The sequence below is a fragment of the Chionomys nivalis genome, chromosome 22 (assembly GCF_950005125.1).
Source record: "Chionomys nivalis chromosome 22, mChiNiv1.1, whole genome shotgun sequence".
Classification (NCBI taxonomy): Eukaryota; Metazoa; Chordata; class Mammalia; order Rodentia; family Cricetidae; genus Chionomys; species Chionomys nivalis.
The window spans coordinates 20,246,305-20,503,626 of record NC_080107.1 but is presented as its reverse complement, the minus strand read 5'-3'; the positions used below and the strand labels follow the sequence as shown (position 1 = coordinate 20,503,626).

The 257,322-nt window shown below is 42.7% G+C and overlaps 1 protein-coding gene across 10 annotated transcripts; it reads right to left on the bottom strand.

Moving 5' to 3' along the window:
* Nucleotides 1–16,808: 16,808 nt before the first annotated feature.
* On the bottom strand, nucleotides 16,809–249,381 carry Rbms1 (RNA binding motif single stranded interacting protein 1). Of its 10 annotated transcripts, none has more exons than XM_057755077.1 (15): nucleotides 249,331–249,381; nucleotides 106,207–106,382; nucleotides 60,000–60,058; nucleotides 54,928–55,019; nucleotides 44,770–44,927; nucleotides 42,723–42,802; nucleotides 28,322–28,437; nucleotides 27,293–27,342; nucleotides 27,078–27,171; nucleotides 24,767–24,814; nucleotides 23,835–23,885; nucleotides 21,355–21,465; nucleotides 20,221–20,301; nucleotides 18,590–18,674; nucleotides 16,809–17,864 (listed from the first exon to the last, which is right to left on the bottom strand). In XM_057755077.1, exons 1-14 carry the CDS (start codon nucleotides 249,337–249,339, stop codon nucleotides 18,597–18,599), a joined length of 1,203 nt encoding a protein of 400 aa, XP_057611060.1. In that variant the 5' UTR covers nucleotides 249,340–249,381; the 3' UTR covers nucleotides 16,809–17,864; nucleotides 18,590–18,596. The 10 variants fall into 10 exon arrangements, with proteins under 10 accessions (XP_057611060.1, XP_057611050.1, XP_057611053.1 ...); XM_057755067.1 differs by lacking the exon at nucleotides 249,331–249,381 and adding an exon at nucleotides 233,063–233,312; XM_057755070.1 differs by lacking the exon at nucleotides 249,331–249,381 and adding an exon at nucleotides 233,063–233,312 and having other exon boundaries at nucleotides 28,331–28,437.
* Between the last annotated feature and the right edge of the window lie 7,941 nt (nucleotides 249,382–257,322).

Here is a 257,322-nt window from a genome sequence, read left to right as displayed (position 1 = left end):
AGCCATGCTACAGAGAAAACACAGAAAGGGCACTGTCTGAACTAAATCATCACTCACTTGTTTTCAATCTTGCTTAATGGCTTTTCAGAGGTTCCACTGAAATTTCCATCTGCCTCGGTGTCAATCAAATGCTATTATAACCTCATGAAAAGATGCTTCCCGTGGCTCAGACCCATGGAAGATGACAAGGTAGAAAAGTCAAACCAATGATGGGCCATTTGCCCCCACACTTAGAATACCTTTAAATAATTTAGAAAACCCTATTCCCCAGTTTTTCAAATATGTAAGAATTAGAATTTTATTGAAAATAGATTTTTTTTCTCACATAACATAACCTGGTTATAGTTTTACCTCCCTCTTCCCAGCTCCTTCTCACCCCCTCAAATCCAGAGCCACTCTGTTTCTGTCTCTCACTGGAAAACAAACAGGCTTCTAAGGGAGAATAATAATACAAAATAAAATAAGATAAAACAAAAGCTGGCACACTGGACACGCAGAAGGAAAAGAGCCAAGAGAAGGCACAGAAACAGCGACCCACTTGTTTGCATATTCAGGAATTCCAGGGAAACACTAAATTGGAAGCCATAATGTAAATACAGAGGACCTGCTGCTGACCTATGCAGGCCCTGTGCATGCTGTGTCAGTCTGTGCATTCATATGAGCTTTATGTTGATTTAGATGGCTTCTTTTCTTGATTTCTTCCATCCTGGCTCTTCCTCCTCCTCTTCCACAGGCCTCCCTGAGCCTAGAGGGGAGGGATTTGATAGAGACATTTTATTAATGGCTGAGTGTTTCAAAGTGCCTTATTCTCTGTATAATGCCTGGCTGTGGGTCTCTGTCAAAGACCTTTTCTGTATTTAATGAGATAATCATGTGATTTTTTTCCCCTGTTTGTTTATATGGTAGATTACAACTATTTATTTATACATGGTTAACTATCCCTGTATCTTTGAGATGAAGCCTACTTGATCATGGTAGATAATCTTTTTGATGTACTCTATGATTCTGTTTGCAAATATTTTATAGAGAAATTTTGTATATATGTTCATAAGGGAATCTAATTTGTGATTATTGTTCTTTGTTGGAGCTTTATGTGGTTTGAACACCAGGGTAACTGTGGCTTCATAAAATGAATTTAGAAATATTACTTCTGTTTCTATTTTGTGGAGTAATTTAAAGCATATTGGCAGTCACTCTTTGAAAGTCTGGTAGAATTCTGTGCTAAAACCATCCAGTCCTGTTTTTTGGTTTGTTTTTGTTTTTTGTTTTGTTTGTTTGGTTTTAGTTTATTTTTGTTTTGTTTGGAAGATTTTAAATAACTACTTCTATTTCACTAGGGGTTATAGGTCTCTTTAAGTTGCTTATTTGGTTTAATTTTGGTAAATGGTATTTATTGAAAAATTATCCATTTCTTTTACATTTTCTAATTTGATGGAGTATAGGTTTTTGAAGTATGACCTAGTGATACTCTGGATTTCCTTAGTAACTATTGTTATGTCCCCCTATTCATTTCTAAGTGTATTAGTGATGTGGGATGTCCTTCTGTATATGTGTTACTTTTATTGGTTAATGAATTTAAAGCTGTTTGGCTAGTGGTTTTGCAGAGTAAAGCCGGGGGGGGGGGGACTCCAAACAGAGATAAATAGAGCAGGTAGGTAGAATCAAGGAGATGCCATGTAACTGCCAAAGGAGAAAGTCACCAGAACTTTACTGGTAGCCACAGCCCCATAGTGATACATATAGATTAACAGAAATGGGTTAGTTTGAGATGTAAGAATTAGTTAATAAGAAGCCTAGCTAATAGGCCAAATGGTCTTGTAATTAATATAGTTGTGATTATTCTGGTCTGGTGGCCGGGAAACCAATGCACAGTCTCTGTTTACATATTAGCTTGGTTATTCTCTCTCTACTTTTAGCTAATTTGGATAAGGGTTTGTCAATTTTATTTATTTCTCAAAGAACCAACTCTTTGGTTCATTGATTATTTATAGTGTTCTATTTTTATTTGTTTCCATTCTATTTCAGGCCCAAGTTTGATTATTTCATGTTGTCTATTCCTTTTGGCTGACTTCTTTTGTTCTAGAACTGCTTTTAAGTTACTATTATGAGAGCTTTCCATTTTTTAAAATGTAGGCTCCTAGTGCTATGAACTTGGCTCTTAGAATTGCCTTTATTGTGTCCTATAAGTTTGGTATGCTGTATATATGATTTCATTTTCATTCAATTCTAGAGAGTCTTTAATTTTTTTATTTCTGTCTTGACCCACTTTTCATTCAACAAATCCCTTAAAGAAAACCAAGAAAAAGCAATCAAACAGATTTCAAGACTTAAAAACTGAAATAGAGACTATAAAGAAAACACAAACCAGGAGAACTCTAGAAATGGAAAATCTGGGTAAATGATTAGGAACTACAGTTGTAAACATAAACAACAAAATGCAAGATATGGAGGAGAGAATCTCAGGCGATACAATAGAGGAAATAGATTCACTGGTCAAAGAAAATGTTAAATCCAACAAATTATTAACACAGGATTTCCAAGAAATCTGGGACACCATGAAAAGACTGAACCAAAGAATAAGAGAAATTGAAGAAAGAGAACTCCAGATCAAAGGCACAGAAAATACACCCAACAAAATCATAGAAGAAAAATTTTCCAACCTAAAGAAGGGCATGCCTATGAAAATACAAGAAGCTTACAGAACACCAAGTAGACTGGACTGGACCAAAAAAAAGGTCCCCTCACCACCTAATAATCAAAACACTAAATATATAGAATAAAGAAAGAAAAGAGCTTACATTGGAGAGGATGTGGAGTAAGAGAAACACTCCTCCACTTGCCAGTGTGAGTACAAACTTGTACAACTGCTTTGGAAATCAGTATAATGGTTTCTCAGAAAACTGAGAATCAATCTACCTCAAGACCCAGCAATATCACTTTGGGGCATATACCCAAAGGATACACACTCACACCATAAGGACATTTGCTTAACTATGTTCATAGCACTATTATTCATAATAGCCAGAACCTGGAAACAACCTAGATGTTCCTCAACTGAAGAATGGATAAGGAAAATGTGGTACATTTACAGAATGGAATACTACTCAGTGGTAAAAAACAGTGACATCTTGAAATTTGTAGGCAATTGGATGGAACTAGAAAAAGCCATCCTGAGTGAGATAAACCAGACCCAGAAATACAACTATAATATGTACCCACTCATAAGTAGATAATAAAGTAGATATAAAGCAATGGACAACCAGTCTCTAGTTCATAACTCCAAAGAACCTAGGGAACAAAGAAGACTCTAAGAGTGATATACATGGATCCCATTCTGTAGGGTGCCATTTTGTCTTGTTGACTGTGTCCTTTGACTTACAGAAGCTTCTCAGTTTCAAGAGGTTTCTTTTATTAATTGTTGTTCTCAGTGTCTGGGCTACTGTAGAGCTGGCAGTGAGACTGAGAGATTGGCTTTGGAGCAGAGGAAGAAGAGGTAAAGATCTGTACTCAGTACCCTTGCTTCAGGCAGAAGTCAAATATTTTAAATATGGTGTTATTATTTAGACATGAAGCATTTTCTTAAAATTCTTCAATGAGTATTGAAGCCCTGGTTCATGATATAAGCAAGAGGCAGAGGACCTTACCTTCTTCACTGGATCAATCTATCAGTGAATTCCAACTTGAAGAATCTGTTAGGAAACGGTGGATCACGGAAAGTATGACCTGGTAGTAGAAAACACACTGGTGGCATCTCTGGGCTCCACCTTGCCCTGGCCCCTTCTCTGCTACTTATGTAACACAGTATTCTTTCCTCAGCTGTATCTTGGGTCAATAGCAGTAGTACTGCAGACTATGATAGTGGTACTGATAGTCAGATGCTGAAACCTGGAGCCTAAATAAATCTTTACTCCTTCAGACTATTTCCCTCAGGTATCTGGTCTCCACCGGAGTTTACTTCCCATTGCTGGGCTAAAAGCATCTCAAGCAGGGTCATTTTGACTCACAGTTCCAGGTTACGTCCATCGCGGTGAGGAGGTCACAGTAGCCAGAGCTTGAGTCCACAGTCAAGAAGCAGAAAGTTGAATGTGTGCTCACTGCCAGTTTCCGTTCTCCGTTTACACAGTCCAGCATCTTCTGGCTAGGAGAGGATCCCACCTGTAATTAGGAGGGGTTTTCCCACATCAATGACCATGATAAAGATAACCCCTCAGACATTCTTAGAGGCTCCCTTGAATCTAGATATCTCTTCCAGATGTGCCTGGTGGCTTATCTCCCAGGAGAGGATAGACTCTGATGAGTTGAAAAGGAACAGGAGCCATCACACAGTCACCAGAAAGCTACCTAATAGAGGTACCTTTTTTTTTTTTCCAGAAACCAGTGTACACAGCAGTGAAAACAATTCTCTAACCATCTCTTTAGGGGCTGAGAATATAGAGCAGTGGTAGAGTGTTAGCCTAGCATGCCCAGAGGTGTGGGTTCAACACCCGCCACGACAGAAATAAATACACAAGTAAAATGTCCTTCTTGGAAGTATTGTCTACATTTCAAGTTTTTTCACAACAGGTAAAATGTCATCATTACCAGGGTAGGGCAGGCTAGGAGCCTCTATTTTTGCAGAGCTAAATTTTTCTTGGTTGTATATTCTAAAAAATTTTTGTCATTAAAAATTCTGAAAAACGTTCTATCTAGTAACGTGGCAGGAGCGATGCTGCCCCACTGAGCTGGTCTGCTTTCTTGGTATAGGGAACTTGCATTTAGAAATCTCATAGGCAGCTTGTACAGGGAGCAGAATGAAGGTCTGTGTCCCTACAAGTGACAGCAGACTGCTGAAAATCCATGGCAAGTGAAGGCTGTTGAATGGAGGCAGCTACCAAGGCTGGAGCCCCCAGTTCAGAGAAACCATCATCAACAGGAAGTAATAGGGAGCCCCACTGCCCTCCTCAAATCTGAAGGGGAAAAGGCAAGAGCTCACAACTCCTGAGGAAACCATGACCAGGGGATGTGACCTTGGTTACAGGAACTGTCTTAGTCTGCTCTGGCTCCCAAAACAGAGCTGGACGGCTTAAGCAATGGAAATCAATTTCCCGAAGTTCTGGAGACATAGAGCCCAGAGCAAAGGTTCTGGCAAGTTGGTTTCTTCTAAGGACTCTTCCGTTATTGGCTTTCTCCTGTGCCTTTGTGTGATTGTCCACTGGGCTTTGTGTCTGTGTCCACATTTCCCACTATTACAGGACTTCTGGTTACCCTGGATGAAGGCATGCCCAGTGAGGTTATTTTAACTCATCTGCCTCTCTCCAGATGTCATAACACTTTGAAGTACCGAGGGTTAAGGACAATTTTAGACACAACTATGTTCTGGGACACTAGAATTCTATTTTCAGCGTTGGTCACATTCTGAAGTCCTGAGGACTAGGTCCAGTTTCCAGTTTCAGCCATATTCTTAGGTTCTGAGGATTGAGTTCAGCATAGGAATGGGGTGGGATACAGTTCAGTCCGACGGGGACATCACAGGGAGGGAGCCTGAGCAATCACGTCTTAACCAATTGTTCTCTTTCTTCTACCCACCTTGCAGCCTCTTGGTACCTCCTGCTGGATACACCCAGCAGGCAAGTGAGGTTGTCCAAGGACCCCTTGAAAGTCAGTCCTCTGGGAGGCAGAGGAGTAATTCGCAGGACTATATAGTGTAGGCAGCATACAAGATGGCTCTGTTAGTTCTCTTTCTTGTGGCAGAGACAGGATACCTGACCAAAACAACTGAAGGAAGGACTTACCTGGCTCCTTGGTTGAGGGTCAAGTCCATCGCAGGGGAAAGGCAGCAGAAGCCTGAGGCAGCTGGGGCAGGCGAGAAGCAGGGACACGGATGCTGCTGCTCGGCCACCTTGCTCCTTTTCCTGCATCTTATTCAATCGTCCCATGCAGCCCATGGGACAGTGCTGCCCCATGCGGAGTGCATTAACTTCCCTGGACACCTGTTCAAGCACACGCTCAGAGTGTGTCTCAGTCAAGTTGCCACTGAAGAGCAACTGTCATGGTCATGACGGCTGAACTTAGGAAGCACATTTAGGAGCATTCTACACAGCGGGCCTAGAAAGAAGGAATGGAGTGTTCTGTGTGGAGCGGCTGGCTTTGTGGGCATGGTCGACAGCACCGGCTCCCGTGCAAATTAGAGACAGGTTTCTGTTGTAAGCAGACATGGAAAACATGTGCCTCCTACTGGTCAGGCACGTTTTAAAATCTTTCTTTTGTCTATATAGCTTCCAGTGGTTCCCTGCTCATCCTATGTAACTAAACACATGCTGCTTGGCTCTGCAACACCCTGACCATGGACTTAGGTTGGCAAGCAATACCCCGGAAGTCGTAAAGCCGATCTCTATAATGAACAACCTGAGTAGATTTTTGCGAATTCTTTGTTCTTGTGTTCTTCAACGTGTAGCTTCTTAGCTCTACATGGGGCGGGGGGAGGGGGGTCGTTAAGTCATGATGTAATCCAAATTCCTCATTAGGTATTTTTTTTTCTTTTAAAAACTCAAACTCCTTTGGCTGGCAGTTCTGAATGACCTGAAGTTAAATAAGTATATACGGTACATTTTATGCTAAAAGGTAGTAATTAATGTTAATTTCAATCACTATTTCTTGTTAGTGGCTCTGACAACCTAATTTTAAGAATGTACCATCATTGGTAGAAACATTGGGTTGTTTTAAATATTTAAGCAGCCTGTAACTTTTGAGACAGCTGGAAACACACCGCTGCAGGGGCACAGCTCATAGGGCCATTGCAGCGTGTCCGCTCTGACAGCTTTCTGGTAGATGACACAGGGAATCCTGAGGGCGGGGGCTCTTGTCCACCCCTGGCTGATGTATAGTGGCAGTGTAGAGAAATGGCAGAGCATTGGCGGGACTAGAAAGTAAGTCCCACTTACACTGAGGAGTAAGGCAAGGCCCTGGTTTCCAAAACTGAAAAGGAGGAAGGCATACAGGTACCCGGGAGCTCTTTCTCCAGCCTCCCCCGTCCCTTGTTTCTGCTGGTGAACCATGAGTCAAGAGTCTACAAGAATGTTCCACCACCACACCCACACAGTGGTAACATTAGAACATGGAGGCTCTCATTTGGACTTAAACTTGAGACTGGCCGAGCCATGGAAGCCTCTAGAAGACTTAGAAGGTGAGTTTCTCCAGGTCAGGGGCTGGGGTGGACTGTGAGCAGTAAGCGAGTCCAGAAGTAGCCTGGTCAGCTCTACAGCTGTTGAGACTGTCTGTGGAAGCTGTCGGGACATGAACCGAGGCACTGGAGCCCCTTAATTGGGAAGCGCATCTGTGTTTAGAGAGCCTCTTCTTCTTAGGAAGAGGGAGCACCATTCGTGGTGCTCACCGGGGGGAGCAAATAGGCATGCATAGAAGCTCGTTCATACTACACCTTGGGCTCAGCAGCTTGCCTCACCCCGCACATGCAGGCTAGCCCTCTCCAAGATAGGGTTCCTCATTCACTGTTCATTTTTACCAATCACCGAGCGTGTCTGTTCTTTTTGTGGCAAAAAGAAACATTTCTTGCAAGAAAGAGAAGTATTGTATCTAACCTTGGAACGATTGCTATTCTAGAGATACTTTATATAATTTTGTAAAGCAAAAGCTAGGCCTGCCCCATGATCTAACACTTGTACTCTTCAAGTCATGAATGCTTTAGAAACATGTGCAGATGTACCAGATGTGTGCAAGTGTTTGTCACTGTGTTTACTGACTAGAGAGAACCACAATCTAGCAACAGTAAAGTGGTACCCAACGGGCTACTATTTAACAACAAAAATAAGCTGTGGATATGTAATATACTTAGCAAAAGTTGCTTGTGGCAAGGGTGTGGCATTTAAAGAAGCAAGGACATAAATGGCAAGGTGGTCATTGAGCTGAGGAGAATGGGAAGATGCCAGACTCCACTAGGGGGAGCTGAAGCAGGAGGTAGGAAAGTGGAGAGAAATGGGTTTTCAGTCCTGGCCCGAGTTGTACAGCGCCAAGTGGGATGGCAACCAGATCGGATGGATTCCATTGGAGGAAAATCACTATTTCCTACGGATGTGACTAACATTCCAGGGGCTGACTTCTGAACTCCATACTCACAGCTGCACAGACACACAAGCATACTGTGCACACACACACACACAATCCATACTACATATATAATATGTATATGTATACTGTACACACACAAGGCATAGTATACACACATGCATACTGCACACACATGCATGCGTACTGCACACACACATGCATGTATACCGTGCACACACAAGGCATAGTATACACACACATGCATACTGCATACACATGCATGCATACTGTGCACACACATGCATACTGATATAAATGCATACAAGATAAAAACAAAGTAATTTTCAAGATTGGTTTTATTTTTATTCTTCTCCCCCAGTTTAACAAGATACAATTAAAATATAATTATTGTAATATTAAAAAACAACAACGCATGTTGAATGAAGAGGTTCGATTAGTGAGAACGTCCTCGTGTTGTGAGGCTCTGGTTCTTGGAGGGATGTACTGGAGAGAGAAGTCCAGGGAGGTCTGGGTCTTTCTGGAGATCAGTGCAGGACTTGGCTTTACAGTCTCAGAAAGGGCAACTCCCTGCTGGTATCTTAGAAACATGGCACTTCCTTCAACAGAATGTACACTGAGGTTGGTGGCTAAGACTTTATTGCAAGGTCACAGCTCTGGGAGCAGTGGGAATCTTCTTTCCCTCCTGTACTTATTCTTACATTTCCCAGCCTGGCAAGCACTTTGGAACCTTCCATTAGTTGGTATCTCTTTTGTTTCTGTTCTCTCTCTCCTTCTTACTCCTATTCTTTCTGTTTCCTGTCTGGGTTTCCTGCTGTCCCCTTTCCTGTTCACTGACTGCTCCAACCTTACCCTGTTTCACAGGACAGAGATAAGCAGACGTCGACTAGCTTACGCCAGAGGGCACTCATGTGACATCGTAGGGTAGAGCCCCGCCCAGCTGCCTGCTCTGGCTACACAGAGGGAGTCTGGCTCCACAGGGGGAGGAGGTGGAGCCTGAGGGTCCAGGCTGAAACTTGGCGGTTTAGGAAGTAAGAGATGGGAGACTGGTGAGACGGGGATTGATCAAATGGACAAGCGTATCAAGGATACCAGGTTTCCCGGAGTTCAGAAAAAAAAAGAAATGTAACAATGAAGAGGAAAGCGAATACTGTGGTGTTTGTTGGTCTGAAAGCAGCAGTATGGAGGTAGAAATTCACACTTTCTAACGTGTTCAGTAAGGTGTGCATGGACTCCCTCTGCTCTGTTCAGTGTCAAGGATTAGTGATATGTTGGGAACAAAGAGTACAGGCCCAGATCTTAGCATCTAAATGCCAGCTTCTGCTGAAAAGAAGTTGAGAGAAATGTATCATCTACCTGGGGCAGGGAACAACCGAGACAGACCAGAAAGAAAGACAGTGCTTACACTGGGCATATCTGAAAGACACAGTAACTGGCTGCGCTGGCCAAATGGGACGATCTGGCTATTAAGAACACAACTGCTTAAACCATTGAATAAAATAAGGGAACCTCAATCCCTATTCATACAGACGAGGGAATGAGTAACAAGATAGGAACATTTCCAAAGTACTTCCCACAAGACACTTTTAAATGCCAAGTAGCCCAGGGTACCTTCAGAACATAATGCCTGGCAGATGTCACTGTGGATAAGTGAGGAGCAGGACATCACTGGAAACAAAGCGAGTTGACATCATGCTTTCTTGATGGGACCCAGCTTTCCTTGGTAGTAATCCTGCCAGTGTGGATGACCCAGAAATGTCATACACCAGTTGGAGGCTATGTTCCCAAGGGGCTGGTCTATAATCCTCAATTGTGTTGGTCATGAGAGTCAAGGACAGATGGATGAGCTACTTTAGACTGAGAGAAATTAAAAATGGGACAAGTGACTGCACTGTGTGATTTCCAGCCGGACCTTTGTGCAACAAAGAATGAAACCAGAATCACTGGTGAAACTCTGACTGTGGGCTGAGGGTTTATCACTGGTAAAACATTACTTCCCGTATTTTCATAGTTGAATGGGGATCATACAGGAAGTCCTTTGTGTGGACCCATAGGCCAGGAATTTGCTTTCAAATAAATCAGAGAAGTTCTTTGTACTGTATTTGGGACTTTGGCGTTTGAAGAAAACTTCAATATTTACTACATCAAATGTCATCCTGGTGGAAAGATACAGTATGGCAACAGAACCCTCTCTTTAATTAAGGAGAAGGGATGAGGACGGATGCTCACAGTGTTCTGTTCTCAGCTCCCAAGGGTCTGCTGGCTGGTAATAGAGTCGCACTATCATTTGTGGGAATCCCAGGAAAGGTGCAGTGGTTTCCTTGTTCTCCAGGGAACTGGTTATAGGAAGGGCCTCTTACCCAAATGTGCAATGCAGTAACAGCCTTGAGCTGCTGCTTCAGGTAAGAGGAGAGCCTCGACAGCATCCTCAGAGTAGTATGAAATGCTAAGTCACTAGAAGGATTGTGAGCTCATGCACACTTCCACTGTGTGTGTGTGTGTACACGTGTGTGTGCGCTTGCTTAAAGAGTGGAATGCAGAAGTGAATGAAGGTTCTGAACGTTTGTGAGATTTTTGTCCTTCAAAGTGAAAGCAATGGGCTCTAAGAAGGATGAAGTACTATGGCGTAAGAGCCTTTAGCTAGAACCTGTATTTCAGCACACTGATATGAATCTACAACCTCCTAGAATCACTTGTAGTGAACAGTCCTTCAACATGCCCCTTAAGAAAAAGCCTACTCAATAAATAGGTATTCAAGAACTATTGCAAGTGCTTGCTGATCGACAGTCTAGCAACTGGGAGCAAATGATTACCAGTTTATAAAAAAATCAAGACGCCTTGTGGAAAGTATCCCATATACTGCTTGATTAAATACAAAAACAGAAGGACAAAACAACGTCTTGTTATGTAGGTATCTTCAGAGCAGGACTGTCAAGGAAAGGCCAACTCTCCGGACATTTGCTCCAAGTCTCATGTTGGCAAGAGCAGAACTATTTGTTTGGCCTTCTCACAAACTGCTATTTGGTCTGGGAAGCAATGAGAGCTCTGGGGTAATTCTGATCAGTAGCAGGAAATGGGTGTGTAAGAGTCTCTCAGGGGAATGCCGACAGGGTCTTAGTCCCTCGGGACCCCCACACTTACTTGGTTGTCTTGTGACATTGCCACTTTGAGACAACAAATTTACATTCCTCCTCAATTGTTCCTTCAGGTCTAGGACCTGACCACGTCATCATCTTGATTTCCAATGTGCTGTATGCTCATTTTTATTATGTGTCTGTTTGGGTACCCGCATAGGCTAAAAGACAGTGTCAAATCTCCTGGATCTGGAGTCACAGGTGGTTAGGGGCCACCTGATTTGCATACTGGGAACTAAAGTTGGATCCCAGAGAGTTGCCATGGTCTTAATCACTTAGCTATCTCTCCAACCCTGGGTCAGTTGCAATATTAGGCTTGCATAGTTCCAAATAATCTGAAAGTAACTTCAGAACTTGTTTATAAAATAAATTATATATTTTTTAAAAAAAATTCAGAAATATATTAAGAGTTCCATAACCCTTTCTTTAACATCCTCACCCACGAAGCACTCTGAAATACTTTCTCAGATTTCATACTCAAGTATCTTATACTCAGGGTCATACAGTATCTGATTCTGTACTTAGCATGCTGGCACGGACACTTTCCTGTCACCAAAGTTCTCTTCAAAACGACTCCACAGCACTCCCTTCATACTTTCAGTAACAATTAGCTGTTGATATTAAAAAAATTACCGAAGCGACATAGATTTTTCTGAGTTACAAATTTTAAGACTCTACTATGTCCTCCAGGAAAGTCAGGAAGGAAACTCTCCTGTGTCTGAAGGTTGAGCAGGTCAGGAGAGACAGGTGAAGCCTGAGGCCACTCCCTGTGGTCCAGGGAGTGCTGTCAGCTGAGGTACATGTGGATGGTGAGCTGTTGTGTTGAGGGAGCAGCCAGAGGTGAGGGAGGCAATTAAGCTGAGAGGGAACGTTCAACCCAGAGAAGTACCGAGCTGCTAAGTGACAGCTGTATTCGTCAGAACAACTGACTTCTGGAGCAGATTTCCGGCTTATTCCAGTTGGTAGATCCAAAGCTGGGAGTTGAAACGGCCAAGTTATAGCTTGGCAAACAGGTTTGAGGGTTATTATCAAGAGATATTCCGTGAGGTGTGGGGAAACATCAGTAATGGTGTTCAAGTAGGGGGATAGCTTTTTAGAGGTATGGGGGGGGGGTTGCCTGTTCTCCTTTATGATGTCTGCACAAATGATGGAATGCCCTTGATCGCATCTTTACCTGAGTCGCGTACTTTACAAGCATGAATAGCACTGGAGTTTGTGTTTAAGCCACCACGACCTGCTTCTCATTCTGAGTAGCTTAGGGAGATTTACGAGAGCCCAGCTATATGGTTGGGCCAGGCTGGAGGCCTTTTCGTCTCTTGGTGTCTTTGAGCCTTAGAAGTTCCACCCGTCACTGCTGTGTTCTTGTCCCCATCTCTGAGACCTAGAACGTGTGTTTAGACTCTAGCAGTGTGCGCTTTGAGGCATTAAACACTGGCTGGCAGGTGGCCTTGCAATTTGCACTCACTGTGCCAGGGCTCTTTCTGGGCTCGCACCGAAGGCTGAGGAATAAAATCCTCCCTCTAGTGGTTCCAGCTCAAACATGATCTTACCCTACAGAGATCAGGCCTGAGTGCCCGAGACATTCTGGAGCCTGAGGAGGACTGGCATTCCACTGCTGAACAGCTGATCCTCCTGAAGGCTATGCACACACACCTCCCAGCTGGGCCAGTGTGACCCCAGATGACCCTGACCAATGCACCCACAGTCAGAGGGCACACCATCACCAGCTTGTACCCAGCCATGGCTGAGGACGCTTATCTTACTGGCTTGCTATTTGAGGGCAAGAAACTGTCTGGCTTTCCTCAATTCAAGTTCAGAGTGCTCTGCCTTCCTCTAGCTAGTGGACATCCTAAGCGTCTTGGGGAAAGGGAGGATATGATAGGTTGATGATCTTTGTAACAATGTTTCTGAATCTTTCCCCTTTTGGCTATGCTGGTGGGGAGAGGCTACTGTCAATTGGGTGGTAGCATTTAAACGGCTGGACAGGCTAGGGAGCATCGCCTTTCTCCCATCGATACTGCATGCAATTCAAGATGTAGAATTATAGTATTCACACTGCATTGGACATAGAGAGCCACTACTCATGAAGGGCATGGATGCTGGGGTGACTGGGACTTGAGGCAGCAATCATACAGAGGGCAACTGCTGTGCCTATCCACTTCTTTCTTCCAACCCACAGGTCCAGCTTCCCACTTCTCAGACTAAGAGCTAACGTTGAAACCAGTTAACGTTTCAGCAAAGTTTAGTTTATCCACGAAAGGGCTGGCCCTTCTGTTTACCGAGCCAACATGTCACTAGGTCAAGTTCCATTTACAAAGAGGTTTTCCTAAGAGTGTTCAGGAACCTCTGTAAGGGGCTAGCCCCTGTACCCATGCATTCTGCATGTGTAGAGTTAACCATTGATGGAAAATATTTTGGGGGGAAAAAAGCCTCTGCACTACACATGTATGGACTATCTTCCCATCATTAGAGTAACTATCAGACAACACTATATTACATTAGCCGTCATACAAGATCTAGTGACAATTCTATTAGGCAGTTATATGTAAATTTATTATTTAAGGGACTTTTAAGTTTGTGTGGGTCTGGGCCTCTGTGGAGTCCTAGAATCCATCCCCCGCAGCAGATATCAAGGGATGACTATCCAATGTAGTCAGGCGGATACCCATGGAGCTTGAGCCAAACACTAGAACAAAGAAAAGGTTAACAAAGGTTAACAAAGCCCAAGGTGCCAGGTAACCGGGTGCCTCCTGTGACCTCTGCCATATTCACGGGGAAGGACACAGAAGTGTGTGGTTAGTATGCACACACGCTAGGCTAGGCTAGGGTCTATGGCTTACATTCTGAGATGTCTGACACCATGCTTACCCTATGTTGTGATACCTCTGTCTTTGAAGTACTGGTCAGCACCAAGAAGAACATGCTGCTTCTCCTCAAGGGGCTTTCTCAGCTATGGCAGGTCTCTTATCTAACTCATTCTGCACCCCAGGGGCTGCAGGAACCATTCAGAAATAGAGGGAGGGCCCATAAGATGCTGCAGTGAGTAAGGACCTTGCGTCCAGTCTCATGACCTGATTTTGATCCAAGATTACATGGGAGGGGAGAGAAAGGAGGAGGCAGGGCAGGAGAGGAAGAGAGAGAGAACTCACACAAGCTGTCCTCTGACCACCACATGCACTGTGCTGCATGAGCAGCCTTCAACCAAACACACAGACAACAAATATATAAATGACTATAAAAATGTGGCACTTTTTCTTATTCCCTCCTTTAACCACTATGGTGAGCCAATGAACAGACAATACTATGCAAACTCCATTAAAACATTTAATCCACTTTGGGTAGGAGTCCATTTTCTGTATTACATACCTCCAATAAAGCAAGGCAGAGAGGGAAAAGAGAGCTCCCCCCCCTCCCCCACTCCATGAATGCCATCTGGGAACAGTAAAGCGAGCTCAATTTTTAAAGGCTATATTGCTTAATGGGATGAGATCATTTTGACACGTTTGTGTTGGCTGCACACAGGATTCTGTTCTAAACAATGGAAGGGGACCTGATGTTTTTAGTTTTATCAGGGGCTGAGGATCCATGCAAGAGCATGCGCCTAGGTTGTCAGAGGCCCAGGGTTGTTACTAATACCATTAACCAACCTGAAACCCCCAAGCAGACAAAGGGTCGGGTACTTTTGGCTGGACTTATGCCAAGGTGAGATGTGACGTTTAAGGTCACAGCACATATTTAAACAAGTGGTCACAGGAAAGGTTTCTCAATCCCTTTGGAGAAAATGCATTTTTGACACAGTCATATGGAATCTGACGTCATTTTCAGCTGACTTCGGATCCACTCTCCTGGGCTGAATCAGCAGAGATGTGGGCTTCATCTACTTACAAAAGATGGACAGGGAGACTAGAGTTTCAGATGTTTTTATTCAAAGGTTCTCAAAAGAAATGAAACAGAAAAAGCTAACAATCTGATCAAATGTACAGTTCAAAAATGTCTTTTGGCGTTTTAACAAGTCCCAGGAAAGAAAACTACAGAGTCATCTTGAAGCGGTAAATAAGTCACCGCTGGCAAGTATGTAGCACTAGTAGAACAAAAATAAAAAATTAACTCTCTTGATCATATAGATATCTCTATGAAAATCTTTTTTTTTCAATCTGTACAAAAGGTCTTTCTTCATAAATTAACTTTTTTTTTTTATAATTTAATGGCTGTCTACTATGTGATGTTTAACTGACTTTTTCTTTTCTTTTTTAGTATGTACAGAGGTTGTTTCCCGAATCTGACCCAGACGAGTATGGCACTTAGTTCAGACAAACCTAGCAGCAGATTTCCCTCCCCTACTGACTGAGCTATCCTCTTTCTGTCTTAAGTAATGGAAAAAATGTCAAGTAGTGAGAGTCCCGGGCTGATAAACATAGTAGGTACACAGAGACACGGAGGGCGCTGCATTCAGTCTGGACTTCCACAAAGCACAATGTTTTAGGGAGCATAGAACCAATAATACCACAACTTCTTCAAAAAAACAAAACAAAACAAAAAAACGAAAAAAAAAAAAGGAAACAAGAACAAAAACACATTTCTCTTATGACTATGTAATTTTCACTAGAATCTACACTTCTCAGAGCAGCAAGGACGTTTGAAACTATGAAATGTCACTGACATCTATCATCAAATACGAGCAATAAAATTTAAGAACTAAAAAATACTCAAAAGAAGCAACTGCTTAGCCCTAGCTCCCGAGCTAGGAGGATTTGGTCGGTGGAAACAGGGAGGGCCAGCAACCTGTCCCAGCACAAAAAGAAATAGCCTCTGAGGTAGATAACTGATCATACACAGCTGACCAGACAAGTACACAGTTTTGGAAGACAACTTAATTTACCATTGCTTTTTAAAACGTATGCAATTGCCATAATAAAAGAGCATTAATAACAATGACTTATCTCATATGTACTAAAGTAGAAATAACTGTTTATGAATCAGGAATTTCATAGTTTCAAAGTTGGTTTTCTTTACACTTAAACACCTGTAGTGACGACGGAAAGTGTGGCACGGCTTGGGTTCAAATCTTCCTTCATGCTTTTTTTTTTTTAATTTTTTTTAAATTTGTCTCTGTGAGTCCATACATCGGTTAAAATTATAAAACCTAATGCAAAGGTACAAAAAAGGCACGTTCTCCTAACCGCAAACTGGTCCGGCAAAAATAAAGAGCAGAGAAAATGGGGTGCTGAGACAAGGTGGAGTTCCTGGCTACTGGCTCTTCGGTCTTTGGTGAAGTTACCTTTAAAAGTGCCAAGTCATTTTTTAGTTTTTCAGATTTACCTAATAGAGAGAGAGCGAGCGAGAGAGAGCTAGTAGCCAATTGTTTTTCTTCTGTTCATATCTCAGCTCAGATTTGAAGAGAAATTCTTGTTTTTTTTTTTTGTTTTTTTTTTTGTGGTTTTTTTTTTTTTTTTTTTTTTTTTAGTTTTTGCCATTTAGTTTCAATAGCAAAATTATCCCTCCCCCCCCTTCTGTTTGCCAGATCACAGGCATGGTTCTCATTCTAAAGCACTATCGTTAGTATAAAGGACAAAACATTCGGTGACTCCCCTCCCCCTCCCCCACCCCCACTGCCAAAGCTACCTACACTAAATCTAGAACATCGTTAAGTTTTTTTTTTTCTTCTTCCTGAAAAAAAGGCAAAAAAGACTTTACATTGCATCATACAGCAGATATCCTAAACTGGTCAAAACTAGCAGAGGAAACTGTTGGTGTGCAGCCTTACAAACGGTTTACCCTATTAAAAGTCCCCCCCGTCAGAAAATGTCTTTCACACGAGACAGTTCTCCCTTCTTGCACTCTGCTACCCTACACATTGTTACGTGAAAAAAATCATTAAAAACACCTACTACATATTTAAAAAAGCCAAAATTTCAGCAACTTTTATTGACTACCTTTTAAAAGCCCTATGCTGCAGTTTTTTACAAGGCGTACTAGACCAGCCCATTTGGTCAAAGCATTCTACACCATTAGTTTGAACTAACTTTACTGAAACAGCTACAGCATCAAAAGAGTTAAGGCAAATTGGAATTCATAGAAAAGGATAAGACACGTCACACTACGTCGAAAGAAAAAAATGGAAAGCTAAGGAGAGACATCGAGGGCAACACCGAGTCACAGCAACACACGCACCGCAAGCACAGAACACCATGGGCGCAGTGAGACAATCGGAACTTCAGAAAGCCCATTTCATACAGCCGAAAAAAAAAAAAAAAGACAAATTAAACACAAAATGAACAAAACCACAAAAATCCGGTCATGCACTTGGATAAGTCTTCGTGGTCTTTGTGCATACCCAGAAAATTGAAGTTTTCGTTTTCTCTCTCTTTTTTTTTTTTCTTTTTTGCATCATTATATTTGATAAAAATCTTTGATTTTTTTGTTTTTTTTGTTTTGTTTTTGTTTTTTACTAAAATAAACCTGTTCAGGGGAACAGCTACTAGATGAATTTAAGGGTTTTATGCACCTTATAGAACTTATAGCAAAAATAGTTTTAGTTGATTTCATTATAAATAACGTTTTCAAGAACCTGTGCAAAACTGTCAATAATTTCCTAAAGCACAATTGATCAGAAAAATCCATGATTGTTCAGCCTTCACACCCTTCTTCATGTAAGAACTCCCTTCGGTATATCTGGAAGAGAAAGATAAAAGACCCATGTCTTTGCTGACTTAACAAACACACCACAGGGTTTCATCATCTTTCATTTGAAAGAGATTAAATGTTTGAACAAGATTGTGCTCATCAATGGTGAGACCAAGGGACATAAGCTGGGGGTCTGAGGGTCACTTTCAACTCCTTGAGTCCCCCTTTCAAGTCTGGGATACTTTCTTCTCTAAGGCAGCCAGGGCCAACTCCACACCGCTCTCAAATGAAGGGTGATTGGATGAGATCAACACCACATATTGTTACAAGACAGCCCAGAGAGTGGATCCCACATAGAATTGCTTTTCTGAAATACGTGTGGTAAAGCGAAGTTGGAAATCCGTGACACCACTGAGAGCTGGTAATAGGACCATTAGTTCTGAATTCCTAGTCAAGGTGTGGCTGACCTTGTGAGACTTGATTAAGCAACATCTTAAGCTGCATCTCCTTAGTATTTAAGCGATATAAACAGGATGCTTCTATTATAGGATGATTTTGGAAATCAATGTTCTATGATGCTTTATATATTATGACTTTGGGATAGAGGAAATACAGATTTGATTTCAATATAAATCATTGGTCCTTATCCAGACAGAGTCTATAAATTCATGAACACGTTAAATCTGTGTTTTTTTTTTCTAGGCATCATTTGATAAAAGTACCCCCGACTGCTTCCTAGGAGCCCTGCAGTTAGGGAGCCTTTTCCCTCATACCTCACAGTTACTTATTGTGTTGAAAGGTATATGGAGAATGGTCACTGGATGCCTCCACAGCCACCTGCTGCTGGCTACTTGCTTCCTACAACAAAGCAGAACGCACGAGACACGTTAGCCATGGAACTGTGACTCGGCTGCTGCGGCCCCAAGTCCAGGACACGCACCTTAATACAAACACTCTTCAAAGTGAATTTCTTCAAGTCAAACAGAGCTTCTAAGGCTAATCATTACCCTAATGCGGCTGAAATATGACAGAGCCCAAGAACCTCCCATCTAAATGTTTAACGTAAATACTGATCAAAGAAATTTCTTGGCTCCCTCTCCTGGGAGCTAGATATAGTTTATAATTCAGTATTTTCAGATTTTTAGAGTCTGAGACACAGTGTGCAAATGTTGCATGTCATAGCCTCCCCCCCCCCCAAGCCATCTACCACACCTCACAATCAAACTTTCCCATATTTATATGCTGGAAAGTGTGACTCAGCTCAGTACATGGAAGCAGAGCCTGTAACCTCAGCTACTGGAGAGGGGAAGCAGAGGGTGCAAGTTCACAGCCTGCCTGGCTTACAAAACGAGGTCACGATTTTAAAAGTGACTTGGACATAGCTCAATGGCAGAACATTTGCCTGGCATGAGAGAGGTCCTGGCTGTACCTCTCCTAAAATAAGAATAAATCAGTAATAAAACAAAAAGCCAGAGTACTCTGGATATTTTGTCTTGTCTCAGTTCACACCGTGTCTGAAAGACAGTCAGGCCTTGCTGAAGTAGTTACAGTGCACATTTTTGTTTTCCATTGTTATGGAGGTTTCACGTTATGGAGAACTGCATATAAAATGCCATGGGTTCAGGCACTTGTGACTCTTCAAAGATGTATGATCATGTAAATGCTACAACCATAGTTCTCAAGAACCTTTGGGATCTGCTGAGTGGGTTTGATAACAGGACTGATAAACTTCCTTGGATTCTTGAGAATACTCTGCAAGACAATCCTATGCTTCCTGTCCATTCATAATTCAACGCCAGTCTTCTACAAATGCAATACATTCCAAGATAATAACCAAGAGTAGTTAGCTATAAAAAAAGGGAGGGTTGCTTCTCATGCTTGTTGTCACTTAGAGACACCAGTTTTTCTTTTTTCCATCGTCTGAATTATGACGAGTGTCTTTCTGTGAGTCTTACCATTGGTTCAATCTTTAGGACTAGAATTACAAACTCCAATTTTATCTTAATGTGTCTGTAAGTATCATTTGGGGGGGTAACAAGACAAAGTCTTGAAGCCTATGACATGTGCTACAAGACTGCAAAGTTATTTGGGGGAAGTATGGGCTACAATGTATCTGGATGTTGCCATACTAATTTGCATAAAGAGTATTTTACAGTTGGAAAATAATACTATGTGTATACTCTTTCTAGACTCACATCTTTAGCTATACAACCGAAGGTGGCCTGAACTCTTGGATCCTCTTGCCTCAGCTTCTCTGGTGCTGGGAATAACAGGCATATTCTATTATGCCTTGATAAAATAGTAGACTCCCGATAGAATAACAACAACAACAAGAACCTATTTCAATGAGTCAAATGTAAAACTACCCATTGCCGCAATAGCCGCTCGGATGCTCTATACCAACCTCAACGGGAACCGCCGCTGTCTGCATGTGTGTATACTGTGGCAAATAGGCTCCTTGCATGGCTGACGTCGCAGGCATGTACTGAAAAGGAGAAGGTGATCAGGGTGCGCAGCAGCAAGCCATGCAACATTCAGATTTCTGGTTGGGGGGGGGATCGGGGTCTGAGCTGGCTGTAGAGTACTTGAAAGTCGCAGAGAATAAATTTATATGGGCTCCCCTCAAAGCTTAATTAATGCACATGACTATGTCATTGGAAGGTCAAATAAAAAAAATGCCATGTTTCTCTGAATCTACCACAAAATAAAAAAGCCTGCCCATGTGAAGGCCATTAGTGCTTCTCATCTACAGTAATTCAGTATCAACAAGGTGTCATAAAGATCTCTAAAGAGGCCACATTATTTTTCGGTCGCCCCCTGAGTTGATGCCTCATACTATCTGTGTAGGGAGAGACTTGAAGGGACTGTGAGCAGGCCCCTGCAGATGTGGCCCAGGAACCCCCCTTGGTCTAGTTAATAGCAGTCTCATTTCCTAAAGCTAGGCAGCCTATTTCTGGGCTGCCTATTGTCCCGGATTTACTTTCATGAGAAGCTGTTGCTGGTTTGCAGAACAGGAGGGAAAACACAGTGCCCTTTGCTCCTTTCTGCCGCCACAAACACAGGCTGGACTGAACGCCGCTCTCCGTCTTTTACAGGTGGCCTAGTACTGATTCAGCCTTCTAAGCCAGGAGGTTCCTTGACTGGAGGAAAGCAAGTCCTTAAAAAACCTGCAATTCAGTGCTGCAACACTGCATGGAAGAACAAATGGGGCACTGCGCGTCCTCTGCGACCTGCACATCTTTCCCTTTGTGACCTGTACCTTGGAACGTGTAAAAGCTAGACATGGGCGTGCGTGGGCGCTAGGTGGGTGAGGGAGCCATATCCACAGAAGGGCTTACAGGTCATCAACTCATCAAGAATAATGTGAGTTCTATCTGACTTTGTGGATGCATCTGCAATGACAGATGGGGCAGGGGCCTGGACACAATCTTTGTCACCCCCACCCCCCAAGCCTATACTTTTATCAGGGAAGACACAGGCTTCCTTAAATTCACTTTCTTCCATTTGCAAAAGCACAGGATATTAATTTGCCACCTACTGTTCCGGTGCTGCCTAGTGACAGATGACTCATTTGCTGGGCCAGAGGGCTGATCATAGAAGCGGGCTGTAGTGACATGGTGTGTTCCATTGAGGGAGTTAACACGGCACCCTGGGAAGGGGAGAAGAGATACAAATTGCGGGAGAATTAAGATTCTGCAGCTAAAATTTGCAAAGGAAAACCCTGTGTTGAGGCAAACATAACCTCCTTCAAACTTACAAGAGGTACCCTGAACAGCTACCCCAAATATCCCAGATTGCTTTCCTGAAACTTTCACCAAGCATTGAGAGGAAGCAGCGGTGCTATTTCATCCCACTGAAATCCTGTGTTCTGTCTGCCCTAACCGAAAAGCCAGACAGGCCAGCAGAAAGGGCTGTGGCATCAAACAGACTGAGGCCGACTGCCTTCCAGGGCTGCCAGATGTTGGGGAGGGGGAGAAACCGCTTTTGCTTTCTACAGCCACAAAAACAACAACAATAACAGCAGCAGATAGGTGATCAATATAGCAGCTTGTTTAAACATGTTTTGCATGTAGTCTTCTGGTTCGAGATTAAGTAGGTAGGACCAAGAGTACGTTCTTCTTTTCTGGGTATTTTTCAGAACTTTCTGTCCCATGCCTGGGAAGTCAATCTTGGTAATTCTACTCCAGTTCCATGCTCTTTTTTGCTTGGAAATTTTGCTTGGATTTTTTTTTTTTTTTTTTTGGCATCAACAATTCAATTAAATGTATATAAGAAAACAGGAAAGGAAAAAACATCACTCATATGATCTCTCTAACAGAACCAGCATTAGCAGCATCTTACTGGAAGCTAGATTCTGCATCAGAGAACACGAATAATTGCCTACTTTGAAGTCTTGTTTATAACTTAGTTTTTCTACTGGAAATGGTAACTGCCTTGCTGCCATTGATCTTAATGGCTAGATGATGCTATAGTGATGCTATAGCAACCACAATGGAATTGTTCGGACCTTTGCCTAAATTTCTCTACATAATCAATGGATTTCTACCATTCTCATTTTTGCAGCCATCTGTTATAGCACACTAGTATTCTGTTTTACTCTATAATTATGAACACGTATGTGGTTTGAGATCACTGTAGCTGGTTGCCCTGAAACACACTGGCATTTACTAATGATCAGACACCAGTTCAGGGCACAAGCAAGTGTTTCATACAGTTTGAATCTGGGTGGAGAACAGTAACCCAGGTCTCCTCAAAGAGTTCAATTAAAATATATGCAGTACTTGTCTCTAAATTCACGAAAAAAAAGGATACACTTCATTTTTAAGGTACAACATCAAAAAGCACAGAGCAACAAAAACGATGCAAAGTCTAGATGGTGGGGAATGGATTTCCTCATCCTTCCTCCTCATCTACAGGCACCCCTATACACTAAGGGGCCCCCAAGTGCACTGACTTCCACCTTCTCAAATGATACCATCAGGTATGAGGACACACACTGCCATGGGAATGTGTAACTGCATGTCAAGAACATGGGTGCAGGATGTGTAGACTTGTGGATGCGTGTGTATGTGTGCAGAAGAACAGGTACAAAAGACACATTTTATTTGCATCCGAATGGTTATGGCAGTATTTCTTGTTCAGCACTCGGCTACTGACTGCTGCTATTTTACCCACATGGCCTCCCAGTATAGTGTCCACTGTTGGAGACTCGTGAGAGAAATTTCTGTCTCGTTTTAAGGCCAAGAGTTGAGTTCTTTTCCTAAACAAACGATCTGGCTTTTGTATTATAAATGTTGTCATGTCTCTTGCATATGAGAATGCCAAATTTGCACTGGTTAACTAGAAACCGAAGGGCCAATCCTGTGGCCTTTTTGTGGTAAGTGTGTGGGTCACCAAGGGCATTTTTAGTGATCTTGAGTTGGTTCTACACACTTGTTTTTAACTTTTGACCCTATGGATTTTATGTATGTATGAAAGGCATACAACTGTACCATAAGATCAAATATAATGTTTAAAGAATAACATACATTAGTATAACCAATGTTGAAATTGATGAAAAAAATCGTATTTGTTATTAACAAGGAATGCACTGCTCTCTTACGGCTTATCCTTTCTATAGATGGGCTAGGAGACACCGATGAAGAACCCTGCCTGGACCTGAACTTTATGTCTAAATCACGAAGAATGTAAAAAAAAAAAAAAAAAATTCTTTCCATACATTGTAAAATATTTAGTTACTCAACTAATGGTAGCCTACCAAACTGGCTTAGTAGAAGACCTTGCCTCAAATAGGGTATATTTTTAAGTTCTTATATGAAAATTAATGTCTACCAATAATTCATTTTAAGACAAAACTGACTTAAAGTTTCATAATAAGTTGGTCCATTTTCATATTCTATGTTTGGGTTTTTCCACCCCCTGCCCCCCATCTTTTGGTAGAGGGGTTTTAACACAACAGGCAACATACCACACATAGCTTACTTAGAGGATAGAAGGTCATTAACACGAGACACTTACAGGATGCTGTAGGATGTAAGGTTGAGGTTGCATCCAAGAAGGACTTTGCACCTAGAAAAGGGAGGATTTAGAAAGAAACATTGATTTCTTCTGCAACAGTAATCGAACTCTCTACAATTCTTTTTAATCGTGTTAAAAATCTACAGAAGGAAGATGAGACAACACTATCAATGATTACAATGGTTAAGGCAGTTAGAGCTCCTGACCAACTGGTCACTCTAAATTGAGATGGAACGATCATTCAGAACCAATATCAGTTTGCCCACTCAGTATGGAGTTACTGAACATTAGGGGCCAAGGAGCAGAAGGCATGGATGGGCCTTTCACCCTTGAGAAAGACACTGTCTAAGGAAAGGAAATAAAAACGTACACAATCCAAATTAGTGACGTGTTATAATCAAGGTATGAACTACGTTTTAGGGATACTGATGAATGAGGATTAATCGTAGAACGTTTCATTAGAAACTAACCCTCCAAGCACATACTATTTATGAAGAATAACCAAATGCATTCTCTTTGATAATGAGGAAAACAAGTTGAGGAATTGTGTGTAGTCCTCAACAATTTCTAGTTAGCGAGGAGAAGAATGTCTGAAATGCAGACTTAGGATATTAAATGGGAGGTAATCAGATCTTGACATCAACGGTTAAGTTAAAAGGGCATCCACACAGCCACCTCCAAAATGAGAAAGCAGATGTGAGGGCCAGGTTTGTGGCGGGAAGGAAATGAACACCCTGCCCAGGAAGAGAAAAGGAGTCTGCTTTCTCGATGCCCGTGGCTTTTCAAGGTCTACGGAATTGTCAGGAAACATTCCGTTTTCCAGGTCGCATCAGAACCCTCCTGCGTCCTGTCCTGTCCCTGAGTGTTAACTTCAGAGATTCTACAGAGAGAACACGGGGAAGAGTCATGGGAGAGAATGGAGCGCCATTTACCTTGACAGCAGAGCCCCGATACTTGCTTTCTCTGGTTTCCTTTGCCACCTAAGGCAGACCAAAGTTAAGTGCTTCTGCCTTGTTAACATTGCAGTTATCTGGGCTGCAGCCTTTCCCCTGGGGGACCGCACCGCCTTCTCAAATCCAACTGCATAAGCACATGGCGGTTTAGTGGAGAAGGCCAACTCCAACGTGAGTGTGGGCCCTTACAGACACAGCACGAGAGGCGAGCAGCTCCCAGGAAACCCCAATCTGGGCCTGATGTCCCCCACTTTTTTATGCTTCTATGGTCATAACTGCCTATGCACTCAAGAGTATTATAGGTTAGGGAGCTGTGACATCTAATGCCATGTTTTTTTTTTATCTCAGCAGCGAAAGCAGCCATTATCAGTTACTATTCCTCAATGTTTCCTAATTATGAAATGGGAATAATAATCTTTTACCTTTTTACCATTGGTTCTTTGAAAACCTGAAATGAAAAGAACTCCATCCCAAACTAACTGTACACAAACAACATTGTTGCAAACATCTTGAAGGGACCTGGGATTACTTGGGAGCACATCCACCGACCTCTGCTGGGCTCTTAAGGATATAAAGGTAGGCACCCATCATCTGAGAGGTTATACCACAGTGAGTGTCAGGCAAAGGGAAAAAAATTCTACATGGGTCTTACAAAATCACAGAATTCCCAAAGAAGGAAATGAGGCCTTGAAATGATAGGCTATCCGCAGCTAGCCGTGTCCTGTTGGTTCCCAACACTGATCTGATATTTTATTCTATCAAACGACAGACAGGCGAACTGCTTTGAAGGGGAAATCAGTGGTAGAGAGATGGAGTAAGAGCTGAGGAGTCTATAGTAACATGATAATTGATCGTCTTTTGTGTGCTTTAGAGTGAGCTCACACGTGCCCCCCCCCTTTTTTTTTAGCGATGCAGACACGACGGATCGCCATTTTCGGATCATCAGAGACGACATCTTAATGTCAGCTGTAAATACTGCTTATGAAGGGAGATACGCTATATCCACCCGCTCTCGCTGAGAGACAAGGAACAGACTGGCATCGTAACACCTCAGCAGCCGAAGAGACTTAAATAAGTGACTACCACATCCAGATGACTGGCACATCAGAATAACTCAGGGAGGATAAAGGAAAGAAAAGGTATGGAGATGGGGGGGGGGGAACGACCCTAGAGGCTAACAGTGGCAGACAGTGCTGTGAGACTCTGCTTCCGGTATACAGCCTTCTCTTTTTATATGTTATTTTCATAGATTTTCAGCAGAGCCAACTTTGATATTACTTTATACTGAGAATTACTGAAAAAGTGCTTAATACATTAATATGTATAATGCTGCTGCTGCTGCTAGCTCATACTTACTGAATATTAATGCTATGTCAGTCCTGGGTGGAGCTCCTTCTATTTTCATTTAGTGCTCAGAATTTTCTCAAGCTTGTAAGGGAGAAACTACGATCCCCATTTTAAAGATGAGGAAACCGAGGCTTACGGCTATCAACCAGCACATCAACTAGATCAGATGCTGTAGTCCCCTAAGCCCAGACATCAGGACGACAGCATCTAACTCAGTATCATAAACAAGAAAACCTGAGGTTTAGTCACACCAGATCCCAGCAGTCAACAGAAGAGAACTCCCCCAGGTCAGTAATTGAACTCGGTAACAAAGCTGACTGGACCCAGGCAATGCACCTGCTGCGGGAAGAGGAAGGCGCATGTGCCTCGCTACCCCGGAATATCATCAGATCAGTGTGGGACAGGGAGCTTATGAGGGTTCATTCCTCAGCTGGGAACACAGTTGAAGGTAAAGCCGTCTTGCAAAAATAACGAGACGGGGGCTAATTAATGGCCTCTTGCTTCTTGGTGTGGGGGGAAGGACCTCAAATCTCAACTTCATCAGTTACTGTCACCTAATAGAGACGATCCTGTGTTAGCAGTTTTAACTGTCTTTTTAAAAATCGCTTCCTGCTAGTGAGTAAACAAAGACAGGAGCATGCATCCACTAGCCAGTCTGTGACTCTCCTAAGTTTTCATTCCTGGGACACATGATGGGGGAAGGACCCAGGTTCATCCCAATTCAAGAACCATGTGATGATCCCAAGCATTTCCCTGGCTTTCCACTCTCCTACACAGAGGAGCACATCGCTCCGCCAAATAGAAGGCAGCTTATTGCAAAGTAGGTAGTGAAGCTGCATAAAATTTGACTCAGATTTTATTTTAAAACTGTTCAGCATTCGAAGACACATGAGAATGCAGCAGAGATACAAGGTGCGCTGCTGTCGGGCTCTGGGGTACAAACCTGGTAGGCAGACACAGGAGATGCAATATAGGGTGTAAGAGAAGTTTGACTGATCATTCGGTTTGTGGCAATACTGTATGGTGAAGGGTAAAATCTAGAACAAACACAAAAGCCTTTATTAAGTAATCCTTCCAAGGAATCATTCACGGAACAATGTCTGACACTTTCACCTTCACCGTCCCTCACGCCACGACGCATTGGTCCTAGTGACATACCCGTTATGGAGAGCAGCTGTAGTCGGGTCATACGTGAGTGTCATTCCAGCCTAGAGGAAGCAGAAGGAAACGTTAAACTCCATCCAGAAAGGCATGATTTGGAAACAGTGTCAGATAGAGTCCCTGTAGCGTATGATGGCAATAGTCACGTTGGATAAAATTGCAAGTTTCTGTTAGCCAAGTATGCTTACAAACTCTGAGAATTGAGCTCCACTGTGCTGCCCCACACGGCAGCCATTACCACAAGGAGCTACTGAAAATTAAATAGAAAGCAATCCCTCCAGGAATAGAGCCAGACATCACATGCGCTGAGGGCCAATGCACCTGTCACTGGACAGCACAGGTTTAAAACATTTTCTTCATACATTCTGAGGTCTTTATGATCTTTTTAAACATAAAAAAATTATTGAGCTACAATGAAGAGGAAGCCCAAAGCTGCATTAAGAAATTGAAGATCTTTTTTTTTAAAAAGGATGCTTCAGAAGATTGTTTGCCTGTCTGTTTGCTTTTGAGAGAGAGAGAGAGAGAGAGAGAGAGAGAGAGAGAGAGAGAGAGAGAGAAACAGAAACAGTGTGTAGAGGTGGGGAGTGAAAAGCATGATCAGAATATTTTGTATGACACAATATTTTTTCAGTAAGAAAACAACCCAAAATATAAAGGTCAATTCTTGGTGACAAATATACTATTTATTTTAATGTTGAGGTCATTAAAGATTCCTGACTACGATGAATGAAAACCTACTGAGAAAGCTGAACCTCCACACTCAAACACCTTCATAGTCCTCGTTTTACAGAAGCTCAGTGTAGCTCTTCCCATCTCTACCTGTCCTCCCAGGGAAGGCATGCTCAGTACTCCTGCACCAGAGACAGCTGCAGTCCGACAGCCTTTGCTTGACAAGGCACCCACAGGGAGGTTTAGTCTGGACTGTTTTGGAAGTGTGGCAGTCCAGTCAAGATGACCCTGTAGGGCTGGCTTTCCGTGAGTGTTCAGGATGGCACAGCCACACTCAAGTTTCAAGAAAGGACTTACAAGTCTCACCTCTCCTTCTCTGTGCCAGGGCCGCCCATTAGGGATGTACTTGTTTGGGTTCTGCCTCTTCTTCTGTCCTCCATCCGCAAACTTGCACAGTAACGGTTCTGTAGGAGCTGTGGACACAGGAAGCTGATGTGAGCACACAATTCTAAGTATGTCTGACAACATGGACGGGGGTTTCTCTTTCAGTAGGAGAGCTCTGTTGGTGCCGAGAAGGAACACTTTGAAGGCAAAATCTCAGGCCCTGCGACTCCACGGAGGAACAGCAGCACTGGCTGATGTCTCTAAACTGGAGAGTGACGGAGAAGCCACCTCTAAACACTGCAGCGCTGTGATTCTCTCAACCCTGGGCCCTCTACAGTTCCACCACTGGACAGTCAGCAGACAGCCCCAGAGGGACCCGGAACACTTTCCCAGCTTCCCAGACAGCGCTCTGCTCCTGGCAGACGGTAAGCCCGTGTTATGTCAATCACACCATGTTTCTGTTTACAGTTGTGTAGCTGTTCGTGAGTGTGGTGACTGCCTGTCTTCCTCCCCGTCTGTTCCGTTATTACCATGTCCCCGGTGCCTACAGTACAGCCACACTGCAGGCATGGATAAATATGGGTGGGTCTCATTTGTACTAAAGAAAGCTTAGGGGCTGGAGAGATGATCCAGTGGTTAAGGACAGTTGCTGCTCTCTCAAAGAACCTGACTTAGGTTCCCAGCAGCACCTATGAGGCATCTTAAAACCACCTCTATGCAAATTCAGGTGCAGGAGAGCCAATGCCCTGTTCTGGCCTGTGAGGACACACATATGCACGTGAGCACACGTATGTGCACATACACATGAATGAAATATTGAAGTTACAAACACCTGTCCTTTTTACTGAAAGGTTCTGCCATGTCTCAAATCTTCCCATGGAGTTGTTTTACCATCCATTCACCATGATCCAAAGAAACATCCAAGAAATGAACGTTCAAAAACAAAACAACACAAAAATACCCTCACTGAAAATGAGATGCAGGTGGCACAACAGACCATCCATGGTTTCCCCTCCACTTTGCCTTTCTGTGACAGGCAAAGCAGCACGGTCCTGGAGTTGTGTGTTTTCCTGTATAGCCTTTACTGCAGTACAGGCTCTCACACCTTCCTGTCTGGCTCCCGCACTCAGTTCTTTGTCTCCTGGAGAACCACGGCTACTCCTTTCAAGTTCTTTTTCAAAGTTAAACAACCATGAAGAGAAAAACATCACTTGTGGGGAATTTGCTCCTTTTCCCTTTGCCTCTCATTATCCTAATTCAGCTCTTATTTTATATCACCACTACCCACCCACTAATGACAGGGTGGGAGCAAGACTGTCTCTTCCCACCTACAACACAGCACACACAATACAAGCTGCAATCCCTTCCCAGTGTCTGGCCCTCTGCATGTGTCCCTGGGCTGCCCACTTCTAAGTGGATGCGTTATGGTGCGGATGTAAGTCATCTTCCCCTGGTGCAAGCTCAGCCTGGAATGCTCCAAGGTAGGGAGGGCCTGGCAGGAGGCCCTTAGGTCACTGGGGCCACGTTGGGGCCACGTCCTCAGAAGTAATGAGGGTGGCTCTCCTGAGATCTCAAGGTTTCCCAAGAGTGAGTCCCACCCCTTTTCCCTACTGCCACGTGGTCCTCACTGGAGTTGAGCTGGTGCTGACACCAGGCCCTATAACTTTCTGAACTATGACCTAAATAAACCCCTTGTTTATAAAGGCTGCTCAGCTTCAGATATTTTGTTACAGTAATGAAACAGGATGGGAAAGCTAATAATGAAACCGTTAGGTGTCTGATGAAAATCTCGTGTACGCTCTTATTTACCTCCTGATTCTAACTCTCCCACCCCAGACTTTCATGAAGGAAGAATCCCATTTAAGGCAAACTGAGCACGAAGGAAGATGGATGGGCAGAGGTCAAATGTCCCCAATGTAAGTAAACTACACAACTTGTCCAACCGATACAAGGTTATGGTTTTTGGGAAATTCTGCCTAATATCCACAGAAGGTAAACACTTTCACACAATGGATCAGGACAACTTTGTAATAATGACCAATGGTCCTTCTAACTCCACAACTGGACTAGCATGGAACAGATGGGAATCCAGGCTGAGAATAAGGCATCCTAACAAAAGCAGCATATAAGAGACATGACCTCCTGAGAGGAGGGACTTACCACATCTGACGTTCCCTTAAGTTACCCACTTTTGTAGGCAATCAGAAAGTGGCTTCTTAAACTTCAATACTAAAGCCAGCCTCTCCCAGGTCCCTATGTGAGGGACCTTGTGTGCAGGACCAAAAGGGGCTGTGGTGGTGCAAGCTGGTGCAGCTGATGACTAAGGACAAAACAAGAGCTCAGCTGAGACAAGCAAAATCCACTGTGCAGAGCCCACTGCTGCTCCAGGTTGGACAACTGAGTTTTATATGCTCCCCTAGGGTCAGGGAGAGCAGGAGGTAACCTGAGGGGCTGGACCTCTGCCCATGCTCACAGTGAGGAGGCTTTAGAAAAACTATTTACTTGGCTTGTCAGAAATGCAAACTAGTTTCTTGCATTAGCATAAAATTCTCACACAGAGCGAAGGCAACCAGGCGGGGCTCACTCTAAGGTGCATCTCCAGGTAAGTGGCTAAGCAGCAAGACCATTAACATATGCTTGGTGGCCAATGCGCTATCTGGGGATAACATGATTCCTAGGCATGTTTATTCATCTGGATTCTGCCCTGTCAGAAAGAAACCCTAGGCACCAGCAACTGTACGGTGTGGAGGTGAAGGTCCGGAGAGGGGTGGCGTATTTGTAAATACAGCATTTACCATGAAACAAACAGAATGGGAGAAGTTCCTTTTCAAAGTGAATTCTATTTACTATTCTGTGCTGTCATTAAGATTTTTTCCCCCTAAAAGTGAACAGTCAGGAGATAAAGCAGCGTGTTCACCGGAGAGTCCATCTTAAGCAAAGAGTCTCGTACTTTAAAGAACTGTAAACAGTTAGAGATGGCATGTTTGTGGGACAGTTACCAGCTCCCCATTCAGCAAAGCCAGAATGCCTCACACTTCGTGGGAAACAGCAAAAATCCCAGCACCTTCCTTCCCCTATTAAAATTCTCTTCGGTCTACTTGTCCCAGAGTCTACAAAGTGTCAGGTCTGCAAGAGCAAGATGTTTAGTAGAGTAGTCCGTAAGGCAGAGGTGCGAGTTCAAAGTGGACGAGAAGGGGTCCTAGCGTACGTTTAGTCATTAATAGGATGGAACACTGAGTGTAGACACATGTGCTTGAATAAAAACGTTCCACCGAAACAAATACAGATGCAGGAACAGCTGCCATTCTTTCCTGACACTGCTCCACTGACTTGGGGGGCATTGGTAAGAAAGAGACCATGCTCGCAAGTTCTTAATGCCTTACTGACCATAAAGACCACCCAGCTGCTTTAGGAAAGGCAAGCCACACAATGTTAGGGAATTTCCCGGTGTCTTTAGCCACAAAGGGTTTAATTCACTGTAACTGACAGTTATCTTGACACTGTGAAACAGTTGGGTGAGGGTGGTTAGATTTTCGGGTGGGAAAATAAGAAGTGGGCCAGATTTTTGTATTTTGTTTGTGTGCAAGTCTGGTGGGCGGCCTCACTTCGTGAGCCTCTCCTGTGCAGTGCAGGTCCTTGGCTCGCCTCTGGAAGCCTGAAGCACAGGTTCCAGACTAAAGAAGCAGGAATTCCTATGTGATGTCAGCTTGCTCTACAGCAGGGACCTTCAGGCGGCCTCCTTTGTCTTTTAGAAAGGAGATACTGGGGCACAAATGACATGCCAGAAGTACCAGCAATGTGACCTGAGCAGTGGTTAAGTTTGGCTGGATGAACGTTACAGAATTAGTATGCAACAGTCAATCTTTAGCATGGTCATTTTTCTAGAATAAGTATTCTTTATGATTTTCCTTATTTCCTTGTGAATGTGTCCACGGAGGCCAAAGAGCAGAGGTCTTGGGTCTCTCCTGGAGCTGGAGTCACAAGCAGTCACAAGTGAGCTGGCCAACATGCGTTCTGGGGACTTAACTCTTCTGTAAGATCTTTTAACTATTGAGCCATCTCTCCAGCCTCTTTAGTAGTAATGCTGTACCTAGATGTGGAAAAGGCTAACTACAGAGTTCTGATGAGTGGTGTGTGTGTGTGTGTGTGTGTGTGTGTGTGTATGTGTGTTGTTCACATGTGTACACATGTCTAGCTGGTCATGTCTGTTACCTTATTCATCTTCCCCCACCTTATTTCTGGAGCCCCAGGCATCAGTATATTTACTGAGCCATCTCCCTAGTCCTTGATGCATTGTCTTCCATCTATTTCACACAAAGATAGGGTATATACATAAACCACACACACACACACACATACTACACTGAACCAAGTATACAAGCGCTCTTAGGCTGAATGTACCTTTAATAAGAGTGAGCTATGACATCTTGTGTGATTTCCCAGGTCACGATTTCTTATCACCCAACCCAGGAGAGGTATTTCCTTATGCGTCGGAACCAAGAGGAACAGGTACCTTCCAAATTCTGATGACCGTAGTACTATCTTGAACACAGTGAAGAGCCCCAGGCAGTACCACAGATGACAGTGAGCTCATTTTTCCTGGCACCTCGTGAGAGCCATCTAAGGCAATGGCACTACTGGTTTTTCCAATGTCTTATAGCTGGAGCTCTTTACACATGCCTGCTTCTGTGGGGCTGACACTCCCTCCAAAGACAGCAGGAGTGGCTATACCCACAATGCCTAGCTGCAGTTTCCATGATGTATTTATCAGGCCCCCAAAGCTCAGGCTGTGATGGTCCTCAGTGCCCGCTGGGTGCACTGTGGTGCAGAGGGGGATCTTTGCCCATCACTGTGTTCACCTAGCTACCTGGCCTCGGGGGGTCAGCTGGGGTCAGTTCTGCAGTTCCCAGAGAGCAGACCATCCCCCAGTGCATCCTAAATGAGGCTTTCTTCATGCTTTCACGCTCAGATGCTGAGAGCAGTAGCCGCTGGGGAGCCCACCCTTTCCACAGATCCCATTTTTTTTCTAGTTATCCAGTATTTGATCTTAGTCACCACACTGCAAAGTGTAGACTGTCCTCGACAAGCTTCTTCACCCGATCTGGAAGAGCAGCATCAGCCACCTCAATCAGTTCTGGTAATGACAGCTACTTGAAAAATGTCCTATCACAGGGAACTGGCCCGGTAGAAAGAAAAATGAAGTTCCCAGAATTTTTTTTTATGAGACAGGGTTTCGTCCCCATGCAACACCCAGGAATCATTTTTCCTATAGAAGCTCTTTCCACCTTTCTACTTCAGCTGGCATCAACTACCTTTAAATTAATATTTTTGTTTGTTTAAATCTCTGCTTCATTGTGAAGCAAAAATAAATAAATAAAAATTAAAAATCTGCACTTGATTTTGGGTTCTCCAGAAAATCTGACCCCTGGCTTCAGAACCAACATGAGAATTCTGCTCTGTTTTTACAGCTGCTGCCCACTGTCCCCGTGTGTGCTTAGAATCCAGAAAGCAGGGAATACCACATTAACGGCTGCTAATATTAACACACGTTGTCATCCGGTCACCTGTATTTGGAGGAAGTCACTAGCTCATCTCTACTCTGTTGTGAGTTCATGGCTGAGAATGGAGCAATTTCTAAAACCCTTGTTTTGATCTAAAGTTGTAAGCGTACTGTTCCTTGTGTGGAAGTCACTGGCTACGCTATTCGAGTACTGCTTAATGCAGTGACCTTTGAGAGAATGACTTTAGCAGCTTATGACGTGGAACCCCGTGGAGACACTGGGGGAGCTCTTGCAGACACACAGAAAAGTCTGGTATTCCCAGCCAGGTTTTTGTTAGCTTGACACGCGCTAGAAGACACGAAAGAGGGGATATCAAATGAGGAAATGCTTCCACCCCGTCGGCCTGTGGGCAAGTCAATGGAGGCATTTTCTTGATTGATGACGGGTGTGGGAGGAGCCAGCTCATGGGAGAGAGGGGGCAGTACCCGCCTTGGGCTTGTGGTCTTGGACGGGATAAGAAAGCTGGGGAGCTTCAGTTCCTTCCTTGAGTCCCCACAGTGTGAACTGAGAGTTGTAAGATAAAACCCGAGCCTGTCTTTCCAAAGTTGCTTTTGGTCACAGTGTCTCATCCCAGCAGAAACCCTAACCAGACCATCAGGGGTGCATTGTAAGAGAAGAGAAGAACTACATTCATAAAACCTTTTTTACTGGCTATGCTGCTGAAGACAACACATCAGACTTCTGATGCACAAACAGACCCAAAGTTGTTGACTGTATTTCCAGCCTCCACATGCTTATAGTTCTAAGACATAAAATGAATATGGGAAATATGTTTCCTAAGCAAAATCCCTGGGTAGGTTTTCCCTTTATTCTAGAAAGACCCGTGAAGTTCAGAACAATTTCAAGACCTTAGATACACTGGGTTTTAAGATGGGGCACTATGGAACAAATTCAAATGGAATGGATATTGTTGGCATTCCCTATTACTGTGAGACTATACAAAAAATGTTATAGTCAGCCATGCATACATGGAGTGTTTTTTATGATCAGCTTTTACTGCATGACTTTTATTAAATATTTTTAAAAGTATTTATTAACCATCCGGAGAGATGGCTCAGCGGTTAAGAACACTCATCGCCTGATTGCCCTTCCATCTCTCCTTCCAGAGGTTCCGACTTCGATTCCCTGCACCTGAACGGTGACTGGCGGCCATCCGTCCTGAGCTCTGGCGCCCTCTTGTGGGGAAAAAGTATTTATTACAAGGTAAAAATATACCTCCACTAAGAACATGCCAGAGACTGACTCCCCAGGCTTTGCCCTTAAATGCTCCCCGTGAGCAAGCACTAACGATTACTGGTCTTTGACAGGCATACTGCTTCCTGTTTTGCCGTTTCTAGCCAAACTGTTGTTATTCCTAGGGCTGATGTGGTGAGATCTAGGAGCCCCACCTGCTTTTGTCTCTTCCACAGCTGTGAGGAAAATGATACTGGCAACTTATTCACACCTGTCTCATATCGGATTGGTTTTTGATTTATTAAATTTATTCATTAATTTTACATCCTAACCAAAGTTTCCCCCCTCCTCTCCTCCCATTCCCTTCTTCCACCTTCCTCAAACCACTCCTTCTCTGTTTCTGTTCAGAAAGGGGCAGGCCTCCCATGGGTTTTGATTCTTAACTGGGATTTATTTCTCAACTCACAACTAGCTCTAGACCCCTGAGAGAGTGGAGTCCTGTAACGCAGAAAGCAGGGCCCCCACCTGGAAGGCTTTCCTCTTCCATGCCTGCTGCTTTTCTAAGCGTATGTAGATGCATTCACTTTTGCAATCTGTAATGGTAGGTCTGTCCCCTTCTTTCAAAGACCCATCTGTTTAATGGCTATCCAGTGTTAAGTTTGGAAATGGGTCAAACAGAGTTTCCGCAGGGCAGCTAACAGCTATACTGGTTACACTGTACAGTGGTTAGGACACTGGGTCCAGGTTAGTTCTCCAAGGTTTGAAACTTGCTAGTTAAGGTCTGTAAGCCATCTGATGCTTCTGGTTTCATAACCTGTGGAATGGGGGTTATAGTACCTTCTTTCAGGGGTTGTTCCAATTAACACAGTGCTTAAAACACAAACACACACACACACACACACACACCTACTCTTCCTTAGCACACATGAACTCATTCAATGTACTTCAGAGGTCCTGAGAGATGGGTAGACATGACGTGTTTTGCAGTACTAGACACGCTGTTGTCCTTGAGGTACAATGGGAGACGGCAGCAGAGTGGCAGGGGCGCTCACAGCTCCAGGAGTTTGCCAGCTAATGCCATACGCATATTCTTCCCAGAAAACCTGCCCTCTTCCAGAGGATTGTAGAAGAGCATTTGAGACAAATCCCAGTGCCGGTCATGACTGGCGTCTGTGCCTGGAGCACAGGTCCCACTTTGGACATGAGCCCTACATAACTGAAGTTTCTCACTCTGTTTCCAATGTTCCATTAAGTGGAAAACCGCTATCACATCAGTTCTCCATCATAGGATTTTTAAAATTATTTATTTTTATTTTATGTGCATTGGTGTTTTGCCTGCATGTATGTCTGTATGAAGGTGTCAGATCTTGGAGTGACAGACAGTTGTGAGCTGTCATCTTGGTGCTGGGAATTGAACCCAGGCCCACTGGAAGAACAGTCAACGGTCTTAACCACTAATCTGTCTCTCCAGCCCCCCATAATAGGATTTTTATCAATCAGTACCAAGTAGGGAAAAGCTCAACCAAATCAACCAAGATTCTTCTATCCAGGGACCGTCAAGCAAATCTGACCTATTTCAAACCTGCCAGCACTCAGACTCAAGGTAAGCATAAAGAATAACACCCTCTCATTTTCAAAGGAAATGGGAAATAATATAAAATAATAATAAATAAGTGGGGAAAAGTGGAAGAACAGAACTTATAAACAATTTAAAGAAACAGTAAGAAAGAACAGACTCCTCAAAATATGGTAACAGCAGGAAACAGTGTGTTTTAAAAAAAGCATTCACATTAAAGTTATAATGTGGTACCTCAGATTTTTTACAAAGCTATGAACATATCTATTATACGTCATGGCCCCAGCTAGGGTTTCCCAATGTCAATATAAACACACAGGTTGGCAGAATGATGGGCAACACAGAACTGAGTATTCAAACATGGACTTTTTTTTTTTTTTTTTTTTGAGACAGGGTCTCACTATGCAGCCTTAAATGGCTTGAAACTTGCTCTGTATGCTATAGTGGTCTTAAACTCATAGAGATCCACTTGCTTCTGCCTTAACCACCATGCCCAGTTTGACCTCCTCCATTTAGCCTTCTAGAAGCTAGTCTGCATGTGTTACAGCTAAGATGATGTCATTATTCACTTAGAGCTTATCTTCGGGGGCTTTCCTACCTCTTTAGTTTTCCTTTTACTGGAGAGGATGTGAGCTGGGTTCTAACTGGCTCTGCCAATGACTCAAGACCAGCAGATCCCCTCTGAGGATTCAGCGCGGCAGGATGGAAGCTGCGGCAGGATGTGATTCTAGCCACAGTGCATTTCTTTTCTGAACTTGGCTCCAGCGTCAGCAGGCAAACTGCTAACTGTGCAAGAGTCCAAGTCCTAATTCTGCTTATGCCAGCTAAACAATGCGTCATCAAACAAGCCACCTTCTGACTATTTATGAGATGTTATGTCTACCTAGCAATGAGCCTGCAGTATTTAAACATCCAAGAAGTCTCATTTAACATAACCTGCCCACCTCCGACATTTTATTTTCTACCCGGTTGGATGGATAATCTCAAGTACTCCCCAGATGAGGAGAGAGCCGCCCCTGAGATGCTGGCTAGCTTTCAAAGCTCTTCTCAGTGTGTGTACAAAAGGAACAAGTCCAGAGAAGCTGAACACTATTCAGATCCCTTATGGGTTCCAACGTGTGCTGGGGACTTGTTTTGGGGAAAGGCTGAGTTCACCGTGAGAGTGTGCTTCCAAATCCCCAACTCAGCCCGGAGGCAATTCAACCTCATTTATATGTCAGGGGCCTCCAAGTAGCTCCGGGTATTGGAATGAGTGCTGCAGACAAATGCTCCGAGAAACCACTCAATGACTCCAGCAGGTACAGGGCAGGGCACAGAAATAAGAAAAGTGCTCCTGCCCACAACCGACTTGCAACCTAGTCCTGAACCCAGATCAGCACATTCGGAGATTACCAAGCATCTGGAGATGAAGTAGCATTAAGCACGGCTGGGAATGCAGAGGATGGGTTGGTTGCAACACTATGCTCCCTGCAGCCATGCTTGCAATATGATGGGACTCATCTGTCTCTTGTACTCATTTGTCCCTCGGTACAGCTTGGAAGAAACTATTCTCTATCAGCTGCAGAGTTGTCCAGGCTCCTAGAATCATCTCTATGTGGTCTGGAAATCACCGGGTTTTCCTTAAATGGGTGTGACCTGCAGTCTGTGAACCCACTTCAAAGGAAATGGTCTAATGATAACCACCAAGCCCTCTAGAGAACAAAGGAAACTGCTCGCCCAATCCGTGACTCTCTGCGAAGTCTCTCTCGGGAGGGAATTGGAAGGTTTTTATCTGAGGCTGAATCAATTGGCCCTGGATGCATTTCCTTTTTCAGTCACCCTTGCTGCTGCATGAAGAAAGAACTAAGAAAAAAGCCACAAGTAGGTACAGATCAGTCCCAGGAGGGGATGAGAGCTTGGGTGGGTGGTGTGGGATCCTGAGCATGCAAAGGGGACGCAAGCTGGCAATGTGCTAAACTCACAGGGCAGGCGTCTACTACTCTGAGGTGAAAACATTCTCCTTTCTCTCCTTGCATCCAAGTGGTGCTGATGGAAAAAGAAACCCAACTCAGAGAACAAAAGGAAGCTTCTCTGCTAGGCTGACTTCCTCAGACAACTGTCTTTCCAGGACCTAGGTTTATGTTACGAATGGGTGCCTATGGGCAGTTCACCTCCAACGGTAGCTTCGGAAGTGATGTGCTGTCGGGATTTTAATATTACAAGATCAGGTGTGGCCTGTGGTACTACATAGACATACAAACTAGTTCCTCCATGAAACGAAATAGAACTGGATGCCAAAAATTAAAGGGACGATCTACTCATCCTCATCAGTCATCCAGTTAAAGATGGAACCCGGGAGCTCTGAAGGATAAATACCCCACACTAGTCACCCCTGCACAGCCTAAGAGCAGCGGCTCACTCCAGCGAATCCTGGATGGAATGAAACAAACTTCAAGAGACCTCGGTGCCTTCCGGCTGCATCCTATGTGACAAACCAAGGTACTACATGTAAGCTACTGCCATTCAGAGATGGGGTCTGAACAACATTAGGTTACTAAGGTTCGAGTCACATGATCTACTTCTGGATTAAAGGTTTTTTGCATATGAAATGAGTCAGATACACTCTGGGGACAAAGATGCCTTTGGCCAAATGGCACGGTTTCCTCCTCTTCTGGGTTCCTGCATGGTTGTTTACTACAGTTACCCTGGTTTGGGGTGAGTTCAAAGAGCTTCTGGGTTGATTCTTCCTGATGCAGCTGACCTAGTGAGACAAGTGGGCAGGGAACTGAAGGAACACCTTGAAGGGACCCCTCTGCAGACTTCTACACAAGCAAGAGTAGATAGGCCAGGTGTGGGTATGCAGAAGCAGACAATGATGCCATAAGGACAGACTTATTATCCAGAGCCAGGAGTGAGCCTGAGCGTACAGCGGGGTAGGCTATGACAAGGCTATGACAAAGCAGCAGGTGCTTCTCTCCTGTCCAGTGTGTCTCTTTCAAAGCAAGGCGAAGTGGTTTCTGAATTTGGAGACACTGTGTGCTGGCAGGGAGCACCCTGGGGACCGACGGCAAACTGGAAGGCACTTGGGTCTCTCCCACCTCCTATTCTGTTAGGAGTCAGTGCTGTCTTGGTTCTATGACATAATGAAATCCATTCAAAACTAACACACACTGGCTGTTGCTTGGTACAGCCCAATCACTGCAAGGCATGAACAAAAAAAGATGAGAAAACGGCTTCTAGGAGCTTCCAGCATAGTGTGGGACCTGACACGTGTAACCCCAATCAGTGTTCTCATGGCGATGTGAATCCTTTGGGGGGGCCCCAGGCAGAATGTAACAAAGCTGAGTCAGAGCAGATCCCCACAGGGAGAAGGCAGCCTTGAACAGTGTATGAAGGTAAGGGGAGGACCTCCATTTTAGTGGGAAGCAAAGAGATCAAGGTATAGGAGCCTCGGGAGAGAACACGAGGAGATAAGACAGAGCACCATGTAGAAGGGGTTCTACTTGTGAGTCACTACTGGGGACACAGGCCAGAAGGTAGGAGTGGAGGGACAGCATTGAGGAGAAAGGGCTCTAGTCACTATGGCCTTCGGTGTCATTCTGGGAATCCTTGGTCTTTTCTTCAGTGGTGATGGCCTTGGGAGCACAGAGAAACAGAAAGGATGTACTTTGTCTAAAGTTCTCTGGATACGTAGAAAGCAATGTGAGGGAAATCAGGCCAGACAGGACAAGTCATTGGCAGAGATAAGGGGCATACCAGGAAGTGACATCAGGCATAGAACAAAGGGGCAGAAATAATTAGGGAGAAAAATCAAGGACTTGAGTGATTATTTGAGTGGAAGAAAGGAAGGATAGAGGCAGCTAGGGGACTCGAGTCCTGGGTTTCTGACTCCGCTGAGGTAAAGATGGTAAGAGCAGTGAGGGCAGCAGCACTCTGAAGACAGTGGACACATGGGAAAGAAATGGCACAGATGACGTCAGTCACGAGCAACTGTTCAACTGTGTTTCTATCATACTGTGCCCTTCCCTTTCATAAGACATGCTAGAACTTTAGCTCCAAGCACCCCAGAATGTGACCCTGATTACAGACAGGAACTTAAAAATTTCCTATCAAAGTATAAAAAGATATCATGATAGTGGATCATTCATCCACCATGATAGGTGTTCTCATGACATCACTAGGGTGGGCCATTCATCCGCCATGACTGGTGTTCTCATGACATCACTAGGGTGGGCCATTCATCCGCCATGACTGGTGTTCTAATGACATCACTAGGGGGAACCAGAGGTGTTCTTATAAATGAAAGAACACACAGAGGGAAGGTGATGTGGAAACCCAGAAAGAGAATGGCCAACTGCAAGCAAAAGGGATACTTGGAATAGCCGCTTCCCTCCAGCCCTCAGCAAGAACCTACCTTGTATTCATTCCTCCAGCTTGGACTTTTGGCCCTCAGAATGGAGAGTCACTAATCTCCTATTTGTGCTATTTTTTTTTACCGCTGCCCCAGCACACAGAATGCTCACCTAAAGGAACTGAACTATATGGTAGGAGAAGATACCAACCTGGGGAGGACTGAGGCGTGATGGTAAGTGAGACTCCCATTGAAAAGTGTTTTTAGGAAAACACAGCCTTAGCTTCGAGAACACAAAAGGTCAGGATGATTGCAAATACAAATGGATTATCTTCCTCTGGAGGAATCCTAACATAAAGTAGTTTGCACTGCTAGCCACTAAATCTTGTGATTAAAATCATCCATAATGGCTACATTCACTTTTTTCTTTTTGTCTTGTTTCTAATCGTGATAGTTTTGCCAACTTGACACAGCCTATAGTCGCCTGGGAGAAAGTACCAATGGCCATGGGCATGTCTGGGGGTGGTTGTAAATGAACTGTTATGGAAGACCCAGCACACACTGTGAGTGGCACCATTCCCTAGAGCAAGGGTTCTAAACTATAGGAAAAGAGAGAAATCAAGCCATGCATAAACAAACGGACATGAATTCAACCATTCTCTCCCTGCTCTTGACTGTGGATGCGATGCGAGTCCCTGCCGCCACTTTGGCTTTCCCACAGTGATAGAAAGTAACCTGCAATATTGAGCTAAAATAAACCCGCGGCTGCTTGCTTTCTCTAAGGGCATTTTTATCACAGCAATAGAAATGAAAGTAGAATATTAACTGTCTGTGGATTATCTTCCATTTGCTCACCAATTAGTCTTGTCAGGGACATGTTATTATATAGATCCCCAAATAAAAATTTTTCGTTTTGTTAGGAAAGTGGGATATAAGCAAAAATCAGATACGATTATAGGAAAGGCAGGCATAGCAAAGCCCCAATGGGACAAGATCACAAACAGCTCCAATATCCTCTTGGAAGGGGAAAGGAAAGAGCAGGGCACAGGCGTGGTCCTTCAATAGAGGACGCAGAAATCAGGTGGCATTTCTGGTACCCCAGAGTCTGTTCCTTAAATAGAAAGTGTGGTCATCCTCTTTGAGATACCTGGATGGGTGAGGGGAGAAGGGAGAACAGCAGGAGAAACAATAGTGCTGAGAGTCCGGACGATTTTTCATGGCACCACAGAGACAGAGAAAATGGTCTCAGCATCCTTCCAGCAGGCACAACCTACGGCGAATGGATAAGGAAGCCAAGCTGCCACTCAAGGAAGGACTGTAGCATCAACAGACCCCAGATTTTGTAAAGACAGGAAACAGATTAACAAGTCAATTCTCAGCAAGAACAGGAAGAGCTCCTTGTATTTCAGAACAGCCTACCAGAAGTCTGGGTGTGAGCTCTCAGGGAATGTGCCCATGCCCAGGAAGGCTCGTGTGGATGGTGGCGAGGTGAGTTAAAATATGATCACAGGTCAAAGGAGTCAATTCTACCATGCTTGGCGAGTCAGCTCTTTACGAGGAGCTGACACTCCAGCTTCTCCTGACTGGCGCACACGTAAATCATATTTGCCAATACAAACAGGTAAGCGTCACAGAGAAGCGAGGGGTTTGGGGGATCTGAAGAGTCACTGTGTGCTGAAGTTACATACATGCTATATACAAGATGACTGATAAAACTTTAGGCAAACAACATACCAGAAACTCCTGGCGGGGTCTTAATGAATTTTCCATTGAAATGACCAATTACGGCTTCGCATTTTTCTGTTGATTCCATCCTAGTCATATAAAAATAAGACATCCATAAATACGCTGCACACGCAGAGCACTAAGAGAGCTTGTCTAACTCCTGCTATAGGTTTAGGAAACAGAGGAAACCTAAACCTAGCAGAAGATCATGGGTATGATAACGAAAAAGAGGGCTTCCTCTCTCATTAGCTGTTACTCTGGCATTTCTACAGCAAAATAACTGATCCCAGAGTTATTATAATTGCAAAAGACAGAATATTCTGAATTATGAAAGACAGTAAATTCTATGAAGAGTGCCTCAAAGCAGTCATATGAAATTATGAGTTCCTAATGGTTGGAAATTTGAAATTTAATTTATAATAATTCATAATTTAAAGTAATTCATAATTTGATTAGTCATGACTTTGTGCTAAAAACAACAGTTCAGATTTTTTGTTTTAAAGATGGTCTTTTCCTTTCATGAACTCATGCTAATGGCTCGTGTCAATCAGAGGCTTTGCCTTATGTGTTTCTAACTTTCACTCACTCCGAGTTTAAAATTAAATTAGTGAACTTAATTATGCAGTTTATCATCTTGACTTTGGAGTGGGAATTAAAGACTGGAGCCTAATTTTACAGTTTATTTTACATCTACAGGTGACTAAATATAGCTGAGAAGTACTTCTGGGGACTTAATGACTCTGACTTGGAAATATCCTTCACCTTTCTTTCTTCAGTGGGAATATCCAATCACCTTCTCAAAACGTGTTATACTCAGGTTCACTCAGTCACACCTCAGTTTTAATTAGCAGTGATGGATCTTAAAAACCAGCAGAATTCTACTGGACGCTGGAGGGATGATATCACTCTGTAAGGGTGACGTCACTCTGAAGGGGTGATGTCAATCTGAAGGGGTGGTCTCACTCTGTCAGGGTGACATCACTCTATAGGGTGATCTGCATTCAGAAGGGAACCATGGAGGAATGACATGAGGCCAGAGCACCAAATGTCTTGCCTGTAGCCTTTTCATCAATGATGTTATCAGTATATACTACTGACACCACAGAAAGGCTGTCTGGGTTTTATCCCAGACTGTGGCCCAATGGAGCAAGTGACTGAAAGCCAACAGAACCAAGTTGCATCCCTGGCCTTTGTGACTTAGTGGCGAGGTGACAACGATAAGGTCCCTTAGAAATAAATGCTTTAACAAATAAATGTTTTGTTGACATCCTGAGTTTGTGGTAAGATGTGAATGTCGTTTTTATTGTTAATTATGTCAGCATTCCCGTCCAAAATCAGTTTACAATTTAATGCTGATGTTATCTGTCATTGCTCACTGCTAATAAATTATTAAATAATTCTTTATAAAATTAGCTTTTGTGTAGGGACTTAAGATTATAAATCTGCCATGAATCAAAGCTTTCTGTTTAGTTGTCTAGAAACCATTTTAGCCACTAAAGGGTTTTTTTCTAGGAAGAGGAAGACAAAGATTTTATAGCAGGGTAGGGGTGTCTAGGTGTTCATTAGAGAAACAAACCTGAAGAATTATAAACCATTAGTAGCTTCTGAGTTGATGAGATGGCTAGGTTTTATACTCCCTTTTCTGAATGTCTGAAATAGTTAGCTTAAAAAAACCCTTTAAACCTGCTTTATTATAAATCAGATTTCTGTCTGAGAAAAAGACATGGTTTTATCTATGAGCCTCAGGAGGTTGTTCGTCTGTAGATGGTTACAAGCATCTTGAAGAGTCAAGCTGTCAGGACCACGTGTCCAGGGCCACTGTTCTTGTGACAGTTCCAGCCACGAGCCATTGAGTACTTCACAGTGCTCGGTTTGGGGAGCCCAGAACTTCCCAAGGCTTGGAAAATCTCATGTGTAAAGTCACAAGCAACTTAAGTCCTCAGTACAACTGGCTCCCACGACCCTGGCTCAAGCGTTCTATTTCTGGTCATTTTTCATTTTCTAGAATGACTTAGCAGAGCCACAACTGTTCCTAAGGAGACGGCAGTGTGCTTACCTGGCAAAGCCAACACCACGGCTGGTACCACTGGAATCACGCAGGACCCTTGTAGAAATAACTTGTCCGAAGGGCTTGAGCATATTTTCAAGTTCTTGCTCGTCCATGGACAGCGGCAGGTTAGAAATGTACAGGTTGGTAGGATCTTGTTCCTGTTGCTAAGGCAGAACAGAAAGTCAGCTGTCACTTTCCGGCAGAAGGAGACACCATGCTAGCACGTTTTCATTCAGATCTGTGAGTCCTTTAAACATTACATAGTGAGACCATGGCGTGTCCAGAACACATAAGCCACCCCGGACGCTTGAAAATCATGTCTGACTCTTGTACAGCCTGCACACGCCAAACGTGGTCCCCAGTGTCATGTGCAGCAGATGTGGAAGTAGCACCACTGGTCTGCATCGAGTTTGGGAAGATATTCTTACAAAACAAGTGTCAGCAGCATGCAGTGACTCCACAACTAACCAACCACTGCTGTTTTCAGAAGTCCATGCCAAGCTCACTGCTGCTAATAATTCAGCTTGGAGATCTGTGGAGAAAGATTCTGGACCAACTCTGTGGAATCCAGTACTTGGGGGTTCGACTTCTCCTTCACTTCCCCATGGTACAATGTATATCAATTTACTTCTTCCTTTCTTCTCTTTTTGATACATGCGTGTTCTCCCTAGCCTCAGCTTCCTGAGTGCTGGGATTAGAGATGTCTGCCCCACCATTACTTGGCTCCACTCTATTCACCAGAAGGAAAAGGATAGCTCCTAACTTAAACAAGAAACTGTAAGCCATGGCAAACGATACAGCACTATGAGGAAGGCAGGTTGGGTCAGTCTCTGTTCCACAAAGGGTCCTCTAGCATCCACAGGCCAGCAGACTGCACCTGCTGGGTACTGGATTACAAGTGCAGAACCAGGAGCTGCATTTTAACAAGATGTGCATCTAATTAACAAGCACACTGAGTTTGAGAAGAGACTCGCATCGGATCATTTGTCTTCCTTTGTTAGTTTGCAAAGAACTGGAACCAAAGATATGTGGCTGAACTGTGTGGTACCCAGGGAGTGCGATGCACACATATGAAGAGTACGCTATTCAAACCAGTACAGCAAGCCCATCTGACAAGAATATTTTCTGCCTAACTCAAAGTTTACTTATACAACTGAGGTTGGTATAACCATCACTTCAAATTTTCCTTTGACATTCCCCCTGCTTCTAGTTTTGGAGATGAACACAGGGCTTTCTAGGCAAGCGTCCTACCAAAGAACTGGATCCCCAATCCTCCAGTTTTATCTTTACACATTGATATACATGAGCTGACTTCTCTTTCTGAAGCACTACTGGTAAAGCCATTAATTGATGTCTTAGCCTTTGGCAACAGAATAATATCCTCATTATGACCTCCTCAATTTCTGAAGACACGGTGTTCTAAAAATATGTATGAAGCATTGAGTATGTTTGCACTTGTACAAAGTCTTCCTAATGTAACTTAGCATTAAATAAACCTGAAAGGAAATCTCTCCTTTTATATAATTTTCAAGTAATAACAAACACTAACCTTTTGTACCCTGTCTGTCTTTTTAAGATTTAAAATCATCTAGAGCTGGGGTTCAGCTCACTGTTAAAGCTCTTGTCTGGCATGGGACCTTGAGCTTGACTTCCCGCACCTCATATGGAAACGAAGAGGATAAACCACTGGAGCAATTTAGTTTCCTACAGAATGACAGCTGTCCTGCCATTCCCAAGAATTAAAGCTAAAAGGGACAGAAGTACGGAAATCAACACTGTCCTTAGACCTTCCCAGCCCAGGTGAGAAAGAAGGCAATACACAATCAGGCCAAAGGCAAAGAGCGCTGGCTCTGAGCCCAGGTGATCCAGGTTCTAGGGTATGTTATGGGCAGGTCCAACAAAAAATGAGAAATTTCACAGTGCACAACACCAAGCAACTGAACAATCTCCTTCATGGACCATTCATGGGCAAATCAAAGCGGCACCTATTTTTGCTTTTTAGCCAAGATTAGAAGGGTTTAGTGTGATACCACTGGTTATTTGATACTGAACAAAACATCTTATTGTCAGCCAGATAAAGTATTATCTTTGATGCTGAAAATGAGCCAAGTTATTTAACAGATGTAGGGCAATAGTGCATGCAGTGTTTCAAAACACAAGGAAAGACAATAAAGTTGTCTTCAGGTGCTGAGGTGGGGTAAGAGGGGAAGCCTTATCCCTTTATTTCCACTTCATTTGCTGCCCCCACCAATGTCACCCAGTCAATCACACAGCTCCTCCAAGTCCCAACCTCCCAAGTCACTGAAGTTTCGTTCCTGTGGAAACCTACGCAAGCAGGGTCGCTGCTCCCTGAAAACGGCTTCACAGAAGAAGGGCTTTTCCAATGTATCCCATGAGTCCCAGACTCTAACTGCAAAGCAACTATGTCCTCAGCCCCACCTTCTAGTAGCTTACTGATCAATAGAGAGGAAAGAAAACGTGATAAAGGCTTGATATGTTGGGGGGGATGGATGGGGACTCTTTTAAAGATGAAAGGATAAGTCTGTTGAGAGAACACAGGGCATCTAGAGCAAGCTAAGTCAATATGCAGACAGACTGTGAGGTGGAACCTAAGGAGGCGACCTTATTTTGTCAGTTACTGTGTTAGATTTTTTTTCCCACTCTTGGAGTGCTAACATTGAAGAAAATGACCACACAACCTTGTCCTAGCTACACAACTTCCTTGAAGCCCTGTGCTTTATCTTAGAGTTTGTGCTCATGAACCCAATGCTAGTACAGGCTGAGACAGGACAATTGCTACAAGTTGACGGCCAGCCTGGGCTGCAAAGACTAGTTTATGTGAGACTCTTATCTCAGTATCTATCCCTATCCAACGTGAGAGTTAAACTTTGCCTTCTACAACGATTTGACTTTGGAGAAAAACAGGTTCTGGAACTGGATACCGTTACAGGACTGATACTTTAGGGAGACAAACTGCCATGTTTTGGGATGTCTCTTTCCCGCAGGTGTGCTGGGAGAGGATGGACGAGGGGCTGTCTTCTGACAGCCGCACTCTGCAAAACAAGAAGGTTTCTGAGGCAGCCAAGTAGGGGAGGGGCACAATTACGATTCCTAAATCATTCTTAGGTTCAGAACGAAGCAGGAACTGGTTAATTTAAGGTCATAAAAATACGTTTTAGACAAAGATATGCTGTAACAACCTAAATCTGTTATATAAGAAATGCACACCCAAATACTTTAGAGATTTTTGAAATCGTGATTATAAAGATTTCATTGACTTCACATTCAAGCAAGCTCACAGAATATTTTACACATTCAAGTCTTTTGACAAGGTAGATGTGAGTACTTTCTAATGTGTCTTAGCTGCTTCTGGAATAAGTATTAATGAAAGCTATACATACTTTGTAGAGTTTTAATTTAACTTCAAGTGTAACAATATGGGGGGAAAAACACCCAAATATTAAAATGTTTAAAAACCTGAACGGAGGCCGGGCGGTGGTGGCGCACGCCTTTAATCCCAGAACTCGGGAGGCAGAGGCAGGTGGATCTCTGTGAGTTCGAGACCAGCCTGGTCTACAAGAGCTAGTTCCAGGACAGGCTCCAAAACCACAGAGAAACCCTGTGTTGAAAAACCGAAAAAAAAAAAAAAAAGGTAAAAAACCTGAACGGAGGTATGTGTGTCAGGGGGAAATCAAGCACTCTGATAAAAGTAATATACAATGAACTAAATATATGTGAATATTTCCTATGACTTAAAAAAAATACCCTGGGTATCTGAACTCAGGAACCTTTTGAATGACAGGCATGTACTATACTGCTGAGCCACGTCCCAGGCCTGCAAAGATTTCTGGTATTTGTTTCCCATAGCAACAACCTTGTCATTTAAGTTTCCTCATTTGGGATGGCCACTACAACTAGTATTACATATTCTTTCTTTCTGTGTGGTCGACCTGTACTGCAAACAGCACCCACAATGTTGCAGTTAATTTAAAACTCAAAACACAAAAGAACAGGATGAAACCCCAGGCTGGTTGCACCAGCCACACATACAACCCCACTCAAATCCTTCAAATGCCCATGAAGTCTCATTAGTTTATATATTCACAGGAAATGGGACATAAAGTATTTATAGTAATTGGTGGTGTTTTGAATGAAGATTAATTTAGTCTCTTTAAAATCAGTCACAACGCTAACTGTTTCATTATGTCCGAATAATAAACTGCCATGTCTGAAAAAAGTCATCCTGCCGGTTACAGGTAGCCAAGAACAGTGGGTGCAATGGGCCCCTTTATGTCCCCAGGTACAGATGGGGTTCAGGAGCTTTTTTCACACATGGACAAAGAAGTCCCACCCTGGCTGTGAGAGGGCTGAACGGCACTAACGCTCACTTGAGTAGAAAAACCAGGCTTTGGAGGTCCCATGGGGTGCGAAGCACTCAGTCATCATCTGAAAGAAATTAACAGAACCCTCCCTGTGCTTGTGGAATGGTTCCTAAAATGCAAGAAAGGGACTTGGCAGGAGGAGCAGACATCTGTTTTTGTCTGTTTTCTCTTGTACTAAAGAGGTTCACCCACCGGCAGCTCGCCGCTGACGGGTGTGTGCCTGCAAACTACTCAGAGCACGGCGGGCCTCTGGGTAAGGGGAACTGCATTTCTGCTCACTTGCCTGCTGATGTGTTGAGAAAAGTGTGCAAGCTTGCCACCTCTGATGGTCTGCTGACCCCCCAGCCAGCCTCAGGAGGTAGCAAAGGCCTGTAGGAGCCATTCTGTCTCAAGCAACAGCCTCAGAGTCAAGCCGTGCATCTCTTTAGTCAGTTACCAATTTTTCTTTTAATAGGATCTGACTTTTTTTTCTTCTGGAGGTAGGGTCTCACATCTAGCTTAGGTTAGACAGGAACTTGCTTTATAGCTCAGCCTCAAACTGCTATGGCCTCAAACTCATAGCAATCCTCCTGCCTCAACTTCCCGCATGCTGGGACTGCAGGCATTAGCCACCACACCTGGCTTAGCATCTGAATATTTACTTGAGAAGAAGATACACATTTGAAATATCTGCTATGTTTCACATACATTGGCTTTCCAAAAGGTCCAAAGCCATGTCTGTTAAGTTTCAGCAGGGTCCAGGAATTCCATGGACATCATTTCCAAGAATCCCTTTTCTCAATTCCCAGTGTCTGACCTTGGAATAAAGGCTTTTCTTTTAATTAGCTGGTACTTTTAATAAATAAAGCAAACACTTCATGCCCACCACATGGCAGGTACTGAGCGGGGCTGTGGAGCTTAGAACATGAATGAGAAACAGCTACTCTTATGTTCTCGGGTTACAGTTTTGAAATTCACCTTTAAGTATCTGTGAGTTTATCCCTAACCCCTGGCACCCTGACATTACCTCAACTGAGTGCCCCTCAGACTTTAATATGTGGGTTTTAAACACAATGCAGCATTCTGATTCACTCGCTGTAAGAAACTAAACAGCAATTGGTCCCTTATAGCACAACCACACAAGCCAGACTTACAACATCGTGCATAAAAATTCTGCCCCCGCAAGAAGTGCATCAGATAACCCTTGAGTTCATCAGCATAAGAGGATGAAGATCAGATGCTCAAACCCATGATGCAATGGTAGAGAACACAAGATCTGCTGAAAGACAATGCGCCAGCAACCCTGACCCTGTGCACTGGTCCTTCCCACAGATGGAGAATCATGTCCCCTGCAGATGAAAGCCGTGAAGGCCTTTGATGGGGCTAGTTCTTAACCCTCCCGGAAGCTGGCATTCAGACTGCATCCCTGATATGACCTATACAGTCAACCTATACCCAAGCCTGTTTTAAATCAACACACTATAGATGTCTCCAAACAGCGCCTATCTAATACACTATACTGCTTAATACTACAGGTGCTAGGATGGTATGCAGAGGTTACCCTAAAAAGGCCACTGCCTTTTTCAACAGACTTCTTTCTAATTGAGTTTTGACAATGGGTGTTGGTGTTCCAATGGCTACGATTGGATTAGGATGAGTGGCTGACCGTCTAGCTCCTATCAGTCTGGAAGAGACACAGAGGCCGAGACTGACATTTATATGGAGAGAAAGGCAGCCATGTTCTGGGCCTCCACATGTGGTCTTTTAGCCTCTCATTAGCAGCCAAGCAACAGGGCTCTGAGCAGACCTGACAGAAAGCTTGATCTGGATCCCGCCGGCTCACAGGATACAGTGGGTTGATGTATGTATGTATGACTCAAAAGCTGAACGATAGAAAGGGAGAGCACAGACTGAAAGGGCCTACCAGAGTGGCTGGGAAGTAATTACTCTCTTACTGATGGCTGGCAAAGGTAGATGAGAATTAGGACTTTACTGGAAGCTGGCTTAGTAATACAGAGAATAACCCCAGCACTCAGGAGGCAGAGGTGCAAGAATCAGGGACTCAAACTTCACCCCGGGCTATGTGGTAAATCCCCTCCAAGAAAGCCAAAAGAAGTGGACCACACAGAGAAGTCTTTGAGTTAGGTTCCCCAAGGAAGGCTGCCTAGGCGGGCAGGGAGAGAGAGTTCATCAGAGGAAGATGACAGCTTGCGGGGTGGGTGATAGGTTGGGGAGAGAGCTCAGAAAAGCATCCAGGGCACTTTATGAGGAAGAACATCTGCCTGCTGCCTGTGAGAGAAAGTCAGATTACATCACTGTGAGGTCAAGAGATCTTCCTGTCCTCTGCTAGTGCTCCAACTCAGAAGGGTTAGAAAACACATCCAGGGAGTGGAGAGAGACTGGGTAAGAACACACTGCCAGGGGCAGACCTGACTCACAGGAAGGGAAACTTCACTACTGTTACGTGATACTCAGAGTTTCTGTGAAACAGGACAGTGGATTTAAATTATAAGCACTGCACATGGTACATTAATAATCTCTTCTTCAAGTGTTTAGCTTCAAAATGTTAATTAAATGTTAAAATATTTTGCATTATTTTAGTAAGAAAAAATCATAATATACTACATGCCAGTCACAACCCCAACCAATCTTCTAAAATGTAATTAGATTTAGCTACAATGTAACGAGGCCCATTCATCACATGCCATTCTACGTGGGCATATAATAAATGATCGCTGGGATGGAAACCTTCAGAATGGCACTTCCAGATCACCTAAACGGTCAATACTGTTGCCAGCAAAGAATTGCAAAGTAGTCTGTGATGGCCCCTCGGAACCAGCAACAGCCAAGATTCACAGATTTTATAGGGCTCTGGGCAGTCTGTGGGACCTCTACACATGACCCACATTGTACACGCTGTATCTAAAACGTACTGGTGCTCTCCCTGCAACAGACTCTCTTTTAAGCATCACATTGAATGAGGCTGGACAACATGAATAGAGACAGGGATGGGTGTAGACATACTCAAAGGGACACTATGTTTTACGGCATTTAGGTGTGAAAACTCAAGAGAAGGGACTAGCTGCAGAAGCCACTAGACCTCTCCTGGATATTATCAGAAGAGAAGGGCAGAGCTTCGCAGAGTGACTTAGAATGCACAGAGTGAAAGACAGAACTGTGGTTTTCTGGGTATGTCCTGCTTATCCCATGTCCAGTCGCACACCGAGTACATGGACAGAGCAAATGTGCTACAAACTAGAACGCAAAGCAGGCTCCCTGTGTCCACAAGGTGCTGACACTCTCATAGTTGTTCAATGCCAACACTGGACACGGCTCACATGATGGGCAATCATCTGAAAACTGGGATGCTTCCAGTTTATGGTTTCTGTTTGTCTTAACTTCTACCCTGGAGGTGAAGAACGCCCAAAGGCCAACTCGGCGCCAAGCTGTGAGGATTATAGGGAGGGATTACTTTAGGGAAGGAATCCTTTTTATGAATTCCTGAGATCTTTATGTGGGCCGATTCTCATAGTCAAAGTATCTCTATGCTGGCAGCTGTAGGGCTGTGGGCAGCTAACTTATCTCTCAGGTCTTCTCAGGTGATACACATCTTCCTCATAGCCCTTGAGCTTGCGTCAGCCTTCTTTCCTGGCCATGTGAACATTCCTCAGGGAGGGATCATGTGTGGTACTATTCAGAAGTAGCCAAGGACGGTACCCAGTTATTTCCCTCTGCACTTCATAAAGCCCGCTAATAGAAAACTACTGCTCTTCTGAAAACAAGATTGGAAATAACAAACTGCCAAATTTTAGGCTTGAAAACATCTGACACAGAAACTGATGCAGGAAAAGAAAAACATGATTATCTTCATAGCTGTACTACAGGTTCTATGTTTAAGGGTATCATTCAAGCTTACATTTGCCCTATAAAAACCAGGACATATGCATTGGTTTAGTTAATGCGACTCTGAGATGTGCTTAATGTGAAATAAAATTTCTGTTTAGAATACAACACCTAAGAGATGCACGATGCTTTAAGGGTTGCTTCTGATTCTTATTTTTTAGTCAAAATATGCTTAGTGGAAAGCTACATGTGGTCGCTCCTATCCATAATCCCAGCAGTCAGGAGGTCGAGGTAAAGAGTCAGAAGTTCAAGGTCATCCTCAGCTACACAGGAAGTACCAGGTGGGATATGTGAGATCCTGACTTGAAAACAAGGTAAAGGCTCATTGACAGCAAGCTGGAGAGCTTTAGGATTGTAACAGCTCTGGGTGAGTGATTCTGTTCATGCTAAACTAATCTTCCCAAGTGCATCACATCATCTAAGGCTTTCAACATTTTATACATTTGGGTGTGTTTGTGCACGTGTGACAGTATGCTTATTGATACCGAAGAAGTTGGACGAGTTAGTTCTCCCCTTTTACTATCCTGGTTCCAGGGTCTGAACCCCAGTTATGAGGCATGGCAGCAAGCGTGTGTATGAGCTGACCATCTCCAGCAGCAGCCGGACTTTGACAGTGAATCTGATCTGAAAGTCACAGCCTAGCCAGCCATGCCATTCACATTTCTAAAGGATGGCCTTCCTGGATTCTAGCTTTTTAACTTTCCAAGAAAACTAGCAAAGAGAACACAATTCTGGGAAAAAGCATTATGTCTTACAGTAATTAAAACCCAGGCATACTGTGGTAGAATGCTTATGAAGTAGGAAACATATGGTCTCCGTTTTATAGCCCTTGAACACTTTTAGGCATACTCCTCACTTGGAGGAATATTCCAACAATATTCCTCAGCTAGAATGCTTAAAGTTCATCAGAAATAAGTCTCGGATGAAGTCCACATAAAACTACCAAAGGATAGGTTCATATTACATAAATAATCAGAATGTGAAAATCATCTGGCCATTAGAGATTAAACAGCATCTACGGCTGTTTAAACACATCTGTATAAACCCAGGTGTGAGTCAGCTATACATCCCTTCTAATTTATTATATACTATGCACGATTACCTTTCAGATCGTTAACTGTGTGCTCCTGCGTGTGGAGGCTGGGGGTTTGCATGAGATGACTTTCTCAATAGCTCTCCACCTTACTTTTTGCCAGGGATCTCTCACTGATCCTGCAGTTCCCAAATTCAGCTAGACTGGCTGGATAGCAAGTCTGCGACATCCCCCTGTTCCCTGTCCAGCACAGAGCTTCCTGAAGTAGTCCACTGAGCCTGGCTTTTACATGCCTGCCAGGGATCTGAACTCAAGTCCTTATGTTTGCATGACAATCACTTTACCAACCAGCCATCTTCCAGTTCCATCCCCCAAATACCCTATTAGATACATCTTCTGGTTACCATATAAAGAAATGGGTTTCACTGTGACATTTCTATACATACACATTATATTTTGTTCTCATTTACTTGTCTATTCCTTCTCTCTTTTTGCTAGTCTCCCACCTTTCCCCCAAATACTTCTCATTCTGCCTTTGAGACATATATATCCATTACTTTCTCTTTGAGGTATGCCTAAAATGAATTAGTTCTTTGTGCAAAGAACTGTTAAGCTCTAGTTTCAGAAAACTATAGATGTTTAAGCCTTCTGGAATTCTAATTATCTAAGAAAATTGGGTGCTATTTCTGGATTTACTTATGGGGTTACATACTTTACTATGTAAAGTATACACATTTGCCCACCCTCCTTTAGAATACGAGGAAGAAAATCTCTGGATAATTGCTCTTGCTGAGGATGCCTGGGTGCGTGGCAGTGTTCGGAGGGACGGAGGAGTGGCAACCTTTGGGAGCACAGGTCTTCACTCACCTTTGCCATCTGAGCTTGGACTCCACTAGCCTTCAGGGCAGAGACAGCTTTCTGTGCTGCTGCAGGACTGTCGAAGTCAACAAAACCATAACCTGAAATGCAAAAGATACTCTTCTTAAACCATGACCTTTTGATTATATAAAGTGTTAAAAACAAACAAACAAAGGACTTCATCCTGGTTCAGACATAGGCGGTAGAAGTAGACGTGTCTATGGTCAGTGGCTTCCTCGGTCCTATGGAGCATCCCTTAAAGTGTGTGGGGGTGGGGGGGGTGGGGATTTGAGCTTTGGTTTCTTAAAGATCTTCTAAGGTGTCCTAGAGTTGAGCTGGAAAACACCTGACATTAAAGTAGCTAATCAAGGTAAAAATAAATAAATAAAGGGAGAGAAAGGAGAAAGGGAGGAAGGAGAAAGGGGCATTGGGGTTGTTGTGAGAGACAACTTCAAAAAAAAAGCTTTTAAAGGATATATAAAAAAATGGAGTTAAATAACTGAGCTCAAAAGTGACAGGAGCAAAAATTATGTATTCTACAGACTATCCCTTAGTTTTCTAAGTTAAAGCAAGTATGACCATTTGCTACTAAAAGATGATCTAACGTTTAGTACCTAGTTAAAAGTGCTCATTTACCTAAAGTAACATTAGCTCCCTTCAAAACAAAGGAGAGGATGAAAATGCCTCCAGCTCCCTGAAACCGAGACTTCCGCCTTCGCTGTGTATAGACTGAAGACAGTGTGCAATCCAGCAGAACGCCCCTAGGAAGGCCGCTCTTCAGTGCGCATTCACCTGCGGTTGCACACTGTCGATGAGCTCATCATCTATGGTCCAGGTCACAATAAACCAGGACAGGAAACTAGGGGGTGGGGAGCTGAGGTGCACACAGACAGCACCAGCAGTGCAGACTAGCGGGAAGAACTGCCGCAGCAGCGCCCCTCACAGATCCACCAGAAATCACTGCACGGAAGCCGTCACAACTGTTGCATCCTCGTCATACAATGAGGAATGGGTCAGCATCTTTAGTGCAATTTAAAAGACTAGCCAGGAGTCCAGCCAAATACCACCTTTTCTCTGAACTCGTCACATGAAATCTGATTTTTATATAGGCATATATTTCTATTATACTTGTGTGCTATGTGTACACATTGACAAACATGTATTTATTAAAATTTTTGCTTGAGGCGAGGTCTTGCTATGTAACACAGGCTACCTGGGACCTCAGCCTCATGAGAACATGCACTGCCACACCTGGCTCTAAAATTAATCTTAATAAGTATAATTTGAAGAAGAATGGCTCTATTTAGTAGGCTGGGAAGCAGAGGAGCCAGGCCTACTATCGATATTCAGAAATGACAAAGAAACAGTAATTTTGAGAGCACTGAACTGGGTCACAGTGACGACGCCTACAACAGCGAAGTCAAACAGAAACACTCAACAGCCATGTTGCAGCCCCAGCCTCTAACCCTGATTCTTTGCAAAGGAAGTTGAGCAGAACAAGCCATCAGTTACAGAAGTGGACATTTCAGGAGATGTGGATGTGGAAGCTGCAACAAGCGGCAGCTTCTTTATAGTACTCAGAACTAGACTGAGAGAGGCTGGATTGGATTTAGCCAGCACAGGAACAGCCAGGCTGGGAAGAAAAAGGAGGCAGCTGATGCCAGCTAAAGCAGACAGTTCTCCTTAACTGCCAGGGTAGGAGACAGGTTGGACATACTTGGGGCTTATGCTAATAGGCATCATGCTTAGATTCTCAGGCAAGCTCTGCCTTGGTCTTTCTCATACAACTCCACAATCTTTAGAGAGTATAAACAAACAAACAAAAGACACTGCCTTTTACCAATTCTGCCACCTCCAACACATTACACTAAGCAGAGCATCTCTGCTAGGATGCTACCTATTGTACTTGAAGTTGTGAACTGCTCATGTAATAGGAACATTCTTTGTTTTTATTGTCTTAAAAAGAGAAATACACACTTGTTACACTCAGTCATTGTAAGCACGTGTTTCTGGCCTTGGTTGAATCCTATTCTAGGAATTCATAACCACTTACTAAAGAGAAACAAGACAGGGAACCATGCAACTATGCGCTGTCCATTTATCTGTGCTATTTTCAAGTAAATGTAAGGTCTATAAAATTTTATGTAGGGTCTATAGAATTAATTAGAGCTCGTTGTATCAACAGGGATGCAGCTGCCTTTGAAGGTGGAAAGTAACACGTAGTTTTGCTCACTGATGATGCGAGGAGACTAAGTCATCAGGTCCCGGGAACATCAGTAGTCATATTCATCTTGCTTATTGAAGTCTACCCTCACTGTCAGATGACTGAACATGGGCAGAGTTGTGCTGTGCACATCTGCTTTGGTTTCCACCAAACACAGGCTCATTTTGTGATAAAAATGGCCTTTTCTGTCCTCACTTTACCAGCCTGATTTATCCTCACCCATGTTTTTCTTATGTGTTAATGTAATCCATGCTCTCATCTAAAAGCAGTTTCCGAGCTTTTCTGTCCTAACCTACTTTTGACATTACTGATAAACACTTAGAAGCCTTCTGTTTGCTAAATTTTGACAGAAATTGAAATATAAAATAAAAACAATCTTCAACAAATAATGTACCTTATTTTAGAGTTAACATTTTCTTCAACTTAACTTTGGCCAAAATAGAGGGCCCCAAATAAGTCTGTGAAAAGGTCTCATGACCTTCTAAGATCTCTTGGTGTCATGTGTACAGTACTTAAATAAATTCAATCTCTAAAAATTGTATTTACTATAGTGTTTCTCAATTATGTAATTCTCTATGTGTCTCTTCTGTATTAATTCATCTATAGCCACTCAGACTATCCTATGTGAAAAACTATACACACACATATATCTATATCCATCTATTTATATCTCTATCTATCTATCTATCTATCTATCTATCTATCTATCTATCTATCTATCATCTATCTATCTATCATCTATCTATCTATCATCTATCTATCCATCTATCCATCTATCCATCCATCCATCCATCCATCCATCCATCCATCCATCCATCCATCCATCCATCCATCCATCTATCTCAACCACAGCAAGTTACTGTAGGTGGCACACTGTCTGGCTCTATTACAAACCAAACTGTTCTCCTGTGTCTTCCCCATCCTGCAAACTCACTCTGGCCTGCATAACTTTATAAACCCACTCTGGATCACCTCCCACACCCCATACTCCATTCCCTACACAGCTGCTGATGCACAGTCCCAGAGGCTAGCAAGACCAAGAATCTTGGGAAGGGCCATGCCTGACCCAACAGGGTAGTGTCTTCCAAGACCGGCTTGCTGGGAAGGGATCCAGGAGACTCTCTGGATTGACCATCAGCACCGAATCACCTTTCCTTTTGTTGGAAGCCCCGTGAATCTCTCCACTTTGTCTGTGGCCACTTTCCAACCACGCAATTTTGTGTTCGGTAGTGTGAGACTGCCTGCCCTTTCTTTTCACTCATGTTCTTGCCCAGACCACACTGAACACAGGGTAGAATTCTGGGTTCTAGGACGAGGCAGCCACTGGAGAAGAGCACAGAGCAGTACCTGTCTGTCAGTCTGGCATTGAAGAGCTCTGCTGGGAGGAGGGCCTCTCCCCAACTCCAGTGACAGTTTTGCCACATCAGATTCCTCTGGAGTGAGGAAAAAGGGAGGGAGGAAGGGTGGACTAAAACCATTTATCCACTGTGATTTCTCTCCCGGTTTGAAGTTCACTTTTGAGATCGGCTTCCTGCTTTGTGCTTGGCAAGAGCCTATTCTTCTCCACAAAACCAAAAGACTTGTGTGTGTGTGTGTGTGTGTGTGTGTGTCTGACTGATCTCCCAAATTATTTATTGATGCTAAATAAGACTAATCTTGGCAACTAAGTGCATGCATTTCCGCATGCATTTGCCTCTCTCCGGCTTAATTCATTTTAAATATTCATTGGGTACCACTCTACATAAAGCACACTCTATTCACTGTCCTAAGGCAAAACTGCCTTCATATGCCATGTTGATTAAACACGGGCTTAGATATTTGCCACAATAGCTCCTTTAAATCTAGGCACTTTGAAGAGGGGCGACTACAATGGGCCACTTCAAGTCTAGATTGAAGGAAAGGACTGGCTTACAAGGGGAGGCCTCACCCTAGGCTTCACTTACGTTCTCTGCCTTTCTCATGGCTAAGTCAAGGTCCTATCACCAAGCACTACTTAAGAAACTGGGGTCTAATTAATGAGGGGATTTGCCTTCGCTGCCTATTCCTGTCAACCCTCCTTCAATTCCCGGGGTCCGTAGTTAGAGTCAAAGTCAGCTGACTCCATTCTTCCATGTTCCTAGAAATCACATGCCTATTGTTAAGACGCTGGATCATTAAAAGTCAGATGCACAGAGCATCTGCGCCGCCCTGCTCCGGACGCTTCCACGTGCAGCTCAAGGAGCTGGATGAGCTCATCCTAATTGCATGGAAAACTGAAGGTCAGTGCATCAAATTAATGCAGCAGCATATTTCAAAGGGGCGCGTGACCTCCCCTCCCTGGTACAATTTGGTCAGTGAAAATGGTTCCCTCCTCCCTGCTGCCAATACTGTCAACAGGCATTCAGCGGAGAACAATCGGGAGTATTGAAACATGTAATTAAGTACCGCTTAAAACTACTCTATTCTAATTAATAGAGCCAATTTACACAATATGTAATCTTTTCAGTTCTTTGGTATAGTCCAGTGGTCTCCAGTAAGCAGCTCTAATCTCCCCGGGCTCAGGAAAGAAAAGCTATTCTCTAGCCCGACTCCCCCCTTTAGAGGCAGGGGCTAAATGCCAAATTGTATTTTACATGTTAACTCTACTGGCGCCAAAGCCAGGATTCTGGCAAACTGCTAGTTGTGGGGTTTCCAGCCAAAACTCAACTAGGGACAAAACAAACGTAAGCAATATGCTGATATTGTGCAAGACAGAAACCGGGTGACATATGAGGCCTGCTTTTCCTTTTAACACCATGAGGTTAGTTGTGAAACTGAAGATCATTCCCTCATCTTTCTAAGGCTACGGCCCAGGAAATGACTGTCCACAGAAACATACCTTTGCACTTGTTGGTTGTCTTATCCAAAATTGCCTTCGTGGAGACGATTTTTCCATATCTAAAACAAAAGGGAACAAGAAGAAGTCATAAGGAACTCCTATTCATGTCCAAGTCCAAAGAACACACACATTTTTTTTCAAACATCTGCAAACTTTAAAGTACAAAATGTTCTTTACTAAGAGGCACACAATGAGAATTCTGAACTTAACTAAAAAATGGAATGGCCAGGATCTGCCTTTGAAGCTCTGTATTAAGTCTGATGTCTAGCCTTGAAGAACAGGTACTCTCCCGACAATCTTTAGGGGAAAAAAAAATAACTGTATACTCTATACAATTTTTTCCCTCCTTCTGGTAACATTATGTCTGTAGTCAACTACAAAGCCAAATACAAGGCCACAGATCTATTAAAGTTCGACGACCCACATAGCTTTTATGAAACACAGGCATCAAAAAAAGCTGTTGTATTTTTTCTATTCATTCTGGCTCAGTGAACAGTGCTGTGTGGTCACAGGCTGGGAGACAGTTGTATATATATTATGCTTAACACACTTAAAAGATAAGGGAAGACAGGTAAGACAGTTTTTTTATTTCTTTTGCCGAATATTTGTTACTAAGGTCACTTTTGAACTCAGTAATAACTAGGGTATTACTAGCACGGTGAGAGTGAGCATGTGTGTATGTGTGTAAGGTTGAGATTATGAAACTGAACAGGGGTTAATCACTAACACAATGATTGTGCGCATAAGAAATGTGGTTAAATTCATTAAGGTGTCACAGAAATTGGGGAGAGGAAATGCAGTGACATTTCACGTGTGTTTTAATAAATAAAGCAAGGGAAAATGTAGAGTGTTCTGATTTAGTTAAATGTAATTCATACACACATGTGGATATTAACCCCATTCTTTCTTGGTGCAGACCCTGAAGAGGAGCTGCTACCTACACTTGTTTTCTAACGACTCGGGGAAAAGTTTGAAAAATAATATTTGCATTGTTTTAAAATCACAGCAAACAAGAGAAACATGCAGGACATATTTCATGAATCTGGGGCCCAAATTTCCTCACATCTACATAGCTAAGTTCCAAACTTCCACTTTCCTGATTGCTAATTTACAAGATTTTAAACATGTTCTCTTATGCCTTTCTCATGATTGACTTTTGAGAATTGAAAGATGGAATGAGTTTTAGTGCTGGGGATGTAGCCAGGTGGCTAGGCACTTGTCGAGCCTGTCACAAATGCACAGAGGCACTGGGGAGGGAGAGAAAAAAAACCTCAAGTATCTTAAGTGTGTAGGGCGATCTAAGAAATCTACATCCCTTTTTACACCACTCTGAATATAACTTACTTATACTTGTACATTGAAAGTGGCTGAAATACATTTGTCTGGAAGATACAAACGGCATGAGTCACCTCTCCTGTCCATTTAACTCTCTTCTTTCCACTCTGTCTAATCACGCAGTCAAATGAGTTCTAACTAGGCATGAAAGGAAAGATAATTTAAGGTTCCAGTGATAACTACATCTAAGAAGCATAATGAACACAAACACCTTCGATTCCCCGAAGCAGCACCAAGCATTTATAATAACATCAACTCGGATCACCACATTTACAAAAAATAGATATAAACAAGCACACATGCCAACACCAAACAAGGACACGAAGATGACCGTTTAGCAGCTCCTCCACGTCCGAGGTCACAGGCTTCGTGGCTCCTAGCATTCTCCCATCTGCAGTCTTTATTGAAAGCATGTCTTAGATTTTGTCACCCACTCATTTCTAAAAGCAGGGAGCAGTCGGTGTGACTCCAGCTTAGAGTAAAGGGACTGAAAGTCACTTAAGTTACGATACTACGCCTGAGGTCTCAGAGAGAGGGCTTTTTGTCAGCCAAACAGTAGGACATTTAGGAGAAGGTCAGGAGTTGGCACTGTCCCCTCTGCTGCTGCTCTGAACACTTCATGATGGCAAGGACACAGAGATGTAGGGCGACATGAAGAGGGTCACACTCAGGCCACACCACATCCCTGCCCCACTGAACTCTTTCTTCTCTAGTGTTCCCAACACTGGCGCTGGCTCTCACGCCTACACCATGGGCACTTCTCTTCACCGTGGGAACTGGCCCCACGGGGTGGCTCTATTCCATCTCGGTGGCCCACTGGAGCTTCCTTGTCATTCCACTTCCTTACCTCCCTCTTTACATTTCGCTTTTGATTCTCAACCCTGCCTTTATCTGGACATTTACCCAGAGACGGAGGTTTAATTAACTTTTTTAAATGCCAATTCTCTTTCCTGACTTTTTCCACACAACTTCTGTGAGGGCTTTTATGTCTTTGCCTCTTTCTTTCTACTTAAACGTCTTAGTATTTCATTAAGATAGTATTTAGTTAAAAATCGCCTTATGGGCACCACTTTCTAAATTCTATTGTTGAAGCATCCCAAAAACATACTCCATCTCTTCCCTGTATGTTTATTCAATAATACTTTTTCTCTCCCAATCTTCCACAGGCTCAGGTTACCTGGGCCCGCATCAACACAGTCATTTCTGAATGAAGACTGTAACCCTGCTGAGCTTTGTCTCTGCTGCTCCCCAAATCCCCCTCTTCCCTGTGCTGTCTAGACTTATATAAAAAGCACCGGTCCTCCTGCCTCCACCAGTCCTTTAAAGAGGACCCGTCTGTGCGTAAATTTACCTCAAACACCACTCCAGACACGTCTACCCCATCTGTCCGTTTACCCCAGCTTACCTATCTTGATCCCGAAGGACCTGCCCAAATCTTTTTTCCCAGAAGCCAGCCCTAATTGTCTGATTCACTGAAGAAATAATAGAGGGGATTACACTTACCAAATTCCTACTTATACTCTTAAGGCTGAGCCACAAACCATGATGAAGCTACGTGTGGTGTGTTATATACATGTTACATACTTTATTTATCTTCACAATCTGTTATTGCTCCCATTATTGGAAATGGTTAAAAAAAAAATCACAGTTTGAGTCTAAGATGTGCCTAAATTTCCAAAGTTCAAAAAATGCACAGTATTTAAGTTTTCATTGCAACAGATTTATGAAGTTGTTGTAAGAAGCAGTCTGTCCTTCATTAGTTCAGCTATAAAAGGAGACAACAGACAGACAGATGGACTTGATGGTCCCTTCCATTTCGATACTGACACAGATTTCTCTTTTTTCCAAGGGCAGCAGTTTTTGTTGTTTTAACCTGAAACAAATGCATGGCTCGAGCCTGACAAAGAGGAAAGGAACAGAAGAGGCGTTTCTGAAATTTATCAGTTTGCCTTCCCACAACGACTTTCATCAGGACCGAGAGACGGTGATTTCACTGAGGGGTGGAAAGGCTCTACTCCACTCTGCTGGCTTCCTGCACACAGGGAGGTGATTGTTTGGAGCCAGTGAGGGGCGCTAAGGGGTTTCCCTTTCATTAAAGTCTCCACATTTTCCACTCGGAGCATAATGCGAAATGGTCCCTGCTGTTCTGGTAGCTTTACTTGGTGTCAGATTTAATAATGGGGAGATGTTACAGGTAATTAGAACTTGTGTAAATCACCAGTGCCCACAAGATTAACAGAGGGTTGGTTACAAGTTTATAAAGTGTCCAAAACTTGCTTTCCATTTGCAGCTTAGCTTAATTTGCTTAAAAAAAATTAAGGGGCTCTTGACTTGTAGAATGTAGACTCTAAGAATATGGAGAACGCACCCAAGAATGCAAGGTGCAGGGCTGGGGAAGTTACTGTGCCTATGTGGATTCTTTAGGTTTTATCCAGCTTCAAAGTAGCGAGGTTCAGACCACAGCCCTCGCTGCCCTGATTAGGATGCTCTTGGCTAAGAGTAGCTAATCCACTCCAGAGGAAGCGCTGGCAGTAAAGGGATAAAGAGTAATTAAGAGACATGACGACTGCAGGATAATTAGAATTTCAAAGGGAGAGGATAACAAGCAAAAATTCACAGAGACCTACTCGCTCATGTGGACAAGGCTCAAGAGCTGCTTAGAATATACTAAGCCTTCTTCAGTTTGCATATACCTTTATTCCTTTCTCTCCCATTTCCACTTATGACTAAAAGCAAATATATTTTAGTTTTAATTTTTAAAAAGTGATTTTCTGTTCCCATAGCTCTTTCCCTTTTAAATATCCCTTTCTTTTTAGTTTATTCTAATCACAAAATCAATACAGACTACTGGAATTAGAACACAGATATTAGGTTGGCAAAACTAAAATCACCCAAAGTCCTAGATATGAATGACAGTGCACTTCTCTACAGGTTGTAAGCGATGGATGTGCAATCCTGTGCACACACACTCTTTCCCTCCCCACTTCCCATCCCCTTTTCCCAGTTAACATATGCCAGGGCTTGGAAGAGATGCGTCTACACCAACCACCACCAAGAGATGGCGATCTTGGCTGATATGTTATCTCAACACACTGGTCATTTCAAGTTTAAGGTACTACTTGGCCGTGTTCATGCTAGACTTGGGGTATACTATGGACGCTATTAAAGCTGTAAAAGCAATGAGCATATTAAACAACAGTTACAAGTAATGTGTGCTTATAATGTTAACAAAAAAGATGCATTACATTTGAGAAAGCCAAATACTGCTCATGAATACAGGAGAATGGCTTTTATGTTTACTTTAAACTCAAGAACACTTCTTAAGAACAATGAGAGATGAGGTGACGATATAGATAACAGACAGCAAGAAGGACAGGTAGTATGGAGTGAGGAAAAACTAAGAAAAATTCAAAACATCGAAGCTGGTGACTTAGTGAGTTAAATCTGGGCGGGGCATCAAAGACATTATATTAATACAGCTCTGACTTTGTGGCATGGGCTGTTGAGTGATGGACTCTTAATTTAACCTTCCCAACAACCGTTTCCTCTTGAGTAAGTGGTATATAACTTTTACTCTACAAATGTGAAACTTAGGAACAGACTGAGCCCACTCAGGGCTACACAGCTAATAAGTAGCGAAGATCCAGGGCAGGAAGTTTGCTTTGGAGTTTAAAGGCCATGTGTGTTGACAATTACAGAAACGTGGGTTGGTCACCAACCACAGATAGATTCAAAGCAATTCCACTTTTGAGTTGCATGCTTTCGATGAGTAAAGGGCAGACTGCCACCACTAATGTCTCTGGGACAGACGCTGATGACATTCAGAAAGAGGTCACGCTGGCCTACCTAGGGATAAAACATCCAATAAAATATATCAGCGAGAGGAAGGACAACTAATCTCAAAGTTTACAAGAAATAATTCATGGATCAATCCCATGGGAGCAAATCTGGAGACTGTCAATCAAATATATTCTTGTTATTTTGGAATTGTTAGGGGAAAAGAAAATAAAAACTCATATACAAATACAAACTTACTGTACTTGGGAGGTAAAAGTAGATGGATCTCTGAGTTCGAAGGCAGCCTCAATCTTTTACAAATTGAGTCACAGGACAGTCAGGGATACACAGATTTTTGTTTGTTTGTCTCAGAAAAACAAAACAAGGGGCTGGAGAGATGGCCCAGCGATTAAGAGCACTGACTGCTCTTCCCAAGGACCCAGGTTCAATTCCCAGCACCCACATGGCAGCTCACAACTGTCTGAAAATCCAGTTCCAGGGGATCTGAAACCTTCACACCAATACACATAAAATAAAGTTAAGTAAACAATAAAAATTTTAAAAACAAAACAAAACAGAAAAAAATTCAAACTTATCTTCACGCTCAGACCTTTCGAGTGCACACCTACAGCTAATGCCTGCCCCCCCCCACAACCATAACCTCACTCCTACCCTGACGGGCACAGGATGATGCTGAAGGGGAAGTTTTCTAGCTTACCCTTTCTCTTACTTTGTTTTGCCAAGGGCCTCTCAGGAAAAGGGGATTTCCTAAAATTTGCTTTAGCTCATTGAACTTTGTGCTTGGCCAGAGGAAGGAAAATAGGGTCCAAATGACATCCGTTTAACAGCAAACTCTGTTAGTAAGCAAGGAGGAGTGATTTGCCCACTGCCCTAAATAATTGAATGGGTTAATATTTTCTCTATTTAGCAAAGGAAATAGTAGGATTTAAAGATGAGGTACAAGATGTGAAATTTTTCAATTAGGTAATCAAGTTCAAACAGATTTTCTAAGACTTTATGTTTCATGCTATCAACATTCATGGTTTCCAGAAAAGCGGTCTAGGACATGAAAATATTAAGCATGTATAAAGACATTTCTTTTTTTCTTTTCTTTTTTTTTCTTTTTTTTTTTTTTTGTAGCCAAACTCAGATAATCACCCCATCTGTGTGTGTTGTATGGTTCCGAGGGGTGGTGGTGTATATGCAGCACAGGGACCTGGGTCTTATACAACCGGAGACAAAACCAGAGTTTCCAGAAGAAAAACGCTTGGCAAGAAAAGCAACTGCAGAACTGAAGGTCAGCCGCAACTGAAGCCCTGGTGCGGAAGGCCAGCCGATCACAGGAAAGACTAGCATAGCACCAAAGGAGAGATCAGATCAAGAACGCAACTCACCGGTATTCATAGCATGCCCCAGTGTGACCTTCACCACGCAAGGCCTATGAAAAATGCATAAGATGCCAGATCGACCATGAAGGGGACGGCCCTTTGAGGGCTGGGAGGACTTTTCAGGACAAAACCACCTCAGGACTAAAATAAAAATCCAAGATCTTGTCTGCAGAATCCTAAACAAAGAAGGCATAAATACAGAAGGAATGTCAGGCTCAACATGTCGGCCTTTGGGGTGCACAGAAATCCAGGGCCAGCCTAGGAAAAACCATGAACACAGAATATGTTTCCTGCAAGCCCGTCAGAAAACAACAGAAATCAAAGGCGGGATGGTCCTGGGGTGGCCTGCCTTCCAGAGAAAGAGAACTGATCTTGGTTGCAGACTTTTCAACTCTAGAATTATATGGCAAAAGCAAGATTTTAGCAAGATTCATGGAAAACTTTATGCCCGAGATTAGCAAGGAGAGCCATGTCTTTAATTTGCTTTGTATGCTTAAAAATTAGTATGGACGACTGATGAGAGCTGGGGGTTTCCAGAGGCCAGCAGAGACTTAAGACAAATGGCTTCTCTGGAGGAGCCTTAAAAGCTCAATTAAACTTCTGAGAAAAACAGTCCCAGGTGTCTGCTGGGAGAGCCAGGGGCCTGTCATGAATTCAGAAGACAGAGAAGGAGACCCTCTAGTTCATGTTTCTGAACTGGAGAAGTCAGAGATTTCGGCCCAGAGCCTGCTGGCTGGGATGAATTGCAGAATTCAGCTCATCATCGTGTGGTCTCAGGGGCAACTAGCCTGGCTGTCTTGCAGCTGGTGAGCTGACGGGAGATTCTGGGACCAACAGCTATGCCACCCTTATTCTTCAAGAGGTAACACAGACCACAGACCTACTCACCTGTTTCTTCTCAACACTAAAAGATCAATACATCCTATACATTCAAATGAAATCAGTCATTTTCCTCAAGATTTTGGAGCTAATAAACTAATAAACCATTGCCATCAACTTTCCTCCATGAAACCAGTACTGATCATACCATATCCAGCTGGAAATAAAAAGTGTATAGAATCACCAATCTTGTTAAAGAACAGTAAAGATGCTCATGGGCGAGGGGGATATTCTGTAAAAAATGTACAGCCTCTCTTCTAAATCAAAAGCATTATAGAGACTTGGGTTTACAGCATGGATTTATGGCTGCAGTTTAGAACAAATTCTATCACAATTGGCAACCAAGCTCAAGCAGTTCCTCAAGAGCGCACAGCACACCGATGCTCACATACATCCTGACACTATTTACACAGTCACTATACCGCAGCTCTCTACAGTTACAGATGCTTGGACCCAAATTACTGTTCCCAAATACTATATTAGGGAGAGGTATTATATGTTGGAAATAGAACCAAGGATGGTTTCTAAGTGTATGTCATGCAACTGATCTCAAAGTCTCATACACTGATTAATATGCAAGCCATAAAGCAAAGACAACTTGACTCTAAAAGGTAATCTTTTATTTCTGGATTGATATATCCATCATGATTATTTTTTAAACTGTTTTCTTCTCCCACTAAAATCTATAATGTATTTCTTCTGCTGCCTTGATAGTCTCACCTTATATAGTAATTTACTATAAGGAAAACTTGGTTATAACAGACAGAAGGCAGTTATGGAGATGTGGCCTCAAGTTCTAATACAGCCAATGACCAGCTCTGGGACATTCTTGGTATCCTCCTCTATAAAAAAGCCAGCAATAGCTACCACACAGAAGACAGAGTTTGGTCCATAATGGCTTTTCCTCCACCCTCCTCTCCAAATAAGGATACCAATGACAACAACCTAAAGTACTTTCTTACCAAAATATTAATGTGACCTTATATTGCAATATGTTGAGAAAGAACAGACCTGTCATTTTTGTTACTTTTAAAGCAGTTTTCTTTGCATATTGCACATAAGTACTCAACATATGTTGGTTGAATACATAAAACATAAACAGGCAATATAATTTTTTTCCCAATGAAAGTGTGCTTGGTACCAAAGAGAAAGAAGTGTGTGCGTGTGAAGGAATGGACAAAGATAGAAGAGAACTCCTATATGTTGTCTTGGAAAATAGATATGGGTGGAAATTTTATCCGAATTTAGCTTATAGGATCATAGGAATGAAAGCAATTTAGGAGTTTAACATGAGATAAAAAATTAGTAACAAATAGAAAATTCCAGAGTTGGGGCCTGGGAGAAGCTCTAATACGATGTACTTAAAAAAATAAAGCAAAGTCGAAAATCTCAAGAGACATAGACACACACACACAGACAGACAGACAGATGCATGCACGCAACCAGTCAGAGGCTACAGAAACTGGATGTTCACAACTCCAGCACTGAAAGCCATAAATGACCACGTCATTCAAAGCAGTGCAGAAGGACAGAGGCCTAAGGCAAGCATGTTTTCTGAAACCCTCAGAACAGAATGCAAAATTACTTCAACGTAACTGACTCTGCCACAAGCCAAAAGCATCAGAGTCAAACTGGATGCTTCTTGGACTTACACTCAAGTTGGCCGTGATACAAAATGGGGCACCAGTATATTGGTTACCAAGTACGCTTCAGCCTTTGGGAGGGCAGCAATGCTCCACTGGCCTGCAGTCCAGTGGCGCCAGGCTGAGAAGAAGACTGAAGAGGGAAACAGCACCTACCTTCCTTATTTCACTTCTTACAAATGTGGAGAGACTACGGTATAAACCCATCATGGTGAAGGGCACACTTGGTCTACATAAGGGAACGCCAGCCAGCAGTCTGACATCTTTAAATTTACTCAGCTCAAAAGGTCACTTGTGACAACAGTTGCAGCTCCAAGAGCAGAGATGAAGGAGAGGGATAAATAAGGCTCCCATATTGATTACCCACAGGTTTGTCCCTGAACCACACTGTCCTTAGATGCTGCAGATAAAGATGAGCCAGCATTTCAAAGACACAGGAGTGGAGATGCGAGGGCTCCGAAGCTTGCACCGTACGAAAGGCAGAGAGAAATTAGCTTTGTATGAAAGAATGCAGCAGAAGTGGAGCGGATGCTCTAACATGACTTCCATGCCAGTTCCACTCAATTGCCACAACCTAAATGAAGGTGCTAGGCTCACACTCTCTGTACCTCAAATTCACGGCATTTTCCAGTAGGTGTTTTGGTTGTATGTGGCAAGGGACGGGGCTGTAAGTAACAATGATTTGGTAAATGCTTATCTACTGTTTGACCCAGTCATAAGAATTTCCCCAGTCTTGGTTGTTTTGCAGAATGTTGTGCAACAGGACAGGTAAGCTTGTGCTGTAAAATGTGAGATTCTTTGAAAGAACAAAGAACTCCCGAGATGCTAGACATAAAGAGCTGGGGAAGTGAAAACTGACTGAAAGCCAAGTTCTGAAAAACTAGAGAGACTTGGGAAAACATCAAGTACCAGTATGTGGCTGTTTCCTCTAAATGGGAATACTCCCTCCTGGAGGGAGGAAGCCGCCCCTAAGACTCAAAGCTAAGGAACCTCGGCACTCACAAGGCCACCCCACAAGGCTGTACAGGCAGTACTTGGAAGTGAGGCCACGCCATAGCGGATCTGCCTGTAAATTGTTCAGGAGCAACTTGCAATGCTTTGCATTGTCAGCCATACTGGGGTGGGATTTTTGATGATGCTTCTTCTGTAAATGACCTCAGTAAACCTAATGGTTCCTCAGTGTGTCATCTGTGCCCTCTCTTGGGTAGAAAGCCGTGTGCTCATGTCTCCCTGGAAAACTCACACAACCAGTGGATTCCTTAACAGTCCAGCCATGTGCACAGGATGCTGGCTCTATTCGGGAAGTGGTGAGAAAGAGGGGGATGCTTTATTTGCACTAAATACACAGAAATTATGTGCTCGCAACTCACGTGATGAGATCAGGAAAGGTGAAATTTGGTGGAGAAGCGGCTAACTCATGGAACCAGTGTTTGGTTAACATGAAGAAAAGCCTCTAAGGGACATGCCCAAAGGTCTGGTCCTCAGCCAGCATGTTCTAAAAAAATGAAAATAGAAAAAACAAAAACTGTGCCCTACACATCAAGTGACTGGTGGTACACTCTCATATATATAAATGTCCCAGAGCTAGATGGGAGGGGACGATGTCAGAATACTGCAGAATCTCTAACAAAGTCCTCTGCATGTTATCTTTTGAAACAGCGTCCTCTTTGCAGATGTAATCAAGACAAGATATGCTCCCCCTCTTGGGGGCTGTAGTCAAGTAAGACCAGTACCCCTCTTAGAGGAAAACCAATGCATAAAAAGGCAGAGGCGGCTAAGCAACGGTGCAGGTCACGGAGGGCAGGATGCTGTTCAGGCTACCAGCACTAAGAACTGTCAATCACCTTATGTCACAGCTAGGAAAAGACAAGAGAGGCCTCTCCTGGGCACGGCCCTCCTGACACATCAAACGTGGACTTCTACCTTCCAGAACTGGAGGATAATGGACATTTGTTGTTTTAAGCTCCTCAGTTTGTGGCACCTGGTTATGGCAGCCAAACAGAAAAAACCCAGCTTTAGCCTAACTGTGTATTTCTTTATAGGTCTTTGAACCCGTTCTGCTCAATCTTCATTTTCTGCTCTGTAACACAATACCTCACATGGTAAATGCACTGTCATTCTGCAGGACTCAACAGCACTTCCCCAGAGCAAGCCTCTCCTGACCTTTGCAGAATGAGCTAGACACTGCCTCTGCATTGTGCCCACGAAAGCCCACAACACAGTGCCCTGGAGCAGCATCCTCAACCACACCACGCTCCCTGCATGGCTCTATCTTAACCAGGCTTGCAACCCTGGATGATTTGTTTACCACTCTGAGCGTGGGGCTTCAGCATGGTGTCTGATAAATAATGAACATTCGATATTAAGGAGGAGAAGAGTGGAGAAGCAGTACTTACAGCCTGTTCTGACTGAGTACTTCACGTCTGAAGACAATTATTCTGAATGCTTCCGAGAACCTGGTTGTGGCTAGAATGTGAAATGTTCCACATAGGCTCTGAACTGGAAGGTTTGGACCCCAGCTGGTAGTGATGCTATGGGAGGTTGAAGAACCTTCAGGAAGCAAAGCCCCTCTGGAGGAAGGGAGTCATTAGGGTGGGTCTTTAAGTTTTATAGTCTGGCCCTACTACATGTCTACTCTCGGCTTCCTGATCAACCCAGCTAGGAGCAAGCAGCCTCATGCTCTGGCCCCTGCAGTTTGAGAGCTGTTCTGCTCCCATGGCCCCCTCCACGGTGACCTGCATTCTCACAGGGTGAGCCACAGCAACAAGGAGGGTGATATATTAATCTTACAAGCACTTGCAAAAGGCGAAGAGCCATGTATGAAGCTCCAGAGCCTTATCTAGAGCAAGCCACAGATGCAGGCCTCCTGGGCACTGACCTGGGAGAGGAGACTATGGGGAAGAAAGGCCATTTTTTTATGGGAAACAGTGGGGAGTCTGAAGTGTTTCTAGGGTGAGTCAGGTGACTGCCTGGTGGAGGGTGGGGGGTACACAGTCCTTTACAAACTGACCTAAGAGGGGTTCCACGGTCACTGTAGGGCACCAGTGATAACCCAAAAAGTAAGTGCAAAGAAGTTTCCTGACAGCTAAATTTATTCTGTGATTCTGACCTTTCTTGAAAGTTCTCACAGGCCTCAGTTTGTTCTAACATTACATAAAACTTCAAGTCTATCTGAGGCTAACCATTTTTGTTTACCTTACTAACAGATAAATTTTTTTTTAAAAAAAATCTGGAAATATTCTGTGTTGGAGAGCAAGAGTCAAGTTTTCCTGCTTTGAGAGTGGAGCTAGATAGATCAATAGAATTAATGTCAATAACAAGAGTTGCTTATATAGATGACTGAGTGAAAAATGCAGGCTCAATAATACCCTTTAGAAATCACCCTTGATAGGATTTACTTTTTGTAAATTTCACCTTCAAATCAAAAGGTAAATAGAGCTCAATAAAATTCTATAAAATTGTCTATGAACCAAGCAGGCCACAAACAAAAGAATTCACATGTGAACATCAAGATAGCAGCAAGAAGGCTTGCTGTGTTCCTGCCGCTCCAGATGAGGCTGCTGTGGGCACTTATCAGCAATGGTGTCTCCTTGCACTTCCTGTCACCACCCTGCTGAGGCAGCAGAGCAGCCTGCTCCTGAGCTTCCTCCCTCCTTGGCTGCTTTGTTTAGACTTTATGCTTGAAAAAGGTGAAGGAAAGAGACCAGAAGGATGGCTCAGTGGGTAGAGCACTGCCCCGCAATCTAATGAATGGAGTTTGATCCCTGGAACCCACAGAAGGCAAACAGTAGAGAACTGGCCCTCACAAAGGTGTCTTCTGACACATGTCATGGAGTGTGCTAGCATAAACACATACACACACACATATGCAAGAATAAAAACTATAATTAAAGAAACTTAATTAAAGTAAAATGTGTACCAACATGAGGGAAGTGTTTCATGGACCCTGAAGAGACCCCTTAGACTCTGGGGAGAAATGACTAGTTTTCAAAAGGGAGCAAAAACACCAGTGCTGTCGGAAAATCTGAAAGCATGACATCAACGAGTGCAGCTGGGAATGTCCCCACACAACATGAACACACTGTATGCACAAGCATATATACAAACAGTTCTTTTCAACTAAAAACTACTTTGTCCTTTAAAGTTCAAGTGCACCATCTCTGGAGGGGGGTGGCTACAGTACCACTCAGATGGAGGTGAACATATGTTTGCAGACCCAGGCCAAGGTGCTGCTGGATAATGAGGTAATTAGGAGGAAAATATAGTGTGCTTTATACATATACTGGTATATAGATATACCATATATATGGTATACCATAAATATGTACACTTTATACATATATTGTATATCATATACAAATATATCGATAGACTTTCTTTTTGAAAGTATGTGTGTGTGTGTGTGTGTATGCGTGCACACATGTTTATGTGTGTGTGGATAACTATGCAGTGGAGGACAGAAGACAACCTCAGGGACGTCATATATCCTTTGAGAACTGGCCTTGAATGCACCAATTAGGCTAGATTTGATGACTAGTGAGCTTCAGGGCTCCTCCCTCCTGTCTCTACCTTCCCAGCACTGGATTACAAGTGTATACCGCCACACCCTGGCATTTCCACACGGATTCTGGGGATCAAATTCAGGGCAAGTGCTTTAGCAACTGAACAGAAAACGTTGCTGTGGGCACCTAGCACCCCCGAGCCACCTCCCTAGTCCCAGGTGGGCTTTCTTTCAGCTTGAATTAAAAAGGGATATGACAAGAATATTTCTCTTCTGCTCATTTGGAAAAAAAATACAAAATACACATAAATTCCATTCTGATCCTGATATTATAACCCCTCTCTTATGAGGAATACAGTACCTGTCTTAGAACTGGAGTAGAATACAAGATAAAGTCCCAAACAAAAATCAAGTACCTCTCTAACTCTTCAACGGTTAGGAGCTCAGCTTATCAAAATGCTGTTTTCTTTTACCTGACCAGGTCCACCAGGCCAGCCTCAGACCTTTCAACAGGCCTGTTCCAAACTGCATTTAGAAAGAAGGTTATAACTGCCCCCGTAATACCCAGACCTACACTGGGTCATTAATCACCTGCCCCAAGTCCTCTAAGTTTCCTCTTAAAAATACTTGGATTCGAAAAGGTGGCAGAAAATGCCTTAGGCTGCAGATCAGTGCAGCGCCTAGGCCTGACTCCCATCCCTCTCTAATCCTAGATTTCATCACAGAGGCAGCAGGACAGAAAGGCACGGGGAGTGGACAAGACCAGACACTAAGACCAGGTTCATTAAATGAAAGTGAAATTTCCTTCTAGCCAAGAGACCCTAAACCACAGGGGAGGCGGAAACAACCGCGAGAGGAATTCAGAAGGCAGTGAGTGAGTGACAAGTCAGTCTTTCGAAAACCAACAGGCACTTCAGAGAGATGAAGCTGCAGTACTTTCCGATCAGAACACGAGATAATGACAAGAGATGCAGGACGATTTGCTGAGAAGACATCAAATGTATGACCATGTGTCCTGTCCCAAGATGCCTATGCCCGCTCATCCACTTGACGATGACACCATGATGAGTTTGCAAACTCAATTCTAGGAATGTTTTTGTTTATAATGAGGACATACTGTGTTTCTACCCATAGAACATTCATCTACAGTACTAGAGAGTTCCAATGGCGCAACATTCCATAAGGAGATTTCGTATTATGTATTTAGGACCACAAAAAAACATCAAGTGAACGAACAGACAATGGGGGATCTGTAATTGTGCTAAGTTTATAATAAACGTGTGGGCATGTAGAGTAAGAGTCAGGAAGAGGCTCTGCCAAGTGCTTCTGGGATGAACTCTGAGACATCTGTAACAGCCGATTCTGGGAGGGATTCCACATGGAATCCTGTCTGGACCGTTGGCAGCGAGCAAAGCAGGTTCTGGTGCTAGTCCTGGCTCTGGAGCAAGCAGAGTAATGCCCAGGGAAACACACCAACACACAGAATCTTTCCAGAAAAGCAGGTACTGGTGCTAGTCCTGGTTCCGGAGGAAGCAGAATAATATCCAGGGAAATGCACCAACACACCAAATCTTTCCACTTCCCCTCAGCGCAAACGAGTCAGGTGAGAAATCACATCACTCTGTAGAGAGAATGGGTTCATGTCCAGTTCCTTTTGCAGCTTGCTTAGCAGCCAAACTTGAGTGACAGACAATGTGTGTTAAGGAAATAATTAAAACAGAACAGACCATTACTAGGATCAAGGAGGGACTCGTGCCACAAAAAGCACCCACCAGGGAAATCATATAACACAACCCTATCTTTGAGGAAGAAGAAAGACTACCATCCAATCCTTTAGTTCTACCGTTCCAGGGTACGGAAGCTGAAATTTATACAAAAACAAGTAGAGACTTGAAAAGATTATGGGGGAAACCACCTCCTTAATAGTCTTTGAGTAAAACGAGGAATCCTGTTTAATATATACCTAAGATTTATATTGAAACGGAGGGGGAAAAGCAGATTTATTTATCCCATAAAAGGAGGCTAAATTCCTTTAGCTCACCATGTAACAAGAGCAAAATGATGAGGATTAACAACCATGCCGCCCAATCTCCACGGCAGAAAGGGGAAGTAGCCTTACGTTCTGAGAAGAATGATGTGTACTTATAGGCACAGCAAAGACAGACAATTACTCCAGGCCCAATGGTTATCTGACTGAAACGATCTACTGCTTAAAAAGGCAAAAAAGAGAATGTGTAAGCTGTTTTTTTGGATGGGGGAAGTGTTTCGTTAAGTGTAGTCTAGTAGGAAAGTAACAAAGCATCTTTTGAAAATGCAGACATTTGATGATTCCCAGCTCCTGAGGAGAAGGAAAGCACCAAAACAGAGGTTGGGAGCCTTCGAGCTGTCCACTGGTCGAGCGGCTGCTGTTGTCACGGTGACACAGCCAACCCAGAGAGGACAATTATAGGAGACAACAAGCTCCAAGGTGGCATTCAGGTGGCTGTATGAGAACGCTGGGATGCTTGAGACCACAGCAACCACCAGTTTCTCGGTATAAACTCCCCCTGCTCCTGCTAGACACAAAGGAGAGCTGACGTGAGCTTAGCCTCCTTCCGTGTGCGCGTCTCCACCTCAGAAAGCACAGGGCGGAGTTTTTGGAGACTCCTGGCTAACTGGATACGCAATCCTGATGTAACTGCATCCCAAGTAGCCATGCCAATTAAAAACTTCCCAGTTGAGATGGACTCTTTCCCTTAGGATAGTCATTATGTATTTCTAAAGCTACATGAGATGTGGTTTCTAGGTCATATCTATGGATTGGTTCCCACAAGATTCACCCTGCTAGGATTCTATGCATTTTACGTTATTATTTCTTATGTTTTTTTTGTGGCTGACAAAGAGGACAGCCATTCATTAGAAGTATAACTTGGAATAATTACCAGGTCTGATGTATTTTTGCAATGACCACAGGTGAATTTAACCTCTATCCAATCAGGGTTAGGACAAGCTCCACTCTTCTATTATTTCACACTGGGCAGCTCCTGCTAGTGTAAAATTTAGTTGTATTTTCTTTTGAAACAGAGACTACGTACTACTTAGCCAACTGGCAAAGATGTATTAACTACAAAAAAGAAAAAAAAAGTTTTAAAGCAGAAGACAATGGCAAAATGGCCATATGATTCTACCAGAAGCCACTGCCAACATACAGCAGAAGCTTTACATCATTTACAACATACACCTAAGAAAACCACTGCAAATATGCACCAGCGACTGCAGCAAAGACTGTAGGGAAAACTTGTAAGGGATCTAAATACACCATGGAATAGCGTGTGAATGAGAAAACCATGTCGCTGGTGAAACGGTATATCCTTGTTTCCATGAGGAGACAGTCAACACTAAGAAACAAACAAAAAAAAAAACAATTAAGCAAGCAATAAAACCCAAAAACTCTCTTAGATTCAGTCACACATTGTGAAGAAACCATACATAGCCCTCCCACAAACCTAGATCACTGCTTTCCACAAAAATAAAACCACATATACAACCCATTTATATATATATAAAACTCATATACATATATATAATTTAAAATTTTCTAGTATTCATATTTAAAATAAAAAACATAAAAATTAATTTTAATAATTGTTTCCTTAACCCAATAGGCCCCAAATATCCTCATTCCAATCTGTAATGACTATAAAAAGGCAGTGAGTAGGGCAACATTTCCCACAAGCACTTGCGATCTGGTGTGTGTCCTACTTAGACCTGTGGGTGCTGGCTGCTGTCGTCTGGCCAGACACACGTTTTGGGGGCTGGTGTCTCTTTCCTGGTTTAACACATTCCTTGCTGTGGCAGACAGCAGCTTGGCATCATTCCTGTCACAGTGAAAGTGAGTTCACTGCTATCTTACGCTGGTGGCAGTTACTTTAAAGTGGGTACAAATCATTAACACAACCTGAGTTCTATACTTGTTATGCTTGCTGTTAATGCTGCGTGTAAGGGTGATAACCACTCACCTTTTGGGACTGATCTTTGAGACCCTCTGAAGAGCAGTATCTGCCTGAAAGTCCTAGCTGTGTTTCCTTTCAGCTTGCTGGGCAAGGTTCTGTATTTACTCTCCCTGTTCAGGCTGCATCTTGTGGACAGTCAGCACTCCCTAGTTCTTCCTTGGTCATTCCCAATGCCTGGGGCTTCAGCCGCAGACTAAACTTTACAACTTTCCATATAATCTTTGCCGCAATCACTTTGTGCATGAATAGCATATATGATATGAGATCACATGTTAGAATGGTAGATAGCCCACATTTATGGGCTATGGGATGACTCCATTGATAGAGGTGCCTGCCTGCCCCTAGACCTGATGACCTGAGTTTAATTCCTGGGACTAATTTAGAGAAAGGAGGATGCTGACTGCCATAAGCTGTCTTGTCTGTAAGTCTGCTTCTCTTTCTCTCTAATTTTTTATATAAAAGATTTAAGAGAAAAGAGACAAAAACATTGGAAAATCAGCCATATTTACTATCTAAGAGTGAGAATAATTTTTAAAAATCTGAGTAAGTCTGAAGTTAGCCAGCCTAGCAGATCTGGGATTTCTGTGTGTCACCAATTTCACATCTGAACCCCATGAAACTAGGGAAGCAAGCTGGGCAGCCACTGACCCATCAAGTATCTTTCTTGTGAATGAGAAAAGGGCATCTTGTAGGGAAGGAGCCAGAATCTCAGATTGAGGGCTTGGTGAAGGAGGCTAAGCTGGGCTGAGCCTCACGTGACTCTGGAAAACTGTCTTCTGTGGGTACCAGTTTCCTCAGTTGTACAGAGTCCCAGGAGCAATGCCTCACCTGGCACCTAGCAACAGGCAGAGCTAAGAGCCTTGGAGACAGCAGTCCATCTGTAAGTTACGAGTATTCTTTAAGCACCTCAATATCTGGAACTAGCTGGTAGTCCTTACTATACATATATCACGAATTAAAGAGAACATTTTTTATAAATATTTATGACGTACATAAAAAGGATTCCAAGAGAGACCAGGGGTTGACACAACTGGGAGCTTGTGGATGGTGCAATTTTGAATTCTTCTGTAACTATAATAGTAACAGAACATAGAATATAGGATGGGGCACTGAACTTTATATGCTTGATACTAAAAAGTTACATGATAATCAATGATCTATTTAAATATGGTCTAAATGAAAATGCCTATCAAACTCATCATGAACAAATCTGGTATTTCTGCATATCAGAATCACAAGAATCCTACACCATCCATCCTTCCACCACCCATCTATCCACTGACCTCCCTTTACTTCTCAAATATATTTTAATCTTGTTAGGGTAGGAACTATGTCACATGCATCTTTTTTAAATCTACTATCTATCACAATGTCTCTTAAATGACAGGTGCTTAAAAAATGGCAGTCGAATTGATTGTTTTTCATTTAAAAAGAATTAAACAGGAAAGAAAAGCAATGATTCTAAGAGATGGAAAAGTGTGAACACAAGCAAACCTGGTGCACACACAGTCAGAAGATGGGAGGGGAAGGAAACAGCCTTGCTTACATCCCTGTTTGTGCTGGGTGGACACTGTCCAGGAACTCTACACACGTCACCCCACTTCGTCTTCATGGCAGGCATTATGATCCCCCATCTTATCATCCAAGAGCACTGAGGCTAGCCAGCAAAATCAGCATGTCCAGCCAGCCTCAATCGACTGCACAGACAGCCGGGATTTGCCCGGGTCTTACCATCAGCTCACACCCATTTCCTCCCATCCCAGACAGAAAATGGTCCAAGGAAAAGCCAAGATTCTGGTTTGTACAGGCTGTACGCTGTCCAGGTCAGGGGTCATATGTCCCTGCTCTCTGTGACCTGTAACACAGATCTTTTCTTATAGTCTCGAGAGGAATTCTAAATTGATGACCAAGTTGTTTTAATATTATTGTTCAGTAAAAATTTTCAGAACAATATATACTTAAAGGTCTAATTTCTTTGTAGTTTTTGATAACGAGAGTTTAAATGTTAATCCTTGTGTCTCTGGTGTAGCTGGAAACAAACACATGTTGATGCTCTAAAACCACTTGGGGTGAACTACAAGATCTGGGAAGGACATTTATAAATTAGTTCTTGCTAAAATTCCAGGATCTGGGACACAACAGTGTGTTTATCACACACTGTTGGGTGTCTTTTCAGAAGGGTTCCTACTGAATGATCCAAACCGGCAAAATGAATGTACGTAGAAGCCCAGTGGCCATGCATGTTCAATACATACAAGAGTCTCTACATTCCCAAGTGGACAATAGCCACTATGATTGAAGTAAATTATAATAAGGTATAGTTATTGAAAGTAAGACTAGTTTCCAGTGTTTTATTATTATAGAAAATATATTTTAATGTATATGCATATATATACATATATACACATTAATGATGTTTGGATCATCATCATTGCTCACTGGACATACACAATATTCAGAATTCTAAGAAGCACTGCCTGTCTTTCCCTTTAGAAACCCCTTCTTATGTGTCAGTCATTCTCATTCACAGATATGACTAGATATGCAGGAGGAAAATGTAGTGCATTGTACTCCACAGCTCCAAAAGAATCAGCTTCTGGTGACTCAATGCACAGTAAAGGAATCAACCAAAAAGCGGAGGCTGGTTCACAATAGGATTATTTTTGATTTTCAGCCTCCTTCTTATCTTTTTCTAATTTCTCATGCACATATATTGCTTTTGAGACAAACTATGCGAACATACTCTCTCCTTTGCTACACTAGTCAGAGAATCCTGGTCCACATCTTTTAAAAACAGTGAGGCAATCATTTTACAACAGCCATAGCTGAGCTCATGTTCTCGTGGTAAACATGAGAGTAACATATTAGAGGGAAGAATTTCCCAAAGCACACACCCAGGAGGCCCACACTTGTGGTCTCAGTCCTATACAGAGAGCAGACACACAGCAGCTGACCTTAGAGTATGTGAGCAAAAGGGAAGAAAGGAGCCCCCCCCCCCCCGGAAGCAATGGGAGAAATCTCAGGAGGCTGAAGTCGAGAGGCTCCAGCGGTGCCCAGAACACAGCTGAGGCAGGTGCAATCCAACAGAACCACCTGAAAGGGTGAAAACCAAAATTCCAATGCAGCCTCATAAGACACGGGCACACTACAGAAAAAGAAAACAGAAACAGCCCTTGGGTCCTGATTCCAGTGAGGAGAGAACGGTTTTTAAATAATACAAAGACCTCTAGCTAGTGATGACAGCAGAAAAATTCTTTTCAAAAAAACAAAACAAAACAAAAACAAAAACAAACAAAAAAGCCCATTCTTTTAAAATGGCTGATTTTTTCATCCGAAATGCTTCAAGGACTCTGGTGTGAGCACACGGAGCGAGGCTTCAGAGTGAAGGAAGTGTGTGTGACCTGTGACCTGTGTGTGTGACATTCTGCCCTGATGCTCTTGGAGGAGACTGAGCTGAGCATTTGCAGTCAGCCAGGGCCTGGAAGATGAGAATGCGCAAACAGCTTCCTAGGTGTCTTTCTGGTTGGGCTTCCTTACTTTGCATTGCACACTTCGCTTCACCGGTTACTCTAAGAGCTACTAATGATTCTGCTACACAGACACATCTGTCAGAAGATTATTTTGCCCCTGTGTTTCATGTCTCACGCCACTTATTAGGAGCTTTATTTTTTTCTGAGAAAGATTCAGCTATTTAAGATAAATCTTGGCAACTGACAGCAACACAAAGTTACTCAGAATCCAGGCAATCTCAATGTAATCTTTGAGAAACAAGTTACTGTCTCTTGATTTCCTAGGCACTTTTCCTAGGTTTTAAAACTCAGTATGGAGAACACGAAATGAGACTTATTTGCCAATGCTGGACAGACCAATGGCTTAGGCAATTACTCGCCACGCTTACGGAACTTATCTTTGGGATAGTCTGAGCTGAACACGTTCAGTCCCTTCTATACCGCTAGAAAGCTACACAAAGTTCTTTAATTTGGTTGCAAATGTCTGAAAACACATGACTGGGTTAGACATAAAAGGTCTCACTTCTGATATTGCTTTACAATGACTTACACGTCTTGAAGTGAATGAGAAGTCAAAATGTGGGATAAGTTTCTAAGGCCATTTTGGGGTGCCTTGCTGATGACAGAAAGTTGGTGGTGGCACAGTTCAAATGCTCTACTCCCCCCCCCCATTAGGCACACCCCTTTCTAGATCTCCCTCTGAACCAGGAAAGTGTCCTCAGATAACACCTAATTTGCACATCTCCTTCTGTGGCACCCTAATGGGATTTATCCTCCTAATTCTGCTTTATTTGTAGACTCTGAACTTCCCACCTTACAGGGAAGACTGGGGTCCCTTGACCCTTTGGGTGTGCCAAGGAGGATTCCTGTCTCTGCAGTTGACCCCAGGAATCAGCTTCAGTTTGGGGACTGAGCTGGGGAGACACCTTCCCCAGCTGCAGGAGCAGTGAGCGCCCAGAAAGAGGAAGTGACTGCAGGGCAGAGACTAGAGAGAAGCATTTGTCACAGCATCATTTTGCAATGATTTAAAAAAAAAAAAACTGGAAATAACTTGAGTATGTAGAAATCATTAATAACGCCATAGTGCCCACTCAAGTAATATTAGTATAGGTTTCTGAAGGATATTTAATGCCATTAAAAAAGTCTGATTATACTATTAAGTAAAAAAGCATATATGTGTTTAACATAGTTCTTTTCAGATAAAATTATTATTCATCCATCTGCTTGTATATATACATATTAAGACAATGCCTCACTCTGTAGCCCACACTGGTCTTCAACTCTTATTAGCTCTGAAGTGCCCGGCTAACAGGTGTGTGCATATGCACACCCCCCTACTCATACACACAAACATATACACAGACTCCCCCAACCCCAATATAACAAGCGACTTTACAGTCTTCTAAAAGCAAGCTTATGATGTATAATGAAAGAGAACGCTTTACAAAAGGAAAGAACAGCAAGTGGTTACTGAGGTCCAGTTATGCTATTAGTCATTCCTCTAAGACATGGGTTTTTATTTCTAAGCTTTCAAAGAACCTAGGTATGTACTAATGTTCTTATGAACTGTCGTTTTGCAGAAACTTAACTTAGAAGTTTTCCCTTCTCATGAAGCAGTAGACGCATATTAATTTCTCTAGTTTGGAAGCCACCATGAATATTTCCTTAGGCACCAAACCACAATGCCAGGCCATACCAGGAAAAAGCCTACTGACAGTTGGATGAAAAACGCTCACTTTAAATTATCCAAAGAGGAGTAAAAGCTGAAATCAAGAATTCTTTTCTACAGCATCAGACTTCAGTGAACATTCTTAGAGTGAAATCAGTGTGCCCATCAAAAGACCTGCCCCAACAGTTGCTCTGCATTTCCCAAATTCTCTATCATTTCAGAGGGAGGAAACGTTCAATCTACACTGTCAGGGAAAACTAGCTTCGTTAGCGTGGGACCACATTTTGTGGTCTCGCCATAGCCAATGGCGGCCATAGGTCTGTCTTAAATCTGCGTCTGGAACCTGAACCAGAGCAATGGGCCCTCGCGTTCTATTATTAAGCCCACTGGATTACTGGTTCTAATTAAGAACAGTGTTGCTGGCTCACACCGAGTTATTAATGTGCATTTACTGCTATTATGAAAAGCTTTGACCTCCGCTCTGAGTCACCTGGAGTAAAACTTAGTTATCACAGGGAGAAAATGGGAGTGAAGATGACGGGAGATGGCTGCTCGCGGGGCATCTGTGATTGTAAAGTACTACTTGATACTCTTTGCTCCGCCATTACCAGAGTAATTACAGAAAACCCCTTACTGAAATCTAAAAATAATTCACCCAGAACCTGAGACCACAATGTATCTTTTCATGTGTTATTAATTCAGCAAATTATACGGTGTACTTTTCAAAGCTCTAGAACGTGAGCCACAAGAAACTGAACTTCACTGAGACTAGTGAGACAACACAGCGGGACCTGCCGATGCATGTTTAAACGGCATATTCAATTTGCTGTTCTATCACTTGCTCTCCAAATCTGTACCCCTATCTTCTAGGGAAATACTACTGGTTATTCTCGATTATTGCATGATAAACTTTGATAGAAGTAATTAATTAGAAATCCAAAGATCTTAGAACTAAGGTAATGGCTTTTAGTCTTTTCTTGTTTGAAAGTTATATTTTTCGAAAGTCGACGTGAAATCAATGAACTGATTCAGTTTGATATTTTCGTTACAAAACTACTATCTCCCAGTCCTCACAGCAGCTAGCAGGTAGAAACAGGTGAGCAGTAAGCAGGACACTGGGGACACAGCAGCAGGTGTTCCCACCAAAAGGAAACAGCTTGTCCTGTAGGAACTGTAACTTCAGACTAGGCACCTACCTTCCTGCTTCTCAGGTTGGCTGCAGTCAGAGGGAGAAGGCAAGAGGCACAAGTCTGCATGCTCTCCTCCTTCTGGGATGTTTCTGATGAGCACTTTCATCTGTTATTCTAACACATGAAAATAACTTGGGTGTTCTACAAAAACGCAAGCTATTCCAAAGGAGGGTATCAGATTTTTGTTTTTGAGAAGTATATTGGAATGGCAAAGCATTTCTGAACTAAATCACTTGCCAACTATCTACTCAGAGCCTACTACGTGTGAGTAATCAGTGACAACACCAGCCAGGACAGGAAAGAAAGCCCATACGACAAGACAATTGGGTCAATATCAGGGGCGATGGCCGAAACACAAGCTTCCGAAACACGCTTTCATGTAGTAAACCTCTTCTTGATATGCCGCCATACCGCGCTTCTCTATTGAAATGACACTTTAACTTCATTTCATTATCTACACTGCAAACATTCACGAAATTCTGAATGCGCTCCAGACACTCTCTCTGACTGCTGAGCCTACTACTAACATAAATGGCAGTATTATTTGGCACAATGCCCGATGAACAGTTAGATGCTCAAAAATCAGACCAGACAGGTGACCCAAACAATGGCCATCAATAATATCTTACAGAAACATCCAGCTTTGTGTGCAGTGAGGCTGCTGGTCTATGTGGCATCTAGGACACATGCAGTAGCTAAACATAAAACAGAACCACAGCACTGTTTCCCTATCTTACTAAAATGACCACCGAGCCTCAGGAAGATTTGTTCAGGGTCCATTTTAATTCTAGTAGGAGTGAAGAGTGAGCTGTGTTCCTCGCTGATGGGAAGCCCCATGATGGAACTCCCTATGGGACTCTGAATCCTAACTCCAAGACAGACACAAGACAGCAGCAGCTCAGAAAAAGAGGCCTCAGCAGACATTTCCACACCATGACTTCCTGGTTTATTGAGACCAACTGGAAATATGGGAGGTGAAGGAAAAATAAACTATCAGCATTTAAAGGCAGAAGGAGTCAGCCCACAGACAGTACGCTAGTGTCCCAGGACCATGACAAGTTCCTCCAAGGGGAACTGAAACCACCCACTTCCAAGAAAAGTGAGACCCGAAGTAGGGGCCATCAATTCATCTTCTGTGGAACACAATCTCACTTCCATGTAAGGAGCTTAAAAGCTTACTTAAATGTTGCTCTGGGTTCATTTCTATCAAGCCTTAGAAGTAACTGGAAGATCCTAGGCCTACAATCAGGGCCATTCTGCTTCTGAGCTAATTTTATATGTTATATATTTTACTTATTAGACATATTACGCAAGTTATATCCTTTTTATCCATCCAACCATCCAACATGGTTTCTTTGTGCAGCCTTGGATGTCCTTGAACTCACTCTATAGACCAGGCTGCCCTTGAACTCACAGATTCTGCCTCTGAGTGCTGGGATTAAAAGCATGTGCCACCATGGTCTGGCTGTAAGTTATATCCCTAAAAACTCCATTAAGGGATAAGGTGTTAAGAGGCGGCCCTAACACCCTGCCCTGGTCAGGGGCTATGTATGTTCTCAATTCTGGACCTCAGTTTGGTTCTTGACAATTCTTAACCAAGGACAGGCTACAATACTATTTGCCATCACAGTTCTCCTCTTTAGCATGGAAAAACTAGCCCTGATGTGAGCCTAAGCATATCCAATGCCTGGCATGATACAGAAATGGAGGACAGCCTCCAGTGAGCCTACCGGATGGCGTATGCAAGCCTAAACACCTGATCATTCTTTCAGAGTAGTGGTCTACATGGCGATTTTCCTAAAGTGGGCATTTCGGTTACTGAAACTATAGAGAACAAGGATCTGAGCACACAGACAATATCCCAATCACCTTCCCATGTAGTCAGGCTCAGCCTGAGCACCGATGCTGTAAGGCTGGCTCACACCATCCTCTTAAAGCACAGCTCACCAACATGGGAACGGGGTAGAAGCAGCCACCGTGCTAGAAACTGAGTGCTCATTCCTATGACTCCCATCATGACTGGAGCTTCCCGTTTGTCTTAAGCTTCTCTTCAAAATGCGGTCTTTGAAAGCAATTCAAAGCAAGCAAAGAGCTGGAGAGGAAAAGCAACTCTTATTTCACCCACTCACAAAATCTCTTGAACATTACAAGGTTCCACATAAAATTTCTTAAAGTGACCTTTAAGCACCAAAGCAACAACACATATTTGTTCATTTAGGTTACTTAATAAATTTAAGTACAATGTAACTATTATATTGAGGGATGCTTCAAAAACAAAGCGTTATAAGAGAAGATGACAAAATAAAACTGCTTCCTAGAAATACTTGAAAAGAAGTCCCACTACTATTAATAAAACAAATGAACAGCCCCACCCCCACAAAATCAGTGTAAAAGCATGGTCAGAGAGTGAGCCTTTGTTTTTTAAATAAAACGTCAGGGCTAGCATGTAGCAGAGGGTAGACTGCTTGCCTAGCATGGTGGATACCCTAAGCTGAACCCCACCACCTCATAAACTGGGCATGGTGAGACATGCCTTTGCTCTCAGTACTCAGGAGATGAAGGCCACAACATTAGGTTCAAGGCCCCCTCAGATACACAGTAACTTTGATGCCAGTCTAGTTTACATAAGATTCTGTATGAAGGAAGAAAAAAGAAACTGAGTATCAGAGACAACCTGAATGACTGAACTAAAGGGAGAAAATTATTTTTAGTATCAGTGCCCAAGTGAGGCCAGGGATGTCTTTTCTTTTCCAAGGACCAGTAATTAAGTATTTGGAGTATGAGAGTAGTATTCTACTGTCCCTGTAGATCTAAGAATCCATGAGGTTTAAAGTTCCATTGAAAACCCCAACATTGCTGCTCACAAGGTACTCTGAACCACATAACAAACCAAAGTAAATCCAACCTTGTCCAAATACACACAAGGTTTTATACAGCAAGTGTTCATGGGTCATAACACCACACTATGCTTCTTTATTGAAAAGCTACTTTGACCTTATTTTTATCCCTGCATAACATCCTTGTACTATCTAGTGATGCAAGAATATTAGCACGATAATGAACTTCACTGATAGGAAAGAACAAGTGAGATTGCAAATCTAGAAAATTATTCTAAGCAGGATAGTGGTGAACACAAGATCATAGCAGGACTAATTAATTAGTTTATCCCTAAAGGATTAGACATACAACCAAGCCAGAACAGGATGGATGAAACCAACTTTCATGTCTATGTAATGGTTTCTATTCATATTATGTGTAATTTCCAGGTATAATTCTACCGATCCATAAAGCCATAAGAAAGCATTCTCTCATGTATTCTCACATGAATTATGTTTCCAAACTAAGAAATTTCCTTGCAATCCATGGTCAGTTCATCTAACCCAACAGCATACCAGAGAGGCTGCGACACTCTTGACCCTGTTTGGATGGCATGTTTATACTTCATAAATCCCTTTCACATTCATTATCTCAATCTTAATTTAGTGCTCATGGTTGAGAAAGAAGCTAAAATAAACAGTAAAAAGAATCAGACACTTTCCATTGCAGGAAGAATAGGGGGTGGGACAGAGGACAGCTGTGTCTGAGTTTTGACCCTTTGAGACCAGAACCATGGCCAGTATAGTAATTATCTCTACTGTTGTTACTTAAAACAAGCTTTTTTTCTAATTGTTACTCAATTAAAGATCATTATTCTATCTACTGCACATAATATGCAGAAAGAAAGGAAGCTATTGTATAATGGCCTATACTGCCTAATATTTTGCTAACAACACACATTCAATACCCGAATGTTCTAAGACATTTCGAAAAGGCAACCCACTTAAAATACTGTTAATAAGAGGAACACAAATATTTCTACATGAAACTTCCCTTTTTTTTTTTTTTGCAAAAATAAAAATTGTATGCATTCCAGGACTGAAAGCAAGTTGGGAAGAAAAGGGTTTATTGGGCTTTCACTTCCACATGGCAGTCCATCCCTGAAGGAAGTCGGGACAGGTACTCAAGGAGGCAGGAGACGATGCAGGAGCCACCGAGGGGAGCTGCTTCCTGACGTTCTTACAGAGTCCAGGACCACTGGCCCATGGATGTGACCACCCACAACGGGCTATGCCCTCCCATACCAATCACTAAGAATATGCCTTACAGTAGGTTCTTATGGAGTTATTTTCTCAATCGAGTCTCCCTCCTTTTAGACAATTCTAGCTTGTGTCAAGTTAACATAAAACTAGCCTGTATCCATCTCACATTCAAGCATGTAAGCTTGTATGCACGCAAATGTGTGCATACACACGGGATACACAGGTATCTGTACATGTATAAGAGTTTGCCTATGCATGAACATAGTCTCAATTAGCTTATAAAGCAACATAGAGTAGAAGATAAAGATCTAAGGAGCCTATGACAGGGATACATGACACAAAGATAAAACCAGTGCAGGAATGAAATGGCTTCGACAGGAATCTATTGTTGGAAATGTAAGATTTCTCCGTGTGGCGGCTGAGTCTGAGGAGTTTGTTTATCCGATGACTATCAACTGGGGCTGATCAAACACAGGAAAATGACCTGGAGACAAAATGCCTGATTGACAAGAAGCCTATCTCAAGCTGTTCTACTGCACACACATAATTTGATGATGACTGGCTCTGATAATGATTTAAAAGTAAAAGTGTTGACTGTATCCCGAATCACGTAAAAAGGAAATAGATTTCAAAGTATCCTGTTGCCTTGAAAACCAACAATAAGGTAAAATTTCACAATCAGAAAACCAGATTAATTAGTACCATGTACTTTCTGGCGATCCTGGAAGATAGTCCAGTTAAGGATGCTTTGGGATTATTAGTGTTTCATGGATTATTAGTGTTAACAAGAGATTAACAGGAAAAAAACAAAGAAACTGAGACTAGTGAAGGTTTTAGTTCTGTAGGAAAACAGAGTAGCCCCGTCCTTCTCCTTGCTGCAGATCAGAGCCGGAAGGAATCTGCCCAGAGTTTTGAGCAGTTGTCATCTAGCACGCTGACTGATGAATTACTCATGGTCCTGCGGGGAGGGAAAGGCTGAATCCAAGAAGCCGGAAGAGTGGCCTCAATGCCATGTTAGCAGCTCCACTGGAGAGGGGAAGGGAGCTAGCATGTGGCCACTTGACTGCTGTTTCCTGATCTCTGGTTCAGTTTGCTGATGTCACCAGGGAAGAGAGGCAGCAGCTTAAAGTGCTGGTTCCTTGTTTATCATCTTTTAATCTGTTTAGTTACTTGTGACTTGCCTTAGAATAAAAATTAATTGATGCTACAGAAACACATATAACAAGATAACAGTAAACAGATGAGAAAAGCAGGGTGAGGGGAAGGGTGTGTGTGACGGGTGTGGGGGGGGGAAGTATTAAGTCTTCCTTTGCCAAGGTCATTCCTAACACCAAGTAATCTGTATCTGCAGCAGCAGAGTTAATTGATTCTATCTGGCCATCAAGATATATTTCAAGATATAATTTGGGCTCTAAATTTACATTCCAATCTTTCTTAGTGACATACACAGTCATTCCGTTCATTAATTAAAAACTACATACCAATCAATACACCTGCTTATAGCGCCCCCACCAAGTTGTACAGAGTGACTTTTTAATCATGTATGTGTTCAGTGTCCATGGGTATCCACGTGGACACGCCTGCACGTGTGTGTAAGAGGGAGGACAGCTTTGAGGGTCGTCCTCAGGAACAGGGCCCACCTCCTCTGAGATGGGGTCTTTCATTGGTTGATGCTCACCAGTTAGGCTAGACTGGGTGGCCAGCAAGTCCTAAGCATCCACCTGTCTCCACCTCCCCAGTATTGGGATTAGAAGGGTACAATCGTATCAGGCATTCTCATGGGAATCTGGAAACTGCACTCCTGTTACAATCAGATGTTTTATTGAGCCACCCCCAGCCTCTGCACAGTACAAAGATTTAAGGGTGGTATCCTGACAAGTGAGAAGTGCCAGGAGACGGGGAGATGTGAAGCCCAAGGTTAGACGGAGGCAGCATGGTTTCTTCACATGGTGGTAAAGGCAGGCTGCTTAGAAAGCGACCCACGCAGGGTCTTAAGAAACAGATGGAGGGAGTCAGGGCAGGGGGAGAATACAAGTCCAAGGACTGGACGGTAAAACTATATCCATTGTGTGGATGAGCACTTGAGAGCTCTCTATTGCTGGCATGAGAGAGTGGAGGGAAGGTCAGAAAAGTCATGGGGAAAGGGCAAAGAGCAGACAGGGCGAGAGCCACAGCAATCGCTGTGGAAGTTTCAGTGGAGAAAAACAGAAGGTGTGCAAAAGCCACGTGGAACAGACCAAGACTGCTTTGTCCTACCCGGTATTCGGACCCAGAGCCTACATGTACAGCTTGTGCAGTGTGGACAGCGGTGGAGTACAGAGATTTCAGGCACACGCCCAGAGATGTTTATCTTTACAGCTCATCGTGGTAAAAAAAACATGCAAAGACAGGCTCAGATTGGGACAAGTCTACAACGGTGACACTGTGGCCCCAGCATGCCTAAGACTGCACTGCAGGGATATTTGTTAAGTGATCAGCTACACCTGTGCAGAGGGGGGGGGGCCACTAATGTGCTGTAGTCCGGGAGGCCGGCGAAAGCATCACCTTGTTCTTCGACATGGCATTAAATCTCCACTCTTGACATGGTTTGCTGGTGGGGCCCAGGCAACGGCCCTGAGTCAAACGGTACCAGGGTCAGAAAATCATCAGATCTGTGAAGATGCACGACTAATCCTAGAAAACTCAGATGATGTACTAGTGATGTCTTGGTTGGTCAGGAAGGTGTACGACCAGAACAGACATCCAAACAGACAGGCAATCGTGGAGAATGACTTAGCATGTACAGGATGGGTTATTTCCAAGAGATGACCCTTTAAGAATGCAGAATTCCAACCTACAGGTAATTCACAGGCTAGAACCAGGAATTGTAAACTGTGATTTTATTTGTTTGGGTGTCTGTTTTTTAGGGTGGAGGGGTCCTGCTGTATAGCCCTGACTGGCCTGTAACTCACTACATAGATCGACTGGCCTTGAATGCAGAAAGACAACCGCCTCTGCCTTTTGAGTGCTGGGACTAAAGATGTGTGCCACCAAGTCCTGTACCATTGCTGATTTTTTTTTCTTAAATGAAACTAAAATACAAGTGCAATAAACCTCTGGGGCTAAAACACATGTCCTGGCTGGGTTCTTTCCTACCTTCAAAATGAAGAAAGGCAATGAAGTGGGTCCCTAGTACAAATAAGCAAAATCACACACCATATGCACATGAGCACGCACATGTACACACACACACTTCTTCCTTTTACACTAAAGATGTCAATCAAGCTATGAACTGCTGTGAGGGACAATTTTGAATGTTTGCTGATTTTAACGATTACTGACAATTCAGAGAAATGTTGTGCATGGACTTTTTTTCTTTGAAGGACCCTTAAGAGAAAGGATCAGATTCCCTGGCCGGAGGAATGGCTGGCCATCAGATGTTGACACAGCACCAGTCTTCCCAAGGAGCCACTCTGATAGGAGAAATGACTGCTATACAAACTGACAAAAGACGATGATGAAGCAATGTTCTTTGTCCTACAACATCAGAACAAGTAGGTGGAGAGCATGGGAAATATTGATGTATACCTCTTCCCCTGAAAAGGTCAAGGGTTCTGGAAAATATATGTGTGGTGGCGCAGGATGGAAATAGAAAGTTAAAGGTGAACAGAAAGTAAAGCCAGGACAACATTACTCCCCAGATACAAGAGTCAGACAGTGGAACACCTCTGGACTGCCAACACCGGCTTCGTCTCAACTTAGAATGTTTTATCAACAAAATAAGAAGGACATGTAATTATGAAACTGAGTCTTCATTGAAGAGAAGCCCTGAGTCAAAGGGCGTTTGGATTTTCTCAGCTCTACAGTCAGAAGGTACTTCCTCGAGGTAGGCGGGTGGTGGGTGTGTCTTTCTCATAGCCATACCCTGTGTGCAATGCCAGTCAAATGACCAGGGTGTGTGCTACAGGCAGATAGTTCTAGGGTTAATGTATACGGCTATGATGGCTTTGAAACCCCAGTGAAATCTATGCTCCCTGGACTGATTATCAAAACAGGCTCTGGGCAGGTACTATATCATCGATTTTCTGGGTTACTATTACCTCTTAACCTTTAAATAGGACAGACAGTAGGAAATGTGGACAGATGGATGACACACTTTAATGTGCTGATGACTGCATCTGTATTAAGTTACCTCATGTGCCGATACCGGATGAACATGTTTATTGTTATCTCTTTGGTACATTCGAACTCACACGTGAGTCACTAAGAAAGTTTACTCAGCCTTACTATATTTTTTTTTCACTTGGTGAGTTCAAGCCTGTGCATGCTCATTCATATAAAATCGCACCAACGACCTACATCCGCATCACTCTCAAACACGCACCAGGCCAGAAGCAGGTACAACTGGTTGGCACAAATCCTCCCAGCGTCCAAGGACCAGTTGTATAACAGGGACCAGGCTGCCAGTGGAATCATGATGAAGTGACGTCATGGGCTGGCAGGGGTTCCAAGTTTTAGGTGCTCCTGTCTCGCTTTTACGTCTACTGAGAAGCCTGTCAATGGCTGTGTGATTAGGAATTTGGAGACACCAAGAGTTCCCATTTGTGTCCACCTTCTAAATCGGACTCATGCAAAAATCTTCTCAGAAAATAAGTTAACAACTGTCAATTGTATCTTAAAACTGACTATGCATGTGATCGATAAATTCCCAAAAGCTGTACAACCCAAATCAGACAGAGATGTCAGATATTTGACACTTGACATGTCAGTCACTGCTCTGGCATGGCAGCTGTCACCAGGAGCCCTCATCTCAGATCTGGGAATTGGCCTCACTGATAGGTTTGTAAATATTACACATTTCCACTTACAAAATAGGATAAAACCACTACTTCTAAGCGTTTTATGTGAGCTTTTGCTTACTATTTCATTTTACCAGTGTTGGGGTCCTACTTAAAAATGAAAACAACAACAACAAAACAATGAACCTGGTTGAGACAGTGCTGCTGCGGGCAGAAGAGGCCCCGAGGCTGGGTGCGTCTCACCTGGACAACAAGACCTGGCAGAGGAGACACCGTTCTATTCCTGAGAGAGAAATGGACTTGCAGCTCCTTCACCCTTATGAGCAAGGGTTCGGCTGCACTTGTTACTTAGGAAATTTAAGGAGTCAAACCAAGATCAGCTGTTTCGGAAGACACTAAATTCGTTCTGACCTGGACACTTCCTAATCCAGCTTTCTCAGTTATCAACTGACCCCCCCCCCCGCACCCCCGAGTCAGAACCTGTTCCTGGGAGGCTTTTAAAAAATGAAACAAAGACTAGATCGCATGACAGCAGAACACAAACCCAAGCCCCTAAATATCCAAAGCCCCTTTAAAGCCTTTCGTCCTCGCGAGAACTGTGTGCCACAGACACTATCATCATCCTGGCTTGATGGGGGGTGGGGGTGGGTGAGGGGTGGGGAGAGACCCAAGCAAGGGGCATGGGCAGGTGGGAGTGGCAGGGCCTCTCTCTACCCTGACGCAGAAGCTACAGGAGAGTCTGGACACGCAAAGCTTCATTCTCTTAGGCACTTTTTATGTTTCTTCTTTCTTTAAAGGGCTGAAGTGGGGTGGGCCAATCACAGTAGTTATCAGGAGGCTGTTTCATAATCTAGTCAAGAGGTAGAGAGTGAGCACGCCTCAACAATCAAGATACCATGTTCTTGATTCTAACCAGAAGGGGCAAGAGTTCAATAAATTTTGAAATCAAATGCTCAAACTCTTTAACTTCAAAAATCTGAGCCAAAATTAATTACTATATCTTTTAACGGTCAACTGCGTAGTATCAAATGTCAATTATAGGTAATGAATAAAAGGATGGTATGAAGAAAGTCTTGAAACACAGTCCTCCTTTGAACTGATGACTCGCTGATCTCACTACACCCCGATAGCACAGTCTGCAGGTGCTTAAGGTTCTAATGTACAATATGCATGACTTCCACACTTCATCTCCTGATGACTGATCATACCTACTGCAATGTAAATGCTCAGTTATTAGCTGTTATAACACACTTCTCAGAGAATCATGACAAGAAGACATGGACACATTCAGCACAGATGCAACTTTTCCTTCAAACAGTTTCAATCTACTCTTGGTTGCATCCATGAGGTGGTGAAGCCACATGTATGAAGGGCTAGCCACATATCTAGTGAGCTACATCCATGGAGAAAGACCTACACATGAAGGGGCAGTGATGGCTTCATCATTTGTGGCCCGAATCTGGAGATGATCATAAAACATTTATATGCAAATGTCTTCACAGGTTTCATCTGCTACCAGGACCAGAAATGTTTGCTTCCCCTTTTCATCTTTAAAGAAACAGCCCCTGCGCCATAACAAAGTATTCTTTGTAATTCTGGCAATCTAAGTATGAGTGTGAAGATTGATGGTTTGACAAGGGACATTACACGCAGAAGGACATTACAGTTTATAATGGAGACAGGCAGATGTTCCTGCATACACAGAAAACAAGAAAGATGCTGGTTTGTTCCCTAGAAGCAGTTTAGGCCAACCTAAGCAGGTGAGAGGGAGAACAGACAATCAAGGAGAGGACTCTGGCATCTCTCGACAGAGCCACACACATGGCCGGGGCTATATGTACTGAGTCTACTTTATTGCTAATTACGGGTACCCTATTAATCTTTTAGGTAACCCACTTATGTTCATCGTACCCTATTAATGTTTTAGGTACCCCAATTATGGGGTTGCAGCTTCACTTCTTCCTTTGACCAAGTTCTCACCAAAATTTCCTCTCAGAAGTGTCCAGTTTGAAGCCAAATGACCCTACTCAAGGACACTGCCAGACTTCTGGTACATAAAAGCCATTGTTAAACAAGTTAATCCCTCGAAACAACTATAATATTTTGGTTTGGAGTTTTCACTGGTTATTTTTGAGTGAGGTTTTGCTATGTAAGGCAGACTCAGTAATATATTTGCTTTGTTACCCAGGCTGGTCTCAAAGTTGTACCAGTTCTCCTGTGTCAGCCCCTAAATCCTGGGATTACGGGTATGGACTACCAGGTCTGGTACTACTATAGAATTTTAAAAATAATTTCTGAAGAAACACAAATATTATTATTCCCGGCCTCTCTGCTAAAGTTCTAACGTACCTAGGGGTCAGTGAGCAGTTCATGAACAGGTCACTTACTCCAGATGACAATCATAACGTTTAATTACTAGTCTCTTTTCTGCAATGAAGATTCACCTGTGTGGAACTGGTGGCTTACCTCTTTCCACTCAGTTGCTACACTTCATGGACACAAGTTCAGAAAGCAAATAGGTACACAATTTCAAAAGTTTCACCCAAGAGTGGGCAAGTATTTCCAGCAACCATAAAAATAAATGCTTTCTCTTGATCCTCATGTCTGTAATGATACCAAACTCTTGGTTTTCTAGCCCAGAATCTTCCAGTCATCTTCTACTCCTCTTTGCCCCTAGACACATCCTCAATCCCACACTAGTTCAGAGGTAAGCCCTGAGGCTGAGTCATCTCGCCCACCCTCTTTACTGCAGTGTTCAAGACTGCTCACCACATCCCCAACTCCCTAACAAACACAAGACAGAGCAGGCAGATGAGGAGGTACCCTCTTCAGTTCTGGGCCTGGGCAGCCCACTGCATTAAGACTCATGTAAAGGCTAGCTTTCCTTGGTCACTCCTATTACATGAGATTCCTGTAGCAGCTACAGTTCTACGATCTCTTGTACGTTGGTTATTCAGTAAAACCCTCCTAAAAGGTGGGCAAATGCGTCTTAGTGATGGTCCAGCAACATCACCAGCATGGTGTTTATAAATGTTTGCTAACTCAGATAAAAAGGAGACGCATCCCTTACTTCCGCCGAAGAATGACTTGATCTGCTTTAATCAAATGTATTATTCATTCACAAGAAAATTATAATGCTCCTACGCAGTCCATTCTTTTCTAACACAGTGTCAGGATTTGTCAGACAAAGATCCCTAAAAGAATGTTTCTTTTTATCAAACTCTCACAGGCATCAAGCAAATAACACGACGCACCTTCTCTGTGCTGTGTAATGTTAGGATGTTGCATGTTAGCTAGCCATGAGCTCTGTCTTGGTGACCAGCTATGCACAAGGGGATGGCTCTGTTACGTATCAGGAAAGACAGATTCTACCTCTTTTCTCAGGCTTCTGCTCTGAGCTTCTGATTCTGCTGACTGGTTAAGTGGACTTATAAGGAGGCCTTTTTTTTTTCTAAAAGTCTTGCTAAATCTATGATGGCTCTTTTAGGGGCCTTCAGTTACAAGTCTCTGTAGATGGTGGCAAATGGAAACATAGGCCCTGGCGATGAGCGCAAACAGAGAAATCAGGAATGCATTCAGAAAAACAGTCCTCGGAGCATGCATTTTGGAGTCTGAAGAGTCAGAGTCCAAGTTTCAGCTCAACCATGGTTTGCTGTACGATCCTGATCAATAAGAAGGAGGTCTCCTCCAACTTCTTAAAACTTAGGCAGCAGCCGGGCGGTGGTGGCGCACCCCTTTAATCCCAGCGCTCGGGAGGCAGAGGCAGGGGGATCTCTGTGAGTTTGAGACCAGCCTGGTCTACAAGAGCTAGTTCCAGGACAGGCTCCAAAACCACAGAGAAACAAAACAAAAAAAAAAACCAACAAAACAAAAAACTTAGGCAGCATTACCGGATGCAAACTGTCTCTGAGGACTGAATAAGTCATTTCCACATACCAACCAGCAACCAGCAAGAATTAAATATAAACTCTGGCAGCAAGGATCATTTAGACATTTATATATAACACATGGATTTTCCACACGTGTTTTCTCAAGTTCAGTTTTGATTGACCCATCAAAATAATTAAGCACATTTGCCAGGTGCCACGTGATCTTTCAGGTCTTTACATAATGACCTACTGAGTGTAATTAGCATATCCAACACCTTAAGCACTCCACATGCCTTTGTGATAGGAACGGCTAAATGAATGCTTGAGAATATGTATTTTAAAACACACCATACTGGGGCTGGAGAGATGGCTCAGAGGTTAAGAGCATTGCCTGCTCTTCCAAAGGTCCTGAGTTCAATTCCCAGCAACCACATGGTGGCTCACAACCATCTGTAATGGGGTCTGGTGCCCTCTTCTGGCCTGCAGGCATACACACAGACAGAATATTGTATACATAATAAATAAATATTTAAAAAAATACACCATATTATCAACACTAGTCACCCTCATGTGCATTTTATCAGCCCTCTCTCCAGCTCTGCACCCACAGAACACACACATCCCTCTCTCACCCTTGTATGTTTATATGAATTGGAAGTGGGGAAAAGGTCAGGGGAGGGGCTGTAAATTTCTGAGATTCATGGCAACTCAATAAGGACACTCTAAGTAAAACCCACCATAACTGCCAGATAAAGATTTTCAAGGTTTTCACTCCAAATGACAATACACACATTTACCTTCATATACTGGTTAAACACCTCCAAGGTGTTGTTACACAAGGCCAAGGTTCACATAAACAGACAAGGAATAGAAGTCTAACAGACACTCTCTATGCTCACGGAAGACAGGCGGATCTGTACCTGTGGGGTACGATCATTTTGTTCAGGCTTCCCAGGTACATTCTGCTAAGGCCGATAATGAAGGTGGGGTGCCAGCTGCCTATGTAGTTTGGACATTGCAGGGCAAGATGTCTCTTTCTCTTTATTATCCTAAGAAGCAGCCCACCCCCAAAGACAACTGGCAAAATGAATAGTAGGTACCCAAGGTTACCAACTATTTGACAGAGGATAAATCAGAAAATAATACAACAGAGTTCTGCCAAAATGTCAAATACACACACATAGTAGGCACCTCGCAAACATGAGCATTGGAGGCTTCAGCGACTCATGAGGACACTGGAAACACTGTGGGTACCACTATTTCTAAACGGTGCTGCAGAATGTACTTGAATCTCAGGAGGTCTTAGCAGTGGGAGGCAAGTCGTGTAGCCTGAAGGTGGCCAGGCTCATCACCCAGGACCTGTATTTCAGTAAGGTTCGACTCTGTGTTTGTACAGGACAACTCTCAAGGATTAAATACCATGTTGACTTTAGAGAATTGCCTTCATCCTAAAAATAAACAGTTCTAATTATAAAATCAAAGACATGGTAATAGAGGTCGAAGCGAGAGAGTTTTCTATTTGGAAACATGCATTTGTATTTCCTGGGGATTCTTTTTTCTAATACTACAGCTATTTTTGTGAATTCCAACAGTCTTTAGAGTATATTAGTAAAATGTCTGTTGTATATTAAGTGTTTCTTACATTTCCAGAATTCTCCCCCAGAAGGAAGGAAAGCAGCACCTGAGATGATTAAATACATGGCTGAACCAGAGACAAATAGAGGAAGAGCCGATGAAACACAATATTGTATCCAAGTTCCTAACTATGTTTTGGCTAGAAAAAAAATTTATGAAGATTATCTATTTTTCCCAGTCTCAAATATAGCATCTGTTCAATTCTTCAACTACTGGGAATCTCAGACATACTGGCCAGGAGAACAGAATTAAGTTACAGTTCCTAACTCAACAGTTTGGTTTGGCACATTGGCGCTTCTTCATAAAATGAAGAGAGAGAGTCAAAACAACGGGCAGGATGCTTGGGTACCTTGGCATGAGCCCTTGCTGTGCTGTGTGTTCTCTATTATGCTAATGAGCAGAGTTCCAGAACTACTGTGATTAGTATTCTACTTTGTTTTTATTTTGTATTGAGAATCTTATAGATAAGTCAAGCACCCTTGGGAGGCTGTAGACAACTTTTAAAGGACACATTTAACCAGAACTATTCTCCTAATATTGTCTGTTTCTTCCCCCCCCAGCCCTTCAAAGAAATCTAAGAAATAAAAATGAAAGGTTTGGTTTTCAGTAGACTGGGAACATGTAAGCCTGAAAAAGCTCAAGTCATGAATGGTGACAATATGGTCATTTGTTTTTATTAACGATGCTACAAAGCAGCAACTGTAGCAGAAACCTATTCATTCTGGGATAAAGCAACAGTCACTTACTCCCAGGGTAGAGGAGAAATATTCCAGAGGAGAAAGCTGAAGATATTCTCCAGTTAGACGTGATGGAGATGCAGACAGTGGGATTACTCCAGGTTGCCATTTTGTCTCGTTAGCTTCCTGTATGTATTTAGACAATCAGAGCAACTTAAAACTTTCTTCATCTAAGCAGACTTTAAAATTTTTTTAATTACATCTGTGTGTGTGCATGCGTGTGTGCCCGCACACCATGTGTGGAGGTCAAAGGACAACTTTCAGTAGTGGGTGCTTTTCTACCACCATGTAGATCCCGGGGATCAAAATTTTGGTCATCAGACATGGTGACAAATGTCCGTACCCACCTAATTACCTGCCAGGTCCAACTTATACTTTTTTTTTTTTTTTAAATCAGTGCCTGACAAACCAGTTGTTTCAGAACAGTGGTTTACTGGCCTTATTTGTGAATCTCATGTGGAGAGTATGGTCACCATGGGAACGTAGTGGGATGCTAGAGCCTGGGTTCCAAGAGGGGGCCCTTAAAAGCTGGCCCTTTCCTGTGCTCGCTCAGCACATCTCAGGCTTTTCCTGTACCAAGAGCACGGCTCTTACAGTCATTTTCAGTCAGGCTCAGCCCTCAATGTCCCCACCGGAAAGACACAGCCATATTCCTTACTATCCCATGACACAGCTCATGGGCATACTCTGTCATATTCCCTACTGCCCTATGTCACAACAGGAGGACAGACCCCACCCTAGTCCCTACTGTCCTGTGTCACAACAGGTGAACAGGCCCCGTTCTATGTCCTACAGTCCTCTGTCACAACAGGCAAACAGGCCCTGCCCTATGCCCTACTGTCCTCTGTCACAACAGGTGGACAGGCCCCGCCCTACTGTCCTGTGTCACAACAGGTGGACAGACCCTGCCATACTCCTTACTGTCCTGTGTCACAACAGGCGGACAGATCCTGCCATACTCCTTACTGTCCCACGCCATAGCCACTGGGATCCCTTTCACAGCTCTCATGGAAGTCACCTCCTCTTACACCTGAGCATCCTCCCCCCTAAGCAAGCCTTCTTCCTGGACTCAGACCCACCATCTGGGAGAGAGCGAAAGATGGAGGAACGATGTGTCTCCTCTCCAACAGGAGCTAAGTCCCCTGTGAAGAATCAACTCCAGAACCTTTGGCTTCGGATCCAAGGTACAGATATACGTTCCCAGCAGTGTTTCCTCCTTTTTCTCTCTTCTGGCTCACCAGGAGCCCTGCGTAACTACCAGGTACTGCAGGATACCCAGGTGTGTATCAACAAGCTTTCACTTCCTTCTTCCTCTGTGTCTGAAGGGCCAGCATTCTCAGATTCCTAGAACTTTTGGGCACCAGCCACTGCCCTTCCTGACATACTCTGTCATTTGAGACCCAAATTCTCTGTCATGTCTGGAAGCTACTCTGTGCCCTCATATCATGTAAACCTGAGTTCTCCTTGGGTTTTCTCGCACACTGCCATAGGGGGAAAATGTTTGCTCAATTATTTCTCGAATGACAGGTGGCTGTTTCTGTCAACTTCTGCTGACAGGTCTTGCTTTTCTAATTCACTTTCAAAGAGCTGTAATGTATCCAATGAACGGGACAACTTGCAGAGAACCAAAAGCAGAGAGGAAATAAAAATGCATTGGGTATCAAGACCAGTGTAAATTGATTCTGTTTTAAGGATTTTAAGGATATCCCTTTCGATTAGTAAGAGTCTGGCATGTCAGAGAGTAGAGTCAGTTCCAGGCTCAGATAAACAAATTAGAGGGCTTCTGAGTCAAGGAAAGCGGTGGGCGGGTAGGGTTAGGAAGAGGGAAAGCAATGCGGGCAGGGGAGGAGCACTGTTGGAAATCCACACATGGCCCTTCAGCTCAAACACATTCTTGACACAGCGAGAGCCCTGGACCTTGCAACAGAGCCTGAAGCTGCAACAGTCAGCCAGCTGAGGCCTGGGCTCCTACCGGAAATCAGGACGCCCTGTGGAACAAACTGCGCACGGATACTGTTTTTTTATTATTATTATTTATTTATTTATTATTCTTTTTTTAATTAAAATTTCCACCTGCTCCCCGTTTCCCATTTCCCTCCCCCTCCTCCCACATATTGCCCCCTCCCCCCGCTCCCCTCCCCCTATCCCCACTCCTCTTCTCCTCCCCCCAGTCCATTCCCCCTCCCTCTCGATACTGAAGAGTAGTCCAAATTCCCTGCCCTGCGGAAAGACCAAGGTCCTCCCACTTCTATCTAGGTCCAGGAAGGTGAGCATCCAAACAGGCTAAGCTCCCACAAAGCCAGTTCATGTATTAGGATCGAAACCTAGTGCCATTGTCCTTGGCTTCTCATCAGCCTTCATTGTCCGCCATGTTCAGAGAGTCCAGTTTCAACCCATGCTTATTCAGTCCCAGTCCAGCTGGTCTTGGTGGTACTGTTTTTGTTTGCACAGTTAGTTTGAGACACCCTCACTGTAGCCCATACTGTCCTTGGAACCCCTGCTGCTTTATGGCTTCACCTCTCAAACACAGGGCTAGGAGGGACAGACCACCGTATGCCACTCCAAACAGTTGGTCCATCTTCTAAATAAAAGTGTGGGCAAAATGGAGAATTTCCCACGCCACAGTAAAAATAATAACCAGGAAGGAATGAGGAAGGTTGCGTGACCCTGAAACCGGCCGTCTACAAGTACCCAACAAAAGCCTGAAGGAAGAGGAGGCTTGAGTTATGTTTATTCAAACTACTTCCTTGGCTCCCCCAGTTTCAAAATCACAATCTGGTGGGGTTCTTTTCTACTCTTTATTTTTGAATGTAAGAGTATACATACTTAAAGCTTTTCCTAACAGGGTTTTGATAAAAAGAAAGATTAATATTTATTTGGTGACAGGGACTGGATCAGCTGTTTTTCTTTCACCACTCAAAAAATGCAAACTCCAAAGTGGGACAAAAATCTAATTTTTTTTTTTTTTTGCACACGGCTATTATACCACAATAGAAAATCGCACATCTAACGGTATGTGGTAAGTCATAGTCAAAATGCAGACACACTGAAAACACTGTATAAAGTTACTTTCAGGATATGGGTATGTGTTTATAGGAAATATAACTAAATTTTGTGTACAGACTTGGGTTCCTTCCCCCAGATATCTCATTGTATACATAAAGATATTCCAGAAGCCTGAAACGTAAAATATTTCTTGTCCCAAGCACACTAATAGAGGAGATATAACCTGGATTTCGATTTTTTCATAACAACTCTGTAATAAAAGCTCTGACCTACTTTCCAGGCTACGGACTGAAACACTAGCCATCTGCCTAGCCCTGTAGGTAGTAGATGGCACTAGGGTTTCAAAAGTTTGCAGCCTCACCATCCTGTCTTTATAAGGCAGGTGAGCAATCTGCAGAGGTTAAGACACTGTTAGCAAGAGCCACACTGCCAAGTAACATAACAGGAATGCGGAGAGCAGGACAGCATGGAGCTGAAATGCAGACGGTGAGTGCTACATCTATGATGAGAAGTTGCATGGTTTTAGCGTGGTCCAAGCATGAAGGAGGTAAGAAGGTGCATGGTTTTAGCGTGGTTCAAGCATGAAGGAGGCACGGAAAACCTGACCACGGCCTCATAGAATTGAGGGGAAAAACGGAGAACAATTTCAGGTGAGGTGGCAAGGAGAGCAAACGTTCTTTCCCGCCAGGCCACACCGTAAGAAGGAAGGAAGGAAACGCCCATAATGTGTGACGTGATGAGTAGGGAGAAGACAATGGGGGGTGGTCCGGAACAACTCCAAAGCTTTGCAGTGGAGAAAATCAATTAGATAAGTCACAGTTTTGAGGTAAGGAAGATACCAGTGAATTTGGGGCTCAGATAAGACACTCAAGTAGAAAATGTATAATAAGTTGAGAGTGTGGAGCACTGCTGTGAAAGAGTAACAAGCAGAGGGCACAGAGATGAAAGACGGCGAGACTTAGCCAGAGACGGACACCAGTGACAATATGACAGACATAAGGGCAAGGCAGGAGCAGCTGAGACCCTGAGCACGCGAGGAAGCGAGCCCCTAGAACTCTATTAACTCAGCTCAGGACTGTGAAATGAAAGAACTATCTTATGAATATATATCAGAACGCTCAAACTGGTATTTGATTGGCTTGGCTTCAGAAAATGGGGAGAATGAAGTGTATCTGTGGCCCAGGTCTGACAAACTGGTCTCTTCTGCTCTCTGAGGCACTTCATCTCCTAAACATGATGGGCTTCCATGCTGACAGACTCTTCTTGAGTAGATCGGCTAGTAGAAATGGAGGAACCCTGAAGCAGCCTGGAGTTACATGCTCCCTGCATTTCCACCAACATTTCACAATTTAGAGCTTGTTCGTGTCTTCCCTAAAGCACTCTTGCAGATGTATCTACTCACAGCCCACATCACTTGACCATGACCGCCATGTCCATAGTCAGAGCCTCCTTGCTGGTTTTCAGTTGCCTAAACTCACTGCCTTCCCAGCTGAAGTATTATGGTCCACCCCCTCCCCATCTTGACCATGGTGGTCTGCATCACCCAGTGTCGTGAGCACTGCACTGGGGAGGCTGACTTTACCATCAGAACTCTTCACACCACAACATTTACCTTTCCACTGTCAGCTCTCCTAACCTTCTAGCCGTCCCATGTTCTACTTCCAAAACCTACTTTGTTTTCCTCTCCAGTGTGTAAAATCTTTGCCATACTTGCTTCTGAGCTCCACGCATTATTTTATGGAACAAACATTCCTGGCCTCTTTCTCCATTTTCAGACAACTGGAGCAGAGCTAAATCTCAGAAGAAACAAATCATTGATTTCAATTGTGGCTGACCCCCACCTCCCCAGCCCCGCCTCCCCATCTCCAGTGCCCAGGTCAATTAGCGCTAAGTTGGCACTTTTAAAATGTTTCCCCCCTATTCAGAGGTATGGATTTATCTACCCTTCCTGCAAAGTTTCCCATATTCTTCTATAATCTCTATGCTTAAAGGACTTCCTAGGTCCTAAAGGAAGCCATTCTGCCATAAAGTTGGCATCACTTCGAGGCCACCAACTAGTTACGCTTTCTCAGAAGTAAGTCAAGGTCAGAGCACAAATGTTGCTTTACGTCTTTCTCTATACTGTAAGACACACATGGTCAGCAAGTAAGAGTCTGTATTTATTCAATTCTCCGGGTGAAGGAGAACAAAGCCGGTAGCGGATTTGAGGCAGCATCCCCCCCATCAGTGTTGTGTCTTGCCTCCATAGACACAGCTGCCAAAACGATCATCAGCATTTAATACCAAACCTGGGATCTTGCAAGAGCCTCCATTTATAAATGACAAGACATGGTGAGAATGGCTAAGTTACCGCTACTAATGATAACAGCAAAGAGAATAGTGGTTACAGATAATTAAGAAAACCTACACACATCAAAGAAACCAAAAACAAAAATGGAGTAAGTCGTCTAGGGAAAAAAATCATTTTTAGAAAATGATTTGGTTCAATTAAAAAAAAACTACTGGCCAAAATTTTGAAGTATATTTCTGGTTTATAAAGCATGGCATATGGATCTATCATTTTATGGCTCCTGTGCTTTCTCCTTGACATCAACTCTTACATAACTTAAAACCAGCTGAGGAAGAGCTTTCGTCTGAAATCCTCTCCTTTAAATCTCAAGACAGAATTTGCTTCATTCCCTTGTTCCTACGGTGTATTTTTAGCTTCTTAGACTCTACGGCGCTCTATCCACCTGTAATTATGCTGCAGAAGCATCAGAAGACGCCAATGAAAGGCCAGTAGCATACCAGATAGCCAAAGGCCTATTCACGGTCTTGACGGCTGCTGCAGGGCAGGGCATGCCTGGCAGAGTTCCCAACTCCCAAGAGCTAGACTTCCTCTCAGATCAGACCTCAGTGTAGGACGTGATGCATTCTCCCAGATTCCAAAAGGACTGGACCGGAAGTGCGATAAGAAAAAAGGCACAAGAAGCTCAGCTTCATGGAGATGGCCTTCTGCACAACCCTGGAGAGCCTGGAGGAGCACCACGCATCGCCCCACCCTGCTTCTCAAAACAAAGGAAATCAAGGCCAGACTGTAGCTTTAACTTCAGTCTGGAAATAATGCTCATTAGTTTTGAATATTTTTTTCTTTCCCCCCACCCCCAAATGAGTAGTGAATCTGAGCTTTACCCAGAACTACAGAAATGAAATGCCGTCAAGCAAGACATTTGGAAGGCAATGGGCAACACTCTCTAGCAGGCGGCTCAATGTAGTTATGCAGAATTTCTTTTTCTTTTTTTCTTTAGTTTTTTGGTTTGTTTGTTTGTTTTTCGAGACAGGGTTTCTCTGTGTAGCTTTGGTTTCTGTTCTGGAACTTGTTCTGTAGACCAGGCTGGCTTCAAAGTCACAGAGATCTGCCTGCCTCTGCCTCCCTCATGCTGGAATTAAAGGTGTGTGACACCACCGCCTGGCTCAGAATTTCTTTTTGGAAAAGACCATTACTGTCCTCAGATAAATACAAAGTGCTGTTATGTGTAAGCAGTGCTCAATGAGATCTGATGTTTTTAACTCTTTCCACAATAATCTTTTCTCTCAAAGGTACTTCTGGCTCCTTGGTTTATATTAGTATTTTGTTACTTAGCTGCAATAATGTAACTGCAAGGAATAAGACATTTGTATTCTATTTATCAACATTAGTAGAAGATGCAAATTTACTTTGGAACCTATAGCACATGCATCCTTCTCTGAAGATGCAGGAAGCAGAGGTGTTCTTATTTTCAAAGGAAAATCCAGTGAATGATATGCACCACAGAGCTCCAGGTGCCCATGAGAGTACAGGATACTACCCTGCATGAACCCAGAGTTGACACACACTCAAGACGAGGCCAGCGTGTTGGTCACTTTCTGACAAATACTGTCAGCAGATTTCTCTCACAGAATTCATGGGCCCCTTGCAGGCTTCCATGAAAGAGGAATACTCTTAAAAAAGACCAAGCCATCAATTTTTTTTTAAATTTTTATTTTACTTCTCACATGCCAAGTCAAATTGTATCAAGAATATGTTCTAACTTCATCTGTATGTAGGCATTCTGAATACTAAGAAAATGCCCAAGAGCTTAGCGCTTAGAGGGTCTCATGTTTTTATCCTATGCCCATCTCCTGCAACATAACTCATATCCTCTATGGCTATGATCAAGGAAGTCTTCAGCAGCTAAGGCACTCAGAGCAATTATACTCACGGTTGACAGAGCTTGACCAGGTCTTGATCAGTGGTGTTGGGGGGCAGGCCTCGGATGTAGAGGTTTGTCTTGCTCAGCTGATCCCATCCTGAGTTGCTACTGCTGCTACTGTTGTTATTACTGCTGGTGGTGCTGGGACTGGGAGGGGCCATGGGGTGCGCTGGGACCAGAGACTGCTGGAAGCAAAAAACAGAGGGTGTCAGAGTGGAGGTAAGGGGCCAAGCACCACTCAGAGGCTGTGTGAGCTACAAAAATAAAACAAACAAGTAAATAAAATAAAGACACTGAGATTAAACAAAGATTATCCTGAGCTACTGTGATGTAAAATTCAACTTGTAGGAAAAAAAAATCTATTCAAGACAAAACCAAAAACCAAAAAAAACCCTTCTTTCAACATGAAAGAACTTTATTCAGCAGTACCTGAAATGTGGATAAATGTATAGATAATCAATTTATCTGCACATTTTAAGAAACGTTATCTCCTGAGACTCAAAATTAACTTGCATGAAGTCACACAATATCGTCATCTTAATATACAGTAATTTAGAAATCACTAATTTTGAAACAGTGTCCAGATTCTGAAGACTATCTGAAAGTAGTTGACTATTTGATTTAGAATACTCTTTAAAAAGAGACCTCTCTTAATATGTAAGAACGTTAGAGTTTCAGCCAGAGCTGCAAACTTCTAAGTTAGATCCATGGCTTCTGGAGACATCTGGATGAGATTCGCCACAAGCTGCCTATCCCTCTGGCAGACCCTGTGAGAATGCTGTGGCAGTCAGAAAGCTTCCCTGGAGCACATCTTGCAGAGTCTGCTTGGCTCTCCAATCAGCAGACACCTAGGTACTGCTGCTTTGCAAGCTTCTGGAAGGAAACCCCAGCTCTCTGACCCTCTGCCCGTGCAAGACTTTTGAGGAAGTTAAAGGGCTCAGCCTGAGGACAGTGAGTAGGACCCAAACAGGCAATGTACAGCAGGGCAGGTATAGTCTCCTTTCTATTTTCTAAGTGACAAACATTAAGCCAAGAGCAACACTTACACACCAAGTTTGAACACACGAACTTACATACTTGCTAGATACTCAACAAAGATTTCAAATATTGATGCCAGACATTTATAACTACAGACAAAAATGCAAGGCATATAGAAGAAAAACTAAACTGTACAGCAGAAAAATGCTAATAGCACACATATATAATAAATGTACTCTTGTTTATCTTGCTAGCCATTTTGGATGACCGCTGCAGACTCCACTTTCTGTACCTAGCTTCTGCCAAGGCATGCTAAGGGTACAGCTTGAGCTGAGAACTCAGAGACTCTTCTGGGCCTTTCCTTCCTCCCTCCGTTCTGGGTCCCTGCTAAGTTGTCATGCAAATACTTCTTCATCTAAAGAGACTCTTTTAGGAGGGGAGTTCCTGGAAGAATAAACAAAGAGTGAGGAAATTCTACTTCCTTAAGAGCTGAACCTGAACTGGGACTTGCTTCATCCAAATCCCAGACTGCCCTGCCTGAGATCACACCCTTCCCCCCTGTGATTCACGCCTTTCACTGGCAGGCAAGTGAATTTACACATTGTCCTTGCACCACTGGCTTTCCTCTAAGGACTAAAGACATTGGTTTCTAAGTATTTAAAAATAAAAAAATTGGTACTCAGCCCTGTCCCCTGCTCTGATACAGATGTCACACAAGGATCTTGCCTTTCTTCTCTCAAGTCTCTGAGTATCTCCAGTTACCTACCCTCTTCTTCTCGGGGTTGGATTGAGGTACTAGAAAGGTACAGTCATTAGCCCCCATCTTCCAAGCTCTGACTGACAAGACAGCTTGTAACCACAGACAGAAGTAGGTAAGCCTGACTTTTCTCTTAAATGGGACGTGATCCGTGCCTAAGATACCATCCCAGAGCACAAGGTGATTGGTATTAACCACAGGACAGAGGACACCAGCTACCGAACGACACCAGGGATGTGTTAGAGGATATCCGTACACTGTGCCAAGGTGTATTGCTGACTGGTATAATAAAGAGCTAAACGGGCCAAAAGTTGGGCAGAGAGAATAGGCTAGACTTGCAGGCAAAGAGAGGATCTAGAGACGAATCTAGGTGCACAGAGGAGATGCCAGGAGACGCATTGGAAGCAGAATGGGTGGCATGTGGCAGACACAGATGGATAGAAATGGGTTGTTATAAGAGCTAGTTGAAAACAAGCCTAGGCTAAGGCTGGACTTTCATAATTAATAGTAAGTCTCCATGTCGTTATTTAGGAGCTGGCGACCCAAAGAAAAATCCATCTGCAGGGATGAAGGGCTAGGCTGTGGTTCAGAGGGAGAACACTTGCCTAACAGGCAGAGTCCTGGATAAAATAATTATGTGTCAGCCCGGGGATGACAGCTGTTGCTCGGCCTCTCCGGTCTCCTAGTTTCTCTGTGGGAACACAGCAGGGGCAAGCATGTGTACTGGCTGACATATGCATTCCAGGACTGGGTCCATGTGAGCCCTGATCCTGTCTGGTTCTGATGGGGCACGGTGGGTGTGGCCTTGTTCTGATCAGAAGAAAACACCTGGGATATTTAGGTTAATTAGGTGACTCTTTGGAACTAAAAGTAGGCTTTCCGTATGTATTTACTGTTGATAAAAGGAAGAGATCAATGATCTGTACTTCTGAATATATAACTGATTTACTGTATGATGTCTGACTGTCATCCATATTTCTTTTCACAATACTTTCCCAGTAAGGGAAGCAGGTAAGGAACCTGGGTCTTCCTGTTGGGCTGCCAATTAGGGTACAGGCGCTCCCAGAGTTCAGATTCCAGGAAGGACAAGAGGGTCCCAAATTCAAACATGGAGGACCACGAGGCTAGTGACTCCTACAGCACAAGGTTCAAGTTAAATTTTACCTAAATATCAACACTTCCCACAGTTAGCTGAAGACACGCAGATGTCTGAGAGAGAATGAAAGGGTTTGACTTGTTTAAATATGTGTGTGTGTGTGTGTGTGTAATTTTAAAGATGAACTATTTAGAAGTCACTAAATCCAGGCTGGGAACACAGCTTAGTAGCAGGCATGCACAAGGATCTGTGTTCAGTCTCCGGTGCCATCAACATGAACAAACACATAAAACAAAACAAATCACAGACAGTCTGCGAACTCATAGCATAAAGAAGTGTCCATTTGCTAAGCGATGCATATGATGTCCTGCTTTCTATTGAACTCAACAGACAGACAGGTAGAGCACTGTTCTCTCATTGCAAAGATTAGGGAACTGTGTCTTCGGAGTGTTTAAGCACTGTGCAGTGACACCCAGTCAAGTAGGCGGCAGGGCTGCATTCTGAACTGAGATCTGCCAGATAACAAAGTCAGAACCCCCAAACATGGTCCATCTCTTCAATGTGCCATATTGCTTTGAGTTTCCGTGCCCATCCTCTTGCAACCTAATTACCAAATTCTTGTGATTTTGCAGTGTGACTCTGCTATGCTAGAGTAAAAGGTGCCTGTGGGTTACTCTAATTAGCGCACAGTGAACTAGTGGAGGTAAAAACCCCATTAGCTTGAAAAAGAAGGATTAAATAAATCCTGCTTTATAAATTGTTCCCCTAAAGAATGGCTTCTGAGGTGGGGGAGTAAAAGCTTAGAGACAGCTTGGTATGCACATGACCTTAGGTTCAACTCCACACTGTGCAAGAAAAGATGAACAGGAGTTAATCTTTGTGTTTGTGAAACAGGGTCTCACTATGGAGGCCCAGGCTAGACTCCACTTCATGATCACTGTGCCTCCTGGGCACTGGGATTGGAAGTGTATACCACTACACCCAGCAATAAGAAGGGATTTTGACAGGATAACATGATGGGGTTCTTTTAAAAATTAAAAATGAGAGTCTAGGGCTGGAGAGATGGATTAGCTGTAAAAGGCTAGGCTCACAACCAAAAATATAAAAACGAGTCTAGCATGTGATTCACATGTAGAATCCCAGGACTTGGGTACCTGAGGCAGGAGGATCCAAAGCTGGAGGACAGCCTGGCCTAGATAGTGAGACTCCAAAACCACAACAAAAAAAACCCATAAACAAAAACAGGACTATCGTTTGACCTAATAATCACACTCCATCTAAAGGAAATGAACAAAACAACATCTACACTTCCTTGATTACATCACCAACTGTTCATCAAGGCCAACAACCAGTGACAAACTAAATGCCCACCAAGTGATGAATGGGTGAAAAAGATGTTTACACACACACACACACACACACACACACACACACACACACACAGTGGAATACTATTTAGCTACTAAAAATCACAGATGGAACTAGAGGTTTTATGGTAAGTGAAATAAGACACAGAAGTGATGCTAACCCTAAGTAAAATCTGAAACAGTCGATCTTGCAGTAGATCTGAGCACAGAATGATGACTACAGAGGCTGGGGAGAGGAGAGAGGATGGGGCTGGGGGGAAGGGTTATCACACAGAGCTAAGCCACAATTAAACAGGAGGAAGAGACTTTGGCGTGCTAGTCCACAGCAGCATAAGGACTGATACCGTGAATGAAATGTACATTTCAGAGGGCAGAAAGGACTTTGAAAGTCTTCAACACGAAGGAGAGATGTTTGAGGAGAGAGGTTTATCCTGATTTTAAAATGATACAATGGACGATACATTGGAACGTCACATTACTCCATTAACAAGCACCACTGTGTATTCTAAAGTATCAGCTAAAACAATTTAACTGATAATTAACTAATAAAAGCAAATAAACCATTGATCTGATAAAAAAAAAATTAAAGATGAGAGAATGACTTCCACACGTTTTCTGAAAGTTACCGAGGAGTCATGCTGGAAATGGGGAGTCTGCTTTTCAGAATGCTGGCCATGAAGTCAGGCAAAATCAAACCTTCACTCATAGACTGGAACACTGAGTCTTTCACTATCGCTTCAGAACTTGATAAATCCCAAGCAACTATACTTGCAGAGTATGTGTCTAGAAGGAACAGATGGTAATTTACTAAAATAAAATAAACTTAAAAAGGATAACTTTCACCTGCCTGCTTGGTCACTGATGTCTCCCGCATCTGCCTAGGAAAATCCCTAGCCTGCCCTGCAATGTGAAAAGCCACCCTGAGCATGAAGCTCACAGCAGGTCAACCAGTCTAATCAGGGACCTGCTGGATGGTTAGAGGACCATAGTTAGTGCTCATTCAGCCCCAAAGAGCCCGATGTCTATCCCGGCCTTCTCTAGTTTTTCACTGAACAAGGTTTCCTAACAGACCACACTTCTTGTCTCTCCGTGGGCAGGGAAAACAAGGTAAGAGAGTCTTCATGGTAACATCTGTCTGGGCTTAATTTGTATCTTAGTTAGGATTTCTGTTGCTGTGATAAGACCATGACCAAAGACAACTTGGGCAGGAAAGGGTTTATTTCATCTTATATCTTAAGCCCATCATTTAGGGAAGTTAGGGTAGGAACTCAAGGAAGAAACTGATGCAGAGGCCATAGAGCAATCGTTCTCAAGTCGTGGGTCACCAACCCTTTGGGGTTCAAATGACCCTTTCACAGAGATCACCTAAGACCATCAAAAACACAGATCTTCACATAATTCATAACAGAAGCAAAATAATGAAGTAGCAATGAAATTAATTTTAAGGTTGGGGATCACCACAACATGAGGAGCTGTATTAAAGTGTTGCATTATGAAGGCTGAGAACCACTGCCATGGAAGAATGCTGTTGTCTCGCTCAGCCTTTCTTCTACACCCCAGGAGCACTTGCCCAGGGGTCGCATGGCCCACAATGGCCTGAGACTTCCCATAGCAATCAGTAATTAAGAAAATATCCTACAGGCTTGCCTACAGGCCAATCTTAGGCATTTTCTCAACTAAGATACTCTCTTCAGAGCCATGTTTAGGTTTGTGTTTGGTTGACAAAACTAACTTGCAGGATTTGCAGGCCAAAAATTGATAGAAAACTAAACCAGTGGGGAACAAACAGGTGGTTGTAATGGCAGATGGCTTTCTACTTCTGCGTGGGTAAATGGTATCAGCAGAATTTCCTGTTAGCTCTCAGGGGGGCTTCCTATGTGAACAGCATTCTGGGAGCACTTTCTGCAAAGGCCGCAATGCCCACCTTACCAGGAAGACCCGCTAGGAATTCTTCACTCATCCAGGACCGGAAGCAGGCCAAAGGTAAGCAAGGTTCTGTCCTTGCATCCTACACCCCTAAACAACACCTGGCACGTCTTCTACATCAATGCAAGGAGAAAAGGCCTTTACAGAAGCAATACTAACTATACGTGAACTAAAACCCATTAGTCACCATGTAATTGTTAGAGATGGTAATTCAGCCAAGACCATTAAAACTAAAGACCTGACATTTGAAATGTTTCATTTCCTTTCTATCACTAATAAGCCAAAGAATTCCTGTCTTCCTCCCATGGCCTTTCCTTGGGAACCTCCCTAAGAAGTCCGGTGTATTTTAAAGGGAAAGGAAACCCAGATGGACCTTTGAAGTTGCCTCTGATCTCTTTTAAGACTACCATGTTGATACTCAGAAGTCAGAATGCCCACCCTAATTTAAGAAGGTTATAATTCACCCCTTCTATAGTCCCTACACACACACACACACACACACATACAGACACACACACACACACACACACACACACAAACTACTTCCATTTTCTCTACTATTCCTCAGAACAGAGAGTTGTTATGGAACACCAGGAAACAGCATACTCTCATGCCTTCATGAAAAATATACAAGGACACTACATAGGGTATTAATGGTCACATACTGCTGTATTTCCCTATAATCCAGAATGCAAAAGTAGCCGACCTTAAGGGAACTAGCAAACAAGAGTGGGGGAGGGCACTCCAACAGGCTGATCCCATCCCACTTGGGATGCTATCCTCCTCGGGACTAGAAAGAAGTGCCGGTGGAGGGGAGTGGAGAAGGAAAACTGAGCAGAATGTAATGGAGAGCCAAGAAGCTGCTGTTCTTACGGGTCGATCAGAGCCAGATGACCTGAATCACCAGCCAATGGGTAGTTTCCCACTGGGCTGTATCCAGAAAGCGAGGAAGTATATATTAACCCTCAACATGTGAATAGTATAGCTGTAATTCCCCACCCACTCAATTAGGTGATGAAACTGGTTCTCTTATCTTTGCTGTCCTCGTTTTATCATAAACCTGGTAGTAGTCTCTCGAGATTATGAAAACAGGCAATGAATTGTTACATATTTTTTGGTTGGATGTAAGCTTGCCAAAGGAAAGGGGCACATGTTGTATTAACCATTCAAATATAATCTAAAAATGAAATTATCTAGTTGGGATGGGAAGATGGTTCAGAGGTTAAGAGCATTTGCTGCTCTTGCAGAGGACCGAGTTATTCCCAGAACCCACAGGGTGGGTTACAACTGTCTGTAAATCCTGGGGATCTGACACCTTGTTTTGACTTTGATGAGCACTAGGCATGCATGTAATGCAAATAAATACATGTAGGTAAAATACACACGCAACATAAAAATAAATACAACTGTAAAAAATTATCTAATGGGCTTCACAATTAATTCTCCAAGACACTTATCAGAGCCAATCCCTGCAGGTAACTACATCTCCACCTGTAAATTGCTTTACTTTAAGGTCAAGGATAAAGTATCGTGTTCTTGGGATTCAGAAAATTAAACTTAAGAGTTCCACTGTTAAATACAACATGACTGAGTGAATATGCAGACCTCGTGGCAGATGTGAGAAGCAGTTTAGAGGGCAGAGGAAAGTCCTTAGGGGTGAAACAACTGGACAGTCATGAGGTGGTGGCTGGAAAGCGGAAGACAAGAATGAGGAGCACACATCAATAATCCATGGTAGGAAACATATATTAGCCATAATGTATGGTTCTGGAGGTCAAGTTGTCTTAGATCCATCCAAGAAACTACATTCTCTGTCATATAGTCTCTACACTATGTCTGTCATATCATGTCTCTACACTATGATGGTACGTCTACAGTACCACATACAACAGCCCAATAGTTCTGCTCATTCCAATGGCTCTCCCGAAGATTGCCACCACCAGCTAGGTCGTTCACCAAGAGCTTCAGGCCAGTAAATATGGCATGTCTCTTGTCCTGTGTGTTCCTCCTGGTTTCTATTAGCATATTCATAAGTGAGAAGGTGACACACAAAAGACTTAAAGACCAACATAAAGACAGCTGCAAACAGATGCTAAATTTTAGGCCCTTACAGAAAACAGAAGGGCCCAGAAGGAAAGCAAGGACTTAAGACAACAGTTTCAAAACATCTATGCTAGAGGAATTAGGCTTAGGAAGGAAAGCTTTTTGATAGTAGGCCCCTAGCCTTACCTACCCTTAATGGAATCACAAGTCATGGTGTGGGATGTGTTGCTAAAAATAGAGTTCAATCAAGGAAGAGAAAGGGAGGAGAGAGCATGACAGGGAAGGCTTCACAAAGAAGGTGGGTAAATGAGAAAGATGCATATTCAGTACCAATATCAGCATCCTGGATGGCATGGGTATAGGATGAAGGACCATCACAAAAGATTGCCAGTGACACACCTGTCTTTGCTTTCTATTGCTCTGATAAATACCATGACCAAAACGAACTTGGAGGTTGGGGGACTTGGTTTATTTGCCTTACACTTCTGAGGTACAGTCTACCACTGAGGCAAGTTTGGGCAGGAATTCGAGGCAGGAACTAAGAGCCACAGAGAAGCAGGGATGTGGCTGCTTACTGGCTTTCTCACTCAGCTTCCTTAACAATTCAGGACCACCTGTTCACAGGTGGCATTGCCCACAGTGACTGGAGTATCCCACGTCAATCATTCATCAAGAAAATACTTCCATCAGATTGACCTATGGGCTTACAGGACAATTGGATGGAGGTATTCTTTCAATTGAAGTCCTCTCCTCCTAGATGACCTTGGCCTGGGTCAAGTTGACAAAACTAAATAGGCCACCACCCAATCTGTCTGGTTTGCAGGAAGCTCTGATAGCATGATGGGAAGGGAGAACTGTCAAAGTTGAGGGAGAACCTAGAAAGCAAGTTAGACTCCATGATGTCATAGGTCCCAAAGTCTCACAGAAACACAGTGTTGGCATTTAGATTAAGAGGGTTGCTTGTGGGGAGTATCAGACTAGACACACGCATGTCCTCATCCCCAATGAAAAGAAAAGGCAGGAAAATCAGCATGCAGATTCAGTCTGCCCTGGCCAGGAAGGAGAATGGATGAATCTCTGGACAGCCCAATTGCTCTTCCAGCTCGAAAATTATACAGCTGATTCACAGTCCTTGCCAGAACCAGCTAAAGTACACTCAGACAGAAGGCAGCAAATTGCTGCCAGACAAACAGACAGGTGGAGCAACAGAGTGGAAGGACAGACCCCGACTACACAGCGTCTGTCTAACCTGGGCAACTAAGTGGAGCAGACACCATGCAAAGCCATGGTTGCCCACACCCTGGGGCCAGCCCTATGCTACTAGGTGATCACAGAGTTAGAGGAAATGTCCCCAAATAAACTAAACGAAACTAAAGTGAGAACGGGCTGAAATTCGGAGTCTGGGAACTGGTGCACAGAGAAACCAGAACTCATAACCCAAATCACCTGGCTATCTCAGCTACACTGGGACTTCATGCTCCTTGGCAGCCAGGCACCCCAGAGTTGGGGCATATATAAAAGTGACACTGGGTGTTGTTCACTTGCAATAGCTCCAGAACAAGCTTAAAAAAAAAAGACAAAGTAAATGGCACCCATAAACAAGCAATTCTTAGTACATGGCAAACAAATCCTTGCTAAACTCAGGTGCGAGAATAAGGACACAGTAGAATTCTTAACACAGGTGTGTAGGGTTTTTCTCCTTCTGAGCCCCAAATGTGGAACTTCCAAGCCAAGCAAATTCTCTGCCTCTGAGCAACAGAGGAACAAAGGCTTCCTTTCCTTCCTCTTGTCTTCACTGAAAACAAATGGAAGTTGCTGCTTCTGCTGCAAAGGTTCTGAGCACCCCAATACGTTCTGGGAAGTCAGGGATTCTAGGACTAACCATCCACCATTCCAGCTCTCCCCCAGAGCTAATTGACAGCACAGTCCTGGCCTTTGCTTAGACTTTCTTTTCCAAGAAGAAATATTGCTGAAGTTGTAAAATTCTCAAGAGTGGAAATTACGCATTCTGAAATTCTTCCGCAAAACAATACTTAGAGAGAAAACACTTCAAAGTGTTTGAGCAAGCAGTAAGTCAGAAATTAGGAACAAGCTTTAAAAACAAAGCAAAACCCCTAATGCCTTCAAAACCCACAAGTGCCTTTTAGAGGCAGAGGGCAGAGGGACACCTGTGAGTGAGCACGTCTGTCTTATCTGTGGTTTCACGAAGGAACCCCTAGGGAACAAAGCATTCTGCATACTGAGGAAACTGGGTAAGTAAGATTGGAACTCTCCTTATTTAAGAAGCCACACGAAACACTTCGCTTTGATGTTGTTATTTATGTGTTATAAATGGAAGGAACTCAAAAGCAAAAAAAATTCTTTTTCTTCCCCTGTACACCCATGTACTGAACCTTGGGCTCAGCGCTGTGGGCACTTGTACCCATGCCCTGATTACATCTCTATTTGTTTCTCACTGGAATGATCTAGAAGACCCTGACTACGATGGTACTGCCTAGCATAGACTTCCTAATGACGGAAGGAGGGGCAGCGGCTCTCAGCTCAGACTGCCTAGAATTATAACTTTCATCATCATAATAGAAAGTTTTCCCTCTGGGATCTGCCTTAGAAGTTGACTTCTTGCCTGAGCTCCACCCTGTATACACGAACAGGCACAGACATGCAAAACTGAAAACATTTAGAAGAGATAACATTTGCTCTACAATATGTATTAAACCCTAAGTATTTTCTAGTTTGTTTATCAGAAAGATGTGCTGGTAGTGACACTGAATTTGCTAACAGCCTCCAGCAGGGTCAAAAAAACAATAGTCTGCAATCCTATCTCTAACTGATAGGCCTACAACTCAGGCCTACAACTCAGGCCTACAACTCAGGAGCAGGAGGAATATAAAATCTGACTCAGTCATTTCCCCTGGGGCACTATAACCACCTTCTGCCTTTGCTCCTGGTTTGTGGGGACAAATGAGGAGGGCCCCTGCCAGCTTTAAGGCGGAGTAAGCTGCAGCAAAGAATAAAGCCTTTGACTCATGGTGGACTGGAACACCGGGTATTACAAATATACCCACTGGTAAAATGGAAATCCTGAAGGTCAGGAGTAAACAGGCTGGGATAAATTTTTTTTTTAATTTTTAATAAAATTTTTTTCAGACAATACATTTTAATCATACTTTCCCCTCCCCTGATTCTCCATTACCTCCTTGTCCACCCAACTTTATGTTCTTTCTCTCCTCCCTCTCTCAAAAGGAAAAGTAACAAAACCAAAACCAAAAATCCAAATAAACTGAAAAAAAAAAATAAGGCAAAAAAATACAAGAACAAAACAAAAAGCACACAACCAAACCATGGAGTCCACTGTGTGCCAGCCAGGGCAGGGAGCGTGTGGCTGCTGTGCTCACTGAAGAGCGATTTTCACTTTCCCAGGAGGTATCAAATGCAAATAACTTCTGGGTTAGAGGCAGGACTTTGCGTCCAGTTCCTCTTTCCAGCATGTGGATTTTATTTGGTTAGAACCTATGCAGGTCTTAGGCGTGCTGTCGCAGTCTCTGTGAATTCGTGAGTAACAACAGTCTTACTGTGTCTGGAGATGCTGTTTCATTGGGGTCATCCCCACCTCTGGCTCATATGTTTTCTCCACCTCCTATTTCCAATAGATTTCACTGTATCTTGAGGGGAAGAATTTAATAAAGACACCCCCTTCAGGAATGAGGAAGAATAGGATTCCTCCCCCCTCCCCGCCCCAAAAAGGGAGAGCTTGACTTTAAAATGTTGAGAAATACAAACGGAGCCTAATTTGTCACTGTTTGGGATTCCTGAATTCAAACCATGCATCCAATGACACCCAGAAAATCAAAGGGAAAGCCAGGTCTGTGTTCCCGCCACAGATGTCATAAAGGCTATGGACGTGACACGGATAACAATAGCAGGCAACCTTCCTCAAGGTACTTTTACACAATCAATAGACTTGACATTGTACTTCTGCCAAAATATCAGAGAAACAGTGTTTCCTTAGCATGGCTCATGGTGCACATCACAGTCATCCCATGTTTATGTCACCTTCTAGGGGACTTCACCATGATGTCCTTATCTATGCCAGAGATCTGGTTTCTTGCATACCTAAAACATTCCTGGAAGCCCCACTCATCCTGATTTTGTATATATTTTTTGTAGTAAAATTTGTTAACTAGCATAACTGATCTTTACTTGTGATCTCCAAGAAAATACAAGAATCAAACAAACTAATTGTAGCAGCCTGATGTCTTTCATTTAAGGAGTATACTCAGGGTTAACTGTCACTTTAATTGGCTTGGATTAGAAACCCTTGAAGAGCCTACCCACTCTTGTCTCCCTACATCTCATAAATCCATATACTTTTAAAAGTGGCATCAACTGTTTAGTTTCCTTAAATGAGTTATTTCTAAGACTTTTTCTTTTGTGTACTTCATGTTTCCTTTTTATCCTAAATCCATAAATGTATAAACTCGATTAATTCTCTACACAAACTGGGTTTCCTTCAAGAGGAACAGATCCTGTCTCCGGCAGTCCTGAGGACACTCTGGAGAACTGCTTTTCAGTAGACCTGACCTGAAGTTTTCCATTTTCCCATGGACACGGTTTCTTACATGTCAAATTCTGACTACCTGGGGGAACAATTGTCTAACTATCACTGCAAGACTCTCCTCTGGTCTACAAAGTCATCCCCACACACGGTGGTCCACCAGCACAGTGATGGTGAGGTCAAACTTAGATATAGAGATGACTCGGGTACTAAAAGTCAAGTGCTGGATCAGCCATTTCTTCTTCTTCTTTTTTTTTTTTTAAATATTTATTTATTTATTTATTTATTTATTTATTATGTATACAATATTCTGTCTCTGTGTATGTCTGCAGGTCAGAAGAGGGCACCAGACCTCATTACAGATGGCTGTGAGCCACCATATGGTTGCTGGGAATTGAACTCAGGACCTTTGGAAGAGCAGGCAATGCTCTTAACCGCTGAGCCATCTCTCCAGCCCTCTTCTTTTTATCTTTACTGAAGCAGACTCAAAGAGAACCTTGCTCTGTGAATCAGAATATTGGAAAAGGCTTCAAATTTTATATAATTCAACTGGGTGGTGGTTGCACATACCTTTAATCTCAGCACTGGGGAGACAGGAGCAGGCAGATCTCTGAGTTTGAGGCTAGCTTGGTCTACCTAGTGAGTTCTAGGCCAGACAGAGCTACACAGTGAGATCCCATTTCAAAAGGGGGGGGGGGGAATCAAAAGTTTATATAATTCAATCACAGCTTTTCTTCTTTAGATTATAAATTATGTTCTTTAGATTTAAAATATGAATGATTTCACAGTATTCTGTATAAAAATGTATCGCTCAACAAAAGAAAAGTAGAAGTATGAAGCCTGCTGAACACCTTTTACATTTCTCTTACTGAAGCTGCAAGTCATGGGCTCATCTTCTCCCAGTATGGACTGCCCTGCACACCAAGGTTTTCTGTGCAGTGCACAGTTTCAGCTCTCCAGCCTGTGCTCAGGGCTTTGAAATGAAACGTGGATCCTTGTTTGTATTTCCCATCCTTTCATTAAATTAGCTTTAGTATATATCTTACTTTTGCTGCACGTAACAGAATAGACAGTTTTTCACTGTCTACTGCTACCCTACATTAATCCAAATTAATAACAACGGGTCTCACAAATCCCTGCTCTCCTGAGTGAGCAAAAGGAGGAGACACCATCACGACCCCCTCTCCTCATCCACCACAGGAAACAGGAAGCACATTAGAGGTAAGGAAAAACTGGCATTTGGGGATTTCATACTACAGTAGTAAGCAAGCTCTGCTCCACCCACACTCAAGCACCTGGCCAAGGGTTCCCCAAGAGAAAAGGGAGAGCCAGGCTGGAGCATGGCGCTGCATGGTCCTTACATGGGTAGAGCAGATAGGAATAAAGGTGGTACAGCTCATACTGACGCGATGGTCTCTGAGTTAAGTGAACAGACTCCATACAACTGAAACCCAAGTACCAAGTACTGTACATCACTAAACCACTTCAAAAGGACAAGAATTCAGGGAAAGGAGAAATATTCCTTTGTAAAGACAACCTCACAGATTCATGACACTTCAAACCTCTGGATATTCCTTAAGACCAGTTTTTAACTGGATTTAATCTCAGAATAGTAGCCAGGTTTAAAAATTAGGACAGAGCAAAAGGAATAACTGCAGAGGAATGGTGGACAGGCTTATTCTTTTGGGGCCAGAGGCAAGCAAGGAAAATGTCTAGTAAGGAAAACTACTAGGAAGGAAAAGACAAGGTCCTATGTCTACACTGTGGCCAGGAGACCAGAGACGTCCATCAGCTGCACGCAGCAATAATGGTCTTCCCTGCAGGACACAACAGATCACTGCCACGTGACTTCCTATAGAAGTACCTCTACCACAAGGCCAATAAAGAAAATTCAAATCTAAGGGCTCAAAGTTCACATCATCCTTCCTGGATTGTTTTTAAACATGAATTATAAATGTAAGGGCCAGAAATTGCCCCTTCAATAGGACAGCTATCACTATGCTCTCCATAGAAGTTCAGGTAGGCCTGTTTGCATTGCACACTCTCCTTCCCTGCCCTTACTTACCGGAAATGCCAATCTTATCTCTTAACAACAGCTGATAATGCAAGTCTCAGGAGTCAGTCATCATAAAATGCCGGGAACACAAGAACAGCAGCTGCTTATGAACAGACAAGACGGGCTCACTTCTAGGTTTAGCCACATCGCTTGGTTGTCTCTATCCTCGCTTTTCCTTTTTCTTACCATCAAAGCAGTCTAGGCAGTCTTTTAGAACGGCAAAATAAACAGAGTATATTGGCTAAGCAGTGCAGTGCTGCCTAGCTCATGCAAAGCCCCAAGTTGATCCCCAGCACTGTTCAACCTGCAAAACTCAAAAGGTTCAATTATTTTCATCCACGACAATTCATGGAAAGTATTTTATTCATGAAGAACTATTACTCATGGTGGCAATGGCTAAAATTACTGAACACACTTTTACATTTTTCAGTACTTTGTATGAACTCTCTTATTTAATGACAAAAAGGTACATTTATTGCTATTTTACAGATAAGAGAGGCCTACGGATTTCCCCAAGGTTACAGAAGAGGTTGTTGATAAGATAGATCACTGTGATGACATATCTAGGAGCTAATCAGAAGAGGAATGGAAGGGAGTGACAGTTTCATAGAACTGGGGCGCCTTACTTGATATACAATACTATTTCACCACCTAAGGCTGTTGGAAGAACTCAGCTTGGTATGAACCACACTCATAAGAACAGCTATTAAAGCCTGGATAAAACACAACCAAAAGTCTCAAGATACTGGTTGTCGGCTGTGAGTCCTTCCTTCCTGCACACCCACCGCACAGCAAGGAGGGAAGGATTGCGGCTACAAAAATCATTCAAGTCCTTTTCAATTCTCCCAATTTAGGATATTTATCTCAACAAAAGATTATCATTTTTGAATGGAAGATCAAATCCACAGCACTGTCCTATAAACCACGCCCCACTCCACCCTACTCTCAGCCAATTCTAGTCAGGCTTCCCTAATGCCCAGAGGCTGTAATAAAACCCCAGGTGTCAAGAACAGAGACTAACACTTTTGAAGCTACTAAGTTACTTCCTTGACTCAAAGGCTGAATGCTCTATAGCCCCAGGCTGTAAAGAGGTTGGTGACCTCAGCCAGGGCTGGATGGTTGTGGTGCCTAAGTACTTGGGGATAGAGTCCCACATCTGGGAGAATTATATTAACAATGTCACTTTCCTTGTTGAAATGAGATCTTACTGTCATTGGAAAGTTCTTCTTTTTCTTTTCTTTTCTTTTCTCTTTCTTTGAGACAGGATTTCTCTGTAGCTTTGGAGCCTGTCCTGGAACTAGCTCTTGTAGACCAGGTTGGCCTCGAACTCACAAGAGATTTGCCTGCCTCTGCTTCCTGAGTGCTGGAATTAAAGGCATATGCCACCACCACCCAGCTAAGAAAGTTCTATATTTCCTCTCCAGACTGGAGTATCACTGAACAATTTTCTACCTCCACCTCCGTAAGAGGGGAATTTTAAAATGTCAAAACACTATGGACGCTAAACAAATGCCTGATAGTAAGAATGATAATCCAAAGACAAAACAAAACAAACTCATGAGTCCTATTAATCTTCCTGGCTTTGGATACATGAATTATGAGGGGGTCTGTCTTCTCAGTACACATCAGTCAGAACCACTACAAGCCCTCCAGAAGATGGAGTCACTCTGGGCTGCTCTGTCCTTTGGTAACGGCCACATCTGGCTAGACAGGTTAGACGTTCAACTCAAGTATGACATCTTCACTCCCATGCTTTTAATTGATTTTAACCTTAGGAACGTGTGAGATAAAGAGGTTCTGTGGAGTTAGTGGGTTTGCTTGCTTTAAGCTTTGTTTCTGTTGCTGTGATTCAATAACCTGGCACAGGTAACCTATGGGAGAATGGGTTTATTTTAGCTAACAGTTCCAAAGGGGATACAGTCCCTGAAAGAGGGTGGGTGAGACTGGCCTATCCAAATAGGAAGTTAGGATATGAAACCTTAGAGCCCATCCCCTGTGACACTCTTCCTCCAGAAAAGACATGTTTCTGATAGTGTGTATAACCTTCCCAACAACGCAGCCAACTGGGAACCAAATGTTCAACTTATGAGTCTATCGGAGACATTTCCCATTCAAACCACAACCATTCCCAACTGAAATCCAGTCCGATTTTATCTTAAGAGCCTGGCAATGTCTGTATTTCAAATAAAGTCACACTCCAAGGCTCTAGTCAATGAATTTTGTGTGGGTACTATTTAAACCACCACCATGGTTTTCTCTAAAGCAGTGGTTCTCAACCCAAGAGTCACAAGCCCCTTTGGAATCAAACGTCCCTTTCACAGGGATCTCATATCAGACATCCTGCATAATACATATTTACATTACAAATCACAACAGTACCAAAATTACAGTTACGAAGTAGCAACAAAATTATTTTATGGTTGGGGGTCACCACAACATGAGGAACTGTATTAAAGGCTCACAGCATTAGGAAGATTGAAGACCACTCCTCTAAAGGCCTAATTTTGTTCCCCCAGTCATACTTTTTTCCACTCGGGAGATGCAATACATGTTTACTCATCTCAGATAGAAGCCCATAACCAAAGTATGGATACCTGCAGACAACTCAACAGGTTGGAGAGGGTCCTATGCAGGAGCCTCAGAAGGTCTAAACTTTTTCCCAGATAGCAGGTCTGGTGTGTTTATTCTTTTTGCAGTTTGACTTCCCTTTGTCTGAGAATGACTATCAGCTTTTATGGTTCATTTTAGGCAGAATAGCCTAGTGAATCTGGTCAGTTTCAGGGACTTCCTGAAGCTATTTTGAGTTGTTTACCTTCCTGCTATCAAGCATTTCCCTGCAGGATGAAACATTTCCATCTTGAAGCAAACTGTTACACAACACTCCACCTTCCCCTCCTGCACCTTCTCTCCACACCCTCCTCCACAATGACCCCTGAGTCTTGGAGGGGGTGACTTAAATGTCCACCTTTGGCTACAAATTAGGCATAGCTAGTTACTTGTTCTCCAGAGCATTACTAGAGGCTATAAGTTGAGGCTGACAATGGTTATCTCTAGGCACAAACATGTTTAGAAGACGATTTGACATCACATCCATCTAATAAAGCAATAAAAGTTGCTTCCTCATTGGGACCTATGACCTCCCTGATCACTTAACATTGTGTGGCACAGCTTCTCATGGGGAGATGACACACATGCCTACTCAACCCAACGAGGAACATCACAGAACCAAAGACGAGTTGGAACTAGGTGAGCACACAGTCCTGGTTACAGGGAACAAGTTATGTAACCAAGACTGGGAGGCCTGGGGGGGAGGCATTCTTGGAGGAAATACCATAGAGCTGTCCTTCCCAGGATGCTGTGTGTTAGTGTGCGTTTGTGCTATGACAGCTGTTGCAATCCTTCCCGAGATGCTGTGTGTTAGTGTGCGTTTGTGCTATGTCAGCTGTTGCATGGCTCGCGCTATGGGTAGTGAGACAGGCAACTAAGGATGAGCCATCAGGATTGAGAGTGTCTGTGGGAGGAATCCCTGGACGGTAACCTTGTCTCTGTGCTTTGGTGGGGCGGGGGGGGGGGGGTGGAGTGGGGCATGCCTGCTTGATGAGCCGAGTCCACCAGGTGACTGCGCAGATGTCCTGGAAACAGTGAAAAGTTAAAGGAAACTTCTCAGCCTTTAAGATTAGTGCACAAGGGTCAAGACTGTCAGCAAGGAGCAGCAGAGGTTGCCTGGCCTGCTGTGTGTCATTAGAAAGGCACCTGAGGCTGAGAAGGCATGACAGCCAAGTGGGGACTTGTTTGTGTATAGGAGCAATGGTCACAAGAGAGAGAGAGATGGCAGCGCCCTCCGTGTTAACCTCTGATTTAGAGAGAAAATCAGATACACAAGAGGATGAGACAGCCATGGTAAAAGGGATAGAAGATACCTTCAAGCCTAACCTTTGGTAGAAAAAGAGGGAAAAACCTATAATCCAGTATGCAGATGTGGGCAGTAAGAATGGTCCAAGAAACTAAGAGATGAGGAAATACTCAGCACTTCCAACTGCTGAAATTAAGGAAGACTTAAACAGGCAATGAAAGAGCCTGTCTCAGTTTGGGTTGTGAGGCTGTGGGACATGGAGCGGATGGGACCAATCAGACTTCTATGGAGGCAGGGAAACCCAACAAGGTAACTACCCATCCCTCCCTAAGGCAAAGGCTGCAAAACCTAAGACAGTATGAGAAGTCAGTCCCTGCAGTGCTGGCTTATCAGAGTCACTAGAACACTTGGTTATCTTCATCTTAAGTCCCCATAAATGTCCAGGAATGGAAAACCATAAAAAGGGGACAGATGCTTTTGAGGGAACTGGGAATAAAAGAAGCTGTGTTTGAACCCCATCTCATTGGTCCAGATAGAACTATGTTCACATAGGAGTTGAAGAAAAAAATGGATCCAGCAGGGGCCTCAATGTTCATATGGAACCTTAGTGGCTTTACTGAGCCCTTTGTGGGCAAAAATATGATAAAATTGAAAAGGCTTTGCCAGGTCTCCGTGACTTAGACCAGCATGTAGAGTGTCCACGGAGTAAAAGAACAGACAGAGTCACTAAAGAAACGGTCAAAGAGGAAGAGGTCTGCCTGGGTCATTCAAAGACAAATGGGGCAGCAGTTGTGTCAGGGTGGAGTTCCTAGAGAAAAAAACTGATAGAAATCCAAATCGCTTGTTAAGGCATTTCTGGGGAGCAGTTCACCGAAGACATCTGTGCTAGAACAACTCGCTGAAGATGATCAAGCCTGCCCTAAGGGTGGGTGATGATCGCCCCACACTGAGGAGGGTGGAAATGGTTTGCCTGGACAGGAACTCCCCAACAACAGCCAGGCATGGTGGATGGAGAAGCAACAGCTACAGCGCAAACCCAGGGCCCTGTCTGACCCAGGGAGGCAGAAGGTGCAGCAGAGAAGAGCAAGACCGTTTTCTGCACTAACCCTGGGGCCTGAGCAGATTAAGTCAGGTCCACTGAGTGTACCAAGTGAGGAGAAAGGTTCTGGGAAGCTCCATGGAAGGGCTCAAGATATGGAAACCCAACAGCTCAGAGAGAGGATGACTGAGGATCACAGGGAGCTAATTAAGTTAGCGCCTCCTACCCATGCTTGTACCCAATCATGGTCTCTGGAGGAAGCAATTGATGTAAACGGATGGAACCTGTCCATGCTGGATTCAACCGTGCTTACGTCCAACTTCAGTATCTTCTTCACTGTGAACTTCTGGGATCACCTGACACTTGTTAGGAACATATGACAACAGACTTTCAGGGTGACTCACCAAAGTGACTTTTCTAACCCCACTATCTGTGATGAGACAGTAGTTTAGGATTTTGCCTTGTCCCACCCATCGTCTGGAGGAGGTTTAAATACAGATGACAAAATGCTGATCTCTGAGTGTTTCTGCAGACTTGGAAAGCCACTGGAGACACAACCAGGCACAAGGGGACTTCTTTACATCCCTACCAGAGCTGGGTTAACTGAAAGGGAAAGATATCCAAAGAGTACCCTACCTGGGTAGAAATGGATACTCACAGAAGCTATAAGGTTACTGAATGAAAACCCAGGGCCAGGGCGAGCTATGCGCCTGTGAGTTGTTGGCCAGAGAAGCCTAAGGTCCTACAGACCCATAAAGGCTATTGCTGCTGCTCTTGGTGGTACGCCAGAACTCGATGGTAAGACCATATTGCTGAAAACCACATTTTGACTACGGGACATGAAGACATGAAGCCGGGACTTAACCGGAAACACCCACCCTGCTGGCTCTTTTACAGTGCTGGAAGAGGCCGTCTGGCTGCGGATAGAGAACTGTTAGCAACATTCCTGTGTGCCTTAATGCTGACGTACAAGGCAGGATGTGCCTGCCTGTCCACTGGGGACAAGACCAACAGCTTTCTGACGGATTTATAGCCTGCTCCACAAGTGGGAGTTGGTACTGTAAACCAGGACAAAAAGCCTGTGGCTGGGAAGGTCATAGGTCCCAATGGAGAAGCCACTTTTATTGTTTTACTACATGGATGTGATGAGTCTATCAAGTTGCCCTCTAAACATGTGTGTTCATGCCCAGAGATAACCACTGTTGTCAGCATCAACCTCAGAATCACTAGAGATCCTTTAGAGAACACGTGTCTGGAGAACTTGGGGCACAGTGATGCCAAATACGCCAAACCAAATTCCTTGTCACAGGTGGGCAGCTATAGCTACCCAAGGTTCAGGAATCATTGTGGAAGAGGGGACAAAAGAAGGTAAGGACAGGAGGGAGGGGCGGAGTGCTGTGTAACATTTTCCTCTAAGGCTGAAACATTCCATCCTTGAGGGACGACTTCTAAGCAGGAAGGTAAATAATTCAAAATAGCATCAGCAAGTCCCTGAAACTGACTAGATTCCTAGCTATCCCCCCTACCAGAATAAACAATAAAAGCTTATTATACGTCTCAGATTGAACTAACCTACAAAGGAAGACTAACAGCTCAACCAAGCTACCAAGAAGACTCTTCAAACCAGACCAGCTTCCTGGAAGAAGCAGAAACCAGCCCAGCACTCTGGAAAAGGTATAGACCAGAATCTGCTACATGCAGGCTTTGTAGTGTGCTCCAAGTAATGCATCTTTCTTAGAGTCATTTCTGTTCCTGAAACTAACCCTCGCCCATTTTCTTCTACGTAACCCCAATTGGCGGTATCCATCCTTAGGTTTGTTGTAGGGTCATTTCTGTTCCTGAAACTAACCCTCGCCCATTTTCTTCTACGTAACCCCAATTGGCGGTATCCATCCTTAGGTTTGTTGTAGGGTCCCCATCTGGGGTGGGTGTAGGTGTGTATATCAGAAGTTTTGTTACACTTTGGGAAAACACAATGTTATTAGAAATTAGCAAATGTCCTAATTTATTTCTGCACTATTGCTACTCGCTACAGAACAAGCCTAGACTCCAGTTCTTTCAGTCAAATTTAAATCTTTAATGATAAAGGTCATTCCGAAGTGGTACTCCTCCAAACCTAGGGGGTGACCTTGAAGGAAGTGGTACAGCACTGGGGATGAGAAGGTGGACTCTGAAAAGAGACTGCCAGAGTTGAGATGTCACTGTGGCCGCGCTCTATTTTCCCCCAGTCTTGATGTGTAACACGAGGACTATGCCACCTAATCCACTCCAACTCCGAGCTGATCAAAACACTGTGCCCGTACAGACTACAGAGCCCCCAAGAAAATGTCAAGCTTGGAGGAAGTGCTCAGGCAGTGCCGTCTCTACCAGGCCCACCTTTCCCAGGCCCCTCCCTTAATATGCCACGGCCAGTTCTAATCTTAAAGCTGACCTATACACAGTGCGGCTACAGTCTCTCACCTCCTACTTGCAGACTCCTCCGCACAAGCACATTAAAGACGGAGTGGAACAAATCACACTGGGAGTTCAAATGGCAATAGAGAAAAGCAGGTGGCGGGAAGGGGAGGTGGTTCCCTAGAAAAGGGGATCCTGCTCAGAACCATCAGCGTGCCTGCACTTTTTACTGGCTAGTCTAATGACCGAAAAGTTCTAACTGCACATGTTTTAACTCCTGGAATCCCAGCATGTACCTTCTAGCCCTGAAGTGAGGTGGGAAGGGGTAAGGGTATCAGAGATGTGCATGCATTCCATCAGGGCCGCTTCCTGTGTGCTTTTCTCAAGCCTGAAGGAGTGTGGGGCAATTTACATCTTTCGCCATCACTAAGGATATTTTCCCTCTGCCCAATGTGTACGATCGACCTTTGCTCACAGAAGTTAAAAACTGAAGCTGGTGCTATCAATCCTATCGTGTTTCTGGACTAACTTGGGGGTCTGAAAAGTAACAAAATTTCAGGAGGAAAACTTGGGAGCTAAACCATCAAATCCAGAGGATGGGTGTGTGTTTTGACTATAAAAATCTCAGCTCAGGAAATATTTCCTACTATGAGGTAGGAAGATTGTTTTGTTTTGTTTTGTGAAAAGGCCCAGCTAGCCTAGGCTATCTGGGAATTCCCTATGGAGTCAAGGCTGGACTCCAACTATTGATCCTCCTACATCAGCCTCACCAAGGCTGTGATTACACATGTATACAACCACACCCAATGGTTTTGCTAATGTAAACATAATTTTATTAATGTAGATTAAACTATGATCTAAACAGCTATTAAGAAATCAGTTTATTTACAATCAAACCAATTGTTACTAATTAAATTGTGTCCCTTCCAAATTATATCTGTCCCAAATACACTGAAATTATTCTTGCCCATCCTTGCCCAGTATTAAGAGACTGGACCTTTGGAAGGGAATTAAGTCATGAGGATGGAGCCCTCAGGAATGAGATTAAAAACCAGACTCCTGGGCACCTCCATAGGCTCTATCTACTGCAGATGTGCAACCCAAAAGAAAGCCCTTTCCAGAGACAATCCTGCCAGCAGCCAATCTCAACATCTACCTCTTGGAATTGAGAGAAAGAAATTCCCGACTTCCATAAACCACCACAGCATCTCCTTCATTGGAGCTGCCCAAGACAGCAATCACACACCTCTTTTCATTCAGAGTTACATTCCGTTTCTCTCAGTATTTTTCACCGAATGTAGGATTACACAATTATTTATTCTAATTAGTCTCTTTGGTTAACTGGTGGTCCTCTCTGGTGCGCTCATAGTGAACTGTTATTCCACGTAGCCTGTCATTCCTTCCAGATGGTTGTCATCTGAAGAACTGACAAACATGCTGGCTACATGGTTGTAAAAGTTGCCATTTTCAATAAACTTGATCACAAGATATTTGGAGTGTTTATCAAATCTGACAGCTCCAACTCTGGCTGTTTCTGCCTGTTTTTCTCACTAGCTACACAAAAGCCCTATACAGTGTATGAGGTGTACAAAAATAGCGTTTTTAATTGTAAGAGGCTGGGGTGCCTATAATGATGAAAAAAGGGGACAGGGTTACATTATATAACCATTCTTTCTATCAGGATGGGTGAATTCTTTTTACAGGAGGGGTGAATCGGATCTAGGTGAACCTCTACATTTTAGTAAGAGTTCTGAATCACTAATATTGTTTTCCCTAAAATGAACAATAATGAATTTTACTGGAAAGTTATGTGACCGGAGACTGAATTTCTAGGGATGGTGGCAGGAGCTCCCATAGCCTGGAGGCCTCCTGCCTGGGCTGTCAGACTGCTGATTGATGGTGGGGGTTCTGTGTGATGGAACAAGCCCTAAAACTGCTCCTGTACCTGCTGCCGGAGGAAGTCCCGCCTTATCTGGGGTGACAGCAGGGAAGATGTGGAGGTCAAAGAAGAAGAAAAACTCCAATTCGTCACCATCCCATCCCTTTACTTGGTCGCTGAGATGCTTCGGGTTCTACGTCTTTCCCACAAGACCCTTAGTTCCTCGATCCCATCATACACACACACACACACACACACACACACACACACACACACACACACCCCAGAGAGTTGAAAAAGTACCAAGTAAAAATGTGGCAAGAAAGAAAACAAGAAAAGCAGCAAGCAGCCTCTCCTCTTCCTGGGTCTCTGGGTTTCAGCCAGGCTCTGGAATTCTGGTGGCCCTGGGGTTTCTGCTGGCTCAGCACCTATGCAGACTACGTCCTGACACCCTTTCCTGCAGACACTCCGGTGGATCCAGTGCATGAGTTCAGCTATGCCAGGACTCAGGTTAATGGAGTTTCCCAGGAGCGTGTGCTGTGACTTTTCTTACATCAGCTTTAAGTGAAGCATCCCTATTTTTCTGTAGAGTCAATTCTGACTCGATTACTCGTGAACTTGTCAATTCTTCACCAAGCTCCCTGTACACTTCCTGCCTGTATCACCCTGTACACTTCCTGCCTATATCACCTCTGGGCTTAAAGGGAACCGTTATGAGATAGTTCATTCTACCACTGAAACGACACATAACTCTCGGAGGGACTCCTCGGGTTTCTGAGAGTTTCTGAATCACACATAGAACCTCTGATGTCCCCACCCTGTTGGGAAGGCATGACACAGACAGAGACAAACATTTCCATTTTTGAGATTCTGACTGAGACCACATTCAAGAAATAGCAAAGCAGGAGACAGCAGGGCTGAGATTCCAGGGGTACCGCTTATATAAGCTCAGTCCCATGCACGGTCCTTTCAATGAATCTGCATCCCTGGGGTCCTTCGACTGTGTCTATGCCTTTTACAAAGCAGCCACCACCCAGTCCCCCATTCCCTACAGGCTGTCTTCCAGCTCTTTAGAAGACACGGGAGGGCCAACAGGAAAAGGCGTCTCCTGATTCTAAAACTGCACCCTCTCTGGTCACACCCTCCAGATCCTCTTTGAGACCAGCTGAGCCAAGCGATTTCTGTGTCCCTGCTTTGACACTGCCAAGCACCCACCCAAGTGAGAGAGAGGTTCCATGTCGTGTCACGAGTTCAATGTCCAGCTCTCCAGGTTACAACTCTCTGTGCCTCCCGAGGTTAAAACAAACATAACCGGTTGCTCTGAAAATCCCAATAACTACATTTTGGGCAGAAAGTACAGGGCACCTATGGTGTCCTTCCTAATACTCAGGGCTGCCCAGCAGGGACACAAACTTGCTGAAATAATAACCCCTAAGCATGTCTAGCGTCACTTAATGGAAGCGGTTACTGAAAACTGGGCCTGAGTAGATTGCTGTGTTCAATACAGTAAGGAAAAGGATTTTGACAGAAACTCTGAAGAGAATCAGCAAATATCATGCCCTTAACATACCTACAAATTGCATAAATATAATGCTACAAAGAAAGAGACAGGCTCTAGGGTCCATATATATTTAGCAATCTAGTTGGTAAGGAGAAACATACCTAGTCAGAAGGTTAAGGAGCAATGCATGCAATCCTTACAGACAAGGAAGGGTCTCTTGAAAAAAGAAATGACTAATTTAGCTGACTCTCTTAAAAATTAATGCCACCTGCAATTTGCAATGTAACAAAAGGGATTTTTTTTTAACACCAAGGCTAACAAAAGTGAAACACCTGTTTGTTAACGTAGCGCATATACACCTTAAGTTCTTAAGTTCCTATTTAAGTATTAAAAAGTTCGACTTTAATACCACTTTACCTTCTCACCCAACTGCTCTGAATCTCTACATCATAACCATCTTCCCTAATAATGATAGGAATCACTTCCCTTCCTCAGAGGCAACCTGATACCTCCAAACTGGTGGCCCAGGAATCCCCTTCTCAGTACTGAGAGAGTGGCTGGGTTTTTCCACCACACCCCCACACACCTCTCAGGTGTGGTAGATGAAAACACCACAGCCAAATTCGTGCAGAAGTTTCAGGCAGACCTTAGAGACAAGGGGGAGGTGAACGGAGGTGGGGAGGCATTCTGCCGTTCTCAGGCTACTTGAAATGCTCTAAACAAAAGCTTAGGAAAGAGGAGTGAAAAAGAAACTTCTAGAAGCTGGGAGGAACTTCCGGCCAGAAAGGTATAAATGAACCTTGTTGAGACAAAGCAGGAATTCTATAAGCCCCTTAAAGGCTACAGTGTCAAGTAGATGCTTCTGGAATCATTTATGAAGCAATCTACAAAAATATGTATCTTCTACCCCAAAAGAGAAAAAGTCCCTCAGACTATATCCAATGGGTCTTCAGTATAATACTCCCACCATGGAAGTTCCTCTAACTATCAATGTGTCATTAAGTATTTTGGCCTCACTCACAGGCCCAACTGATGAATTTTGCCTCGAACAAATGTATGCTTAGTACAAGGCTGTTAGGGACAAAATGCATCCCCTAAGCAGACTGGAATTCTCACCTCCCAGAATCCTGGAATGTGACCTTTTACCGTCAATGTCTAAACAGAGGGAACCAAACACCGTGACTGGTACAGAGCACGAAAAGGAAAATCTGGGCACAGGGAAACACAGTGAGAACGTCGTACAAATGCTGGAGTTACAATGCCATGTCAGGGAATAGCAAAAAGCAGGCGAGAAGTCCGCTGCAGGGCTCTCTGGGGTCCTGCAGGGGTGGCACGGGCCTGCCAGCACCCTCCCCGCAACAGGAAATGACCCTAGTGAGTGCGACTTTGTCACAGCGGCCTAATGCATCACTGCACAGTGCTTCAGTGCAGACACGTGTGTCACTAACAGCAAGTTTAAAGGCGAACATCGGCATTTCCCTCCCTCCAGGTAGCCTTCTGGGTTTTACCACAACTTTCTCTCCAATTCAGAATTGTGGCCAAATCTTTAAAATTTAAAAGAAAATGACTAAAAGGTAGGGCTGGGGAGATGGCTCAGTTGGTAAAGTGTTACAGAAACATGAGGACTGAGTTCACATCCTAACACCTATACTCACAAATAGAGAGGAGAGAGAGACAGAGAAGACGACAGGCAGGCAGGCAAGGCTAGAAGGACAGAGTGAGGAAGATGGGAAGACACAGACAGTCTGGCCAAACCCGTGAACTCCAAGTTCACAAGGGACCTGTCTCAAAGATAAGGTAGAGGGTGATAGAGTAAGATACCTGACATCTATTTTTGACCTCCATATGCATTCATGTGCGTGTGTGTGCACACACACAGACGGGCGGACAGACAGAGGCAGACAGACAGAAAGTCACTATAGCGCTGATGACATAAACACGAGAATGCCTCCCCATATATAACCAAACTTATCTAAGATTGAACTCAAAGTGAAAACCAAGCAATGAATCAAACCCAACTTCACATGGTTTCACTTGGTGTGCACCTTACACAGACTATGTTGGGTTCACTTAGTGTACGCCTTACACAGACTCTGTTGGATTCACTTGTGTACACCTTACACAGACTATTTAACAGATATCATCATCGTTTGCTTTGGCTTATGCGCTTTCTTTTCCTTTTGCACACCTTTTGGTAGCAGAGCTCACGAACAAAGAAGGAACTACCAATGAGGAGTAAGCCAACTATGCTGTGCGGACCGAGCACAGCCCACACTGGCTTTTGTACTTAGTTTTTACAACAGCCATCCCTGTATCATCCACAGCTGCTTCCAAGTTGCAAACTTGGTCCTAACTATGGCAGAGACTTGGAGAAACAAAGCCTGAACAACTGTCAGCGCAGCACTAGGTAAGCCATGAAAGACACCAACAACACCATAGCACACCTCCAGCAATTATTACCCTCGATCACCAAGAATCCCAGTTCCTCTGGGTCCTGTTTCCAATCCTACTTCTTATATCTGACCAGGTAACAATGAGAAGGGACTTTTCAGAATCTGAAATACTTTCTCCCTTGAACTTCCCTCAACACTTTCCAGTTTTTCCACATCACTCTCATGTTGTTTTGAGACCGAGAGTCTTGGTAGGCGTCTAGGGTTGCCTAGAACTCAGACTCCTACTGCATCTGATTCTCTAGAGCTAGAGTCACAGGTGTAAGCTACCAATACTTGGCTTTCTACCTCGTCTCCTTAGAGCAGTCAACTGTAAGTGCTAACACGCCACACATGAGCAGCTTGTGTCTGTAGTATCTCAGTGACAGTCAGGCGAGTGGCTACTCAGGACACACGGCGGGCATCCCTGATGGGCTCTTGACACTGCGGGATTGCGAAGCCTCAGCTGTGGTCTCCTTCACACAGGAACTTGCACCTAGAAACCACAGAGCAAACCCTGCATGCTAGAGTAAGGGAGGCAGGAAGAGGCTAACATGCAAATTTGCCTACCCACAGCCAATTATATGGAAAAGACAAAACTAATTTGGAGAACAAAAGAGTATTCATTAATAATTTGTGTGTGGGTTTTCCAGATCACTGGTACTTTACACTGGGTTGATTTCCCAAGTCACAGTTATCCTTATTTGATAGAGGCCTGAAAAAGTCAGAAAAGAGGTGGGGAAACCGGCTTTTAGAGAGAAGAAATTAAAAGAGAGACAAAAAAATAGAAATGAATGATTATTCAACACAGCACTGCCAACGGCCTACTCAGGTCAGAGAATGGCTTTCAAACACACAACGAATTCTGAAGCTCCATCAATCATTTTTTTTAAAAGGCAGACACCGTACTAATTATTCGTTAGGAGAATCTTGGTGCAAGAGTGTGGCACGTTTGGAAAGGTGAAAATGGTAACGGCAGGCCAGGGCAGGATCCAAAAGCTGAGCTTTTCAAACTGGGAGACCGGAGCATGACTGCATAGCTTTGGATGTCAGTTCCTATGAAGGAAATGGAAATCGGCAGCCAGTCGGATAGTCTCTTCTGCCCCTTCCAACATCACATGTTCCTTGAAAGTCACCGTTGCTCAAACTGTTTCTCAACATATTGTTAATAATGCAGGGTTAAGGAATTCCACGATCAAACAATTCCAGAAAATGAATGAAATACATACATTTGGACAAATGCCTTCACTGCAGAACTTCAAAAACGTCTCTGAAATTTTAAACTGTTACTCTCCTAGGCAGTACTACGCAGCACGTGATATCGCCAACTTTCTTTGATCACTGAATACTCTAATTCCTGGAAGATTTTCAACGTTTAATAGAATCTGAGAATCACAGCGAGCACAACTGGGAAACAGCTCTAAACAACAAACTTCAGGAATCAAACTTAGAACCAGATACCAAGAGAAGCAAGACGTTTAACAGTGGGGGCGTCCATGCAAGACCCTTAAGCTTCGCGGGATTGGTTACAAGTCTGGGCAGTCCCAGCAGGATAGGCACACCAACTGTGCAAGCTTTCCCCGGTGAGAGCTGAAAGGCTGTTTCAGGTGCTGCTCACCACATTCCCAGCTCATGACTGGAATGATGACACTCTTCTCCAGCTATTACAATCACACAATTTCCCTGACCCACACTCTTAGGTAAACGGACTTGTGAGGGAACACTTCAAGGGAGGCAGAGACAAGTGAGGGCAGCTGTGTCAGATGTCACACGTGACTCCATCTTCCATCTCAAAAAATGTCAAGCAGCCACGATCCCAATTTTCGGGGGGCTGAGAAAAGACCTAGAAAACACAAGGAATGTGCTCGCGACCATAAATCTAACGAATCAGTTGAAATCCACACCTGTTTCCACATTTTGTCTTTCAAAGTAATTTGTGATGCTTTCAGTGTCGGTGAAATTTTCTAAGTGAAGTTTACCTTGTAGGTCAGGCAGGGGGGAAGGGGAAAGAAAAACCAACCAAACCACAGTATTCAGTTTGTGGTTCACAGCTGGTTGACATCTCCATGAAACAAGAATCGATGTAGGGTATGGAGGTAGAGTCTTCTAATCTCTAAATTTGGAAGGATGGGAGAGGAAAATTATGATCCCAAAGGCCAGCCTGGGCTATAAAGGGAGATCCTGTTTCATTTTTAAAAAAAAACTTTAATACAACTCATTTATAAAAGCTTAAAACAAGTGACAGGTGGTGGCGCATGTCTTTAATCCTAGCCCTCGGGAGGCAGAGACAGGTGGATCTCTGTGAGATCAAGGCCAGTTTGGCCTATAAGAGCTAGTTCTAGGACAGGCTCCAAAACTACACAGGGCAACCCTGTCTTGAAAAACCAAGAAGAAAATAAATAAGTAAAAGCTTCTAACAAAAGTTGCAGGGTGGCATAATTATGCGAGCATTGGGGAGCACTTCTTAATAGTAATGGGCACCCAAGTCCTTGCCCCACACAAGGAAGACAGTCACTAGCCTTACATTTATCTACCCCCAAAATGCCACAAGGTAAGGTCATGGTTTCTACCCTCATTCCCAAACTGTAGTCAAGGGTGACAGTCTTATAATTACTCCACTTTCAGGATTTTGACCCTGCATATTTACCAGGGCAGGCCCCATTCCTAGGAGTCAACATAAAAGGGACTCCGGCTTCATCTTTTTTTAAAATGTGTACCTTTTGTTTTGTTTTAGTATTGTCTTATTTTCTTCCTTTTAAGACATTTTAATTTTAGGTTTTTTTTGAGTGAGAGTAAGAAAAAGAATATGAAGTTGGGTGGGCAAGATGTAGGAGGAACTGGGCGGGGGGGGGAGAATATGGTCAAACTATGTCGTAGTTTTAAAAAAAACCTGACCGTGAAATAACAAAGCTTTTTTTTTTAAAACAAAATCCCCTCATTCTCCAGACTTTTCTTGTGTCTGAAGAAAAAGGCCACACTCCTAATCCCGAACATGCACAGCCTCTTCAGCATTCCTAACAAAGCTCTCAACTTTTAGATAGTTCCCCCTGGACCGATGACAAACACCGCACAGACCCATTCTCCAGAACCCACCCTGGTTTATTACTGAAGAAAAGATCAGAATACCCCACTGACATAGGCTGCCCAGCTCTCACCACTGCTACCTCACCCCATTTCAGTGTTCACCAACTCCCCAAGAACTCCAAATGCTCCCGTCAGACTCCTGGAGACAGCCGCCCCTCTCAAGCTTCAGTCTTGTCTCTCCGTTGAGAAGACCTAACACCCCTCTGTTTTCTCCCTCAGTGGCTCTGTCTCACACCTAACCCAAGCCTGTCACTGACAATCTGACATCCAGTTCCTGTAGGGCTAACTTACCTTAGTCTTTCTTTAAAGAAAGCCTACTTCCACGGCTCTTCCAAGTGTCTTGGACGCAGATTTTAAAACAGACTTCTGCAGGCTGTCACTCTTAACTGGGAGGGACTCCTTTCCTTTTTCTCTTTTTTTTCTTTTTTGGTGCCTGACTTTCCAAAGACACACCCTCCTCACTCATCTATTCTTTAAACCTTCTGGAATGTGCTTCCTCCTGCTCCCCCCTTCCTGCCCCATCGCACACATAAGGCTCTGTGGAAACTTCAGATCCACAGACACTCAACAGGACCTCCCGACAGACAATTCTAACTGCCTTTCACCAGTCTTTGTCTTCCATGACCTCTGGGCATCATTTACTGGAGCCAACAAGCTCTCCTTGAAAGGGCTTCTCAGTCTCTGCCTTCTCTAGGAGTCCTGGTATTTCTGTCACCTACCGCGTCAAAGGCAGAGCTGCTCCTTCCTGGTTAGAACTCACCTCCCCAAGGTCTGACTTAATTTCTTTTTTTGACACCCCGCTCCCTGGAGTGTGTTCATGTACTCCCAGCGCTCCTCTCCCCAGGCTCCACTTCTAGACTGTTACTGCCTTCTGAACAAACTTGGGATCATCAGAGGGGAGAATAACAAGCAACTGATGGAGCTAAGTTAAAATGGTCAGGGCAAACTCATTGCCTTTCCATAGAAACTTCTTCCTTATGTGGCAATGAATCTGCTAGCCCTTTCTTGTGACCTGTACGTCTGTCATATTCCTGTTGAACTGGGAGATGTTTTAACCTGTGGCACCTGTCTTGTTTTTTTTTTTTGTTTTTGTTTTTGTTTTTTTTTTTTCCGAGACAGGATTTCTGTGTCACCCTGGCTGTCCTGGAGCTCACTCGGTAGACCAGGCTGGCCTTGAACTCAAAAGAGATCCACCTGCCTCTGCCTCCCAAGGGCTGGGATTAAAGGCGTGCCCCCCCACACCATCTGTGTTTTTTTTTTTTTTATTTCATAGATGTAATAACTCCACAGTTTTAGGTGGTCTAGATGACCAAAACAAATAAACACCAAACAAAAACACATTTGAGGCCTCTGAGATGGCCTAGTGGGTGCTTGCTGCCATATCTGGTTTCTTGAGTTTGATCCCTGGCATCCACATGGTAAAAGGAGAACTCTGAATGTCAGGATGATCATGGGGAAAAAAAAAATCTATGTACCCATGCGAGTGAGCCAAGTCCACCCTGACTTGAAGGCAACTCCCAAGAAAGCAACATAATGTACACAGCCCACTGTGTTTCTCTCCTGGAAGTATAATGACCCATTAAAACTGAACACTTCCCTTCAAAGAAACTGCTGTGAACTCCACAGGACACTTGGCATTCCTGGTGTCTGGACAGAATGCCAGCAGTAAAATTTAGCAATCCTACTCCTCCTTATTATAACATCTTAAAAATGTAGAAAATCTCTGTAACAGAAAGTCCAGGCTCTCCCATCACCGAGCCCAGTGTTAGGCAAACAAGCTACCGTAGTTTTTCACCTTCTAACCCAAGACTAAAACAGAGGACTTCCTTTTCTTGAAACCCTTTCCTCTCTCAAGCAGTATGGCAAGGGCCACTCTGGCCCACTGCCACCAGTTCATGTGGCATCTCTATTTTGATGGCAACACCTTCAAAGCTCAGGCTCTGCTCTCATCTCCTTTGGCAAGCGTGGTCTCATGGCTCTCTGCCCTTCAACCTCTGCCCTGCATCCTGCTAACCTCAACCACTCACTGGTCCCCCAGTGAAACCCACCTTCCCCACCTTCAAAGCCTCTCTTGTAATTCAGCATCCACTTGAAAAGAAGCGCGTGCACAATGATGCAGCCGACATCCATCTCCTAAGAAACACGGGCGGGTGCTAGAGCCAGTTTTCACATCAGCCACAGAAGCCTCCGGAGGGAACAGCCAATAAACGCAACAGTTTGGGGCCTGTGCAAGGGAATGGTCTCTCCTCCTATGAAAAAACCCTGAACTGCTTTCCTATGGTTCCTCACCATCCCTTAGCTGTTTCAACAGGCAGGACACTCAGCTTCCGGGTGCTTCTCACTAGCCTGACTGGCTCCTTACTTCCTTAGGACGTGTGAGTACTCAGAAAACTTTAAACTTATCCTACACACTCAGTAACCAACACGACATTGCTGAGCTGCAGCTAAACTTTCCCTAAACCGAAAAAAAAGAACTCTGCTTGAGTTGGTGGAGAGTTTGACCAGTAAGATTGACAGGAAGAAACAGATGCAAGTACCCTGCAGACCACGGGAATAGGAATGCTTAGGCTGACCGTAGCGAGAGGTCTTGATCCAGAATGATGTGCTCCTTTCTCTCATTTTTGTTTTGTTTTGGTTTGGGTTTCAAGACCGGTTTCTTTATGTAGCTTTAGCTATCCTAGAACTAGTTTTGTAGAGCATGCTGGCGGTCTTCAAACTCACAGAGATCCACCTGCCTCTGCTTCCCAGGTGCTGGAATTTAAAGGCATACACCACGACCACTCAGTCAAAATGTTTTATAACTTGTTTCCCCAAAGAAGGGAAAAGAACACAGGACCTAAGTGCTAGATGATGGGAATGAAATGAACGGGAGCAGGGAGGAGGACAGAATTTAAATTAATGGGAAATAACGAAGCTACTACATATTGCTCCCAACCTACACAGCACCAAATTTACACACCCTGCAGAGCTGACCTATGGATGGGCATGGATGAGCAAGATGAAAAACTGGCACAGTGACACCATGCCTGTTTCTTACCCTCTTCCTTAACCCCTGGCCCTTTATTCGTCCTCTTCTGCTCCTCAAACCTTGGAGTCTCTGCAGCACATACCAGCAACGTCCCCTAGCCACTCCAAGTCCCCTGGGTTGCATACTGAGAATTGCTTCTACGGTGCTGTGTTTGTCTTCGCTTGCTTACAGAAATCCTCCGGGCGCTTTGTTATACATTAAACACACCTCTTGGAAGTCACACCTCCCACCAAACTGCACTTTGAAAAAGCTGTAAAGGCAGTTTTCGACGAAGACAATCATGACTAGTCAAAATAAATTATAACCAGAGGAGAACGTGCCAGAAGCTGAACCACCTGGGGTTGCCGTGTGTGTAAGGCAGCAACGAAAACGCGTGTGGGTATTTAATCTGTCCACAAAACTGCTGTACTTATCCGCAATGTTAAGTCAGAGAAAATGGTCAGCTGAAATACTTTCTCAACCCTTACAACAGCTATCCTTCAAAGTATCCATGCTGGTTCGTTTTGTCAATTTGATACAAACTAACTATAGTCTTCTGGGAGAAGGGGCCTCTGTTGAGGAACTGCCTCCTTAAGATTGGCTGGTGGACAAGCCTGTGGGCCATTTTCTTGATTGGCAGGGATGTAGGAGGCCCCAGTCCACTGTACATAGTGTCACCCTGGGCAGGGGTGAGAAGCAAGCTGAGTAAAGCACTGGGAGCAAGCCAGTAAGCAGTGCTCCTCCATGGTCTCCGGTTCATTCCTGCCTCTGGCTTCCTAGTTTGAGGTCAACCCAGACGTCCCTGACTGATGGACAGGGATGTGGAAGTGTAAGCCAAATAAAAATGCTCCACTCCTGGCCCCAAACTGCTTCTAGGCATGGTGTTTAAGACAGCAACAGAAGCGCAACTACAATAGTGACCTAGAATATGAAATGTCACATATTTGGCTGCATGTCGCCCACACTAGCTCATGGAACTAAATTACTGGCTTAAAATTTTTTGTGTGTGTTTGTTTTCTTTTTTTTTTTTTTTTTTTTTTGAAAGAGCTTAGGTCATCTGTTCAAGATGGGAAGATCTAATGTTCTTAAATGTAAAAAAGTATCAAAGATAAATTATTTCCAAAAGGGTGGCATAGGGTTTTTTTTTTTTTAAGGTAAAGAATCAGAAATAACAAGAAAGATTTTTTACCTTAAAGCTAGGACCCAAGAAGAGAAACAAGCAGACACACACACACAGATTGTGCATGCACACATGCACATATGTTTCTCATGTATACATGAGAAACAAGCACAGCTGTATATGTATGAGAAAGCAGTGATGTGGGGGGGGGTCCGTTTTTATGATAAACTCTTGCTTTGCTGTCCAGTCTGACCTTGAGTATCCTCCCACCTGGGTCTCCACAGTAGCTGGGACTACAGGTATGCACCCTGGAGGCGAGCCCTATGCTAGTCTTTAACATTCTCAACATGAAAGAATTCTTTAGTATTTCACCACAATTTTGAGAGACTTTTTTTTTTGGTTTTTCGAGACAGGGTTTTTCTGTGGTATTGGAGCCTGTCCTGGAACTAGCTCTTGTAGACCAGGCTGGTCTCGAACTCACAGAGATCCGCCTGCCTCTGCCTCCCAAGTGCTGGGATTAAAGGCGTGTGCCACCACCGCCCGGCTAAGAGTTTTCATTTTCAAAAAAAATTGATAACCCAAGAGCTTTGTACTTGTATTCTAAGTGGCAAGAGTTAAGAAAAGTTTGAAAAAATAAAACAAAATGAAGAGCCAAGAGAAGAACCCAGTCATGATCTACAACAGAAGCAGCAATGAGCATTTTAGAACACTTCCTCCTGGTTCAGTTTTACTTTGTTTACTATTTATTTACAGAGACAAGGTCTCACTAAATAGCCCAGGCTAGCCTCAAACTTGGAATCCTCCTGCTTTAGTCTCCTGAGTGCTCTGATTATAACCATCACACTCAGTCCCAGTATTTTAAAGTTAAGTTTTTTAAAATTGCATTGAGTATGCAATTAAGAAACACAAAGTAACGCCCCCTACTTTGCATTTCACTGTTTTGAAATTCCCTGTGCTTACAGTGGGGTCCACATAGATTTATCTCATTTATTTCTCCGGGTCACAGGAATCTGAATAAAGGTCTCATTTATTCTCACTGTCACTTACAAACTGTTAAATACCAACAGGTTCATTGATTCCTTAGCTTAACCCAGAATTCTGTTTCCCTATTTATTTATTTATTAACCTTATCCTAAGTCCAGGAAACCGTATTCTCATTGTCTACCATGTATCCATCCTATTTTAAACTCCGGGAGGCTTTAGAATGCAGCTGAGCCAAGCACTCTGAACAAATGCAAGTTGAGAAACAAACACCCTCCAAACACCTACAGACACCCAAAGACAAAACGAAACAATGTTTCTGCTTCTGAGTGAGGTAAAGATGCCATCTTTGAAAAATCAAACGCACAAACGCAGCAGAGGATGGACTCTGGGAAACTAAGCCTGCTTGCGCTGATGATCAAATCTGCCAGTTTTTAAAGCAAATTTGAGAATGGCTAAGGATGATCCGTGGGTTTTGCTTTCTGCTTTCAAATACCTGCATAAAGTAAAAACTAGAGATGGGAGGGCTTAGTTCTCCAGACGTAAACGGCACCAAATAAATAAATAAATACAGGAGGAACTGTTTAAAGGCAAAGATCTACCTTTCTGCTAAGTACTTCTTCTTTAAAAATGTGGTTGAGAACTCTAAGTGCTTATACCCTCCTCTGTGGCTGCCCACAGCCTTAAACACAGTCCCTTCTAAAGAGACTGTAAACAGGGTCCATTCTTTAGAGACCATGTCAAGGTCTCGTAGGACCTCACAGTGTCTCCAGGGACCCCTTGCTGCTGCCTGCTCTGCGGGGACATTAATAATAATCACACCTTAGGAGGACTTAACAACCACCACCTTGTGAGTGCGCGCAATTATCTTTACTCAGCAGAACCTCAGGTCAGGGAAGTGAAAAGACCTGGGAAAGGCAGAGCCAGAGCTCGAGCCAAGATGTTGCAGTGCAGGAGGAAGCTGCGGACCACAGAGGCTGAAGAAGGTGAAGGGTGAGATCTGCGTTTTCATCGGGCCTTAAGGGATGTGCTAAGAGGCAAAAAACAAAAAACAAACAAACAAACAAAAAAAAACTTTTTTAATGGAAAAACGAGAACAGGATGTTTTATAATCATGTTTTATAACTAGTTTTACAAAAGTGAATTGGGCTCCCCAAGATAGAATTGCTGGATTTAGCAAATAAAAACACGCAGCAAAACAAATTTGAGACACTTAGACTTTGAAAAAAAAAAGTTATCTGAGATCCTAATTTTACTCAACATCCAATATGCTAGCTGACAACCCTGGAGCAAAGGCCTTTTTGGAACAAACAAAAACCACCAATAAATTACAGTGCCTCAATTCCCCAGTTAAATGGAGACACCCTGTGCACTACATGTCTTTCAGAAGCTAAGTAAAGGGAAGTGCAGAAGGCTCTCAGCTGCTCTTGACAGGGCATCTTCCTTTTTTTTCCTAGTAGCAGACACAGCCCTTGACCCTAAAGACCTGGCTTTCGCTAACCAGGCCATTTAATTTCACTGCCCATTTGATTTCCAGTGCCTTCTCCATTTTGTATGGGAATGGTGGGGATTAAACTTCACTGAGGTGAAGGGAGGAAATGACACACACGCCTCCAGTATTTCCTGCTCCATGAGAATGGCAGAAACATTAGCCACAGGAATCTGGATCCCCCTCCCACAAAGAAACAGATCAAAAATGCAATCATTTTAACAGTTTATGGCGCGGGTTCATGACAGCTGTCTGTCCGTCCGTCCATCTCATGAAGGAAGGGGGAAAAGGAAATCCAGAAATGTGTCCAGAACATAACATGAACTACAGAAAACAGAGTGAGATGCCAACAGGCACACCTCCCAGGAACGGTGTGCAGCCATGGAGGGGTCCACCCTTGACAAAAGCCTGTGAGTGGACACCTGAAACCCATCACTCTGGATGACAGAGACTAGCGTGATCACAGAGACTACTGAATCACAAACACAGAGAGAATACAATATAAAAAGAGGCTGAACTTTATTCACACGTACCAAACTAACCTCCCATCTCCGCCTCAATGTTTGCCTTTGTGTAACAAAAACATGTTGGGATTGGCTTAGGCACTAGTCACTGAAATATCTTCCACATGCAACTTCAAGTCTACAAACTTCACGAAACACGATCTACTGAGCACAAATTGCCGTGCACGGAAACTGGCGAGGAGTGATCAACAGCTTTCTATGTCATCTCCTAAACGAGGCCAAACACTGAATCACGGTGGAATTCCTCACGTGCAACTACACCCAGTTAATCTTTAAGAAAGCAGCAAACTGTGTAAATCTACTTAAACCGGGGTGATAAGCACTTCACTCGCCAAAAGCGAGTTTACTGAGGAACTCCTCTTAGATGGCAAGCTGGGCTCACTGGTGAGAGAGACAGACAGACGCGCTGAAATTCTTCACCTACTTCCAGAACCCTCTGACAAACCACCAGGGCAACACACTCAGCCAGAAACGCTTTGCTACATGTCATGATCTGCAAAACTAATACGGGATGACGTCACCGAGTCAGCTATCCCAAGAAGGAACTTCACGAAGGAAGCCAGGAAACATGACAAAAAAACAAACAACAACAACAAAAAAAAAACCTCAAGATACATAACCTGAAATAAAACTGGAAATACCCACTTTCAGTTTGTAAAGACTTTTCATGTATGAAGCACTTTCTTTTCCTTTCAGGTCACAGCGAGATATATTTTCACAATTGCAAAAGTCCTGATCGATGGTTTCATTTCCGTTGAGGGATGCTGGCTGCACATTACCAGACTGTATCTACTTAAGGAGTATCATGTCTACAAGTCACAACCTCTAGTGATAGTACGAGTCCATGTCGTCAGAGGCTTAAACTACTTTTATCTAGGCACTGACTAACAGGTAGCCCCGCGAGCACTCACACGCCTAGGCTGCTGGCCTGAGCCTGGCAGGTGGATGTACCCACGGGCCTGTGATGCAGGAAAATCCTGTTTATCCCAGGTGCCCTGGCTCCAGCACCTGGGGAGAGAAGGATGAGCAAGGCCCACCTCTGCTTCCACTGAAAGTGGGTGACTCCTACATATGTAAAATGCAGAATGGACTAACCATGGTTCAGCAGGGCAAACCTCAGACATCGATGCTCACACCAAACACCATGAACTCATCAAGCGCTGTCACACCCTTCCCTTCTGTGCCACAGCCCACGCCCACACACAGACGAGGGTGGGGAGGGGACGAGGGAGCCATGGGGACTGACACCAAGAAACTTTGCATGGGTGTTCCCGGGGATGAGCTGAACATGGCAGAAGGCATGTAGTGTGAGGTCTTAAAGCCAACTGGCTGGAATTGAAGTCCCGGCTCTGCACACTGGGTGGTGCGGACTCTGGGCAAGTTATTTAATCCCCACTATAAAGTGGAGACTAACATGACCTGCCTCACAGGGCTGCTACTAGTGTGGTGAAATCTGTTAATCCACAGAAAGCATTAAAATACCAGGAAGCAGATAGTGAGCTTCTCCTACTAGAGTGATTCTGACTTGAACATGTTCCAAAGGTGATTTAAGTATCCCTTACACTCCTGTTTTACTCCTCAAGGAAGTTATCTGAAATCAGCTCTCACAGCTGATTATGTATTCCTAGATTAAAATCAACCCGCATTATAAGCCTTAAAATGGCCAGTTCTGTCACCAAACTGAAAGCAGTATAAACTAAAAGGTGCCAGCTTAACATCACAGAATATTAGTGTGTGTGTGTGTGTGTGTGTGTGTGTGTGTATATATATATATATATATATATATATATATATATATGATTCATTAGCTTTCCCATTCAGGCTAAGCCAGGATGAGATCATGAAGTCACTCAGGGTAACCCAGGTCCCTGCTGGAAGTGTGCTTTGCCAGTGAATGGCAAAATACTAACAAAAGAGACCTTTGACTCAAATACCACTGGTACCCGGGGTCTTGTGTCTGTATAATGCCTGCACATTCATTTCTTTCTTTGCCTATAGAAAAAAAAAAGAAAGTCTGTTTGTTTTTTCTGATTCAGTCAAAGCCCTTTCGTCTTTGAATCTAAGGAGAGTCCTGAAAAGACTGCATCTTATCAGCCAGCTCCAGCCAGCAGGCTGTCCCCCTCCACACACAAGCCGCCAGCCTCTCTCAGCAAAAGGCCTCCCCCTCAGAGCCTTTTCCCATTTCAGAGCTAACACCCTGCTGGGTTTTGACAACAAATAAATGAACAGACAAGGCCCTAACATAATTAGCCCTCTTTTCAGGTAGAGAGAGGTGGTGGGGGAGGAGGGGCTGCGAGAAGACTTCCTGTAAATTGGCTTGGCTTCTGAAGCTGATGCTAGGATAGAGCATCTGCGGGCACTTATTTTAAATAAAGCCACCTGAAGTGAGTTTGGGAGATGCCTGTTTGTGAACCCTGACAATCTGGGCACTGATGTCAGCTAAGGCATCAGTGCAGATTTTAATTTTGTCATCCAGGTGAAAGTGACTGTGACTTGGACATGGCGGGCATGAAAATCAGGGACATTTACCTCTTTTAAAGAGAAATTAAATAACAAAGAGTCAAAGAGAAGAAAATAGAAAATGATACTTTTTGACAACGTGGAAACATTTCAGGTGGACTGATGGTGGGACAGAGTTTTTTTGTTTGTTTGTTTTGTTTAAAAAAGCAATTTAGACAGTGGGAGAAATAATCCTGTGAAGAGCCACAAGACAGTCACCAGGCATCAAGGCCACACATCTGGATCTTAATGGAACCACAGTTTTCAGGGAGGGATACGGTTTGCTGGTATCATTACTGGGATAACTTAATTGATCTGTCTCTGAGGCTGAGGATGTAGACTAGAGATTTATTATGGAGGGAAAAGATCCACAATACTGTTCAGGTTTTTTTCCCCCAACAAGCATTCTGCCACTGACCTCTAAATGAGTTTAACCTTTTCTAAACAGACCTACACATTTTTAACATAATTTAGAGCTAGGTTTTGTTTTTGCTGCTGCTGAGGCTGTGGGATTTATCACAACATGGCTTCAGTAACCTCCTTTCAAAAACAAAGATGAAAAACAAAAGATCGAAACTAAAACCTGCCGGCTGCACTCCTTTTCCAGGCAGGGGATTCGGATCTAACCTTTTAAGAGCCTTTGGCGTTCAATCTGTTAGAAAAATGTATGGAACAAAATTAGAATAGGAAAAGGCGTGTGTATGACTCAGACGTATCCCAGTATCTCTGTCACAGGATTTCCCTGTGTTTCTAAAAACCCTGAGAAAGTGACAGAAGTTCCTGTTTTTTTCTTCTTCTTCTTCTTCTCTTTCTTTTTAAAAAAATAAGAAGGGGGCGCGCGCGAATACACACACACACACACACCACACATACACACGTCTTCCGGGTTCCCTATGAATCAGACAGGTTTCTTGGAGGTCCCCAGCGCAATGCCCAACGGTGTCCCCCGACTTATGCCGGGCTCCTCTGCACACAAAGGTCTCCAGGAAAATCCCAAACTTGTTGCAGGCCGGCGGAGCTCCTGGCCGCGCGCCCGTCCGTCCCACCTCTCGGCCCGTCCCGGTCCCGGTCCCCTGGGCATCTCCCCGCCCGCCGCCTTCTTCCGAGACACGGTCACCGCCCCGCGCGATCGCCGCAGGCCCGGGGAGCGCGGCAGCCTCACCTGCTTGCGGTAGGGCGTCCTGCAGCCGCCGGCGGCGCCGGGGTGGCCGCTGCCGCTGGGGAAGATCATCGCGGGCGCGGGGCGCTGGGGAAAGGCGGGCCGCGGCGCTCCGGGGAACTCCCTCTTGGCTGTCCGGGCCGGCGGAGGCAGCGGCGGCGGCGGCGGCCGGGGACTGGCTCGCGGCTCCCGCCCTAAAAGTGCGGCGCGGCGGCGCGCGCGGCCGGCGACTCTCGAGCAGCTCCGGGGGCCGCCGCCCTGCGTGCCATGGACCGGAGTTCGCGCGCGGTGCCGGCGGCAGCGGACGAGCAGCGCCGCCGCGTCCCCACCTCCCGCCGCCTCAACCACCGCCCCGAGAGCGCGCCGACCGGGGGCGGGGAAGCGGCCGCGCACCGCCTAGTGCCGCGCCCAGCCCTCCCGCGCCTCCCGCCCGCCCGCCGGCTCGCCTGCTCGCCGGCCGCGCCCGCTCTCCCGGCCTCGGCCCCCGCGCACGGCCTCCCCGGCTGGGGCGGTAACCCGGACTGCGCGGCGCCCCCATCCCGCGCAATGGTTGGGTCTGGCGCCCCGCGGGCCGCACATTCCTGGGAGCAGCCACCCCAGGCCCTTCCTTTGGCGACGCGTAGCCGAGGCTTCGCGCCCCACTTGGTGGCCCCTTTTAAGGGCATCGCTTCGGGAACCGCCGAAACACCTGGATAGGAAGCCAACTGGCCGCCTTTTCTTTCATCTTCCGCATGAGCCCCTATTCCCGAAAAGGCGCGGATAATTACTCCCACTTCCCGGTACAAAATCAGCCTTCCAACACACCTCTTCGTCCCCCAATTCGCATACTACACTTTTGTAGAGCAAACGGGTTTTTCTCTCCGGTCCCTCACCCAGAGACGCCCAGGAAAGTTTTCAATTTCATTCTTGTGCCACAGAGGAAGAGTTTTCCTTCAAAAGGACAGTATCAAAAAGGCAGTGAAAATCATACAAGCCATCTGAGTGGAAGATGTGTCCTTCCTGAAAACGATATTAATTGGAACAGGAATGTGCCCTCAACTTAGTTATTAAATACGACAGGGCAAGAAAGGGACAAAGCCAGGAGTAATTTCCTTTGTTCCCAGGTTGAAAAAAAAAATAAAAACTGCTTCTCCCGCGGCTCTTTTCAGTCACCCCTCGGGATGTATCAGGCTTTGAACCTGTGTGATATAGAAACCTCAAAAGCGAGTGGTCATGACATGCATGCCATTTCTGGGTAGGGTACTATGACTGATTGCAGTCTTTAAATTGGCGGACTCCCTAGCGAGTATTCCAGTATTCCGGGATTACAGCCGTGGCAAGCGCGCGCGCACGCACGCACACACACACACACACACACACACACACACACACACACACACACACAGAGGTCTTCTTTGGCTTCTAACATCTTCCTGGAAAGGCCCATCTGCTATGATAATGAAAAACCCCAGCTTGTCTAACAAGTGAAGGGACTCAACTTCTGGCTGTCACCATGGAAGCGGTGAACGAAAGCTTTCTAGCAAAAGTGAGGCCATTCAGAGGCCTTTCTGACAACAGCAAGTTTTGAAAAATAGACTTCCCAGATATCCTGCTGGTGACTTGGCAAACTTCTTCCATGTTCCCCAAAGCTCCAAAAAAGTAAAGAGATAGATAGTAAAGTCTGTCCTAGTGAGAGCAACACACACACACACACACACACGTAATCCCAATTCTTTTCAGGTATTTAAAAAAAAAGGAGAAAAAGAAAAGATGGGGTCCTTGGTGCACAATGGGCAAGTAAAAACTTTCTCCATAAAATTTACGGGATCTCTGCCCCTTAAAGAATTTAAAGATTACAGCACAGCGGGCCTGAGCTATCTTCCACTACTCCATATATGCAGCTGTGGTCTCCTCTCATCATGACCCAGCACAAATATAAAGTGGAGAAATTTAGTTCCAACTGTTCCAACTTTTCCGGAGGACTTACTAAAGCTCCACACACACCCTGTCCCCTCAGCCATCACCACGATTCCAAATAGTCATCTATAGAAAAGGCCCCATGCACAACCTCAGTTGTCACCACTGGTCTCTTAAGAAACCACAATCAAAACCACAGAAGAGCAGTATTAATTTTTTTATGGCTCTCCCCTCAAGTCATAACGCACTTGCTGGGTTCTGATCCACTGGATGCTGTTCTGTTCCGAAATGTTAACACTCGATTGGATAGTAGTTCTCTAGAGATAAAATGTTAGCTGATTAAAAAAAAAAAATTAAAGAGACAACAAAAAATATTCTGATACTAGTAGAATGTGCACCCCCCCCAAAAAAATGAAAGAACGAGAACTTTAAGACTAAAAATATCTAAGAATTGACATGTAGTTTATAGTGTCACATAAACTGCTTAATAAAGAGAAAACATAGGATGTGCTTAAAAAACAACAACATCAAAGAAAGTACTTTTGGGTTCAAAAGTTCTAAACATCAAACAGATTGAGAATTTAGCTACGGAGCATTAATACAAAGAAGAGAAGATTGATCTTCCTCAAAATGCATAAAAGGTAACGAGGTTACTCATATTCAAAATACTCAACTTAAGGGAAGTAACAGGGATGTGAAATCATGTATATAACATATACGACCAATTCTTGATAATCCATGAGCACAGAGCTGTAAGAACAGTGACAGGAATGGAGTCTAGTGAGGACCAGTTAGAAATATGAACTTATTATTTTTTTTAAAGAGATGTATTTTAAAACAAAAAGAGAAGAAACCGTCTAGAGAGTCAGACTGCAAAGGTGAGAATCAAAGGTGAGATCCTGTCCTCTGTGCAGGGAAACAGAGAGCACAGTGGCCTGAGCTGTACACCTCCTCCTCCCCCACCCTCAGCCCTAGGTAAAGCTGTGGGAACCTGACCCAAGGGGCAGGCAATCCACAGACTGGCCAGTGACCTATGATCTGGGTGGGATCGAAAACATGAACTCGCCCATCTGACTCTCACCCATGGGAATCTGATTCAGAAAACTCCTAGGGCTAAAGCAGTTAGGAAAGGGACAGAAACAGAGAGTGCCTGAGGGTAGAGAGGAGGCCACGACAAGCCAAAACCATATGTGAGCCAAGGTTATGAGGAAGCAGAAACTATGAGTAAACAGGAAGTTGAGTGGCAGCAGACAGCAGGCTAGCAGAGTAGACACCAGGAGCCCTGAGCACTTGGTGGTGAGATAGATGCTGGAGGGAGCTGCTGTTCCTGACGATGCTTAGGCTCCTCAGAGTAGCAGCCCCTCAGACACCATATATGCGCTTAAACCACACCCCTGGTTAGATGAATTGAAAGAATTTCTTGTCTCTTTATAACACAGGATGCAAAATTAAAAGCAGAGCCGAACAAATCTCTCTATTTCAGTTCCCCACTTGCTCGGCGCACAATTTGGAGCAAGTTTAGTTGGCCTCTCAGCGGCTCAGGTTGTTTTCACAAGCTTGCTGTTCATACAGTGTTACATCAAAAAGGTTCCGGGCTCAATAAATGGCAGCTGCTACTGTTGTCCTCCCGGTTTTATAGCAGTGGAGGGTGGTATAATAATATCTCATGCTTGCATAGTAAGCCTGGAAGATCATCGAAGAACAGAGCGAGTGTACATTGGTTCTCCATGGCAAGTACCAGGCGCATTTAGCTAAGGGGAGGTCATTTCAACGTGTATTTGTTGGACGGCTGAATGAAAATGCCTTCTCAAGCTTTCTAACTACAGAGGACAGCAACAAGAAAACGGTTTGATGTAGTGTCTGTTCCAAGAGCCTAGATCCCCTAAAGAGTTTCTCTATCTTTTGTTCTCCAGTGTCCTGCCAAGAAACCATGTGTTAGAATACAGCCATTTCATGGGTAGCAAAACGGAGCATTCTCCAAGATCACACCGTGGGTCAGGCGAAGTGTGCACACAGGGATAATGACAATGGAGCAACCGGGACAAGCAGAAGCCTGTGAGCTGGTAGGGGGATGAGCCATGGGTAATGATGCCTTCCGTGATAGCAAAGAGCTTGCACAACTGGAATTTGAGGATGACATTAGAAGACATTCATCCCACAGAAACGATCTTAAAACAAGACTCTGGTTTTTCGAGTTTCATGTTCGTAAAGACTCCAGGAGGGGAGAGGGTTATAAACCTTATGGTGCAGAGGAGAAAAGGAAAGGCAAGGAAAACGGATTCACCTACCTGTTGAGGCCCTAAGCAATATCAAGAGTACTCTTAAAAATTGAGGACTGCGTAGGGTTCAAAGCCTAAGCCCTGAAACTCTCTCAAGATCTGTAATGTTGCATTAAAAAAAAAAAAAAAAAAAAAAAAAAAAAAAAAAAAAAGACCTATCTCAAGTTCCTAGGTAAGGCTCTGTAACCCCTGCAGCAGTAATGCAAGGCCTTAAGTGGTAAGTGCTGGGCAAGTGGGCTAGACTGTAATGTGCTGTGGCAGTCCACAGCAGGGGAGATCGATACAGGATACAACATGGGTATGGAATGCTCAGCTACATAAATGTTTTGTTTGGGAGCATGTTCAGAAGGGAACCCTGTGCAGAAGACCAGGAAAAAAAGACACAGACAAGGTCTGTGGGGTCGTCAGAGCTGAGCTCAATGCTGGGGAAGAGTCAAAAGCCCACGGGTTCCGACCCCGATACATACTAGTATCCATAGTGCTGAGCCTCTTTTAGGAGAGCAACATTTGAGTGGAGTGACTAAGAACCAAAGCAAGCAACCAAAAACAGTGTGGCTGAGGGATTTCTCAGTTTGAAGAGTGTCTACCGTGGGAGCTTAGCATGCATTTGGTCCCCACACTAGTGTGGTGGTGTGGTGGAGCACAATTATAACCCAAGGCTGAGGCAGAATCGAGCAGTTCCTCGGGCCTGCCGACCACCCAGGCTAGCCTAACTGGTGAGCTCCAGGCAAACGAAAGACCCTGTGTCAAAAGATGTGCTTTTAAGGATGATTCCCAAGGTCATCTTCTGGACCCCACATGCCAGCATCTGCACAAGCACGTGTATGAACACACCCACACATGCACACTTGTGTGAACAGAAAGACACAGTGTGGTGGCGCCAACTTCTGAAAGGCTGTTCAACAAGATGAAAGAAACACCCCTGTCAGTAAAGAATGGGTCTACAGTGGGCTCTGTCCGCGTGCCACACACTAAAACACTGGAAGGACCCTGTTTTATTTGGGTCAAATTGGAAACCGAAAGGAAAAATAAATTTTTTTTCAACATTGTTGCAAATCACAACCCTTAGTGTATAAAATATTGGTGTAAGTTGTTCACATAAAAAAATCCCATTTAAGAGTGTGTTTAAAAGCTCACAAACTTCTGACTGACTGCTAGCAAAATAGAAGTAAAAATATGAGGTCAACAAATTCCTTATATTTCCATTTTTATACAAAATAGAGTTAGGAAGTACCCTCTCTCTGAAATAGAACCATATTTTCTAGAATGTACTATTTTGCTTTTTATAAAAAAAAAAGTTGCACGTCTTTTTCCAGACTCAAAGGCTCCCTAGAGATGTACAAACTCACACATACAGAAATGTCAGCACTACAATAAAATAAAACTGCAGCTGTACGTCTAGAATACACACAGAACACCATAAACACAGCCACATGCTGATGACGCTTACGAGAAGCCATGCTTGGATTGCTCCGAAATCGCTCCTAGTGAGCAAAGCAGAGACAAGAGTTTGGCCCAAGTGCAGCCTGTCTGCATGGATGATTAACTAATAATAGCTGTCATTTACTGTGTCATTTCACACAAACATACTACAGACACAGCACATGTCAGAATGCGCATCGTTTTTACCCAAAGTCACAGATCCGATCGATAGTGCAAGTGAGGTTTGAACTTGGATTTCTCCACTCCCAAACCAAATCTGATGTCTATATACTACCAACTATTAATAAAGTTTAATATATATATATATATATATATATATATATATATATATATATATATAGCATTATAGCACTCTCTTACAATGTTGGGGCATGGCCATAACTCCCATCAGCCACAGATCTAGGGAACAACCAATCCTCTGAAGTGCCTTGCATTACCAAGTCATGTTGTTCACTAGATAAAACCTATGATATGCATTTTCAATTTAGGACTCATTGGATGGAGTTGCATTGGGCTTATGAGAGTGCAACCCTATTTTAGGTTAAGGAGATCTGGACACTGAACTTCTTATTCAGTTGGCTTGGGCAAACCTTGCACTGTTAGAATATATTTTGAATGGTTCAGATATAAACTCTAGCTTCAACCTAATACTTAGATCTCACTTTACTAGTGGTTACTAAGGTGGGCTCTCTGGCCACCCATTTTATTTGGGGAGACAACTGGAGGGATGGAATTGTGATAGAGGCAAGAAGGACTATCTTCCACAGGCTGGCATGACGTTAAGAAACTTCTAGAATTCTTAAATGAAATTGGCAACATACTTTCCCTCAAAAAGCCATAGAAGACATATTTGAGATTAGCTTAATTGTAAAATTATATGTCAACCAAAACCTTAACTACCATTTAAGACATTTATTTCTATGGAAAAAACATGTTTCAAAATTTTTTAAAGTTATAAATAATTTGGATGCAGTTATTACTCTCAGCTTGAAAATATTAATAAAAATTAGAAGATCATTTAAACTTCTGATATAACAACTCTAGAAAATATATTCTTCCCTATGTGTTTTAATAAAAATAACAGATAGCTTAGTCTTTCTAAAACAAAACAGAACAAAATTGTTCAAATGAACAAGTTAAAACTTGAGTATTTTGTACTTTTTTTTTTTTTTGGTTTGTATGATAATGAATTTGTACCTGCAGCTCACACTCTATAGAAAAAAACCATCAAGTCTTTGAGAAACTGGGATAAGGTGAAAGTCATTTTCAGACACTGTGAGTTACCGTTTTCCTGAACTACCCACATGGAAATGTCTATCTTCTACCCTCTTCACTGTGGAGACCTAGTATGGGAGCTGCTGGACTATGGGCAGACCTATAAAAGTCTGAGGGCCTGTTTTCAAACTATCTCAGATAATTCAAAGAAGTTTCCACAAATTGTAGTTAAACTCATAAGTTCTGAAGGAAAGCTATCATTACGGGGTAATCTCTGAAATTAGTAAGATAATCATCTCTGCACGTGAGCAAACTGGGGCAAGAGTAACAGCTGGGGAAAGGAGGGGGGGATTCCTAATTGCACCCACCTCTCTGCTATGGCATCTTCAAAGAGTCAGAAAGTAGTTAGGAAAGTGAACAGAGTTGTCAAAACTAGAGCCAACATCTTTAAATCGTGGAAAACAAAATGAATTCAAACCTGGAATAGCCACCTCCTTTCCATGAGTAAAATTCAGTTAGATGAATGACAACTTTGACAGTGCACAGCAAACTGTACCTGGGACAAACAAACCCCACGTCACCTGGGAAGGGTGAAAAGGTTTGTTATAAGACAATGCTAAACATCAGGGCAGGTCTCTAATAGGTGTTCAGCTCAAACATTCCAAACATGAAAGAAAACCAATGAAAAGTTCCTTTTCTCTTCAGTTGTTGAGCTCGTTATTAAATTAGGTCTCTTTTACCTGAAGAGGAAGATGTTGGAATAATTAATGACGTCCTTAATGGGAATGAGACTGCTGAAAAGCTTTTCGTTCTCCAGTGAACTATAAAGTTCAAGCCAGAATAAATAGAATTACAAGTGGATTTCCACTCAGTTGAATATGTATGAAGGCAAACTTTCCAACATTAGGATATGTAGCTTAGAATCCTGAAATAGGATACCTTAAGGAGCTTACATAAACTCCCCCCCGCCCCAAGTGTTTTTAAGAACGACAAATTCTGAGTTCTCTAACACACTTAACACACGGGGTATAGTGACGACAGACCTGTGTCAAATTGATACTCCCAAGGTGAAGGGAAGGCAAATGAGGAAATTCTGGGGTTGTCATGACAATATGACTGCTCATGACATCAGCAATTCCTAATTCCAAACTGTAAGGACACTCCTAGAACAATCAAGTCGTATCAAGCACATACTCCCTGAACCACCATCCATCCAACCCCCAACCTAACATTAAGTACAGTGGTTGAGAGAATGATGTGCTAACCACAGGATTATTGTAAAAATCTAAGACTCTGCTCACAGAGAGAGGCAGGAGCAAGTAGATAACTTCTGAAGACATCAGAATATTTCAGACACATAAACACACATGTATTCATAGTTGTAGGCATAATATATGCATTAGCATGTTGCCATTCATAAAAATATTTTATCATTCCATTAAAGACTCAAGAGATGTAGGCAGGGCAGATGTCTCCATGCTTCTCTGTGAACAGGCAGGTTAGGCAACTTGCCAAAAGTCATGAAGGCCAAAACTACAGAATTTCAAGGCTACAGAGAATTGTTCTAAGGGCGAATCCCTATGTCTAGCATACAATAATCATTTGACAAATATTTTTAAAAATAAAGGTAAGATTATTTTATTTTATTACATGTATTTATTTATGGGGGTGTATGTGCTCTATATGTAGAGAACAGATAATAACTTGTGGGAGTTGGTCCTCTCCTCCCATGTTATGAGTCCCGAGGAGAGGAATCAGGTCATCAGGCTTGATGCCAAGCACCTTTACCTTTTGAGCCATCAGATGAACCCTCGACAAGTAGTTCGGTGATTGAATGAACATTGCTCTCTCTCCTTGGACACACGAGCTAATGATGAATGTCTCACGTCACTCTAAAGTTGCCCACATTCATAGCAAACTTCAAGGCTAAACCACCTCTGGAAACATCACTTCTACTCCAGGGCCAGATTCTATGTCCTTTGGAGATTTATAAAGTAATTTTTCTATATTCTATATCCTTATAAAGCGGGGTAAAGTCATTTTTGGTGGGGTCTCCACAACCTCCTGGGATTGCCCAAGCAGTGAGTAAGTCCTTTGATTATTTACTTATTTACTTACCATACTGTCCTGCATCTGGGAGGTTTTGTCGGCTGAATGAATGGCAGGACAAGATAGCTTTCTTACATAAATAAGTAAATGGTACAGTGGCTGTTTTATTCTTCCGTCCAAGACCATGAATACGTGAGTCAGAAAGAGCTGAGTATCAGAGAAGTGAGCAAATCTTGGAGAATATATTTTACAAATGTTGTTACAGTGAATCTTTGCTTTAATTTCTCGACGATTTGGGATTTAGAGAGAGATTATAGCACGTGCTGCATTTTGTATCTGTATGTGACATTCAAAAAATTTTTATTTGTGATTATGTGCACAGGAAAGCAGGTTCCCGTGGAATCCAGAGAGGTTGTTGGATCCCTTGAAGCTGGAATTGTAGATGGTTGTGAGCTGGGAACCAAATGTGGGTTTTCTGGAACTGCTCTTCACTGTTAACAGTCTGTGAGGGCTCTCCCAACAGGAGACTTTAAAAGAAATGGAATTCTGTAAAATGGCCTCTCTTGACCTCAACTGTTGGGAGTAAAAAACAAAAAATCTTCTTGCTTTCCTTTTTGGATAAAAAAGAAGTGTCTTCCTCATGTCTCTGCCACCAATGTCCTATCAATATTTAGACATTAACTCTACATCATGTAATCTAAGAGGTTATTATAAGTGCCCAAAGTTACTGAGACGCTACCATTAAAAATAAGGTAGATGACAGTAATTACAGAACATCATAAACTATAATGCATACTAATTTCAGAGGGCTTGATATTTGAAGGGTGAGTCTTACTATCAACAACATGGTACACAGGTGCAGAGCACACTTCATGCACACAGACACAAGTGTCTTTTCCATTCATAACTTATATTGTAGGAGCATGTTCTCACAGACACTCATTGGAAGCCTTCCTCGGAACTAAGAGCACAGAGGGAATGAATCACACACTCAATCCCACCGAGGAGAAAGACAATAGCAGAGCAGGCAGAGGGCATCAACATGAGAACACTTCTCCTCCTCTCCCCAGAAACACCATCACAAAGAACAAGTTAAGCCTGTTTCCTTCCTCGGCCATTTCCTCACCATCATACCCAGCGATCTGTGCAGGCACTTATATCACTAGAAAGATTAAAGGAAGTTGAACTGAAATCTGTTTAAGTCTTTGCCCAACTCTTCTTCTCCACGTACTGCTATTAGTGCTTTGAAAGGTACCAATGGCAGATACAGGTGGAGATAGGCCCACCCTTTCCTACGACACAGCGGAATTCCATCTTACACCTCTCACAGATTCCCAGCATCTCCAGGACCTGGTGTGGCCGTTCTCAGTCATCCTAGGGCTTCAGATTAGAAAGGGAATTGTTGTGTGATCACAATAAGTCAGAGAAAAGACATATGTGAAATGGCTATCACCATCTTTAAAACAGAGAGAATGACAACGTGGATGAAAACCCATCACTTTACAGACAAGGCAAGCCAGCTATGGGCAGAGCTTTGTCCTTGGAGCAACACCCATTACATAAGGACTCCTGCGTCCAGGAACTGACTGGTCTTCTGGCAGTTCCTCCCTGGCCTTACAGGGCTCTTCTTATCATGTCAATGCTGTGACCCACAAGAAAAAGCAAAACAGACTGGTTTTAACCAAAGCTCTGGGATTAGCTATGAATTTCACTTACCTGTAAACATTCTGCTGTTACAAGTGAAAATTATCATTGTTCCAACCCTGAAAATCATCTTAAGATATTAGGAACACACCTAACAAAAGATATATACCAAGCATTTAACTCAGGACTTGGTACACAGAAGTATTCAAATGTTAGTTCATTAATATGTAAATTAGCAACGGAGCAGTCCCTTCTAAAACTATGTTTTAGGGGCCAAGGATGCGGTACAGCGGTGGAGGCTTGTCTGGTACTCACAAGGCCCTGAGCTCAACCTCCAGGGCTGCAAAAGCAAAACAAGAAGTATGTAAGAACTATCCCAATACGTGTCGTTAGAAACATTAGAAACAAGGCTACTTACTGAGGTCCACGTTAAATCAATAACAAGTTAAAAATTCTCATCTGTCAGTAAGTATTAAAACTTCTCATCTGTCAGACAAAACTTCTCAGTATTAAAGAGTATCACTTTAGAGTCTCTAATTTGCAACCTCTGGGGTAACTGAAAATATATTCTATTTTAGAGGCTCTCATAAGGACCTAAAATTCATGCACGCCGTGGGACGGGTAAATCATTAAATATAATCCCACTACAAAACACCATCAACGCTGCAAGAACTGTTCTTCCTCCTCATCTATGTCAGTCAGTGTCACTTATTCTACAAAGTCACCGCTTAGGTTTCTGGTGACTAGTAGATTATTCTAGAAAGTCACCACTTAGGTTTCTGGTGACTAGTAGATTATTCTAGAAAGTCACTGCTTAGGTTTCTGGTGACTAGTAGATTATTTAAAGCCGGCGTACAAACCCTAGCAAAAGACAATCAGATGATTTGTTCCGCTCTATCACAGAACTCCAAACATCCCTACACACAAATAAGAATGGCCAAACTGTCGATGACTATTTGAACCTGTTATTGTTTCTACTCTCATATGTGGATGGCGTCTTCCACGGTTGAAGTCGCTGTAGCTGCTAAGAGTTTACAAACCGCTGATGGGAGTATACAAAAGCTGACTTTCAAGATGTTCCAGACAATTGAGGTGAGTTTATTCTTAGTGCTGTTTGATGTAGGAAGTGACCACACAGAAGATAGTTTTCTCTTATCTATTAACAACCTATATACATTACATTTTTAAATGAAAAAAAAAAAAGAAGATGGTTTTCTCTGAAATGCCCATTTTCCCCTTTCTTAATTGAATTGTCCCAGAAGAAAGAAGGAAAGAAATAGAGAAAAGCCATTTAAAAAGTTGAGACATATAATTATATAAGAGCCAACGGTGACTCCATTTGGAAATGCTATAAATTTAAGGGATGAAACAGAGAGGATTCAGCTAATTTCCATAATTAATGGCAATCCCTCACCCTGACTACTTCTAAATTAGAACTCTGTGATTCTTGCTGACTCTTTTCCTTCTCCACCTCTTTTACTCATTATATTCTCCAGGCCATAACTACTAGTCTCTTCCGTTTTCTCCTGTGACCTTTCCTTATTCAGTCCAAATGCTACATCCTAAGCTTTCAAAACAGCTTTTCATTGCCACTGGCTGTTCATTCTACCTTCTAAAACACTCAGGCTCAAGGCACTCCACTCTGACTCCCCTGTCCCTTTAAGTCTATTTCAGCTACTCCTCATGCTTTGGCTACCCATGGATTTCTCAGCTACTCCTCATGCTTTGGCTACCCATGGATTTCTCAGCTACTCCACATGCTTTGGCTACTCATGACTTCTCAGCTACTCCTTATGCTTTGGTTACCCATTGATTTCTCAGCTACTCCTCATGCTTTGGCTACCCATGGATTTCTCAGCTACTCCTCATGCTTTGGCTACCCACGGATTTTTCCAGCTACTCCTCATGCTTTGGCTGCCCATGGACTTGCTCCTTCCTGGCTCTGAGATTTGCCAGGAAGCAGCTTCTCTTCTTCCATCCACCAGATCACACTCATGCATCTCTCAGTTTTACTCTGCTAAAAATCACAGCTCATGGTCTGCCCCCTCTGAGCTTTTCCTGCTCTCATTTCCCGAGACTTCTTGCTTTATTTTTTTAAGGGCTGTCTTAATACATAAATTAGGCCATCTTACTACACAACATGTTGTACATTATGAACTCCCTTGAGGAAATGCCAAGACACTGCATGCACTCTGTACTATTTGCTCTGCGGAAAGGCATCCAGCAAGAGAGCAGTACATGCCCAGCGACCTGGCTGCACCATAAATCAGTCCCTCCCAGTCTCCTTGCCAGTCCAGTACTCTTGAGAGTCTCTGTAAGCTACCACCAGTGCCTGTGGCTCAGTCCTTAATGATTTAAGACCAAAACTGATAAAGACACACACTGTCATCCTGACTTTCATTATAGAGAATGAGCCAGAAAGTGGTTCCAGGGACACAAAAGATAGGTGCAGATAACCTCAAAGCCCTTTCTGTCTGTCGATCATCCATCCATTCATCCAACCATTATACACCCAACCATAAATCTACCTTTCCTTATTATTAAAAAAAATCTTTGCTATAAGATATACACAAAACACAGCTTCTTGAACTAAGAAGGTTGGGAATAACTAAATATTTTCTTTCTCTTGAGTGAACATTTACTTATTAAAATACAAAATAGCACTAAATGTATTTTCAGAATGATTGACACAACCAGGAATTATTTTCTTTCATGACACAAACCCTTGAAACTCCGATGGTTGATTTTTTTCAAAGCATCTGCTTCTGCCTTCTTCCTCTTAAACACAAAACAGTAGAGTTCTCTGCGGACCATTTTATCTCACTGTACCATCTACAAACTGCTGCTGCCATTGCTATCATAGAATAGTAGTAGACAAGCATAGGCCTTCAATAAAAACTATAACAAAAAATAAAAGAGAAATATAAATTTATTAGCTTAGCAACCTTCATCTAAATCTATAGCTATACAAAAGGAAACGGAATACCTACCTTAATTATGAAAATCATAATATAATTAAATTATAATGGTAAACTATCATCTTTTATCATCAGCAAAATAAACCTTCTTTAGATAACATAAGCACCTAGATAAGAAGTTTTCATAAGTGACATTATTTCACCTAAGATTCCAGGCTTGTCTTTACATCATAATTCCAGCATTCAGGAGGTTGAGATAGGAGGAGCACCATCAGTTTAAAGCAAGCTTGGGCTATACAGACAGACCTTGTTTAAAAAGAAGAGAAAGAGGAAAAAAAACTAGAATACATCAAAAATATTTACTATGATCAAGTTGGCTTTATCCAGAGATGCAAGGCTGGTTCAATTTACTCAAACTGGTAAATGTAATAAGTCATATAAATGGACTTCAAAGACAGAAACCACATGATCATTTCAATAAACACAGAAAAGTCCTTTGGAAAAAAACCAGAATCCATTCATGATATAAACCCTAGGAAGAATAATGTTAGAAAGGACGCACATCAGCATCATAAAGGCTCTGTTTTCAACCCTGTAGTCAACGTTATGCTAAATAGAAAAGAATCTGAAGCAATCATAAAAAAATCAGGACTAAGATAAAACTGTTTATTCTCCCCACTCCTATTCAAAACAGTACTCTACAATCTTGCTTGAGCAATAAGACAAAAGAAGGAAATAAAATTGACTCAAATAGGAAGAGAAGTAGTTAAGCTATTCCCGTTATCAGATGATGATACTCTACTTATAAGACATTTAAAAAGCTCCATCACAAACCCCCAGAACTTATAAATAGCAAAGTAGCAGGATACAAAATTAACACACACACACACACACAGATCAGCAGTCTTTCTATATACCAATGAAAACACTCTGGGAGAGAAATCAGAGAAACAATTCCATTCACAGTAGTCTTAAAAATGTATTATCTTGGAATAAACCCCACTTAGAAGCTGGAGGGCCTCGACAATGAAAACTTTAAAACCCTGATGCAAGAACTCCAGGAAGACACTATCAGATGGAAATACCTCCCATGCTCATGGAGTGGCAGAATTAAATATTCTGAAATGATCCTCCTACCAAAAAGCAATTTATGGATTCAATGCACTCCTAACCAAAGCCCCATGCTATTCTTCAGAGAAACAGAAAAACAATTTTAAAATTTACACGGATGTTCAAAAGACCCTGGATAGGCAAGGCTATTATACTAAAGGGATTATCATCACCTACCTCACATCATACTACAGAGCTGTAGTAATGAAAGACTGGTACTAGTTCAAAAACAAACACATATGTCAATAGAACAGAACACTTGGACTCCCAGATATATGTCCATAAAATTACAGCCACCCCCTTTTTCTTTCTGAGAAAGATGCCAAAAACATACAGTATAGAGAAACTCTGTAAAGGCAGAAAATATGCCACAAGATAAGACACAAGTAAGGACCTTCTACATGTGGCACAAGTCAAACAGGAAGGCCAACTATTGACCAATGGGATCTCTGAAATAAGAAAGCACGGAAGGAGATGGTTGATCGACTCATTAGGCACACAAAACAATAGCCCACGACATGGAAGAAAATCTTTGCCAGTGATACATTCAACAGAGGACTAGACTATACAAAGGACTAAAATACAAATATAAGATCAAGAAAAAAAAAACAACCCAATCAAAAATGGGGACTGTAGCGATGTCTAGTTAAGAGCACTGGTTGCTCTTCCAGAGGATCAAGGTTTAATTCCCAGAGGACAGCTCACCACTCTCTTTAATTCCAGTTCCAGGGGATCTGGTGCCTTCTTCTGACCTCTACAGGTTCCAGGCACACATGTGGTACACAAAGGTACATGCAGGTAGAATACCCACACACAGAAAAATAAAACAAATGGTCTACAGATCTGAGCAGGGAATTCTGAAAAGAATAATTCCAAATGGATAAGCAAACATGTTTTAAAAAAAAAAAGCATTTGTCATCATTAGTCATCAGGATCATGCAAATTAAAACTACTTTTATATTCCATCTTACTCTAGTCAGAATGGCTAGCACATGACAAACAAACCCTGGTGAAGATGTAGTGAAAGAAGTATCCTTACTCACTGTTGGTGGGAGTATAAGCTGGTACAGCCACTATGGAAATCAGTGTGGAGGCTCCCCCAAAAGCTAGAACCTACAGTTACCATACAGTGCAGCTATACCACTCCTGGGCATATAGCCAAAGGACCCTGTCTTCTATAGAGAGATACATGCTCACTCGTGTTTGTTGCTTCTCTTTTTCACAATAGCTAGGAAGTGTAATTGGCCTATATGACCATCAGCTAATAAATGGATAATGAAAATATGGTGTGTAGACACAACAAAATTTTTGTTAGCTGTGAGGAAAAAAATGAAATTTGCAGTTGAATGGAATGGATGGAACTGGTCAAAGAAGAGAAAATAATGAATGAGGTATGAGGTAACACAGACTTGGAAAGATAAATGTTGCATGTTCTCTTTCAGAGAGAGAGAGAGAGAGAGAGAGAGAGAGAGAGAGAGAGAGAGATCCTAGCTCCAAAACTATAGATTTGTGTGTCCACTCTGGAGAACCTGCAGAAGCCAGGAATTTAGAAGGGCATGAAGGACGCCTTAAGGGAGGGGAGATAGTATTGCATAGCTAATGTAAAAAGTAGAAAAGAAGGAAAAGACTGGGATGAGAGTGTTTAAACACAGAGGTAGGAAATGAGGAAGAAGAAGAAGGTTGAGAGGACTAACCAAAAGGAGAGTATATGAAAAAACCATATGGAAAAGTATTACTCTGTAAGCCAAAAAAAAATGTTATAAAGTATCCTGCGTGGCTAGATACTACTTTCTTGTGCCAGGTGTGGAGGCCCCTAAAACAATACAGACTGTCGCCATTCCGCCTCATTATTCAACAGAACCAGCTGGTAAGACCCTATTGAAAATACCATACACCTCGGTTTCAAGGTACAGACTAATAATCAAGCTGGAACTGATCTGGAAATCTGTAAGCTTCCTCCTTACTGGTTAGCTGTGGCTGTGCCAGAAGGCATTGTGCCGAGCACCAGAGAAATAGCATCAATGATCTTGCTCAATGTTGAGCAGCCTATGAACTATGAATACCAACCTGCCAGGTAAGGTGTCCTCACTGTGCCAAAATGTCACAGCTGCTATGGGGCAATCAACTCCTCTGATTGAATTTGAAGTCTCATACTGCAAACCTGGCCTAAAGCTCATGGCCAAGAAGGTCTTGGGCCTTAGGAAAAACTTACTACTATTGTTTCCCTAAACCGACATAATGTCAAACTCTCTTCTAAATATTTGTGTTTATACTAATAGACAAAGGCTACTCTCAGTTCTGGGGGAGAAGATCCTTGTCTTTAGCTATGTACCCATTGTGAGTATAGGAGTTTCCAAAGGATAGTTCTAAACTCATGGCTACATAGACGGCCCTGGTCAAACTCAGTGGGTCCCAAAACAAAAGAAAAAGATGTGAATGTGGAAAGAGTCTTGTAGGGAGGAGATGGGGGAGGTTTAAAAATTGGGGAGTGAGAACAAGCAGAATGTGCCATAGAATACACAAAATTGTCAAAGAACAAACTTAGTAAAAATTATTTTTAAAAAAGCAACTACCTAAGTTAATTGGGGGAAAAAATAACCCAACACCTCTAGTCTTACAGTTTGATTTCAAGATAACCTACAGTATCCACTTCCTCTCGGTGACTGATAACACCATGGCATCCAGTTCTTAACCTCCCATTCTTGGCTGTTCTAGGTGGGCCTAGAGGTACAGGTTTGTAAGTCTCGCTAGTCCAGAGGCCAAGGCAAAATACTTTTGATTTCATGACCTGCTGATGTGCAGAATGAGCTCTTGACAAGACTGGGGCAACACAGTGAGACCCTGTCTCAAAAAGTAAAACAGAGTTTGCATCCATTGGTAGTATCTATGGTTTGTATCGATGGTAGTAGCTAGGTTGCCTACCATGAGGCCCTAGGTTCCATCTCCAGTGCTGAAAAAAAAAATAAACCAAACCAAATAAAATAAGAATGGTAGTATTAGACATTATCATTTCAGTACTTAATATTTTTTTTTGTGTGTGGTTTTTCGAGACAGGGTTTCTCTGTGGCTTTGGAGCCTGTCCTGGAACTAGCTCTGTAGACCAGGCTGGTCTCGAACTCACAGAGATCCGCCTGCCTCTGCCTCCCAAGTGCTGGGATTAAAGGCGTGCGCCACCACCGCCCGGCTCAGTACTTAATATGTTAAGAGACATTGCTAATCAAGTATTTCAGAGTCTTCATTTCATTCGTTCTTATACTATATTTCCCAATTCTCTGTGCTCTCACACTTCCGGTCCATGAGATCTCATCATCACCAACAGCATCACCAGTCTACATTTCATTTCACTTCATCAATCTGAAGTACCCACAAGCCCTTCCAGAGTGCTGTTTCTAGCAGGTAGTGTTCACAGCTCTTCCAGGCCTCTTTGGAGGGGGCATTTCAGACAAGACCTTTCTACTTCTCTCTTGAACTGCCAACAAGCCTCCCATGTAAACCATAGCAATACCCACTTAAAATTCCACTAGACATTCACCTGGTTTTAGTTACACCATCAGTCCTGGGAAATCTCCAGTTTACGCATCTCCAAGTGTCCTTGGCCCCATCCCTCGTGAACTAATTGAAACCTTCAATTCTCCCTTCAGTGCCAAATAATGAGCCATCACTTGAAACTATAGGGAGTGGCTTCAGTTCTTTCTGAAATGCATCTCTATATTTTTCCATATCTTCTTGGCATTGCTCTCCATGTCAATAGTTTCAGAAGTGTCTCTAGTTCTTCTCGAACTCACAGAGATCCGCCTGCCTCTGCCTCCCAAGTGCTGGGATTAAAGGCGTGCGCCACCACCGCCCGGCTTTTTTTTTTTTTTTTTTTTTTTTTTTTGTGTGTGTCTCTAGTTCTTTACAAGATGAAGAGTTTTGCCATTTATCTCTTACTTTAAATGAAGTTCCCTCTACCGCTCCTTATCCCCACTCTCATCCAAATCCCCCCACATCAAATATAGTTTTGTTTGTTTTCAACAGTGAGTCTTTTTTTTTTTCCATGATTGAAGAGATAGATCAGGTGGGAAAGATCCTGCTTCACAAACATGAAGACCTGAACTCCATCCTCAGAAGTCCTGTCAACATGCCAGGCATGGTGACACACACTTCAGACACACACTTCCAGGGTTTGGAAGGAAGAGACCGGAGCATCCCTGGGGCCTGTGGGCCAGCCCATCTAGACAACTGCTGGCTTCCAGGCCAAGGAGAAGCCCTTTCCCAGGGAAGGTAGAAGGCATTTCTTAGGATGTCGCTGCAGTTACCCTCTGTCGGCTGCAAGCATATGCACATACCTATGCTTGCACGACTATTGCACAAGTGTGCAAAATAAAGCATTACATTAATATGCCTTCCCTTTAGAAACAAGGAAAGACAAGGTAATGGTTTTCCCTGGACTATTTACTTGCTCAAGTTTTCTCTACCCTAAGACAAGGAAAGAAGGCATCTCTTGTTAATGAAGACCTTGAGTTCCTTTTCTCCCTCACAGCCAGGGTGACTGAGTAATGGCCACTCAGCAATAGAAGCTTGCACACGGGCAGCTCGCACTCTAGCTAAGGAATTCTGCTCTCTCCTCAACGCTGCACGACTTCTCTGCCCATCCAGCACCACTGGGCTCTGTATCCATGTCACCAACCTGCTCCACAGAATCCCAAATTGCTGACTTTTGCTGTCCTCCTTTGTTCCCCTCTCTTATCTGTTCCAGATCTTTTCAACAGATGACCTCACCCACAGCAATCCTAATCATCGCCACTGGACCAAAGAAGCCCGTGTGTACGGTTCCAAGCTAAACTTTTTGACTGGGAGCCAAACTCATCATGGCCATACTTTCTTGAGTTTTTGTGTGCCCCCCCCCATCATCAGCATATTTTTGTTCTCATTCTCCTCCCACCCCTTCCCCGCCTCCCCCAAATTTCCTCACTATAGCCACCTGTATTCTATACTACTGTAATTCTGGAATCAAATGTGATTTTTTTAAAAAATTGCCTTAAGAGTCTAATAAAAAATATAATTTTATAAAATTAAGAAGAAAATTGTCCTCAATTCGTATGGCGCTCTCACTGCCCATTTTGTTTTGTTTTTACACAGAAAGTCTTCAGAGACGGCTCTGGGAAAAATTGGTTCTCTAACGAGTGGAAATAGTCCTAAATGCATTTGGGAAGGCAGCCTGCTTCCAAAGTGCAGGGCAATGAAAGCCCCATTAATGGCCAACCGTTGGGTCTACGTGCACTAAGAGCCGAGTAGCTGAATTTTAAATTGAATTTCAGCACAACTTTGGCTTGAATATTTTTAAATGAAAAGAAAAATCACACACTTGGGTGTGATTATATCTACTGTCTACGCACTCGTAAGTAACTAGACGTGTAGCAGAATCTAAAAAAGAAATGATTCTGCATCATGAATTTCAGAACTCCTCTTTGTAGTTTTAAAAATAAAAGGATGTACAGGAATGAATAATTGAGGACTCTTCCCCAGATTTATTTTGATTTCCTGGGCAACTAAAATGTATAAGGGGGGCAGTAATGGGAAGGGAAGGAATTCTAAAGACAAATACGAAGAGGATGTTTGCTGGTCTGGAAGCACACTTCGGTGGGAGAGCACTTGCGAGGCATGTGGAAAGATCTGAGTTCAAGTCCCAGTACCAATTGATAAATAAAGGATGCTGACCTTATAGTAATTAGGAATTGCTATTCTCATGAGAAATGATTGATATTAGGTGGCCTCAACCAGAGTCCTCTTCAGGTCTCAGTAGAACTGAGAATGAGGCTGTTCTACCTGGCATGTGGGCCTAACTCATCATCGCCATGCCTGAAGGTACAGCTGCTTAAATGGGGCAGCGTGGAGTGGGAGGATTTTAAAGCAATACTATTTTGAGTGGGAGAGCCTAGATTCTCAAGCTTGCAGGCAATCGCTTTACCGGCTGAACCATTACCTCGGCCCCTATAGTGAGTTCTTTTTCTTTTTTTCTTTTTTCTTTCTTTCTTTTCTTTTTTTTTTTTTTTTTTGGCAAGGTAGGGGGCAGGGGTCAAGACAGAGTTTCTCTGCATAGCCTGTCTGTCCTGGAACTTGCTCTATAGACCAGGCTGGACTCGAACTCACAGTGATCCACCTGCCTCTGCCTCCCTAGTGCTGGGCCTCAAGACATGTGCCACCACAGCCTGGTCCAGTGAATTCTTTTTAACCTAAGGAGTTTGAAACCTAAAGTTTTCAAAATCCCTTTTCCTTTATAGTTGCTTTATAGTTGTTTTAGATCTTATTAGCACTTTCGGAAGCCTGAGTGAAGAGAACTCTAAAATACTTTTCATCCCTAACCAGCTGTTCCTCAACTCATTCATCCGATACTGATGAGTGACTACAGTTGAGCCACTGGATACCGAGTACAAAGGAGGAGCCAGCCGATGTTAAGAAAGAGAAGCAACGACACCAGGGTGACTCACAGGATTTCAACACAGACTCCGGAAGCAAGAGAATCCCATGGGTATCAGGAAGCAATGGAGCCAGCCCCTGAAACCTGCTAAGCCAAGAGCAACTGGACGACAGGATGGAAGGAGTTAGGGAGGATGCTGTCAAACTCTTCCCTTTAAAACCATGCCTGAACCAAAGGCACTGACCCAGTTGGTATCCGCAGGGCCCATGCTCACTAGAGTCAGTCCCGAGGTATGGGAAGGCAGCAAACTTAGACTTTCCTGAACTCTGCTTTCCTAACTCAGGTTCTGACTCCTCTGTATGTCCTTGGTACGGTCTCACTCCAATAGAGTCTCTATTACAATCAGAATGTCTCACTAAACAAATAGTAGGAAAGTTTTTGTGAGAAAGACTGTTACAGGTTAATTAATCTTAATAACTAATTTCTGTAGTGCTGGGATCGAATTCGGGCTTTGTGGGCAATGGACACACGTTCTACTAAGGAGCGCACCCTCAGCCTTTATAGGTTAGTGCTTGTGACTCCTAAGACATTTTAAAAGGGAAAGTCAACCCCACCAGCTTACTTAAGGTGTTATTTTTTTTTCTTTCCAAACATTTATTATTAAAGATGCTGTAGTATTTTCACCTACAACAGTGGCAGGCAACACATTAATTTTACTCCAATTAAAGGTTTTGGAAAAAAACAAAGAGCCTCAGATTCTAGGACAGGAATAACTTGACACAGCACCCTCCCATCTACACCTCCCCGTCAAAAGGAAAAAAAAACATGCAAATTAACTATCCTTCTTCAACTTTAAAATGCATCTTTAATATTTACATATTTCAGTGTCTTTAAAAATATTATAATCTGATAGCTACAAGTTAATGTCAATGGTAACAGTTCTTTGCAAATTATATGAGTCCCGGGCTCTTCTGGTTGGAAACATACATGTTTTATGTCAAAGGGGACATTTCTCTTGCTATTAGAAGCCAGGAGATTTGTGATGAGATGGTTTGAAGAACCGTGTTATACTTTGGGAATGAGCGCATCCTGTCCAGATCTGTGCCGTCACCTCACTCTGGGTGACTTTGGAACCAGGCAGGGTCACAGTGGCTTCTCTTTCATTAGGATTTCACTGCTAGGAGGGCTACTCCTCAAGAGGAAAAGAATGGGAAAACAAATTACAAATAAAGGTCTTCAAGGCAACTTAGTAGGTTGGTCAAGTAATGAAAAAATGCCTGGCTTCTTTGTCACCCGAGTTAGGCCGGAAATAGTTTTGCTTCTTGCCAATTGAGAAGGCTGGAATTTTTATCTATGTTTGTTAATTCTGGCTTACTGTGTTAAGACTTTGCTTCAACCTGATAACTTCTGACTGAAACTTCATCCCCCGCTTTCCTACATTTCCCTCACTGAAGACCGCATACATTAAGGTTTGGCAGTATCCAAGTTACAGTAATGCAACATTCCCTTTTGAAAACAAAGAAATAGAATATGCAGGGAAATAGAAGTCAGCGATGCCTAGCCAACAGATTTTTAAAAACCTATACAAAAATATCTAAGATGTCTGGGCAGTAGTGGTGCTCACTTTTAATCCCAGCACTTAGGAGGCAGAGGGAGGCAGATCTCTGAGTTCAAGGTCAGCCTGGTCTACAGAGTTGAGTTCCAGGACAGCCAGGACTACACAGAGAAAGCCTGTCTTGACCCCCTCCCCACAAAGTCTATAATGACATTGTAGAGAAATATATGTAGAAAATCATCTGATCTTATGAAGCCAAGGAAAAAAATACATAACTGAACTGTACTCACCCCACCATAAAGGAATGAACGGGAGACTAAAACTGAAAGGAAATAAAATGCCTGAAAGTAAAGAATGCCATTTTTAAATTCCAAAAAGCTCGACTACATACACATCTACATTTATCTACTTGACTGATTCTGCACACACAGATTGTAATATAGAGTCTCTGTGAATAGAATTCCAGAAGGGAATTACATCTCTAAAATGCAGCTTTAAAATTGAGAGGGGGACTCTTGAAAAACAAGATAGTAATGAGTACTATTACTGTTCTAGAACAGTAAATCTTCAGTTAGAAACACTGACACGGCCTAAGGGTTCCTGTTGGGTACGATCTACAAGAAATCACCAGCTGGGCACCTGTGTCCAGCTTCCTCATCGTGGAGAGCGCTCAGACCACAGGACCGTGTTCCAGGCGAGTTCAAACTGTGAAGCTGAATTTCATTCTGGAAGTCACTTCTCCTCAATTGAATGCAGCTGTGAGCGGAGACTACCGTTCCAAAACACATTTCCATGAGAGCACCATTTTGAGAAATGCAAATTCGCTTTCATTATCTCAAGTCTGTGCAGCTAGAGTAGGCATGGAATCTCTGGTCTCTCTTCCTCAAAGGAGAGTTTTCTGCAGATTCAGGAGAGCACGCGTGCAGGGGGCTCCTGAGCTGGGCAGCACAGCTTGAGGTCTTTTGTCCCCTGTAGGTTTTAATGACCATCTCACAGGGTAGTGGATAACAGATACTGTGCCTTTGTTTGGGGCTTTTTCTTTTCTTTGGTTTTCCCCCCAAAAAAATCAAAGTCGTCCTTAAACTCGGCTCTTTCTTAAATGTCACTCTCTAGTACAACTCAGTTTCCTCTCTCTGTATTCACAGAAATGAAACCTGGCAAATAACGGGGGCGGGCTCAACAGAGGAAATGCTGCCAGCTCACAGCACCGGATGTAATTAAGACCACAAGAGACACACACTTGGTTATAAACGCAGAACTTAGAGGTATTGAAAAGAAAAAAAATCTAACTTTTGATTGGGTAGAGTGTCTTAATCCATCCCATGCTCTCAAACAAACTCTCTGGAAAGTCTTTGGCTAGCCCCAGGTTCTACTTTCTGGAGGTTTAAAGACGAACAACAAAACCCCTATGAATTCTTACCACCCCTTGGCTATTTTCCTGCCGTGAGGCCAGGGGAACAGAGAGAGGGATATGGTTGTCAACCTGCCAGGGGGTGCAGGATGAGTTAGATCAGCTTCCAGGAATAGTTGCGAGTGTTATTTTGTAAGGAAGCCTTTTCCAGGAGCAGTAGAGGACTAGCTCTGTCCACAGACGGGCAGGTAATGTAGTAAGCTAATGAGTATCATTAATTAGCTTGAACAGTGGGACGGGCGAAGTTATCGGCACTCATGGGGAGCGGTTTTGTGTTCCCACCCTTGTGCAGACTGATGGCGATAGTTACGAGTACTGCCTCTCCACTGGCTCTGAAACACCAAATCCAAACTTTGTTTTTAAAGATGAAAGCATAAGACTTTGGCACCCGTATTTGTTTAAGTTTGGCTTCTGGTGCCCTGCAAGCTTCACATTCAATCAATACCTATTGCTCTCCAGCTGAAGGCAGATGCGTTTTAAATACAGTCCTCTATAAAAACAAACAAAATACAACAAACCAAAACAACTGAGAAAAAAAAACTCCAATTCTTCAAAGAGAAATTAAAATTCAACTTACTTATTTAAAATCAGACACCAGAATATTTTAATTTTTGCCCAAACATTTTTATTCAAGAACATGAACTAAAAGGAGCAGCTAGGAGATTTTATTCTTTAAAGGTTAACAGGAAGTCTCCTTTTGTTTTGAAATATATGATTAATATTGCTGAGGAAGGTGAGCATTTGCCATAAGAGATTAAAAACCTTCTGTAACACACAGGCAGTGGGCTGTGGTAAGAACCATGAGTTTTTGAAACTATATTTTGTTTTATGTTAGTCAGCCATCTTACTAATTCAAAAAAAAAATCTTTGGAAAAAATATAAGAACAATTTTTGCCACTAGAGGGGGTTCAAAATTGCCTTTGCAGCAAGCACACTAGAACTGTGTAGCTAACATCTGGAGCAACATTAAGTCTGAGTACAGTGCAATTCTTCCTCACTGCTCGGTGGGGATAAATTCAAAGTGGTTTTGGTGGGGGTAAATCAGAAAGGCCACCGTAAGTATGTACAGTCACATGTGCAACTTAAGAGCAAAATTCTAATCCCTCTAAGTGCCATAAACTGAGTTTGCTTCTAGTCTCTTATTCCTCGGGAATGGAATCTTTTAGTTTCTCAAGCTTTCCTTTGTTTTTCGTTTGTTTTGTCTTCTATTGCCTAGGCTGGCCTCAACCATGCTATGTGGGTCAGGATGACTTTGAACTTTTGATCCTCCTGCCTCAACCTTCCAAGTAAGTGCCGGTGAGTTTTTGACATTCTCTTGTGTTAAGGCTCAAACGCAGTACTTCATGTGTGGGAGGCAGACGCTCCTAAGTGAACAACATCCATGCCCTCAAACTTTAACAGAGCTGCAGAGGCATCGCCACTGAGGACTCTCAGCTATAACGCAGTTTGAGGACGTCTACACTAGTCTTCTATCTAGTTAGAGACCACATGGAGCAGTGTCTTGCAAAATGACAAACCACATAGAGAACCAAGGTATTCCAGCCACAGCCGGAGAGCTCAAGAATGTGTGAGATCGCTGTGGGCCTTCCACCCCTTCCTGAGTTCCCAAAGGCATCCATCCACCTGCATGGGTGGCCTAGCCAAAGTCACATGGAACACTGAGCTAACCCGACTCTACCAAAGGAATCATAAAAAGCATGGCTCATTGTTTTGTGGTAGCATGATAATCAGTAAAAAATAATAAAAATATTAGTTAACATGTTTGTATGATGTCTGATTTTTAAAAATTTTTAACTTACATTGTTTGTTTGTTTATTTGTGTCAGAGTGAGGCACATGGTGTGCCTAAGACGTCAGAGAACAACTTTCAAGAGTCAGTTTTCTCCTTCTACCCCGTGGATCCCAGGGATGGATCTTAGGTTATTTAGTTTGGCAGCAAGGACCTTAACTGCCGAGCCATCTCACAGCCCATGTCCGATTTCACATCCATTAACTCCCACAGTCATGCCACACAGGAGGAAACCAGGTCATGATGAAATTCCCTGTCTAGCCAGGCTGGGTGGCACACGCCTTTAATCCCAGCACTCGGGAAGCAGAGGCAGGCGGATCTCTGTGAGTTCGAGACCAGTCTCATCTACAGAGTGAGTTCCAGGACAGCCAGGGCTACACAGAGAAACCCTGCCCGAAAAATCAAAACAAAACATCACAAAACAAAAACAGTAAAACAATTGAAAACAGTTCTTTTTACCTGAATACTGTCTTCCTCATTGTGTTATTTTCTAACGAGAATAATGATTGTCAAATAATGACTTATTGACTAGGAACTATTCTCTTTAGTTTTGTTTTCAATTAAAACTGACCCTCCAAATAACTGCATTAGTTTCTGCTTAGCCTGTGGATTAAAAGAGAAAACAATCTTTCTGGACCTGTGTCTTTGACCCTGTGCACACTTCTAGTTTGGCTTGATGCTTAATAAACAGCAATCTAAAAGTTTCATAAACTAAGCATTGGCATTTCAAGCAGTATTATGAATTAGACTTTTGAATCTGAAATGACCCTTTATAGTCCATTTCTTGCTTATGTTCACTGTAGTCACAAGTTTTTCAACTCTCCTTTCTCGCTGAGTTCTAGTTCAGGAATTCAAATTATGTGTCTTTATAAATTTTATATGTTATGCAAGTATTTTTTAAGACATAGAGACAAAAAATTAGGAAAAGGAAAACACAAAGCAAGATGGGTCAGTGATATGTCAAAGATCTAGATAACACCAGGGGAACAATAAGGTACACTGGTTTGAGTGACATGCCCCTCAGAGTCTCAGACAATTGAATACTTGATCACCAGTTGATGGCACTGTTTATGAGGAGGGTACTTACTAGGAGTGGCCTTGCTGGAGGAGGCATGTCATTAAAGTCGAGCTTTGGGAGTTTAAAGACTCCTGCATTTGTTTAGTTAGCTCTCTCTCATGTTTATGGTTCAAGATGTCAGTCCTCAGCTTCATGATCCTGCCTCCATGCCTTCTCTCTACCATGTGACTTCTAACCCTCTGAACATTGTGAACTCTAAGCCCAAATAAACTTTTCCTTCTAGAAGCTGCATTGCTCATGGTGTTCTGTCATGGCAATCGGAAAGTAACTGATACACAGGAAGACAGAGACCGAAAGTGATGAGGAGGGAAAGCTTTGGTGGAAGAGAACCTGAAAGTGCCTGCTATATCAGGCAAGACTGACACGCTCCTGAGTGTTATCACCCCACCAGCCGTTTTCCTGACATCCACTCTGGGTTTTCACCTGGCTCCCCACACGTCTTCCCGACTTCAGGAAACAGCGCAGTGGTGGTTTAATCAGGCAGAACTAGGGCTCTCTCGAGGAACTTGCTCTGTAATGATAAACTCTTAGGCGGGTGTAAATTCTCAACCAGCTGCAGCAATTCACTGCTCAGTGCCTTCGAAGAAATCTGGATAGAAGCCACTAGCCAACCCTGCCTAAGAAACCACCTTCCTTAAGTTCATATGCAATATATAAAGTGTCTGGGGACAAAGGGAGTAGGTAGCCTGGAGAACCAGGAGCTGGAGTTTGGGGAGAAGGGATGCTGGCCACTACACCGAAACTTTGCATATAGTGGTATGTTCTAACTTAGGTACTAGGAAACACTGGTGACAAACGTTTCACTTCCCTTAAGGACTTGGCATTTGTAAGTAGATACAAAGTAGCCAGCAATTATCTAGCGTGCAGCAGAATTAAGCCAGGGAGTTTGCCCCAGCAGCCAGGTCTTCACACGGGTTTCTTTCTCCAAGATCCAGGTTGGGGAGGCATCTCCAACTGTCAGGTTTTTTTGGTATGCAAGCTACTCTTGACGAGACAGGAAAATAACACCTTTGTGTGGAATGCAAGATGTCGGCCACAAAAGTTCACTTTTAGTTTCACCATTAAAAAAAAAAATCACTAAACTTTGGCTCAAGTGGCAAGCATTAAGAGACATTAAGGTAAAATTTGGTTTCCTGGCATTGCATAAATTATGTCTACATTAAAGTGGAAAACAGACTTCCGTTAAGGAAGGCATGTCTGGTGAACCACGATGCTTACACAAAATTTTCTGATTCTGATCCCAAGAAATGTGGCTTGGCTTTGAGGACCATCCGTTCTCATGCCAGATCTTCGTGGCACTATCTTAATGCCTTTCAGCAACCCCTCAACACAAAGTACATTTTTGTTCCCAAGCATTTAAAGAACATCAGTCTCTCAGCGGAAAGTGCCGTGATCGAAGCCCCGTTTAGAACACCTAGGAGTAGGAGCCATGGAGCTGAAGCCCAGCAGTGTGCAAGCTCCATTTACTGTGGGTTGTGTGATAACGACTCAGCGCCGAATCATTTTAATCTCACATTTTTTATGACCTCTCTATTTAAAGTCAATATTTTAACTGGCAGGTATCAAGATCCCCACAGATCTTGGATTAGAAATTTTGTTTAAACTGAGGAAAGGGCACATAGCCCTTCAACTAACTTTGATAAGAGCCAAGTTGCCCAATTCGCTACGGGAAAGAAGTCTGTCGTAAAGGTTTTAGAAGAAATGAAACACTCAATGCAAGACGGTAGTCACCAGTTCACAAGAAGGTTTAACTATCACACGAGTCTGGTCTGTTTAAGAGCCAAAGCAAGCAAGAAAGCAAACCAACCGGCATGCAGGGCCAGAGAGATGGCTCGGTGGGTAGGAGTACTTGCTGCTCTTGCAGAGCACCTGGGTTCGGTTCCCAACACTCACACGGTGGTGCATAACCATCCTAACTCCAGTTCCAAGGGATTCAGTGCCCAGGGGGATCTGGCCTCCAAGGGCACCAGGCATGCACGTGGTGCACATGTATAATGCAGGCAAACACTCATACACATAAGATAAAATAAATAAATAAATAAATCTAAAAGAACAAGCAAACACCTTCACAACCATCACTAAAAGACATCCCGTGTCAATTAAATTTTAAGTATTTAAAAGTCTTAGTCTAGTGGGCAGATTTGTTCAATCAATTGCCAACAATTTCCTTAACACAATTAAAAAACTGTAAACGTTTACACTCCCTTCCCAGTTGCTTAACCCAAGACAGATGAGAGGGAGAAGGAGACTTCGAGGAAAATAAACTGTAGCACGTGGGTTGGGAAGTGCCTTGCCATATTGCTGTCCATTAGACTTTTTCGGTGATACTGGACACATGCATATATAAGCCCTGCTTACACAATTAATAGGACTGAGACCTGTGCTTTTTATTTAAATTATTTTACATTTCAACAGTCACAAGTAGCTCATCCAACCCTTGAAAAATGTAGACGCAAACCACTGCATAGGATTAAATATAACAACTGTTTTACGGCCATCACAAGTCTTGAATTATTTTTATTTTAAAATTATCTTCTGAAAGCCTTATCAAATCTGTCGTGAAAAGGAATTTTGACTGCAAAGAATGAAAGAAAAAAGGGGAAGAAACGGAGAGGATACCATAGTCCTAAATCCCGTGGCCACTGTTACTACCCTTCCCAGAAAGTGATGGAGGTGGGTCTTGGATTTATCTCTTGCTTTCATTGGTTAATTAATAAAGAAAACTGCTTGGCCCTGATAGGACAGAAAATTAGGTAGGTGGAGTAGAAAGAACAGGATGCTGGGAGAAAGAAGCCGAGTCAGGGAGTCGCCATGATTCTCCCACTCCAGACAGACGCAGGTTAAGATCTTCCCTGGTAAGCCAGCTCGTGGTACTACACAGAATATTAGAAATGGGTTAGATCAATATGTAAGAGCTAGCCAATAAGAGGCTGGAACTAATGGGCCAGGCAGTGTTCAAAAGAATACAGATTCCGTGTAATTATTTGGGGGCATAAGCTAGCCATGTGGGCGGCCGGGTGCTGGAGATGCAGCCCCGCTACTCTTATTACAACAAGAAAGCAGACATTGAGAGGCTAAACTTTAGCCAAGGTAGTTCAGCCTGACCCAGACTTTTGATAGACTTGGTAGAGCCAAGCAGAACTGAAAAAAAAAAAAAGGTAGATATTGCCAATCAATTCTCGAAATGACTGGGAATATTTTAAACCATTGCTGTGGTTTAATTAAAAACTTGGTATGTAGGTCAGGCTGTCCTTGAACTTCCTTGACTGCCTCTGCTTCCAGAGTGATGGCATTAAAGGCATGCACCACCATATTCGGCTATTATTGGAAATATTATGATGAGACTGAGCCCCTTGAAAGGGAGATCATCTATCTGTCTGTTTATCTATCTTTCAGTCTGTCTATCTGTCTATCTGCCTATTTCTCCATCCATTTATCCATCTATCTATTTATCATCTATATAAATAATTTGCTTCTCAGTTTTTACATATCAATACGTTGGTTACCTGGTTATATCTTATATATGGTCCTAAATACTTTTAATCATTTAATCATCTGAGACAGGCAGAGAATGAATTATTCTCACTTTATTAAAAGGAAGGCTTGAAGTTAAACAAATGGCAAAAGGTGCCCAGGACATCAATATTCCCACTTACTCTATCTCCCTTTCTTCAGATGACTAAATACTTATGAGTTATAAGCCACATTTTATAATTAGAATGCAATAGGGATGTCAGGTATTCGTATTCATCAAGCCTCAGAGTAACTAAGTAGTCTTTGTATTTGAGACTTTTCCATGTTAGAATTCTAGCTTTACTGATTGATTGATTGATTGGTTTAGGTTTTTGGAGACAGGGTCCTTCTATGTAGCCCTGGTTGTGCTGGAACTTTCTTTGCCAGGCCTACACTTGTTTCTGAGATCATCCCTGGATATGAGAAAATGAACTTGCATCATTCCCCCAGAAAACAGGAGGAAATGCAAAAAGAGGTTGACCAGGACACAACGCTGCAATGCCAGAAGGAGGTCCTGGTCTAGACTAAATTAATTTTGTCTAAATTTGCTCCCAATTAAGAATGCATTCATCAAATTATCCAAGGGACTTAGTTACAATACATAAATCAACATTCCATCACAGGGGCAGGCTATTATTTAATAAGTATAAATAACTATAAGCCAGTTGGGGGAGGAGTTCTGATCAGCATTGGATTTATAAGTCCCTAGTGCACTCCACCCACTGGGAAGGGTTGCATAATCGTCAGAGAAGTTGACTTAAAATTAGCAGTTTCTCGACAATGGTTAGGCAACACATGCAAATAACTTCAAGAGTAGGCCTTCTGCAAGTGCCACTCTGGATTCCTTCCTTTCTGCCATCGGCATGCCACCGCTCCGTATCAGCTTGAAACCGGCTGCCAGGGTGGCCTGCTTTGACCAACAGACACAGTAAGTCACATGCGCCAGGCAGCTTTAACTCTTCCTCTTGGCAGCTAGCCACCAGGTAAGAAGCGAAGCCGCCAGAAGCAACATAAACAGACTACCTGTGTGAAGAGAGAAACTGACAGCAAAGGAAGCTAAAACAGCTGGTAACGGCGAGACCTTCCTTCCTTCCTAGCACATCCAAGCTCTCCGTGGTGTGTTTATTTGTTTTGCTTGCTTGTGACAAACGATCGCCATGTTGACCAGGCTGGCAGTGAACTCCCGGACTCCAGCAATTCTCCTGCTTCAACATCCCAGGTAGTGCGGGAGTGTACCGCTACCACGCACAGCCTTCAACTGCCTGCTGAGTGTAGCCGGGTAAGCCGGCTGAATGCGACCCACTGACGCGCACCAATTCCCCGCATCCAGAACGGCCAGGCACTGTCTAAATGTCTGACCATGAGGAACAATAAATGACAATCGTCTCAAGCCACACAGCTTTGAGTGGATGTGCTGCCCCGTGTCTTGCTAAACCTCACCACCCAACTTGCGATCAACATTTTCTGAATGGAAGAAGGAACGAGGAAGATCGAGTTCCACTCAAGTTTACACGGGCCTGAACACATCTCCGAGTGTCACTGCCACGCAGAGCGCGCCCCCCAGGTCTCTTGCTACAGGTCTCATTCTTACTGTCGCCAGCAACTAAAATAAATAAAACGGGAGCTAATGGAGTAATGGGTTCCCGGGAAAGCCGAGCGCATTCTTTCTATCACTGAGAAAGAAAGTGTTCAGCAAAAGAATCCCGATGGAGGCTGGGATCTGAAGGTGCGGGATGGCCAGATAAACCTAGGAGCCAGGCTTCCCATCCCTGGAGCCCATCCCAGAACTCACCCTGCCCAGCCCACACGCTACCTGCTACCTTTTCTTTTCATGCCATGAATATTAATTTAGCAGTGGGAGGATTTTCAACTATTGTAAGCCTAGGCCGATCAGCACCACACTTCCACCTCCATCTTGTTTGGTGTGGAGGAGACGACTTTGTTTTTCTACTGTGAAATTATGCTGAAAAAAAAAACATTGAAATTGACAAAATTTTAAGCATATTATTACTAAAAGGAGGAGGCAGATTAACTAAAGGTACCTAAAATGTGGATTTTCTTTTAAGTGGGTGTATTCTCTAAGCTAAAACTCACATTCAAGGTCTTAGTCTATTTAGATGGGACCCCTAAAGAAAAAAAAAAACAGAATGGCAAATTGGCAACTGGTACCTTAATGGCTACCACCCAAGCCCCACTGTATTCTATAACACCTGGCTTCTCTTATTCCCCCCGCCCCTTGCTACCTTCTTCATTTTTTTACATAGCTTGCAGCTCCAATTGAGCCCCTCTAAAGGTTCCTTACCGGCTGTGCTCACTGTCCTGCAGCCTCTCCCAGTTTAACACAATTAGCAAGACTAGTCTCTAATCCATAAGAAACTGAAATATAATCCATAAAGCAGAGGCAGCCTGACGCCTCACTCAATTTGAAAATTGCCAGTTCTGTCAAAAATGCCAACACTCCAATCCAGTATTCACCACACACAATATCCAGCTCTTCATCTTCCATCAGGAACAGCGCAGGGGTAGCAGAGGCTGAAATGTGACCAATTTTGTAGCTGATAAACGAATCCTGAAATGTCTATAGCAATACAGACACAGACAACGTGCAGATGAGACTTCGGTCAGCTCTGCAAGGGTCTGATGGGCATTGCTTAGATGCATAACGCAGGAAATCTTCACAATGTGAAGGATGCAGGTATAATGGTCTGTGGCACAGGCAACATGAACAGCTGTTGCTATAAAAGCAATGAGGAGGGGGTGCTGAAGAGGTGGCTCAGGGGTTAAGAATATTGACTATTCCTCCAGAGGACCTGGGTTCAGTTCCCAGCACCCACAACGGCAGCTCACAACTGTTTGCAACTCCAATTCCAAGATTTCTGACACTCTCACACAGACATACATGCAGGCAAAACACCAGTCCATGGTCACAAAATAAGTAAACAAACAAATAAATAAAAGTAATCAGGGACCAAAACCAGTGCAGGACCCAAGGGATACACTGAAGCCATATTAGGTATTTCCTTACTTAAGGGATTTAGGACATAGAGGGAGAATTTCGTAACGTAGTTTTCAAATCACTTCAAAATTACAGAAGGATCCCACTGTCTGTTCTAATATTATTCCTGTGAACGAGTGGGTACATTTGCTGAGTTTTGAGAGGATCTATCTGGACGAGAAACAGGAAACGTCCTATGGCCCTGCTGCTCCACTGTGGTGGGAGGAGGACACTTTGGGGCTGACACTCTCTTTGACCTCTGTCTTGTCCCTTTCCAGAAGCACTGCAAGAATTCAGAAGTCAAGAATACTCTGTTCCTCGTGAGAAACTCTAGGGAGAATCGAGTTTGAGAAATCCATGGTCAATGAAGACGGAAGGCGATCTATGAAGGGTCAATGCTTTCCAGTAACCAGGAACATAAAGAACTCTCTTGTCAGGAAGCCTTCTTCTCGAGGCTCCACCCCCTGAAGGAATTCAGATCCAACATCCCCCAGCCTCTCACAAGAGAACAATCCTAACAGCTAACTAATCCAGGACCCCTGACTTCAGGAGGCTGCTACCTCAGCACCACCATCAGTCACATGCTCTAACTGCTCTTCTGGGTGGCAACTCCCAAGCAAGGGAACGAGAAGCCTTCCAAGAAGGATCTCTGTATACCACCTGCTCCTCTAGATGAATCATGAATAAAGGCACCATCTTTACTTCAGGCAACCCCGTGCCCTATCCTCTCCCCTTCCCCAAAATCTGTTCACCCTAAAATGGCCTATCAATGATGTCCCTTGGTACTTGAAGCTGTATCGTCCGTTTCCTTATAGGTTGTTGATTCTAGGCTCTGCTCCCCTCTCTAAGAATCTGAGTATTGCTATACCATGGGCAGCCATTTTCTCCTCCTATGAAGTCATATGCAGAACTCTTTCTTATAGTCTCTGCCTTTCCTTCTTTATTCATCAGTCTGCAATTGTTTCAGTGGGGGCAGAGGGATTCTTCTTTAGAAACGTATAGAATCAGGACAGAATACGACACAGATGAAGTGTTCAGTTGTCACTGCCATGTCCACACCACTCCCAAGGCTCCGGGCAATTTAATCCACAAGATGCTCCTTCATTTTCATTTCTGGCCAACTCCTCCAACCTTTATATGACATCTATCACCAGAGATAAGTTTTGCCTGATTCTGATTTCATGGAAATTACATTACATATTAAGGATCTATTTTTTGGTAATGAGTTCTTTTACTCCGGATGTCTTCCAGAGTCATCCATGCTGCTGCTTTGGTACTCTTTTTGATTGCTATGTAGTATTCCACTCTCCAGTCGATGAATATTTAAACCAGGACACTCCGGGCAGTGATTTTCAAAGTGCGTGTGACAAACACTCCAATAAATTGTACGTTTATTTTCTAAATGTATATTATAATCTCAGCAGTTCATTAAAAAAGCCCTTGAACACTTCGATAATGGTTATGCCAAATTATACTCCCACAATGACTGGATGATGACAACTCAAGGTGCCAAATGACATTGGGCATTGTTTTTTTTTGGGGGGGGGGATTGTTCTTTGTTTGTTTGTTATTTTGCTGGTCACTTGCAATCTTTCTTTTGAACATTTATCATTCAATTCTTTGACTTCATATGAAACAGAGTCTTACTGGGTAACCCAAGTCAACCTTGAACTTAAATTCCCTCTAAGGAAGTCTAGATTGTGCTGGGATCCCAAGCATGGCCATGTGTCACCTCACAAAGCAATTCCCTTTCTTAAGGCATTTGCCCACAGTTTAGGGAATAATGACACCAAGTATTCAGACATCTCAGCTTACGAGTATGTTGCACATGCCCACACGCGCTGATTTTATTTTCCATTGCTGTCAATATTCTAGTAGAACCAACCGTCCTAACGCTGAGAGATGTTATAACGAGGTCTCTAAACTGTGTGCTACCGCAGCTGAAGACGCTGCTGTACAGAAATACTTTGCTTTGATTTTATTTTTAAAGCAAGAGCTCAGATATAAAAAGACTTCGGTCTTCTAATTTTAGTAAAAGTTTTATAATTTGACTCACAAGTATTTAGAATGAAATGTTTATAAGTGTAAAATATCCATGATTGGCTCATGTACCAAAATGAACCAGAGAGGCAGCCGCGGCCCCAGCTCGGGCAGCGTGATTCAGAAGGCAGGAAGGACAGCTGCTTGCTAGGATGAATGCTGGCAAAACTCGTGGGCAGCCCTGCCTTCATCTTCCTCCATTAAAAAAAAAAATCTGCCTGCAAAATAGATGTGACCTTGATTTAGGCTGAAAAAGAACACAGCTACTCCTCCAGCCTTAGAGGATTCCAGAAGGGCTGGAGACTTGCCGACAGTGTGCGGTGCAAACCAGGAAGCAAGAATTCACTGTTTGAGGAGCAGTTAAATGTGCTTCCTCTACCTTTTCAATCCAAGTTCAGACTCTATTCTCTGTCTAGTTCAACAGAAGAAACTAAAAACTGGACAATGAAGTAGGCCGCTGCTGCTTATGTGTGGAGTTTCTAATGCACTGTCAACTGCTTCCTAGTGGGCTTTCCAAGACACTAGATGGAGAGAGCCTTAACCCTGTCCTTCCTACAGGGGTCCAAAGATAACTAGATTATTTAGTCTGTTTGGGATACTTGGAATTCTATAGTAACCTTGTTACTTGTTCACTACCATGAGTTCTGTTTGATGGTACAAGCATGAAAGTGTGTGTGCACGCATGTGTATGTAAGAGGTAAGTGGAAAGACAGGAAAAGTAGGGAAAGTACTAAAAAAGCCATGTCCTGATTATTTTTGTAGACTGTGCATGGTTTGATCCTGAAATCTTTAGGACAGAGGAGATCTTGAAACTGCATGTAGAGCAACCATCCTCCAGGGTCACAGACTGACTAGATCAGCACTGGTGGGAACAAATTCTTTGTAAGAATGTTATACAGTCGAATACACTTTTATACTTATGCATCCATCAAGGTTCAGGGAAAAATTTCAAAGTCATATGTGAATCACTGATGTGGTTAACCATTGATACGAAAAACAAGTACTTGGAGATCATCATCCTAAAAATATCAGCTAAATGCTTCACTACTGAGTCAGGTATTTAGTAACCCCTAACATTTACCTTATAATTAATAAATACCATATACCTCTGGATACCACTGCATGTCTCAACTCACTTACTCAACAGAAAAGGCTACAAACAATAGCTTTATTTTCAGTGTGCAGAAAACTGAGACACAGGGAGAGCAAATAACTTGACCTAAGTTACTTGCAACCCAGGCAGTCTGACTCCAGAGCGCTAACCCTCATGCAATGCACTCAGTGGTCTCTCCCTGCATTCACATTCTGAAACCCTCATCTCCACTATGACTGTGTTTTAAAAACTGGTCTATAAAAATGCAGTGAGGTCTCGAAAAACCAAAATAAATAAATAAATAAATAAATAAATAAATAAATAAATAAAAATTTTAAAAAATGCAGTGAGGTCAGACGAGGTCTTAAGAAATGTATCCTAACCCTGAAGGATCAGGAGACTTTTAGGAGGTCGAGGGGAGAGAAGAGCCCTTGTCTCTTTCTCTCTTCTCTCCCCTTATAGACACACAGCTAGCAGGAACCATCTGGAAGCCAGGAAGACAGCTCTCAACAGTTCCTCCCTCCCCCCACCGCTGTCACCCTGATCTTGAACTTTTAGCTTCAGAACTTGGAGAAAATAAACTTCTGTTGCTTAAGCAATACAATTTATAACAGATTGAGCCGATGTACAACGTGAAGATCACTCTTCCCAGCACCCCCAAAATCAGAAAGAACATAAACATGAATCTTTGTTTCACCCACACATCCTCCTTATCTCAGCAAACTTGTCCTTTGTACCCTTTGATGTGGCCATGAAACTGGAGTCTTATTGGATTTTAGCATTATAAATATTCATGGATATTTTCAATATTCATCCCCATACATGCAGGTTAAGACGTGTTTACTGCATTGATCTTTGCAAGAGAAACATAAAAGCTTCTGATCAATATGAAGGTAAAAGTTTCTGGCCGTATTTTTAGCATAACTAGATTTTCAAGCAATGGCCATGGGGCTAAAATGGAATAAAAATGAAGACCTTAAATGGAGGTTCTTTGAGTGGTCCCATTTATTAAAAATAATAGCAAGGCATACTAGTGATGCCAAGTACCCGGCATTCTGAGCTTGTGAAACGAATTATCAGTGTCTAAAAGGTCTTTGTCAACTCTAACATCTGTAAACATTTAAGTGGTATTGAGCAGATTCCATAATCGGATCTGCTTTTAACTGTGGAAATCAATGCAGTTATTAAGAAGCTATTTGAATAATTCATGTTTCAAGAGAAGGCCTTCAGAGTAGCTATAATGTGTTTGCATCTTAATGGTATTTTAAATAAAGTTGTGTCTTGCTACAATGCACATTTAGTAAGCAAGGCTGATTCCCTATCCATCAGCTCAGAGGTGTTGATGGGGAAATTCTGACAGTTGCAGAGAAGGGGCTGAGCTATCTGGCTTTGATAAAGAAGGGAGTTAATCTCAGAGAAAGATGCTATCTGCCTTTCACTTACCCACTGCCTGGTTCTTGAGCTCTGGCACTCCTAGAGATGGCATCAGTGGTACCACCACAAGGTCATTCAGCCAAGTTAACCAGACTAAATGCACATTCATCGCTTCCAGTTAAAATGAATAAAGAATCACATAGTTAAACATTTGGGCAAATATAACCTTTTTTTTCCCATGGGAGGTGTTTTTCAACCTTATATGAAACATTTCCTTCACACTAAAATCAAAAGTAACATCAACCTTCCAAAAGCTTTAAGGTTTGGATAAGAACCATAGAATGTGAGACTTACAAGCAACAGTTTCCTAAATTACTCCAATTCCTTATCTTATCTATTTCTTGAAGTACCTCCTTGGGCTATGGATCCAGTCTGCCTGAATTCTTCCTCTTGATAGGGCTCATGGTTAACTTCTCTAAGATAGACCAAAAACTCTTTGGGTAATTAGCACCCTGGGCTGAACCCAATTCTGTCAGCTCACCCTTCAATAAATTTGTTGACCTTCAGGGACACCCACTCAAGCAGAACCCTTTCTGTCTTTCCAGTGGGTGTTTGAAGGCAATGATCATAGCTTTTTGAGTTTCCAGTATTCAGTTAACCCCAGTCTCAGGAAGCAGAGATGGGCAGATATCTGAGTTTGAGGCCAACCTGGTCTACAGAGTGAGTTCCAGGATTGCCAGATTTACACAGAGAAATGCCGTGTCAAAACAAACAACCAAAAAATAAAAATTAAAAAAAAAATCCCCATCATAGTTCATTTGTTAATAATATAAAATGGATTACCAGAGTGCAGTCAGCTATTTACAACCAGTCTTCCAGGTCTCCCTATTCCTTCCCTGTAGCTAGAATCACACAATCCTCCACGTCTTCACCTTGATTTCCCTCTTCAGTCCCATCCACAGACTCCCTCTCATTGCCACCACACCCTGCCCACGACACTCAGCTATTAGGTGGAAATTTCCAAGCTTTCCCCCTCTTCTATGATCCTCTCAGCCTGGAACATCTTTCCTCCTTCTTCTCAAGGCGACTAATGTTTCCCGTGGGCAGGCAGCCTGAGAGTGAAGAGCTGTCTCAGTATAGGCTAACTGCTATGAAAATAACCCTCAAGACTAAGGGACACCACAATCACCTCATTTACACTCCAATATTGTTGGGGTGTCAAGACATTTTTAAAGGTGTGTTGGTGACTGTACGTGGTCTCTAAGAACTCAGCTTCCTCCAATTTGAGAAGGCTGCCTTCCTTTTGGCCTTCAAGAGCAACTTAGAAAAGTTACTGATCAGAAGTGATTGTGTAGCGGCTTCCTGCCCAGACTAAAGATGAATGTTACTTCTGCTCATACTCAATCACAAGACCCAAAACTGACTGCAAAGGAGGCTGGGAAAGATAGCAGCTGGAAGGTTGCTGCTCCCCAGGGGTTTTCCAGGAAAGGCCCAGCTAACTGATCACATTAGGGCTGGTATTATAAAGAGGGGGTAAGAAAACACTACACCCCTCCATTATAAAAGGATAGTTAAATAAGCATAAAAGCACTTGCTATACTGGGATAGTATAGCTCACTCATGATCCCAGTTGAAATGTGACTTCCTGGAAGACAGCAATGTGACTCTTTTCTTCTTTTCCTTTTTTTCCCCTCAAGATAGGGTCTAATTATGTAGCCCAGGCTGACTCTGAATTCATCATCTTCCTGCCTCAACATTTTAAGTGCTGAGATTAGCAGACACATTCCACCGCAACAGGCGTGGCGATGATTTTACTTTTCTTATTACCCACATGTAGCACAGGGCAGTCCTACTGCAAAGTCAGTTCATGTTTGAAAACAAATGGGCTGATGGGTAAGTTTCTGTGTGCTCTTTCTGGACTCCTACCTAGCCTGCCAAAACAGTAGTGAAATATCTGAAGATCAAGATGTGCTTGAGCATGGCACCTCTGAGCACTGGGGGCCAAGAGACTGTGTAGGATCCCTCACCAATGGACTGAAGGATTTCCCGGGCAAAGTATGGGCAAGCTGAAGCGATCTCCCTTTGGAGATTGTGTGCTGAGTTTTGCTCACTATGGAGTCCTTGGCACCTAGCACTCTGAGAAAGTATCTGTTTGACAAATAAATATAAACACTCAGAGACATTTTTATAAGTCAGTAAATGAGATCATGGCCGTAGTAATTTAATTTCAGGCAAAGAGCGACAACATTTAATAGAAAGACCAGCAACCAATGTTTAATAGTATAAGGAGTTTCTTTAACTATGGATTATAATTATTATTTTATAGCTGTTTACAATACTATCAGCACACAAAATTATTCCCATAGTATCAGCTCTAACAAACCATAGGCTAAGAAGTTTTTGGAAAGTTGGATGATTTTTAAATAAAGTCAATGGCATAAGTCCCTTAACTGCTTACATCTGAGGGCACTAGTTGAACAGACGCAGAAAGCTTTTCCTTTGAACTCAATCGGGGCGAGCTGAGATAGCAATCAGGAAATTGAAAAGGCAGGAAAAGCTGTCTTCCTTTCCTGGTCTAAAAATAAACAAGAAGGCAAGGGTAAGAGTGAAGTGTTCCTGAGCCAAAATTTTGCAACTTGTGTTGACCTGTCTTAAGGACTTTTCTCTTCTTTTTTTTTTCTTTTGGTTTTTCGAGACAGGGTTTCTCTGAAGCTTTTGGTTCCTGTCCTGGAACTAGCTCTTGTAGACCAGGCTGGCCTCGAACTCACAGAGATCCGCCTGCCTCTGCCTCCTGAGTGCTGGGATTAAAGGCGTGTTCCACCACCGCCCGGCAAGGACTTTTCTAAATACAGTGCCTGGGTTATTTTGTTAAGGGTGGAGGACCCTCAAATGTCTAAAACTACATAAGCAGTCATAATCTGCATCTTCCCTTAATAATTAAATATTAAGTATTGTTAAATGACAAGCTCCTTCCACTATTTTTGCTTATGCTAGACTAGTTGAAACGTTTGCTCTTTGGATGCTGATGGTGGTGGTCAGAGCATCCTGATATAGAAAAGTAGAGTGTCCGCCTTCTAGCACATCATGGTTTTTATTTCCCTTGCTAAATGGAAGAAAGAAGCAACAGGTTCTGAGCTAATTTCCAAACACTGTTTGCTTTAGAGCTTAAATCTGCATTATAAAATCAACACCAATAATTTTTCATTTGGGTGTTCTTTTATTAATACCTTCCAAATCTAGTTTAACAACTGCATCAGACAAAATAAGAAAATGAAACTTTAATACACCAATATCTTATAAAATTACTTTTTTATGATTTCCATCTAATTTGTCTTCAATTTACAACAGTACAGTTCAAATCGAATGGATCAAGCCCTAAGTGTAAAACAAACCCGAGCCCCATAAAGGAGACTGCTTGTAGAACCTAAGTGTGAATGTGGACTGGCCTAGGGACCCCGTCTTCTGGAGATATGCAGGCATGTAATCAAGAACCACAAAGTCTGATGGCTTCTGAGAAGGCTCCATGGGGTTATAGAAAGGCAAGTTTGATCTGGAGGTCTCCTTGCCCCTATGGTGAGGGAGGTGCTTCTGTCTATATGTTGTTTTTCTTGGTTAATGAATAAAGGAATTGCTTTGGGCCTATAGCAGAGTTATAGAGGAACCGAGCTAGGTGGGGAAAACTTAACTGAATGCTTGGAGATGAAAGGTGGAGGGAGACACCATGGAGCTGCCACCGGAGATAGATGTGCTGAAACTTTGCTGGTAGGCCACGACCTTGTGGTGATATACAGATTAATAAAAATGGGTTAAATTAATGTAAGAGTTAGCCAATAAGAAGTTAGAGCTAATGGGCCAAGCAGTGATTTAAATAATATGGCTTCTGTGTGATTATTTCTGTGCTGGTAGGCCAGGACGAACAAGCGGCCTGCTGCTCCACCCCTAGGAAATAGCATCGTTTTTATCTGAGTCTCACGGCTGTCTGTCCCACTTAGCCAACAGTCCCTTCCAGTATGTGTTTTATCAGGTCACTGTCTGATGGGCATAGACGGACCTTCTGATAGGGGTAGTGACCATGAACATACTGTGCATCAGAAACCACCAAACTAAGCACTGGCCAGAATAACAGGGAAACAACAGACACATGACCTGTTGTCACGGGGATTACAGCCTCTAGAGAACACGTCTCTGATGGTCATGAACAATTACTCAGAAGAGAAAAGTTTCTCAGGAAAAAAAAAATAGGAACTGTGAAATGACATTACAGGGGTTCCTAATTTGGAAGCGGGGGCACAGCTTCCTGAGAAAGTGTTATTATTTTATATATACTCAAATTATTTAGTTTGATAAAACTTCAGTATCTTTACCTGTAGAATGGAAAAATAGTACCTACTTTGAGGAATGCCGGTGAGGATTAGATTAGATGACAAATGAAATCATGAATGACAGTGACAAGCACAGTATAAATGATCCATATATGTTTCTGCAATTATCTTATAATTACAGTGATGACTATGATTCTTTTAAATATTAATTTGGGTGAAAAACAAAAGTTGGCTGGCAAAGAGAGGAGAGGCAGTATGAAGAGCTATTCAAGATAGAAAAAAATTATATGCAAACACAAAATTTGTACCCAAATTATATGCAAAGTCTTCGGTGTCCTAGGTGGATAGAAGTCAGATCTAAAGTGGAAATAAAAAGGGAATAAACTAAATAAATTAAAAACCCTCTTCTCACTCTAGCTACCCTAAGAACATTCTCCTCTTTTCGTCTTTATTTGCAATTTTTTACATTTTCCAAGTTTTCTCAACTAAGCATATATTATCTTCATAATTTAAAAAAAATGAAATATTTTTAAAGTGATGCTCCCATTATTTCTTTGCCTGTAACAAACTGTTTCAGGGCATGGCTTTTCCCCTCAGCATCTGTCACTCCCGAACTGCCTCTCTGTCTTAGAAAGGATGCCACAGAGAGCCTGTGGTACTGTCTCCTCAACTTGAATCTGTTCATTTCCCAGGGTGAGAACATGTGGAGACCTCCTTTTTCCTACAGCATCATACCCATGATCGTTAGCAAAACCACCCCCAAATGGCTCAGGACCAAAGCCTGTCTATTGTTCCAAGGTCATTTCCTGCCACTCTCTTTGCTAACCCTCACACCCACCACAGCCACACAGAACTTCCCACAGTTATCCAAACACACCATACACTCCATGCCCCTCTATCTTGGCTCATTTTCCTTTCTATGTCGAATAGTCTTTCAACCTCAGCATGCAGCAAAATTACACTGTTCCTTTCCCAGCCCACTGGGCGCCAACCTCATCTGTCCACAGAACAGCCCTAGAGCCTTCTGCTGACCAACACTCCCCATGCTGTCCTCCAGTTAGTTAGACAAATGCTTACCTCAGCTTACGAGCCCTGTGAAGACAGAATCTACGTCTACATAAAATTTGTTTGGTGTTACATCTAGCTCATAAATCATAACTGTCAATGTTGTTGCTATTCAAATGAAGAGGCTACTAGAATAGAAGCTGAGAGTTTTGGCTCATGCCTGTAATCCCAGCACTTGGAAAGCTAAGGCTAGAGGGTGATATGGTAGAGGCTACCTTGGGTTACAGTAGGGAGTCCTTCCCTTAAAACAAACAGAAAGGGGGAGGGAGACTAGAGTTAGTAGATTGTTTAGGTTAGACAACGAAAGTGTGCAAGGACAACCTACTATCCTAATTGTTCACTCTTTTCTTAGACTGTTGTGCATGGGGATTTAGAAACTTAATGCTTAGTGTTTGATTGTTCATTATTTGCTTGGTCACTATTGTGAATGAGACAAACACACACACGAATACAAGCGTAAACTGTGAAATGCTACAGAGGAAATGAGGTAAGGGGATATCGTTGAGGAAGCCACTGCAATAATGGGAAGTAATGAACAAGGAGCAATTAGTCACATAAAGAATAGGAGAAAGTGCATCCAAAAAGGAGGAGGATGTACTGGAAGGTCCAGAGCGACAGAGGAGAGAGGAAGGAGCTGGCCGGTTCACTTGAGAACGTGAAAGATGGCCAGCCTACCTAGAACCTGACCCTGGCAGAGCAAAGGCGACTTCAGGCAGTGAGGGTTCCTCTAAACTATGCTGGATCTATGGGGGAAGACTGTGATTTTCCCGAGGGCCTCTGCAAGTCACTCAAGAGTTTATGTAAGGGGTAGAGGAGGAGACTGGATTTATGGTGTGTCTGTGCCTGTGTGTGTCTGTGTGTGTCTGTGTGTGCGTGCCTGCCGAGGTCAGAGGCGGGCAAACCTCAGGGGACCCTCCTTGTCTCTGCCTCCCTACCTAGTTCTAAGATTACATACGTGTGCTACCACACCCAGGTTTTCACGTGGGCGCTGGGGGGAGCAAACTCAGGTCAGCATGCTTATGTGGCATGCACTTTACCTACTGAGCCATCTTTCCAACCAGGAGATTCATATTTAAAAATAAATAACCTTAAGTAAAAACTAAAAGTTAGGCAGATGGCTAGTGAAATGGACCAAGTTCTCTGACTTTTCAATATATTTAGAATGCCAGTTATTTGAACAGCTGTCAATCAAATGTACCCCTCAGTGGCGCTTTGGTCTCTGGTCATTAAACTCAAACCACCGTCTGTATTTTTGTTTCTCTGACAGCATAGTTCATACAGCAGAGAAACGGCTCCTAGAAGGCCACTTTGAACATGCCATGGAATTTTAATTGCGCCAACATCTCCAAAGCCTCCTGTCAAGATAAAGACTGGCATCCGATGTTGGCTGAAACTCCAAATTTTCATTTTAACTTCAGTTGAAAACCCCGCCTTTCTCACCTGAGTGGACGCTTTGTGAGCGGCAGGCACGACACAGCAAAAGCTGCTTTTTTTGTTTGTTTAAAAATGTCACACGCTTTCCCTCTGTGGAGCACGGATTCACTAGACTTACAGTTATGTCACAAGAAAAGATGAAACTGCAGTATCATCGCTCGAACGTTCTGGTGACATTTTCTTAAGCCAAAAGACATGTGATGGCTAGACAAGGCAAGAGAAAAGGAGCAGAGACGCTTGGGCCTAATAAAGGCTAGAGGGATATCAGTGCACACGTCAGTGCAGAGACTCTGGATATCGAACCGTAATGCTGTTCTAGCAACAAGGTTTAGTGCTACGGAAGGAATATTGTCCATGCACCGAGAGGACAGCCAAGTATCCAACAAACAGAAGAGCAGGACAACAGAGAAGAACTTGGGGCCGACACATACTCTGCCATGCAAACTTCATCCCCGATTCATAAGCAGTGGTTTAGCTGTGTTAAAAACACTGTTTGGAAAGACCAAAGAAGAGAGTAAAGAGCAGACAAGGCACCTGAACGGAATGTAAACGGAGGGGGGAGTTCAAAAGAGGGAAAATACCAGTTACACCTCAGATAATAACACTGCCAAGAATAAAAGCTCAGATATTCTACACATGCTGCTTGGGCCCTGTACTAAATGCTCTCCGTGGTTCATCTGATTTAAACTGCTGATGAACTCTACAGAGGTGAATACGGCTATTTCTGTATGGACGATAAGAAAACTAGTGTTAAATCCAGGATCTGGAAGCTAGCCTGGGAATGTGGGGGCAGCTTCGTCAGACTGCAGTCTCTGCATGTGAATTAATTCCCCAAACATTTCTCTGTTTCTGTTTTGTTTTGTTGGTTGGTTGGGTTCCCCCCCCCCCCCCGAGAAAGGGTTTTCTGCTGTCTCTGCTGTCACTCTGTCAACCAGGCTGGCCTTGAACTCAGAGATCCATCTGCCTCTGCCTTCTGAGTGCTGGGATTAGAGGTAAGCGCCACCACCACCCAGCTTTGGTATTTTTAATCTAGGTAGCAGGGATTTAAATTACAAATGATAGAGATGGTTTTCTTAATACTGTAAAATAAAAATTTTCTAAGTCATATTTTAGGTTTCCCTTCTGTGCTATCCTCAGTAGAATTTGAATTTCTCTTCATAATTCACAGTAGACTAAGCATAGCTGAATTCTGACCGGTCAGGGTGTGCTAAGACCCACAGGTCTGTTTTCTTCTTCTTACCCTTCACTGAAAGCAGAATGCTGCTGTCTAAGTAGTTACTCCTGGTTTATCTACTTGGCTGTTTACACACCCAGGCTCACAGCCTTCACTGGCAGCCATAGTGATGCTCAGCTCTAGAAGGAACCTGCCCTTCCTTCTCCCCAGACTGCCTGCTTCTTCTCCATAGCTCTCCTACACCATCTGTTGTCTACCAACTTCCAATCAGCTCAGTTGGGTACATTTTTATAGTTCTTCTCCATCATCATCAAAAACAAATCATCAAAAAATGTTCATCATCAAAAACAAAATTCATCAGCAAGAATAGTAGTCATCCTAAGCCAGATCCAACACCCATACACTACCTCCTCCAGCAAATCTCAGCCAACCAGAGCTGAGGAGTTCATATAGCTTAGTAGAGATTGAGAAGACTGACTATTCCAGGAATTGACAGTATTACCATTTTACAGCAGAGTAACCTGAGGCTCATAACTACTGGCTGGTAGTGTAGCCCATCCATGTTAGGTACATAGGAAACTTTGGGTTTGATCTCCAGCAGGAAAAAAGCAAGCTGAGATTTGAGCATGGTCTTTCTGCCCTTCCACTTCCTGCCACAGTGGGTTTGAAGGAATAAGACAAATCTTTTCTTGCTGTAGTAACGACTGCAAGAAATAGCCAGGATTTGCTCTAGCAACAACAGTAGCACAGACAGCCAGCTGTGTCTGAACTGGTACCAGCCTGATAACTGAAGGTCACGCTGCCACACGTCCACGAGAGCCCCTTGGTGCTTTCCCAGCACTCTTGGGCACAGCTTACCACTGAACAGGAGTGAACAAACACACAATGAAGTATGTGCTTCTCTAATGCAAGTTAGAAATCTTGAGATATTGCCAACATCAACTATTTTGTTTCATTACTCCAGTGCCTTTATGATCATCTCATTCAAAAATCCTGTTTTGTCTTGCAGTTGGTCTGGTGGAGTTCCTACACTGATTTAATCAATATTTGCTAAGTAACTCCTTAGTACTAAGGAAAGTGCGAGGCAGGAAAAGTCTAGCTAGTGGCGTAATGTGAATCTGCATTTATTTCCAATAATCGTTAGAGTCATCAATCTTTCAAAGTAGATTCAGAGGGCAATAGAACAATTGCCTAGCATGCATCCTATGTTTCCATCCCCAGCACCCCAAAAGGTAAAACAGAATTCACAACCTTGTTTTGTTATTTTAAAGATCAAATTACCTTTCATTCAAATGTTCTCACATTTAAAGCAGTTTCCTATGTAAATTATTCCCCCTGAAAACAAACAGAAAACTTCCTTTAACCTGCAAGAGGAATCACAGACCACATCTTGGGCTCCCAGGGTCTCAGAAGCTCAGAAAATTGTAGAGAAACATTTGAGACCAACAACGCAACGTTGCATAAACAAAGCGGTGGGGGGGGGAGGCTATAGGGGAACAGACCCTGTCACTACAGCCACTTTCTTTAGCTCTTTCCATGCTGCTGTGACTTTGCTTAAGTCACAAGCCACAAATGTCAAATAAAGCCATCCTTCCTTGGGCAGCAGCACCGTTAGGATTTTGCTGTGGAGAAAGACCTGGTGACGCACAGGCGATGTAATTGTTTTTGTCGTTATTTTGTTTGTTTGGCTTGTGACATACGACGTGGGGATCACTTGGCCCAGGGTTAGCCCCGATTTATGCTCTCACCGGCTCTGCTAATGCAGCGATGTGGCATGCTAGGTACTTTCCATTCACGCAGACTGAAGCTTTCTTTGTCGCTCCTGACAATGGAGCACACGCATTCCAAGTCCCCTCAGTATCCACTCCTCAGTGTTTCTAAGCTATTTTCCTCCCTGGAGAAAAGTACGATTGGTCCCTCAAATAGAGAAGATTTAATCACATTTTAGAAAAATAAACAGGAAGTGAGACAAAGCAATGCCGTTCTCGCTGCTCCCAGGTTTCCCATTCAAAATGCTTTACCCTGATCACCAGGATCTTCTTAATGGCACAAATGCTTAAAAGATTAGATAGATCGTAGAGAAACTTCAGAACCCTTAATTCTTTTTTTTTTCTCATTTTTTTTATTCATTTTTAATTAAAATTTCCAACTGCTCCCCGTTTCCCATTTCCCTCCCCCTCAGAACCCTTAATTCTTGGTGGCATATTCCAAGTAACTGAAAAAGATATACACACTAATCTGAGAAATTTTAAACGGATGTCAGAATCAACACGACCATTGTGCTTCCGACCTGTTGAAAAAAAAAATGCTTTCCGTTTTCTTTTCTCATGCATCCTTATTAACTGTGAACCCAAATCGTGTGTTATTTCACATTTTATGTGGCTAATCTCATTGACCAGCGGATATTTTATGATCAAAGTTCTTAATAAATAATTTATTCCTCTTTTCCATTAGGAAGAAAGCAATGTTTCAGACTAGGCCCTGACACTAATACTCCCAGCACCTCCGCCGCCTCACGAACAAATGAGCTGAGGCCTAATGCACGTATCTTCTTTCTGTGAGATTGGTGCGCCAATATTGATTGAACTGCTGTGCACGGAAATATGTATTAGAAGACAGGCATCTCCTCCCAGCAGCCCTTCACTGTAAGCCCGAGCTTGCCAAGCCGTGAGAGGATTTACACCTTTTCTTACATAGGTAACATGATTGGGAAGAATTCCTAATTACGGTCTAACACACAATTAAGTCCATTAACTTTGCAGATAAGTTACATTTTCTGGGACCACAGAAGGCAGACGCTTCCAGAAGCAAGACATGAGTTCAGGCCTCCCTCAGCCACTCCACCTTTACCTGACCCGATGCACTGGGGTCCAGGCCTTGCTTCTGGTTATCCATTGTGTGAGACATCGGCTTTCCTGTGAGGAAGACGAAGTGGAAGCCACTGAATGATTCTGAGGAGCAGGAGGAAGAGGTGGTAGCCTGAGCCGCAAGATTTCCTCACTGGGCACATCACCAAGGCTAAGGGACTCTCCAGCAGACACGTGCACACCTCCAACAATTGCAAATGGCAATTTAATCGGTGTTGGCGGCAGCCCTGGGGGCAGGCAGCCTCCTCAGCTTCACAGATGTGTTCACTAGGGTGAGAGACGACCACCCTCTCTAAGGTCACAGTGGAACAGCTGGCATCTGGTCAGAGGTCAGTGGGGTGTGGCCACTCACTACTAACCAGTCACGGGGAGGAGGAGACGTACAGCATCTTCTCGCCTTCTCTGTTCTCCACCCAGACCCTATAAGCAGCAAAATGTCGCTTTAGTCTCGGCAGACTATGTGTTCTTGGAAAAATAAAAGCTGCTAATGATAACGAGAAAAAAAAAGCACACGGCGGGGCGGCATGACAAGCATCGGAGCAAGGCAGGGTAGCGGTGGCCTCAAATGTTCTAGAACTTTCCTTAGTCCAATGAAAGGAAGCAGAAGGACAGAAGTTGACTTCTGGCCTCTGCCTTTATTTCTGTGGAGTCAGCACTGGGTTTGCTGAGGTGACAGAGCATGGACACCCATCATTCTGGGCAGACAGCTGGTGGACGGTTCTGCTGCCTGCTGCCTAAGCCATGCAGGGCCACCGCATGCGCCAGGGCTGCAACTGCGGAAGACATTCCCACCTGACCCACCCATCACTGCCACACATGCTGTCCTTCCTGAGTCAAAAGCTCTGCATTCACTCTTCCGTATCCCACGGAGCTTAAACCAGTATTTGCCTACAGCGAAGGATTCAGAACTTTTGCACAAATACAAATATCCATTAAAAAATGGCAAGGAGGTTATGATGTCCCTCATATCTGCTAGTGATTTCTCTGAGGCACTGGCCATGCTGTCGTTAGCTCAGGCTGTACAGGAATTTCTCAAGGCTGTAGGCAACTGGGTGGAACTAGCATCACCATCTTCTTGATTTAATCATTTCAATCCATCTTCAGATTGCTCTGATAGAAATAGGCAAATGACAGAGCCTTGCCATATAGCATTGGATTTATAAAGTTCCCAGTATTTGCTGGGGGACACCTGACCTGCTCTCCCCTTCCCCACTGATTCACTTCCCAAGTTCTCCTCACCTTACATGACAGGGCCCAAACCTGGATGTAACTCGTAGGAAAAGACATTGAAATGGCCCAATATTACACTCTGTTCTGAGGAAAATCAATCACTGAGTCACTGATCACAGGGGAAGTGGCAAGTAGCCACATGGGAGTTTGTGTTTCACATTTATTGAGTCCGAAAATATGGTAACCACTACCTGACAAAGACAATCCTTTGGTCTAGGATTTCTAGGTAGCAGCCATGAAGAGGTCTTCTTGGACCTATTATTTATTTAACTGCACAGCACTGATAAGGGTAAAATAAGGAAGGAGGGAGTTGGAACCAATGACAAAAAAAAAATAGAGGACATTCTGATGACAAGGAAGGGCACTAAACAGGTTTTGAGACTCTACTACTGGGGAATGACACCCTCAAGGATAAGAATATTTGGCAGGAAAAATAGAGACAATGGGCAAAAGATAATGAACATACATATACATCAGCCGTTTTCATTTCTAGATTGAGACAGGCAACTCAGTTTAAGAATAAAAGCCCAAGATGAATAAAGAGATTAAAAGTTGAGACGGGGTTACATTTGCCATTTATACATTAGAAGAGAAACCAAGCAAGGAACTGGGCTTTCCTACATAAAAGAAGAAATGGAAGCATGCATCTGTCAGAAGACCCAACAAGACAAACACGAAAACAACCAATTATTATCTATAAAAACTAGTCATAATGTTTTTCTTCTCTTTTTGAAACCAGGAGAGTTTTACTTCTAATAAAACTAGCTTGCAAATTAAAAACCTATCTGTCCTAGATATGAAAGGTGCCAAAGGAAGTGATGAATTGTCAGGAAGGTGGTTAACCCAATATCTATAGACGCTGATTCTACTCTGATGGATTTAATATAGAAACTTTCAATGCTACTTCTACTTTCATTATGCGTTATACCTCCTATTTAAAAACCCACTAATTCGGGCTCATTCAAAGTTAGGAATTTGGAACTCAAGATGATTATTATGTGATCTTTTCAAGCAGGGAGGCTCTCGTTCATGAGATAGCATCAGACTCAATAGAGACCTCCATTCAGGGCAATAAACGTCGTTTTAACTTAATGTCTCTCACACTGCCCTATTTGGTGTTTTTGGTTTTGTCCTTGCTTTTCCCCACTCACCAGCTTGTTTATTATGCTGTCTGTTTTTCTTTGAAGTTATGAAAGGAATCTGAATGTCAAGAAATTGAGTAGTACTTCAACTGTTTTTTAAGGTAGCCATTTTACTACCTGAACCCCAGAGCCTCTTCGAAATGCAGAGGTAACTTATTCTCTTGCATGCTTGTTTAAGGACAACTTGAGCCAGCCACTGCAGAAAGCACCCACCACAGCACAACCCTATACTCCACTTCCTGACACACCTCAGAGCTACTGCATATGCAGACAGATTGCCATAACAATGTTCTCTCCCTATATTTTCACCACTGAGAACAACCTATATCTTCCTGCTGATCAAAAGTCAATGGGTAAATTATACAAGATTTTGAAAGCAGAAAACTGGAGGCTGGGAAATAGCCCAGTTGGATTATTGTTAGCCATGCAAACATGAAAGAACTGAGTTTGATCCCCAGTATCCATGTAAAAGCCAGGGATAGTAATGTGCACATGTAATCCCAGTTCTAAAGAGGGGTTCACTGTCCCACAAGCCTAGCCTAATTCTGAGGGTCTGAATCCCAGTGAAGAGCCCTCACCTAAAAAAACAAAGTAGGTGGAATCTGAAGAATACCATCCAATGTTGACGCCTGGCCTCCACACAAAAAACTATTAAGCAATTCTGTGCGTGTCTTTGTGTGTCTGTGTGCATATGTATGTATATGAACATATATATGAACATTTCTCAGAAACAATATCAAGTGATAAACTTGTGCAGGACAGCAGTGCATAGTATGACATTAGAAATTTCAAACACAGGGTAATACATTGTTTTACTGACATTCAAAAACATAGGGACAGCATGACTATGAAGAATAGACTCAAAATTTATAATTTTAGAAAGAAGCAAAAACAATATTTTATTTCTTTCTCTAAAATATAAAAAGCCTGATCAATGAGGTGGCTCAGGGGGTAAGAGAAAACAAAGCCCACAAATTGTCATCTGACCTCCACATGTGTGCTTTGGCACACATGTGTTCAAACATACACAAAATAGATAAATAAGGGTAAAGAAGAAAAATGTAAAGCAGAGAAGGCCAGCACTCTAGTCCACCAGTATTGATTGCTGGGGAACAGAGGGGCACAAAATGTCCTGCTTTCTTATATTCATTAGTAGTCCATCAGGTTACAAGCCTGATTAACATAATGTAAAGCCTGTGGCTGGCCTAATCAAACTAGAATGAAAAGGCTACCTAAAGAAAGGACATCTTTTAGAACATTTGGTTCTCAACCTTCCTAATAATGCGATCCCTTAAGACAATTCCTCATGTTGTGGTGACTCCCACAACCATAAAATTATTTTTGTTGTTACTTCATAACTGTAACTTTGCTACAGTTATGAATCCTACTGTAAATATGCGATATGCAGATGGTCGTAAGTGACCCCCTGCGAAAGGGTCATTTAACCCCCCAAAGGGTTGACCCACAGGTTGGGAACAGATGCATTAATCCCTTAAGATTATCAGGCACATAATAGGTATTTTATATGATTCTCTGTAGCTCTCTTCTTGTTGCTGTTGCGTTTGAACAACAGAGTTTATTTTTATTTATCAGGGTCAAAGTTTTTCCTTTCATTCAACTGCCATTTCCTCATGTGCTCAACACATGTTTCTTGAACCTGCCCTGAATTCTGAGCCACCGAGTAAGTAAATATCCTTCCCGGCAAGGCCCCCACGAAAATGTACTCATTCCTAACGGGGAAGGAATCTCGTCACACTGCGCAATGTTGGTTTTTGTATACAGTAAGAAAGGATTTCTATTTTTGAAGTTGTCTAAGAATAGCTATGATGTGTTTTTTTTTGCTGCATATCATGCTAATGTATTTCCAAAAATATAATTGTCAGTATGTAGCTTTCTTCCTGCTAAGAGATTTTAAGGTCATTTAAGAAAATGAGTTTTGAAGATGTTCAAACAGACAATCAGAACAACAAAGTTGAAAAAGTTGTTCTTTCTTTGAAGGTTTTCCAAAGAGATAAGATTGACTGGCCAGCCTGTCACTATTAATGACAAGCCACGTGATAGGACAGAGCCTGAATTTGGCATGGACACTACAAGAGCAGTTCAACATCCTAAGGCTGAATTTTCCAGAAATTCAACACCGAGATCTCATCTGGCCTGTCTTTCTCTGGGTTAGTGATGTGTATTCTCTGCAGAACAAACACGCATCATCAGCAATACTGTTGGTTAATCTCAACATTCATTTTTCTGTCCAACGTATGCCTGCATTTTCCCCTCAACTTACTAGTTTGCTAACAATGACAGAAGTGTACTTTTAGGTCACTGAATGTCAATTGTCAGTTCCAATGGCAGGTTATCCTGTGTGTCACCCACAAAGGAACATGTGAGTGTGTGTGTGTGTGTGTGTGTGTGTGTGTGTGTAGATAAATACATGGATGGATGATAGATAGATAGATAGATAGATAGATAGATAGATAGATAGATAGATAGGAAAAAAGTTCACATCCATTCAGGACTTATCCCAGGAAACAATACCAATGACTGACGAGTAGAGGAGCACAAAATTTTCTGCTTCCTCAAATCCTTCTCATAAGTATATTCGTCAACAGTCAATCAGATTACAAGACTGATTAACATAATGAAAATTTGGCCCAATCAAACAACAATGAGGAGGCTAGCTAAAGAAAGCAGAGCCTGTGTGTGGCTCTATTCTCCGGTTTCTCTCTTTCACACACCCAGATTTATATACCTAGCGTTCCAATCTTCATCTAGTAATTATGTCATCCAGATTCCTTCCGCTAAAAACTTCCAACACTTACCAGAAAGCAGCTATTAGCTTTAAGTGTCTTATCATGTGGCATGTATGCACTCGGCATCTTTTATTACACCTTTATTGCACTTTATTGCCATCTCAAAAGAGTTACACCATGTCTGTCAATCACACCCATAAAGACAAAAGCTTTCTCTCATTATTTTCTTTTATGGCATCAAACGTATTCAATAAGCTATACTGTAGTGACACATTCAAAAGATTCTTCAGAACATAACTAAATGTAAATATAAAATATTGTTTCCTTTCCATTGATATCTTGTCATATCATCGTAAAAAAGGAAAAGCAAAAACAACCATCCTCTGGATTAGACATTCATGGGAAAGAAACACCAAAGAGGGTGTCATATTGAATATAAGACTTTTTAATTTGAGAAATAGAACAGAAAGAATCTCAGCATTTTTTTTTTAAATTTGAAACTCTCATTTGTTAAACATGAAGAAGGCAGCCAACAGCTTTCATGTGTATACACACAAACACACAACACAAAGCAGAATTAAGCCCACATCTCAAGCCTCAGAGCCTGCACCTAAGTACCACCAGATACAACATTAGTTTCTGTTTGACTTCTCCACATGTTTTGAGTTTTTATTATGAATAAATAACTTAAATGAGTATATAAAAGCTTTTAAAACACAGGAAGAAACAGCAACAACAACAACAAACCCCAGGGCAGTGAGGTAAAGAGAAAGTTTAGTTTTGAAGTTGGGCAGAAGTCTGACTTGCTGTGGAAGTCACACTGGAAGCTGACTGTGCTCCTGAGGTACTGAATGACTCTAGGCAGGTGCACACACATGTGCACGTGCATGCAAATACATACACACACACACATCCTGAATCTGTCTTCTCTTAATGAAAATGGAGTAATAATTATTATCTCCTATAGTTGGATGTGGGGATCAAGCAATTTCATAAAGTGTCTTACCTTATAAAAGTAGGAAATAGAGATTAATTCTCTCCCTGCCACCTCTTCCTCAAAGGAGATGTGACAATCATCCACAGACAGAGCAATGACAAAAGACTGACAGCACACTGGCCAAGCCACAAAGGACAAGAAAGGGTCTGGAGTAAGGAGCAAGGAGAAGAATCAAGACTGCCCCTTATCCATCACTTAAGCACCATCTCAAGCTCACCTTAGAGTGGACGGGAACAGCAATGGGAGGAAATACAGACATAGTCCCACGGGCTCACAGCTAAGATAGTGCCAATCAATGAGGCATACTTCTGATTTCAAACCTTCAAGGGCGTCATAGCCATCTCTTCTATAAAAACATGCCTCTGGTCGATCCCTCTAGGAGGCCATTGAGATGCCTCAGATTCCCCAGGTAATGGCAATCTAAACAAGGACAGTATTTCGACAAATCTAAAATGACATCGACAGTAGCGAATACTATTATTCTACTTAGCACTAGTAAATAAAAAATGCTTCCAAAGAAATAAAGTTATAAAAGGCCACCACAAACACTGCGCTAGCAAAAGGTCCCATTTTCTGGGAAGAGTAAACAAGAAGTTGACTTTCTACACCAAAAGAGGGCAAGAGAATGCGCATATCTCAAGCTTGAGACCAGCTGAAGAACATTTTAAAAAATCTCTCCTAAAAATCTGATCTGACTTACCAGCTGGTACTGAGACTGCACAGCCAGCGTGGTCTCAGGAAGCCTTAAGCAAAGGATTCAGTTTTTCATGGTATCAGATGGGACTTGTTCCTAGATGGGGATTCCGAGAAAACACAAGTCCCTAGATCTACAGAAGACGTCAGCTTCATTCATGCTGATAAGCCATTCAAGCATGCTATCAATCATAAGACACACCTAGACTTTAGGGGTGTTGAAGATAGGGAAAGTATATGAATTGGAATTAAAGAAATGCAGTACCCCAAGTTTGTATTTATTTATCACAAAGAATGAGGTGGTAGGATGCATGGGTCTGGACTACTCTGCAAGTGTTGCTTAGTGATACCCGCATGCTACTATCAGGAATTCTGAAGCAAGCTTGGCTCCCAGGTAGCCTTGGAATGTGGTTTCAAGCCCGTGTCTGTTTTCATTTCAGAGTGTTTTGCCCAGTCGCACGGCTGCAGAAGGAGAGTAACTGACTGTGCCTGCCCCGAACTCAGGCCGGATCTTTGGTCTGATACGGAAAGGTATCTATCAAAGTCAGCTCTGGTAGAAATGAACTTGCTTTTCATCTTTCCGGTTTTAACGAGATCATGCGAGGTACTTTCTAATCTGATTAGCTTGCCTCCAACACAGTATTATTGTGTATGTACCAGCCTTTTTCTTTTAGGCCACCAACCGGCTCCCAAATCAAGACACAGAGACTTAGTATTAGTTACAAATGCTTGACTTAGCTTAGGCTTGTTTCTGGAGAGCTCTAACTTAAATTAACCTGTTTCTCTTTATCACCTTTTGCCTCAGGGCTTTTTACTTTTCTTTCCTTCTGTATATTACTTTCACTGCGTCTCTTGTCTGGCTAGTTGGCAGCTATCTGGCTTCATGCCCTGGGTGTGTTCCCCCTCTTCCTCCCCTTTCTCTTATCATTCCTTTTCTCTCTTTCCTTCTACCTAGATTTCTTCTCTTATTCTCTCTACCTACCAGGCCCACCAATCCTTTCTCTGCCTAGCTAATGACCTTCAGCTTTTCATTAGACTCAACAGGTGCCTTAAGCAGGCAAGGTGAAACAAATGCAACCCATCTTTATATAATTAGACACACATCCTTACTGGTAGTATTCGGGCGTTTGTACTGGTCTGCCCTTGGGGTTCAGACGGGGTATGTCCTCAGCTATAGCCACTAAGAAAGAGGACATTCACTCCTTTCCCTTTGAAAAGGGCCCTGGCCACCTCCCATCTCTCTCTCTCTCTCTTTTATGTTCCCTTTCCTTTAATAAAATCCCCTCCACATGAGTTCTGTTGCATGGTGTTTACTCTAGCGCTCAGTTTTATTTTTTCAATTACAACACTCAAATCATTAAGCAAAGGCAACATAAAAGAATGTAACACATCTTTGCCCAGCTAAAATACTATTCTACAACATACACACATTGTAAGACAGGCAACTTCTTTTATTGAATTATATAGATTAAGTGGACATGATTAATTGCTATTGAGGGCAGAAAATTTTTGTGGGATTTTCTTATAGATACAGTGTAACAAGGCATCATTACAGCTTTGTATAAAAGACCACTTGAGGCCGGGCGGTGGTGGTGCACGCCTTTAGTCCAAGCACTCGGGAGGCAGAGGCAGGCGGATCTCTGGGAGTTGGAGGCCAGCCTGGTCTACAAGAGCTAGTTCTGGGACAGGCACCAAAGCTATAGAGAAACCCTGTCTCGAAAAACCAAATAAATAAATAAATAGTCCACTTGAGGAAACTTCGGCCTTATTAGGCATTTGGATTCAGGCCTTTAGTCTTAAAGTAATATCTTCATCCCCCATCTTGGGTTCTTCAGCTCCACAAGTCATTTCAGGAAATCATTTGTGATATTAAAAAAAATGTCTGACTTAATCATTGTTTGTAAATAAGCACAAAGAGAGTGGGGGAGAAAACAAAACTTAGACATATTATAGGTAAACAGTCCTCAAATTTCTCGAGGCCCAGCTCCAGCTGACAAACTAGCACATTCTCCATGGTGTTGGCAGCTCTTTTCTGAGTCACCCTCATATCCAACTCCAAGCCACCTCCTGCCTATCTGCCAGAAAGGCAGAATCCAGAGCTCCGAAGGGGACTGTCTCCCATGGCCTAGGCTCCTCTGACCATCACAGTCACACCCGGGTCTTTGAGGTCTCTGCCCACACAGAGCCTCAACACACTGAGGTAACAGACAGGCTTGAGGCCAGTGTCTAAGCTCATCTCTCTAGCAGGTTGTACTTTCTTTGAAGGTAGACACCACGTCGATAGAGTCACAATCCAGAACTCTTTAAGTGTCCATCTGATTACCACCTTCCTAGAAACCCTGTCTTCAAAGTGCCATTAAGTTTTTAATCTATTCAAGCACCTTCGGTTTTCTTTCATGACCTTAATGACAAAGTCTACAAGTAGCTCTTCCACAAGCTTACAAATTCAGCAGGGGTTCTGCGGAGACACCAGTTACTATAAGATAACATGTCTAATTATAGGACACACATATCCGAGTGTAACATTGCAAGGGATTAACACCTCTCAACAAATAAAATAAAATCAAAGAGACGCCAAGTTGATCCATCTTAGTGCATCGATAAAGCAATGAAAACCGGGCTGCACGGAAACACTTCCCATGCAAAGGGAGGATGCTAACGGAGATCCTTAACAACAGAAGCGTGGCTGCACTGGCGGCACTAAAAGCTGAATGACGGAAGGATGGCAAGCATGATTTTATTGGAGTATGGGACTCACTCCAGAGCCAAGATGGGGAATGCGCAAGACACGGCTGTTGTGCGGGTGTAGACGGAGATCCAAGCTGGTGTTCTGCTTGGAATAGCTTCACATCACACTCCCCAAATATTATTCTCTCAACCCAATTTATTTTTACTTTCTAGCATATGTTAATCAACAATTTCAAATTGTCAGTATAAAACAGTAACATCCTCCCCCACACGGCAGAGTACATATGTATTTTCCTGATTACACGGAATGGAGAATATTTATAGATGGAATGGATTCTGTTTAACAACTGCATCAGCTTGTCGCCGTTCTTTTTTATTGTTTATTCTACCAGGAAGTGCACTTATGCCTAGCCATGTACTTTAACAGTGATTTGCATACATATGAATCTGTGGACTGGAGCCTGCCGCATGTAAATATTTAATAGATGTTAACAATAATCATTATCATTGCCATCATTGTTATTAATAATAATGTCCCTTACATTAGTTCTAATTTTACCATGGTCTATAGGATTTTCTTTCTAGTATTAAGTCTTATAAACTTGGATTCCTTTTGGGGGGCGTGGGAGGTTTGGTTTTTTGAGACAGGGTTTCTCTGTGTAGCCCTGGATATCCTGGAATATATATATATATATAAAATCACTTTGTCTTATCTGAATGGGTCTGAAGACTGCGTATCCCATCAAAACTAACTAACTGGGGCACTTAGTTCCCAATATGCAGTACTGGGAACTGGAGCCAACTTGGAGGTGTTACGGTCACAGGGCCAGAGCCTCATGAATGGAACTGAGGCTAGCCATTGCAGGATTATGTCCGTTTCCCTCTCTTCCACCTACCAACCCTACTCATATATTGACCAAGGACTTCTATCCTGGAGAATTGTAAGAAAGCATTTCTGTTGTCTGTGCTATCCAGCCAGTGGTATCTTGCTATGGCAGTCTGGGCAGACTAAGCACCTGTCCTGCTTCTGCTCCCATTCCCAAACTAACATCACTCGCCAACACTGCTGCCTTTCTGAATTGGGCACAAATATTACCTTACCCATAGAGGATGTTTTACTTCCCCTGGACAAAAATGAGTGTTACTATTCAGTTTTCCCAAAGGCATCTCTCCTGAAGTCACCCTTGACTCTCACCTTGTTTTACTGATGTTGGTAGCTTTGTTCTATTTCAACTGGACTGTTTTGTGCTCCCCTCCACACACTTTCTCTCTTTTGGCCTATGCTTTCCTAACTCTAAATTATCTATAAGCCTCATTAAAAGTACCCCTACAAAGAGCTTTATCATAAGTTAACTGTTATGTGATTGCTATGTTCAGTCCCAAGAATGGTCTTTCTCAGACCTATGTCTACATTTGATATCAGCGTCAGTGTAGTCTTAGAAAGAAGGGGTCCACAGTGATCTCAATATCTACATAGAAGATGATGCAGAAGAACAATAGGAAATGAATACAAAGGAGACAGTCTTTTTTATATATGAAAGGGTATGACTGACAGATCACTACATTATCAGTGACAACTGGGCCACTGGTTGGGTGATTTAGAACTACTCTTGAAAGTCAGCAGCCTGACATGAGCTCTTACTCAAAAGAGTAACACTTACCATGGAGGAACAGTTGCTTAATGCAACTAAGTTGAAAACATGATGTTACCAGATGCAAAATACAGACACATATAAACTGCCCACTCTAGGAAGCTATAATGAAGGCCCTTTAAAAATAATAAAATAAGGACCAAAAAGAGAGATGTCTATGAAAGTATCAATTTTTAAATTAGGATTTTTTTTTCAGTCTAGGATAAAACATTAATTCAAGGGAGATACTTTTAATGTTTGTAAAAATCACAATTAGCTTTCTTCTACATCATGAGAAAATTAATACCAAGAAAAAAGTGTTTGAAATGTTTATTTGGGGGGAAAAATAAGGTAATAGAAATTAATAAGTATATGTGGATTACAATACTGTATACTAAATACATAAGCAGGTCTAAGCATGGTTCAGGCATACTTAAAGATAGTTTATCCGCTGTTTACTTTAAGGATATTTGGAGCAACTGGTTGATCTATTTTAGCTGACAAATGGTACTCCAAAGTCCCTCCTTCTTGTCCACAAGGACCTACAAACCCTTGTCCAGGAAGTCCTTTGTCTAGCTCAATACAGACTTTCTCATCTTATAATGAAAAGTGGTGGCCCATTTGCTATCTTGAGAAGTGGGGGAAAGGGCTGTATAGCATAGTGAAAATGAAGGACAAAACACTCTTTATAACGCAGACTCTAAATTGTGAGTTTCAGGGCAGGGAGAGAGGGAGGCAAACACTCCACCTTATACGGGGAAGATCCACACACAAGATTATCTACTAGTCAGCACCACTCTGACACGTGGCAAGCAAACACGCCCCAAATTCTCCATTTCTGAGCAGGAGTCATCTGCTTTACAAACAAAACAGGCAAACTTCGGATCTAGCAGCTCAAACCTCTCTATTATCATGCTTAGCAAATCTCCCAATTTCAGACAACAGACTAGATAGAAACCAGAGGCTGGAACAGCTGGAGCCGCCGACTCCGGGGCCCTGAGTGAACTCAGCTCAGCCTGGTATCGGCAGGCTTTCGCTTTTCTGTGTCAGCAACAGAGCCGTGCTTCATTTGAGTGTCAATATGAACTATTTTTCAGAATTAGAAAAAACAAACATCCCTGAGAAACTGACAGGAAAAACACTTCAGGGAAAATGCAGGAGGTACATTAAAATATATATTAGTTTATATATACCTATATAAACTATAGATAGATATAGATAGAACTATAAATCAATCCCTTATGAATTTCCACTTTCCTAAACAATTAAATCACTCACCCTCATTGTGTATTTTCTCTCCTATCATTGCCATCAATGTCAAAGAATCAACCCTTCTAGGCTAGCTTTAACTGTTAAAGTGGTCTAATCTAACTTCTTAAATATGGCATGGACTGAAATGGGCTTTGTTTCATTTTTATCTATATCATTCAACCAGCTTACGATAAAGAAACCAAGGAAGGAGGACACAGGAAGTGGTTTTTTGTCTTACTCTCCAGCATTATTTTCAAACAAAATCCACTTTGTAATTAATTAAATACAGTCCCCTATGTTGATCTCAGCTTAGACAAAAAAAAAAAAAAATAAAATAAAAATCCAGGGAGCTGAATGATTAGGCTCAGTTGCAAACAAAATAAAAGTATTACGTTCTTTGATATTCAAAGAAATAAGTCCCTTTTGGGGATCCCTTTAATACCGCTATCTTTAGCTTCCATGGGGGTTTGCGTGAATAAAATAAAGTCCCGCGTGCACTTGGAGTTACAAATCAATGTTCTACACTCTTGTTTATGTTAGGAGTTCCAAGGATGATCACATGAGCATACTGGCAGTCTTCTGGCAAGGCTAGCATAAAAGGCCACTCAACCACGTTGTTTAATTGTATATAGTCCAATGCTAGGCAACTCTCCAAACCTTATTGTAAACAGTGTACGAGGCCTGGAAGTTCTGCAACATAATGGCGTTCAGGCTTTTTACAGTTAACTTCAAGTGACAGTTCACTTCTCTTTAGGGTTTTATACCGTGTTTGCCGTGATTGTTGCACATTGCTTTGTCACATAAAACAAGCTGGCACTTAGAAACTCAGCCTAATGCTATGCGCTAAGGGTGTCATTTTCCCTGCAAGTGCACCGACTTGGCGCAGTGTTTTGTTTCAAAGCTATAGAGGAAGGTAATCTATTACAGATTCTCGTGTTAAGGCTAGAAACAGAACACAACCGAATGACGATCTCTGAGCACTGGCTGCACAGAATGGAATTAAGTGTACCAGCTATTATGTTAGAGCGACCTCAAGATTTTGTTAATTTGATGGAATTTATTATTTTAAAGTATTTGAAGAAAAACCTCATGTTTCTATACACTCTTGAACTCCACGCTGGCTTCTGAGCTTTTGATTAAGAAGAAGGGAAAGACAGAAAACCACAGGATAAGAGGTAGTACATTCCTACCCTTGAGTTTAGAAGAACGCGGCTCATTTACTGCTCAAAGGACACTGTTTATACATTCCAGACTTCCATCTTATAATTGCGCCAGGATTTGTAAAAAAGAAAATCTCAGCAGGGCAGCAAAATTATTCAAAGCAATAGCTGCACATAATTGGTATAAAATACCCGAACAGCCTGCTCAGAAAACCCTTTCTCAGCGACATAGAATTACACCCCCTCAGCTCTCTTCCAATATTCAAGCAGTTTGACTACTTCTCTTCTGGAGCTTGTGTCTCTCCTTTCTTTTTTTTTATATAATGACTTTTTAATTTTTTAAAAAATTAGAATATAATTACATCCATCATCCCCCTTCTTTTTTCTCCGTCCAACCCCTCCCATGCACCCCTTTTTCTCTCTCTCTTTAATTGTTGTTACAAATATGCATATGTACATTCCTAAACACATAGATAGAACTTTCTCAGTATGTACAATGTTACCTGTAAGCATATGATGTGGGAGCTGAGCACTTGGTACTGGATAACCAATGGGAGGTTCTTTCCTGAGGAAGATCCTTTCCCCCACTCTCACCACTCCCTGGTTACCTGGGTGTTCAGGGTTGAGGTCTCCTGAGCTTTTGCCCTTCCGTGTTAGCATGCCCACTGTGTTATCATCATTGGCTAGGTCTTGTTTAGGCAACCATGCTGATGAGACTTCATGGGCACCGCCTTTCTGACATTTCTAGGAGGCACAATCTCAAAGCAAACTTCGTGTTCCTCTTACTCTTAAAATCTTCCCACCCCCTCTCCTGCACTGAACCCTGAGCCTTAGGTGCAGGAGTTTTACTGTAGATGTTTCCATTGGGGCTGGGACAACATGATCTCTTTTTCTGTGTGTTTGATCCACTGTGGTTTTCTGCTATGGTCTCTGTTGAATGGAGACATTTCTTTGAGAGGGATGAGCATTACACTTATCTATGGGCAGAAGATAAATATTTAGAATGGAATTGGGGGTTATGCTGGTTTGCTAAAATAGTAGTTGCAGATTCTCCTCCAAGAGCCAGGTCTTCACTAGTCCCAGGTACTGGTGACCACCGAGGTATGTGTACCACTATGAGATGTTTAGTGCTACCCTGCCATGCATGTTGGTATTCTTGTGCACAGTCTTCATAGCTGGGTAACATAATTTGCTTACCTCCTTTGGAAGTTTGTATAGTACCTTCTGGTCTGAACTTTATTCAGATAACTATTTTAGAGGGTCCTATGAAGAATTTTCAACACATTGTTATGTAATAATTTTATACTCATCTAGCTGTATTAGTGTTTACCCAGTTACCATAGCAACAGGAAAGCTGCACCCATGTTAAAGAAGGTGGTCTTATCCCTTATATTCTCATAAAACGCTGTAAGTTAATTGTGTGTTTTATCACATGTAAAAGTACACTAAAAATATGTTGTGTTATCATCTCAAGAACTCAATTAAATAAACAACAAAGATAACCATACACACTTGAAAGTCACAGTAAAGGAACGTAAGTCACAAAGTGAGGCATAGCCCATGCATTAAAAGCGGGGCGCCCTCCTGCACAGTGTATCACTGGACTACAGGGGTAACCGGGTTTCTGATGCAATCCCTTCAGAGGACTAATGGAAAGGTGCAAAGTAGCAGCATTGTCTTACATAAAGTGACATCTGATGTTAGATGTCTTTTTCAGGGAGACCTTGTTGTGCGCTTAAGATTGCTGCAAATATCACTTGATAGAATTTTAGCAGCGTCTCCACTCTCAGATGAATGGGGACTTGGGAAATTTCATTGCTGCTTTTTTTGGAAATCCCATGAAACCAAAACATCACCGTACACAATTAAGGATGAAAAAACATTCAAAACCCATGATAATTACACAGCCTAGACAATACTGGGTGCCACTTAAACATATACACAAAAGTGGCTTAAGTAGTAATTTTTTTGTCAGCTCCACACAATAAGAAAACAACAAAAAATTCTTCAGTCTGTATACCAAGAGATAGTTTAATAATGTGTCATGATAATAAGTAGAACTTGATCCATTTTACTCAGAATGTATGTATGCATGCATGTGTGTTTGCATGTGGTGTGTGCATATATGTGTGTTTAGAAATATACCTGTCATGTATTTGGGTATAAGTCAAAGCAGTGTACAACTTTCAAGAGTTGGTTCTCTTTCTCCATCAAGGACCTAGGGACCCAACTTAGGTGATATGAGCACCTACGCCCTCTGAGCCAACACTCCAGCCTGGAACATGATCCTTTTAAAAGGCGGAAATCTCAGATGTAATCCTTAGGTCTAAAGGACAGGCCAACTAAAGCATGGCAAGAGGTAGGCCCAAATAGAACAGGAGTAATCAGGAAATACCCATGGATTATATATGTACAAAATAATGTTCATTTGCAATACAGAAATTATTTCATATTTACAATATGACATGTTTCTTTACAGAATAGCCGTGAGGTTCATGTCATTCCTTTTTTTTTTTCCCTTCAGATTTCTGAAGACTTTAAAAGAGAAGATAAAATATTCTTAACAGGGCAAGTAGAACATTAAGAAAAGATTCAAAGACATCATCTTCAAGCTGATCTACATAACATATCATTAAGCCAAAGAAAATGAACAAACAGCTGAGAACTAAAATTAATAAATGTCAAAATCTTGAAGAAAAGGTGAATATAGCTTTAATATTTTATGTCATATTTATAGCATATCTGTCATGTTTTCTTCTATTTGTGTATGTTGTAAATTTCTTATCTTAACTCTTTGTAACGGCTGCCTACACTCATGAGCAACTAGTGTGGGAAGGATCAAATGTCCAGAAAAACTACATTACAGAAATGTACACTAGCAACCTATATGTTTTTTAATTAAAGTAACCTTCCAAATGATTAGAAACTTGAATACAGTTGGTCTAATTATAGTTCAGCATAAGTAAATATACCTACCTTTATTAAATATTTACTACATACATAAAAGGGTTCTCATACTTTTGGCCTAAGTGTTGAGTAGCCAATGGCTTAGAATCATTCCTCATTAGTTTTGTTTCCTTTCCCCTTTGCAAGTTGGTCACCAGGATGGTTAGGGCTATTCATGATTTGAATACCTGAAATTGCAAGACCCACCTCCTGATTTCAAAACGAATTTGCAAAAGGGAAACCAGGGAGTCCTGGTCTACATGAGTTTGCTCTAGTCACATATGTACCATGCAAGAACCAAGCGTGGCTAAAACAAAAGCTTTCGTCCCTGGGTCACACTAGTTCAACTCCAAATGCTTAACAGTCTCCAGAGGTTAGAGATAGACAAAGAATGTTCTTATCACTCCGAAGCTCGGCTAGAGAGAGCTGCACTGACTCTATGACTAATTATATAAGAAGTTCCCCAATGCCACTTTACAATGTCACCTCAAAATACAATGCAAACACTTGTTTGGTGGTTTGAAAGTGGGAAGCAACGCGCAGCTTCACCCACAGCTAATTTTCTTACAAAGTTATCCTTTCTTGATAAAGACATGCCCATCAAATGCTATGTGCATAGTAAGTAACCACTAAGTGCATCTTTATCATCCTTGAATAATCATAGGTTTTAAGAAGGTAATAAATATCACTGTTAAGGAAAGGAAGCAAAGCTATAGATCAAGAAAAGTAGCAGTAAATAAATTTAATTTACTTTGCATATTCTTTACTCTTTACAGAGTATGCCATTACTTGTTTTGGATTGCCTAAGTTTTGCCAGCATGATTTGTAGGTAGTCTTCAGTGACCATGCCTTCCACACCAAAGAGTGAGTACGGCCATGTTTCCTATGAAAACTTAACTCATAACTTCACTTAACCTTGTCATGCAAGGATCTAGCTTAACCACCTAGAGACGATCCTAAGAAACATACTTTAGAAATGTAGCCCTTTATTCTTTTTTCGACTTTTAAAATAATGGTTTAAAATTTTAAATAATAAATAATGCCTCATCTACATTGCTTGAAAATTATACTAAACTATCTCTATATGCAAAAGATACACAGTTGGCTATCTGTACATGAGGGTTCCACATCCTCAGACTCAATCAACCATAACTAAAAATATTTAGAGAGAAAAATAGCATAACAACATACTAAAAAAATACAAATGAAAAACAATATGGTCTAACAACAACTTATCCATTATTCCTCTCGTTTTGGGTATTATTAGTAATCAGAGATGATTTACACACTAGAGGAAGAAGTGTGTAGGTTGTACACAGATACATTGTATTCTACTCAAGAAGCCCAAGCAGCCGCAGATTTGGGTATTTGTTGAGGAGAGGTTCCATTCCCTGTGGAAAGCCAACGACAGCCGTACTCGGTTTGCTTTTGCTGCTGCTTGAGAGGCATTCCTGTAATGCTGTCTACCAGGGTCTTGGATCCCTGAACTTAACTGAGTCTCCTTTCTGGGTCTTCCAAGAAGTTGGGATACAGATGCACACCACCACACCTTATGGACCAACCGCATTTACTCTAAACTAGTCATCAACCATCTTGTTCTTATGCTTTCTAAAGTACTTAAGTGACAAAAACAAAGGCGTTTAACAGCAATGATCTGTGTGAGGACACAAGGACTAGACCTAACAGAACACTCTGTGCTGGTTACACCGCTTAGGTAATTTAGCTTAGGAGCTCATGTTTAATCTAATCATGTGTGCACTTGAAGTGGATGCATGCCACCCCCACAAAAATCTGTGGGTGCCCACCATTTCTTTTAAGTATGATAAGAAGTCAATCCAAAAATGGTTGTTAAGAACCAAAGTATTATAGTAAGGGCAAAAACACTATTTCTTATCTTTAAGAATCTTACATTCCTTGATCCATTTGGACTTGAGTTTTGTGCACAGCAACAGATATGGATCTATTTTCATTCTTCTAAGTGTTAATATCCAGTTATGCCAGCACCATTTGTTGAATATGTTTTCTTTTTTCCATTTTGTATTTTTTGCTTCTTTGTCAAAAATCAGGTGTTCGTAGGTGTATGGATTTATATCTGGGTCTTTGATTCAGTTCCATTGGTCCTCCTGTCTGTTTTTATGTCAATACCAAGCTGTTTTCAGTACTGTAGCTCCGTAGTAGAGTTTGAAGTCAGGGATTGTGATGCCTTCAGAAGTTCCTTTATTGTGCAGGATTGTTTTGGTGATCTTGGGTTCTTTGCTTTTCCAAATGAAGTTGACTATTGTTCTTTCAAGGTTTGTGAAGAATTTTGCTGTGATTTTGATGGGCATTGCAGTAAATCTGTAAATTGTTTTTGGTAAGATTGCTATTTTTACTATGTTAATTCTATCTACTCAAGAACATGAGAGATCTTTCCATTTTTTGGTGTCTTCCTCAAACTCAACATAAAACCAAACACACTGAACCTCATAGAAGAGAAAGTGGGAAGTACACTTGAGCACATTAGCACAGGAGATAACTTCTTAAATATAACCCCAATAGCACAGACACTGAGAGAAACAATTAATAAATGGAACCTCCTGAAGCTGAAAAGCTCTGTAAAGCAAAGTATTTGGTCAATAAGACAAAATGGCAGTCTACAGAATGAAAAATATCTGCACCAAGACCACATTGGACAGAGGGCTGATCTCCAAAATATACAAAGAACTCAAGAAATTGGTCATCAAAAGAACAAATAATCCAATAAAAAAAATGGGGTCTAGATCTAAACAGAAAACTCTGAACAGATGAATCTAAAATGGCTGAAAGACACTTAAGGAAATGTTCAACATCCTTAGCCATCAGAGAAATGTAAATCAAAACAACTCTGAGATTCCATCTTACACCTGTAAGGATGGCTAAGATCAAAAACACTGATGGCAGCTTATGCCGGAGAGGTTGTGGGGTAAAGGAAACACTCCTGCATTGCTGGTGGGAATGCAAACTGGTACAGCTGCTTTGGACATCAGTTTAGTGGTTTTTCAGAAAATTAGGAAACAACTTTCCTCAAGACCCAGCAATACCACTTTTGAGTATATACCCAAAGAATGCTCAGTCATACCACAAAGATGACTATGTTCATAGCAGCATTATTTGTCATAGTCAGAACCTGGACCAAAGAAGAGATAAAGACAATGTGGTAGATTTACACAATGGAGTACTACACAGTGGAAAAAATGACATCTTGAAATTTACAGGCAAATGGATGGATCTAGAAAACATCATATTGAGTGTGGTAACCCAGACCCAGAAAGACAAATAGCATATGTACTCACTCATAAGTGACTTTTAGGCATAAAGCAAAGAAAAAACAGACTATAATTAACTATCCCAGAGAACCTCGCCAACAAAGAGACTCTAAGAGAGACATGCAAGGATCTCATTACACGGAAGTAGAAAAAGACAAGATCTTCTGAGTAAATTGGGAGCTTAAGGACCACCTGGAAGGATAGAAAGGAATAGGGAAAAGAAAGGAGGGGAGTGAAGAAAAATGTACAGCTCAATAAAAACAATTGAAAGATGAATAAAATTTTTGTTAAAAAAAAAAGAATCTTACATTCTTGCTGGGCATTGAGGGTATACCTATAACCCTAGTACTCAGCACTCAGGAGGATCAAGAGGTCAAGATTAACATCAGCTGCCTAACAGGACCGTCCTGTTACACTAAAGAAAATAAAAAACAGCAAAAACAAAACAATACAAAAAAGTTAAATGTATAAAAATGCTATATTAAACCTACCAAACGTATAACTTTATAATGTTTTATTTCTAGGTCTTTATCCAATATCCAATGTAAACAAATTTATTATACATGTAATCTAAATAAAATACCACTCAATGTGAAAGTAAAAATAAAGAAAAAATTCAATTAATAAACTCTATGTCTTCCATGTTTTTCCATTTCATAAGAATGAGGTTTCATTCTGCCAGACTGTTTAGGTTGTATGCCTGTGCATTCTTGAAAAGTGAGTAAACTTTGCTTCATAATCCATTGAGAAAGTGGGGGAAAGTACTGAATCTTGTAAGTTCGGAAGCCAGCTTAGCTGAGAAAGGAAGTGTCTTTTAATCCAAGGGAGGAGCTGGAGAGATGGATGGGCAGTTAAGAGCACCAGCTGCTCTTACAAAGGACCTGGGTTTGATTCCCAGCATCCACATGGTGGCTGAATATCATTTATAACTTGTTCCAGATGACTCTTCTACTCTCTTATGGCCTGTGTGGGTGCTGCATGCACTCGGTGTACAGAAAAAACATACAGGCAAAAACTAACACACATAAAATAAAAATAAAGTCTCATCAGAACATCAATACAAAGGAACGACCCATCCATTTCTCCGAACCTTCCATTTGTCTTTCAGACTTTAATTCTCTCTTTGATTATATGCATTTCAAATTCAGACGAACAATGTACTCGACTTATAAGGCGGCAAGCGTGGCTATCTTTCACAAAGAAAGATTAAATAAGAAAATAAAAATGCAGGGCTACTGCTGTATTTGGGAAAGATTCAGAAAAAATATTTATACATGGATACAGTTAACAGCAAAATCTTTTGATTCGATGTGTTAACAATAATCTCCATTTTCACTAAGAAGATCTTGGTCGCAAGCAGCCAGTGACTACATAATAAAAGGTTCTATCAACTGCCTACACGGGTGTGCTTCTCCACATCCTTAAAACGCTGCAGTCTCCCTGCCCATGATATGTGTCAAATAACAGTGGTCCGCACAGCTTGGTTCTATTACAGATAACAGGATTTGAAATTGCCCAACAGTCCTCTCTGACAGTTCCCGTAGCTTCTAGAGTTTGCCAGTTATTGTTACACACACTTTGAGGATGACGAGAAGGGTTGAGGCAGAAGATGCGCAAAACAGCGAGAAAGAAGCAAGCGCAAGTTGTCAAAACAGCTGCAGCTGACTCACTCCCGTCATCCTACAAAGTTGTGTGTCAGTCAAATACAGCAGGCTCATCTTTTCCAGTGGATTTCAACTATTTCCAAATAATTTCCCATTTTGATTGATCTCGAATTAGCCTTTACTAATCATGCCTTCTGGTAGTCCAACTTTAAACTATACGTTTGCCAAAGAGCCAGTGGTCTGTAAGGATCTTTGACGCATGGATATGAACTAAGGAGGCCTCAGTGGATCTTCATTGTGGAAACAGCTTTATCTCCTCTCTCCTTAAAATATCCCAGCTTCTGTATTTGATTCCCCAAGTGCACAGCACACTGTGTGTTTTGCAGATGGAGGACTTACATACAAAGAGCACAAGAGAGAAGCTGTGCCGCTGGTACTGGTTCCTGTGGATGCTAATGCTGTGCCTTTGTCTTTCCAAGGTTATTCATATAGCTAGCAAAAACAAATCCTGAAGTCTGATCGAAAGATGGAGTGTCTCGGGCCATTTTCCTACTAACCAAACTTCATATCTTGAGAGAAAACTAGAGACGACCATGTAGTGGTTGACTTAAGAACATGCTGTCCATAAAGAAGACGAGCAAGAAAATTTAAGAAATAGAGGATGTGCTTCATCGAAGAGCCACTGAGATTGTGGTTGTTGTGGACCAAGTGGGTTACAGTAAGTCACTGACAGCAGGAGAGAGACACAACAATAAAGCAGTTTGGGATGTGCCTTGCAATCGTGAAAAGAAAGCTCCTTAGTAACATGATAAACGAAGAAGCCAGAAACAGAAAAGGGACACAGATAATCCAGGACCTACAAGAGAAGATGAGCAGGCCCCACTGTGAGCCGCTCAGCTACTCTGTAGCAGGACAGAAACCCTTGAGATAATCAGAGCTGGCCCAGAGTCTGGCTCTGGCAAAGTAGAAGTGGTCATGCTGGTAGAAGGAAGCGAGGCCAGCCAGCCTGCCCTGCAGGATGACCTCAGAGACCAACAACTACTGATTCCCATTGACACCAGCTCCTGACACTTGGCCCATCCAGCCTTGCGACCCGTTTCCTGGAGTGAGTCCTGAAGCTCACAAGAGGTCTCCTTCTTCCTTCCTGGCCAGGGCGCTGAAGTGCCGTGACATCTCACATGACAACATGAGATCAGACACGGCCCTGAACTCTGGCTTACCTGCCACCCCTACTGTACCCCTGTAGTCTCCCCATTCTGTACAGCATCCTCATCTGCAGAAGGATGTCTTGGACCAGATGTTCCTCAAGTTCCTTCCAATTCTAACATTCCGTGGTTCTTGGATGTTATAAATTCCCAGAATCATAAATTTCAAAGTTGAAAGGAACTTCAGAAATCATCTATTCAACCACCCACTCGACCTAGGCCAAGCGAGCCAGAACTAATACGCTTTGAAGGCTCTACATGGTTGTTTTTGGCTGACTGACTATGGCAATAATCAAAGCTTAAAACTTTATAAGGCAAGAAAAACACATATGTAAAGTTTTCAGAACATCTAAGAAAAGTTTTGAAGGAGGTGAATCCCAGAGGGCAGCCCGATCTATTGTTCAGAAGTTAACTACTGAAGTAGGAAGCCAGTCTTTGCTTTCTCTCTATCAGATGCCCAGTTAAAAAACAAAATCATAAAGGGTGTCAGAAATTTTCCAAACAAAAATAATTGAATTAAATGTGTTACTGTGTTCATACATACATGCATAAGGTATGACAGCAGAGTTTCAGGACCAGACCAAGAGAAAGCAGGGCAGACAGAGAACGTATCTTGAGCAGAATAAATGAACAATCCAGAGGATGCCATTTGTTTTCAAGAATAGTGTCCATGGTCAGCTGCCTTCAAATCTAATCCTGACTCTTGACAATCAATATTATTCACACTCTCTCCAAAAAATTATTTTTGTCACAACTGTTGGTAACTATCATACTATACATTTTCAAGAAATGAGTGGATACGTTTAGCAAACATAAACAGTTAAAGACAGCTGTCTTCAAGAGGAAAGCCACCACACCTGCGCTCTCCTTGCAAAGACTTAGTGTTGATCGATGCTTCCCTTTTTAATGGATTTCATATCATTTTAATTTTTTAAATTCTAGTACATTTTCTTTTTTGAAGGAAAACTGACAACCTGATACTGAAATCTGTAAAGCAAGGTAAAAGGCCCAGTCTGATTCAACATCACAAAGGAGACATGTTCTGTTCTGTGTTGCCACAGTAATTGAGACGACGAAGTCTGGGCACAAGGCTCAATGTGGAACCAAACAAGAATTCAGACAAAGCCCACACAAATGCAGTGACTTGACTTAACAAGCGGCACCGACATTCACAAAAGGAAAACGTCTTTCCCACAAAGGGGGCCGAGTCGTTCTGCACCCAGCTGGGGAAAATCTTGAGCTTATACATATGATACACAGAGACTAATTAGAAATGGTTTGCAGACCCGAATTTGGGGAACAAAGTACTGTTTCTAGTAGGAAGGAGGGAACCACCCGCATGACCTCAAAGCAGCAGAGAGACTGCCTTGAGACACCAAAGGCAATGATCATAAAAGATTGACAAATGGTCCATCATTAAAATGAGGAACTTCCATTTATTAAAAGATGTCAGACAGACAGAATAAGAAAATTGAAAATTAGGAGATACCCTCATATATGTCTGATGAAAGAGATGAAAGATAGCTCCAGAATTTATTATAAAAAGCCTACAAAGTAATAAAAAAAAGGCAACCCAGTAAGACAGGAAGTAAAAAGTAGCTCTTTGCTACCTGGATCACAGCCCAAGAAAATGGTTATTTTCAAAAAGGGAACGGAAAGCTTGAAACAGACATTATAAGACGACGCGAGCTGACCAGTAAGTTTTATGAAAATCTATACAAGGTCCTTGAACCCAGGGGTTTGAAACATCCTAAAAATTGGGGGCAGGGAGAAGAACACAAGATGAAGCAGAAGATGAGGGAGAGGGGAGGGGAAAGGGGGGAAGAGGAGGAAGGGAAAGAAAGACCAAGAGGGGGGAGGGAAGGAGCGGGGACTACTAGCCAGCAGACAGAATAAAAGTCTGAGATTTACCGAGGGTGCAGAGCAGCTAGCTTTCTTGTGCTGTGCTGGCAGAAGTCGAAGCTGTTAACAACTACTAAGACTGAACATACGCATTCCCCACAACCTGTAATTCCACGATTAGGAGTAATGCATCGAAGGCATGATATGAACAACAATAATTATAGCAATTTTATGCAAAATAGCCCCAAATTGAAATAATCCACACCCCCATGAATAATAGAATGGATAAATACAATAAGGTCTATCTGTGACAGACTACTACATGGTGTTTTTAAAACACTTTACGTATAATAACACCAATGAGTTAAATCAAAATAATGACGAACTAGAGACGACAAACTCAAGAGGAGACAGATGGCTGAATTTCATTTTTAGGAAGTATAAGAACAGGTAAACAATTTTCAAAGACAGAAGCTGGATGACTGGCTAGGGGTGACTGGCACAAATGAGGATGTTCTGGGAAGCTGGCAATGTTATTTTGCCACCTAAGGATCTGTCATGTGACTATATGAACCTATTAAACATATATATATATAAATTTTACCATACAGTATATTCTATCTCAATGAAAATCTTTGACTAATTAAATATTTTACCTCACTGTGTTGCATAGTGATACAAATCATGTCTTCATTACATATTCATAATTTTCAGGGTATAACACAATGCCTGTTTTATAGGTGTTTGTCCAGTTTAACTAAATTGACCAGGTAGTTCTATGTATATGAGCTCAACTAGATGATTTTTGTATAATGTGCTTGAATTATGGAGAAGAGTTGTAGGCCCTGGCTATCCAGTATCTATATTTAAATATCTGGGTTTATTTCCCCTATAAAGGGAGATAGGGGTATCTGCATATTGAAAAACAAACAAAAACGAGACCATTTGCTGGGTTTGACAAGATTTGTATCTAAGAGGCAAAGAAACAGGAAACAAAGAAAGGTGCTGTTGGCAGCCCTAGAAGGCTGATGTCCATCGGGGCCCAGACACAGATACTATCACAGCACACTTAGCTCACATTCAACCCTCAGCCCCAGTCAAATCTAATTCTGCAGTCTTAAAGGATGCTCCTTGGAGCCCCCATTGCAGTTGAGACAGGCCTCTAAATTCTGGGACAGACACAGAAAAGGACTAAGTGACTAAGTGTTACCCAGTATCATCTCGAACCTTTTTTTATTTTTTTGTCTGTTAAAAAAAAAATCTCCTTCTTAAAAATCACAATTAGTCAGGTGGTGGTGGTGCACGCCTTTAATCCTAGGACTCTGGAATCAGAGGCAGGTGGATTTCTGTGAGTTAGAGGTCAGCCTGGCCCACACAGCCCGAGTTCCAGGACTACACAGAGAAACCTTGTCTCAAAGAAGAGGACAAAACAAACAAGCAAGCAAACAAAAATCAAAATCAAAGTTTAGCCGGGCGGTGGTGGCACACGCCTTTAATCCCAGCACTTGGGAGGCAGAGGCAGGCGGATCTCTGTGAGTTCGAGGCCAGCCTGGTCTACAAGAGCTAGTTCCAGGACAGGCTCCAAAGCTACAGAGAAACCCTGTCTCGAAAAAAAAAAAAAAAAAAAAACTCAAAATCAAAGTTTAAGATTTCTGCTATTAAAATTTAAATCTGGGAAACTGCTACCAAGTAATATACATGCTGTTTTAAGTCTTCAAAATTAAGATAGGCAGAGTTCTTTTGCATTTATTTGCTGAGTAAATACTGAAATACTTAAAAAATAGAAAAATGCTTTCATGTGACTTCAAATTTTACTGTGGATTAAGAAAAAACTGTAAATCGTCCATTTAATTATGAATATTTAAGTTATAATCTCATTAAGAATACACATTTGTCATCAAATAGTTTATAGTATGCTAATTCTATATCTTTTCAAAGTATGACCTCACATCAAAGCTTCTGTAATGCTTATGCATTACCAAGTAAAATTGTATTTTAAATTTCCATATAAAGTTGGATAAGAAATCAGAAGAAAATACCAATTCAAAATGGTAACTGTAGGTAGCAAATTCTTAATCATAAGCTATAGCCTTAAAAGGTAATAAAGACTTTTTTAGTCCAAATAAGTGGGACCCACTTGGCCCCAGACCTGGGCAGATCAAGAGATAGTAGCTTCCCGGTGACATCACCGTGGGGTCTACCCAGAGCACAGCTCTGTCAGTGCTCAGAAGTCAGCCCACGGTGGCCCAACTCTTTGTGTAGGAAGAAAAGCTGAGGGCAGGGCTCAGGGGACAGGCCGGTAGGAAACCCCCCAAGATTGGTGAACAGTGTTTGTCCAGCTCTTCACACTGGAAGCTGGTAGAGCCACAGTCCACAGACAAAATGCAAAGGGGTCTTCTTAACCATGGGCTGTTCCATTCTTTGTTCTCCTTTCAGGGTCTGATCCTTGATCTCTGCTCCAAAAGGGAGATTCTAGGTAAGAACTCAAATAGAAATGCATACTGTCTCAAGAAGACCCAGGGTTCCCAGGGAGTTCTGAGCCCTCCAAGGACTAGGAGGAAAGCAAAAAGGAGATAGAACTAGACAGTGTGGGACTTGGTGTGTTTGTTTCCTTGCCATGCCAGATTTGCTTGGCTCAGGGTTGAAGGAAACTAAAGGACACATGAGAGGTTTTAATTATGAATCAGTACAGCTGGGGCTGAAAAGCGCTATTAGTACTGCCTCTTGGGGCTGCTATTTTTTTAATTGGGAAGAAGAGGCTAGCAAACCAGAGATTATCTCTTAGTCTAGAACAGGAAAAGTGGAGAGTGGAGAGCCTGTGAGTAGGGCCCTCAGGTCTTGACCACAGCCTGAGGTTCCATCATCAACAGCTGCTTTGCAAATATCTTACTTATCTGATGTCATGAGCCCCATCTCTCATCTTCTAAAGCCCATTCCCCAGTCCCAAAAACTCAAAGCCTTATTTCAGAACTCTATACCAAGCTCCCTCACTCCCGAAGAAGGCAAAGATGAGCCCCAGGAATTCCAACTCTTAGCACTCATCCTGTTCTCCAAGAAGCATCCTCTAGATGATAGAATTGTTGTAGACCTGTTAATGACTTATAACACAGATTACTTCCACAGGTTCACATGGGTGGAGTGGGAACTCTACCTTTACGTATGACAATTTGCACAGGAAGTGAGTTTCCAGTTTGGGGTCACCGATTGACAAGTGAACTGTGGATAAAACTCATTGAATGGCTGGAGAAATTGCTCAGTTAGTAAATCACTGGGTAGACAAACACAAGGACCCAAGTTATATCTGCAGAACACAAATAACAAGCTGGGCATGGTACTGCGATCTTGTAATCCCAGGGCTGGGGAGAAAGACACAGGTGTATCCCCTAGGCTTCCTGGTTAGCCAGTTAACCCTAATAAGCAAGCCCAAGCCAAGGAGAGACCTGGTTTCAAGACACTAAAGTGGATTCAACCTGTGGAGGAACAATATCTGCCATCACCTTCTCACTTTGGTGTGCGCCTGGACACGCATGTGCATGCACACACACAAACACACACACACAAGAAATCCAACTCACTTTTAAATTAAGGTGTATCTAATCACCAAACAGATCGCAAAGAGAATGAGGACAAAATCTATTAATTGTCCAGGAGCCAATTCTTTCTATTTTTGTTAAACTAGAAGTATGCACATGGTCACATGGACAAGTATTTTTTATGACTTGCATGTTTAAAACATGGGAATTAATCAGAGCTGTGCCATATAGGAGGCCAAGAGGCTTTGAGAGTACTATGGTTAACAACTGGAAAATAATTTTTTTCTTGAAAATTTTTATTTTCATAATAGTCTTCACTTTGGTTTGATGACAAATCTGAAACGCTGTTGAGAAGAATAAATAACCTTGGGTGGCATTATAATTTTCTAATAAAGTTTACTTTTCTATATAACCTGATACCCTATAACATAAACTATAAAGATATTTCTTGGGTAAGCAAACACTTGCTTACCAGAGGAACTCCTGTGCAAATTTACTTTTACTGTCAACTCAAAATCATTACAATTGTTGGGAGGGGAGACACCTAGCAGGGGACAAGGGGTATTGTTACTTGAGACTACTATAGATGTAAGTGTATGACATGAAATTTATTTTGGGGAACTTTTATTTTCCCGTCAGGAATCTCAGTATTCAGCAAAGGCATCTACCCAATTGCGCCATTCTGAATATTCAACTCAACTAACAGGAAAGAAAACTGGTATTTTGTAAAGTGAGCCCACACTTGCAGAGCTGGGAAAGTTGTCCTTCAGGACCAGTGAGACGACTTACGGCATCGATGGAATGGTCTCATTTGGTTGCATAAAAACATCTCCCTGAAATCCCTTTGTCTGGGACCCAGGAGCCCCACCTGTGTACCACATGTCCCGGGAGAAGCTGGGGGAAGGATGGTTTCTGGATCCCATACAGAGGCAAGCAGAAGACCGTATGATTCCTACAGCATTTGGTTATTTGCACAGGTGAATAACAGCTCGTTTTAAATAAAGTTAGGTAATGACCCCATAAATGGATGTTCACAAAAGAGCAGGAATAATTTTGAAAAATCTTCCAGCAATGCCAGCTCACACTAGACATCATCGGTGCCTGCAATGTAGGCAAAGATCTAGTTAGAAATATCTAAAACCCCAAATTTGTTTTCTTGCTGTTTCCATAAGTATGGCTAATGGGTTAGGAGAAATAAACATTACTTTAAATAAAATATAACAATACAAATAAAATTTCTGTATGTCCATTATGTCATCATTTAGAGATTACATTACCAGCCTGCCACAGCACTAATAGGTTGGCTTAACGGCACATTTGTAAGCATAAAACTGGAAATAATGTAAAATAGAATCATTGAGTATGAGATTTTAAGGGAAGGGTTAACATAAAGTACAACAAAATGTAATTCTTTTACAATTCAAAATGCCCTCAAGAGAATTATAAAGCAAATGAACAAAATAAAATAAAGCTGATTATTAATTCAAGAAATCTCCACTCATTTATTTCAAGCCCAATTTCTTCTAAAATTCTCAGATTAGTTGTAGCTTCTTTTGGAACTCTACTTTGGCTCACAAAACACATGTAAATTTGTAAGCCCGTGTAGAGTTGAGTACCTTCTCTGTCACCCAGACTACTGGCTGGAATGCTGTAGTCCAAGGACGCTGTTTTACACTTCTCCTTTCCTTATTTCTTGTCCTGTGTCCACTCTGTCTGCCCCAGTGTTTTGCAGCGTGCTGGAATCAGGGAGCAGATATCCTACTCCCCAGAGCATCCTAACGTCAAATGCAGAGCAGGAATACTGGGTTCACTCAGGAACACAATAGATGGGGCAAGTGTTTTACTCTGTTGTGAGCCTCACAATTTATCAACAGGCAACCGGCTGAAAACTTAACCTAATTTCAGCATGCATATATTATAGCCACTGTAGGGCATCGTGTACCAGACGATGATTTTTTGCGTGCTTATAGTGTCAGTTAGCTGTGTATTAGCATACAATCTCTCCTTGAGAACCCATATTTTTAGTCATTATCCAAAAGACTCTCCTTCCTCATCATCTTCTAAAATGACAGATGCATCCATTTAAGAATTTGCTGGACGATAACAGGGGAAACAACAATGCTCAGGAGTCTAGATTTGCTAAGCCAAGTAGTCAAAACACCAGATTCTCATTTTAACCCCTTTTTTGTTTCTCTCTCATCATGTCAACATACTTACTGCCCTCTGATTGGTCACAATATTAAAATATTCATATAATTATGGAAAGGAGACTAGCTGCATTAAGCAAATGTAAGGAATTAGATTTGGGGTTATGTTTGGTTGTCCACATGGCAATTAGATTTTGGGTGTATTCTTTTGTTTGTTGGCATGGCTACCATATCCCCTTTCCACTGGACCTCTCAGGACTACTAGAATCAGACATGTTTAGTTTCCAATATCAAATCTGTGTGTGTGTGTGTGTGTGTGTGTGGCACATGTGGTTCTAGGAGGCTGTTTTCTGTGTATGGCATGGTGAAGCTCCCAGTTGTACCATCTACAGAATGTTTTCATGAAGCCCCGCCAAGCTCTACACCTTCCACTTTAAATGAAAGAGCAAAGAAACAAGAGTACTTCAATCCACCCTGCACAGCATCCCTAAGCCCAATGCTCAACTTTTGAATATTTACCTTGATGTTACACCAAATATTATGGTGCTGCATTTAAGAAAACAGACATCATTCTATGCTTGTGTTTAAATAAGCTATTTTTTCATTGAATGACGCTCTCTCACTTGAAGACAACTTGATGTATTCTCCAGTTATTTTTATTCAACCGCCACAATAAGATAAAAACTATATTCTTTGAATGTAAGAGCTAGATAGACAATCACAGTGAATGAAATAAAAACTATATTCTCTGGATCTAAGAGCTAGACAGACAAAGGCCAAGTTCAGGGTCACACAGTGAGAGACAACTATGACCCTCTGCATTTCAGTCTTAGTTTGTGTGTTGGCTGTTATTACTAGATGGGTAAATACTTTTGCCAAGGCTGAAGTATACTCCAAAAAGGAATTTTCTGAAAGAGTAAGCAAAAAACATTCAAGCAGGGTTGGTAAAAGGGGTGGGCTGATGACAGAAGCCCAGGTAGGCTATATTGCCAATTCACTGTGTGAGAGCTCTGTAATGGATCACGGTGGCTCTTTTGCTAGCATCTATACTCTTTATTATGATCGCTCATGCACACACCCAGAAAGGGAGAGAAAGAAAGAGTGAGAAAGGAGAGGAACTTTTGATTGCATAAATTACTGACCTCTCAATATATAGTTCCTTTTAGGGTTCTTACTAATTCACAAATCATTTTACTGCAGAAACAAAGTAAAGGAAATAACAAAGCACACTCTACTCTGATTTGATTAGAAAATTAGGCTGAACTGTTATATTGGTAGATTTGTGTCTACAAAATGTCTCTGTCCTTAAATAACTTTGCATTCTTCCTCTCCCTTCCCCCAATGAATAACACTAGTCTGCTAGCAAGCACTGGTGAATCTGGGGACAGGCTTCTAGAGGAGTTGTGGCACTATGCTTGGAGAAAACAAACCAGCCAAACCATGAATGTCCAGCAGAAAACAAACTAGACAAGAAAGCCCTCTTCTTTACGAGAATGAACGAGCTCTTAGCTGTTCATGTCATTTTTATAGAACACCAACTTCTCCATTCTAGATAGGTCTTTCTTCTGTGTCTATTGGATAACGTGATGCAGAAGAAAACGTATGATTTGCTTCCCTGGACAGTCTTTCTTACATAAAAAGAAAAGAAAGAAGAGATATCTTCCACTTACCTAAAAGGTTTGAAACTTTAAATTCTATTACCCATCATGTTGGCTGGAATAACTTTAGAGTTTCAAAAACATCATTAGGCAAAACACAGACACAGTAACATATTAGCAAAAGCTTTTCTCTCTCTCACTGAAAACGTACACTGCCAAAGAATCGGAGGTCTATCCAGAGCAGTGATGCACAAGGATGTGCTCCTCCTCCCCCAGACACCTTCCCCATCCTCTTCTAGTGGCCTAAGGTTTCATTCTCAACAGAGAGAAGTAATATGTGTCTCTATATATTTTATGTTCTGCAAAACTCTAAACATACCTGCAAGGGCGCTACAATGTGTAACTTCACCCTTAACAATTCCATAACCATGGGTTTTTCTGCCATGTCCAGACACTCCAAATACCCTACTAAGGAAATTAATGTTGCATTACTAAGCTGATACATTTAAGCAACTTTTACTCACCTGGTAAAGGTAAGTGCATCTTTTTATTTTTATTTTATTTTATTCTAGAGACAGGGTTTCTCTGTAACAGTTCTAGCTGCCCTGGAACTCTCTTTGTAGATCAGGTTGGCCTTGAACTTACAGAGATCTGCCTGCCTCTGCTTCCCGAGTGCTGGGATCAAAGGCATGCACCACCACAGCCAGCTAACATAGGTATGTATATCATAAGATGCAAAGTACCCATGGCTTCATTCTTTGTTATAGTTGCTACTTATGCATGTAGAATCATGACCTTAATTTCTAGAAGACTCAGATTGTTTGGCACAATATTTGTTGATTACAGATAAATATCTGTTTGGAAATCCAGTGAAATGGTTGTGTGTCAAAGAGGGTGAGTTCAGAACTGTTTTGTCCCTACAGCTTTTATTAGTGGAAATCTAAATTACTTTATTATTTCTCAGAGTTTGATGCTGAGTTCAGATATATTTTTTGGTATCCATTTATACAAAAATCGTCTTAAAACAAAACTATGTTGCCGGGTGGTGTGGCGCACGCCTTTAATCCCAGCACTCGGGAGGCAGAGGCAGGCGGATCTCTGTGAGTTCGAGGCCAGCCTGGTCTACAAGAGCTAGTTCCAGGACAGGCACCAAAAGCTACGGAGAAACCCTGTCTCGAAAAATCAAAAAAAAAAAAAAACAAAAAACAAAAACAACAACAACAACAACAAAAACTATGTTTTCCTTCATAAAAAAACATTTCTTTATTATAGAATATTTCTTTGCTACAGAAAACCGCTATATGCACAAAATGGAAGCTTCTATATTTTAGAGAACTATATACCAAAGGTATATGAACAAAGATTATATGTGTCATGTTGCCTTCAACTGGTAAAAATATCCACAAAGCAATATAAAGAAAAACCTGTATTTCTTCTTCAAAAGGGAAAGATTACATATTGTATCCCCAGTAACATTCAAACATGCACACCAGCACTGATGCATGCCATAGTGTCTCTCAAGTACGGCAGTAGCCTGTACAGAAGTGAAATTCCTATAGCCACTGGCTGACAACTTGTACATACAAATCTTTGAATTAGAATGTTAATCAATTTTTCTTTCTTTCTGAACAGCTGAAAACTGAAGCACGTATTTAACTTTTCGGAATATCACCTAAGTCATTTAACATCTGGAATGGTCTTTAGAACAGCGTGTGTTTGTGTTTACAAAACTTCATGGACGGCTATTTCAGGATGAATGTGCCAGGCGATAAAGCGACCTGCTAGAATAAGGCAGTACTGACGGAGAAACAAACCGACAGAACAAACAAAACCACCCCGGGTACTTGAGCTCCATGTGACTGTAGGCTAAGGCACACTGGAAACTACATCTCGTCCACCCAGGGCCTGCTCTTCTCAGCGGCCTCACAGGTACCTGATGCTCCCTGGAGATGATGTTACATTTTCTCTCTGTCAAAGCATGATGCCCACCAATGCAGTTGTTGGCTCCAAGTGCTATTTTCTTGACTGCAAAACACGGAATTGATGTGTTTCATGGGAGCATCTTTCAAAACAAATTTGCCAAAACAGTCTGTGCTTAGATTAACACAAGAAGCATTCTTCACCTGCAACTTGTGAAAGTGTGACCATAAAACTCATTTTCAGGTAGTTTTTAAAATCACCTATTCCTCTGATGAAATACATCAGCTTCATCTGTTCCTTTCTGATCCAACGAAACCACATCGGCTTCACATTCACAGGTTAAAATTCCTTTTTCAGTGACCAAACCACTCTTTAGTTTTTGATCCAGCTTCCAAACAAGTTTGCAACAACTGGGACTAGCCAAACACATCAGTGTACTTTACGGAGAGTGACGTAGTCTCTCTCAGGAAGGTCAGAACACACACGGACAAGCACCAGCCCTGTTGTAGACAACACAGTCACGCGGAGTTGATTAACTTTTCAGGTGGATTATGCTTGTTATTAAACTAGAAACCAAATAAAGTCTCCATTTTTCTTAATGACTTTCACCACCGCCACCATCTTACCAATGGCTGCAGAGAGGAGGAAGGAAGGTGTGTGTCCCTGCCTCTGACTCTCCCATCTAAAACCTGCATTTGGTGCCTTTGTATTTTTGGAGATGCTCCTTTCTGAACTAATTATGACACCTTTACAATAGGGAGTTTAGATTTAATTACCAAACTTTTTAAAACACCGCATTATATAGGTCAACTGAGGACGCACCTTCCTTCCGAAACAAAGGGAGCCGGGGTAATAGGATTTCAGATTTCATAGGAGAAACGGCAAAATCTGTTTTGAGACTGTCATTTACTGTAACACAAATCAATATTAAATGCTTTATGCAGGAAGCACACTTTCAGAAAATGGGCCCGAGAGCTTCCTGGGATCCAGCCCTAATTACTCCAGCAGGCTCTTGCCGTTTGTCTCTCTCCTCAATTATTTACAGGGCAAAAAAAGCCAAATGGCATTGCATTAGCTATATTAAATGCTATGTACTTGGTTTCTAACTTACTAATGGTACATAAAAATTACTAAGGTAAATGTTGCATAGAAACATGGCTTTTTCTTCTTCTTCACCTGAATGTGTGTATTTATAATTTATGGAGTTAAGTGTTGAATAGGCTGTCCTTCAGGCACCGGAATGCTGCATAATTTAAATAAGCGCATTAAATATATAACACATCTAAAAGGTAGCACATTGATTACGTTACAGAATTTCTTCAAAAAGCTTTGGCATAGCACACGGGCGTGGGCAGCACACACACAAACACACACTCACACGCCAAGCAAGCATCTCCCTCAAGTTCTTGAAACAACGACATGACAACCTCATGTAGACCAACAGTGGTGCTCTCAGTTGCCAGTGCCTAACCAGCTCTGGCGATCTAAGGTAAGAGGGAATGGCGAGGGAGCTGCAAGGAGGTCTTTGAGTGCTGGGAAATGTCTGGCCTCTGCTGACAAGTCCTTTTTCCATGGACAAACACTAAGGTATGATGTAGGTACAAGATAACATGGACCACACACACCGAAAGGAAGAAAGCTTTCAAGGTTGAATCACAGATTATTGGTACCAGGGCAGAAATACCCATCTGCCCGCAAGCAATCCCCTGAAAAAGTTCAAACGCCACATCCATACCTGATTCTTTTGTGATCTAGAAGGGCATGCTAGGTGTTAACTACCAAAGGAGGCTAGTGTACCCACCAACACTTCCTGCTTTCCCTCACTATTGCAGATGTCCCCACGGTGGATAAATGCGCTTTTCGTGAACCCTGATAATTTTTAAAATTAGTTTAGGAGGGATCGAACTGTTGTAAAATTAGCATAGGCCCATCAACAAAGTACCCGGGGTCCCTCGAAAGCCGGCCATAATTTGTATGTCATCAGCTGTCCTTACCCAAGAGTGTGCCGAGGCCACTTTTGAGCAGAACTGAAAATCACTCTGTCGCAAACATATAAGACAGTTAAAAAAAAAAAAAAAAGAGGGGAAAAGTAAATACAAAGTCACTTCTTTCTGCGCATCGAAATCTGCCCATTGTCCCTCCCTACGTAAAAGCTACAGAAAAGATTAAAAGGGACATCAATGAATGCGGAGTGAACTTTGGCCACTTTTCTACCCAAAACACCAGCGTAAAAGTGGAAATCAGTAACCAGGTGAAGTGCCACACCGCACAAAGATCAGAGGCAAGGGGCGGGCGCTCAGGGCCCGAGGCGGGGAGGAGACGGTCCCGGCCCCCTCCGGCCACATTCGTCGCGCGCGCGGGAGCTGGAGGGGAGTCCCGAGGGGCGGGGCGGGGTGGGGGGGGTGCCGCGCGCCACTCCCGGGGACCCCAGAGTTACCGCCCGCAGGGCGAGGCCCTGGAGAGGTCGGAAAGCCATGCCACTAGCGGGTCCTGCCGCGGGCCCCCAAGCGTCGGCCAGCCGCTAGCTCTAGTTGGATGAGGGGCGCCGCGAGGCCGAGAGACCCTCCCCTCCTCGCCGGCCAGGAAGGGGCCGGCGGTCCTTTCCTGTCTAGTCGCTGCCCCCCTCCCTCCCCGCCCCGCGACTCTCTGTAACCCGATCGCCGCGATCTGCTCCCCGGGAAGCCGCCGCCCCGCGCGCAGCCCCGCTCTGCCCAGGCCAGCGCTATAGTTAGCAACCCCAGCAATTGCGCCCGGGGACGGCGGGGTCGCCGCGCGCCCCTCCCCAGCCCGGCCCCGCGCGAGCCTCCGCGGTCCCCTCCTTTGGCGACCCTTCCTCGCGCCTCCTTACCTTGGCTTGCAGATACTGGGGGTAATAGTAGGTGGCGTACTGAGGGTACATCTGCTGTTTCCACACTTTGCCCATGAAGCTGGAAGGAAGCCTGCTGTGCAGGGTCGCCGACACTTTGGGGTTTCCAAGTCCCGATCTCTCCTGCCTCTCCCTTTCCGGAGGCGGCGGCGGCGGCTGCCTCGGCGGCTGCTGCTGCCGCTGCTCCACCTCCCAACCGGGACCAGACGACGTCCTCCTCCTCCACCTCCTCCTCCTCCTTCTGATCTTCCTCCTCCTCCTTCTCCTCCTCCTCCTTCCAGGCAGACAGAAAGACACTGCAGAGCGCAGAGGACACCCCGGACAGGGCGCTCCCAAGGAGTTTCCTCTGGGAGCCCGACTGTGCCCGAGCTGCCAAGGGCTGGCGCGCTGGCCGCGCTGCGCTCCGGGAGCAGGCTGAGCCGAGCTAGGAGTGATCAATACAAGTGGAAAGTACGGCGGCGGCGGCGGCTGCGCTCGGTGCCAGGCGGCATCTGGGGTGGGTGCGCCCGACAACGAGAGGGGAGAGGGGCTGGTTGCCGAGGCCGCGGGGGAAGGGCGGTCGGGGGCGGGGCTTGGGAGCCGCCGAGCCCGGGACCCGCTGGAGGTGAGGGCTGACTTTTCCACCACTCCTCACCTCCCAGGCTCACAAGAAGACGCCCAGAATCCTTGGGATCCGCGGTCGCTTTGTGTCGAGGGTGGGAGTTGGTTTGGTGGACCCTGCTTAAGAACTGCCTAGAAGGCACCTCTGGCTTTCCCGAGTTTTTAATTTTCGTAAGGAAGAAGGGAGGTAAGGTGGCAGGGAAAGGAAATCAGATTGATTCTCACTTCCCCTAAATCCCCCGACCGGTTATTTTTTCCCCCCCACAATGGAAAATGCTTCAATGCCGAACCACAAAGCTGGAGCCAGGACACCTGGGTTCTGTTTCACCTACGCACCAGGTTACAGCACTCATTTTTAAGTGACCTTGGGAAGGTTAGTGTCCTTCAGTTTGGTTTTCCCAGAGGTGAAATCACGCCCTTTGCATAGAGAAGACCACACACACACACACACACACACACACACACACACCACACAACAAACAGCGGGTCAACCTAAGGCGAAGATGCCGAAAAGGGGCAGAATGTTATTACAGGACACAATATAGACGTTCTCCCTGCCTTTTCTAATGCTGCCAGACAGTCTGTCAACTCCCACTCAGGAGCAAGGAAACTCCCTGAGTTTGGAATATTTTAAGGCCATTTTGAAAGTCACGCTGGCATATTGTTGCAGCGTGCTTCGGTGACACATAAAATCAATCTCTCTTTCTGCTTCTCTCCATCTCCTAATTGTCTCAGCTCTAGACAGCCCCAGACGAGCAGCGGTTCACTTCACTACATAACTGGATAGAATTTAATGGAGTTAATTGGTCCCTGAAGTTGCCTGCAGAAGACTTTTATATTCTAGCTTAAAAAAGAGACAATATGAAATGTACAACAGGATGGTGGGGGGGATGTCCCTAAGTTGGTGTCCTTGAACAGCTGATAAAAGGCAACGAGAAAAACATTTATTGGACAGAACTCAGTTGCTTTGTTTTGCCCTTTATTTGGAATCACTTCTCAGCACAAGTAAATCAGCAGAACAGAGATGCATGATTTTCTTCAATAGTCGGATCTTTATGTGATTACTTTGTAAGACGGACTTCGAAATTGATAAAACAGTGAGCTGGAGCCCTTATCTTTTGTATGATTTAAGAAAGTTTCTAGGTCATAGGTTTTTTTTTTTTTTTGACAAAAATAAAATAGATGTAGTTCATGTGAGCACAATCCCGACATGTCAGGAGCAGCTCATGTACGTCCTCATTCATCCTTATAAAATCTCACGAGAAATCGGGTTTGCTTCATTTCTGTCACATGCTGGGCACTGTGGAGATTAATGCCAACCTGCAGGTTAGGATGTTGCCCTGTCTAACGAGGTGAACGTTACTCATATTGTTTCAACATGAGAACGCTTTAGTTTGTAAGGTAAAAACTCACTGACCTGATGTGCTAGAGGCCCAGAAAGACTGGGAATAATGCATTTGGAGGAGTGACTAGCTGGGGGAGAATTAAGTTGAGAAAGAACTCAGTAGGTCTTGGTTTGCAAGGCATAGGAAATTGCAGAAGTTAGACGGTTCTACTTACTATTATTCTCCTTTTGGATGATGGAAATTCAGTCCATTTTCAAGAGCCCAAAAGCATACCCAGACTTAGATAGATGTTTGATTTATGACTGAGCCAGTATTTCAGGACAGTGGGCAAAAAAATGATCTTTTCAATACATGATTCTGGGTCAATTGGCTATCCACATGGAAAACAGGAAACCAAAGTCCTGGCTCACAATTATCAAAGTCAGAGAGACTCCAGTTGGCTGTTAGAAGACAATACAGAGTGGTAGCTACTCGGTCCTGATGTGGGGAAAGATTCATAAGGGAAAAGATTATTGAGATCCTTGGTTTGTAGAAGGAGCAAGAAAATGAGCTACAAAATAATTACTTTTACAAATAACTACAAAAGGTTAGCTACTCAAGATCAATATGAAAAAGAGAAACAACTTGTTAGAATAAAAGTTTTTTTTAAAATATCTATTCATAAAGGAATAACAACAAATGTTCAACCGACATATGAAAAGATACTAAATATGTAGTTACCATATTGTAATATGGTAAATTACAATAAGATATCATTTTATTCTTTTTGGCAGACTGGCAAAAAACAAAATAAGAACTATGAAAATAATAACAGCCGGTGAAGGAAGGAGAAGGGAAATTATCAAGAGCATTGGATATTGCAAGAGGCATAAGATGCGCCAATGCAAAACGTAGTTTGCCATTATCCAACTTTATTTGCATGTATCCTATAACCCAGTTGCAGGTGCATACCCATTATAGGGTCTTCTACACACCAGGGGACGTGCAAAGGAATATCCATACAACACTAAAAATAAATGTCCATCCGCCTTGCAATGGTTTAAAAATCCTTGGTATATAGGCACAAAATGACAAGAAGAAAATAACTACAATTAAAAGCATCAGTCCACATCATTTCAAGTTTAATGCTGTGCTAAGAAGCAAGGAAAGTGGCTGGAGAGTTGGCTCAGTGGTAAAGAGTGCACACTATTCTTTCAGAGAATCCAAGTTTGGTTCCCAGAATCCAACTTCTGGCTCCCAACCACCTGCAACTCTAACTACAAGAGATGCATCACCCTCTTCTGCCTCCATGGATTCCTGTACTTGTGTGTGTGTGTGTGTGTGTGCATGCGCGCGCGCGCACACACACACACACACACACACCACTTTTATTTCCCTGGAGTAATTTAAAGGCTATCTCTAACACCAGCAGTTCACAGGTAAATTTAAGACTCACCCATTAACAAATAAGAGTAGTCTCTAATTTTATCACATCTAATACATTTAGAAAAAAAATTGTTAACAACAGTTAATTCCCACTGACTGCTCATTTTTCCTCCGCTGTCAAAAATCCCCTTATTTAAGTCTCAGTGAAATGATGGTGCATATTAAAGTTGGTTTACATGCTCCTGAGCATCTTAACATCTAAAACCTCACCCCAATCAGTTTTTAAATGGATGGTTATTTGTTGAAGGATTTAGAACACTTGTCCTATAGAATTTTTCACCTGACTGACTGCAACATCACAGTCATATTTTAAGTGATGGTTGAGCTCTGAAAGTTTGACTAGATGCAGATTCCCTTTGAGGGAACTAACTAGTTCCCCCTAACTAGCTAGCTAATTAACTGGGTGTGTGCCCCGAGTAACAATCAAAGATGTGATGACTGATTGTCTTGTTCTTAGTGATGGTATTAAAGTTTGTTAGAAGTGCGGTTGCTATCAGCCTGACTCACTCATTATAAAGATCCCCATCAACCATCCATGGGCTAGTGTGATATTCAGAAGTTAACCAAACAATATTTCACTAGGAGCAGAAACTTGGAGTGTTCTAATTGTAGCATTCTGCCTGTACTTATTTGGAGAGTGTCTATGGAGTTCTTTCTCCAATTCTTTGGTTAACTTAAATATTTTTTCCTTCATTTGAGAAGTTGAAAACAGTTTTTGTTTCCATAGGAAAATCTAAAGATCATCATTTTGAACATCTTGATTTCATGGACTTTAATCAATTTAGGTGGCTTCAGTCCTTGACCATCATCATTTTTGTAGATGCTCCCATCTTTGTTCAATGGGAGCCCATTGAATTAGCTCCTAGTCACATTTACTGGACCCAAATAGTCTTTTATAGTTGCTGTTGTGTTTTTCCTTTTCTTTTCTTTTTAGCATATTAAGGTTGTTCCAAGTTTTTATGCCATTTTGTTCAGATTTTAAGTAGTCATTTGTGAAGAAAATCATGCCTTTGCTTTAAAATTTTTTTTAAAATCATATTGCTTTAAAAAATAAATTACAATAATAACAAAGTGTTTAAAATATATTCTGTGTGCTTACCACATGTGGAGCAAAGAGGTCATGAAAGTTTTCAGAGGAAACGTGGTGTTTAGATGACTTCTAGAAGGAACCAACTAAACAGCGGAGTACTTTTCCCTGTGGGTTTGTGTTTAGTCAGTGTTGAAGAAGCGTTTTCTATGAGCACGACCCTGGGAAGACAGTGTAATTGGTCTGTGCTTCATGAGACTTGGGGTCAAAGATAGTGACAGAGTTGAGATAATGGCAAAGCTCAGTTAAAATCTACAAAGAAAGCAAGAGAATCAGGAGGAGGCTGGGACCTGGGTTAGGAGTTTTAAGCCGTGGAGGGAAAGTCCCACAGGGGTATCTAGTAATGATGGATCAGCAGCAAGGATTTACATGGGTGGAAAGTTGAAGGTTGCGTTTCTGCATAAGACAACCTGGGGGCAGAAACTGGTTTTTCTAGGCTCTTCAAATTAGTTTCACTTATAAACAAAGGTAAACATTTTTATTATAGTAAATCATAAGCAGACTAAACAAATTATTTTTGATTAATGCCGCTTTTTCTCATGCCATTTGTCTGAGAGTATCGAAATAAGTGACAGATAAAATTAGCCATTTTGCTGCAAAAAGCTCCTGTGCTCAGGCATTAGTGGGCTATCCGTGGGGTTTCGACTCATGAGAAAAAAAAATACTTTATGCAAAAAGTAGAAACTGCTGTTTGATAGGTTGTCTTCCTTCCATACTCTGTGATGAGATATGTCTGCAAAACACTTAAAAAGAAGTGCCTGGAGGTTCTGCATGACAGAAGTCTGCCTGCCACACACAGATGCCGGTTCTTAGAGGGCTGAAAGAACAATAAAGCAGATTAGAGGAAGCAATGTCCTGAATCAATGATGGGCTTTCGTCATGAACGGGGAATTTTATTTTGTTTATTTGGTTTCATAGCCTTTAAGAAAGATTGTCTCTATATCTTCTGGTCTGATGTTTGCGCATGCTTGTACTCAGACTTATTTTGTGGAGCCCTGAGTTAGACATGGCAAACCTTGAGTGTAGCCAGGGGCAATTTTCTATGCCTACAGTCTTTAGACTTGATGATAGGAAGATGGCAGTCTTGAGGCCACTTATGCTACACAACAAGACTTTGTCTCAAAACAAAACTAAACGGCAAAAGATTGCCCTGAACACTGTGTGTTGTTGCTAAAGAAGAGGGGTTTGCTTATAAATACTGATGTACATTTTAGAAGATCATGAAGAGGAATATAAGACTTCTTAGAGTAGTCATGCCTCACCAGATTCTGAGATGCACTGATCATTCTGACTTTCTAGCACAACTCCCGACTCATGTCTTCATGAGCCCTTCGCTTTCTAAGACTGCACAGTTATTTTTGTCTTCAAGTTCTCCTTTCCCATCCATTCCGGCTTCTTCCAGGCTTCTTACTGTACAAATCCAACCAGCTCTGGACTTCTGGGTACCTTTCAGAATTTTTCACCTGGCTCACTTTTACTCTGTCCTTCACCGTGGGCTCCTTCAGACTTTCTTCAAGTTGGGTGTGGTCCCCCTCCCACAGCATTCAGTATGAGCTGTTCTCTGAACTTGATTTATATGAACCTACCTAGAAGATAGGGGTATGATAGATTGAAACAGAGCAGACATAGAGTTAAAGCTGGGAGGATTCTGGGCAAAAAGATTAGGCTGTGTGTATGTTATCTACTCCTGTAAGTATAACCGACAATTACGACTCAGAATGGAAAGCATATAGCACCATGGTTTGAATGTTTCTCAGATTCCTGTGTTGAAACTTAATCCCATTTGTGATGGTGTAACAAGGTTGAATCTTTAGAATGCAATAAAAATCATAAGGGCTATATCCTAATTGTATTAATTACTGATTGCTGTTTGATAATTGCTTCCTGAGTTCAGCCACTCAACATGCATCCCTTCAGATGGTTTTGGAGGGCCAGGAATTTAGGGGTGTGCCTTAGCTGGCTCAGAGTCACTTGTGAGCTCAAGCAGATCTCTTGGAGAACTTGCCTGAAAGCTCACCTGGGGCCTACGTATCCAGTTCCAGGCTGTTCGTTGAGAGCCTGTTTAGCGTGTGCATATCTGTGGAAATACTCAATCATGACAGGATCGCTAACTGCTAACTGCTTCAAAAGCCAATGACAGACAGGGCAGAGGACTAAGTACATGGCTCACCAAGACAGAAGCTGTGGTGTCTCTGATAGCCTCATCTCAAAAGTAAAATGCATGCAGCTCTGCCTTGTTCTAGGAGGAACACTATGGTGATGGACTGACTACACACGGAGGAGGTTAGATGTTGTGTTGGAGGTTGATCACCACAGCAATGTGTACTAAGCTCGTTTCTATTACTTAACTGCTCTGCACACTCTCGCCGCTCATACAGTAAACACCATATGTCACATGGGTGCTAACTCCAAAGGTTACTCGTTAGGCATTTGTTCCTCCGTTCCCTTCTTCTCTTCGCCTATGAAAGCCAGCGGTTTGCTTTCCCTTTTTGATTTACTAATTGTGAATCTTTCTTTTAAACACAGCCATATATCACACGACCTTTGTGCCAGTCTCCTCGCACTTGGCATTCTGCTTTGCTGATTCATTCGCAATAGAGGGCCAGTGCTTTATTCCTTTCAATGGCCGAATAGGATTCTGCTACATAGACATACATATATCGCATTTGGTCTGCGTGTTCGTCTGCTGATGGATATTTAAGTTGGTTGCATCACCGGCCACTGTGACACAGGGCATATGCACGTGCTCTTCATTATTTGTGTTACAGTCATCCTGATTTTGAGATACCAGTAGACATCCTCGTCACTGTGGATAGTAGGCACTGGTATCCGTGAGCCTCCGTTTAAGAGGAAAGAACAGAGATAGGCCGAGACTTGGGAGTCAGTCGTGGTGTATGGGTTGTAGTAAAAATTGAGAGGACGGGATCATCTCAGGAGAGAATGCACGCACACAAAGCAATGGGTCAGAGGAAGAAGTAGAGTTGCAGTGTTTATAGTATACAAGAATTAAGTTAAACATCTACGTATGTTCTTATTTAACATCAAAGGATCACATAAGGCAGAGATCTTCAATTGCCATTGACCTCTAGACCTTGTAGAATAATGTTTTCCTTTATAACACACACACATATATATAATATATTTACATATATTAAAACAATTTTGTTATCAACAAATCTCTCCCTTCTAGGTGCTCAGAATGTAATTTATAGCACAAAGAACACACCTTCATCCCTGTAGAACATGAATAATATTCAGTCTATGCCCCACAAGACAAGTAACTCCTTAGACATCTTTTCTATTGACTAAATAACCAAGGATGTTCATCTTTTCATATTTTCTAATAGTGTGGTGTGTTCTCTAGGTCCCCTGTAATGGATCGCCTTGTGATTCAGTGGGAGACTCCAAGGTGCCGAATGGGTTCTGTCATCTCATCTGCTCTGCCGAGGTCCTGCAGTCTACCTTCCTTTGAAGACTACCATGTGATATTGCTATTTAGAAAGGGAGTAAGACAAATTCCTGTTGATGCATGAGTATCTTTGACTTGTTCCACCATGACCTCAAGTCCCTTTATTTGCCTTTATATCTGTCTTCTCATTCCTCCTACTGTGTCAGTAGGGACTATTTTAATTTCTGAACATCAGTTAATGCTTCCTTCTCATTTTTTCTATTAAAATGCTTTGTTTCACACATATCTCTATAAACACTTTAAATTTCCTCCTTGTATTTTTAAGTCTTAATAATCATGTCATATTTTCTATCTTCCCAGAACTGAGAATTTTTTCCAATTTCTTTTTGTCCCTAAAAGGAGACACTGGACAACACTGGGGATCTAAAAGTCACCCTAGTGTAGTGGCTTTCAATTAGATTGCCACTAAGCTGTCCCCCTGCACTTTGGGGGATATTATTCTCCATCAAATTATGTTCTGAGGATTGCATGAACCTTTCTACGTCTGTAACCCTCTCCCTCTAATGGATATTGGAGCATAAGCAAGACTGTAAATCTGTCTAGAGAGCTAAATTCTATCTCATATAAATGTCAATTGTTTCCATTTCCTGCATGCACGATGGAGAATGCAGTGATTGTAAACCATCCCCACCCCCCCACCCCCCCACCCCACCCCCGGTCAGGACTTTCTGCACTTGGAATATGCTGTGGTCGACACACCCGTGATAACGAAATGCAAGTGATCCCGTGCTATCAAGATGCTTGTGATGACACTTTCTGGACATGGAGAATGCTGGGCCTAAGGGGAGGAAACCTAACCTAGTGCTCAGAAGGACAGCCCTGCATCCTGGTGCTTAGAATGAAGTAAGTTAGACGCCTAGGTAATGCAGTTGTGGGGTTATCGTGTGTACACTACATGGTGATTGGAGTATCCCCACTCTTTCAAAGGCTGTCCTTTTCTGTTCGGAGAGGAAAGAGCTAGCACCTCTTTGTGCTGTGCAGGAAGACTAGAGTGGCTGCACATTTCTGGGTTGCCAGCTTATTTTGTCACTTCCTAAGCCCGTGGGTAACTGGAGCTGACACAGAATGGGCAAAGTATGCCTATCCATTTCTACTCTGTCATTTTCTTGTTGGTTCACGTTTGACTTTTGTGTCATACTGTTGGTGTGTCTCACACAATGTCAGCCACTTACAGAACGTTATCTCACTTAATCCCCACAATCTCCCTGCTATGTAGGTTACTAGGTTTGAATTGGCAGACGACAGGACAGCTCTGTGTAAGGTTACATCTAAGATTACATCTCGCCAAAGCTTCAGGGTAGAGAAATTAGGACTGGAATCGAATTTACACTCAATGCCTAATGCCTTATTTCACTGTAAACAAAGAGTAAACAAAGACATGACCTTTCGGTTTAATTTCATAATTAGTTTGAAAATTAGTAAGCGCACTTCTATAGCATTGTCTTTTTAGCCATCCTTGTCTTTAGGAAGCTTCTACTGATAGATTTAGATTGTTGTAACAATAAAATATACACCATTTTAGCTTCAGGTTCCATAATTCTCATGTAATATTCCTTTCATTGTATCTTTTCTCTACCCTTCCTTCCTTCCTTCCTTCCTTCCTTCCTTCCTTCCTTCCTTCCTTCCTTCCTTCCATATTTATTTATCTAGGTGCTACTGGGATCAAAGTCAAATGCAAACACTACTGCCAAAACACGCTTCCATCCCATTTTTTCTTTTAAATGTGCTTGTCCCACATGGTAGAGCTTTTACAGTTATCCTTTTAGAAATGGCGCAATAGATACGCTTGCTAAATGTTCAGTCATTGAAAAAAAACTCAAATATATGTCAGTGACATTTAAATAGCAAGAATATACCTGGCTTTTGAAAATTAGCATATAGTCAAAGAAAGAAAGCAAAGAAAAGGTTAAATGATTTTTTTTTCAAAGAAAACAAATTCCCTTAAAAAGCAACCTTGTCCACGGATCTTCAGAAGGTTCACTTTCTCAAAGTGAAGAGCTACTCTCATAAGCATGTGAATATCTTCAGCCCTTTGTAGTATGATCACGGCTGCCACAATGCCTGTGCCCAACAATGCTAGTCATAGATTCTAGGTGGCATTCAGTTACAGAAAGCCACAGGAGTGAAGACCGTGTTACTTTACAGATTCTGGTGGCTAGCGAAATTTCAGAAGGGGTTTCCACTGGCATGTGTCCTAGTCCAGACACTGCTAGAATCATGGTTTCCTCAGAAGTCAGGCGTGTGTGCAGTCATCTTTTCTAGTCCCTCTGAGGCCACACCCCAGCTGGGCCAGACAGATGAGACTATATTTAACAAGATGCAGAGCCTGGGAGTATCCCTTATTCGCTCAGCAACTCCATTTCAGAACCTACCCACACGTCTACTTTATTTTTTACTCTATGAATGGAGAAGCTCTGCACATCTCTTAAAACTTTGTGTCTAATCCTGTAGACATCCTTCATGAATTTAAATGTTAAGAAATAGTAAGTAGAGATTAAAGAGACAAATATATTTCTTATTTTCTGTGGCATTAGATATCCTAGCATAATGTCAAGTCATAACATTATAACATATATTATCAATACTTTCTATGAATAGTCTCAAGTTTTAAAAGTGTAAATACAGATATTGAGTGTCTGGAGACATTCGACTAGAAAGAAATGGTGTTTAAGAGGCTTTACTCATCCAAATGACTTCTTTCTTGCTTCAGTGAAATTAGCTTATATCTAAGGTACACAGTAGTGACAACCCCCACCCCTTCCACACACAGAGTTCAATTCTATTGTTGTCAAGTCAGGTTAGACAGCTTTAAAGAGAAAACAAACCACTACCTATCGTTCTGTTCATTTTCTGCTAATTGCTTCCCATCAGCTTTTATTTTAGTTCCTTCAAACATAAGAAAGTCAGGGAGGAGAGATAGCTTAGTCAGTAAAGTGTTTTTTGTCTTGCAAGCATGAGGATCAGAGTTCGATCCTCAGGACCCTTATTTTGTTTTCTGTTGCTGCTTATTTGTTTGTTTGTCTTTAAGCCAATTGCAGTGGTTGAAGCTTATAAACCTGACATTGAAAAGCATGAGAAATGACAGTCTAAGTTGTCTGGTGATCTCTACATGTATGCATTCACACATGCATGTGCATGGATCCTAGATAGAGAGACAGATAGAACGATGATAGGTAGGTAGGTAGGTAGGTACGTACGTACGTACATACATACATACTTAGATAGGCGATAGATGAATGATAGATAGATATTGATAGACACAAAGATAATAGATAATCAGAAAGCTGAAAATTGGAGGAGGCTTGAAAAGATGAAGAGCAGTCAAGGAGAGAAGTGGTGATTTAACCCCTACCCGATGAGTGCCCCTTCGCTGTCATCAGCCTGTGTTCTCTGCTGCCCAGGCTCCAGTTCACAGCCCTCACTTCTCTAGGAGGCTCTCCCCAGACCTGCCTTTTCACAGCTCCTGGTACCAATTGTGTTCATTTAGCCTAGCCCCCTTAATAAATCAACCTACACAACAGATTCTTTTCTTCCAGTATCAACATTCTGATAGGCCTGGTTTCCTCATTTCTTTTTCCTCATCAAATTTCTGTCTTAAAGACTGTGAACAAAAATGTAGACATCCCCTTCATCCCTGCCTTCCCGTCTGCTTGTTTCTGTACTGAAACGGATATGCAGCCACAGGTACTAGATAAGAAACGTCAATGCGATCGAACCATTCTGCACATGATTAATTTTGTTGTGAGCCAAACAGAATCTATTTTCTGGGCTCTTCTGGCAGCCACAGTCAGAAGCTCTCCCTGCTCTGAAGTCATTTGTTTCTGTGTAATAAAGTATGTCTTTGTCGGAACAATTGGTTTCTCCATTCATGCCACAGCACCTTCTGAGATTTCCAGAATGATAACCCCGTTCTGAAGGAAAGAGCGCCTCTCAACTTGTCTTGTTCTTGTCCCTTGACTTATGAAATTATTAAATAAGTCATACCTTAGGTCGCATGCTCTAACCAATTTTTGAGAGGTAACATTAGTGAGATAGAGCAAAGGCGACACAATAAGAGATGAAGATAACACAGACAAGAGTAAATCTCTCTCAACAGGCTCTGGTAGACTATCTACAGACTCCCCAAGGGCACTGAAATCTTGTATTTTGAGTATCTGGGAGCCAGATGATCTGCAAATACTACTAATTGGTTAATAGGTCTGCAGACTCAGGAAATCTAATGCAAGATGAATTTGCTGATCGCATGAAGCTATAGCACAGTCTCTTGACAGTGCATATACACCTGCTTTTGGTAGGTTCGGGTCTGGAGTCAGAATTACTCTGGATCTTTGCTTAGTTACTTACTTTTTCTGGCTTTATTGAGGTGCTATAGACAAATGACCATGACATGCATCTTCGGTGTGACATATGACTTTTTGATCTATCTTCCTTGTGAAATGATCGCCACATTTGTGCTAATTAGAACACTTATTGCTGCAACCATTACCTTCATGTTGTTATTATGGAGTCTACACTGAACTGCTGGGTGGTCACAGGGTAAAGCTACTTAACCATAGCATGAATAATAAAAAACCCAGAGGCAGATATTGGGGTTCAACCTGAAGATCAGAAAAGAAAAGCAGCCAAGTCACTAGAGAGACTCATATTTCTTTGAAATCTTCAGACTGAAAGAGAGCGAGTTCCTGTCTCATCCCACCTTATATTCCTCACTAGTGCTGGGATTGGAGGCATACACCACCACTGTCTAGCCTCTATGGCTAACTAGTGTGGCTGCTGGGATTAAAGGTGTGTTGTCACCACTGCCTGGCCTGTATGGTTGACTAGTGTGGTTGCTTTACCCTGACCTTCAGACAAGCTTTATTTATACAAACATAAATGATATAACACTATAATTCTCCCTCTTGTCTAAAATAAAAAAGAAGACTGTAACTAATATAAGAAAACTATACACAATAAGTACAATAACTATATACAATATATGAAGGCAATAAATACATCAGCAATGTCTAGTCCTTTTGTAGACAGAGACTACTTGTTTGTTTCCCAGATGCCCAGACCGGAATAATAACACAGAAACTATATTAATTACAACACTGTTTGGCCAATGCCTCAAGCATATTTCTAGCTAGCTCTTAAATCTTAATGCTATGGTTTACCGGGTAAAGTTCCAGGCGTTTCTATCCTTTGGCAGCTACATGGCATCTCTTTGACTCTGCCTACTTTCTCTTTATATCTCTGTTCAGATTTCCCACCTGGCTTTACTCTTTACTAAGCCATTGGCTGAAACATTTAAAACTAGTAGTTGCTTTTAAAAAGTAGATTCAATAATCTACATTTTTTCATCATATGTATATTTTTCCTTTTTTCTTTTCAGAGTAAATTCAATAATCTACTCTTTTATTCTATCACTTAACCTCCATTGTGTCTCAGTTTCCTCACTACAAGATAAGGAGGATGATAATCCTTCCTGTTCATAAATTGTTAAATCCATTTTTATGTAAAAATCCCTTAGAATAGTAACAAGATACCCTACATTAGCTATGATAATTTTAAGAGGCTAGGTCTCAGCATGTGGCTGCCACCACTATCTTGGACATTAGTACGAACTATGTTTGAAAATAATTGTCAAGAGAATAAGGAGCATTCAAATGATATCTGTATTCCAGGTAGTACAGACAGCCTTGGGTGACACGTGGACCACTGGAATTTACCCTTTACTGGTCCAAGGTCCCATATGAAGTGCAGTTATCGTCCATGAAGAGTCTCAGAGGCTATTCTTATTCTTCTTGAGGGAAAAGGGCTAGCCTAGTCTGATCAGAACTGTATAGGTCAGGATGGGTGATGGCTTTCCATCTTCTAAACCAGTGATTCTCAACTTTTGGATCATGATCCCTCTGGGCTGGAACAAACCTTTCACAGGGGTCCCCTAGGACCATGGAAAAACACAGGTGTTCTATTATGATTCGTAACAGTAGCAAAATGACAGTTTTAAAGTGGTGTGGGAGGGCCTTCTGTGTATGTGTTGCTTTTATTGGTTAATAAAGAAGCTGCTTGCCGGACAGTGGTGGCGCACGCCTTTAATCCCAGCACTCGGGAGGCAGAGGCAGGCAGATCTCTGGGAGTTTGAGGCCAGCCTGGTCTACAAGAGCTAGTTCCAGGACAGGCACCAAAGCTACGGAGAAAGCCTGTCTCAAAAAAAAAAAAAAAAAAAAAAAAAAAAAAACCAAAAAATAAATAAATAAAATAAAAAAAAATAAAGAAGCTGCTTTTGGCCAATGGCTTAAGCAGAATACAGCCAGGCTGGAAGAGATATACATAGAGAAAGAAGGCAGAGTCAGAGACGCCATGTAGCCCTTCTGGAGACAGACAATAGGGATGGAACTTTACCTGGTGAGCTACAGCCACATGGCGATACACAGATTAATGGAGATGGGTTAGTTTAGCGTATAAGAGTTAGCCAAAAATATGCTTAAGCTATTGGCCAAGCAGTATTGCAATTGAAACAGATTTCTGTGTGATTATTCCGGGAGTCTGTGTGACCGAGAAATGAACAAGCAGCCTCAGACAACAAAAAAGTATCAACAAAAATAATTTTATGACTGGGGGTCACCACAACATGAGGAACTGCATTAAAGAGTCACAGCATTAGGCAGAATGAGGACCACTGCTCCAAACTTTCTTGAACAAAAGCCAACCTGCATTCTTCCCGCCTTTCCCTGGTCACTCTCCACTCACTTTTGGGGTTTCATCTGTGACCATAACACTTTTAACAAGTTGCTAAGTTGAAAACTTCTTTGGATAGCACGGTGCAGTTCACAAAAACCACTAGGACCTGGGCCAAAGAGATGGTTCAGTGTTTATGAACATAAACACTTGCAAAGGATCCAACTTCAGCTCCCGGTCACCACATACTGGTTCGTAACTATTTGTAGCTCCAATTCCCAGTGATCTGGTGCCCTTTTTTGGTTTTGAGGGCAGCAGACACATGTGGTGTATAAAATACACGAAGGCTACTATACCCATAAAATAAACATAACAAGATCACTTTAAAAAGATCATGAAGACTCTGAAAACGTCATCCTGTTCTTTATGCAACACCTAAGAACTGTTAAGTTTAAAAGACTGTGGCATATTTGAACACTTGCTTCATTATTTTTTAATCTATCACATAACTATTTACTAAATGCCCTACGTATAAAAACGTGATAAATAAACTCTGACAGTTTGGTGTTAGACCCTCACATCTTCACTGTCAGTCCATCTATTCAGCTCCTCTGTCATACCCAAATCAACAGTTGTGGCACTTTGGCATCATTTGCAGACCCCTGAAGAGTGCCGATGAGCTTGACTCCCCGCCCACAACGCGCAGCTCTGCCTGCTTGCTTCATCCTGCCAATGCTGCCCTTTTTGCTATTTATTGCCTTTTTAAATCCTCTTTCTTTCCTTTTCCCTTTGTGTTTCAGGTTTGTGCTTTTAATTGGTGACATTCACCTCCAATGTGAGCCCAAGGGTTGTGCTAAAAGTCTGTCTAGAGTTCCTACTGGCAAGACGACTGTATTGCAGGGCGTGGAGAAAATCCGCGTGTCACAGCTTCATCCAGCCGTGCGTTTACACTGTCAGCAGTGGGTGCGGTGCTAATGAACCAGAGATATTACATTTTGGGAGAAATGAAGGGGAAGTCGACCGATCTGCACATGAGTCTAGCTAAGCGGGGTTCAAGCACCATCCCTAGTGAGCCATGAAGCTATGGAAAGTGGCTGAATTTGTGCGTTCAGTGATAGTAAGCAGTGAGGCTACAACCTACAAAATTTACAGTATGTTTGGCTAGGTTAGGAAAATGTTAACCTCCTCTAGACTGATATGTTATTACACTGAAACGCTGCATCTAATTACTTTAAGGAAATGCATATTGAATACAACTTTAAATAATGCAGAAAGCAAGAGTTTGAGCTGATCGATTAAGGAAATTGTGAGAATGAGAAATGCATTGATGCTGTATTTCCCTTAGGCACCATGGCTAAGCATTCACTAATCTGTGTGTAGTGACTTTTTCTAGAACTATCTACTATGAACAACAACAAGCAACTATCCATTTTTTTCAGTACGGTAGAGTATGTTTCTCTGCTGGGGTACACCATGCGATATTTGGCATTTTCATTATCAAAGCTGGGTGTGACGGGGTCCTACTGCCTTAAAACATACAAGACAGCTTCCAACTATAAAGGTATAGTCTGTAAAAAACATTGAAAGCAGTAAAGCTAAGTAGGAGTGACTCTTTCCATGAAGAGTTGGGCATTCATTCTAGAAAGAGCTAGAGACTTACTGTTTTCATCTTCGCGGTCACATGGCCTTCGGCAAGGACTCCGCCCCACTGCTGTAACTTGAGAGTGACCATTGACAGGAGGCTGGTCGGCAAATGGATGCAGCTGTTTCCCAGGAAGCTCTTTCTGTGGAAACAGCCAGTGTGTTGGATTTGAGCCTAGGCTGACTCGCTCGACCCCTCCGCAGTGGCTGTCGGTTGTGGATGTGCGTTAGAAAATCCTAGAAACATTTCAACATTGGCGTTGCCTGGATTCCATTCCTTCAAAACCCGACCTGCTTGCTCTGGGGTGGCCCTTCCTGTGCTGGCAACATTTAAAAGCTCCCAGGAGTTAAAGTGCAGAACCAGGACCAAAGCCATGGCTCTGAAAAAGGCAGTGTTTGTGTATTAGGAAGTTGACCCAGAACCCTAGACCCTTATCAGTAGTCAGCAGACCCTCCTGAGCTGGCTTGTATCCCAGGCACTCTCCTGAAAGTCCCTGGGCCTGCGTTCTTTAATTAGCGCTTAGGGTTCTGAACCCTGGAGCTCTTGTTGAAAAGCAGTATCAGGAACTCACCTGGCTCCCCTTCATGCCGCCCAGGGTGCTCTGCTTTTTCTCCCACCGTTTGCTCACCCCGAGCTCCCATGATTGGTCTTAATGCTCTTCTCTCCTCGCAAATGTGCCCTGACTCTTTCTGAAAATAAGCAACAGTCGCGCCACTGTCTTGTTAGGACCCCTCTAGTGCCGATTGTTTCAGAAGACCTCCTAGTGATTGTATTCTCTATGAGAGCCATTGTTGTGGAAATTAGCAATAAAAATGATTATTCATGAAACTGACAGTTTTATTTTAAAATATCAACTCCCACTGAGCAATAACTTTCACAAAACATTTTTAAAATGGTAATTCTTTACTACAGAGCCTAGCCCCATGATCCCCCATGATAGGATCTTATTCATGTAGACCTAATGCACGCTGAGAAGAAAGCTATGCATGTCTCTAAGGTTAAAGCCAATTTAATAAGAAGGAGCGCCATAAACACCGACTTTCATTTTCTGTTACCAAGACACCGTTAGAGCTGAGAGGTGTGGTGATGAGACACTCGCAAGAGCTTTAAGAGGGTCTATGTATAAAGAAAGGTATAGGCAGGTGCATAGGTTTTTCAAGTCTGTTGTCTCAATTCACAACAGAATTGATAGCTTACAGCAAGAGAAATGCATCTTCTCCTTGCTTGCAGGCCAGAAGTTGGGACTGAAGCTTCCTGGGACTGCACTACCTCCTGGGGGCTCAAGAGGAAATCCTTTCCGGGTCTAGTAGCTGTTGGCAGCACTGGATGTCCTTGTGACTTTATCTCTGCAGGCTTTTCTTCCTGTTATCTTCTGCCCTGCCCACACCATCAGAACGAATCTCCTTTAACCTTTTCCTTATAGCGACTCTCATCATCGGCTTTAGGGCCCACCCAGCCAGCTAAGAATTACCCCTTCATTTCAAGATCCTCAACTGAATCATCCCTGCAAAGATCTTTTTTCCAAATATGGTGATTGTCGGTCGCAGTTTCTGTCTGGGGTTTGGATGTGGACATACCACTTTGGGGCCACCATTCGATACACTGTAGCATACCTGGGGGAAACAGACGAGTTCTAATAAGACACTTTGGGATTCTCCTTACCATACCTAGTCCTGCAGAGGGAAGGGGAGGGAGTGCTCCGTGGAACCTAGAGCCAAACACTGTAGTGAGGGACTGGGGAGGGAACACCCCCTGGAAGCTAGAGCCCATCACTGCAATCAGGACAGGACAGAAGGACTTCTCAGCGGTGTGACATCTGAAAGAGAAGTTCAGTTAACTTGTATACTGGCATAGGGGGAGGCAGGGGGATAAATCCCTCACTTAATTCTCATCCTGCCCTCCAGAGCTTCATTAGAACCTTCAGGGTCATCTTAGAACAGATGCTAGAGGAAAAGATGCTCACCCAGGCAGTCCAAAAGATCTGGAAGGGCTACCAGAAACTATTCTGTGCATCAGGCAGCTGCCACTCCTGAAGAAGAGCAGGGAAGTGCTCAAATTAAGGGGTCAAACCAGGCTACATTCTCAAGTGCAGAAATAAGTTTAACTTTATTTTATATGTACAGAAACCAATGAGAAAATCTCTCTCTCTTTTCCTATAATTTCAGAGCATGACACACTGGTACTGGGAAATACTAATTACCTCTGTGCTTTGGGGAAAGGACTATAAATGGAGTATAAACCGCCCCAGCCCTTGCCATATATAGGACTAGAACCATTATCATAGAAGCTCTATCATCATTGTTATAACCTTACTTCCTTTATTTGTAGTTCATTTATCTCCCAAAATGTAATTAGGTGGCTTATGAAGAAGAGATACATGTTAACGACAGTGAAGTAGAAACAGAAAATCCACACCGTGGAAATGACAAAGGAAAAAGTATGTCAACCTGGAGGGCTAAGTGACAGAGCCCCAGACTCTGATTTGGCTAGTGCTTCCTCACTGGTGACATTACAATAGCATAGCTTGCTCTGGCTCTTTCTAACACAGCCTTGCTTATCTAGCCATGAGACTCTGTGACACATGAATCCATAGGGTCCATCCTGTTCATTTAAGTCAGTTTCTATGATTAAGCAATATAAATTATTTGCAGCACTGACACCCTATGGGGATAAAATTGACCTAGTGGGTCTTCTTGGTTTCAGAGGCTTCCTGTAACAACTTTGAATTGTTTGCCTTTTGGTTTAAGGGGCTTGCTTGCAAGATGGAATGTTTCCATCTCAGAGGAAACTGCTGCACAGCACAGGGTAAGGGCTGTAGAGAACTGTGGGCTGGGGACTGGGAAGAAAAAATAATGAGGTTGGAGGGAGTCTAAAGCTGCTGATTATTGTCTAATAGTCTCACATCTCTATTTCTAATTATTTGTTTTATTGAAGTATCTGTATGTGCTACCATACAGTTCGCGAGCTTTGGGCAAGGGGCTGGAGATCAAAACACACAAAGACACACAGAGAGGTAGAGACATGAACCTCTAAGTCCCTGGTAAGAAGTCCTTTATTCAATAGCACCATGGAGGCTTATATACCCAACAGTCAGGTGAGCCAACAGGTGAAAACCTTATCCTCTGATCCTCAAGGCAAGGCAACACGTGCTCGTGAAGCAGAGCTGGTAAACAACTTTGACACAGCTTTCAGTAACTCAAATCAGAAGGAAAGTAAAGATCACTAGCAGGGAAGAGCAGCTGGAGGCCAGGACTCCAAATGGTTCCAACAAAATCTAGCCACATGTGACCTCTCGCTTATAGCTTTATAGAGCTGGCCATCATGGCAGCATTTTCATCATTGCCCATGATTCCTCCTATTTTCTACACTGGGTTCTTTCCTCCCATCACTGGGTTAGAGTACAGCTGTACTGCTTCTCATAAATACCCTCTTATTAAAATGGTTTTGTCAGTGCAAAGTTTCCTACTATGTATGTATGTTTGCATGTATGTATGGCATATGTAGTGCTGCTTGGTTTTCATCAGCTTGACATAAACCTGTGCCCTTGGGAAGAAGAACCCTTAATTGGGAAGATGTTTCCATCAGATGTCCTATAGGGAAGTCTATGGGACATTTATGTTCTTGATTAAAGGTTGTGGTGAGAGGACTCAGCCCACCATGTGTGGTGCCACCCCTGGGGTTCTATGGTCCAGGGTTGTATAAGAAAAGCAAGCTGAGCAAGCCAGTAAGCAGTGTTCTAGAGTCTCAGTTTTAGTTCCTGCCTTGAGTTCTTGCCTGACTTCCCTTTGTGGACGTATAAGATCAAATAAACCATTCCTTCCTCAGTTGCACTTGTATTCATCGCAGCAACAGAAGGCAAAGTAGGACATAAATAACCTTTTGTGCAGACCTGCTCTAACTCGACATGGTATCTTTGCAATTTGTGCATATAGCTGCAGGTGTTGTAATCCATTCATTTTCACTGTTGAATAATGAGATTTGATAATTTATTTACCCATTCACAAGCTGCTGAGGATTTTGCTTTGCCAAGCTCTTGGTAGTTTTGACTAGAACTGTTCTGAGCATCTGAGTGTGAATCTCGGTGTGAACACACATGCTGTCCGAGTATGCTTCCTAGATCATGCTGATGCATGTTTAACTCTGATAAAAACCGCCAGATAGTTTCACAGTTGATATTAACATTTGACCTTTCTCACCCACACTGGCACCGGCTATTATCATTTCACATATTTATCAACACTTAATATTGTTAGCTCTTAGCTTGAATCATTCAAGTATGTTGGAGGAGGGTGTGTCTGTGGTTTTCTAATAGTCAATGGTTTTATTTTTTTTTTAGTTATTTGCCACTCTTTGGCAAAGCATCCGCTTGGAGCTTTGACTTATTTAAAATTTGGGGTTTGTCTTTTATTGTTGGTTTCCTAATTAGTCTCTTTGTTTTAAGATAAATTTTTGTTTCAGTGAATCCTTTAGTACATTTATTTTGTAAGTATTTTCTCTTAGCTATGGAAAAGGACTATCACCTATTTCACAGTGCAGTAAGAAGGAAATTGTGTCAGATGCAAAGGTTCCGAAAGCTAACAACTACATAGGAAATGTGAGTTATCGTCTGCTATTTCTGTCCAACCAATAGAATTCAGATCCGCTAGAATGTTGAGGATGATGGACACGGGAGAAGTCTTTAGAAGAGAGCATCTTGGAAGAAATTAATTCAGGTAGTAGATGGGCTATATGGAAAACAGTAGGATTTAAGAGTGATCAGTGCGGACTTAATCAAGGACAGAGCATCCCTTCAGGGCACTGGAAGATGAGGGAAGAGAGAAGGCAGCAACCAAGGGTGAGGCAATGTGCACATTGGGTAAACATGCCGCTGACAGAGGGCTGCTTGGGTTTGAAGACGAGCTCTTGTCACTTACAAGCTATGTGATTATGGGCAAGTTATTGGGCTTCCCTACAGCAGAGCAGAGAGCGAGGCAAGGCCTCAGGGGAAATAATAAGATGTGAGCTGGAGGGCGGGGGGAGAAAACTCTTCAGATTTGCAACAAATAAAACAGAACAAGAGCAAAGACCGCAGGAATCTTGCCAGATGTGTCAACTCAGATGATGCTTACAGTTTTAGCAAAGTGTGATGTTAAAGCTTTTTCCCAGAAAGAGAAAAGAAAGGGTAAGGCTGTGAGCTCTGTTGTAGTTCTCATTGCTGCAGCAAACACCCGACACAAACAGCTGGGACAAGGAAGGCTTTACTTCCTTTTCAGAGGCTTCAATCCAGAGGTGGCCAGATCCATTCAGATGGGCACAGTGTGGCAGACAGTAGGACAGTAGAAATGGACCACACAGTAGATATTCATGCAGTAGCGGGGCCATAGGGGCTACTTACCACAGCGTGACCAGGAAGCAGACAGGGAAGCGGGGGAGAACAAGGAAAAGGCAAAAGACAGCAAAGGGTCAGTGTGAGCCATTTAAAAAACATGCCCCTAAAGCCCAGGGAACAACGTCCTCCAATACAGTTCCATTTGGGTTTTAAATATATAAATAAATAACCCATCAATGAAGGCAGGTCTTCACTGCCTAACCTTTTCCCCAAAGCCTCTCATTTGGCAACTAAGCCCCCAGTACATGAGTCTGTGGGGATATTTCATAGTGAAGACATACTGGGGGTAAGGAAAATGACAAATGCCAGGAACAGCTCAACTATCCACTTGGCACGACCGGCATTGGCAAGAACGGCATAAAAAGAGTTTGGACCACACACATTAGGAACTACACCCATGAACAGGTTGGGTGGCTTGCTCTAAAGACACTTAGGAGGCTGGAGAAGAAAAGGGTTAAAAGGAGAACACTGCTGGCCAAGAGCAGGCTGGGGTTGCCTGAAACAGCAAATATCTAAAGGATGTCAGATGAATACATTGTTCAAATGGTCAGCTGTTTAATATACAGGCATAGTACGGGTAGCCTGAACTTAAAGGAAGATATCTATTGATGAGAATTTAAGTAGATAAAAAGGGGACTTATCTTTAAGTGGTATTTTTTTAAGAGACTATCAAGGTGGATCAGACAGAGTGAAATAGAAAAACTAAATATATATATTGGGTTTTTGAGTGTGTTGATAGCCAAATGAAAACTGAGCTGAATGGGAGGAAGGATGGATGGATGGATGGAGTGATGTCAAATGGAAATTCTCTCAATTGTTGGGGGGAATTTTAGAGCTGAGATTTTCAAGGTAGAGAATGTGGAGGTTGAGTATGTGACCTCATGAGAACCACAAAATGGAAGTAGAAGATACAGCACATTTGTTGATGAAGAGAGGACAGGGGTAATTTTAAAAGGGGGAATACTGAGGGTGGGCAATGAAGATGCTTACATATACAGAGGAAGACTGAAATCCCCAAGAAATATAGGTCTGCTGCAGAAATTTCTCAGTTATACTATTTGACCAAACAACACTGAAAATAGTTGACAGGTCTTTATTTAGCCTAATAACTTCTTGGCCATGTCTTATAGTTAATTCTGAGTGCATTTCTGATTTGTCTTCTATAGCTGATGTCATCTCCATATTCAGAATGTCTATACACGGTGCTCAAAAAACAAAACAATAACAACAAAAAAACCCAAAAAACAAGAAAGAGCCTGGCTGAAGCATCTGCTGGCTCAGTCTCAGATATTATCAAGCCCTCTGTGATACTGCTAGTGAGCTAGCTGTCTTTGCCTAGGACAGAACTACCAGACTGGGGAAATTGGAAGATAAAACTCTTCCTCTCACTTCCTGTGAGGTCATTTTAAGGTGTCACAAGAGTGGAAGCAGAGCTTACACTACTGCAGGGCTTTAACGACATACCTTGACTTTTGATCAAGGTGCTGATACATACATTTTTATTAATTTACACTCTGACCCCAAAGGTTCTTTACAACGTGCACAGACTTGTAGAGGCCCCTCTGTGACAAGTCACTGGAGGATCTAGGAGGATCTGTCTTCCCTCCTGCTCCTCTACTTCTAAAATGTTAGATCACATTATATCTGGAAAACACCCAATCTTCAAAATTCCGCTAAAGTTTATGCTACACCATTTACCATTGAAAAAAAATTAATCTCAATTGTATCTACCTCCAAGCTTTTAACATTTGTTTAGAAAGGACTTATTTCTGCTCTTTCTATAAAAACAGGTAAATATTGCCATTTAATATCCTCATTCCGAGAAATTTGCAGCACACACACAAATAACTGAAAGGTTGAGGTATCTGTATTGATAATTTGAGTTTCAAAAAGAGATTCTGAAAAAAGATGTCTTACCACTTATGTGGTCCAGACTGACTGTCTCCATCCAATACATTCATTGGATCATTGCTTAAGTTTCCACTTTGCTTCTCTGGTGAAGTCACGTATCATATGTCCAAAATGGCTAGGAGGAATCATGGGGTTTATGCATATAAATACAGCATTGCTTTTCAAAAAAAGGACAGAATATGTTCAAGAACTATTTATATGCTGGGCAGGCTTAGAATCTGTATATATTACGTGTACAGAAAATAATCTATTATGAGCATATCTTGTGATGGGTGCCAAGCTACATGACCTTTTGATACTGATGTCATGCCTATTCATATTAATAGGAGTTAAAGATACTGAGATAACCAAAAGCTGATGCCAAGAATGCATGGAATGGTTTCCATAGAACATAATGGCATGATTGTCTTATAGAACAAAATTGAAAAGAGCTAGAGAACGGGAAAGGGTGTGGTGTCTACAAAAATGAAAAAGTTTATTCATGGATTCAAATTTATGCCTAAAATGAGTTGGATGCAATATTTCATTCTCAGTTTTCAGGCAAAAGTTAGAAACTAGTTAAATAGTGATAGGATTTTCAGAGAAATCTGGCAAACTAACTCTCTGGGAATTTTCTTCTCCTCCACTTCAAATATTCCTAGCAGCATCTCTTCATTCTTCTCTGGGAAACGAAAGAATAACTCGCTTGTTTTCAATGCAACCCGTTTGAAAAGTTTCCTACCACTGTCCTC

Excerpts from the sequence above, each read along its gene's own strand:
- Rbms1 (XM_057755067.1), bottom strand. The coding sequence starts at position 233,137 with ATGGGCAAAGTGTGGAAACAGCAGATGTACCCTCAGTACGCCACCTAC. Across the intron at positions 106,383-233,062 it reads CCCAGTATCTGCAAGCCAAG|CAGTCTCTGGTCCCAGCGCA; the intron begins GTAAGGAGGCGC and ends TTTTGCTTCCAG. Across the intron at positions 23,886-24,766 it reads ATCGGGGCTCTGCTGTCAAG|GTGCAAAGTCCTTCTTGGAT; the intron begins GTAAATGGCGCT and ends TCCCTTTTCTAG.